This window comes from Catharus ustulatus, chromosome 7, assembly GCF_009819885.2.
Source record: "Catharus ustulatus isolate bCatUst1 chromosome 7, bCatUst1.pri.v2, whole genome shotgun sequence".
NCBI lineage: Eukaryota > Metazoa > Chordata > Aves > Passeriformes > Turdidae > Catharus > Catharus ustulatus.
In genome coordinates this window covers 1,084,763-1,362,858 of record NC_046227.1, presented here as the reverse complement: position 1 = coordinate 1,362,858, position 278,096 = coordinate 1,084,763, and the positions used below count along the sequence as shown (strand labels likewise).

General features: G+C 49.0%; 19 protein-coding genes, 2 long non-coding RNA genes and 1 pseudogene across 25 annotated transcripts; 3 read left to right on the top strand and 19 right to left on the bottom strand.

Annotated features, from left to right (window-relative positions):
* The first annotated feature begins 40,647 nt into the window (after nucleotides 1-40,647).
* LOC116998877 lies at nucleotides 40,648-54,725 on the top strand. 2 transcript variants are annotated; one of them, XR_004418486.1, is made up of 3 exons: nucleotides 40,648-40,812; nucleotides 50,491-50,627; nucleotides 54,571-54,725. It is a non-coding gene; the product is annotated as an uncharacterized LOC116998877 (long non-coding RNA). The 2 variants fall into 2 exon arrangements; XR_004418487.1 differs by lacking the exon at nucleotides 40,648-40,812 and adding an exon at nucleotides 48,292-48,377.
* Nucleotides 54,726-55,379: 654 nt separating this feature from the next.
* LOC116998878 lies at nucleotides 55,380-58,282 on the top strand. Its single transcript, XR_004418488.1, has 3 exons — nucleotides 55,380-55,672; nucleotides 57,358-57,448; nucleotides 57,883-58,282. It is a non-coding gene; the product is annotated as an uncharacterized LOC116998878 (long non-coding RNA).
* Nucleotides 58,283-94,243: 35,961 nt separating this feature from the next.
* Nucleotides 94,244-100,552, bottom strand: ARL4C (ADP ribosylation factor like GTPase 4C). The gene is made up of 2 exons (XM_033065048.2): nucleotides 99,774-100,552; nucleotides 94,244-99,615 (listed from the first exon to the last, which is right to left on the bottom strand). The coding sequence occupies exons 1-2, from the start codon at nucleotides 100,346-100,348 to the stop codon at nucleotides 99,528-99,530; spliced, it is 663 nt and encodes a 220-aa protein (XP_032920939.1). The 5' UTR covers nucleotides 100,349-100,552; the 3' UTR covers nucleotides 94,244-99,527.
* A 43,480-nt stretch (nucleotides 100,553-144,032) lies between these two features.
* On the top strand, nucleotides 144,033-176,684 carry SH3BP4 (SH3 domain binding protein 4). Of its 2 annotated transcripts, XM_033064718.2 has the most exons (6): nucleotides 144,061-144,110; nucleotides 150,074-150,225; nucleotides 165,324-165,520; nucleotides 167,315-169,677; nucleotides 175,028-175,216; nucleotides 176,105-176,684. In XM_033064718.2, the coding sequence occupies exons 3-6, from the start codon at nucleotides 165,403-165,405 to the stop codon at nucleotides 176,327-176,329; spliced, it is 2,895 nt and encodes a 964-aa protein (XP_032920609.1). In that variant the 5' UTR covers nucleotides 144,061-144,110; nucleotides 150,074-150,225; nucleotides 165,324-165,402; the 3' UTR covers nucleotides 176,330-176,684. The 2 variants fall into 2 exon arrangements, with proteins under 2 accessions (XP_032920608.1, XP_032920609.1); XM_033064717.2 differs by lacking the exon at nucleotides 150,074-150,225 and having other exon boundaries at nucleotides 144,033-144,110.
* A 6,959-nt stretch (nucleotides 176,685-183,643) lies between these two features.
* Nucleotides 183,644-197,230, bottom strand: LOC116999028 (UDP-glucuronosyltransferase 1A1-like). Of its 3 annotated transcripts, none has more exons than XM_033065326.1 (6): nucleotides 196,470-197,230; nucleotides 191,993-192,086; nucleotides 187,750-187,881; nucleotides 187,556-187,643; nucleotides 186,652-186,871; nucleotides 183,644-184,596 (listed from the first exon to the last, which is right to left on the bottom strand). In XM_033065326.1, exons 1-6 carry the CDS (start codon nucleotides 197,228-197,230, stop codon nucleotides 184,299-184,301), a joined length of 1,593 nt encoding a protein of 530 aa, XP_032921217.1. In that variant the 3' UTR covers nucleotides 183,644-184,298. The 3 variants fall into 3 exon arrangements, with proteins under 3 accessions (XP_032921217.1, XP_032921216.1, XP_032921218.1); XM_033065325.1 differs by having other exon boundaries at nucleotides 191,993-192,148; nucleotides 196,517-197,230; XM_033065327.1 differs by having other exon boundaries at nucleotides 191,993-192,269; nucleotides 196,653-197,230.
* Nucleotides 197,231-198,127: 897 nt separating this feature from the next.
* LOC116998682 (UDP-glucuronosyltransferase 1A1-like) lies at nucleotides 198,128-199,259 on the bottom strand. The gene is made up of 2 exons (XM_033064686.1): nucleotides 198,408-199,259; nucleotides 198,128-198,181 (listed from the first exon to the last, which is right to left on the bottom strand). The coding sequence occupies exons 1-2, from the start codon at nucleotides 199,257-199,259 to the stop codon at nucleotides 198,128-198,130; spliced, it is 906 nt and encodes a 301-aa protein (XP_032920577.1).
* Nucleotides 199,260-199,869: 610 nt separating this feature from the next.
* Nucleotides 199,870-200,989, bottom strand: LOC116998681 (UDP-glucuronosyltransferase 1A1-like). The gene is made up of 2 exons (XM_033064685.1): nucleotides 200,138-200,989; nucleotides 199,870-199,887 (listed from the first exon to the last, which is right to left on the bottom strand). The coding sequence occupies exons 1-2, from the start codon at nucleotides 200,987-200,989 to the stop codon at nucleotides 199,870-199,872; spliced, it is 870 nt and encodes a 289-aa protein (XP_032920576.1).
* A 1,503-nt stretch (nucleotides 200,990-202,492) lies between these two features.
* On the bottom strand, nucleotides 202,493-203,359 carry LOC116998680 (UDP-glucuronosyltransferase 1A1-like). The gene has a single exon (XM_033064684.1). The coding sequence runs from the start codon at nucleotides 203,357-203,359 to the stop codon at nucleotides 202,493-202,495; it is 867 nt and encodes a 288-aa protein (XP_032920575.1).
* Nucleotides 203,360-204,714: 1,355 nt separating this feature from the next.
* On the bottom strand, nucleotides 204,715-205,590 carry LOC116998679 (UDP-glucuronosyltransferase 1A1-like). Its single transcript, XM_033064683.1, has one exon. The coding sequence runs from the start codon at nucleotides 205,588-205,590 to the stop codon at nucleotides 204,715-204,717; it is 876 nt and encodes a 291-aa protein (XP_032920574.1).
* Nucleotides 205,591-206,959: 1,369 nt separating this feature from the next.
* On the bottom strand, nucleotides 206,960-207,835 carry LOC116998678 (UDP-glucuronosyltransferase 1A1-like). Its single transcript, XM_033064682.1, has one exon. The coding sequence runs from the start codon at nucleotides 207,833-207,835 to the stop codon at nucleotides 206,960-206,962; it is 876 nt and encodes a 291-aa protein (XP_032920573.1).
* A 1,179-nt stretch (nucleotides 207,836-209,014) lies between these two features.
* LOC116998677 (UDP-glucuronosyltransferase 1A1-like) lies at nucleotides 209,015-210,115 on the bottom strand. Its single transcript, XM_033064680.1, has 2 exons — nucleotides 209,255-210,115; nucleotides 209,015-209,065 (listed from the first exon to the last, which is right to left on the bottom strand). Exons 1-2 carry the CDS (start codon nucleotides 210,113-210,115, stop codon nucleotides 209,015-209,017), a joined length of 912 nt encoding a protein of 303 aa, XP_032920571.1.
* A 1,381-nt stretch (nucleotides 210,116-211,496) lies between these two features.
* LOC116998676 (UDP-glucuronosyltransferase 1A1-like) lies at nucleotides 211,497-212,549 on the bottom strand. Its single transcript, XM_033064679.1, has one exon. It carries the CDS (start codon nucleotides 212,361-212,363, stop codon nucleotides 211,497-211,499), a length of 867 nt encoding a protein of 288 aa, XP_032920570.1. The 5' UTR covers nucleotides 212,364-212,549.
* Nucleotides 212,550-213,865: 1,316 nt separating this feature from the next.
* On the bottom strand, nucleotides 213,866-214,741 carry LOC116998675 (UDP-glucuronosyltransferase 1A1-like). Its single transcript, XM_033064678.1, has one exon. It carries the CDS (start codon nucleotides 214,739-214,741, stop codon nucleotides 213,866-213,868), a length of 876 nt encoding a protein of 291 aa, XP_032920569.1.
* A 1,312-nt stretch (nucleotides 214,742-216,053) lies between these two features.
* Nucleotides 216,054-216,961, bottom strand: LOC116998674 (annotated as a pseudogene).
* Nucleotides 216,962-217,709: 748 nt separating this feature from the next.
* Nucleotides 217,710-219,107, bottom strand: LOC116998673 (UDP-glucuronosyltransferase 1A1-like). The gene is made up of 2 exons (XM_033064677.1): nucleotides 218,256-219,107; nucleotides 217,710-217,748 (listed from the first exon to the last, which is right to left on the bottom strand). Exons 1-2 carry the CDS (start codon nucleotides 219,105-219,107, stop codon nucleotides 217,710-217,712), a joined length of 891 nt encoding a protein of 296 aa, XP_032920568.1.
* Nucleotides 219,108-223,742: 4,635 nt separating this feature from the next.
* LOC116998672 (UDP-glucuronosyltransferase 1A1-like) lies at nucleotides 223,743-224,699 on the bottom strand. Its single transcript, XM_033064676.1, has one exon. The coding sequence runs from the start codon at nucleotides 224,697-224,699 to the stop codon at nucleotides 223,743-223,745; it is 957 nt and encodes a 318-aa protein (XP_032920567.1).
* Nucleotides 224,700-228,446: 3,747 nt separating this feature from the next.
* On the bottom strand, nucleotides 228,447-230,163 carry LOC116998671 (UDP-glucuronosyltransferase 1-6-like). Its single transcript, XM_033064675.1, has 2 exons — nucleotides 229,315-230,163; nucleotides 228,447-228,491 (listed from the first exon to the last, which is right to left on the bottom strand). The coding sequence occupies exons 1-2, from the start codon at nucleotides 230,161-230,163 to the stop codon at nucleotides 228,447-228,449; spliced, it is 894 nt and encodes a 297-aa protein (XP_032920566.1).
* A 1,407-nt stretch (nucleotides 230,164-231,570) lies between these two features.
* On the bottom strand, nucleotides 231,571-233,822 carry LOC116998670 (UDP-glucuronosyltransferase 1A1-like). Its single transcript, XM_033064674.1, has 3 exons — nucleotides 233,795-233,822; nucleotides 232,879-233,708; nucleotides 231,571-231,663 (listed from the first exon to the last, which is right to left on the bottom strand). Exons 1-3 carry the CDS (start codon nucleotides 233,820-233,822, stop codon nucleotides 231,571-231,573), a joined length of 951 nt encoding a protein of 316 aa, XP_032920565.1.
* Nucleotides 233,823-236,377: 2,555 nt separating this feature from the next.
* LOC116998669 (UDP-glucuronosyltransferase 1-6-like) lies at nucleotides 236,378-238,748 on the bottom strand. Its single transcript, XM_033064673.1, has 2 exons — nucleotides 237,900-238,748; nucleotides 236,378-236,422 (listed from the first exon to the last, which is right to left on the bottom strand). The coding sequence occupies exons 1-2, from the start codon at nucleotides 238,746-238,748 to the stop codon at nucleotides 236,378-236,380; spliced, it is 894 nt and encodes a 297-aa protein (XP_032920564.1).
* Nucleotides 238,749-244,308: 5,560 nt separating this feature from the next.
* Nucleotides 244,309-247,185, bottom strand: LOC116998665 (UDP-glucuronosyltransferase 1-6-like). Its single transcript, XM_033064665.1, has 4 exons — nucleotides 246,337-247,185; nucleotides 245,692-245,838; nucleotides 244,976-245,110; nucleotides 244,309-244,353 (listed from the first exon to the last, which is right to left on the bottom strand). The coding sequence occupies exons 1-4, from the start codon at nucleotides 247,183-247,185 to the stop codon at nucleotides 244,309-244,311; spliced, it is 1,176 nt and encodes a 391-aa protein (XP_032920556.1).
* A 6,696-nt stretch (nucleotides 247,186-253,881) lies between these two features.
* On the bottom strand, nucleotides 253,882-256,758 carry LOC116998663 (UDP-glucuronosyltransferase 1-6-like). The gene is made up of 4 exons (XM_033064663.1): nucleotides 255,910-256,758; nucleotides 255,265-255,411; nucleotides 254,549-254,683; nucleotides 253,882-253,926 (listed from the first exon to the last, which is right to left on the bottom strand). The coding sequence occupies exons 1-4, from the start codon at nucleotides 256,756-256,758 to the stop codon at nucleotides 253,882-253,884; spliced, it is 1,176 nt and encodes a 391-aa protein (XP_032920554.1).
* Nucleotides 256,759-261,579: 4,821 nt separating this feature from the next.
* LOC116998662 (UDP-glucuronosyltransferase 1-6-like) lies at nucleotides 261,580-266,204 on the bottom strand. The gene is made up of 3 exons (XM_033064662.1): nucleotides 265,831-266,204; nucleotides 262,615-263,497; nucleotides 261,580-261,675 (listed from the first exon to the last, which is right to left on the bottom strand). The coding sequence occupies exons 1-3, from the start codon at nucleotides 266,202-266,204 to the stop codon at nucleotides 261,580-261,582; spliced, it is 1,353 nt and encodes a 450-aa protein (XP_032920553.1).
* Between the last annotated feature and the right edge of the window lie 11,892 nt (nucleotides 266,205-278,096).

The following is a 278,096-nucleotide window of genomic DNA, read 5'->3' as shown; positions in this document are numbered from 1 at the left end:
AAGCTGTGTTTTGGGGAGCGTGTGCTCTCTCAAAGGCTGGGGTGGAGGTAAGGAGCCCTCAGAAAACCACAGCAGCCATCCTTTGCCTCACTCCTGCTGACAGCAAGGCTGTTGGGTGGCTCCTCCTGGGACTCCTGCGAACCATCGCCCATCCTAATTTGGCTTTGCCACGTGCTTGGGCACAGTGATGGTTCAATGCCAGTGTGGCACTGCAGCTGTGCCTCTTTCTGGCTGAACATCAAGAGGCAGCCATCCAAATAGCTTTTTGTTGGTTTTTTTCCCTTCCTTTCTATGCCATCTAAATCTTTTTTAAATGAAGGGATTAAAACAAGAAGGCAGAAATGAGATCTCCGTGTGATCGCTCTGTGTTCCCCTTGAGGCTGCAGCGTTGTGACCCCAGAAAAACCAGACCTTGCAGACTTTCCTTTGCTGCAAAGGTGTCTCCTGCTGAAATAACCAAAGATTTGCCTCTAGCTGAAGCCTCCAGGGCATGGAACACTACCAAGGGTCATGTTGGCACAACCAGCCCCTAGCACTGGATTGCTGCTGAGCTGGATGGGAAACTTTGAGACCAGAGATCTCTAAGATGTGTCATGCTCATGAGATGGATAAAAAAAGAGCTGCACAAGAGCCAGGTGCTCTGGTCTCTTCTGGGATGGGACTGGTTGAGATTTTGTGGTGAAAAGAATTAATTTTTTCTTCTTTTAATAGAAACATAGAATGGCTTGAGTTGAAAAGGACCTTAAAGAGCATCCAGCTCAGGGACACCTTCCACTGTCCCAGGCTGCTCCAAGCCCTGTCCAGCTTGGCCTGGGACACTTCCAGGGATCCAGGGGCAGCCACAGCTTCTCTGGGCACCCTGTGCCCACCCTCTCAGGGAACAATTTCTTCCCAATATCAAATCTAAACCCTCTCTCTAAGTGTAAAGCCATTCCCTGCGTCCTGGTACTCCAGGCCTTTATAAAAAGTCTATCTTTCTTTCCCTTCAGGCAATGGAAGGCTGCAATTTGGTCATCCCAGAGCCTTTTCTTCCCTGGGTAAAACACCCCCAGGTCTCTCCAGAGCAGAGGAGCTCCATCCCTCAGATCATCTCTGTGGCCTCCTCTGGACTCTCTCCAACAGCTCCATGTCCTTCCTGTGCTGGGAACCCCAGAGCTGGAGGCAGCACTCCAGGTGAGGTCTCACTGCTTTCCTGTAAGGTCTTGGGAGCTGAACAGCCTCAGGAGAAATGTCCCAGCCCGCATTCCTTGCTCTCAGACTGCTCTGCAACCATTCCCTGGCTTCTGCAAGGGCACATCCTGCAGGATCCCTGGGATGCTGGGAATGCTGAGGGTAACTCAGCTGCTTGTCATGCTCTTTTCCCACCTGTCCTCCTTCCCTCCTGCTGGATGTGACACACGCTTCTCAGGGTGCTGGGAATCCTGACAGTTGCTGAAATCTGTTTCAGAAGCCAGGCTGTACTTGTGATTTCAGGAGGAGAAGAAATAAATATATACTTTTTTTTTTTTAAAAAGGAGATGGGCCAAAAGAAGAAAATGGTGAAGAACAAAATGGAAGGCTGAAAGAGATTGACAGGGTGGCTTCATCAGCTGCTTGATCTCACAGTAACCATACACTTTTTTATCAAAAAACAGAACAAAAAACCCAATCAAACAAACAAAAACCCCCAAAAAGGCTCTTTTCCAAGTATCTTCATGCTGCACCTTGTCTGCTCCTGGTGTGAGTGTAAGGCAGTCCCTGATGCTCCTCTGCAAGTGGCAGGCAGTTTGCTGCCAGCACATTCCCAGGTGAAGGCATTGTGCAAATGTCAGAGGAGTGTCTCCAGACTTGAAAAATCATCTGTCATTGCTTTCACCTTAACATGAAATGAGATCCAAGGGGCGGGGAGAGGATGGGACAGCCAAAAACTGAACTCCAAGCCAAATTAGGTCTGCCTCTGAAAGCAGTTTTCTGTTCCAGAGGTCTCTTTCTCTCCACATTGGGTGGGCTGCCAGATGCCCTCCTGGATGCTCTCTCACTGCTCCTCTTTGGCAGGACAGAGGGAGAAAATAAGGTGGAAAATCTCCTGGATCAAGACAAAGGCAGAGCAATCATTCATCAGTTACTGTCATGAGCAAAACAGACTTGCCTTGGGAGAAATTAATTTAGTTTATTGCTAAAGTTTGTGCAGCCTGGAGGAGACTGAAGGGAGACCTGAGAGTAGAATTCAGCTTCCTCCTGAGGGACAACTCCCATCTCTGCTCTCTATGACAGGGACAGGACTCAGGGAATGGCTGGAGCTGTGTTAGGGATGGGTTTTAGGAAAAGGTTCTTCCCCCAGAGGGTGCTGGGCACTGCCCAGGCTCCCCAGGGAATGGGCACAGCCCTGAGGCTGCCAGAGCTCCAGGAGGGTTTGGACACTGCTCTCAAGGGTGCACAGGGTGGAATTGTTGGAGTATCTGTGCAGGGAACAGAGTTTGGACTCTATGATCCTTGTGGGTCCCCTCCAACCCACATTGGTTCCATGATGAAAATAGATTTGCACAACAGAAAACGAAGACAAAAATTAAGCCAACACTTTCTCCCCAACCCTCTTTGCCCAGGCTGGGCTTCACTCCTTCATTCCCAATTCTTCTATCCCTGTCCCCTGAGGGACTGGGAATGGTTGTAGTCCCACAATATCTCTCCTCTGTCATTCCTCCCTCTTCCCACTTTTCCCCTGGAAATGCTGGGCAGAGGCAACAGAGCAGCTACAGCAGGGGAGATCACAGGCCCAGACATCCAAACTCTGTGGGCAAATGGATTTACCCTTAGTGCTTTCCTTTCTAAGGAAAGTCCAGTGCAGGGAAAGGTACTGACCTTGTCTTGTGAAATATTTGGGGTTCAGGTGATGACTGTGCTACTTGACGGTGCAATGAGATTGCCAAAGTATTTCCAACTCCCACCTCCTTGTTTGTCCTGGTCTTGCAAGGGTGGTGTTTAATAAATCCTTTACAACACTGAGAACTAAAGGCTGCTTAATAGCTTGTCACTTTAGGTTTGTGTTATTCCAGCATTTGCATAAGTGCATTCATGATTTTGGCACTTCAAGCCACCACAGACGTTCGAGCTCCTTGGCTCGCCGAGCAGGAGGAAGCAGGGCTGGGGGAAGATCACAAGGGTTGGTTTTCCTGTGGGGTGGGCAGGAATGTTCTGGCAAAAATAGGCAGCTTCCAGCTGATCCAGGCTGGAGCATCTGAAGTCTGTGGTCCTCCCACTTCACTTTTTCTCTGGCAGCTTCTCCAGCAGCAGCAGCTGCTTCTTCAGCCCAGGCAGCTGAGCTCTCCTTGCAGAGCAGAGAAACCTGGGCCCAACTCATCATCTCTGCTAAATGTCCCCATGTCATGTCATGGCAAGCTGAGCTGGATGCCTCATTGAGCAAAACCCCCAAATCCCTGGAAGCTGCCAGGACTTCAGTTGGATAGCTGGAGGAAAGAACCTTCCCACCCTTCTCCTGGTTTTGTTTTCCCCTGTGAGCCATTACTTTCTCCTCACTTTTTCACTTTTTGAGTGCCCAGCCTGTGATACGTTGGAAGTGGAGCCAATTTTTTGTTTGGAAGGAGTTTTTTTAGGCTAGGCCAGCCAGAACTGGATGAGGTTCCTTTTCCAAGAGATCTGTAAATCAACAGGGTAACCAGGGCTGTGTAGCTGAGCTCCAGAAGAAGCTGAACTCCAAATGATGAGACAAGAGTATCTCACGGTGCTCCAGATGCTTCTGCCTGCTCAAAGATGATGAAATGGGTGTTGAGCTCCTGGTTACAAAGATTTTATCACCTGTAGCCGCCCTAGAATTGGCTCTGTAATCCAGCTTCTGAATCTTAGAGGTGAACTTCTTCCCAAGCCCCTGACTAACTGGCCACGATCCTTACAATTGTAAATAATGCTCTGTTTCCCTGTCATCTCTTCCTGCCCTGCATTGCTAATGATGTATCAGGCCTCACCTAGATTGTTCTAAAGTCCACATTAAACACTTTTATTTGGTCTATCAGTGTTAATATATAGGTATTTTTCTTCTATAAGGGAGATTCCTTTAACTCTTCCAGTTCTGGCTTATTTCTAGGAAGCAGCAAAACATCATTGATAGATCCCATTTGCAGCCTTGTTCTCTGATAATTCCCCCACCTTTGTAAAATCTTTCTGGGAGCTCTTTTAAAACTATTCCTTTTATTTTTGGAGACCCTCTGGTTGAATATCTGACTGTTGGGCCAATATCAGATTCAACACTCTACAAGTCTCGGGGTGGAGGATTTGCTTTTTGCCACATGGGGAATTGACACTTCCACTTTGCAGGAGCTGCCATGAAGGAGATTTCTGAGGATTTCTGAAGGAAAATGCTCCCTGCTAATGGGTGAGGAGGATGGGAACAGCTGCTGTGAATTGGCAGTGCCCCTGGAGGCTTACGGGGTTCAGAGAGTGAGACAAGAGAAGGTGAAGCCAGCAGCTGTGGAGAACCAGAACAAGTTCAGAATACCCTTTAGTCACAACCTTTAGTAAATGTGAGCACTCCGTTTCACTGGCATCCAGATAAAAAAGAGGAAATGAGTGAGCTGCTGAGATGCTGGAATTAATGGGGCATGCAGGAATGCTGTGGATCCTGGGCAGGGGTGGGAATTGAAGGGAGCTGGTATTTCACTTCCTCCCTAAGCTTTTGAGGGTGCTCACAAAGCCATTGCTGAATTCAAGGGGCTTGGGGAGTGTGTCCTATCCTGCCCGTGCCTGTTTGCTGCTACTTGTGTTCCCTGGTGTTAAATTGTTCAGGTGGAACAGGATAGCAGCTTGTGGAACAAGGAACTTGCTAGAGAGCGGGATCTGTGCTTGGAAGAGGCAGAGGGAGAGGGCTGCTGGAGCTGTTGTGGCTCCTTAAATCAGCTTTGTTCCTAACCTTGATACAAAGACAGGGTGGAAAAGTGGAAGCTCAAGTGTGGCCACATCTTTGGCTCAGCCTTTTCCCATTTGGAACAACCCCACTGCAGTGCTGGCACTCCTGCATGACCAGAAAGAGCTCTAAGGAAAGTGTTTCCTTACCCTGAGAATGACTTCAGCAGGCACTAAAACTCACCCCATGGCTCAGAAACCTGAGAAGTGAATGAGCTTAAACGTGTGGATTTTAACCTTCCCTGCACTCATCAGGGTGAAAAGCTGAACATTATCCCCTTGGAATTTTGTTGGTTGCCGGAGTCAGGAGTGGAGAAGAAGAACCTCTCTCCCCCTCATCCTTCTGTAGCTGTCAATGACAGACTGTAAGTGTCACAGCGTGAGTGTTGGCATCTTCCACCAGGGCTGCTGGGGAGCCACATTTTCCAGCATTTAGTTCTTGTGTGATGTGTGAGAGGAGAAATTTGCTGTGCTGGCAGCAGGAGCCAGCCACCCTCCAGCAGGAGCAGCTGACCTTGGTCACACGTGGGGGTGGGATGTGGCTCTGGAGAAGTTCTGGAAGCCTCCTGGTTGGAAAAGTGCCACTGGGTGAGGGTGGCAGATGGCACAGAGCATCAGGTGCTGGTCTGCAGCCTCACAGTGACAGCTTTTCCTATTCCTGTACCTCTCACACCAAACGTGGGCAGAGATGGTGATCTCGGGGCTGACCTGCTGCTCCTGCAGGAGCTGATCCTCCACAGCATTCACAGCCTGTTTAAATGGTGTTTGTGTCTCAGATTTTTGGGGGTGGATGGTGATGCTGCTGTAGATGACAGAATCATTCAGCTTGGAAAAGACCTTTGACATCATGAAGTCCAGCCACAAATGGTGTGGCTTCAGCAAAGAGCTGGGACAGAGCAGGGCTGCATGCCAGGATTGCACTGGAGCTATCAAGTAGTCAGGTTGTCTGCCTTCAGCAGCCTTCAGGATTACTTGTTTGCCCCAAGATTAATTTTTATCTTATTGTATGAATCAGCTGTGTCCTTAAAAAAGCAAGCAAAGCCACAAAATTTGAGTCATTGCTCTTTGCCTTCAGGCAAATCCTGGTAAGGCCAACGCAAGTTTGGGGCAAAACATCACTTGGATCTGCCAGTCCCTCTATACAATCCAGCTGGGAAAGAGGGGATACTGCCCCTTTTATCCAGGACTTCCTGCCTTCCTGGCAGGAGCCTTTCTGTGAAATGCTGAGATCATTTAGAGTGTGACCATGCATACATAAGCTTCTGGAAATTCCCATTTCACCCTTTAACGAGCTTGGCTTCCAAAAGTATTTTTGCCACCCAGTCATGCACCAGGTAAAACTGACCTCTGCAAACCCCAGGTTTGGTTCCCTGTATGGCACAGAATCACAGCATAATTTAGGTTGGAGAAGACCTCCAAGATCATCGTGTCCAGCCTTGGTACCATGCCAGAAATGCTATGACTTTTAAACATAAGTCAGTGATGCTGTGGTGGTGATAGAGATCGAATCCAAGACCTCTTTGGGTTGGAAGGAACCTGAAAGATCATCTGGTTCCACCCCCCTGCCATGGGGGGTTTGATGTTAATTCCCATGGGCAAACCCAACACCATTCCCTGCAGACATTCCTGGCTCATGTCTGTGAGTCAAGCCAAGCTCTAGGAGCTGTCATTACTCCTATCTGGGAAGGCCGACTGTCAAATGTCCTGTCACACCTACAGTCCCAATCCCACTTCAGCTTTTGGAAAGCAAACAGCTTTGTGTCACGTGTAAACGCTCTAATTTGTATTATGTGACCCCTGCTGGTTTTCCAGTAATTCGCAAAAAAACTTCCCTGAAGTTTTATACATCAAACTTGACCAGGAGTTCCAAATTCAGGATCAGCTTTGCTGCCTGTCACTGCTCAGCCAAGGTGATAAAATACCTTTGGACGAGGATTTTGAAAGCTCTCTTTGCAGCAGTAATTGTGGGAACTTGGATTCTGCAGACGCTGAGCAGCCTGAAATGAGTCTTTAAATCACCTTTGATAGGGTTTGCAGCAGATTTCCGAGAGACACTGTGAAGGAAGGAGAAAAACTTAGCATCCCTGGCACTCTGGGTGTCCTTTCAAGTTATTTAGCACCAAAATTGTCTCATGGGCACCTCAAGGCAAGGCTGGATGAGGTTTGGAGCAACCTGGTCTAGTGGAAGGTGTCTCTTGCCCATGGCAAGGGTGGAACAAAAAGTGCTTTAAGGTCCTTTCCAGCCCAAACCATTCTGGGATTCTGGAGTATGATTCCATGACTTGGGATGAGACTAACGTGGCCAGTCCCTGTGTGTACCTGGAGAGTGACCCCCTGTAACCCACGGAGCTAGAGGTGCTTTTCCACTCACCAAATCCCTGTTTAGTGCTCTGCTTCACCACTCAAATTAGAGCCTCGTATTAAGCACACCACTTATTAATTAGCAACAATAACCATTGCCTTGCAAGATAATTATTTTTTCTAATAACCAAACGCTTGCCAGGAAGGACTCCTCTTTTCCAGCAGCTCAAGCTTGCCCCTGGCTTTCCTGCTGCTTCCTTTCAAAGCTGACAGCTCTCAGTGTCTTTGGAGAGGTTTTTCCTAGGCAGGGTTTGTTGTCACACTGCTCCAGCTACCACAACTCAAAGTGCTCCCCAAAGGCTTTGCTCAGACCTCTTCATGCAGCTTACACCCTGTAGCTGTGGGGTATTTCAAATATGCATAAGCTATTGCTATATTTCTGGGCAATTTATTTCCTACTCAACTGTCTGGTTTGTGATGGATTTTGTTTTTCGTTGTTCTATCTCTTTTTTTTTTTTTTTTAATTTATTTGAAGGGTTTTTATTTTATTTTGAGAGAAATTCTCATTGGGAAGTGCAAGCGGAGAGCAGAGCTGAATTTCAATTCTGGCTTGACATGTGTGCTCAGATTGTCTAACCTGGCTGGGCTTGAGGCTGTGTCAACAGATTGAAAAGCACTAATTGAGACCTCTGTAGTTAGAAAAACGTATCCTGGGAGACTTTCCAGGGTATTTTAACAGCAATGCACCTTGTAGGAATGACTGCAAGATATCCTAGTTTGGAAGAAATAGGTAAAAACTTTGGTTTTTTACTAAAGCAGCAGCTGGGAGTGAGGGTTGACAGCTCAGCTCTGGCCCTGCCTGTCTTTTTGTGCTGGTGCCTCTGCTGAGGTTTCCTCCAGCAGCCCGAAGATGCCAAATGGGCATTTTTAGCTCCTTCATCGAACCCCTAGGAAGAGGATTTTTTTAAAAATTGTGTTTTTATTTGCACCTTTTCTGTGAGCTTGCACCGGGGGAATGGGGATGCAAACTCAGAGCCCATTGGAGCTGCTGGGGCCATCTGTCAGTGCCAGGGGCAGGCTCTGGAGCAGACAGTGCTGGTGACAGCAGAAGGAGAGGATCTGTCTGGACAGTGCTAATCACAGTCTCTGGCAGGCTGGGTGTTGGCAGCCAGGACAGATGGCTGCGCTCGCTCCCTCCAAGTTCGTCGCAGCTCGCTGGTATTTTGTGAATCCATCTCGTTTTAGCACATTTTTATGGCTTGTGCTCTCACCAGGCAAGGGCTGCTGGAGTTTTCCTCTGCAGTGACACCAAGCTGGCTGCTCAGATTTCAATGCTGCCATGCTGAGGACTCTCAAATCTTGTTTCTTGGTGTTACCAAAAATTTGGTGAAACCAGTGGCCAGCATCTCCTGCTGTTTAAATGGCTTTTACCTGAAGGGGTTCACAAGAGAAATAGATCACTTCAGAACTTGAGTAGTATTTCTGTATCTCCTTTCATCCCAATCAAAAGATCACTGGGGACTTGATTAGGAGGAAATGTAATGCAGATCATTGATGAAAATACCCTCTAACAGCTTTGCATCTGGAAACGATCCGAGAAATGCCATTGTTCACCGACATCTGATTAACAGAAACTCTTTGGGTAGTCGTTAACATACCTGGCTGAGACCTCTTCAGTTATCAGCCGAGTTAATGCTTTCATTACCAGAGCAGCAGTTGGGAGTGAGGGTTGACAGCTCAGCTCTGGCCCTGCCTGTCTTTCTGTGCTAGTACCTCTGCTGAGGTTCCCTCCAGGAGCTGGGGCGTTTGGGAGTGCTGTTTTTGCACATTTCACAAAGGTGCTGTTCTGTGGAGGATGATCTTCCTCATCACCTCCAAACCACTGCTCTGCCTTTGCCAAGGTGGGTCTGTGTGTGTGCATGCAAAATGAAATTAAGTCGAGAGGCTCTGCTTGCTGATTAGAATCAGTGTCTCTAAATAATTGTAATGTTAAGTGCTGCCTGTGCCCTGCAGAGCTGCCCTGAGATGTTTTCTCTTATTTCAGCGCTTAATGGGATCCTTGGGAGCCAGTGTAAGGCTGTGTTTGAGTGGGGCTGACTCACTGTCTGAACCCTGGGGCTGTGGGGTGGTGCTGCTTTTACTCCCTGCTTCATAGACCAGCAGAAAATACGCTTCAAATATGGGAATGTTCAGCGACAAATCTCGTAAGCACCCTGCCAGGACGCCAGCAGTGCAAGCAGGAGAGCTCCTTCCTGTGCTCCATATTCATGTTTCACCCAATTATGCCCTTCAGCACTTCTTGTTGGCAACGAATGCTCTGGTAAGATGCTTGGAGAACCTCGAGGATTCTCGCAGTGCTGTAATTGCTCCGGAACAAGTCAGGGATATCTCCTGGAAAAAGAAGGATGTGGGTTATTTCCTAGCTTGGCGTTTTCTCCTTTGAAAGCACTGCTTTTGCAGGCAATTACACTGTGCTAGCAGAACAAATTTCAGTGAGTAGTTGATAAAATTCATAATTAATGAGCTTTGGCTACCACAATGCTGATTCTGTTCAAAATAAGCTCACATTCCATGCTTGCTGTTCCCAGATACAAACGAAATCTGCCTTTTGGTGGAATCAAGTGTCATTTAGATGTATGCAGCCTAGGGGAGGAAGTGCATTCTTCAGCTTTGTTTAGTACCTGCCCCAGTGGGTTTGCAGGGATGTGTGGATTTTGGCCTTCTGGGTGTAAAGTAGAAAGAAGAGAAACTTTCTCCTCTGTTCTCTCTAAAATGCTGTCTGTGGGGCAAGATGAATTTGTATGGGATGAAATGGGTGAGCTGGCTGTGCTCTTTGATATCCCTGTTCCCCTCTCATTGCCCTCCCCTCCCCTGGAGGGAACACCCAAAGACCTTTCTTGTGGCTTGCCCTGGGACATCTCTTAGTGATGCAAGTGATGGGCTTGGAGGATTAGGAATCACTGGGGGGTGGTGGTTGTGCTTCTCCAAGCAGGTGCTGCAAGGCTCCTGGCAGATATTACAGGTATTTGTATGGCTGGTGATGTACCTGTGTTGCCTCCTTCTCCCCCAAAGCAACATTTATTTTTATTTTTTGCCCCCACAAATGGAGAAAACTGGGCTGGGAAAAAGGGAGTTGTAATGAGATGGAATTTAAGGTCTCTTCCAGCCCAACCTGTTCTGTGATTGTCCAGGCTGGCATGAGTGGATTAATTACATTATAAATCATTATAAATCAGCCCTGGCTACTCAGGTAACCGGGAGAATGCTCAGGAAACAATTAAAGCTGAGAAAAGGTGGTCTGGGGAAGCTTAACTGGTGAAAAATGAAGGAAACCTCAGCAGCCAGCTGAAGCAGGTGAAGAATGGAGGTGTGATTAGATGCTCACACCTGACAAGCCAGAGCAGGGGTTGTGGTCATCAAACCAGCCTTAGATTAGCTCTGCCCTGGCAGAGATGCTGTAGTTTATAATTTTTCATCTAATTGAGTGAATCCTGCTTTGGGGTCTGAAACAAACCCAGGAAGAAACATCTTCATTCACCTGCTTTTATTTTGCCTTTCAAGTTCTCCTTTTCACCTGCATTTTTTTAATCCTTAAGAGCTTTAAGCAATCTCTCAGGTGGAGTGGAGTGTGCAGTGTGGGCAGTGTGTGAGCATTTGGTACCTCCCACAGATTTTGGCATGTGGGCAGAGGGTTTAATATTCCTTTAGTATCCCTTTATAGCCTAATGCAGTTTGCAGGGCATGAAGGAAAATCCAGCTCTCTACCAGAATTCAAAGGGGAAGTAATGAATTGTGGCCTGTTTCAAATAATTAAAGCACACAGATATTTAGTGATCTATCAAGGGGAATGAGGGAGTAATAAGACACTCTGTCCAATTTGTTTTAGAGCTGGAGTTGGAGTGCTCTGGTATAAAATTATAACCTCTGTATTAATCACAAGAATGTTCACTTTATCTAGGTCAAATCCACACGTGAACCTCCACAAAACTTTTGCTTCATTCAGCTTTTTCATGATTATCTTTACTTTCTGGTGCCTTAGGGGAGGTAAAATACCTTTGATTTTAAAGGGGTGGGGGGAAGGGAGCATTTTTAAAATCCATTTTCTCTTTAGCTTCTCCTTCCTGCCTCATTTTTTTAAAGCAGCAAAGGTTTTCTTTTTAAAAAGGGAGGGAAGAAAAGGTTTGTTTTATATATGTTTTTCACTGAAGGTTGCTCAAAATCAACCGGTTCTATTGTGGCTTTGAAGGAGTCATAAAATTGCATTACAGCTTTTCCACAGAAACCAATTTGAGTGTCCCAGGCTCGGCCTTGTGGTTTAAAGAGCTCTCTCTAGAATCAGTGTGTGCCTCTTTCCCATCCCTGCGTGGCTGCCAGGTTCAGTTCATGTCTGCTGAAGGATTTCTTTGGGGACTGAAACCAATTAAAACTGTGATGAATTAGAGGTTCTGCCTTTGGGTTAGCTCTAAATCTTGGCTTTGTGTGCATGAGCATCCCACTCTGCAGGTGACTGAGGTTGGCTGTGCTCTTTCTCAGTCTGATTTATAGAGAATGATGAAGAGGGAGCTCGGTGGCATCCAATAGCCTATTTTTAGCTAAAAATCTGAAGGGTGCTGGTTTTTGTTTTAGGGTTTTGCTGCTCCATTTTTTTCCCCTCTCTGTGGTAAATATTGCTAAGGAATCAAAGTGGCCATAAAAATAAGAAACAACTCTCTTTTAGCTCCTCTTTTCTCCTTTTATATGGAAGCTCTTAATATCAAATTGCTCTGGAAATGTAGCATCTCCTCAGGCTGAAGGCAGTAGGAATAGTTCCTGCCTTGGATTTGGCATCCTTCCACCAGCGTGACTTGCAGTGTGATGCACACATCGTTACCCAAAAGTTACCAGAAATACCCAGGGAGGGTCACACGCTCCCAGGCGTGCTCAAAGCTGGGTTTTACTGAGCCTTACACAAAGCCTAAAGTTTTTTCTGTTTTCACTCAGAGCCAGGATTAAAAAACACACGAAGGAAACTAATTTTCTTGTGTTTGGGCTTGGATGTTTATTAAATCTTATCTGAAGTAGAGAGCTCAGCAACACTTCCAGCTACCAGCTAAAAGTGAGCAAAATGGAGGTGAATCTAGCTGGTTACAAGGTCTCTTAAAGCTAAACAGTCCAATAGAGAATTAACACCTGTATTTTTTATACTTTTAACCCAATAACCAAACCCCTGTGACCCTCAGTGCAGCCCTGTCCAACCAGAAGCTACTGCCTGAAATCATGGAGAAGGAAGAACACAGAAAGGAACCAACACCCAAAATCCTCCATCTTGTCCCATATTTATCTATCACTATATTATAAAAACCTCAAATTTAAAACCCCTCATCATGTGACATCCCACACTTCTATTTAACTACATACCTGTGACTTTAACTCCATCACTCAAATTTGGAGCCTTCTCCAAGGCCTCAGGTCACAAGCAGTGTTCTCCAGGGGGTCAGTGCCAGAAAGCACAGAAAGCTCACAAATCCCAGGTGTCTGGGACCCAACACTCCCTCTGCTCTGGAGCAGCAATGTGGCACCATGGCAGGGTGGTTGTGGCTGCTCCATTTTTCTGCTGAAGGATTAAACACAAGAGGACTCTGGTGACATTGCTGCTTTTTCCCCCCAACATGATTACAAGCAAAAAGTGCTGGTGGAGAGCCTGACACAGCTGCTGCCCTGCCTTGCTGGATCACACAAGTGGTGCTGGATGCTCATCCCTTGGGTATCCCACATGTCCCTGCTGGGCTGCCTCACCTGCTCCCAGTGAGGAATGAATTCTTTGCTTTTCTCACCTGCCAGCTGCAGGTAGGGCTGCTCACCTTTCCCCCTGGGCAGCAGAACAGCCTTTGATCAGAACAGGCCCTTCTGACAGCCTGTAGTCTGAATAAATAACTTTGCCTCACTGCCTTTCCATTCTGATTTTGCTTTCCCTGGAGATTTGCACTCTCACCATCACCAAGAAAACACATTTATTTTTGAATGTGTAGCTAAGCTGGCAGCAATGTAACACCTTTTCAGTTCTTGCTTGGTGTAACTGTAAGAATAAATAGCTCCTTTCTCTTTCTAGTCTTGGGAATGTTTGAGCTTCCCGTGACTTTCCAGTAAAATTTGATTTAGAGGGAGCTGGAGCCACGTGTTGTTTGCATCTGACCTGAGGAGGTTTTTATTTCTCTGGAGTGATAACTACCAAGGGGAAATTGAAACCCCCAGAGTACAAATCCTTGTCAGGGACACAAGGAAAGGCAGAGCTTTGCTTCCACTGGGAAACCAAGGGTTTGGGAGATGGGAATGGCCACAAGTGGCTTCGTGAAGATCAAGGTGTGTGGAGTGCAGCAGGCTCTGGAAGGGCTTGGTCCTGCTGCAGGAGCAGGAATAGAGGTGCTCATAGTGGCTTTTCATTAATCAGAGGAAATACCGGAATTTGGATGTCCCATCTGGGACTTGCCTGAGACAGGGACTGAGCCCTGGCAGGTCAAACTTTCCACGGCTGTGGTTAATGGGGTAAAAACTGTGCAGAAAAAAGGCACAAAGAGGTGCTTCCACCTTACAGGAATATGGTTCCAAGGTTTAATATTAAAGATTTGGGGGTCCAGCAAGTCATTCCTTTCAGAACTTTCCATCTCAACCCTCTCCCTGGAGTTACCAAATTCCCTAATTAATTCCCTGAATTAATGGTGTAAGGCTGGACAGCCAGCAATCCCCTCTGCCAGAGCCTTTCCATGTGGACCACCTCTGCTTGCTGAAACAGGAGACAACTTGCCCTTCTGACTGCATTTCCTAGCAGGTTTTTTTCCTTCCCCCCCGTTTCTCTGGCCTCCCACGTGGAAAATAATCCTTTCAACATGCAGATGGCAGCTCCCTTCGCAGAGGGGCAGGCGTGTGCAGAAGGCTGAATTTTTACTTTATTCATAGAGCGTGTTGCTTGGAGGGTGTTACTCTCAGTATTATGTTAAAAATAGCTGGTGCTAAGCTTCTAATTCTTAACCTTTTTTTTTTTTTTTTTTTTTTTGCTCAGGCTCTTGATTTCAGAGCATTTGTGATTTATGGTGTAAAACTTTCCTGTGGCTGAGAGAGCTGGTCTAATTTTCCATGAAATGTCTACAGCTTGCTTATAAAACTGAGTTCTGATGGTTAAAAACATGAAAACATGGGGTCTTTTTATAAATCTGCCACAGTAGGCACTGGATTGCCATGTCCTGGGGCCTAAACCCACAGGATTCACAGAGTATCTTGAGCTGGAAGAGGTCCACAAAGGCTCATTAGACCAGCTTCAGTTAGTCTGGAGACTGCAGCAGTGCTGCTACTGCAGAACTGAACATTCTGGTCATGAGTGGGAGAGGTAAAATCCTCCAGTGCAGCTGAAAGATGGCATTAGTGTAGGGGGGAAAGTGTATTTTTTATATCTTCTAACCTTTCTGCCATTATTTGTGTGGCACAAGTGGCCTTTTGCACAGAATGCTCCAGCCTGCAGGGAGAAAGGAGGAAAAGAAAGGTGAGGGGTTTGTTTGAAGGCTTCCTCGTGAGTTTGATCCCACTTTTTCTGATGATTATTAGGAGCCTCCTGTCCCTGCTTTCCCTTCTGCTGGAGCTATGGAAAACAAAAAGAATCCTAAAAAGCAAATGTCTTGGAGTGAGCTCATCGTGTGGGGCTGCTGGTTCTACTCTGGCCTAACAGGGTTTGGGTTGGAAAGGAATTTAAAGCCCATCACATGCAGCCCTCAGCCATGGGCAGGGACACCTTCCACTATCCCAGGCTGCTCCAAGCCCCGTCCAGCTTTGCCTTGGACACTTCTGGGGATGGACCAGACCATAGTCTGAACATCCCTGAGGATCCCTGAGGATGAGAGTGAGTGGAAAACCCTGTGAGTGGCACAGGGAGCCAGCTGTCAGTGCTTGGCACCTGCAGCAAGACCCCAAGGTCCCAGTGTCATGTTTGTCCTTGTCCCTGGGCCATGGATGGGGACACAGGATCCTCTGGAGCTGTGGCTATCATGTCAATGAATGCCTAAATTCCAGCATCATCTTCCCCATGAAGTTATTAATGAAAATCATCACCCTCATTTAGAAGCTGCCATCACTTAGTAGATTAACCTTTATCAAGCAACTTTGCTATGCCAGCTGCACAGCAAAGTAATTACTTTTAATAGAATCTGCCCTTGATTTGAAGCCACAGGGGAAGCAATTAAATTTAACAAAGGCAAAAGCCATGACTTATAAATGAAGATGGATGGCTTTTGCTATCTGTTTCATAAATTCCATTGTGTACAAGTATAAGAAAATACTCAGCTCCTCTCATGTTCTGGGGGGTTTGAAATGTGGCATTAGACTCTTGATCTAGGGGTGGATTGGATGTCATCAGTGCCAGCTCTGGGATTTAGTTTAGTATCCTTTACACTCGAGTCACAAATGACTTGCAGGGGGCTTTGAACCTGAGCTCCCCAAAACCTTGACACTCGTGTTCAGCATGAAGAGCTTGCCTAGTGGTTTCTTGGACCACCTGATCTCTTACCTCCGCCTCTCTGCTGAGGGGGTGTTTTGCTTGAAACCCAGATGTGCCTCAAACTGCTTTTTGTGTTTGTAAACTTGTTCAGTTCAGTGACAAGGGGCTGATCTGTGAGTGTCCCATGTACCTTTATGATAGCCTGGATACAGACTCCCAGAATGGCTTGGGTTGGAAAGGATTTTAAAGATCATTTCATTCCATGGGCAGGGACACCTTCCACTATTCCAGGTTGCTCCCAGCCCCATCCAACCTGGCCTGGGACACTTCCAGGGATCCAGGGGCAGCCACAGCTTCTCTGGGCACCCTGTGCCAGGGCCTGCCCACCCTCACAGGGAACAATTCCTTCCCAATGTCCCATCCATCCCTGCCCTCTGGCAGTGGGAAGCCATTCCCTGTGTCCTGTCCCTCCATCCCTTGTCCCCAGTCCCTTTCCAGCTCTCCTGGAGCCCCTTTAGGTCCTGGAAGGGGCTATAAGGTCTCCCTGGAGCTCCCAGGTGAGCACTCCCAGCTCTCTGAGCCTGGCTCCAGAGAATAGGGGCTCAGATCTCATTAAAACACTGCCCTAAAATATCCTGCTGCAGGCCAGGGCAGCATCGTGTGGCCCCTCCCAGATCTTGATGTCCAGTAAATACAAATGTATTTTCCTTCTTTGGTTTAAACCTGCCGTTCTTGGCTTGGCTGAGGCGCAGAGGGGGCAGACCCTCATTTCCCATCTCTCCGGGCAGTGCTGCAGCTGCTCTGCTCTGTCCTGCCTGTTCCATCCCTTTGCTCCCCTCTGTGAGGGATGCTGAGATTCCAGATGCTGGGAATGCTGACTCTCCAGAGCATTACTGGGAATGCTCTGGCCGGGTGAACATGGGATGTGCTCAGCAAATGGAAGGTGAAAAGCAGTGGACTGCAGGCACGGATTTCTCACAGCTGTGAGGAGAAACCTCATGTCCTCGGTTGTGTTTCAGAGCAGTTCTTCCCTTTGCAGTTTGTTGTAGCAGGGCTGTTTGGGCTCAGAGCCCTAGCTTGGCTCCCTTCCTGTGCTCCAGCTGATATCTGCTAACCTGTATCTGCTTTGTGATCAAATATCTCTGCCTGAGACTGAAGCTTCTATTTCTTTGGTGGAGTGGAAGAAGCCAGTGATCTCTGACTGGCACAGAGTATCATCAAGTATCCCAGCAGTCTTTCTGCTGGTATTTTTTCTGTTTGTTCAGGTTGCTTGAGGTTTCTCCCACAGTGTTTTCCTCCTCTGGGGTGATCCCGGCATTCCAAACACTGCCCTTAGAGAGCTGCTGTGCAGAAGTGCACGTGCAGTGTCAACAGCTCTCCCTCTTGTGAACTGTCAGCACAAAATGCAGGATATTGGACCCAAAGGAGGCAAATCCTTCATCCTTTATTCAAATTTGACTTCCCAGGGTTATTTGGAGGAAAGAAGGTCTAAGGAGGAAGGGGTGGGCTGGGAGGGTCCCTTTCTGCCATTTGGGTGTCCAGAAAGGTGTGTGGAATATTAACTTCAAATGTGTTGATTCAGCCTGGAGAAGAAAGGGATCCAGGGAGAGCTTAGAGCCCCTTCCAGGACCTAAAGGGTCTCCAGGTGAGCTGGAGAGGGACTGGGGACAAAGCATGGAGGGACAGGACACAGGGAATGGCTTCCACTGCCAGAGGGTAGGGATGGATGGGGTATTGGGAAGGAATTGTTCCCTGGGAGGGTGGGCAGGCCCTGGCACAGGGTGCCCAGAGAAGCTGTGGCTGCCCCTGGATCCCTAGAAGTCCAAGGCCAGGCTGGATACTGGGGCTGGGAGCAGCCTGGACAGGGGAAGGTGGTGGAATGGGATGGGCTTACAGTCCCTCCTATTCCAAACCATTCCAGGACTGTGTGAGTGCAGGTGACTGAAGGCAGAGCTCCCACAGGATGGGGTGGTGACCCAACCAAGCTCCTTTGCCATTCCTGCACTCTGGAAAGCCCTTTGGTTCCCCCGGGAACTGATTTTTTAGTCAGTGCAGTTAATGCAGGGAAAAGTGTGCCAGCTCCTGCGAACAGAGCAGCTCGTTAGGAGGAAATAGGTTTCATGATTTGCTTGGAAGCTTTGATTACTCTCCTGGGAGCTTTGCTCCATCTCTGCCCGGACCGGGGGCTTCAGTGCCTGTGTGTTCTTCCCTTCACTGTGACCCCCACCTCTGGGTGCAGGACTCAGCATTAACATTTCTCTGGTGCAGAGATCCAGTTGGTTCTGACCCTCCTGGAGGGAGGGAGCAGGGCTGAGCTTTTGTCTGGCTGCTTTTGTCTCTGCCACAAAGCCGCCTGGGTTTCCTCTGCCGGTGGTTCAGTGCCTTTCCTTTTTCATCCAGTGGCTTTATTCCCCTTTAGGGAGGTGGATTGCAATGGAGGGGATGTTCTTTGACTGGTGGAGTCAGTTGTTTCAATCACAACCAAAAAAAGAGAAGCATTTGAGGCTGCTTCCACTTTCTTTTGTTGGGAAGAGTCTGTACGTGTTCCCCAAAGCAGCTCCAGTCTGGCAGCGAGCAGCTGCCTGTGCACGTGAGAGGCCCATTAAGATTCAGTGCTGCTTCAAACCTCCCATTTATGCTCAAAACAGCCTTCTAAAAAGAAGAAGGAGGAAGAAAAAAAAAAACAAACCAAAAAAACCCAAGCACCAACTGCAATAAAAAGCAGCTTCCAAATTAGAATTGTTTGTTTCTCTCGGCAGAAACAGGAGCTGTATTCCTGCACCCCTACAGAGCATCCTAAACCTGCTGAAAGTCTCTCCTGCTGCCAGGTGGCTTGGTCTGCTGGGAAATTGGTTGGATGTTTGACAGGGAAGAGGCTGAAGTCACCTTACAGGCAGGAAAGACTTAAATGTGATGTGGCTGCAGGAAAAGAATAATAAAGAGCTACAGTAATAAAGATCTTCAGCTAGGGCAGTGCACTGACGTAAAAATACTGTATCTCTTGTATGCAGTAGGAACGAATCTGGATTAATTTAAGAGAATAAACATGATCACAGTGTTACTCTTGGAACCAGAGGAGCTTTGTGTTTGATTTGGTTTAATTGGCTTACAAATTTGGCTGTTCTCTGAAGAGAGCTGGTGCCCAGGCTGTCTGTGGAAGTGTGTGCTCCTAGCAAGCCCTCCCCTCTGTCCTTTGGGTTTTCCTGGGAACAGGGCAATATAATTCCATGGAAATGGAGAAAGCTGCCCTCCAGACTTGCCCTCAGCTGGGGTGCTCAGGAGATGAGTGGTGCAGGTCACACCTTCCCTGCAGCAGGTATGGAGAGTGCAGGAGCTGTTCCCAGCACCCTGCAGGGGAGGTTGGAAGAGCAAGGGAAAAGGCTCCAACACCATCAGAGAGAAAGGGAAAGAGAATCCTGGGTTTGTATTCCCTCCTGCCAGGAGAACAAAGAGGGAACAAACACCACTTCACGCTGGCATTTGCCCCCTGATCAAAAGCACTTCTGTGTTTTATAACCAGCTCCAGGGATTTATCACCAAGACTTCAGGATTCCCAAGGGGATTATGTGCACAAACTGCAATATTCCCTGGAGTACATAAAGCTGAAGTGGAGTTTTGAAAAGGATGTAAACCTTCTTTTCTGGGGCTCTGCCAGCTTCAACTGCTCCTGCTCTGGCAGACCCATGGATGCTCCCCCACTGGGGACTGCAGTGCAGGGATCCTGGGAGGGAAAACTGCCTTTCACCGAGGTGTACATCACCTGTAAAGCCCCTAAAAAAGGCAAGTTCCCTCTTGGGAATGGATTTGACAGGTAACTCCCAGAACAGGGAGGAGGAATTGCTGATGGTGTTGCAGCACCAAATGCAGCAGAGTGCTGGAGATGCAGCTCTCCACTGAAATTTCCCCCAGGGAGTGCAGGTGCACAGGTTTGCCTTTAAAAATCACCTTGGTGCAGGCTGTCTGCACTGCTGTGGCTCTGTCTTGGTGTCACTCCTGATTCTAAGTCACTTAAGGGTTTTCTAAAGTTATTTTCCCCCCCGGAAAAGCTTTAAATGGGTCTATATTTAGAGCAGGCTGCACGCTGCTTAAAGCCTCTGACAGCAAATAATGATCTTAATAGGGCCCCCTGATACATATCAGGAGTCTTCTACTTCTTATGCTCTGTAGTTTGAAACTTGAAGGTGTTTGAGGTTTGGAGATTATTTTAATTTTTCCCCCCAAGTGCTGTGACCACCTTTTGGTGCAGCGCAATTGAATTTGAGACAAAATGTGTCTTCTTCAAGATGGGTTTGCTGTAAAAATTGTGGTGAAATCGAATTATGGTGAAGTTGTGCAGTGCTGGGAGAGTTTAACCCTTCATTCTCCCCAAATCTGTACCAGAGAGGAGCCAGTGGTGGAGAAGTCATGAGTCCAAGCACTGCTTAGTTTGGTGACCTGGCTGAGGTGGAATGTTGTGTAAAATGTTATGGAGGAGCAAAATTCCTCCCCCTGGGATGCACCTGTTCTCCTGGGAGTCTGCCCTCTGGAGCTTCTCTCCTCCTTCCCTAAGGAATGCACAGGAATTATGGCTGGTTTGCATTTCATATAAAATTCAAGGGCTGTGCTCTGAGCTCAGGGATGAGGATTTCTGCCAGAAGTGCTGGTTTTGATGTCTCCTGCCAGCTCCCATGGGTCTCCCTGGATGCACCAAGCATGATGATGCTCTCCTGCCTCCCACATCTGCTCTGGCTGGCTGTGTGCAAAGCTGCCTCCTTCCCCAAGGCAGAGTCAGTGCTTTTGGTCCTTAACAGCCCCCAAATGAGCTGGATCTCCACTGAAGCGTCTTCTGTTGCAGCAGAATTTCTTTTTTCTGTGTTTTTTTTTTTCCTGTGCCAGTGCTCTGACACTTGCTATGGCCCATCATTCCAGCCCTGTATTTCCATGGGTTATGCAGCTTCAACTCAGCTCTGGAGCAGCACAGGCTGAATTTTTAAGAGCTTTTCTCAGTGGCCCATTAGCTGTTTGCTCTTTGGAAATAGTTGTTGAGTTAAGCTGACAACAGGCACTTCTTGCAAACGAGGGGAAGACAAAATTGATGCTTTAAGAAGCGTTGTTGGAATGTTTATCTGCTTGAGCACATTATTGCAGCTGCTGTTGCTTTCCCAGCACACGTAGAAGGCTGCAAGAATCCCTCTGTTCTCTGCTGAGTGCTTCCCTTTGCATCTGGAAGAGGGAGATGCCATGGTGGGCAGAATTAATAGCATCAATTGTTGAATGCTGCAGTTCTAAGACGGCACAGATTATGGCATTTAAGTAGGTAGGATAAATATTAATTAAAATACGTGGTCTGAAAGACTTGGAAAATCAATTGCATTCCTCTAAGGAGCTTTCTTGTTGAGACTTTATTTTTTAATTCTTTGTAAACCTTGCTGTCTTGCTGTGCTTGCTAAACTTCTGGGGTTCTATGCTGCTGTATCCCTGAGCAAGTGCCCCCAAAACCCCCACAGTGGTGGGGATGGAGAGCTGTGATTTTCAGGGAGGAACTTTAATGTGTCTTGAATACAATATGGAATAATGATGTTTAAAGGTGTCTCGATGGAGATGGGAATTCACATCTTGAGAGGGGAGGGAAGTGCAGGTTTCTCAGGGAATTAATTTGCCTTGCTGCCTAAAGGCTGTAATAAAAACTTGCCTTGTCCCTGTGGCTTTTCTGCTTTCCTGGCAGAAGGGATGAGCGTAGCTCTGTGTTTACCTGAGCAGCCAGGATGCTGATGATAAACTGCCAGGCTGAGGGATCTGTCTGCAGGGATTGTAAAATATTCCCAGGACAAGCAGGGCAGCAGGGACAGTAGTTCAGGTTTCATTCTCTTTGCTGTCTTTCTGGTAAAATCTCCACAAAAAACTGCTGCTCTCTTGGAATTGCTGCTCTTTGTTGTATCGAGGGAGCTGCCACAACCTAGGATGGAGTTGGCCTGGAGCAGGGATGGGAAGAGCCAGTGCTGCCCCCCAAAAAACCACCAAGGAAGTGTGCATGCCTCAAAACCTCCTTCTTGAAATGCCCCTTGGGCTTTCCCAAGGCTCTGTCCTTCTCACTGGGACCTTTCCAGCCTCTCTCTTTCTCAAGGACCTGCTCAAATGCAGGTGGGCTTGTGCTTCCCGAGGGTTTCATGAAATTCCTCCAGCTGATGTGGCTCCTGTGCTGTTACTGAGTGCACTGGGGATGCTGTGCAATTAGCTGGAAGCTGATTGCATCTTGAGGTGTGTGTCACTGTGATGAGATAATTACAGCAGGGCCCTCAAACCCATAATTTGAATCCTTCCTGACAGCTGCCCCATCCAAGGCGTGGTGGATGTGCTGCCTGCTCCAGGACAGCTGGAACCTCCTCCAGAAATAAGATAAGATGCTGGCTCCAAGCAGTGGTCAAAGGAAACCCTGCTCTGCTCTTTCCTTACAGCTTTCCTTATTTTGTCTAAATAAAAGTTGAGCTTGGATGAGCATGGTTATGTTCCTCCTGCTAGAGGTGTTTGGTCTTTTTCTTTGCAGAGCACTCTTGGAAACAATTCTTTAGGGAATCACAGAGTCCTAAAATTATCTGGCTTGGAAGGAACCTCAGAGTTCATCTCATTTCATCCCACCCCCTGCCATGGGTAAGGACACTTTCCACTGTCCCAGGCTGCTCCAAGCCCCAATGTCCAACCTGTCCTTGGACACTTCCAGGGATCCAGGGGCAGCCACAGCTTCTCTGGGCACCCTGTGCCAGGGTCTGCTCACCCTCCCAGGGAACAATTCCTTCCCAATATCCCACCCATCCCTGCCCTCCTTCATCTTACATCCATAATGAAGGAGTAGGATTTTCCTGAGGAGCTTGCTGTGGATACAGCTCCCTGGTGATCATTTTATGGTTCTCTGGGCCTTCTACCTGAAGCCACTCTGTACCCTGTGTTTTTGTTCTGTCCCCTCTCATCAACCCCCTGCAGTGGTCTGCTTTCTGTTTTGGTCAGTTTTGTGGGATTTCTTGCCCATTTTGTTAGATTTTAATTGCAGATGGTGAGCAGCATGGGTTTCTGGTTGTGTCCTGGCTGCTCATGAGGCACTTGCTCTTGATCTGGCATTGCTGACATCTTTAATCAGAGCTGTTACAGCCTTGACATGCTCAGTGCACTGAATCAGCTGCCTCAAGCTTTGGGGTTTCTGTGCCACAAGTCAGCTCCCAATGACTCTGTGCTTCCACTTGAAATCCTGTGTCATCCTCTGGCTGCCCTGCAGCCTCCTGCCCAGGGCTGATCACAGAATCCCAGGATGTCTTGGGTGGCAAGGGACCTTGAACTCACCCAATTCCCACTCCTGGCCTGGGCTGGGACACCTTCCACTATCCCAGGTGGCTTCAAGCCTTTCCAGCCTGGCCTTGGACACTTTCAGGGATCCAGGGGCAGCCACAGCCTCTCTGGGCTCTTTCTCAATGTTAGTGAAATAGAATTTAAAAAAAGAAAAAAAAAGAGAGAGAGAGAAAGAGATAAGAGCACTTTAAACAATCTTATAGCTGAAAGAAATAATCACATTCATGGACAACTTGCATAAAGCAAATTGAGTAGTCAAGTGCATGTGCAGTAACTTTTTTCAGCAAGTGATTAGAGTAATAAACCTCCTCCTGTCATCAGCTCTTCACGTGAAGAGACAGCAGGTAGTGCTTCTGGAGGTGAACAATGCAGCACTGAGCCCTGAAGCTGCATTAACAGGATCATGAGGAATGAGTGATTTTAAAGAAGAGACTTTTCCGTCTTCTTTTTCTTTAAAGCTATTTTCAGGTCAGGAGGATGGTCAGGTTGCAGCTCTGAAGGTAAGACATTACCTGGACAGCAGGAGGTGCAGAGCTGCTGACACCAAGCAAAGCCTGCAGTGAGGGATCCTCAGGAGTGTTGAGGCTGAGAGAGACTTTGAGTAGACTCCAAAATCTGCTGGTTTTGGAGGGCAAATACATTTTCCTCTGCTTGTGGTAAACCCTGTTCCAGGATGACATGGACAATATGGACATGGCTGCTGGAAGTGTTTGGTTGTGAGACAGGATAACCTTCCCTACTGCTCTGTACAAACCTGGTGCCTTCATTAGGCTTAATATTCCTTTAAAAAATCTTTTATTCTCTGACATCCAGGATTTTTGCTTTCTTTTCAAGATGTTTATTCTTCAAGCTCCTGTAGTCATCTTCCCTTAAGCTGCTGCTACTTGTGTTTACTTCTGCACCTTTAAATCAGCTGGCAAGTGTCTTTTCATAGAGCTGGAGCCTCTCTCCAGATCAGCATTATTTAGAGATTAGATAGTATCTGCTGATCAGTTGACTGATAGTGTGTGGAGTGGGCTCTTTTTTTAGCTAAAGCCAGCACTTTTCTAAAAATATTCCTACTTGAGCATTAAGCATCAAAGGATTTCTGATCACTGGGATTATTTAAGCATGGCACAGTGTTATCTTGCTGGGATTTCTCTTAAACTTCAGAGCAGCTTCATAGTGGTGTTTGTAGTTAAAAAGTTGATGCTGCACGTGACAGGCTCAAAGGCTGAACCCCTGTGACCGTGATGGTTTTCCCTGATCTCTCACCCTGGATTCAGGGAAAGGCTGGGAAGATTCACATTCCTGTGGTGGATGCACAAGTCCTTCCTTCAGTGAATTTGGTTTTTGGTGGATTCTGCCCCACTTTTGGGACTGTTAGGAGTCATGATTTAAAAAAGAGGACTGTCCCCTCATTGTCCTGAGGTTATGCATTAAATGACTGGAAGTTTTCTTAGATAGAAAGTGTTTTTAGCTGACAACTTGTATCTTGCTTGATCCTTTGTTAAAGTGGCTGGGGCAGTCTCATTTTAGGGGAATGAACTGCTTTCCTGGTTCCTGGATGTGACTTTATTTGGCACTATTTGGATATGACTCTGTTGAGCAGCCTGATCTTTGTGAAATTTTCTCTATTTAGCCTTCTCCAACAGTTTCCATTATCTGCAAGTTTAATCATAGTTCAGTTTCAGTTATCTTAAAACAGGTTAATCCCAAAATTAAGATTGGGATAAATAACCCCCAGGTTTCCCCATCCCTGGAAGTGTCCAAGGCCAGGCTGGACAGGGTTTGGAACAGCCTGGGACAGTGGAAGCTTTAAGGTTTAAGGTCCATTCCAACCCAAACCACTCCATGAGTCTGTGATCCCCTGGATATATTTCCTTCAAATGCTGTTTCCCTATTGATAATGCAACTTTGAGACCTATTAATTAAACAATTTAAGTTTGTTTTATGTTTTACAGCATATCACCTGAAATGGTCATACCTGACTGTTGCTTCTCAGACCTCTGGTGCTCAGAACAACTATGAGATCTCTCAAGCCAATTTATAAATAAAAACCATGTTATTTTAGTGAAACCTCATCTAATTAACATCAATAAATATTGCCATCCTTTTAAATATTTCTGAATTTGCTTTCATCCTGACTTCTGCAGTGGGTCCAGGATTGATTCTGAGGGTCTGTAAAACACTGAGCTGAAGACTGGAGGAAAAAGGAGGAAGAAGTGGGAGATTTCTATGATCACTGAAGAGCTACAAGGGTTTTAGGGGAATGTGGAGCTAGAGCAGACTTGCCTGGTGACCTTCTCAGGCAGCAGAGGGCAGGAATGTGTTTAAAAACTGATGTGGCACTTGGGGACACAATTTAGTGGTGGCATTGGAAGTGCTGGGACAATGGTTGAACTCTGATTTTAGGGGCCTTTTCCAGTCTAAATAATTCTGTAATTCCAAGGGGAGATGGTTTGCTGACTTCTCAGCCATAGCAAAGACTTGGATAAGCTATTGTTGGGACACCCTTCCAGCTATTTTTTTCATTATCAGATAGATGGGGGAGGGGGGAATAAATTCAAATAAATTGGAGCTGCTGTGGCCAGAAAAGTCACCTTTGTGGTGGAAACCTTTGGGAGTTTCTGATAGAGATAGCAGTGAAATGTAGGGAAATAGGATTTTGATTGACAATGTTGGGGTGTTTCCCTGTGGGATTCATTGAAGTGGCTGCCAGGGGTGCAAGACCTGGGAGGGTTTATGTGATGTGCCTGCTGCTGAAATAGTTTGGTTCCCAATAAGATCCTGCATGTTATTTGAAATGAATGGCCCCAAAATGAGTGGTAAATCCATGACTCTTTCTTTGGAGGTGCAAAAAGAGCACGGAGTATATTTCCAGGGATGTCAGCCCCAAGGAGGTAAGGTAGAAGGCAGTGCCTGTGCCTGCCTAAACCCAGGAGAAATAATTAATCTCTGGATTATTCCTGGCATACCAGAAATAGCACTGCTCTTGCAAAGGCTCCTTAAGCACTTGTGAAGTTGTCTGGATGTTGAATTATTGGAGTCCCCCCGCCACCCCCTTCCCAATGAATATAAACCTGGAATGATAGAGCTGATTTGCATCAAATCCCTCCTTCCTTCTCCTTCTCCCCTTGGTGAAGATTACATGTCTCACATCACTCACTCTGGGCTTTCATCCCCAGGTCTTCCACAAGAGCCTTTCTTGAATCATGGTATTTGTGGTTGTCTAGCACTTACTTTTTTATTATTTTTTTAAATATTCCCTCTTTGACTTTTGTTAACTTCTCATAACTTTGTTCCCTTGGCTATGCTGGGTCTGAAATTTTCCCCTTTGAAGGCATAAGCCGGTATTTCATTAGTTTGGCATTTGCTTTGTCTGTGCATTAAAAGATTAGTGGGATTGCTTGCTCTGAAGCAAAGGCTGCCTTCCAGTTCAGCTGTCGCTCCTGATTTCCCTGCCCAGACAAAAGTCCGTGCACGGGGAGGGAGAAGCAGCTTTAGAGCCATTTTTGGTAAATTCTGACCCAAAAAAAAAAAAAAAATTAGATAAGATTTTGCTGGGGAAGCTTTGGAAATGTCAGGGTGGATGTCTGGCACTGCTCCCCTGGTGAGGGTTTAGAGGGGAAGGAGCTTACAGACAATCCCAAAGCTCAGGAGCAGAACTCACTGGAGAAATTCTCCTTCCAGCCACCCGTGGCTGCAGGATCAAGCCATGGCAGGGCTTCCCCCCCTTCCCACCCAGGTTATGAGCACTGACTCTTCCTTATACACTCCAATCATGCAAATGCCTCCCAGAAGGTTTCACTGATACCAACTAGGTCAAATTTATGCTCTGTAAATGAGCAATTCCCATTTCTCTTGTTTATTACCCAGGTTTCTCGCATCAGGGTAGAGGCAATTACAGAATTTTGTCTCATCCCTCGGTGACTTGATTAATGTTGCTCTTGACATCTTGGTTTCTTTGTGCTAAATGAAGAGTCATTTGTTGTCTCTTCCCTTCCTCCTCCTTCCCCTCCCTTCTTTCTCCTTTCATTTCTGCTCCTCCTGTTTAAAATCTTCCCTTTTCCCTCTCCCAGGCTCCCAGAGGAGCCCACTAACCCAGCCTGTCCCTCACAAACCCTTTCTGCAGCAGGTAGCCTGAAACTCTTTTTTTTTTTCTTTCCCCACATCACTTTCCAGGATGCTCCATGTGGGATGTGGTATGCTGTGGTGATCATCACAGAGCCATGGAATGGTTTGGGATGCAAGGGACATTTAAGGATCATCTATCCAACCCCATCCATGAGCAGAGGCACCTTCCTCTAGATCCAGGGACATCTTGACCAATATCAGAATTCTTTCTGTTGCTTGTTGCTCTTTACAACTTTCTCTGATTTTTTTTTTTTTTTTATTTTTTTTAAATGCCTTTAATTTTAATACCTGAGCTGGCTCCTGACCCAGGTGAACTGCTGCTTTTAAAAGCTCCCCCTGGGGATATCCTCTCTCTCTCTAAATGCACACAGGTAGTCAGAGCAGCCTTGATCTTAATGCACCACCGAATTATGACCAGAAACTAGGGCAGGCATGGAAATAGGAGCTCTGGCTCCAGCCAGGGAATGCAGAGCCCAGTTGGAGCTGCCTTGCTTGGAATGCTGGGCAGGTCTGAGTGCAGAGATGAGAATCCTGCTGAGTGATGCCTGAAGGACGTGGTTTTGGGTCCCCCACTGTGAGCAAGGATCAGCGACAGGCAGTGGGGGGCAGATTCCTTGGTCTGGTGGTTTCCATTTCAGGATGACAGCCTGAAGTATTCCCTGTTCAGGGAAGGACAGATTTGTGAGGCATTCCAATTCAAGGTGAAAGAGCCTAACATAGTTCCTTTTGATGCATGGATTTGTCTGTGTGCTGGCTGGAGGAGATGAAAAACACTGAAAAATAAGGAGATCCTGGGTCCATAGCCTTCAGGAAGAGAAGAATATCTTAGGCTCCATAGGGGACAAATCAGTTTTGTTGTTTTCCCCATGCCAGGAATGCTTGTCAGAAGAAAGAGACCATTTCTTGCTGATCCCTGACCTTTCCTTCTGCTTGGTTTTCTCTCTGGGCCTGCATCACCTGGAGCTGGAAGATTTCTAGAGTTCAGTGTCTTTGGCAGAAAACCAGCTGAGGTGGGCCTGGGATGGTTATGTAGGTCCTGTGGGCTGAAAAACTTCCAGGCAGCCCTGAAACAAATCCTTCTAGGCATCCTGAAGATGCAGGTGAAGAGCTTGCATCCATGAGTTTGGAATTCTGATCCTCCACCTCAGAGGGCAGAGCACAGAAAATCGTGGTACATCTGCTCCTGTCCCTCCCAAAAACTTGAGATTGGGAATTTGCAAATGGTGCTGCATGCAAGAGATGGAGCCCCTGAAGGCTGCTCAAAACATGGAGTGTAGGTGCCAGGAATACTTTTTTATGGAAGACTTCATATAAACCAAGATTTTCTCTTCTGCAAATTAATCCATCCAGCGCAGCAGTAAGAGAACCCAGCCCCAGAGTGGCAAAGTTGCTCTTTTCCCCTCAGACTTTGACAGAGGGTGCAGATTAGTCTTAAGTTAATACAAGGCTTGTCAGCTGCTCTGGGATCTCAACATCTGGGTGTAAATGTCAGGCACACCCAGTGAGCAAGTCTAGACACCTCCTGAACTTGCTTCTTTTGAGCTAAAACCATGAATTTCAAACTATGAATTATCCTTCTCCAGATATTCCACCTCTGATTGCCCCTCTCACCGGTGGCAAAAAATCAGTGTCTGCAATTTCTTCTTTTATGGCCTTGCCCAAGGCAAGGAGTCAGCATCCTGCTGCACTGCAGCTTCCTTGCAGATATCCTGATCCTTTTCCAGCCTTGCTGCCACTGGAGAAGAACCAACAGGTCCGACATAATCCCTTCTCTATCTTTAAAGTCTCTTTTTTGGTTGTTTTCTTTTTCCCCAGCTTGTGCTCTGGCAGTCAGAGCCTTTCTGGCTCAGGGATTTGGGGACATAAATTCCAGATGAGCACATCAGATTCCCTCAGACCATGATAATGGAGAGATGATTCACACCTAGAGCTTTGGGAAGAGATGTGCTCAGCACTGGTCCCTGAGGATGTGCCATTCATTCACCAGGAAGCAGGAGAAGCAGAGCAGATCCAGGAGTGTTCCAGGAGTTCTGGGAGTTGGCATCTGCCTTTGAGCCAGGTACCTCTTGAACAACACTTTGTTTGTGCCCACCTTGGTGTTCAGCTTCAGGGGAGGAGGGAGAACTCCCATCCAAGGCAGGGAGCTGCTCCAGGAATAACATCACATAACATCACTCAGGAATATCCTGAGTTGGAAGGATGCAAACCCAGCTTCTGGCCCTTCACAGGACACCCCCAAGAGCTCCACAATGAGCCATCAGGACTGGGAAGGCTGTGGGCTTCATCCTGTGTCTATCCTGAGCCCTGAACACCAGTCCAGAGCATTTAATAGCTGAAAGAGTTGGAATAAACCAGCTCACTACAAGTGTGTTGCTTGTCTTAGCCATGCTTGGATAAATCCTTCCCTGACTTCCCACTGACTCCAGTTTTCCCACAAGTCCATGCACAAAGGAGGTCAGGAGCACCCCATCCCCATGGAGCTGTAATCAGCCATAAAAACCCATCCATCAGAGCCCAAATTTCATTTTTAGCTCTCAGCTCACAGAACATTTACATGCCCTTACCTTGCCCTGTTGCAGGTCTGTTCCCAGAGGAGGCAGAAGACACGGGGCAGTGAAACTAGATGTTGTGTTCTCACCACAAAAGAGACACTAAAAATAGCTTGGAGGACTTGTGGAAAACCCTGTGTTGCTGAAGCATCTTTTGATGTCTTTTTATCTCAGGTTTTTTGTTGCTTTTTTTTTCTTTTTTTTTTTCCTTTGTTGAGAATTGTTTCTGCTGAGACCTTGGGAGATGTTGGAGCAGTGACCTCAGGGGCAGCAAATCAAGCATCCCACTGAAGAAGCATTTCCAGAGCTTCAGTGGATGCAGGAATGTACATCCCTGTTAGCTCTGCAGGCACGGGAGATGGGATATCCCAATATCCTGGGCTCCAGCTCTGCCTGATTACAACACCTTGGATCTGAACTCTCCAGCCTTTTTCCCAGGTGACAGGGATCGTGTGCAGTGTTTTGACAGCTGAAACAGCCTGGAAATAAGGAGCTGGCAGCAATGTTTTCTCTCCTTCCTCTTCCCATTCAAGAACAAGATGTATCACGGAGTGAGGCCAGCACTGTTTAATCAGGGAGCTCTTCCCAGGGTCCCTTCCCAGCTTTGTCACACCCTGACAGCTGGATGTGGTTTTCCCACTTGGCTTTGGCTCAGCAGAAGGACAAGCACCCAGTGAATGTGGCTCGGGTTTGACCATTTGCACTGCAAGATTTATTTTATTTTTGTTTCTAGAGTTGCTTCAATGCTTGCAGAGCTCTCTTTTTTTTTGCAGGGTTTTCTGCTCTGCAGCTGTAATTGTGCTGTCTTTATTTCTGTTCTACATACCAGGCCTTCAGCAGGATTTTCCATTTGAATGGCTGTAATTTTAAACTCATTTATCATTTTTATGGGAATTCAGAGGTATCTCATGGAAATCATTGCCAGGGAGAGCAGTGAATTTCAGTTTACATCCATTCACACGTGGGTTTGCCTCGAGTCAACACCAAGAGTTGACAAGAGCTGGAATGTAAAGCTATGTTGGCCATGGATAGCAAAGTAAATGTCTGGAGAATTAGAGTAATAGTAGGAAAAAATACAGGATCTGGGATTTGTTGTGGTTCTTCCTCACGATAGCACATTTTTCTGTCTTTTCAACATATAGAATACTTTGGGTTGGGAGGGACCTAAAAGCTCATCAGTGGACAGCCAGTGATGCTTGGCTTGCTCCAAAATAATCCCCATGGAGGGAATCCTGCAAGCTGTGAGTTTCTCTTCTCCTCTTCCAAGAACCTTGGGTGGGTGTATAAAAGGAAGAGGCTGGATGTGGGGAATGACATCCAGGGCAGCCATCAACCTGTCCCACCCAAAAAGTCACCAGACTTTGTGTTTAGCCCTGTGCAAGCTGCAGTCCTGGAATATCCTAATGTGGAGCTCTGAATTATCTCTGTGGGATCACAGTTAAAATATTCACAATAACCAGGAAAGGCAGCATGCCTGCCCTTTTCCCTCCTATTCCTTTCAGTGTAACATTTTAAAGGTGTTTTGTTCCTGAAGCTCCTGTTCCCAAAGGGAATATGTGCCTTTTGGTGTTCTCCCAGGCTGTTCTGGTTAAATGCAGGGATTGGATATCCCAGGATTTCTGTCTGATTGAGATCCCTGTGTGTAATGGTGCAGAATATTCTTTATCTGGACTCTGAACTTAATTCTGAGTGTCACTGTCAAAGGAAACAGAAATAAATGCAGTTATTTTGGGTGGAAAGCAGATTTGATTGTAGCAGGGAAGTGCCAGGTCACGGTTTAATTCCCTCTCTGTGCAGAATAGCAGATCAATGATAATTCCACTCCACTCTCAGCCTGTGTCTGGCTGAGCAGAGGGTTTGGTTTTTCCATCCTTTGCTCCTGCAACCACTGGAGAGGTGCTGGATGTTCCATTCCTCAGACTATGCAGGGCCAGGTTGGTCTTGGGGAAACCCGGTCTAGTGGAAGGTGTCTCTGCCTGTAGCAGGGGTGGAATGAAATGGGATTTAAGGTCTCTTCCCATCCAAACTATTCTGGGATTCTCTGGAGAGATCAGACTCGTCCCTTCCAAAGCAGCAATTTTATCCTGCTGCTCTTCCTCTTCCCAATTAATGAGAGGCTGATTTTCAAATGAATGAAATCAGTGTCTCACGGAGCCTGGTGAACAAGCTGAGCCAAAATCACAGGGATGTAGGATTCCTGTGTGGGATTTTTTTAATCTGCTGGGACTCCCCTGTGGCTCTGCTCCCACACACTGTTGGATGCTCTCTCTACACTGTCCCGGTCTGTGGCTCTGCAAAGACCTGGCTGGACAGGAGGTGAGCCTCTGCTGCTGGAAATCAGATCAGCTGCTTTGGAATGGGCTTTTTCCTGGGAAATCCTGGAACTGTGCTCACACTGTGCTGCTCCTCACAGTTGTCCCCAGCCTGACTCCCTGACCCTGGGTGACATCTGCCCAGTCTGTGAGGAGATGGCTCCTGGAGAGAATCTGGAGACAAAGCCAGCAGATGGTGCTGAACATGCACTAACCAGGGTGTGGAGAGGCAGGAAAACCCTTTGTCCTGTCCCTCCAGCAGTGCCTGTTTGCCTGGAATGTAGTGATGGAGCTGGAGTTGAGCATCTCTTTGGGGGATGGTCCTCTGCACATCCTTCCAGGTGCAGGAATCTCTTACCAGTTCCATCTTGGCAATTCCTTCTGTGTCCCAAGACTTTTTACCTGATGGAAACATCGCATGGAGCTTGCTTGGGGGTTTTTTGGGGGTTTTTTTTGGTTTTTTTATTTTTATTTTTGGTGGGTTTTTTGGTTGTGTATTATTTGGTTTGGGTGCTTTGATTTTTGTGGGGTTTTATTTTAAAAGGAGTGAAAAATAAGCTCTGCTTACAGAAGCATGAGTCAGGCTGGCAGTGGAAGCAATTTGCAGGATTGTTTGCTTATCAGCAACCCGAATCTGCCCCAGTGCTGAGCTTTCTCCTGCTTTTACAAGTGTTTAGAAGTGACTTTTGCTCCAATAGTCACCCAAGACTTGTAATAATGAAGCAACCATGACAACAGCAGAGCTTTCCTTCAGAGAGGAGCCTGTGGAGCAGCTCTGGTGTAACATCTGCACATGAGAATGTCAGGGTATTTCTGTAATCGATGATTTCCATGCAGTAATTTTGGCTGATGATCACTTATTCCATAATATCATCCTCAGAGGGAATGATTTCACAGTAGATATTTTTCTGGGGACTATTAAGACTTTTTTTTTTTTTTCTCCCAAAGGCTCTGTGAAAATGATGCTGTTCTAACACAATCCATGCAACCACATTTATTTCTGGGACAAATCGACCTTAAAGCCCATCTTGTTCCACCCCCTGCCATGGGCAGGAACACCTTCCACTATCCCAATGTCCAATCTGGCCTGGGACACTTCCAGGGATCCAGGGGCAGCCACAGCTTCCCTGGGCACCCTGTGCCAGGGCCTGCCCACCCTCACAGGGAAGGATTTCTTCCTAATCTTCAATGTGGGACAACTTTTCCAACTGCAGAACTGAGAAGTTTGCATTTCCAATGCAATCCACAGCCCTTGGAGGGACTGTAAAATCATCACTGGGTGAGTTTTCTTCCTTTTGGAGTGTTGCATTGTCAGTTTGGGGCAGGAGAGAGGTGCAAATGGGGGCCAGAGCCTGTGCAGCAGCAATTTTTGGCTTTATAGAACCTCAGCTTATATCTCCTTTCCTATCAAAGTCTGATTTCTCCAACTCAGTTTTTCTGTCCCCACATACATGGTTAACTTGTCTACCAATAATGGCTGATGGGACGCATCCTGGTTTTTCACCCTCGGGAGTGGATTTGCCCTTCCTCACCCATGAAGTGTGGAAATGGAATGTCAAACCCTTTGGGGAGCCCCTTGAAGAGGGAATCATTCCTTCCTGGACACCAGTGGGATGGGAGGGAGCTGCTGGGTGAATTCCGGAGGCTGGGGTTGATTCCTGCCCTGCTGCTTGGGAAGCCTTGGTTCTCAGGGAGTGTTTTGCCTGCGAAGCCTGAATGCATCAGATCCATCTGAACGTGCTCGATCCCACAAATCAGCACCTGCTCGACAAACTCCCGGAATGAGCCTTGACATGTGGTTTATTTCTGGGTGCAGAATAAGGGAGCCATTCATCTCAAGCTGATTTGCAAGGATAAACTGGAGTGGGAGAACAGCATTGACTCAGCTCAGCGTTCCTGGGATGAGTTCAGCACTATCCTCTATTAATGATTTAGCACAACCATTGAAAACGTGGGAAATCAGCTGCTGGGGAGAATTCTGATGTCCTGGCTGACTTCAGTCTCCAGGCATGAAATATCACCTCTGTTTTAAATATTTTTGTCTCTTTATTTCTGGCAATGGGGAAATGTACACCTGGTTGGCTTAAGCATTCCTTGACCTGATCCCCTTCCATCAAGGATGCATCTTCCTTGCTCCAACCTCCCCTGTTCTCTGGGACACTGGAAGGACAAATTCTGACATGGATCTATCTGGCTTGCCTATTTTTGTTTCTGGCAGGCAGGGTGAGGCCCTGGCACAGGTTTCCCAGAGAAGCTGTGGCTGCCCCATCCCTGGAAATACTCAAGTCTGAATTGGACAGGGCTTGGGTCAGCCTGCTCTAGTGGAAGGTGTCCCTGCCTATGGCAGGGAGTTGGGACTAGATGATCTTTCAGATCCCTTCCAATCCAAATCATGTTGGAATTTCTATGGGTTCCTCTAGAAACTTGTCTTGCACCACTGGGAACTGTGGGAATTGCCCAATTTTGTTGCTGCTGTGAGTTCTGTCCAACCTGCTGCTCTTCAAGTGCCTTGTTGAGAAGAGTGTGAGTGGCCTCTGGAAGGAAATCAGGGGGTTGGCCTTGGCCTGGAGAGTGGCATCTCTTCCTGGGGGATGAATTTTTGGCAATTCATGGTAGTGCAGGGATGAGGATTGCTGGCAGAGTGTCCCTGCAGTCTAGAGAAGGGCAGTCTAGGGAACTGGCATCAACCGAGGCATGGAACTACAGCCAGCTCCTCCAGAGACAGTCTATTCTTCCCCCAGAAGTAGCTCTGTGTTCCCCCAGGATAACAGATTTCCACACATCCCTGTTTTAGATCCCCAGGGATTGCAGCACTTGAGATGATCGCTCGCTGCCGTGTGCGTTCTGCTAGCCAGTCACCAGCAGCGTGGTGGTTTTATTTTCTGAATTTTAAAGGGTGTTTATATGCACTGGAGGATTCAAAATGAATAATTCTGGCTGCTCCAAAGCAATTGGCATCTTTCAGCTAGCAGCCTTCAAAGAAAATGTTGCTGTAGACAAGGCATAGGGAAGCAGATGAAATACTCTGGAGCTCAGATAGCTGTGAAGGGACCAGTCCTGCAATTCCTGACCTCATGTAGCACTCTTCCACAGGGCAATCAAGTTTTCCTATAAAACTAGCCATCAGGCGTCAGAAGCTGGCATTTGTGCCTTTCTGAAGTGGCTGGGGTACACAGGAAGCTTTCCTTGAAGCAGGGCTCCAAGGCTTGTTGATAGAAATGCACCTGGGTGCATCCAATTGCAGCTGCTGATGCCAAGTGCATACCCACCCCTCTGTTCTCCATGATGTTCCAGCTTCCCACCCCAAATTTTGGCCTGACCTTGATAAGGAACATGATTTTTCCCCCCTATTGTGCCTATGAGTGTGAGGAGTGACAGGGCTGTGGGATGGAGAGGATTGAACCTGCTGGCTCTGGAGATAGAGATTTCCCTACCTGTGCCTCAGGAGGGATAGTGAGGCATTAAGCAGCTGACTGGGTTTATACTAAAGCCCAAAAACAATAACAAAGAAGCTGTTTCAAGCTTTGATGTGCCTTGCCTTTCCTTGCACCAAGCTTTGTGCATCTGTTTTGCTGCAGGGCCAAGCTCTGATCCTCCATGGACACTCAGGATTGGGTTTCTTTACATCCTGGCTCCAGCTGTGCTGCCAAATCTGGCTGTATTTGGCCAGTCTGGGCTGCTATGATCTATTAGAGGAAGGATGAACGTCACTGTGGTGCCTCCAACCTGGGTGCAGAGCCACAGCCAGGAGCATCAGACATTCCCTGTGTAGCCTGAGTTATTCCCTGTGGACATCATCCTGTCTGGGCAGAAGGGGTCTGCTTTTAATTCTGTGAGATACACTTCACAGCTGGCTGCCAAATCAGTTCCTCCTGGTACTTGGAAAGGAAACACAGCTGGAATTGTCCAAGGCAGGCTGGATGGGGCTTGGAGCAAGCTGGGATAGTGGAAGGTGTCCCTGGCCATGGCAGGAGGTGGAATTGGATGAGCTTTTAGGTCCCTTCCAGCCAAAACTTTTCTACGATTCTACTCTTCTGAAGGTGCTGTTGGAGAGGTTTCTGTCTTTTAGCTCTTGTCCCACAGCAACAGCTCATCCTAAAAACTTTGTCCCCCTCTTCCAGGTGCTCCCACAGTAGGTGTGAAGATGCCTCCACTGAGGGCCACCCAGCTGTGCTTCTCTCACCTGACAAGAGACAGGAGCATCCATTACGTGGGGATTTATCCCAAATCCTCTTTGGGGACAGATGGGGAGCACAGTTTGACAGCAGCAGCCTGGCTCTGATAGTGTGACACAGCAGAGAGGAACTGTTCAGGGTCTGGCTGGAGTGTGTAAAACACATTTGGAGGAGGAAATGTAATTTATGATGAAGCTGCACAGCCCAGTGTGACTGCAGCATTTGGCTGCCTCTCCATGTACTCATCTCCTGGGTTTCTTTGTATCTTCTCCATGTTTTATTTAATATTCCACCTTCCCCTGTTGAGCCTGGCAGTCTGGAAGAAGACTCTGAGTGGGCTTGGCCAACCAGAGCCAACTGGGGCCATTCTTGGGTCATTTTGAATATTCTGCTGGTCACTACTACACTCTTACTGCTCTCCAACTAGGTCTGAGCTGGCAGCAGCCTGAGAGGGTGGGGTATCCCTGCCTTGGGCTTGGAGTTCAGGGAATGAGCCCATCCCTGTGCACTTGACCTGGCCATGACCATTAGAGGCCAAACTCCTGGACTGCTTTGGCTCTTTCTGCCTCTCACTGCGTCATGTCCTTGTTTTGGCAGTCTCCCAGTCTGGATATCCAGCCTGAAATTCTCAGGGGCCAACTTCTCCTAATGGAGATCAGGAATCTGGGTCACTGCTTATGGGCTGAAGGGTGGAATTAAGCAGCACTTGTTTGATAAGCTTGCTCCCTGTAATGAGAAAACATCCTGGTGTGATGCAAAAGGTGCCTTTGAAACCTCAGGAGATCCTGGAGAAAGGCAAAATGGGGAGCAGGGGGTGGGGGGGAGATGGGGGAGTCTAATCCTGAATTTAATTGGCATGAAGGAGGTGCCTTTTGTGTGTGAGAGTCCTGGGCCAGTGTGGTGGCTGTGCTGTGGTTACTGCAGTTACTGAGCGACACTGGCTTGGTGTGACACTGGCTGTGTGTGTGACACTGGCTGTGTGTGACACTGGCTGTGTGTGACACTGGCTCGATGTGTGACATTGGCTCTGTGTGTGTGACACTGGCTGTGTGTGACATTGGCTCTGTGTGTGACACTGGCTGTGTGTGTGACACTGGCTGTGTGTGGACACTGGCTGTGTGTGACACTGGCTGTGTGTGACACTGGCTCGGTGTGTGACACTGGCTGTGTGTGACACTGGTTTGGTGTGACACTGGCTCTGTGTGTGACACTGGCTTGGTGTGACACTGGCTTGGTGTGACACTGGCTGTGTGTGACACTGGCTGTGTGTGTGACACTGGCTGTGTGTGACACTGGCTCGGTGTGTGACACTGGCTGTGTGTGTGACACTGGCTGTGTGTGACATTGGCTGTGTGCGACACTGTCTGTGTGTGTGACACTGGCTGTGTGTGACACTGGCTGTGTGTGACACTGACTCTGTGTGTGACACTGGCTCTGTGTGACACTGGCTGTGTGTGTGACACTGGCTGTGTGTGACATTGGCTGTGTGTGACACTGTCTGTGTGTGACATTGGCTGTGTGTGACACTGGCTCTGTGTGTGACACTGGCTGTGTGTGACACTGGCTGTGTGTGACATTGGCTATGTGTGACACTGGCTCTGGGTTCCCTCTGTCATCGGTCACGGGCCAGTGTCACTTCCCTCTCATCCTGCAGACCCGTGTTTTTCCCAGGGATGGGATCATATTCCAGCACAGAGGTTCTTAAGGGGCATGGGTGACAATTTTCCCCATAAACTGAAGTGGCCTTGTCAGCAGCAGGAGCACCGTGGCTTGAATTTAATTTCTGCCACTCTGTGGGTCTCAGTGCATTGAATCCTAGAATATTTTGATTTGGAAGGAACCTTCAAGTCCATCTCATTCCAACTCCTGCCATGGCAGGGACACCTTCCACTGTCCCATGTGCTCCAAGCCCCATCCAGCCTGGTCTGGGACACTTCCAGGGATCCAGGGGCAGCCACAGCTGCTCTGGGCACCCTGTGCCAGGGCCTGCCCACCGTCCCAGGGAACAATTCCTCCCCAATATCCAATTCATCCCTGCTCTCTGCCACTCTCCTTGCCCAAGGTCCAGGTGGTCCAGCAGTGCTTTTGGCATCCTTCAGACGGATGTCTTGAAATCAGCCCCATTCTCATTTCTTTGTAAGTGTTTGGAGTTTCAGGTCAGTTAAATGTACCTTTTCAAAAGTTTTGAGTAGTACTTTGTAGAAAGGAATGAATAAGGAATGTGCAGTGTGAGTTCACCAGAGTTCACAAAATATTTGCAATTCCCCATTGTCCCTGGAGTTCACACCAACTCAGGAGCCTAAACCAGGGGCCAGGTTTTAAAAGCTTTTGTGTTTACAAAAAACAGTGCTTGTCTTTGGTCATCATATCTGGCAGCTGAATTGTTTTTCCAGTGGAAAAAAAGGGTCATTTTTATAGCCAGATATAGCAAATGTGAACTCTGACCACAGGCAGGGCAGCCTTAAGGCATCATGAGTTTTATTTCTGGGTTTTAGGTCAGTTATGGAGGTGAGTGGGTTCTAAGACCGCCTGCTGTAGAAGCAGGTGTGGCTCTTGAGGGGAAAGGTGGATGAATGCAGGTGGTGGAGCTGACATGGAAAACAGAGAGGAAGAAGTGAACATCTGTGTGTGCAATTCCTGCCCCTGCTGGTGGGTGGGAGAGCTGGGCACGGTGTGTGCTGATGGTGACACCAGCATCCCTCACTGCCACCTCCTTGGCCAAGGAAATGACAGCACTGCAGCTCCTGCCAACATTTTGGGCTGCCCTGGCCCAACCTCAGCCCTGGTTTGCTTTCTGTGCCTGAGTCCAGCTTCCATGAGGTCATTTGGGTACAGCTCTAGTGAGTGTTGCACTTTCTTCATGGGATTTTCTGTGTTTTATCAGGCTGCACCTGTAAGCAGCACCCTGTAAGATCTAGTTTTTGAAGGCAGAGAAAGATGTGCACACCTTAATTACACCTCTGTTTAATTATTGCCTGCTGGCAGAGGGCTGGTGTTGGCTGCAGCACCTCAGCTCTTCACACAGGTGCTGTGTGACTCTGTCCCCAATATCTTCCCCTTGCACCAGCTGTGGGGCAGCTGGACCCAAACTGAGAGCACCCTGCTGTGGTGGGAGCTCCCTGAGACAGCTCTGCAGCATCTCCTCTTCTCCCTCACTGCTGGCTGCCTCCCTGTGGGACTAAACCAAGCTGGCCAAGCATAAATCCCTCCTCCTTCCTGCTGAAACATTCCCAGCAGTGCACACAAGCCTGAAATGCTCACAGCAGTGGCACTGCTGGGCTTAAATGTGGCTTTTGTTAATGATGCCTCCCTCGACAGGGCTTGTTCTCTGTGATGCTGTTTGGGATTAATGGTAAGGTCTGACTGTCCTCACTGGGGTGGTGCATGGGCTATTCAAGCCCCTTCTTACTAAGAGTGGCACTTAATAAGAAGCCAACTCCTACCCGAGCAAGAATTTCTAGGAAATGGGAGCAAAAGCTGAGTGGGCTTGAAGTTTTCTGGCTTCTGAGGGGCTCTGAGGCAGTGAGAGCCTCAGAAGGCGAGTAACAGGGTCATATTTTTCACTGAAAGTCGTGTTTACTTTTGTGAGGCTTTTTGCCTGGCTTAAATCGATTCGGCTGAGCTGAATTTTAAAGCCAGGCAGAGTCACAGTGCAGCTGCCTCTGGGGAGAGGCCTGAAGGTAAAATAACAACTATTAAGGCTGGAAAAGCCCTCTAAGATCACAGAATTCAACCACTGACCCAGCACTGCCAAGTCCAGCATTAAACCATGTCACCAGGATTTTCTGGGTGGACCTGCTTTCAAAACACCTGAAACTGGCCTGGACCAGAGGATATTTTAGGCTTTTTCTGGTGGCTTTTGATCTCCTACCAGTGCTTCAGTAGGATTAGGTGATTTACTCTTAGGTGTTTTCTGGGGTAAACTTCTCAAGGAAGATGAAATGCAGGTGAGCAGTTGTTACAGCAGCTCATTTAAACTTCTACATCAAATATTGAGCCATGAAGTGCTGCTTCACTGTTACATCCCTTATTTGTGAGCTCTGGCATCAATGAGGGAGGCTGGAATCAGATCAATAGAAGGGGAAGAGTCAGGAATAACATGGAGGGATGCACTCTGAGTAAAGTAAGAAATGCTTTAACATTAATAATTTCGTACATTAATTAACATTTAATGTAAGTAAGAAATGCTTGCTCTAACAAAGAGAGGAAAATGTCTGTGGAGGATCAGTGAGATCAGGACTGGGCAAGTAGGAAAAAGTTCAGCTGGTGAAACACTGTGGCTGGAGGCATGACCAGCCAGAGTGGCCACCAAATTTTCAAGCAGGAGAACTTAAAAGGTGGCAAAGCACCCTGGTGAAAGGTGAGGGGTGCTTCAGAAAGGAAGTTAAATCCCTGTGATCCTGTGTTTTGGCTTGGCACCTGCCAGTGCTTCCTTTGTGCTGCCAATGCCTTAATTAATCCCTTTTATTTCTCCTGTGCCATGCAATGCAGCCTGCTCAGTAATTGTGGAGCTGCTCTGCTTCCTTCAGGTGGAATGGATAAAATGGATAATCCTTCCCAACTCCAAGCACTCTGTCCCAGGCCTTTCCCACTGACATGAGGGAGTTGCCATGTGAAGAGGAGACAAGTGGCTCCTGCTTGACAGAAGCAGAAGAGACATTGACTGCCTGGGCTCTGACCTGCTGCAGGTTTGTGTGTTTAGGGAAAGAGGTTGAAATCTGGGCTTGTTCTGGGAAAAAACAAATGTGGGCTCCTCAGCTTCCACATATTTCTATTTGGGAACCCAAGGACACAATATGCGAGGAAAAAAATGAGTATTTTGTGGCTAGGAAAATTTCTGCTCTGATGCTTCCTCATTTCTTCCTGAGGAGCCAGTCTCATGTTATAGATAGATGTGCTGCTGGAAGAGTGGGACAAAGCTTGAGAAACTCCCCTTGGTTCTTCCCATCTTTTGGAAAATAGGGATGCACTGGCATCCACCTCTGTCTTGAGGTGCTCCATGTTCAGCAGCATCTTCAACCTACAGGAAACTGAGCTCTGGAGCTGTGAGTTCTGGGCTGCTGTCGTGTGCTCCTGTGTTTGTGTCCTGTCCAGAGATGCTCCTGCACGTGTATGGTTAGTGGGAATGTGATGGTGTTGTTGTGGTAATGTGAGTTTAATGAAATTATTATAGTAGTGTGAATTTTAGGTGGTCCAAGGAGAGCTCAGACTTAGACATTTCTTTTTTTATCTTGAGGCATCTAGTGAGCCACCATCCTCTTCAGCTGGAACAGCAGCTCAGGGACACATCAAGCCAAAAAATCTTGTACTGGAGTAAAGACTGGGCTAGGTTTGACGTGGGTCTTTAAAGTAAAACCACTTCAAATGGTGCTAGGGAAGAGAAAAAAAAAAAAAAAGAGAGAGAGAGATTAACATCTCCTTTCCAGTCTGAAATTATGGACTTTGTGCTGGAGGCCAGGCTCCCAGACCACCCTTTTCTATTTATTGCCCATAGCAATTTCCTTGGCCTTCAGCACTGTAATTACCCTGGACGTTACCAAGGCACTTTCTCCACCCCACTGAAAGCTCTTGTGAAATTTCTGCTGTAACTAAAGCTTCTCTTGCAAAAGGCAGGACAAAAGTTGCTTTTAGGGGTGTCCACCATGTTGATGTGTGAAGGACACCTGCTTCAAAGAGAGCCAGGCTGCAGTGAAGTCATGTTTTTATGGGGAGCTTTGTAACTCTTTTTTGCCTTCCTCCCAGCCCTTTATTCCCAGAGTATCCTCATGGGACACCCCTGGAAGTGTTCTAGGCCGTGTTGGAAGGAGTTTGGAGCAATCTGGGGTAGTGGAAGGTGCCCATGGCAAGGGGTGGGATGAGATGAACTTTGTGATCCCTTCCCATCCAAACTATTCTGGGATTCGTGGATTCCTCTGCCAAAAACATTTCTGCACCATTGCAGCTGTAATTTATGCCTCACCTGAGCATGTCAGTCCTGTGTTTCCCATTTGTGCCAGATTTGGGAGCATCCTACCATCTGCATGTCATGGAAGAACCTTCCCTGGTGGGGAGGAGCAGAGTTTGCTGTAGCTCAGAGCCAGGCAGGGAGAGTGTTCCTTTCATCTGCTCCAGGGCAGGTTTAGATTGGATAATAGGAAAAATATCTTCACTGAGAAGGTGGTCAGGCCTTGGGATAGGCTGTCCCGGGCAGTGGTGGAGCCAGCATGCCTGGAAGTGTCCAAAAAATGTCACACTGTGCTCTGCTCTGCATGGGTAAGGCTGCACCGCCTGGAGCAGGCCATGGGATGTGCACACACTGAAGGGCTTCTGAGGAGGGAACTGAGTGTCCCTCAAAATCTAGGATGTGCAGCTGTGTGTGGAGACACAGAAAACAACCCTACAGAACCCCTGGCTACTGAGGAGGCAATCTGAAACACAGGTCAGGCTCTGCTGAGTACAGAGAGCACCGCTGGCCAGGGGATTTGGGGAGTGTGAGCTGAGTCCAGCTGTCCTTGTCCCAAGCAGAAAGGTGCCTTCATCCTCAGCCAAAGGCAACTGTGTGCCCTGTGGAGCTGATTGCTCCACATCTGCTCCACTTCCTCGCACAGGCGGGTGCATCAAAGCTCTGAGCTCAGACTCATGTGGGATGAATTAGGGGATGGATTAGTGGGAATGTGTGTGCGCAATTAGGTGCCCAGCACACCCCTGCAGCACAGGGTGCAGCTGCCTCTTTGCTGTGCTGCTGCTCCAGAGCGGAAAGCGTGTTTTTTCCCTTTCCTTTGCAGCTTCTGAGATGTGTTTTTGGTGTGGATTCAACCTGCCAGGCGGGGAACAAAGTTAATCTGAAGGGGAGCTTGGTGGGGAGGGATACCACATCTCATTGAAAATCAGCTGGAAAAAAACTCTCCAGGATTACACACTGTGAAAAACGAGGTTCACTTTCCTGGTAGATTTTAAAATGTTTGATAAAAGACAATAAGAGACAAACAATAAAGCAAAAGGTTATAATGGCCGGGTGTTTGGCATTCTGCCAAGAGCACACACTAATTCAGAAAACACTTCTTTAAATGCACCAACCTGTTGCATATTCATAGACTTTTGTGCCTTATTCAAAATCACCACCTCACCCCCCCACCCCCCCCACCTGTAAATCAACTTTTTTTTGTTGTTTGTTTGGGGTTTTTTTTGGTTTTTTTCTTTGTGGCTTTTTCTTGTCAGCGCACTCCCTGATAATGGAGATCAATAAATTTCTTTCCTGGAGTTTTTGTGTTCATCACCTCTGTCTTCATCCAGATAGGATAATCCAAGAATGTGAAGAATTTTCTGATTATTTTTTTTACCCTTCTCTGAGTTAGTTACTGAACAAAAGCTTTTTACTTTTTACATCACTATGTTCAGTCTAAGAAAATATATATTTATCAAACTACTATTTCTAAGTTTTGTTAATAGCAGAACTAAAGGAAACTATATTAATACAGCAAAGTTTTTCAACATTATACATATAGCATTCAATTTAATATTTGTGAAAAGCCAATAATATAACGTGTACTTATAACACACATTTTGGCAGAGCAGCCTGCTGGAAGCCAAAGCACAGGCAGAGATTTCCCTCAGCCACAGAGGATCTTATAAAATGCCCAGAGCTGGGCTCTACACCTCTGTGAACACCTCAGAGCTCCTTGGAGGCTGATCAACCCCATCCTTCCTGGTACTTGGCCCTCACTAGAATTTCTTGGGATGGTGGAAGGGCAGGGTCCAGCGTGAAGCCTGGTTTAACAGCTTCCCCAAAAAAAGGGCATGAGGAGGCAGAGAGGGCAAGGTGCTAGAAGAAGTGTCCTCCTGTTACTCATTTCTGGAAAACGTGAAGCTGTGGGTAGAGATTAAGTTGTGCTTAGACACAGGCAGCACTTTCCTGGAGAGCTGGAACCATCTGCTCTGCAGACCAGATTCCAAGGTCCCCCCACATTCCTCCCATCCCTGGCTGAGCCAGCCAAAGCATCAGAGAAGCCCCTCCCCAGTGCCCCTCTGCTTCCAGACCCAAGGCACAGGAGAAAAATCCCACAATAAACACCCAGCTGGGCAGCCAACAACCCTCTGCCTGTGCTAAAAACCTTTAAGCAGTGCCCGGCTCTGTCTCCCAGCAATGCAGAGAAAAAGGTGAAGTCACTAAGGAGTGACATTTATACCGAGAGAGAAAAGAAAATGACTCATTCCCCACAGCCTAAGGGCAAATTCAGTGGCTTCTGCATCTCAGACGGCTCTGTTGGTTAACTTGAAAGGAATCCCTTTAAATTCCCATTCCCTTTCTCAATGCAGTGTTTCTCCTGTGTTGATTGACTCATTTCCTGGAAATCTCTGAGCAAATGTAGCCTTCCTGGCACTGTGGGTTCATTGTGTGGTGGAAGTGTGCTTTACCTGGTGGGGTGGGAGAGGTTCTTCATCACCAGCCTTGAAAAAGGGGTAAAAATGCTGGTGCTCAAACTTGTCTGGGTAACTCCAAGGAGCAAGAGGTGCTGTTTGTAACTCTCTCTTTGGGTTTTGAGGTGGGTTTTGGTTTTTAATTTGTTATCAAAACTCTCTGTTGAACTTTGAGGTTTGTTTAAGAGAGTGGGATAGAGGTGGGATGCTGTAGTTTTGTCCTGCATGCAAGAAAACATTTTCAGTTCAATGTAAGAAAAGGGTTGAGATGAGCTCATCCTTTAAAGATGACTGGAACTTCTGCAGCCATGGAATTCCTGCCTCATTTCTCCATCAAAGCTCATTCACTTGAAGGCCAGGTTGCAGGAGATGTAGCAGCGGCTATGTTGAAAAATTCAGTTTACTATACTGTAAGGTCTCTGTTGCATCTGGATTTGGTAGATGATTCCCAATTCGTGGGAGAAAAGAACAGCTTGGATTTTCTTCCACTGTGCAGAGGAGATGAAGGCTGCTCAAGAACACACTGGAAATCCCAAACTTTTTGTGTTAGAAACTGACTCATTGGGAGAGTAATTCCATGTAAGGGTGGGATTCTGGAGATAAAGAGAGGCAGAACTGGAAGTTTGGGCTGGCACCATTTCCATGCATTATCCTATTGATGGCTGCTCCTTGCAGAATGCAGGCATTCTCCTTCCCAAAGCTCATGACCAAAAAGCAGTTGGTTTCAGCTGCAGGGGATGACACAGGATGTTTGGATTTAGGTTACAGATGATCCCTGGTGCTGCAGGATTCCCTTTCAAGCTGTCACAGTAGCCACATGGTGATGAAATATCTCCAGTTTGGAGATGCCTCCTTCCCAGCTGGGGTAAATCAGCCTGGATTCCTCTGGCTGGGATGGCTGAGGTCTTGGCTTGCAGTTTGTGTGCTGCTTACTTTGTACAGGGAAAAATGGGGAGGGAAAATGTGCTCTGCAACCATGGAAAAGCCCCTCTGCCAGGAGTTCTTGTGCTGCTGAATGAGAGCAGAGGACTTTTGGTGAGGTGTGTGCCTCACCCAAGTCACAGGATGTTGGTGGCCGTGCCTCCCTCCAGCGTAGCTCATTTTGGTTTAGGTTTAGAATGGATTTTAGGAAATATTTCTTCATGGAAAGAAGTTGTCTGGCACAGCTGGTGGAGTCCCCATCCCTGGAGGGATTTAAAAGCCGTGTGGATGTGGCACAGGGGATGTGGGTTAGTGGTGGGCTTGGCAGTGCTGGAGGAGTGGGTGGACTCGGTGACCTTGGAGGGCTTTTCCAACCTAAATGGTGCCATGATTGATCCCTCATCCTTCTCTGAGCTGCAGGCTGGAGAACTGCAGCCAAGTGTGTTGCTTTTGGTGCAGTGCTAATGGCAATTAAGGGCAGTGGGAACCTCTTTATATTGAAAAACCTCAATTTCGAGCCTGCTTGCAGAAACTCCAGACCCCCCAGCCTCTGCTTCCCTTCCTGCTTCTCCCCATCCCTGTCCTACCTCCCTCCCTCCCTCTCCCTGCTGAGGTGAAGCAACTCCACTGTAAGTCTATTAAAATATTAATGCAGAAGACTGAAGCCCTGCACTAAACAGCGTGGCCCAGAGAGAGAGGTCATTTGTCTGCAGAGAGTTAAATCAATACCCTGCTGAATCACTCTGCAAATTGCATGGGCTGCCAGGGAGAGGGAGCCCCGTGCAGCTGCTGGGATCTCTCAATCCCTGCTGTTGCTGGAGCAGAGAGTGCCCATCTGCAGCTGGCCAGCTGTTCTTCACACTGGAGAAAAGCCAGGAGAGCCCCAGGTCTGACCCACAGCTGGATGACAGCCTTGTTTTGGGCTCTCCTGTGGGAAAGGCAACCTTTCCAACCCTTCCCGATGGGTTCATGCAGCAATGCTGCCCCTCTGGGATGGTAGAGTGGGTCCTCCCCTTCTTAGTGGGGTTGCTTTGTCCCTTGTGTCACCCTCTGGCCCCTGAGTCCTGCTGCAGCATCCTCAGTCCTTGGCAAGGCCAATCTCCATTTCCTCACCTCCAGACTTCCAGGCCAGCCTCTGGCCAACCTCCCCACACTGATGGGCCATGGGATTTTTTGGCCCCCCAGGTATTTTCCAGGCTGTTGCCTCCTTTAATCAGGACTTGGCTGAGCAAGGCTTGTTGGCCCCCACGAGTCCCCCTGCATTAATCAATCCCTCAAGAGCTGTGTTGTTAATGAGCTCGGAGCTCACTCCGGGTTCCAGCCTGCCACGAGCTCGATGAAATCCAGATGCAGGTCCTGTGGAGAGGGGAGGATTCCTTCCCTGCCCCACGTGCTGGGGTCTGCCTCTTGCCTGGCTGTGTGACACATCCAGCCCTATCCATCCATGTGACCCCAGGAGCAGGAGGGATGCTGGATCTGGTTCAAAGGGAAGGGTTGCTCTCCCTTGCACAGCTGAGCAGCAGAAGGCACAGCAAGGCTTTCCCTGCCCATGGTTGGGGCTTGGAAGTCTTGAAAGCAAGGCTTGGAGCTGCTCTCCTGCATCTAGAACAGGCTCCCCAGGGCTGCCAGAACTCAAGGAGCTTTTGGACAATGTCTCAGGGATGCACAGGGTGGGATTGTTGGGGTGTTCTCAATCCTTGTTGGTCCTTTCCAGGAAAGATTGCTGTGGCTGACCAGGTGTAACTCGTGCCTTGAGCTCAGCTAAGCTGGGATGGTGGCAGTGAAGGATGTGAGAGTCTCTAAATTTTCCTCTCCTTTCAAGGAAAACAGCCTAATTACACTTCCTGACAGCTAAATAATTTTCACAGATTCCTCACAAATAATTATCAGTGGTTCAGAGGGCTGTTAACTTATTTTCTGCTCCAAGGCTTGTGGAAAGATCTGCTCCCCTCAGCAGGACCTTCCCAAGCCATGGCATCTTCACTGTAGACTCTGTTTAAGGTTTTGTCCCCCTCACTTCACAAAACTGGGATGGATATCACCCCCAAAAAACTTTTTTTGGGCTATTAATCTTTCCTAATAGGAGAAAGGTTTTGAACTGCCTTCTAAAAAGGCTGAGAGAGCAAAGCCAGACCTGGAGTTCTGGGAACCTCTTTGCTGCCAGGGTGGGGAGGCAGTAGGGATCTGAGGCCCTGCTGATGGCCGGGGTTGATCCAGAACCCCTTCGAACTGGATCTAAAAATGTGCGTTATGGGGCAGGGTTGGGAGGTTTTGGAGCTGCTGAGGGAGCTGGGACAGGGGCTCAGCCTGGAGAAAAGGAGGCTCAGGGGGGCCCTTGTGGGTCTGCAAAACTCCCTGACAGAAGTGGGATGGTTGGGCTCTGCTCAGAGACAGGAGGAAAGGGAATGGCCTCAGGCTGGTTTAGATGGGGCAGCAGGAAGGACTCCTCCCTGGAAAGGGTGGTCAGGCACTGGAAGGGGCTGCCCAGGGCAGTGGAGTCCCCATCCCTGGAGGTGCTCAAAAGGCACTTGGATGTTGCCATGAGGATGTGGTTTTGTGGTGGCCTTGGCAGTGCTGGGGAACAGTTGGACTTGATGATCTTGGAGGTCTTTTCCAACCTGAACAATTCTGTGATTCTTCCTTGGTTTAAAAGAAAAGCGTAACTTGTGTCACCATGTGTTTCTAAGCACAGGACGATCCTTTTCCAGCTCTGCTGCTCCTGGGAAGCTCCTGGGCCCCCTCCTGCACCTGAGACCTCTCTGGGCTGTGCTGATTTCAGCAGGGAACTCGCTCTCCTGGCAAACCAGCGTGGCATAAACGAGCTGCCTCCTCCCCTGCCTGGGCATCACCCCCTTCCCGGAGCTCGGAATGCTCAGCCACGGTGGAGACACTTCCCTGGCAGCACAGCCTGGCTCCCAGGAGGATGCCTGTCAGTGTGAGTGTCTCTGCTGTCTCCCCGGATTAGGCGGGAGCTGGATGAGGACAGCCCGCTGGCAGAGAGGCAAACTGAGCTGGCTCTCCCTGCTTTTGGGGCTGCGGTTTCCCGGGATGGCCCCGAGCCCTGGAGATTTTACATCCCTGTCCCTTACGGGTCTCGCTAGCCCAGAGCCTGTGACAAGCCCTGTCACAGCCACCACAGGGGACCAGGGGTCTCTGCTTCCTGCCTGACAGGGGAAGAAGTGGCTGCTACCGGCAGGGAAAATCCCCTTTGCCACAATCTCACACCTCCCTGGCTGCCCTAACAAAGCCCGTGCTCAGGAGAGCACAAACCCACCCTTTCCTGGGGTTGCTTGGACTTGCTTTCCTCAATTCCTTCTTTGTTTTTCATTCCTGAGCTGTAACACAGGCAAGAAAGGAGCTGGAACCAGGATCCCTGGAGGCAAGGAAGCTATTGTCCTCAAAACAAAGGAACTTTTCCTCACATGCACCAGCAAGAATAGGAAGTGCCCCAGAGCCTTTACTTCATTCTGGACTGGGCTTCCTGATGTTTTCCAGGATGGTTGTCTGGTCTGGTTTAGCCAGAAACAGCAAACCACGTATTCCCTCTAACCAATCCTAAAAGCGTGGTGCTGCTGCTGAGCTCAGGGGCAGGATGGAGCAGGAAAGCAGAGCTGCTGCAGCAGGTTTCTGTTCAACAGGTGAGAAATGGTGCCACAGCCTCCTGGATCATGGAGAAATCTTTCAGCACTTCCCTCTACCCTCACCAGCATCTTTAGAAGTTGCTGTGTTTCATTTTTGGGGGGCAGGGGAGTGGGGAGAAGAGCAAAAGGAAAGGAGCACCTGAGCTCTGCAAGCAGGCTAAAACCCCAGGGAATGTTTTTCCATGCAGTGTCACTTACTCAGTTTCTCTCTCTGTACTCAGACTGGCCCAAGGGGCACACAGAAATATCCAGGGGGCTGGAGACCACCTTCACCTGGCAGCAGACACAGGCTTAGAGCTGCTGGAAGCCTCCTGGGCTTCCTCCAGAGTCAGAACTGAAAATGGACACAGACATTGCCACTGCCCGCTCACGTTTTCCCAGCAATCCCAAACTGAAGAGGAGTTTTTTTTCTCTCCTAGGAAGTATTGGCATTCCTCCAAGCACAGAGGGACCAGATGGAGCAGGAACACAGCTAAAATTCGTGGATGAGGGGGAGGGGAAGAGGGGAAGGGAGTATCTCCTAAGGAGCTGGCTTGAAAATAAGATCATGGAAACCAGCTGTTGCTTCAAGAAAGGGTTTTGTTGCTGATTCTAGAGGAGGACAGAATAAGGGCTGATGTAAAAAGCTGGACTTGAAGACCAGATGTGTTTGGGCTGCATTTTGGGAAGTTAGGAGCTCACATGCAGAGACACTGAGCAGTGTATGGGGGGATCTCTGCTGCAAAGCATGACAGCTCGCTGGCTTTTTCTTTTGGGGGCCTCAGAGAGGCAACACTTTCACCTCCGAAACCTCCAGCGCTCGGGATCACAAATTCCTCCTGACACATCTTCCCTGGTGCGTTACTGGATCCGCCTCTCCTGCGGATCAGTTCCCTGTGATGCAGATCTGGGGAGACACATCATTAGGTAACCTTTATATAAGTGGGCTTGTGTTGAGGTTTCACAGCTCTGAGAGCCCTGACGGCATCTCTGACCCGTGGCAAACACCCCGTGTACCTCCTGGTCCAACATCCTGCAGCAGGCATTGCCCTGCCCTCCTCACGGGAACTCTGCCTCCCGTTTTCTGGTCCAGTGCTGGATTTTCGGGATTGCCATGGAGATGGAGGCCAGTGTGACAGGCGTCAGGCAAACAACATGAGACAGTCTGTGTCCTGGGGGACTCTGTGTCCAGCGCTCTGAAAGGCATCCCGGGCACAGATTTCCCGTTAACACCATCCAAGGGTGCTGCTGTGTGCTGCTTGGAAACCTGATCTCACACTTAGAAGTGGGGTTGAGAGGGGGTAGGGACAAAAATCAGCCAGGATTAGGGCACAGAGAGAGCAGTGGTATTTTCTGAATTTGTGCCTCAGCTGCTGTTGCAGAGCACACCAGGAATTCTTTCCCTTTCCCTGATTGTGTTTTATGCAGGATTTTCTCCATGGATATGAGGTGAGCGATTCGAGGCCACTCTGGGCCACGATGCCAGGAAGGATTTGGGCTTGGAGCAGACCTGAAGGATGTCGTTTTCCCTTTTGGATGGCCATAGAAACCCAGCCAGATGAGAGGTACAGCAAGCAGAGCTCCAGCTCAACACACAACACGTTCCTTATGTAATTGTGCTGTGATGGCCACTGGCACAGGAGCCGGGATTTGTGTTCCGGCGAAATGTCTAAAACAGCGAGTGTAGGAATTCGGTCTCCTTGGTGATGAAACCAACCAATGGAAAACACACGAAAAAAACAGAATCTAAACCCATCCTTGGACCTTGCTTTTATGTTCAGAGTGCAGGACAGTGAATTAGCCTGGCCTGTGGCTATGAGCAGGATAAGCGTGCCTGGCATGGCTTCACCCAAGTCATCCCAAAACAGGCTCAGCTATCCCAGGAGCTTCTGTGGAGAGGAGAATTAGGATTAAAAAGTCAGGTACCTGTAATGACAGACCTTCCTGGGACCCTCTGCACTGTCCTTACCACACAGTCTCCCCCTCCAGCCTCTTAAAATGGTACTGAGTTTGGGTATAAGTAACTCCCGCCTCCCCTGCAGAGCCTTGGATTAAACCCAGCATTAATAAAAATTAAACTGCCTGTGTTAACATACCAGATGGGGAAAAACAGCCACCACTGGAGCATCCCCTTCCAGAGACGTGTGAGCTGCTGTAGCCCATGTGATCCACAGCAAAGAGAGAGCTGCTCTCCTCTAAAGCCATCTAAGCCTCTCAGGGTGGAGTCTGAGTTCAGGAGAGCAGAAACATCATCTCCACAGCATGATGCAGCCATGCAGGGTCAGGCCACCCTGGCTTTGGGCAGTTGCAGGAGAGAGTGGATAGCAAATCTGTGATTTTATAGAGTGGTGCTGGTGGTCTCTTATCAGCACAGAGTTTGAAGAGTGACAGGGAAAGGTCTTGGACATTTCCGTGGTGGTTGGGAGCATCTCACTGTGAGGGTTTGGCTTGTGGTGCTGCCAGTTGGACATGGAGGGGTCGAGAGCAAGGGGCAGGTTTTAGAACAAAGCACTTCAACAGCATTTCTGTCATCCTGGACATTGGTTTTCCTAGGATCTGGTGCTTTTAATTTAGAGCCAGGAAAGCTCAGTGTTTTCCAGAGGTGGCCACAGCTGCTGGGCTGAGAGTCACCCGTGTGCCTGGAGAGCAACACCGTGTCCCCAGCCTGCTCACCTGTGAAAAAAAGCCTTGACAACACTGAACCGAAACATCTTCTGCTTCAGCTTAACAGCTGCAGAGGAAGATTAGGTTTCCCAGGTGGAAAGTTTCCCACAGAAAATATCGGAGCCCTGTTTTCTTTCCGCTTAATGAACGTTGTGACCCTCGCTCCCCAAGTTATTCCAGTAATGCCCCAGGATCCTAATTAAAACTGAGCCCAGCAGCTCTTGGCATTGTGTAAACACATGGGAAGACTCCAGCCCTTCTCTAGAAAGCTTCTCATCCAGTTTGGTTTAGGCAAATGCGTCCATTGAAACTCTCCTCTTTTTCTCCCTTAACTTTTTCAGCAGCCCCACAATGGAGGCTTTCATCTCTACCTCTTGTGTGTATTCCAGTGTCATGCCCTCTGCTTTCAAAGGCTTAGGTTTGCCTTTAATTGTGTCGAGAGCCTTTGTCTCTAAGCCTTTAATAATGGATTTTTTTCTTCTCTGCCAAAAGAGGAATTTTGTTTCTTTGCTGGCTTTTCTTCTAAAGCTGAAGTGACAGTTCCCTCTTCTCGGTGAGATTTACAAAGCTTATCTTTTAATTTTCAAGAGCCAAACAGTGGAGGGGGGGGAAGGAATAAAACGTCATCCTGGCTTTTAAACACTGTCGCTAGGAGAAGGCTTAATGATCCAGAAATACATAAACTGCACACTCAGGGGCTGCTTCGAGTTAGTGACACCAAACTGCTGCTCCTGCTGGGGACAAGGATGGGGCCAAAGCCAGCACATCCAGACAGCTCTTTCCTCTGGGAACAGTCAGGATGGAATCCTGGAATGGTTTGGGTTGAAAGGGGCCTTAAAGATCAGCCAGTTCCACCCCTCTGCCATGAAACACCTTCCACCTTCAAAACTCCAAACCACAACTCCCACCACGGCCTCTGGCTTGGGGATCACAGAATCCTGGAACGGTTTGGGGTGGAAGGGACTTAAAGCTCATCTCATCCCACCCCCTGCCATGGGCAAGGACACCTTCCACTATCCCAGGTTGCTCCAAGCCCCATCCATCCTCCCCTTGGACACTCCCAGGGATCCAGGGACAGCCACAGCTTCTCTGGGCACCCTGTGCCAGGGCATCCCCACCCTCCCAGGGAACAATTCCTTCCCATAACTGTGGCAGGAAACTGAGGCACAAGGAAGAAAAGAACCTGTGGTCAGCTTGAGGGATGATTTGAGCTCATCTCCAAGGACTTGAAATGAGAAAGCTAAAATGAATATTGTGTTCTTTCTCCACTGAACTCAGTGTCACGTTTACAACTCATGGTTGGCAGGATTTCCCTCAGCTCTGGGGTGGGATTGCCTTCAAGACTCTGTGGGATGAGGTGGGACAAGAGGCTCTTCCAATTTTTTCTGCCCACTCCCAGCACATGGTGGTTGTGATGGAAACACAGGTCTGGGGAGGGGTTGTCTTCCCACTGAACAAGGCATAAAGGGATTAAACTGCTCCATACTGATCATATGGATTGAACACTGACTTAGCCCAGCTGGGCTGGTGCTAGGGCAGGTCTGAAGTTGAGAGTAGGAGTTGCTCAATAGATTTTATTTTTTTTTTTAGAATGGCAACTCAGAGCAGGAGGAGCTGCTTTGCAGCTAGTTTATGGTCACTGCAGTGGGGCAGCTGGGCTTGAATTGAGTTTCAGCAGAGAAAAACAGTGTTTTCCAGATGATTCCAAGGGTTGTGTGCTTCATCCCTCTGGACTGCCATCCTCAGCCTCAGTGATGAAGGACTGGTGGAGCAGAGAACTCCAGCTCCCTTGCAAGGATCCCAGGGATCCTGGAGGCATAAATCTCTGGGCAAACCACTGACTATTGTAACCTCATTTGGTAAATGAGGAAAATGGGCTTCCCAGAAGATGCCTTTCACTTTAATTATGAAATAAATAAGGCAGCAGCCTCCTGTCTGGCTGAGCTGGCAGCTCAGGAATAGATCCAAGGGAAGCCAACCTAGCTGTCAGCTTTCCAGCCTGTTTGCTCCTCCTCTGGAGCACCCTGGTGTGTGGCTGGGAGCTCAGCTCTGTGCAGGGACCAGAGGGACAGGCACTGCTGCTGAGTGCCCTGCCTGTCCTTGGATGGGCACAATATGCTCCAGCCCCCCCCCAGAGTGGGGTGTGCTGTCAGGAGATGGGATCCAGGAGGTCTCTCCAGGCTCAAGTCGCTTCCACTCAGGCAGAATTAATGGAAAATGAGCTAAAGTCACCTCCACATCCTCTAGTGAGAGGATCCTCACATCAGGAGCAAACAGGAGGAGACCTGTCTGCAGGCACAGGGCTGGCAGGTCCAAGGCACAGACTTGTCCTGGCAGGAGCCAGCGTGTCCCTGGGAGCTGGATCTGTGCTGGAAGGGCAGCCAGCGATGACAGACCAGGTAGGGGTGCTAACAAGCCACAGGACACCCCACCCTCCTGCCAAACCATTAATAGCTGTATTTGGGTGGCTCCAGCTCTTTATTCCACTTCCCTTTCCAAGTGGGAAGTGTGGAGGGGCTGTGTGCCACAGCCTCTGCTGTCCCTCTGTAGCCACAGGGGTGCTCTTGCTGAGCTTGGTGTGTTCACACTTGCTGGGGTACCAAACTGCTCCCATGCCTCTGGGAAGGGGAAATGAGAGCTGGGGTGGCTTGGATGGGAACCTCACCCCCCCAACCAACTGCTTTATGCAGCACAATAGCCTCTCTGTCCTGGAAAGACTGAAGATTTTAATCCCAAAATAGACATTTCGAATAGACATTTCAACAAAATTCCTTTTTTTTTTTTTTTAATTTAAATTTTTAATTTTTTTTTGAAAGCATCTGAAAGCTTCTGCTTTCATTTCAGGCAGAGAGAACTCATTCTGAAACCTCTGGACCTGCTGTGAAATGGGATCATCGCCCACCACAGAGCTCCGGCACTCACGTGCGTTCCAGCAGTCCTCATCCCAGATCCTCATCCCAGATCCTCATCCCAGATCCTCATCCCAGACCCTCATCCCATCCTGGCACATGAGTGAGTGATGAAGTGCCTCTCCTGAGCAGTGGGGAGTTGGCTGAAACCCCTGTTTAGCAGCACAGGCAGCTCTGTGATGACTCTTGTGGTGGTTTTAGTGCTCAGGTTTGTGACCCTAAACCCAGACAACGATTGCTGGCAAATAATTCACAAGGCCTGGCTTGTTTTATCTCATTTTTTATGGTTCATTTATTTATTTATATTTATTTAATTTTTTAAAAACTTCCTTCTCCTTTACAACTTGTCTCACTTTGCCTTTTAATTCCATTCCTCTGCCCACAAAATGCAGCCCAAACCTCCAGACTCTCCACCAGCCATTCCAGATCCAGACTTTGAAGGGGGAATGGCTTCCCACTACCAGAGGGCAGGGTTAGATGGGATATTGGGAAGGAATTTTCCCTGAGAATGTGGGCAGGTCCTGGAAAAGGGTGCCCAGAGCAGGTGTGGCTGCCCCTGGATCCCTGGAAGTGTCCCAGGTTGGACACTGGGGCTTGGAGCAGCCTGGGATGGTGGAAGGTGTTTGATGGCAGGGGGTGGGATGCGATGAGCTTTAAGTCCCTTCCAACTCAAACCATTTGATGATATTATGAAATTAATAAATTGCTCCTTTCCACAACCATATTTTCAAATTTTAGGTGGTTTCTGCCCTCCTTCCAGACCCTGTTCCAGGTCAGGTGAGGAGGAGAATCCAGCTCTCACAGGCAGGCTGCTCACCCCAAGCCAAGCAGCTGACCAGACAAAGTGCTGTGCCTGAGCCAAGCAGCTTGTACTGGTGCAGGCTTCAAGCTCTGGAAACAGCAAAAATCTCCCAGAGGATGAAAGGATCACAGACCTCCAGCTGCTGGAATTCCTCTGCTCTTTGATACGCTCCGCTTCCCAGTGCATTTGCTCCCAGCAGAGCCCCAAGCAGCTGGACAGGCTGGTTCCCACACAGGTAATTCCAGGAAAACTGGACACTTCCAAACCTTTTCCCCTTGCCCTTCCCTGGCTGAGAGGCTGGAGGAAGACCAGTCAGTCTCCAGGCATGCAGCATGCCTGGAGTTTGGAGGAGGGCATGGGCTCAGGTGGATGCATGAGGAATTAGGTGGCATTTTTGGGAGCAGGCATCCTGAAAGGCTGGGCTTTACAGGAGGAGAACCCCCGGTCCCTGGGACCAGCACAACCAGTTCAAAGGGAGATGTGTGACCACAAGGAAATGCTTGTCGTGCTGGGAATTGTCGTAATGCCACAGATTAAATGAAGCAACCACTCTCTGACTGGAAAAAAAACTAGTGGAAGAGAACTGGAGAGGGTGTTTTTTTAAGAGGGGAAGAATTATTAGGGGTCCAGGGAGATTGTAGAGCCCCTTCCAGTGCTTAAAGAGATTCCAAGAGAGCTGGAGAGGGACTTGGGACAAGGGCCTGCAGTGACAGGATACAGGGAATGGCTTCCACTGCCAGAAGGTGTGGATAGATGGGATATTGGGAAGAAATCCTTCCCTGTGAGGGTGGGCAGGCCCTGGCACAGGGTGCCCAGAGAAGCTGTGGCTGCCCCTGGATCCTTGGAAGTGTCCAAGGCCAGGCTGGATGGGGCTTGGAGCAGCCTGGGTTAGTAGAAGGTGTCCTTGCCCATGGAATAAGATGATGTTTAAGGTGCCTTCCAACTCCAACCATTCTTTGACTCTGGTTTGGTGTTTTAACTGTTACTGACAATCAGCTTCTTAGAAAAGCAACATCTTACAATTGCATATAAGTTACTCGTTCAAGCCACACTGTTTATCCTGCTGTGGCCCTTTTTTCCCCACCTTTCCAGAACAGCAGGCTGCTCTCACTCCCAACCCTGGTGTTTTGCCACCATGGGTGCAGCTGGTGTGGCCAAGGACACCACGATTTCCTCAGCTGACTGAACCCTGCCCAGAACAGCACCTGGCCATCATTCAGGCACAGGGTGTAGAGTGAGATGCTCCCTGTCCTGGGAGGCAAACCCTCAAACCCCCAAAATGTAAGGTATGTAATCACCTTTTAGATGGGACTGAGGGGTCTGAAGGTGGGATCCCCTGTCTTGTTGGAATGACAGCTTGTGTCACATCAGAGGGCACCAGGCTGGGATACAGGGGCAGCAGCCCCCCCAGCTGTGTCTGAACACAGAGGAGATGTTATTTCTATGGTGACACAGCCTGGAGAGCACCTAATCTGGATTTATTGAGGTCGTTAAGACTGACTTAGCACGGAGGTACCGAGACTGTAGGATAAATAGGAGTCTTCTATTTATAATGCTGCCAATCTGGCACCGCTCGCGAGCACTAAAAATAAGACTTTGTGCAAAGCAAGCCCAATTAATGGGTGCTCTCCTTGCATTGTCTGTGAAGCAGCCCCTGATCCTGTGCTTGGCAGAGATCCTGCAGAGCTCTGCTGAGCCACCACCTCTCCAGAGTGTGGTTCTCATCCCCATGGGAGAGGTTCCTCTTTTCCCTTTGGGTGGTCTGACTGTGTGCCCACAAACTCTGTGAGTTTGGGGCAGGAATGATGAGCTCTGATAATGCAGCTGGACAAGCAGAGCCCAGGGAAGAGGGAGGTGTTTGTGCTGGAGCTGCCTGGTGCACATTTCTGGTCCCCCCTGGTTGTATCCTTCTCTCCAAAGCAGGAGCATGTGTGAGACACCGAGGCAGAGCCCGGGCTGACTCAGCAGCACCAACAACCCCAGCCTGGCACAGCCACTGCAGTAATCCCAGGTACCCTAGGACACTGGAACTGGATTAATTTGTGATCTGTTTAAGCTGCACATAAACCCACCCTGGATCTTCTGTCCCAGGAGTGAAGTGAGCTTCCCCTTCTGACTATACCCACTTTAACACCAAACATGATGTTTTCTTTTATGTGAAATCTTCTTGCTGTTTAACTCACCCATGCAAAATCTTAGCTTTCCCCTGCCAGCCCACCCAGATCCTGCTCCCTACTTGGGCTGTAATGGTGAGTGGCTCCAAGATTTATTCTCTCTGATAGGGAAGCAGAAACCTGGATTTTATCGTTAACACTGTTGTGTAAAAGATCTTAAGGCAGATACCTGCTGCTGTGATTTAACACCTGCCTGGCTTCTCTTACAATGTTTCCTGAGGTTGAACTTCTTTTCAGAGCACTTCAGACTCCCCTTTCCCTCTGTTTCCAGCTCCTGAGGTCTGTGACCATCCCTGTTGCATCTATCTGCTCCACACATTGCTCTGCTGGTGAGAACAGAATCACAGAATATCCAGAGCTGGAAGGGACCCACAAGGATCACCAACTCCAATTCCTGATCCTGCACACGACACCCCAAGAATCCCACTGTGACAGGTGCCAAAGCCACAGGAAAAGAGCAGCTTCTGCTTCATCAGCTGCTCCCCAGGAGCCCTGCAGCTGCTCTGATGTGCTCCTGGTGCAGAGGAGAGCACAGTGTCCATCCCAGGGTTTGAGTTAGAACGTGGGATCAGGTGTGACACAACATGACACAGAACTGCCAGATGTTGATGTTCCCTTGTTGCCTGGAAAGGCTGAGCTGGAACAGAGACTAGACAGAGCAAGAAGAATGAAGCAGGTATTTATTGAAAGAATACACTTTGGGCAGTGTAAGAGCCCAGCCGGGGCTACCCAAATCAAATCAAATCCAAGATGAATCCTGGTCACAAAGTCTTGACACTTCTATAAGTTTTGGTTCATCTACATATTGGGGTCAATTACCCAGCCACAGCTCCAGGGTACAAAGTCTCAGCCCCCTAGTGTGCCCTCTTTCCCTCACCCTTGTTTCTGCTTTTTGGGTACCAGTTATCCTTGATTCTCTAGCTGGAAAGGGATTGTTTGTCTAACTACCCTATGAACTTACCAACACCTAATATAAAGTTTCAGAGTTACACACTAAGCAGCAGAGATTCTAGAAAATATAAAAGCTAAAACCCAAGGCATCACCCTAAACTCATTATCAGGTTTGTTCTCAGAGTTTTCCTTTTGGTTTTTTCTGCCCAGGGTTTCACTCATTTTGGAGATGATAGATGCCACACAGGGGAAAAATAGTTCTCAAGCCTCCTGACCCAAAGGAGACAACAAGAATTCACATGATGTGGTCTGAAAAGGAGGAGGAGGAGCTGGCCTCCCAACCTAAATGCTGGTGTACAGAGCATGGGCGAGGCTGTGACCTGCAGGGGACCAGCAGGAGCACACCTGCCTTACACCATGATGCTGGGGATGGTCACACCCAGCTAGACCACTCTAAATCCGAGACTGGGAATGAATTGCAGCCCTCCCAAGCTCCCTGCAGAAGTTTGGAGCCCAGGGAGGGGGGCAGCAGGTGGCAGCTTGGTGGCAATTGCACAGTTGGGCAGCCTTGGAGGAGAGAGCCAGAAGGCCAAGTCATTCCAGCACAGTGAGTGCAGTTAAGTGCTGCCATATGGCTCCTGTTGCAGAGGAAGAAGCACACAAGGAGTGAGGCATCCCACTGCTTTTCCTTGAAGATGAACTTTCCATTTGTCCCAGCAAACACTGGGAAAACTAGGTGGCTGCAGGAGTTGGCAATTTGTGGGGAAAACCAGCCACAGGGAATGCAGGAATCCCTCATGGATATTTTCTTCTTGTTTGCTCTGCCTCAGCCACCCTCCAGGGCATTTCTAAGGATAGAAAACTTGAGGTGGATCAGGCAGGGGGAGGAAAATGTCATTATCAGTGATGGGTGTTAAAGCCCTGCCATGCCAGGTGTGGAGGGAGGGAGGGAAGGAGGGAGAAGAGGAGGTTGCTCCTGGCCAAAGTGCTTTGACCTGTTAGAAACCATTGTGACCAGAAAAGCAGATTTGAACAGTTGGATTTCCTGCAGGGCTTTTGATAGAAGTCGAGAGGAGAGTAGGCAAATGTTTTCCAGCAAGGGCAGGAAAGAAAACAGTAGGATTTTCTGCTTCATTTGGTAAATCCATTGCTTTTGTCCCCAGCCTGCCTTAACCCTTTCATCTCCACTACCATCTCTGGTGTGGGGTTACCAACCCAGGCAGAAAACTGACCTGCTGGCAAAATTTTTGCTTCAGTGTTTCTCTCTTTGCAGATGGTGAATGAAAGGCAAAAAAATGGGCAAAAATCAGAGCCTGGGTAGCAAGGTTTAGTCATGGATTTGGCAGTGCAAGGCTGGACTCAGTGATCTTGGAGGTCTTTTCCAACTTTAGTGATCCCAAGAGGTTGGGAAAACAGCAGCTCTGGTGTCATTGCTCAGCAGAGAGGAGAGTGTTTGTGGGGAGCTCTTTTGGGGAAGAGCATCCTTTGCTGAGCAGGCCCTGGGGAAAGGCTGGGAGCTGCAGCAGAGCCAGCCGGTGGGTGGGAGGAGGGAAGATGTGGAGCTTTGCAGCAGGGCAGCAAGAAACACGTGTGTTTGGAGGCTGGGGATCTCTGGGGGCTGGAGGGTGGGATTTGCTTACTTGTAGCACCCGAGATTTCACTGGTAGAAGATTTCTTCTCCCCCATACCAGGCTTGTTCCAGAAGTAAACCCCACAGCTCCCAGTCTGTAGCAAGAGCTCATTGTCTGTTTGCTTGGGTTTTAAATCTCAGCTCTGAAATCACATCAGTGCAGAGAATATCTGCTTTAGCACTTTCAAAAGGGTATTTTTTCAAAAAAGGTTTGCCACCAGGGGTGCTGGTCAAGAAGGAAGCTTTCAAACCATGGAAACATAGAAAACAGAAGGAAACAAACAACAGGGAGCAATTAAAACATCTCCAGCAAGTCACCAGTGTTTGGGGACATTCCCAATACTTCAATGCACGTGGCTGGCAGGATCAAAACTCCAAACCACAGTTCCCACCACGGCCTCTTTCACAGTCAGGCTTGGGGATCACAGAATCCCAGAATGGTTTGTGTTGGAAGGGAGCTTAAAGCTCATCCAGTCCCACTCCCTGCCATGGTTGCTCCAAGCCCCAGTGTCCAACCTGGCCTTGGACACTCCCAGGGATCCAGGGGCAGCCACAGCTTCTCTGGGCACCCTGATGGGTGGAAGGAATTAATCCCTGAAGGATGAATTCCTTCCCAATATCCCATCCATCCCTGCCTTCTGGCAGTGGGAAGCCATTCCCTGTGTCCTGTCCCTCCATCCCTTGTCCCCAGTCCCTCTCCAGCTCTCCTGGATCCCCTTTAGGCCCTGGGAGGGGCTCTGAGATCCCCCTGGAGCTTTCTCTTCTCCAGGTGAGCACCCTCAGCTTTCCCAGCCTGGCTCCAGATCAGAGGAGCTCCAACCTTTGGAGCATCTCTGTGGCTCCCTCTGGACTCCCTCTGGACTCCCTCCATGCCCTTCCTGTGTCCTAGTTATTCTCCCTTCAAGCACATGCTGGTGCCTGAGCTGTGCTTTTCCTGCTGAATGTCCAGCTGTCCTGTCACCTGGCCGTGGCTCCGCTGTCACCAGTGTCCCTTTGCACTGCTGTGACTCCCCAGCCAGGGCTGGCGCCTGTGCAGGTTTTCCCACACACCATCTCCACACCCAGCTCTCCCTTGGCATTATTGATTTCCACAACATGGAGCTCCTCTCCCACCTCTTCCCTCTGCCTCCCTTGAGGTTCACATGCTACCCTGTAATTATTGCAGCCACCACTGGCTCAGCCAGTGTCACAGAAAGCCACTGAGACCACACAGTCCACGTATGCAGGGAGCGGTTTCAGAGAGGCTCTGTGCCAGCTCAGCTTGGTTTGAGAGCCAGGAGAAAATTGCAAAGCTGCCAGGGTGGGAGGCATCTGTGAGCATCAGAGACAGGCAGGAAGGTGTGATTCATTCCAGCTGGAGTTTGTGTGGATGGGCACATGGACAATCTGCACCATTTGCATTCATCCCATGCGTGATGAAGGGATTCTCACCTGAACAAAACACGCTCAGGACACTGTGGGGATTTAAAAACAATTAGCAGCATAAACGTTGGGTTTAAATCTGCTGATTGGTGATTCCTTCTGTTCCCTCATTCATCACAGCATCCCATAAGTAATTCACTTTAAAAATGAGGGGATGCTCCACCTTGGAGTTTGGTTGGGGCTTGGAGCAACCTGGGGTAGTGGAAGGTGTCAAGGGATGGAACTGGATGGGCTTGAAGGTCCCTTCCAACCCAAACATTCTGTGATGATTGCATGATGTGAGAGCTCTCTCTTCTGCACTGGTGGCATCCAAACCCATGCTGCAGTGGCTGGCTGGGAGTAGCTCTGTGATCTGCGAGTCGCTGTGCAATCACGGCAAGATATCCCGCAGATTATCTCCTTCCAAGGCGGAAATATTCCACTTATTTTTATCCTCATTTCCTGTCTGTCAGCCAGTTAATTATCCCTCAGAGGACTTTGTGAGTCTTTTTTGGGAAGGAAACTTGGCGAGTGCTGCCTGAATGTCCTTGTCCATTTAAACCAGAACAGTGGAGTCAATTTTAGTACCTTCTGGAGTAAAAGACCTTTTTCTTATCCACCCCCCAATTTTTTTTTTTTTTATTTTTTTTTTTTTTTTTTTTTTTTTTAGTGAGGCTGTGGTCGTTTTTCTCTGTTTGTATCAAGCTGCCAGTAACAGTTTTCCTGCCTGGATCCTCTCTTCCATGATGCACATGCAAGCAGCCTTCTCTGCAAGGGCAGTGTGAAAAGGAGACTCTTGCACTCCAGAATATCCGTGCATTACATATTACATGGATGGACACCTGGGCTTGCTGCAGACCTGCTCATCCAGGGCTGGGGCCATCCCTCTGCTCTCCTGATCATCAGCCTCCTGAATGGATGTCCTTGAGGAACCATTTAAAAATGCAAACCATTTCTGTTGCCGTAGCAACCACTCCTCTGGAAATGGGGATAAAACATGGCTCCTGGGAGGTCAGAGCTGCTTTCTGAGAGGTGGTGGGTGCTGGTGGCAGGAGCACAGGGCACAGCTACCTTTCCCAGCTCCCGGGCTGATGGAGTCCCACTGGCTCCCAGGGGGAACAGCTTGGGCCAAATCCACAGGTATTTCTTGTAGCCACCACCACTGGCTCTGAGCAGCCTGGCCAAGTGGAAGGTGTCCCTGCCCATGGCAGGTGGGGAAATGAGATGGGCTTTAAGGTCCCCCCCAGCTCAAACCATTCTGGAATTCCATGATCCCTCATGCTCCTGCAGTCCTGAGCTGGGGTTTTGTGTTAACCAAGTCTGCAGCCAAAGGAGCTCCTCAGATGGGCAACCAAGGCTGAATTTTCTCATGGCTGCTGTGTGAAAATATGGAGCTGCATCCTCCCTGCTGTCACCTGTGCCTTTGCCATGCACTTCCAGGGAGAAGATCTCACAGTTTCCAGCTCTTGCAGAGACAGGGGACTCACAGTGCCCTCCACACTGTGCTTGGGGTGAGACACTGCAGTTCTCTCGTTCAGCATTCCCATCATGGCAGGGGGAACCTGTCCAACCTCCTGAAGCTGCAGAGTCAAGTGGGAGTGCAGCAAAGTGCTGGCAGCAAAACCACTGCAACCCTCACCTGCTTCCAGAGGTGCAGCTGGCAGATGGTGGAAATCCCTGGATTAATCCCAGGCAGTTTGGGGAGACTGTTTTCATGGAGATAGATTGCTGGCCTTTGGCAGTCAAAGATGTTGAGCCTGTGGATTCTGGAATTGTGTGCTAGAAGGGATCAGGGAGGGACTGAGTGTTTCAACACCTCCAGAAGCCCATGCCAAACAAGATGGGTGCTTTGTAATGTGTCACCTCTGCAGTGTCTGTGTCCTGAACTCAAATGGCCTCTGGATCAAACCACAGGGAAAGGCTGCCAAGGTTGGCATTGTGCTACTGGAATTGCCCTCCTGAGTTTTATCTTTATGGGATGGTGTCTCCTGGTCTGGGCATTACCTTAGGGTGTAGTGATATCTGTTCATCTTTAAAGCCATCAAAGTAGGACAAGCTGCTTCCTCTCTGAGGTGCCTCAAATATTTGGGAGTTCTCTCCTCCATCCTAACTCTTCTATCACCTCCTAAGAAGACAGTTTTCCTAGTGCAGGTTGGTGGAAATTCCCATAAAGCTAAAGAAGGGCATCAGGCCTCGACTCCTAATTGATTTGGCTTCTGTCTCTCACGGGGCTTTAACCAGACATTTAATGCACCAAAATTTTGCCTGGAGCAGCTCCTTCCCCGTCTCCAGAAATTATTTCCAGTCTGGTCTGATGCCGAGGCACAGATAGGCAGAGCTTGGAAGCCACCCAAGTGCTTGCAGCTCCCCAGGTTAGGGAGTGTGAGTGAATCAGAGCCGTGGGATGCGCTGTTTGTCCGTGGGATGTGCGAGGCACAGAGCGCTCCTGCTCCTTCGTTTGCAGTGCCTGGCGGGGAGCACAGCACCCCAGGGAGCTCCTGCAGAGCGCTGAGGGCATTTCCAAAGGGTCCTTGTTGCCTGGAAATACCACTTTTATCCAGTTACTCACGAGTCTCTGTACCAGTCCTGGGGGTTCTTAGGCTCTGATACCTTCTGACTCCCCTTGGAATGCCAGCAGGAGTCAGGTGCTCCTCCAGTTCAGGGGTTTTCCAGATACCTAGATGTCCCATCTGGGTCACCAGAACAGATGCCTGGAAAGGCTGAGCTGGAACAGAGACTAGACAGAGCAGAAGGAATGAAGTTGGTATTTATTGAAAGGATACACCTTGGGCAGTGCAAGAGCCTGGCCAGGGCTACCCAAATCGAATCAAATATGGATCCCAGCCACGAGTCTTCGCACTTTAATAAGTTTTGGTTCATCTACATATTGGGGTCAATTATCCAACCACAGCCCCAGGCTATGAAGTCTCAGCCCCCTTTCCCTCGCTGTTGTTTCTGCTTTTTGGGTACCAGTTGTCCTTGATTCTCTAGCTGGGAAGGGATTGTTTTGCCTAACTATCCTGTGAAGAGAACTTACCAACACCTAATATGAAGTTTCAGAGTTACATGCTAAGCATCACAGATTCTGAAAAATATAAAAGCTAAAACCCCAAGGCATCATCCTCAGCTCTCTTTTGCCTCCAAGGTGCTGATTTAGCACTTCTCCACCCAGCGGGGATTCCTGCTGAGAGCTGGGAGTGGGTGGGATGCGGTTCCTGAGGAAGGAGCCAGCTGTGACCCCTATGAGATGCTGTTGGGGTGGCAGTCACGTGGCAGCATCCATGTCTTGCAATGCATTCCTGGGAAACTCTCTCTCAGGACATCTCGCATCTGCTTGCTCTTGAGTGAAACCCCCAGTCCTGTGCTGTCCAGCCATGCTCTTATCCCTGCCCTTTTCCAAGGGATGGCTGCAGTGGCCCTGTGGGCTCACATGGATTTATCCCTGGTAGTTTTTTAAGCCGTGCATGTAGGCTTTAATCAATGTACATGTGGTTAAATACACCCCTATTCAATGTCTATTTAGTCTTGGAGGGTTTGGGGTGAGAAATTCTTGATCTGTGGGAATCATGGAGTGGTTAAAGTTGGAAAAGCCCTCCAAGTCCAGCCCAGTTCTGCCAAACCCACTACTGAACCATGTCCCCAAGTGCCACATCCACACACATTCTTGGACGCGAATCAGCAGTGCTGCTGACTTCCAACCAGTCAAATTTTTGCTCCCTGAAACACATGGTTCTCCTTTCCTTGCAGGACAAGGCTAGTTTTCTCTTGGGAATAGCAATCCATGTTATTGCTCATCCCTGCCAACATGAGGGAGATTTGATTTGACTTTTAGCAGAGTTTTGGACCTGTTCTAATTTGGATGGGGTGACATTGGCTCTGCCAGAGATGGTCTTCACACAAAAACACATCTTCAGGCGTTTGTGCCTGAATGGGGCCCATTAATTTATTTTCCATTTATAGACGCAGCTTTAAAAAGCAAAAAGCTCATTAATGAGGAATTTTCTCGCCCAAATGCAGCATGCTGACTCCTACGCAGAGCTGCTGCCACCCACAGCCTAAGCCATGGACTGATGTCCAGTTTGAGCCTCTACCCCCTGGCTTTGGCTCTTCTGACCTCCTCCTTAGACAGAATTAGACTTGATTTTAGTCAAGGTGAGTTATGAGCAAGTGAAAAGCTCAATAAGCATCTAACTGATATCACAAGCTTGAGTAGATGGAGCCAAAATGCCTTTAATTGATAAGGGATTTTTTTTCCTTTCCGATGAAGGGAGCCAACCTGAGCATTGCTGTAGAAGTTTCAGGTGGGTTGGAGACAGGATGAACAACAGGATGTGTTTGAAGGTGAAGAGAAGCGCTCAGGGATTCGGTTTGGAACCAATTTCATTAACGGAGCTGACTTCATTAATATCTTTCCTAATCTGCTGGGCTCACGTGGAGGAGTATATGGATCACTTCTGCAGCTGAGACAGTGGAGAGCACGGGGGAGAGGACCTGGATGTCCCACAGGGAGGATGGAGCGACCTTGGGGCTGTTAGGAGCAGCAGTGTGAGATGATGTCATGCAGGTAGTGTGTTTGCCTCTTTTATCTGTTAACAACATCTCTTGAATCCCTATTAATAAAACTTGGCCCATTTGCCGGGCTCTCATCCATGTGAATTGCCACAGGAAGAGGAAGTGGGGTAGAAACTGATTGCAGGATGGCTGTAGGCACAGGAGGATGTTGCTAGTGCAGCCCTGGGAGATGGATTTAGCAGAGAGGGAAGTTTTGTTGTCTCCATCCGAGGCTTTGGTCAGAGCTTGTCCAGCAAATAGCTCAGGGAGAGCAAGCTGCCAGTGGAAGATGTGTGGGGGAGCATAGAGGGATTCCTAACAGAGTGGTGGTAGAATTTGAAAGTTGATTGTGGGCACAGTTTGCAGAGGATGCCACAGGATGGGAACGTGGGCTGGGCGTGGAGCAGGAATCCATCAGTCCATCAGTGATGCCATGGAAGCACTGCCATTCCCAGCCAGGAAAACCACTGCCCTGGTGTAAGGGCACGCCTGGAGCAGGCTGGAGGCTGGCAGGGAGGAGGTGATTGCACCCTGCTGGTTTCACTTTGCTGACTGACTGACATCTGTGCCCGCACTTGTCTGCGTGCACGGACATCTCCTGCAACCATCTCAGCTGGCTCCGACTCCAGCCCCTCCAAACCTGTCATCTCCCTGTTTGCTCCCTTTCCAGCCTGCCACACAGGGAGCATCATTAAGGCTGTCTAGGCAAGGAAATGATCCTACTGGTTTTTGTGGGGTTGGGGTAATACTCAGTAATTAATTCACGTAATTCAGCACTCCCAGTGCCAGGAGTAATGCTGGAGCATCCCTGCACTGGTGGGACTGCTCTCTGCAGGAAGTTTAGGATCAGGACTGCTCACCCATTGCCTTTGGGGTGACAAGTGCACTCTCAGCAGTACTTTGCAATTCCCTCTGCCCTGTGGGTTTTCCCACAAAGTGCAGTTGTGATTCCTGTTGCTTCCAAGTGGCTGGGGGAGAGCCTAATTTTTGCAACATTCAAGCACCAGATAGTGTGTTCAGCTCAAAGGTGGTAATGCAAATCTCTTTTTTTTTTTTGCACCAGGGTTATTACCTCAATCAAATATTTATTCACAGCACACGTTGGCAAATGCAGGCTTGACACAAAGTAATTCACTCCTGGTGTGTAGTGTTTAATGGGGTTGTTCTCCCGAGTAACTGAGCCTCCTTTGCCCAGATTGTTGTGGCTGCCCTTGGATCCCTGGAAGTGTCCAAGGCCAGGCTGGACAGGGCTTGGAGCAACCTGGGATAAGGGAAGGTACCCCTGCCCATGGCAGGGAGTGGAACTGGATGTTTTTTAAGGTTCCTTCCCACGCAGACCATGCTGTGATTCCATTATTCAGTCTGAGATGGGAGGATTGGGATGTAGCTGGGCCTGTGTGGCCAATGGACAGATCAAGGTAGAGAACTTTGGGCACTTGGAGAGGCAGAAGCAGCAAGGAGGCTTTTTTTTCTTAGGAAAAAGTTTACTAGCCACTTCTGGAAGCAAGTGGGGGATTGCTGTGCTTCAGGATACTCAGCTAAAGGATGCACTGCTCCAAGACACAGATTATTCCTCCATTTAAGGCAAGGCATGGAAACAAACCCCAAGAGTTGCAATCTGCCCTGGATGGATAAAGTGTGCGTACAGTCAGCAGGTCATGAGTTTTAGGAGACCTCATGTTCATCCCTTCAGGTCCTGACACAGGAGAGTAGAAAGAAACCTCCTGGCAATGGAAGTGCCTGGGTTCTGTGCTTGGGATGACACAGCTGCACAGATGTGTTCAGACTGCACACCAAGGCACAGGAATTAGGGGAAAGCTGAGTTTCCTGAGCTCTTCCAAGACTGTGCTTGCTTTTAAGCCCATCTCCTGGCAATGGATATCTTTCTCCTTGCCACGGGATCGTGGGGAGGTAACATTTCCCTGCAGGGAAGCTGACTTATGTCCCCATGTGTTGCTGACTGAGCTGGGTGGTTTGTGGCTTCCCCATGCTCGGGAGTTTTGGTCTCCCCCCAGTTCCTGTGCCAAAGATGATCTCCACGGCCTCATCTTCATCCACTCCCATGAGGATCCCTCTCCCTGACGCTGTAAACAACAGAGAGCACATCCCTTGTTTGATCTGGTGCCCTCTCCCCGATGGGTCCAGCACATGGCAGAGCTGTGCCACAGCACCAGGATCATCTGGATGAGTCCCCAAGGACACAGAGTGATAGAGCTGCTGTCTGCAGCCAGGCACCTCTTCCCCCACTGCTCCTGTGCCACGTGGCCACTGCTTCCCCAATTTCCTGGCTGAAGGGGAAGTGCCTCAACAGTGGTGGGTGCAGAGGAGCAGCCTTGTGACCATGACACATCTCGTTAGTCAGCTCCCAGGGAGGGGAGGATAGGTTTACAGGAGGATTTTAGCTCCATGGGAGCTGGACACCAGTGGGGAGCCGGCATTAGGAGCTGGAGACATGATCCCACTCTGGCTGCACGTATTCTCCATGGTGCTGACTAATGTGTGGCAAAGATCCAGCAGGAATCCTGCCCCCAGTGTTTGCTTTTCCATGGCCTCCTCCTGGGCTTGTGGGTACCACAAGGCTCCACAATGTCCCAAGGACTTGGCAGTGAATTCTTATCCTCAGTGGACACACATATTCCTGCCTGAGGTTCCTCACCTGCTGCAGGATCAATGCCAGGGGCATTTTTGAGGTGTCATTCCCACCAGGTGAAGGTGGTTCATTTGTGCCTTTCCTTTTCCTTCATTTTCTTCAGTGGGATCTCTGACTGCTCTAAGCTGAGGTTTGGAGGGTGATGGAGGACAGGAGGCAGCAGCAGAGTGCAAGCTGATTTGTGCTGTCCCACGTCTCAGCTGTGCTCCTGCCTCTTGCCCAAGAGCATTCCTGTTGGGAACTGCTCCAAAGAGGAGTCTGCAGGGCTGGTGGGATGGGAGGGAATTGTCTGATCCTCGTGGCAATGTGAGGCTGCAGGAATACGACAGGGAACAAGGAACACAACAATACAACAAGGAACAAGGCTGCCTCCAAGCCCAGCTGAACGATGAAATCATGGAATGCAAGACACGAAGCCATGGCGTTACCTGTTGGAAAATGTTCATCCTGAACCCTGACTGAGCTGCCGAGCAGGAAAAGCCTGTGCCAGGCTCTCACAGCTCTCTTTGCTCTGCCTGTTAGGATTTCTGTCTCCAGCTTTTGGCTTCCAGACGGCTTCGGATGTTCTCCTGAGCAGACCTGCTGTCTCTGCCAAGAGTTTATCCAGCTGTTATCAGCAGATGCCCTTCCTTGGTGACTCATGCCCTGCTCCCTGACCACATCCCCTTCTCTCATTGCCCCCACCCACCATAGCTGAGTCACTTGGCCTCCTGTCACAAGCCAGGAGCTCTTATTTGGTCACACATGGAGATGCTTCTGGCCCAGTCTGATGTAAGGTCTTCTCAAGTTCTTTTTCCCAAGAAGGCTGTGGAATGGGAATTTGCTGCCTTATTACCAAGTTGGCCCTGACCTGCACACTGCCCAGACTCCTTTTCTCCTTTAGTGCATTCCCCACAGGGACCAGTCCCACCCAATGGTACTGGAGGTCACCCAACAGCCCAGCACTCCCCAGTCTTGGCTGGTTTGTATTTAAGATGTGACTTGTGAAGGTGAGAGGTGTGAAAACTCAGTGCTCAAAAACCTTTCTCATCTTCTGAGCATCCTGTAGCTGCAGGAAATGACTTTCTGGTGTTATCCCATAAAAACAGCATTTTCAGCTGCTAAAGGAGAATTTAAAAGGGAATTTAATTTAATAAAGGGAATTTTAGCATGAGAGCAACATTGAAAATCAAGGGATCCATTTCCTTGCACCCAATTTAGCCTACCCCTGTCCCTCTCTGCCCATTAAATGCTGATGCAATTTCATCTTCCCAGGTTTTTTTTTTTTGAAGCCCTGTGGTGTAACTTTCCTGGCATGGTACGGCCACATTCCAAATAAAAACATCAACCTGTCTCTACAGCTATAAAACAAGGTGATTTTTCACATGGGTGTCACTGGCCTTGATAGGGGGAAAGAGGAGCTGGCAAAATCCAACCCCCCCAGCCTTTTTCCTTGGAGAAGCAGTGTGGTGTGTGTACAGTCCTGGGCTGGGAAAAGCTGGGTCAAACCTTGCTTCAGTCATCCTGAGTGAGCAGGCACAGCCACTGCCTCTCCTGAGGTCAGACCTGGGGAAGGAAGAAGATGGATATCAGGTTAGCCATGGCTGGAATGTGGTAACATCCCTGCACGCCCTCCCACATCTTGCAGGCAAGCCTGGAAACCCTTGGCTGTTTCTTGTTCAGACAGGATTGTTGTTTGTCCCTCTGGCAGCTGGCAAGGTGGGCTGGCTGCCTGCCCTTGTCCCCTCCCTCGGGGGTACAAAGCTTCCTGCAGGAGAGCTCTGGCAGGGCAGAGAGCTGGAGCTCAGTTACCCAAGCACCCTCCTCAATGGCCCATCTTGTGCTGGGAGCACTGGGCCTGGATGGATGCTCTGTGCTGTCCCTGATTGATGCCAGGAGGAAATGCTCCTGATGGAAAGACTTTTCCATTGGGAAAGACAGGCTAATTGCCATGTCACTGCCTCATTTACTTGGTGCTGACATGCTCCTTTCACTACCTCCCTTTTCCTCCTCCTTCTCCATGTTTTTCTAGTCCATCCATAGCTCCATGTCCTCCTCCTTGCCTTCCTTGGATCACCCATTTGACCTTTCCAATGTGTCCCAGAAGATTGTGAGTTCCTTTCCTGGCACATCTCCCTGCCAGCCTGCAGTTTTGGCTGCTCCCTGAGCCTGGAAGGGCTTTGCAGATGTGTATAAACACCTCCTCCTCCTTGCTGCCAGAAAGCACTGGACTGTCCCTCCTGCAGGAAAGGACAGGATAAATCCACTGTTTTGGTTTCCTGCTGGAGCAGCATAGTGTAGCATCCCTCCCAAAAACAGCTGTTTAGTTCCTGAAGCTACACAGGAGTAGGATTGTTCCAGAACTTTTGGAAGCTGGATGGCAATGAAGTTGTGGTAAACCAATGATTGCTCAGAAATGTCCTTTTTTTTTTCCTGGTGCATTGTTGGTTTTTTTTTTGTTTTGGCTTTTTTTTCCTCTTTCTCCTCAGCTTCCCTTATAATTAGGTACTGCAGGCTCCAAAGGCACCAGGATTGCCTTTCCCAGGAGTGGATGCTGGAATGACCATTGAGCTCAAGTCCATCTCAGGGCTGCTGCAGATTCCTGGAGGGATTTCTTCCCTTAGGAAATGAACCTGAATTCCCACCCCTGTTACCACCAGGAGACCACACTCACAAGAGAGCACTGAGGGCCACAAAGTCACCTCAGCTGTTCAGTGCCCTCGGTTGCAAAGCAGCTGAGTCACTTGTGATTCATCCAAAGCCTGAAGCAGAGCAGGGTAATAAATCTCATTTTCTCTGTCCCCAGCTGGTGCTGTAACATCTCCTGAACTCCCTCCTCACCTTGCCTTCCCTGGAGAGAGGAATGCACCACACTCTCTGGGAAAGGGAGCTGGTAGCCCAGTGCTTCTCCACCTGGCTGGCACTCCGAGTGGGAAGAAGGGACAGAATGCAGGGGATTTGGCTGGGAGCCCTGCATCCCTCACTCCTGCTGCTTGTTGCATGGCAGGAAGAAAGAATTTACAGCCTGGTGCTGCACAGCTCAGTGAGAAGCAGAAGTACAGGCTGGGTGGGGAATGGATGGAGAGCAGCCCTGAGGAGAAGGACTTGTTGAAAAGCTCAGCAGGACCCAGCCATGTGCATTTGCAGCCCAGAAAATCCCCATGCACTGGGGTTTTCCCAGATCCCACAGTGTGGGCAGCAGGGAAGGGGGGAATTCTACCCCTCTGGCCTGCTCAGGTGTGACCCCACCTGCAGAGCTGTGTCCAGCCCTGGGGTCAGAGCAGAAGGATGTGGAACTACAATACAGCTCCAAGGGCTGGAGCCCCTCTGCTCTGGAGCCAGGCTGGGACAGCTGGGGGTGCTCACCTGGAGAGGAGAAAGGTCCACGGAGAGCTCACAGCCCCTTCCAGGGCCTAAAGGGGCTCCAGAAGAGCTGGAGAGGGACTGGGGATAAGGGATGGAGGGACAGGACACAGGGAATGGCTTCCACTGCCAGAGAGCAGGGATGGATGGGATATTGGGAAGGAATTGTTCCCTGTGAGGGTGGGCAGGCCCTGGCACAGGGTGTCCAGAGAAGCTGTGGCTGCCCCTGGATCCCTGGAAGTGTCCAAGGCCAGGTTGGACACTGGGGCTTGGAACAGCCTGGGACAGTGGAAGGTGTCCCTGCCCATGGCAGGGAGTGGGACTGGATGACCTTTAAGGTCCTTTCCAACTCACATCATTCTATGATTTTAAGGGATCAAAACTTTTGCTTGCAGGGCAAACTGTGGGGATTTTAGAACAGGGAAGTTGCAGCTGCTCTGCGTCACAGCACACAAATTCTCTGCAGAAGAGGAAGCTGGTGGGAAGAGCCCTGCCTGGTGCTCTGCAGAGCAGCTGGCTGAACTCTGGGTTTGGCTGGAGCAGCTGGCCACCCTTGGAGTCTCTCCTCACCCAGGAGCCCCTTGGGAAGCAGCAGTGGGATCAAAACACTCAGGTGGTTTCCTTCAGCTGCACTGGCCAGGCTTGCTTTGCTTCCCAGATCAGGCCACTGGATTCACCAAGGTTCAGAGTTTTGCCTAAATAAGAGTAGTTTCCTCCTGCCTGGGTTAGCAGCAAAGCACGATTTACACTTTGCAGCGGTGGTTTGAAAAGGAAGGAAGGCAGTTCTTTGGGGAAGTGTGCTGTGAATGATAATGGTCCTTCAGCAGGACCCAGAAATTCAGGGAGATGGCACGAGAGCAGCTCTTTTGCAGGCTTTTCCCTGGAACAGCAAGGGCTGGCTGTGCCTGGTGCTGATTTTCCAGGCTGGGGCAGGACTGGGCTGTGGGAGACAGGGTGGTTCATGTACAGCCCAGGAGCATCACCACACCCGAGCCAAAGGAGTGCGGTGCTGGCCCTGGATTCAGGAAACTTCATTCCTTTTTTTGTCTGCAAACCAGGAGCAGTTCTTACAGCCAAGTTTTCCCAACTCCCTCTGGCCTCCAGCATCTTTTCCTGCCTGTTCTGCTTCCTCTGGAGATCTCAAAGGCTGGAGTGGCTCTGATCCCTCCTGCAGCTGCAGGTGAATGAAAGGTGGGCTCTGCAGCAGGGGAATCCCTGTTCAACCACATCCAGGCAGTGCTGTGTGTGTGGGATTCCTCAGGGAGCCACAAAGAAATGCTCCCTCCAGGCTGAGCCACAGATCTCATCCTGCACAGCAGCATCAGGAAAAGGTGGGGAGTCCAGCAGCAAAATCTTTGGTCTTGGTGCAGCTTTCAAGCAGCCTGCAGCTTAGAAGAAGAAGTAGGAAATGCCCCAGTGCTGAGGATTTCCTTTGGCTTCTGTCAGAAGCTGCTTGCAGAGAACCTTCCTCAGAGCTGCAGCCATGGAACCCCTGAGCCACAGCTGTGGTACACCTTCACTGCTGTCCTGGGGCTCTTCCCATGCCAGGGCAGGGGGATTGCAGTGGCATTTGTTGGTGCCACTGGGATGGTGACACCTCCTGGGGGCATTTCTGTGGGGTAGAGACATTGCCTGATGACGTTTCTGTCCTCAGAAATGGGATAATGACATTTGCTGGAGTGTTTCTGCATGACTGGGATGGTGTCATCTGGGAGCATTTCTGTGGCACTGGGATAACAGTATCCCCTGAATGCATTTCCAGAGGGTGTCTCCAGGGACACTGTCAGGACTTTTAGTGAGTTACCAGAATTCCTCCTTTCCCCTTGGAGCTGGAAGTTCTTACCAAGGCCTTGAGGAGCAGAATGGGATGCCCAGCCCTGCCTTTGTCCCAGTATCAGGACTGGGTGCAGGAGGAGCTGTTTGCCAGCTTGAGGCATCCCTGGCTATCCCAGGGCTCTGGGACAAAGCTCCCTTTCACCTTGGAGCATCCTGAAAACATAATGGGGCAGCAATTACTGCTGCAAGCTTGGGCCTGGTGGATGGGTGGCGAGGAGCCAGTGATTGTTAATCAGGCATTTTGCTGCTGGGATTTTGCTGCTGTGCAGGAATTTGTTTGCACCAGGGGGGCTTTGTGTCTGGCTGAGCCCCCGGGAGGTGGCTGGGAGCCATGGCCCAGGAATGTGTGGGGCAGGAACAAGCCAGAATCGAACCAAAACCTCCTGCTGACCTGATCCCATATGGATTTTGGGTCAGGATGAACTTTTCCCTGAGACAGGGAGGAGGGCTCAGCAGGCTGCTTCTCTCTCGGAGGGATGGGTTTATGCATTCCTGCCTTTACCAAATGGTCCCTCAGGCTGCTGGTCTCTCATTCCCAGATCCTTTTGCTCCATCACAGTTTGTGCTGGCAAGGACCTTAAAGCTCATCATGTTCCACCCCCTTCCATGAGCAGGGACACCTTCCACCAGACCAGGTTCCTACAGGCTCTTTCCAATTTGGCCTTGGACACTTCCAGGGATGGGCCAGCTTCTCTGGGCAGCCTTTTCCAGGGCCTCCCCACTCTCAAGGACATGCACAGGCCATGAAGGGGAAGCTGGGCACTGAGGCCAGTTGGAAGAAGGTGTGCTTGTGCTCTGAAGTGATGTCCAGGCCATGCCATCCCAGCTTGTTCTGCAGTTCAGACAGGAGCTACTCCATGGGATGATCAGGGAGGGCTGTTTGGTGCTCTCCAGCAGCTGGGCAGATCCTGAAGGAGACTCCTGCTCCTGGCATGGTGTGAGAGGGGGTCAGGGCAGATGGGATCTGACCCCCCCTCCGCATCCTCCTTCAGCAGAGCCTTAGTATATCCTGGCCAATATTTTTTGCTCAGTTGCAAAATAGGAGGAGGCCTGGAACTTCTCCTGCACTGAAGGAGACCTGGAGCTGAGATTTCCAGTGCCACCTCCTGCCTCTGTGGGATAAAACCTGAACTCCTGCCCTTCCCCTCCCCACCAGACCACTCCAGTTGCTCCTGTGTTCACAAACATGTACAGCTGGGGGGAGTCCCAGCCCCAGGCTAAAACCCGTGGGAAGGGAAAACAGGAGACAGTGCAGTGTGGAAGAGCAGGGGCAGGAGGGTCCAGGCACCCAGCACTGCTGCCTGCTCAGGAAATGGGCTTTTGGTTAGGCAGTTCTACACAGCTCTAATTAAATTATGGGATTAGAGCCATCTCAGTCCTCACTCATCTGCTGCCAAGTGCTCGTTCCAAGGGAGTGCCCTCCATGAAAGGGAAATCTGCCCGTGGAGTCACTCCCTGACTGCACTGCACTGCAGAAGGGCTGTCTGGAGCGTGCCATTCCCTGTGGCGTCCTCTGATCCCTGCCTGCAGGCCTGACAGGAAGATTCTGGGATGGATAATCCCCCACTGGTCCACTCTGGGCAAGCCCTTCAAAGGGGCAGTTGGTGCAGAGCGTAAAATTGACAGGATTTTCCAAGATCACAGAATTATTTCTAAGGTTGGAAGAGCCCTCTAAGCTCGAGTACAAGCACTAAACCATGTCCCCAAGATGCCCTGTAAATATCACAAGGTCTGCAACCCATAGAAGGGGAGCAGAAAGTGCTTGGGAATCTCTAGGCATCAGGGCAGGGAACAAGACTTTACCCTCTAGGAAGAACAAACAACCTTAAATATATATATACATCCCAGCAGCAGAAGAAACTGCGAGGTACAAAATTGAGTTCCCTTCAATTTGCTTTTTGTTGGCAGATGATATAAATTTCCCATCCTATGGCAGATCTGGGCTGTGCCCAAGGATTAGAGAGAGATTTGGGTGGTTTCTCACCTTACATTTTGGCCCTGGTTTTCATTCTGTTGCTTCACAGAGAAGTTTCCAGGAAGATCTGGAGCTAAGGGAAAGGTTTCTGTCCTGCCACCATGATCCAGTGAGTTATTACAATGCTTTGGGGAGCTGGACAACCTGGTTTGGAGAAAACAGGTCCCTTTGATTCCCTTTGATGTTGCCCATGGGCAGCAAAACACCACAGGAGAGCTGGAGAGGAACTTGGGACAACAGCCTGGGGCAGGACAGGACTCAGGGAATGGCTTCCCACTGCCAGAGGGCAGGGATGGATGGGATATTGGGAAGGAATTGTTCCCTGGGAGGGTGTAAGGCCCTGGAATGGGGTGCCTGGAGAAGCTGTGGCTGCCCCTGGATCCCTGGGAGTGTCCCAGTCCAGGTTAGATGGGGCTTGAAGCAGCCTGGGACAGTGGAAGGTGTCCCTGCCCATGGCAGGAGATGGAAATGAATGAGCTTTAAGGTCCCTCCCAACCCAAACTGTTGTGTGATCCTGTGAACACAGCTCTTTGAAATATTCCTGCTCTGTTACCTGCAAATTCCCACTTCCCAGTCACTGGAGCAGATGAAACTCAGATTTCCCTTGTTTGTTGTTCAGTGTGAAAGCCCATAAGGGTTTTCCTGGTAGTGCTGCTGCCACAGGATCCATGGCATGGATTTAACCTTGGCTGTCTCCCCCATTCAGTCACTTTGCTGCATAATTACTCTTGGAGAAGCTATTTTTCCCCATTTTCTGCTTTCCTGGCTGCAGGCATAGGGTGTCTTAGTTTTAATTTACTCCTGGACAAGCTCTCAGTGCCTCCTGCTTGTGCAGAGTTAAAGAAAACCTGAGAAAATCCTCCCTGAGAAACAGTGTCTTCCTACAAATGCAGTTTCTCCCTGGAGATGGCTAAACAGCAGCTGGACATAGCATCTGGATCTGCCTGGCCCTACCTTTGAACAAGGGTTTGGAGCAGTGGTCTCCAGGGGTCATTTCACATGGAATTACTCTGGTCTGGTGATCCCAGTCTCCTGCAGAGTCACAGTGTTCCCCTTTCTCCCTCCTCCCCTGCTCTGTTGATCCTCAGTGAAGCCATGGCATGGGAAAGGGCATCCCTACCCCTGCCCAGATCCCCCCACCGAGAGGGGAGCCTTAAAGCTTTGGAGCCAGGATCAAATATTTACCTTCCCCAAGGTTTGTCTTGGGGAATTCAGGTAGCAGAGACGAAAGAGGAATGGTGAGGGGAGCTGTTTGCTTTTCAAACCGGACCAGCAAGTGCCTATGGAATTACCTGGATGCCAGAGAACGTTCAGCCATAAATCTTATTAACAGCGCTCTGCAGCAACGCAGATGTGAGGGAAGGGAAATAAAAGGAGACAAATGAGGAGGGGGACGGGCCTGGAATGATAAAGAAAGAAAGAAAGAGGGCAAACCCTGGCTTGCAGCCGGAGGTTTTTATGGGAAGGGCTTTAGCTCTGTGAGGAAATCAGCTGGAACAGGTCTGGCAGGATAGAGAGCTCTTCTTGCAGAATACCAATGATTTGCATCCGAAATAAAGTGGCTCAGGAGCAGCAGCTATTTCAGGAGCTCTCCCTGTGCTAGGGCAGGAGCAGGGAGGTGGAAGGGAGCAGAACACAAAACAACACCTGCCTTGGAGAAGGGAAGAGATCCAAAAGGTTGGGGGGCACATTTCCATGCCTACTTGCTTTTGTGGCAGAATAGCCAGACTTTGTTTTCCATGGGATCCCAGAGTGGTTTGGGTTGGAATGCAGCTCAAAGCCATCCAGTTCCACCCCCCTGCCATGGCAGAAACACCTTCCACTATCCCAAGCTGCTCGCAGCCCCAGTGTCCAACCTGGCCTGGAACACTTCCAGGGATTCAGGAGCAGCCACAGCTGCTCTGGTCAGTCTATGCCAGGGCTCACCACTCTTGTCATTTGTTGCTTTTCTGGCCTTTTTTTGCCCTGTCTCTGATGCAGGAACAGTGTTGTCTTCATATCCCAAACCCAGGTAGGCTCTGGGAAGGGCTGGGAGCTCCGAGAAAGGGAAAACACCTCTGTTTGCAGAGCAGGGGTGAGTTCCAAGCTGCCTGTGCCCACTCCAGGTTCTCCCAGCCACATGCCAAGGCTTCAAAATCTTCCTGCTGGCCACCAGGAGCATTTGGCAAATGGAGCAGGGGCAGAAGGCCAGCAGGAATCACAGCCTCACAGGAGGATGTTCCCGGCACTTCTCTTCCTCTGGGGGACTGGCACTGGGTTTATCAGGTGCCTGGGCCACCCTCCAGCCCTTGCAACCCTGCATGCCCAGTTTTCCAAGCAGCTCCATCTTCAGCTGTGTCTGTGCCTTTCCCCTCTCTGGGCTGGCGAAATCTGCCTCAGACAAGCTGTTTTTCTGAGGAGGAGTGTGGGAGAAGGCTTTCAGACAGCAGGGCTGTGCCCCCAGGCACCTTTCCAGCCCTCCAAAATCCACTTCCCAACAGTGCTGATCCCCAGGCTCCATCCTTGCTACTGCAGGACCATGTGCACTCGTGGCACAAGGTGTCAGGAAATGCGAATCACAGCTCCAGCACTCCTGGTTCTTACCCACATGGGTAAAGGGACCGTGGGAAGCTGCTGCAGAGCTCCTGCTGTTCAGAAAAACCCTTGGGATGTGTCCATCCATGCCAGGAGAGGACTTGGGCATGCTCTGAACAAGCTGAGGTGATGCCCAGATCCACGCTGGCCATCTGTCATTCCAGGGCACTGGAAAACAGTGCCTTTGCTTCTGGTTATCAGCTGGTGACAAGGGCTGCTGGCAGGAGCAGAGCCAGGATTTAAAAGCTGTGATCCCAACCCTGCTCTGCTGCATGTTCTGGGTCACCTGCAAGGCCATGCAGAGCTTATTGTCAGAGTCTGGCTCGGAAGTGACTGGAACCTGATGAATTTATACCCGGGAGAGCCAGAGATTGTGGCAGTCACTGCTTCAACTCCAAAGGAATTCAGAGAGGAGGAGGAGGTCAGCAGAGAAGGGAACAGGTCTGGCTTGCTCTTGATTTGTCTTTCCTGCTGTAGTGACATTTTGCTGAAACATCAGCTTCTTGTTTTTTTAATACTGCTAGAAAATATTTCAGAAACCCTTTCCTTGCCAGTATGCTGTTCTTTTCTAAATCCTGTGCCCTCCAGATCTCCCAAAATAAACTGTTGTGGCCACAGGCAGCCATTGCTTTGGTAGCCCAAGCTGCTGTGGATGAAAACACACTGGACCATCAGTCAGGCTGCTCCTGGCTACCAAATAAAGCCCTTGGGACTGGCAGCATCCAATATTTATGGGTTCTGTCCTGGCCTGCAGTGACAGGACATGGGCAAGTGGCTTCCCACTGCCAGAGGGCTGATGGGTTAGATGGGATATTGGGACAGAATTATTCCCTGTGAGGGTGGGCAGGCCCTGGCACAGGGTGCCCAGAGAAGCTGTGGCTGCCTCTGGATCTCTGGCAGTGCCCAAGGCCAGGTTGGACACTGGGGCTTGGAACAGCCTGGGACAGTGGAAGGTGTCCCTGCCCACGGCAGGGTTGGAACAAGACAGTTCTGAAGGTCCCTCCTAACCCAAATTCTTCGACGATGATGGGTCTCTGATTTTTTTCCACCCTTGAGGGCTGGGAAATTTACTGTGCTGAAAGCTTGGGTAAGAGCAAGTTCGGGAAAACATCTTTGGAAAGCATCTTTAAAGTGTTTTGTTGATGCACTTCCCCTATTTTTCGTCAAGCCCGAGGGGGCTGATATGCAGCTGAAAACAGTTTCCGTTGTTTTCCAGCTCCTCCAGGGCTGCTCCAGGCAGGCATCTTCAGGAAAGCCGCTCTGAATTGACTTCCAAATGAGAGTAATTAAAGCAAACGAGGCTCTTGCAGGGAGGGAAGAGCTCCCGGCTGGATGATGCGCTCGGCTCAAGGTAATTGTCCCGGGGCAGCTCTCACGCTGTGCTAGGGATGGAATGGGATGGATGCACTGGGATGGTTTAGCACTCCACACACTTCTCCTTCCTTCCCATTATTTTCCCATTTCCACGAGGCACGTGCCTGGGATGTCCCTGCCATCCTGACCAGCTTTAAGTGACCTCTACCAGAGCCTGTCTGGTCTCACTGCTGCCAAGGTTTTAAGGAGATTTAGTGTCCCCCACACCCCGGAGGCAAAGGGAGGTTGGGAGCAAGGTGGGATTTGGAGTCCTGGAAACTCCAGAGTGTTGATTTTTTTTTTCCCCACCAAAATCCAGAGGCCAATTTTGCAAACTTAGCACAAAGCAAGGAAAAGAAAGCACTAAATGTGGCAAGAACTGCTAATTTCACAACAATTGTCAAGAAATAGTGAACTGAAATATCCCCTAAGGGTGGGGAAAATGTCAAGCCCAGCAGTTGTCGCTGGTTTTTTTTACCTGCAAGTCACACATTGCATCCCTCCCTGGGGATGTTTCTGCTCCTCCAACACTTCCTGACCTTTTCCAAAATGTTGCGGTGTTGTACTTTCACTGCTGCTATTTTTTATTTTTTTTCTTGGGGGTGTGGGGTGGGATATGTGATAAAAGGAAGTAGAAGGAAAGGTTTCTTTCTCTGTTCTTCTTTTTATTTATTTTTTTTTATTTTCTTAAAGCCAGAAATGAGCAAATGGAAAGTATAAAAGAACATGAAAATGCCCCAATTCTTTCAAAATAGCTCCTGGGTAATTTCCACCCTCAATCACAGATTTTGTGCACCAGTTTGAAAAAAAAAAAATATATATATATGTAAACTCTGTATCTCCTGTGGAACACAGGGATTTTCCTTTGTCCATGTGCCTTGAGCATTGACCTGGGGATGTTGGGAGGCATTCCTTGGGCTTTGGTGGCTTTGAAAGCCCCGTTGTTCCTTCACAGGGACCCTTTATGCTGATCCTGCACATTCTGTGGGCATCTGTCAACAGGGGAGGGGGGAAATTACTGAAATGGGTAATAAAGGAGATGAAAACAATCCGTGCTGGCCTCTGGATAATAACCAGCTGATATTAAGCCTAAGCCCAGCTGAAAACAGTTAATAATAAATGGGCATTAATTAAAGCTAAATTACAGGGGAAGGTGCAGGCCTGGCTCTCAATCCAATTAGAGGGCTGTGATTCGTAATGGGGAGAATCTGTCCAGCCTGTGAATAAATGATCAAAGGCTGGGGGAACAACAGCAGGGTTGGGATGATGCCCTGGATGGGGAAGAATCCAGAGGAAGATTGAGAGAGCTCCTTTGGGTTTGCCACACACCCCAGAATGTTTGGGATGAGTCCTGGTGGGAACAAGATGTTCATTGGAGACCCCTCATGGTGATAACAGGAGGGAAAGGGCAAAACTGAGGCTGCTCCAAGGCTGGATCTGACTCTGATGGACTGTGTGCATGAGGAGGGAGAGGCACAGCTGCTCCCAGAGCTGAGGAGAAGCTTGGCCAGGGAGGAGCTGGGAAGTGAGGATGGGATCCAAGAAGCTTCACCAGCTCTGGCAGCCCCAGCATTGCCCAGCTGAGGGGTGCAGGCCACCAAGGGTCACTGAGCAAGCTGCTGGAAGGGCTCCAGGCTGCTCACACTCCTGAGGGCAGAAGGCTCAGTTTTAAACCTCACTGATGCTGGAAAAAGCTTTGGAATGTGCCATCTTCCAAACACCAACTATGAGGAAAAGCACAGTGTTTTGGAAGCTTGGGGTGTTTAGGGAGACCTTCAGGTGTGTCCCACAGATGACAGACAGCATCAGCAATGCCTTTCTGCTCCAGAAAAACTCCACATGTTTACTGTTACTCCTCCTGATCCAGATGTGCAGTTCAAGCCCAAAGGGAATGTCCTTCCTCAGGAACAGTGATGGGATATTTTTGCAATGAGGAGAATGCGTTTTGGCACTTGGGTTCAGCCTTACAAGCACCCACAGAGGCAACTGAGAAGGTTTTGGACTTGTCCCCTGTGGAATTACCCACCAGATGGAGGCTGATCCATCCATGTGGAGCTGGATCCATCCCTCCTGGGGCAGGGAGGGCGGGCACAGGAGAGGCATCGGGGCTTGCTGGGACCAGACCGACCCCAGAGGAAGGAGCCAGGGAAAAGGAGCTGGCAAAGCTTCGTCTCCTTGGCACAGCTGTGCCAGAAGCCACCAGTCCCTGGCTTGGAGCAGGAATTCCAGGCGTGTCCCTGCAGGCAGAGCACAAGGGGTGCTCCTCACATCCCACACTGGTGGGCAAGGCTGGGTTTGCTGTAGCACGGCCACGCTGCCTCCAAGGAGCAGCAGGAGGGAGCCTGGCTCACCAAATTCTGATTTGGTGCAGCCACACAGAACAAGCTGAGCCCAGAAGCCTTTGGATTATCCTTTTCTCCAAAGGAATCGGTATCTGCAGAGGCTTGAGCCTCTGGCTTGAGCACAGAATGGCAGGATGGTTTGGGTTGGGATTTTAGAGATCACCTCATTCCAACTTTCCTGCCATGGGCAGGGTTTGTTTCCTGCTGCCAGGCCTGGGCATGCTGAGCGCAAGAGCAATTTTGTGGGATGCTTGGCTGAGGTTTAATAGTTTGGAAAGACATCAAAACCCTTTAGTCCTCAGAGGTGCAGTGGATCCCCCACAATTCCAGCATTGGCACCTTTGGCACTGGGAGCTGATGTCTCAAGGAACATAGCTCTACATTGAATTTCTGCCACTTAAATCATGGAATATCCTGAGTTTGGAAGGAACTCACAAGGATCATCGAGTCATGGAGTATTGATATTAGACTTCAGCAGGGTGATGGGGTCCTGTTGTGTAAGAAACTGCTTTCAATCCATTCAGCTGTATCCAAGATGATTTCTTTCCCTTCCTGACCTGCAGAGATTACTCTGGAAAAACAATTCTTTAGATGCTATGGCAGGAGGAATAAAAATAGCTGAACAGATGAACTAGCCTCCCTGGCAGTACAAATACTTCCAAGTGCTCATAGAACAGGGAAAATGAAGGCTGTAGCAGGAAACAGAGGGAATCCCTACACAAAAGAAGGAAATTTGGGAAGAATGACTAATCTAGGAGAGGAAACTAGGTGCTGCGGCTGGCTGCTAGCACGGCAAGTGTCTCTCAAAGCATCAGTGTGCCTGTGAGCAGGGCAAAACAACCTGGAATAGCTGGCATTCTTGGAGGAGCAGGGCTCCTGGGATCTCTCCTCTCTCAGGGACAGAGGCTCTGAGGGGTCAGATGAAGAACGGAGTGGGATGAAAACAGAGAATGCCTTTACATGCCAACCTGGGAAGTGCTTGCAGCTGGGCGACATCAAGGTGATTTATGAGGGAAGCCCAATTAAGGTTCCCAGTGCTGGGAGCTGTTTTCCCTGGGCGGAATGATGACAGGAGTAGAGCTTGTTGGCTCCTGCAGCCTCATGTGGGCGCCTGCCCTGTGCTCTGAGCCTTGCAAGAGGCACCAAAGTTCCCACAACAAGCAAAGACACCTCTGATCTGTTTTCCCCATCCCATCCATCCCCTCTATGTTGTCAGCAGAGCTGCCCTCCCTTCCCAGGGCTCCCCACCCTTGAAATTCCAGGGGAGGGAAGATATGGGGCTTCAGCTTTGGCTTTAAGCGCAATTATTCAGGGGAATGGTTTGCCGTGGTGATGAACAAGGGCTCATATTTCAGAGGTGACTTGGCTGCAGCCCTCACAGGCTTTGAGGAAGTGGGAGAGGAGATAAGAAAATGAGGATAAGCTGGAAAAAAGGCCCTTACTATCTCTACCACCTGGAGCAAAGGACCAGGCAGCATTGCTTGAGGTGTGGATGAGACTGATGAGAAAACACTCAGCTTCATCTGCAGCTTTCTCCTGCCAGGACGTGAGCTCATCATGGGGAATAAATCCATACAGAGTCCCCTCCACAGCCCGTTCCTGACCTTTTGGAGAGCAGCATCCCACTGACTTGGGGGCAAAGACCCTGGAGAATCTCCACTGCCCATCTGGTGTCCAGCCTTGGTCATTGCCAACACTTTTCCCTGTGAGCCAGGCTGGTCAGAATGGTCGGAAGTGATCAGAATCCATTTAACCCCACCTCACTGCCTTCAGGGGGAGGGCTTGGCTGCTCCAGCAGAGCCCTCCAGCACAACTCGGAGCCAACAGCCTCAGCCCCAGTCACCCTCCCTTACATGGATCCAGGATTCCAAGAACCTTGACCCTGCCTGGAGCCACCCTGGGATCTGGAAGGCAGAGTGGCTGCAGTGTGTGGAGGCTTGGGTCAGGTCAGAGCAGGCTCCTGGCCCCAGGTCAGTGATGGATGGATGTGCCAGGCCCCAGACCAGGCCTTATCTCAGCTATTTGGATTATTCTAGGCATCTACTTTATCTCAGCATTCAGTGTCCAGCCCTCTCATGATCCTGGATTGTGCAGAGCAGGTTTCATCCCCACAGCCTTTAGACTTTACCTTCCAGCTGTTCTTTGTCTCCTCTCCATCAGGGGAGAAGTAAGATGTCCCTATCCACGGCAGGGGGGTTGGAATGAGATGATCTCTAAGGTCCTTTCCAAGCCAAGCCATTCTGTGATTCCATTAATTCATGGACTGGCTTTGAACAGGGAGGTGCAGTCATATCCTTGCAGACTGGAAAAGTCAGATGAGGCACAGTGGGAGCCCATGGAGGAAGGAAGATGGGCTTGTGATGCTGATCCCTCTCTCTTCTATTTTTTGCATCCTAAAAAACCTTTCCCCTAATCTTTTAGGCTGGGGATGGTACCTGGGCTTTGGGCACTGCTCCCCTTCACTCTTTTTGAATTAGAAGTCCTTCAGAGAGAGATGTTCTCTCTTCTCTACCCCTAGATATCTTTCCCAAAAGGACAGAGTGTCTCCTGGATGATCACAGGGATGTGAACAGGAGCTCATGGTCAGAACAGAGGCTCCAAGGCTGTCTGGATCCATCTGGGTTTCACCTCTGTGGCTGGGATTCTTGGATATCTCACAGAGAGTGATTCATGCCTGGGCCTTTCTTCATGGCAGGGGTTTGTATAACAGCTCTCTGTGATGTATAATAAGAGCTGAGTGAGTGAGTGATGAATTCTTCCCTCACTCAGGATATTTATAGTTTTTTCTCTTTCTCCTCCAGCGAGTCACCTATTTTCGCACGGCTTGTGGGCGCTCCATGTCAGTGAGGTTCCAGCTCCTCTGCCAGGGCTGGGGGAGACTGGCCAGAGCCTCCAAAGTTTCTCAGGATTGAGAATGGTGCATTTTAAGATCCCCTTGTGTGTGAAAGCAAGCTAAAAGCCACGAGACCACGCAGTTCCCATTTTATTTTCGGTGGCTCCAAGGGTCACATTTCCCATCTGCTCCTGCTCAGGCTCACGTTTTCCTTCTCACTTTGCACAGGAGCTGCCTCTCAGTATCCTGTTGTGGAAGCTAGGATTCTGTTGGGATCCTCCTTCCCAGGGTGCACCAGCTCTGACCAGACTGGGTGGGATGAGATCCAGAGCATCTGTCATGAGTTTTTTGCCCCCTCATGATCACACATCATGTGGACCAGCATGGATTTTCACCAGGAGCTTATTATCCCGTGACCCAAAAATGTGCCTGGATACATTTTCACCTGGAGGGCTCAGGAAAGGGGAGCAGCTTACCAGCTAAATTGCCAAGATGTCCATCCATCTATCCGTCCATCTGTCCATCCATCCCCAGGATGGATGGACATGCAGCATCATGTGGAAAGCTGGAGCCACAAATGCTTGCACAATGGAGCTTCCAGCCTTGGGGGGGGGGGGGAGGGGGTCTCCTGTCTAAGCAGAAAAATAATTGCATGTTTTAAAATACTTCATTTGTAACCTTCTTCAAGGAGAGCTTTGTGTCTCCTTCCATCTTCCATTATGGGAGTAACAAAAAAATTGACTAAAATTGAAGTAAAATTGTATTTTGAAGTTTTTGGTTTTTTGGTTTTTTTTCTGTGCCTAACCCACTGCTTCTGTTTTATTCTCACATGTTTTGCTTTTTTTTGTTGGTTTTTTGGGTTTTTTTACACTGGGAGGACTCCCCGCACTGAGGATACTTTCAGCTCCCCTTTCCCTGGCCATCTCCCCTCTCCAGGCTGCTCCAGGTTATTCCCTCACATCCCCCCTCCCTCTGCCCGGGGTGGGGGTTTCCTTGTACCATCCTCCTGCAGCTCTGTGCACTTGTGCCCTCCTCCTCTTCCCACAGCCTGATTTATGGGGTTTATCTTTGTTTCCCTTTTACACTGCACCTGATTGCAGTGACCTCTGCTCCCTGCATAGCTCAAATTCCTCAGGGGGGGCTGTGGGAGGGGCTTTGTCCTTCCCTGGGCCACTCCAGATGCCACCAAGGGGTCCCAGAGCCCCCATGCTCTGCCCAGGCTGGGGAATGAGGGGGGTCTCTGGGGGGATGCCCCATCCCCCTGCCCTGGGGATGTGCTGCTTCCCGTAGCCCACCCCAAAATGTCATTTCTCTGCCTCCCTGGAGCTGGGGACATGTGCTGGACCTCCCCAGGGACGGGGTGTGATGGGGTCAGGGAGAGGCCAGTGACACCGGGACAGGCTTCTTGGTTTTCCTGGTCTCATCAGCTCCTCCCTTTCCCCTCCCAGCCCCTGTGCAGGATCTCTGAGGTTTACACCTGGTAGAGCCAGGGCTGGAGAAGATCCCAGATTCCTGAGGGTGCTCCTGCTTGTCTGTGCTGGCGGCTTTCCTTCTCCCACCACATCCAAGGGGTCAGGATGAACCCACCCCACTCTGCCACATTCCCTTCAGCCACAGCTCACCCCCCACGTTACAAAAAGGACCATTTTTGAGGTGGGCCAGGCCCAGCTCCCTTGGGGAATCTCTTTTTCCCTGGGGATTCCTGCACCCAGTGCAGCAGCCGGGATTGTCCCTCCCTGGCGTCTCCCTGTCCAGCTCCATGACCTGAGGCACGGCCTGGGGATGGATCAGCAAGGACTCAGGATGAGGCTGGGACACAGATTAATTAATCATCCCCCTCCACCCCTGATTCCCCTTCCCTCCAACCAGCCTGACAGCTGAGGGTGAGCAAGAGTGGGGAAGCTCTTCCCTCTGTGGGAACTGCGCTTTTCTGGGAGTTAAAGTCTCCCAGGTGAGAGTGCAATGGTCACTGGAATTTAATTTCTTTAATCTGCAGGCAGTGGCAGAGCACCCACCACTGCCCAGCACCCCACTGCAACCAGGGACCTAAGGCTTTTTCCATCTGGGAAAGTCACCTTGACTTTGTCACCTTGGCTTTGTCACCGGACAAAGCTTTAGGGCCAGGGGTGTCTCTGATGCCAAAAATGAGAGCAGGCAGTGTTTATGTCAGCTGGGATGGCTCTCACCAGACCCTCTTCTAACAGGGGTTTCTCACACCTGCTGATTACTTTAAGGTCTCCTTTTTCCCTTGGAAAAGGAGCAGAACTGATTTTTCACTCTGCACTTTGGGAATTTGATGGCTCTCCACCCCATGCTCAGGACAGCAATTAGAGTCACTCATTACAGACACTGTGGTGGGGTGCAGCTCTCAAAGTGGGACAGGGACAAGCTCAAACCTCTGGGAGAACAGGGTTTTATCTCCAGCTCTCACAGGGCCTCGTGGGTGGGAAACCTCAGCCTGCTGGGGCTTGGTCACTGCAGTCACCCTCTGTTTCCTCTGTCTGCCCTACTTTACTTGTTAGGACAACTTTTGATGCAACTTCTGCTGTTGGAAGGGACAAAACCACTTCCAGCAAGCTGTTGCAAAATCCTAAAGCAGGAATAAAACTCAGGAATTCATTTTTAGCTTGGTTTTGTTTGTTTGTTTGTTTGTTTGTTTTTAATGCTAAGTACTGGCATCTTTCCAATCTGCTGCATCACCCAGGAGGCTGCAAGTTCCCCTTCTGCCATCTGAGAGGGAAGGTGGGGCTCCTCAGCATGAAAAGTTACCCCCAGGATGTGGAACTTGTGCTAAACCACAAAGCTTCAGATGGAATTCCCAGGAGCTGGCATCACGTGGAGGAGCTGGCATTTAAGGGAAGGCACAGCCCTCATGATCCTCCCTGCATTAACCCCTGTGCAGCTGGGCAGGCAAGAGTCTTGTTGGAGGTGTCTGGGACAGGAAACACTTGGGATGCTGGAACTGAGCTTGGAGGGTTTGGATTTCACCTGGAACATTTGGAAGCACAGGCAGCCAGGCTGGGAGGTGCCCCAGCCTATGTGACAGGTTTGTGGTGATGACTGACAGCAAACTGCTCTGCCAGACCTCTCACTGCACTAATCACACATCTGCAGGTACCCTGGAGTGATTCATTCCTGCCTGACACACTTTGGGAGCCAAGCTGGGCTCAGGGACCCCCCCTCACCCATTTTTCCTCCCTAGGAAGAGCCCCTGCTGCCTTTTGTTTGTAATGGGAGGTGATGGAGTGATGTTGAGGGGATACCCAGAGAGGGGAAATCCCACCCTGCATGCCCCTGCCACATCCAGCTCTGCTGCCTCCTGCCCCAAGCCAGGGCTGTGGCACCAGAGCAGCTGTGGCTGCCCCTGGACCCCTGGAAGTGTCCTGGGCCAGCTTGGATGGGGCTTGGCACAACCTGGGATAGTGGAAGGTGTCCCTGCCAAGAGGTGGAATGGGATGAGATTTAAGGTCCTTTCAACCCAAATTATTCTGGGATTTCGTGATTCTGATCTTCTCCTCCTGTCTCATCCTGGGAATGGTTGCCATGGGGTTTTCCTGTGTTTTGGCTGATGTGGTGCTTGATGCTGTATGCATGGATTTGCTCAGTTCTGCCCATAGGAATTCCAGTTTGCATTCCTTCCTCCTCCTCCCAGCCTGCACTAAGATTGTGTCTGATGAGCAGCCTGGCTGGGAAAATGTGATTGGGATTGATTTTGTTGCCTGCAGCCAGTGTGGATTGGAGATTCTGCCACTGTTTTGTTTTTAGACGTCGATTTCCTTGTAATTCTTCCACAGTGAGGACTTGCTGCTTTCCCTCTAAGACATTAGACCTTGCCTGAGCAGTCTGGGCTTAAAACGGAATTTTTCACCCTGTTCTTTTCTCACAGAGCTAGCTGCACCCAGCCCAGCCAAAGCTGGGGGTTTATTCTCTCTTCTTGCTTCCCATTCCTCCTTCTGCAGGGGAAGGGGCTCTCCCATCCCACCTGCTTGGGATGTCCCCCTGGAGCTGCTGCAAATGAGCTCCCATGCCTTGCTAATCCCCAAGGAGCTGAGAGCAGCCTGAAGCAAGGCTCTGTGTCATCAGGTCAGCCTGAAAATCACCTGGAAAACTGACAGGGAATTATTTCTTCTGGGAAAGGTGGGGAAGGAGGGGCCAAGCCTGCAGGGAATGGGATTGAAGGGCCTTGCTGTCTCCATTACACCTTGTGCATGTCCGGAGCTTGTTTGTGAGCAATTAGGGCAGTGTCTTAAGCAGAGCACCATTAAGTAATTAATAGTAATGAAAGGCACGTTATCCATGGATATATGGATGGATATATGGGTTGTTGGGGATGGAGTGAAGAATTCAGGGTTTTCTGCTTTGAAAAGGCACAGATCAATCTCATTTTGAGATGGAGAGAGGGGGAAAAAGAAAATATCTGAGCCTTGTAGAATTCCTTATAGAATTCCTGGGTTATTTTCCCAATCAGACCTGAAGCTGCCAAATTCCTCTCACCCAAAAGGGCACCTTTTAAAGGATTTTCCTTTTCAGAGTTCTGACACACAGAGCAAAGCTCCCAGGCCTTTTCCTGCAGTCAGAAATCTCCTGGTGTTTCGAGTAATAAATCTGTTTATTCAAGCTCTTCTTCTGCCATGAGACTTCTCACAAGTTCTATATTTGCCCTTGCTAGGGCTTTTCTATGAAAAAAAAAACCAAATAAATGTCTTAGGGCTTTTTGGTTTGTGCCAGCACCAGGAGGGTTTTGGAGAGTGAGTTATTACATTGGACCTGGAAGCTGGATTTATTTCTGCTGTGTTCCCAAGGACCAGCCTGTAGGGAAAGGCCAGTCTAGGATCTGCAAGGATCCAAAAGAATACAGCTTTAGGGGGAATTTGGGGACAAAAGTAATTTTAGTGGGGAGTTTTGTGGTTTGTTTTGGGGGGGTGGGGGGGGGGTTTGATGGGGTTTTTGTTTGTTTTTTGGGTCTTTTTCTGTGATTTAGCAATTGCATCCACAATGGATGCAATCCACAGTGGATTGATTAAAGCAAAAGGGAGGACTCAGGAAGATCCCCACGTGAATTAATCCCTCTGGGACAATCAGGAATAACTTTTCAGGGTAGGGCAAAGCCTCAGGAGCAGCAGGGCTGAGGGGAATGAAAGACAAACTCCTTTTGCCTGCTGCTCTCCCTCTCTTTATTATCTACACATAAATTACCCACATTCTTTGCAAGCTGGGTCTTGCCTTGACTGAGGGAGCTCAGACCATCAGAAATGCATCAGTTTTCCTGCACATTTCCTGATACAAGGAGCTCCCGGGGGAAAATGGGATAGGGTTTCTCCTGCTGCCATTTCACAGAGTTTCCTCAGATTCCTGGGTTACCAATACTGGAAATTTCCAGATGTCCCAGCATGGAGAATACCCCCTGTGCCATGCCCAAATTTCATTATATACCTGCAATAATGCAAAATTCCTTCCAAAATTCCCAGTAAAGAGCCAGAGCACGGCCCATCCCAGAAATGTTGCTTCAGCATTATCCAAAAGCCCAAGGTCACTGCTGCTGCCTTCTCATCCCCCCTCACTGTGGCACTTTGCCACCAGCATTTCCATGAAATGGCTCCTTTTTTTGATGAATCCTCGGGTTGTTTTGTGGGTTTTTTTTTGTTGTTGTGGATGGCCAGGGAAGAGCAGCACTGGCTGCTTTCCAAGCAGCTCCATTGCAGATGCCAAGGTTTGCACAGGGGCCTCTCTGCCCCCCTGGTTAATGGATCACCAAGACATGACCTGGCTGAGTCTGCTGGGAACAGGGGCTGGAGAAACACCCACTCCATGGATAACATTCCCACTTCAGGGCTTGGTGGAAATTTGGGGAAACAGACCCCTCCAAAACACAATCTAGCCCCAAAAAATATCCCTGCCACCTCCAGCTGAGAGTCTGGGGGATACCCTGGGTTTCTTATCCCAGAGCAGAAATAATTTCCCAAAAAAAATCTGGGACCAATTAATTCAAATGGGGGCAGGGATAGGTCATAGAGATCTGTGATTGCCCCTATAAACACATCCATGGGGTGGGGAAAAGCTACTGGAGCTAAGGGATAACCCAGCACAGGATGCGGAAAGCTGTGGGCTGGAAATGCCAACCACCAGGAGAAATACAAAACTGTAGAACTGGAAAGGATCTCCAAGATCGTGGAGTCCAAATACTCTGCCCAAACTGCCAAGGTCATCACTAAACCATGTCCTCAAGTGCCACATCCACACCTTAAAGCTCCTCTTCAAGAGGGGCAGAAGGAGCTAAGGGAATACTTGCAATATATCCTTCCCTGTGTGCAATTATATACATTTTATATATATATCTCAATACCAGAACATGGATGAGATATAAACACCCATACATAAATTTACATAAATATATGTAAACCCCCCCCACATTCCAGAACTTCTTTGCCAGGAACTACAAATAAGGAACTCGAATATCTCTGTGCTCTCAGCAGACACAGCCCCACCTTCTCCCTCCCCTCGTCCCCCCTCACTCTCTCCACTATCCAGCCAAAAATAAAGGAGTCTTGAGCACCCAAGTCTCCCATGGTCCACTGGATGATCAACACCAAGCCTTGGTGTTTGCAACACTTCCCCAGGGCTGGGAGCATCCAGAGCCTCCAGTCACATGGTGTGGGATGAGGGTGTTGCTCATGGACCCCAAATCCTCTTCTCCCAGACTTTCCCTCATTCAGAGTTAAGCCAGAGGTTATAAACCCTCAGCCCACAGTGATAAAACTCCAGCAGGATTCTTCTCTTTCTTCCCACCCCCCCCCCAATTCCCCTGATGGGTTTATGGCCCCCTCATGCTCCACATTGTCACACCAGGACTTCCTGGCCAGCAACAATGCTTGGATTTCCCCCACTACATCCCAGCAGTTTCCTGAGACACAAAAAATGCTGATGCTCAGGTGTAATTAATAGCTGTAGCCCTCCCCACCTGCTTTGCCCTCACACAGGGAGAAGGACAGGGCCCCAGGTGGGTTAGTTGCCCTGCAGGAGATTCTGTAGATGATGAAGGACAAATTCTCATCCCTTTGGACTCTTTGCATCCCAGCCCTGTGCTGAAAAATGGGCAGCATCTCCAGAGAGGCCAGGCTGGGTGGGAAGATATCTAGTGCCAGAATCTGCAGAGAAAACTGGCAGAGGATGATTTTATACCACCCTTGCCATCTCATTCCCAGTCTGAGCTACTCTGGAGCTGCTGGAAGTCCCAGAAGGAGCACAGCAGGTCAGTCCTGGGCTGGGCTGAGGCAGCAGAAGTCTCCCCACCTCCCTGGAACCATCAGGTGCTACCCCTTGGCCATTCCTGGGAGAGAAGGTCCTGTCCAGGTGCACAGGCAAGGCTGAAGGATGGGATGGGGAACGACCAAGCACAGGCTCCAAGGAGAAATTTAGGAAGGAATTCCTGTCTGGGAGGGTGGGCAGGCCCTGGCACAGGTGCCCAGAGAAGCTGTGGCTGCCCCTGGATCTCTGGAAGTGTCCAAGGTCAGGTTGGAGCAACCTGGGATGGTGGAAGGTGTCCCTGCACATGGCAGGGGGTGGGATGGGATGAGTTTTGAGGCCTTTCCAACCCAAACCATTCCGGAATTCTGTGATTCTGTGAAGAATGGTGTGTGGGCCATGAGTTGTTACTTTTGGGGTTTATTTCTCCCCAGCACCCACGTCCCCTTGAGCAGCTCCCTCCTCGTGTTTCCCGAGGATGGTTGAGAAGAGCACGGCCCATCCTGGGAGGATGGAATCCAACCTGCAGCACTGCCATTCCCTCTGCAGCCCCTGCACATTGTCACCAGACAGCAAAAGGGTGGGGAAGCTGCCAACGAGCTGGAAGGGCCCCCTTAGTTCCGGAGCACGGGAGGGGCTTTCCAGGGGCTATTTAAACATTAACCAGCACAACAATCACCCTGTGTTTCCAATTCCCACCGACACGCCTGGCCTCCACTTCTGAGTGGGTGGATTGCAAGGTCCTGAGCTGCTCCCAGCCCTGGAGACGTGCCTGGCACGGTGCTGTGGTGGGGACAGGAGTTTCTGTGCCACCCCCTCAGTCTGCAGGGTGCCAAGGCTGCCCACGGGTGTGGGGTCAGGGGTGAGGATAGGTTTCAACTTTCCTCTCACAGCCATCACTTGGAGGGTTTCAGAGAGCTCAGAAATGAAGCCTGAAGTGGCCTGGAGCTGTTGGGAGCTGATGGCAGCATCCCTGATGCAGCTCTGGTGCCCATGGCACAGCAGGAGCACCTGGATCTGCAGGAATCTCCCCGCCCTTCGACCTCTTTTCCCACCAGGGAAGGGACAATCCTGCAGGTTTAGCATCTTCACCTTGGGGATCTGAGAATCACACCAGCCCCAATCTCTTTCTGCATCCTAGGGAGTGGGAAAAAAGCTGGCAATTTCCTTTTATTCCTGTGGAAAAGAAGTCTGCGGCAAGTTGAGTGATGTGACCGAAGTTAGGCAGGAGTATAGAAAACCTGCATTTAGACCCAGCTTTGTGTCCTGCTCTCTTCCTGGCAGCAAAATACTTGAAAGTAATGCCAGGTGGGATCAGGAGCTTTGGGAGTGCCTGTTTCCTTAGTCCCCATCTTTTGGGAATGCTCCAGCACCACAGGATTATGAGAATGAGAGCAGCTCACCCCAACTGCAACATTTGGGCTGAGCAATAAAAATTAAAAATCCATAAAAAACCTTAAAGACCATCCCATTCCACCCCCCTGCCACGGGCAGGGCCACCTTCCCCTATCTCAGGTTGCTCCAAGCCCCATCCAACCTGGCCTGGAACACTTCCAGGGATCCAGGGGCAGCCACAGCCTGTCTGGGCAACCCATGCCTCACCACCCTTTTGTTATTTATTTACTGTATTTATTAATAAATATACTTAATAAAATAATTAAAATTCCTATCTATTCTATCATTCACGGCAATAAATAAGGATGACTAATAATAAATGAGAAGAATCTAATCTGTGGGCTGATGAAGAGCTCTCTGCCCTTCTCACAAATTCCCATCGTGCTTCCAGCATTTTGGGAAGCTGTGGGATGCCACCAGCCAGGGCTGTCAGGGAGGGAGGACAGGGGGTCATGGGACACGTGGGATTCCTTCTGGTCACCTGAGGGGTGTCCAGGCTCTATAACTCACCTTCCAGCAGTGTTTTAATGTCGTTGCTGGAGAGTTGGATGGACTTTGTGAGCTTTCCTCCCTGAAATCTCCCATGAATGTCTGAGGGAAGCAAATACAGGCTAAGCTGAAATACACAAAATGGTTTATTAGAGCAAATATTCTCAGGCTGAGCTCTCCATATTCAAACATCCTCGTGCTACAATGTCTCAATTTTGCTCTGCCAGGCTGGCACGAGGCTTTTTTTGCATGATGTGTGTGCAAAGTGCTTAAAGTAACTCACAGCAGCGGCCTTTTGCTGCTCACACAAAAAGTTCTGCTCATTTGGGGACAATTCCCATTGAAGAAGTTCCAGGATGGTGTTGCCTGAAACAAAGCAAACAACATTTGAATCTCTGTGGGATTTTTTCTTTCTTCTGGTAGCGGTTTCTAGCCTGTTATAAAGCGATGGCCATCCTCAGCCCATCCCAAAATTTGGCCAGAAGCACCTGGTGCTGTGCAATAGCTGCCAGTGCACTACACCGCACTCCAAGCATCCAGTGCCCTCCGGATTGCATTAACCAGGATGATCCTTTTAAAGATTCTTGCTTGGGAAGCAAATCCCATTTGAAATAAAGCAGAGGGATTTAGCTTAACGAGGCAAAGCCAGGGAAGAGAGGCAGAAGGACCTGTGTGGCTGATACAGCATGAGGCAGGGCAGAACCTGCAGCAGAGGGGCTCCTGTGGTGGAGATGTCAGAAAGCTGAGTGCATGGAAAAGTGGGATACAGCAAGCTAGCGAGGCTCCCTTGTCCATGGGAATGCTTGGAGATCACTCAGCAGCCTTTCCTGGTGGCTTCAGAGAGAGGGGGTCTGTCAGGGACCAGCAGAGCCACTACACTGGTAGCTCATCTCTGCTTATTCCTGCCCTGTCCCCACCTCCCGCTGCTCCCAGCCCCGATCCATCCTCTTGGAATGCTCCAGGTCCTCCTCAGATGATGCAGCCCACAACCCAGCTGCTCCCTCGCTGTTTCTGCTCCCGGCCAGCCCCGTGCAGGGGCAGCATCCTTGGGGCCCCTGTTCCACCAGGGTTCCCAGACATCACGCCGGGGACTGTCCCTCGCTGTTCGGGGAGGTGGCACAGCCCCATCCATCAGGGCCAGCAAGGTCAGCAGCCCCTTGTGCGATGTTCTCATGACAACCAGCCCAAACGCCGCCTCCCCGCTGCTGACAGAAGCAATCCGGCCAGCAGGACAGGCTGCTGCGAGGAGGATGTCCGTCCTTGCCGCTGGAAGCACAAGGAGCTCCGCTGGCCACAGGGCACAGCCCCTCCCGCCCCTTCCCGCAAGCGCTGGGAGAAATCCCAGCTCGACCCCTCCACGGCGCTGTGGGAGGGGGCAGATCCAGCTGCAGAGTCACACACACTCGGTCACAGCCTCTCAAAGCCACAGCCCGAACCCCGGCAGCTTCCCCATCACAGGGGAAGGGATGGCTCCCCCTTTAAACCAGGAGGAAAGCCACCCCCAGCTCCATGTGGTGCCCAAGGGACCAAAGTCCAGCTCCCCTGGCACACAGACAAGCCCAAGGACACAATGTCAGAGTCCACACATCCAGGCCAGCTGTAAAACCCCCAGCAATCAGCTTCTGCCAGGTGGGATCGGTGAGGACAAGTCCCTTCAGGCCAAGGAACGTGCAGGCACTGCAGCATCCACTGATGGGCTTTCAGATCCATGAAACCAGGAGGAGCACACGGTGTCCCATGGACAGTGGGCCAGAGGATGGTCAGAGGCATCTCCAGGAGCATGGGACCACGTGGCAGAGGGACAGGAGCCCGTCAGTGATGCTCTGTGTGAGGAAGGAGCCCGTGGGGAACTGCACCTTCCAGAGGCTCTGCGCAGGGTCAGCAATCCACAACTCAATCCTGGAATGCCACAGTCCAGCTCAGCTCAAAGGGATTTCTGAGCCTTGATAGCAGCTCAGCAGCTGCAGTGCTGGATAAGCCTTTAAGTTCAAAGAACCATGGAATCTCCTGAGCTGGAACGGATCCACAAGGATCCAGTCCAACACCACCGGCCCTGCACAGACACTCCAGCAATCCCACCCTGGGCATCCCTGGGAGCACCGTCCAAATGCCCCTTGGGCTGTGGCAGCCTCGGGGCCGTGCCCATTCCCTGGAGAGCCTGGGCAGTGCCCAGCACCCTCTGGGGGAAGAACCTTTCCCTGATCTCCAGCCTGACTCTGCCTGACACAGCTCCAGCCGCTCCCTGGGGTCCTGTCACCCCTCAGAGCCCCCTCATCCCTGATCCTGCAGAGCAGACACCACATCCCCTCACCCAGGCACTGCACACCCCACAAACCTTGGGCAGGGTGAGAACACCCCAAGCCCTTTCAAGTCTCACTTTCACAAGTCAGGCTCATCACTTCCCCTATAGCTGCCTCATCATCGTTTTAAAAAAACAAAAAACAACAAAAGAAAGAAAAAGTCGTTTGCCACCCAGTTCCACCGCTCCCCTCCGAAATGTCACTCTGGGTTTCCTGTGTCAGCAGCCACCCAGGAGCAGAGGCAGCCTCGAGCTCAGTCTGCAGCATCCTGTTCCCCAGTGGTGTTTTAACCCCTGCAGACCTGGCTCTCTGCCACCAACACCGCTTGCCCGAGGCCACCCATTTAAAAAAAGCCACGCTGAGCAAAAATGGAAACTTTCTCCGTGTGTGATCGCCCCCCATAACATGGATTTAAAATCAGAGGAGGTGGTGGAACAAAACCCTCCCCACCAAAAAGAATCCACCTTACTCACAGACAGCAGCAGAGATGCAGAGACATTAAGTGACCTGCAAAAGAGCTCAGATTTCATTAACCAGCAAATTATGGATGTCCCCCATGTCCTAGTGGGCTGCCACGTGACAGACCCGTGACACTGGATCCTCGGCAGGTCACTTCTCTGTCCCCTTTTCTCCTCTCCTTGGGGAGGCAGCAGGAACCTCCTTCAAATCGCACAAAATGCAGTGCTGATATTGAGAAATGAGCAGAACACTGGGGTTTGGTTGTTGTTTTTTTTTTTTTTTTATCAGGCCCTTTCATTGTATAAATAATTTATTTCAGTTCACAGCATTATGTCTGCACCTTAAAAAAAACAAAAACCAGAAAAAGAAAAAAAGGAGACGGGAGGAACAGAGACTGACGGACAATGGCGAGGGCAGGACACGGGATATCGCGGATGGGAACACGGCAAACGGACCTGGGGGAATGAGACCTGCCAAAAAAATGCCCCCAGGTCATTCATAATCTGAGAAGATGCACAACCTTGCAAAGAGCCCAGACAGTTCCCTTTGGGAGCTGCTCTGCTGAAGCCCCTCTTCTTGCAGCCCACCGAGGGTGACGCTCGTCTTCACACAGGGTGGGGGGGAAACGGGATGGTGGAGGAACGTTATGGAAACACCATGGAAGCCAGGAGCTACTCGTTGGAAAAGTCTTTTTTAATTATTGCAGAAAGCAGAGTGGCTGGCAAGGGCACGGGCTCAGCGTCCCACCTGGCTCAGCCGAACCTTCCAGTGCTCTGCCATCTCTCCAAGGGGCTGCTCAGCTGGGTGGAACAAGCTCCCAGGACGGACCCAGCTCTGTAAAAGCAGCCTTTCCTTTAGCATTGATCAGCCAGGAGGTAAAAAAACCCACCACTAACAACCTGCACGTGTCACTCCTAAAACCTGATCCCTCTGGAGCTGCTGGGGTCAGCACAGCTTTTACATTTCAAACAGGTCGCTCTCCCCAATAAAGGGTTAATACATGTGGCTTCTGTGGCATCAAAAAATAAATAATTCTTCTCTCTCTCTCTTTCTCTCTTTTGACTGCAAGTACCGAAGTGCTGGAGGTGAAGACAAAGCAGGGAAACCCGAGGAAGCGGGAAGAGCCACCTGAATGGATGGGACCAGCCCACACAAATCGGGAACTCAAACCCCGCAAGAGAAGAAACAACTCGGCTGCAACATTTGTTCCCCTAACAAACCCCCCTCCCCCGCCCCCAAAAAATGCTGTGTGGAAGGTGCTCGTCACTGCAAGGGGAGGATCAACTCCCCGAAAACCCGAAGGGCATTTTGCTTTTGTCTGCTTGGTGCTTTCCCCTTGGCTGCTCAGGGAAGGGGTTTGCAAATGGAAAAGCTGGTGTAAAATCACCAGAAAATCCTGCCTGCCTGCCTCCAAATTCAGGATATTTGGCCCCTGAGGGCTGCCTGCTTCAGCTCTGTGGGAAGCCAGGACCCCGGAGAGCCGGATCCCAGGCTGAAACACAGACAGCAAGTGGATTTTGGTCCCCAGCCCCATGCAGGTACCAAAATGTTCCCCTGCAGGAGGAGGTGGCCAGGCTCGACCCTGCCCGGGCGCTCAGGCTGCTCTGCAGGCAGAGCTTGCCCAGGTGGCTACTGGGGGAAGTGAGGGGCTTTTAATCAGGTTTAAATATTTATTAAAAACCTACCACAACCCCTCCGTGTCTCTTCCCCCCCTGCCATCTTCCCTTTCCAGCAGAGATTTTTCTGCAGACTCTGGCCATATCTGTCTGTCCGTCCATCCATCCGTCCTGCCCTACCACGACCCGCCCCCCCCCTTCCCCCCGACTTGGCCTCCTGCCCCACTGCAGAGCAGCACAGCGGCCAGAACCCCAAACTCTGCCTTTTTGGGGGTTTTATTAAGCGACTCCTAGTTTGGATCACCTCCAAAGCCTCACCTGGGAGCACCCTGTGCACGGGACCAATGCACACCTGCGGGGGGCTTGGCTTTGCTGCAGGAGGTGACAGCACCCAGCCTTTGAGAAACGGGGGTCCTGCACAAACCCCCAACGCTTCCAGCAGTGTTCACCCCAAACTCCTGGGTTTTTTTTTTCCTTTTTTCACCCTTTTTTTTGAGCCAAGAGCTTAAAGCTCTGCACCACTCAGCAGCTGCTCAGCACCCCAGTGTCGCATCCTCCCCCCCAACCCAAAGGCTGCCTGTCCTTGCTCTGCACCCTAAAACACCAAGGGTGGGTGGATGTCCCCTTACCCATCACACCCACCCCTCCAAGACATTTTCTGCTGGTCCAACCCCCCCTCCAAGCTTTCAACACCCCTTCCCACCGCCGCCCGCGGGGGAGGGATCCAGGGATGCGGGGATGCAGGAAAGCCCCCTCCCCGCTGACCTTGCCGAGCCACGGTGCATCCCCACCCTCCGCAGCATCGACCCCCCCCCGCCCCAAAATGCATGTGGGGGGCTGGCATCGATACGCCAGATGCCCCCAAATGCCCACGTTAAAGATCCAAAAGCACGCTGGGCTCCGCTCGAACGCACTCCAACAAGGTCCTGCCCTGCTGGTTCCCCAGCACACAAAGGCTCGGTGGTCCCGGAGGATGGAGAGGGGGGATTCATCCCATTTTTCCATGTTTCCAGCCCAAAGGAGTCCGGATCAGACCCTCAGGAGCACGGGGTGGTGGGAGAGGGGAGCTCCGGGATCTGGGCTCGGCTGGCGGGAGCCGCTTTGTTATCACCACTATTGTCTGTCCTTTGGGGAAGGAGGGAAAAAATGAAGAGGAAGGGGGAAAAAAAAAAAAAAGAAAGAAAAAAAGAACTATTAAACCCAAAAGAATCGCTTTGGTTCTGTCTCCCCCTCGGTTCCTTTGTCTGCTCCCCCATCCCTCCCCGCCTCGGCTGGGCTTCTACCGCTTCTTCTTCTGCTTGAGGGACTTCCTGCGCTTGAGGATCATCTCGTAGAGCTTGTCCATGCCCTCCGTCAGCCCCTCGCCGATGATGGCGCAGGCGGGCTGGATGTGGTAGGTGGTGGAAGGGGTCAGCTCGTGGAGGGCCAGCTGCTTCTCGATCTCGGCCACTGGCAGCGATTTGGGCAGGTCCTGCTTGTTGGCGATGACCAGCAGCGGGGTGCCCTGGTTCTCCGCGAACTTGGTCACCTTGTGCAGCTCCGTTTTGGCTTCCTCCAGCCGGTCCACGTCCACTGAGTCCACCACGTAGATGATGCCATCGGTGCAGCGGCTGTAGGACTTCCAGAGCGGGCGCAGCTTCTCCTGGCCGCCCACGTCCCAGAAGTGGCAGCTGATGCCCTTGGCCGTCCCGTTGCTGAGCCGGATCTTCTCGGTGTTGAAGCCGATGGTGGGCACGGTGTTGACGAACTCGTTGAACTTGAGGCGGTAGAGCACCGTGGTCTTGCCCGCCGAATCCAGGCCCAGCATGACGATGTGCAGGGACTGGAAGGCGGAGATGTTGGAGGAGATGTTCCCCATGGCCACGGCTCCCGGCCGCGCTCACAGCCCCGCGCCCATCCCCGCGCCGCCGGCCCGCAGCGGGGGCACGGCTCGGGGCGGCGGAGGGAGCCGGGATCGGGGCTCTGGGATCGGGGATATGGGATCAGGGATATGGGATCAGGGATCGGGAACACGCAGCGCGGCTCCACGCGGCGGCAGCGCGCCGGGACTGCCGACCCCCGCCCCGCCCGGCAGGAGGAGGAGGAGGAGGAGGGAAAGGAGGAGGAGGAAGAGAAAGAGGAGGAGAGAAGGAGGAGGAGGAGGGGCCGCGCCGCCGCCTTCCTCCCGCTCCGCCCCGCGTCCTGCCCGGATCTCCCCTGCCTGCACCGCCCGTGCCTGCACTTCGCTTCACCTGGCCCTGCCTGAGCTTCTGCTCCTCGGGGACCCTCGGGACCGCCACCCCCTGTGTGCTGGAAGCTTGGTTATCCTTGTATTTGTCATCGTAACCGACCGCAGCAAGGAATAAAAAAACACCTTAAAAATCGCAGCCAAGCCAAGGTGTGGCTGCTCCATTCCTGGAAGTGCCCAAGGCCAGGTTGGACGGGGCTTGGAGCAACCTGGGCTAGTGGAAGGTGTTCCTGCTCGTGGCAGGGAGTGGAACAAGGATGTTTTTTCAGGCCCCTTCCAACCCAAACCATTGTGGGATTCCGGGATTATTCATTGCACGTGAGGCACCAGGAGGGACTTTGCACTGCACCAGAAGGTGCTCAGGCACAGCTCTTCAGGGACGCCTGGCACCAGCGATGATTCGAGCTGGAAAGCAGCAGAGCAATGTGGAGCATCTGTGTCCCCTGCAGCTGCCACAGCGTCCCAAAGCAGGGAGATGCCACGAGGGGAAAACTTCACCTGTGCTGGATCCAGGGCAGGGCTGGCACTCATGCTGATCGCTGCAGTTAATGCCTTTGGGATCTCACATTTTGTAAAGGTTGGGAGTGCCCTGTTAAAGCTCCCTAGGTCTCCATGGCTGGACAGCCGAGCCGTGGAACTTGTGTCCCATTAAAGACCTACCTCCAACTAAAGATCCAGTTCCATCCCCCTGCCATGGGCAAGGACATCTTCTGCTACCCCAGGCTGCTCCAAGCCCTGTCCAACCTGATCTTGCACACTTCCAGGCAGCCACAGCTTCTCCGGGCAAAACCTGAGCTGGAGCTGCTGCTCTTATTTCTGCTCTCCCTCCCGAGCCAAAAAGCAGCAGCAGGTTGCTACAATATTACCCATTGCCTCTTTTGTGAAATAAATATCGACTCTGTGTGATAGAAAGCCAGAAAGCCCCAGAGAAAGAAATGCTCTGCAGAAGATAGATACTGCTTTTAATTTAAGATGCTTTCACCCCTCAGCGTGCGGTGAGGATTTGTCGGGCTGGAGTGGGATCATTCCTCACATTCATATTTCATCCCGAGGATGCGTGTGGAGGCTTTGTGCGGAGATAAGGCTACTTACTAACACATGCCATCATTAAAAACTGAGGCAGCTTGCTTTTGCAGCCCTCAGAGGTGACACTGGGCACAGTTTTGTGGAAATCACCCTGTGGTGACAGCGGGAAAAGAGCAGGGAACTCCGTGCCCAGCATCATGCAGGTGGGAGAAACATGAGTGATGCGGCACTGCCAATCCACAGTCGAGGCACAGGCACTGGATGGGCTGGAATATGGAAATATTTTGTGCAGCAGGGCTGTCCTAGACTGATCTTTGAGCAGTCAAGCTTTACTCTGCCACCACACCAAAGAAATGGGGTTCTGAGAAGGCGTGGAGAAAGCTCTAAGTGATCACCTGACTGCAGGACCCGGAGCATTAAAGAAGAATTTTTAAATGCCAGAAACAGAATAATAGGGTCATATCTGTGAGTGGCAGATCCGACACTGGCACCGCTCTCGTCTCTTCTGCCTGAATCGCTCCAGCAAAAGCTTCCTTAAAGGCTGCTGTGAAGGATAATCCCAAAGCGAGGGCATCCCGGGCTGCTCCCAGAATTAGTGGCTAATCTGTGTGCAATAGGGCTGGGATTTAGGAATTTACCTTCGGGCTGTGAGTCCATGCTCAGGGCCGAGAGAGTGCAGGAGATGCTGTTTCATCCAGGTAGCGCTCCCCAGGGAATCCCCCTCTCCTTCCCTCCCTCTCTCCTCCCTCATCCCGCTGCTGGAGACAGCTTGGAGCATCAAGAAAAGCCTCGCAGGCCACCAAAATTCCTTTCCCCGCCATCCAAAGTCTAAAGGGGAGACTTCCCTCCTGCGCACCCCTCCTTTTTTCACGCCGGTTCTAAATAAAGGCGAGATTAGATAGCTGGGCTGATCAAACCTGGGGATGTTCTCCAAACCGGCCTCAAATGAGACAATCCCGAGGGGATGGAGATAAACGGGAGCGTCGCAGCGGTGAATTATGCTGCAGCTAATGCCAGCTATCCATAAATAAGCTGGTAAAACCTCGGCGGAATATTAAGCGCAGAAATAACAGCGTTAATCGCAGCTCAGAGGAGTCTGCCAAGTCCATTCGGTGGCAAATTTAGGGAGAGGAAACCCATCTTTTCCATAAACCACCCCGCCTCTCTCTGCTTTTTCTCCCCCATGGCCGCCCTTCCCCTCCTATCAAGGTTAAGCAGCCAAGGTTAAAGGCAGCATTAGCATCTAAATGTGCGTCTGAGGATGTGACAAAGGGACCGCTGCTGGTCCCCAACATTTCGCTCAGGCGGCGCGAAGACTGTCGCTGCCATAGTAACTGTTTTCAGACATGGCAATTATTTCTTCCCAGCTTTTCCCCATCCCATCTCCCTTCCCCCAGTTCATCCTGCACTTCCAGCTATCTTTCTTTCATTCTTTACATTTTTTCCCTTTTTTTTTTTTCTTTTTTTTTCGAGGGGGAAATACAAAGGGTCCCGGAGCTAAGGGAGCGATGCTCGCAGCGCTTCCACGGCCGCGCAGGGATTATCCCTAATAGTGACTTTTAATCTGCATCCAATTAGCCCTTCATCACCCGGGCAAAGCGAAACCTCGGAGCAGCAGCTTCTGCCGGAGCTTTCTGCCAAATCTCGTGACCTGGAGAGGGGGAAAATCGATTTGCAGGGAGCATCCCAACTCTTGGAGCACGCGGGATCCTCTCTCCCTGTTCTGCTCTTTCCTTCTTTGTAGCATCACTTGTCCCGATCTGCTGCCTTTTGTTTCTGCGTTCAAGGCAGAGGCACCAGCCCAAACAAAGGCAGCAGGCCGGGGCTGTAATTAGGGCTGCCCCCATTCCTGAGGATCGCGAGTATAATTAATGGCAAACCCATGACGAACAGCGCTGAGCTGCCACAGCTGCAGCGGCACTTCTGGTGGGACAAGGCACGGGACTGGGGGCTCCAGCTGCTATCGGGGGCTCCTCCCCTCTTCTCCCGGCGTTTCAGGGATGAGCTCCGTCCAAGGAGCTCTTTCCCGGGGCAGCGTGAGCTGGGAGAAGCAGCTATGGGAAACACCGTGTAGAGAACGCTCATCCCAGTTTTTGAGCCCTGATTCCAGACTTCCTCCTTGGGAACGCTTTTGTCGTGGTCAGCATCCTCTCTTTCTTCCCTTCACCCACTCTCTTTTCCTTTCCCAGGATTTCCCACTTGCTGGAAAACGAAGCCAAGCTGTTGCAGGATCATTTAAGAGCGGAGGAGCCTGGGAGACCCATGGGAGTCTCTGGGATATTAACTCAGAGAGGAAAGAGCATCGCGGATTTAATGGGACTCCTTCTTCCCGGGAAAGGCGGCGTTGGATTCCGGCGGGGGGGCTGGGTGACACAGAAACCCCGGAAAGGGTTAATGGGGGAGAGCAGAGGAACGAGGAGAGACAGACAGACCATACAGACGGACACGACATATTTAACACCAGATGATCCCTCTCAGCGCTCCATTCACACCTCTGTACAAGTTTCTCCAGTGGTTTCTGGAGGCAGCCTCCTATGGGTGTTTTCCTGTGCTTTGTCTCACCCTCCAGCCTTCAACCCTGCTCTGAGAGCATCCCTCCATCTCTACCCGCTCCTTCCTAGAGCTTCTGGGATAAACCCCAAGGTCTGGTGCCTCAGAGGTGTCTCCAGGTTCTCCTGGGTGGATGGAGGATGGAAGGATGTGCGGAGGAAGGGCTGGAGGGGCGATAAAAGCAGCATCATAGTGGTGAAATTACTAAATCCAGAGAGCTCCTAATGCAGGAGTGGGAAATAATCCGTTCATCTGCAGCACAGCAGCAGCTCAGCTCCTTTTCATGACCTCAGATGCCTCCTCAGGCCAAGCAAAGTCCTCCAAGGACCAGCTTGAAGCTGACTTTTACAGCCTTGGCTCCAGGAAACACTGAAAGAGCCACACACCCAGAAGGAATGGGCTCTCCCTCCAAACAAATTGGTGTCAAAAAAGCCTTTCCAAGGCAGCCCAAAATCCACTCCAGGAGTGGAGGCACCTGGAGGAGTACAGCACCAGGACAGGCATGTCCTAGAATTGATTTTTTTTTTTTTTTAATTTCATGAATTCTCATCCATGATGAAGCTTTACAAGCTTTTATCCTCCTCTGCATCCTGGGGGCAAATGCCGTGGCTCACTGATTTTTGCTGGATAAAGAGCTGTGAAAACTGCCTGGAAATGTCCTCTGCAAACTCTCACAGCCCAAGCAGAGCCTTGAAGTTATCTCGTGGCTGTGATTTTCACCAGAAAATCTCTCTTCTTGTGCTTTCCTTTCATTGCAGCCCCAATTCTGCCTGTCCCTTTTTCCATGAAATTGGGCAGAAGGAACAAACCATGTGCGTGACTGGGGCAGGCAGGGACGAAAGCAGAGAGCTCCCTGCCTTTGTTCCCCTGATTTGCCGAGATGTCGGACGTCAATTTGGCACTGCCGCTGCTGCTGAGGGCACCGGGAGGGGACACGGGGCAGCCTCACACTCCAGGTCCAGGCAAACAGCATTTCTATTTCTTCCCTGAACATCTGTGCTCAGGTTTGGATGTCCTAACCGGCTGCTCGGGTGCTTGGAGTAAAATCCTGTGGTGTGGAGAGTGAGGAAAGCAGGATTTCCTCCTGTGAGCGTTTCAGGGGTTGAGATGTTGGCAGCTTTTTGGGTTTATCTGCTGCATCTGGGACTCCACACCCCCAAAATCCTGCTACCCTCAGAAGGGTGCCAAGGAATCACAGAGTGGTTTAGGCTGGAGAAGATTTGTAAGATCACCGAATTCAACCATGACAGTTGAAATCCTTCCCTGGGAGGATGCTGAGGCTCTGGCACAGGGTGTCCAGAGAAGCTGTGGCTGCCCCTGGATCCCTGGAAGTGTCCCAGGACAGGCTGGACACTGGGGCTGGGAGCAACCTGGGATAGTGGAAGGTGTCCCTGCCCATGTGGAACAAGATGTTTTTCTGGGTCCCTTCCAAACCATTCTGAAAATCATCTTGTTCCACCCCCTGCCATGGGCAGGGATGCCTTCCACTGTCCCAGGTTGCTCCAAGCCCTGTCCAACCTGGCCTCCCTCATTCCTGTCCTGAATAATTCTGGGTAATAATTGCCCCTTCCTACCGTGGCAAAATTCCTGACCAAAGCAGTCTTGCCTGGGGAAGGAGTCAGCCAAGCAGATTTCACCCTATAATTTTTCTGTCCCAAGCCAAAAAAAAAAAAAAAAAAAAAAAAAAAAAAAAAAAAAAAAAAAAAAAGGATTAGTTCTGCTGCCAGTGATAAGCAGAGGAGACTTAGAAAAACCCTCAATTTCCCAGCACCCATTCCTAGGGCAGTAAATCTTGGAGCCTTCTGAGCTGCAAGCACTGCAGGGAGAGGGAAAGCACAGGGCTGGTGAAGATTTAGAGCTCATGAATCACCCGGGGCTCGCCAGCATCTCAAATTGCCTCCTTGGGTGATTTGCACCACAAATTTCTGCTTAGCCCCCCAAAATGTCAGAGCACTTTATTTGCTGCCTTTGCTTTTTTTTTTTTTTTTTAATTTCTTGGCTGGTGGGTTGAGATTTTTTTTTCTGCCTTAAAGGAGCTGCTCCATGGGGGGAAGCAGAGGCGGGAAATCCAGCTCCGTGCTCTTCAGCAGGTGCAGGGTTGTTTACAGCTACTTTGCTCAGCTGGAGGCTGATTTAGGGAAAAAAATGCACCAGGATCAAGGAGAAGGTCAGACCTCAGCTCCTAATCCACAACTGACCAACGCAAGGCATCTCCAAAGTCCCTCTGCAGCAACAGCTTGGAAGCAGAAAGCTTGGCCAGGTCTGGCTGGGGACAGGGAGAATCCCTGCTGTCCCCCGGGGGCTGTGGGTACTGAGGGGGAGGGCACAGCCCGGTTTCAAGCACTTCAGAGCAGTGATTTTCACAGCTGGAGAGGGGAAGGGTTATTCCCCTCCAGGCAGAGAGGATCTGCTATCCTGGTTTATCCAGGTGGGAGGGAGGGGCTGTCAGAGAGGCAGAGCTGTGACTGCAGCGTCAGCTATTGGCTCCATCATGGGGACACCTTGGATTCCACATTCCAGTGCCTAAAGTGGCTCTAAGAAAGCTGGAGATGGACTTGGGGTTTGTGAGAAGGGCCTGGAGTGACAGGATAAAGGGGAATTGCTTCCCACTGCCAGAAGGCAGGGTTAGATGGGATATTGGGAAGGAATTCCTCCCTGGGAGGGTGGGCAGGCCCTGGCACAGGGTGCCCAGAGAAGCTGTGGCTGCCCCTGGATCTCTGAAGTGTCCCAGGTCAGGTTGGACACTGGGGCTTGGAGCAGCCTGGGATAGTTGAAGGTGTCCCTGCTCCTGGCTGCACATCCCTGTCTGCTAGGCAGGGGAGGGAATCTGAGTGACAAGCTGCCTTCTTTTGGCCTTTTGTGTTGTGTTTCTCTGACTGCCTGCAGAAGCGGATTAAGAGCTGGGGCAGGAATTTCTCAAAGCATCCTTCACTTCACCACCCAAGGTCAGCTGAGATCCATGGGCTGGCCTGGATAACCCACCCCGGGGCACAGCTGCAGGCTGGTTTTCCCATGGGATATTCCCAAGGAGGGGGGACAGGCTCTGCTTGTGCTCCCTGGCCAGGGAAGGGTTTGAAAATCACTCCCCCTCCTTGCAGTCTGTGTCTCCCCAGAACAAATTCTCCCTTGCGATGCTCCCCACGTGCCAGGCAGCCAGCAGTGGTGGCCACCTGTGTGACAGTCACACCACCAAGGGGCGTCTCCTGTGTCCACAAATCGCCACCAAGGGGACTTTGATACCAAACAAATTCCCCGAGGCACAGAAACCTCTCCCTGTGCTTGGCAGCTGAGTCAAAACCCGCCCCAGAGGGTCAGGGCCGAAATCTGCCCACAGAGATGTTGGCAAATGCAGATGATGTTTTCCTCCCTCCAGCTTTTGAGGACACTAAAGCAAAGAATCTAAAAGCAGTCGCGTTTAATCAGCCACGGGAGGCTCAGCAAGACAGGCAAAAGCTGTTTTCTAGGGCCACCTGGTGATGGCACAGGGACAAGCCTTGCTTTGGGATTTCGGGAAGCCAAAGAAGCCTCTCACACCTGGCAGCTCAGAGGTCTGGCAAAGCGCTGCCCCTTCCCATCACAATTTGAATTTGCATCACTGCCTGGGACCCTGTGTGTTTTGAATTTGAATTTGCATCACCCCTGTGACCCTCTCCCCATTTAATGTACGCTTTGGCTTCTGGATGCCTTTATTCCTATTTCCAGTCAGTAAAAAGCTGGTGTGGAAAAAAAAAAAAAAAAAAAAATAACACGAAGCAATGTGAGCTGATCCATGGGGATTTTTACTTTTCTTTTTTTTGTTCACCCTAAGTAGCCAGTGGGCTAGTCACAACCAGGATGTAAATCAGGAATTCAGTGGAATCAAGAGTGGTTTGGGTTGGAAAGCTCCTTAAATCCCACCCCTGTCCACCCCATGGGTGCTGTGGGAGCACGAGGGGGGTTTCTATCTCCAGAGCCCGGTTATTAAAGGATGAGGGCAAAAAATCCAATGCCATGTGCAAACACGGAGTTTCCTGGAACTGCTGGAATTCCTCCTGTCCTTTGGCTGCCGTGTCGCTAGAGGGAAGCCTTGGACTGTGGGATGGAGCTGAGCCCGCAGTGTCCCCGCTGTCCCTGCCCGGGTGGTGGCATCCCCGGGTCGCTCGCTGGGACACGCAGGGCATGGCCAGCCCCAAAGGTCTCCAGCTCCGTGCGCTTTCCTGGCTCATTTTAGGGGTCAGAGCTGTGACTGACTCATTTTAGGGGTCAATCCTGGATCAGACCCCCCAAAAAATCTTTATAAATATCAGAATGATGGGGCTTTGGCTGCCCCTGGATCTCTGGAAGTGTCCAAGGCCAGGTTGGATGGGGCTTGGAGCAACTTGGGACAGTGGAAGGTGTCCCTGCCCATGAACTGGAAGGATTTTAAGGTCCTTTCCCACTTCAGCTGGGCTGGAATTCTGTGATTGCTGCGTGGCTTCCATCACCCCAGAGAGAGCAACACCCCTGTGTCCCAGGCTGCTGCTCCTCCTACAGCTTCAGACCCATTCCCAGCACATCCCTGACTCCAGGTGAGTCAAAAACAGCTGAACTATTCCCCAGGCTGCTGCGACCCTGGACACCAAACCCAATCGGGGAGAGAAAAGACAGAAAAAAACCACCAAAGACAACACCAACAACCAAAATGCTGCTATTAAATGATACCTTAAATAAACTCTGCTTCCCCTCTTATGCATTCAGGTCTGGTGTAAGCTCTCCTGTAGGCTGGGGATCCAGAAGAAGCAATTTAAATTGAGGAAATTAATTAATTAGTGTCAAGCACATGGAGCCCAGTCACCAAATGGGAAAGCTCCAGGGAATTTAGACTTGTCTCAGGGTTTTTTTTTTTCTGTCTCTGTCTTTGAAAAGATGAATATTTCTCAGAGGTTTGTTATCAGCCAGCAATCTGTAGGAATAAAGCAAGAAGCCAGGTCTTCTGAGAGACAGACAGTGTCACCACTATTTCTGTCTGCATTTCCTGAGATATTTTAAATTATTCTGTTGAAGCCCTGGGGGAGGCGATTAGTTGTTAATTTTGGCTTTCCTTGTAAAAAACAAATTAAGCTTGTAGAGCTGGTTGCAGATTTGAGAGGTAAGAACCATGAACAGGGAATAGTCCTCCACGATTTTTAAGGAACTGAGCCAGGGTCTTGGGGTATTTGAGGTCACCAGTGTTGCTGGCCCTGTAGGATGGCATTTTCAGGAAGGTTTGGTCAGGAATTTGCACTGAGGGAGGACATAAACCGGCCCATGGAGGTTTTTTTTTAAGCCTGGAACAAAATCACCGCATAAAGCAAAAATTCCAGTGTGAACCATGACTGTAACCAGGTATGGACCCCAGGAACAACCTGGTGCAGTGGAAGGTGTCTCTGCTCATGGCAGGGAGTGGAATGGGATGAGCTTTAAGGTCCTTCCCAACCCATTCTGGGACTCCATGAGCTTGCCCAGAGCCATTCCCACCTGCAAGAGGGTTATTGGTCACAGAGAAGTTCTGGTGATCAGGAGGCATGCTAAGGTGCCTGACAGGTGCCAATCCTCATTTTCCAGGCTCTCACCTCACCTGACAAATTTAACAGGGCTCACCATAGATAATTGGAAGTAGCTGCTATTTCCTAATGAAGCTTTACACGGGTGACAAAAGTCATTTTACACCTGTCCTGCACTGCTCCACCTGGCAGCCACAGAAATTCCTGAGGCCCCGGCACAGGGTGCCCAGAGAAGCTGCAGCTGCCCCTGGATCCCTGGAAGTGTCCAAGGTCAGGTTGGACATTGGGGTTTGGAACAACCTGGGACAGTGGAAAGTGTCCCTGCCCATGGCAGGGGGTGAAACCAGATGTTTTTTCAGGTCCCTTCCAACCCAAACCTGGGATTTATGTCTCCCAAAAATTGCTTCTCCAGACATCTTCACCTTTCCTGGAGCCCAGAGCACATTTCAGCATTCACCAACAACTTCCATGAGGAGCTGCACCCTGGAGGAGTCAACTCCTCTTGCCTGACCTGTGCTTTGCTCCCGGAAGCTCTGTTGGAATCCTCCCTGAGAACATGCAGTCTGTCTGGAGGAGGAAGCATCTTCCCCTGAGGAACAGACCTAAAATCCCAGCCCTTTGGACACATCCAGATTGCTTGGACAGGAGGAGATGGGAGCCCAGGGAAGCTGGGAACTCCTGAGCCGCTTCCAGCTACCACAACAGGAAGGAAAGGCAGTGCTCTCCCAGGAATTTGGGTTGTGTCCCAAACTTCAGGGATGTGAATATACATCGAGTTTTACCCAAATACTCAGCAGAGTCTGGTGTGTGTGTGGTCTGGCATCTGCTGGTCTAAAAATGGGAGTGCTTCCCACGTGGATCAGGGGAAAATGGGATATTTGGGGTATGAGGTCAGGGTTGGAAAGGTGCTGTCACTCCAAGCCACCTCCCTGACAAGAAGTTATCCCTGCATTGAGACACTGCTGGCATCCCCCCCCACCATGTCCTGCTGAGCTCCAAGCCCTCCCTGTGGACAACTGGCCCTGTCACCAGAGCTGCTGCAGCACAGGATGTCCCCAACACAACCCGAGGCGACCTTGGAGGCAGGACCTCACTGGATCCAACATTCCAGCTGATCCCTGCATGCAGCAAGGGCAGTGCGGAAAGACTGGTGCATCCCCCAGGGCATCATCCAGCTCCTGGAGGAGTAAAGAGACACACCAGACATGCAAGCTGAAAAAAAAAATCTACTCTAGGAGTTTGGATTTATTTTTTAATTTTTTTTTTTTGGTCAAAAGAGATAAATGTCCCAGCTTGTGCAGCAGGGAGAGATGGAAACGGCTTGACCTCCCTCATTAGCATCACTTTAGACTAAAGCAAAGAAGCTGGGAAAAGGAATCTGATGATTTGTTCTCCTTTAAAAATGTCCCTGTCATCACGCTCCATTATTTATACCAGCAGCACTGCTGGCACCGAGCCTGGGCTGGGAAGAAAAATAATACAGAGACGTCCTGCACTCCCTGCTGCCTTCCCTCTGAAGGAGACACGGATCTGCCTCAGCTTCTGTGACCAAAACCATGCCTGGACCCTCCCAGAGCTGTCCCAGCACTTGGTGTGACACCCATCACACGAGTCGGTGACCCTGGGGACTCTCTGCCTGCTGGCAGAGGACACATCATGGGCACATCGGGATGGCACAGATTTATGGGATAACACAGGAAAGGCTTGGCTGGGTCTGGGGCATGGAGCCACAGCAGCCCCAGGATTTGGGGCAGCTCCTTCTTCCTGAGATGCCCCCATCAGCCTCACCTCTTCCCAGGCCAGTGCTTGGAAAATCATGACTTGGGGGCTTGTTGGGTTTAAAATTTGCTGTTTTGAACTTGCCTTTGGCTTCTGTTCGGGTAACAGGGTCAGGCACTGCTGCTTTACCCCAAACCTGAGCAGCCCCACGTTTTCTGAGGGTTTGGCTCTAGGGCTTGGAGCTTCTCCCCACAAATTTCACCCAGCAAGTGGGTTTTAAAGACTGGTTTTAAAGACTAAGCAAAATTAAGGACAGACGGTGCAAGTTTTTGTGCAAAACACAAAAATCCTCACTTTTTACACCTTTTCTAACAAGAGGGGAACATTCCACCCTTTTCCCGACTCCCACCTTCACCTCCCACCCCTGCTCTGAGCTTTTCTGCTGCTAATTCCCATCGATCCCAGACCATTTTCAGGTCTTTGACAACTTCTGTCAGCTCATCCCATGTGCAAAACTCCAGCTCTGACCTTCCGTAGAGGTCACCAGGGACACCAAGGCTTGATAGTTTTCCTCCTGAACTTTCTCAGCCCTCCAGAGCCAGCAGTGACTCAGCTGCTGCAATCCGGAAATAACAGGGAATGGCAGGAACACCCGCGGGGAAATACCCAAAGAATCGCATTTCTCTTTAAAAACACTTTTACTGTGACCTGCTCGCTAGCACCAATGACTGTCACCCAGCCAAGTTCTGGGCTGCATTCCCTCGTTTCCAAAGCATTAAAACAAAAATTACCCTGTCAGCTCTCCTAGCTGGGATTTGGGAATCTGCAGAGGTTTCCAAAAGCGTGGATCTCTGGTGCACTGAAAAAGACTCACAGAATCCCAGAACAGTTTAGGTTAGAAGGGACCTTCAAAACCATCGTGTTGCACATGGCAGGGACACCTTCCACTGTCTCAGGTTGCTCCAAGCCCCAGTGTCCAGCCTGGCCTGGGACACCTCCAGGGATCCAGGGGCAGCCACAGCTTCTCTGGGCACCCTGATGGGTGGAAGGAATTAACCCCTGATTCCTTCCCAATATCCCATCCATCCCTGCCCTCTGGCAGTGGGAAGCCATTCCCTGTGTCCTGGCCCTCCATCCCTTGTCCCCAGTCCCTCTCCAGCTCTCCTGGAGCCCCTTAGGCCCTGGAAGGAGCTCTGAGCTCTGTTGATTTTAACCCTTTGGAGATGGAGAGCTGGGTTTTGCTGGAGGTTTGGGGAGGCTGTGGGATGGGAGGAGATAATCTGGGACAAGCCTCCACCATCACCCCCCCAGAGGAACTGTGGGTGGCTTTGAAGAGGAAAAGCATAGCCTGATCAACTGAGCTGTATCCCTTGGGACAGCACACTTGGAGAGTACGAGAAACTGTGCCTGCATCCCAACTTTTCCCGGGGAAGCCAGTACAGCCTGATCACATTTCTGATTACCTTACAGCCATCACCTTTTTCCCATGAGGATCAGCCTCATCATCTCCATTTGCTGCTCCCCACATTAATTTCAAACCTTGCAGGCTTCAGCAGTTTTCCAGCTCTGGATATTGTGCTTTTTCCACATTTTCCATGGGATGTGTGAAGGGTTTGTGCTCAAAAGGTGTAGCGACCTCCAGGGTCCTGCAGAAATCAGGAGCTGGGCAGGGCAAGGACAAAGCCCTCTTGGGAAGGAGCCTGGGGAGGGATGGATGTGCTGGGAATGCTGTCACCACCTGTCTCTGCTCCTGGGAAATGCTGAGGATCCACGTAAAATTCCCAGAATTCTGCTGCTGGAGGCAATCTCTGCCTCAGCACAATTTAATATCAGAGCACTTGACCGTGCAGCCTCTTAATGTTCTTTTTGCTGTTGTTTTTTTTATTTTTTATTTTTTCCAGCAGGGAGACTCCGTGAAGCTGATGGCAAAATTGCCTCTGCTGCTGACAATCAGGCTGCAAAACAAATTGTTATATAAAGAGATGGGAAATGGTAATGGAGCTGCCTTTTTACCATGTTTGTTATTGAAGCAGTCTGCAGTGTTTTGTAGGGATGAGAGATATCCATCGGAGAACAGGCACATCACATCTGCATTTTCTGAGAACACAGGAGGCATATTGAGATGAGCACAGTGGTTTTTTTTGGGGGGGTGGGGGGGTGGAATATCAGCCCTATCCTCACCCTACACCCTGGATGTGAGAGAGATTCTCACCATTCCCCACTTACCTCTCCCACCTTGGTCTCTCTCACAGCACCTTTCCTTGTCCCTTCACCTTTGCCAGGTGAGAATTTCATCCAAGACGCTGATTCTCTGTGCTCCTCTCCTCACCACCTTCCCTGTTGGAGCTAAATTATCTTGCCTACCTGCACGTCATCATTAAAAATCAACCCTCAGGTTTTGACCAGGAGCAGGGAAGGCTGGAGCTGCTTGTCACAGCCAGCTCCAGCTTTTCCCCCCACCCTACTCTGGAATTGAGATATCAAGAGACAAGTTCAATTATTTCAAGGCTTAGATCAGACTTCTCCACTGTAATGAGTATCAGTGGGATTTAGGCTGTTTTTAAAATGCTAACACTCCCATCCATATGAAAAGAGGATCCTTTAGTGCCTGCCTGCCCCAGAGGGATGAGCCCCTTTCCACAGCTCAGGAAGGAGAGGAAAGAGTGGGTTTGTACCATTTTTCTCCAAAATCTTTGCCCCAAAGACATAATTTCTCATTGCCCCAACATTTCAGGAGGTGGCCAGTCCCTTCCCCCTGGTGTACCAACACATTATTCTCAACAGGAACTCTCACTCCAGGGCTTCCCTGAGCTGGTACCTGCAGCACTTTGTGTCACACAAAGCTCTGTCAGGGGCTGGTGGGATGAATTTTTGCCCCTCGGCTGCAGCACCGGGCCATGAGGGTCATTGCTGGAGGTCTCTGCAAGAAAACCTGAGCTTGAGGATGGCTCACAGCTGCCTTGTTAGGGTGGATATTGCCTTTCACCTGCAATTAGAGCTGCTTTATTGACTTGGTGATGCCTGGCTCGAAGGCAGCCAGGCTTTAATGCATACTAATGAACAAAACAAGTGTTTTCCCCCAGAACTATCACGTGTTTCCCCAGACTTTCCCGCAGCTCGGCCCAAGAGATAACATCAAAGTGGCACAATTTAATGAACCTGCTCCGTTACAGTGTAGAGCATAATTTACTGGCAGCTATGCAGGGAAAGAAAGCCTTGCTGCTGGTGAGGCTTTCCAGCCTGTTCCTCTGATTTTAATAAGTTACAACTTATCTTGTGCCATTTGGGGGGAAGAATGTGAGAGATGGAGTGATAAAACAGTGATTCATCCCATGCCGGGAGGTTTATTAAAGGAAAAAAAGAAAAAAAAAAAAAAAAAAAAAAAAAAGAAAAAACCTGACCTTTCAGCTACGTGTGTGAAAAGGAAGGAAAAAACCAATTCTGTTTTAAGAGATTCCTTCTGAGCAAGACAGAAGAGCTCAAATGCAGTGTGTTGTGAAGGAGCAGAGATACCTGTGCACATCCCAGCCCCTTCTCTGCCTGATGTCCCTGGCCTCGTCTTCCAGGAAAAACTACCAGTAGGCCAAGGGGAAATGGCCTCAAGCTATGCCAGGGAAGGTTCAGGTTGGATATTAGGAGAAATTTCTTCACTGAAGGAGCAGTCAGGCTTTGGGGTAGTGGTGGAGTCACTATCCATGCAATGTTCAAAAAGTGAACAGATGTGGCCACATGATCCAGCGGGCACTGGTTAAAGGTTGGATGATCTGGGAGGTTTTTCCAGCATTACCCATCCCATTATTCCATGGCACTGTGTCCTGGGAGACCACCAGCCCTTATCCCTGCTGCTCTGGAGGAGAGGGACTAAAGGACAGGGTGGGACAGCCCTGGCTGCTGCTCAGCCACAAAAACTGCAGCTGTCTGAAGACAACAAACATTTTCCATTGTTGTAATAAATGAGCCTTGACTCCATTTTCTTCATGCAGAAAAAGCCAATTCTTTATTCTCACAACTCATTTTATACAATTTTTACAGACCTCGTGTGAAACTTTAATTGGTTAATAGCTTTCTTGCTAGGTTAGTAAAAGGTATTTTACTTGTCCATCAAATCTCTCTATTCTTGAATTCTTTACAAATTTTCTTTACTGCTTCTCATGGGACAAATACCTTGTTACTGCAGGTGCATTTGTTTTCCACCCTCAGAATAGGTTGTTGTGTTAATTGAACTTCTCATTCTCAAAACAGCTTCACACAGGAACTTGTAAACTGTGTGTTAGCTTAGTTAAAGCAGCAGGGCTTAATCCATATTTTATAAGACTTTTCTTTTGTGATTTCTCTACCTGTCTGCAACACTCCATGGCACATCCCTCCCAGGCCTGCTGGAATAGTCTCATTCCAAGAGGACACCTCACTTTGGAAGCAGCAAGAGCTGCAAAGCCCCAGGTGCTGCAGCCCAGCTCCTGCACAAGCAAAGCCTCTGAGAGAGGAGAGGGAAGCTTTAATTATGTGTCCATGGCAACCTCCCCAATCAAATGGACGAGCACAAGGGCTCTCTCCTCTCCTCTCCTGGCTCTTTGCCTCTGGAGCAATTAGGCCAGGATTAGGAGAGCCCATCCATGTCTGGGGAGGTACAGCGGGAGCGGGAGCCTTCCTCCCCCAGCACTGAGCCCAGAGGGGGCCCAAGGAACCTGGTCTGCATTTCCACTGCAATTCATGGTCAACTGCCTGCTCCAGAGATCCTGCCAGGGGTTGTTGGTGAAGCCAGGAGAGGCATTTTCCTCATGGACTCCATTACTTCCTCACGGAGTCATGGAATGGATTGGGTTGGAAGGGAAATTAAAGCCATGAGCAGGGACACCTTCCACTGTCCCAGGTTGTTCCAAACCCCAATGTCCAACCTGACCTTGGACACTTCCAGGGATCCAGGGGCAGCCACAGCTTCTCTGGGCATCCTGTGCCAGGGCCTGCCCACCGTCCCAGGGAGGAATTCCTACCCACTGTCCCATCTAAGCCAACTCTCCTTCATTTTGAAGCCATTTCAGTTGGAAGAAACACCAGAGCAACTACAAAGTGGCTGGGTCACCTTCCACCTTTCTATTTTCATTTACAGAGGTTTGAGGCTATGAAATTATTCTCCCAAACGGAAAGAAATTGGGTATTAGGCAGGAATTCTTCCCTCTGAGGGTGGGGAGGTGCTGGCACAGGGTGCACCTGGATCCCTGGAAGTGTCCAAGACTAGGTTGGACAGTGGGGCATGGAGCAGCCTGGGACAGTGGAAGGTCTCTTTGGAGCCTTCTCTACTCCAGGTGAGCACCCCCAGCTCTCCCAGCCTGTCCCCATTGGAGAGATAAAGCAAACAACAAGCCAGGCCCTCATCTGTGAAATGTTCCCTGTTTTTGGTCCCTAGGGTTTTGCTCACCCTTCCTGCCAGGTTTAAGAGGTTTTGGGTGCCTGTGTTTCCTTGTTCCACTCTCACTGAGCTGCTGGGATTCACAAAGGGGCCCTCATGTGCTTCTGGGTTTTATTTCACAAGGAGAAGCCTGGCTTTGGAGGAAGGGGGACATAGCAATAGGTTTGTAATGAAGCCATCCATCCCTCTGGCATGGGAGAAGCAGGCAGCAGGGTGCCCTCAGCTCTCCCTTGCTCCATGCAAAGAAATGACAGCTCCTGAGGTGACATTTCAGAGCACAGGGGAGGAGGAAGCCATCAAGGTGGTGTCCACCCGACAGCATTGTTCTCTTTTCTCAGGGGCAAGACATCAATATTTGCTTTTCCATTTCCCTCTGGGCCCCATTGTTCGAGGGCTGGGCCCAGAGACAACTTTAGCAGCTCACCTCTGTTTACTCTGAGCGCCATGGCGGGCCTGGCCCTTCCTCCGCTGGCTGGCTGGGAAGGAAAAGCTGATTCCTCCTGGCGTGAGGAGACTCATTGTCCCTCCTGCCTGCCCCTCAAGAACAGCTGCTCCTCTTGTCTTGTGGAGCTGTGTATTTTCTTTTTCAGCACTACTTAAAAGGCGGGCCTGGCCCGAGCACGTCTGCCAAATCAAATGGTTGGCTTGCTGTGAGGCTCAGCCCCAGGCTTGGAGTGGGAAGGGATCCAGGGACAGAGCAAGTTAAAAAAAAAATCCCACTTGGCTTCTTGTTTCACGGTTTCTGACAGCAAACCCCCCATTTTTAGCAGTGGCTGCGTGAACTCATCGTGCTCGGCCCCTTCTTGTTCTGCTTGCCTTGAAATGAGCTCAACTCAAACCAGATTTTTATGTATCCAAAAAGAAAAATTTTATTTCCTCTTTATTTGATGCGTTAAGGATGTCAGGAAGAGGTGGTGATCCCTGCTCTTTACAGATGGTGGGTTCTTCAGCAGGATGATTTGCAGGGCTGCCCTTCAGCTGTGGTTTCTGCCCCAAACCCAGCAAGCTGGTGACTTTTACCACTTATTAAGAATTGCACCCCATCTCTCTGACTTGATTTTTACTTCCACTCTCTAAGAGCAAAACCACAGCACAAGATCTGCATCTTCCTGAGCCCCCCAAGCACCCTTGCTGCCCCAAAAAGCAAGAATTTTCCCTTCATTGGAGGCAGGGAAAGCAAAGAAGCCTCTCCTGCTCCAAACTCACCACCACAGCTTTGTTCACTGCATGATTTAACAACCACAATTACAAGGTTGGATTGACTGTGTGTCCAGGAAAGGCCCTTGCTGGCATTTCTCACCCTCTGGAAGGGAGGGAAGCTTCCCTCCTTCCCCTCACCCAGGCCCATGGCATCTTGTTGGGGTTTTTTAAAGCATTGAAAAGACTCTTTGGATTTATTGTTCTCTGTCACTCCCTTACTGCACAGCTTCCATTCCTCCTTAGTCCAGCAATGGGGGTTTCTGCATCAGCAATAGACCCAGTCCCAATGAGATTTTAAATTTGGCATTGTGGGACTGAGGCAAAAGGGGGACAAGGAGAAGAAAATTTGGGTTCAAGGGCACAAGGATGATGCTTTTTTGTTCTGTTATCTCCATGTGTGCTGCGTGTCCAGGCTGGGTCCAGGATTCAGAGTGACCCAACCCCAGCAGCAAAAGCAGCAGCTCCAAGCCCTCCATCCTGGGTAGGTGTGAATTGCCCTGGAAGGTGGGTTTGGAGATCTGGACCAAAGGGCAGGTGGCACCTGTGGCATCATTACTTCCACAGCAGAAAGGTGGAAAGGGAGTAGAAAGGTGAGAAGGCAGCAGAAGAAAGGTGGGAACAGAGCAGAAAGGTGGGAAGGCAGCAGAGGATGGGCATGTGTCAGCAGAGAGACACTGCTCCTTGTGCCTCACCTCAAATTCCCAGCCTGCCCCAAACACACACTGCAGGCTCCCTGCCCGGGGTGAGTTAATTGAGATGTAATCCTGTTGCTGAGGGCAGGACAGGCCCCAGCCCATTCACAGCACCTCTGTTAATTAAGACCAGCTCGAAGCCTCTTCAAACAAGGTGCCTGGCAAGCTAGGGAAGGAGCCAGGACACTGGTTTGCTTTTGATGTGCTACATCCAGAGCTTACTGGGAACCGGTGTCGCCAGCAACCCAGGGCAGAGATGTTCCCCCACTGCAGAGCAAGCCACACTGTGTCCCAGGCTTACAAAATCATGGAATTATGGAATGGCCTGGGTGGGAGGGGATGCTGAAGCCCATCTCGTTCCACCTCGCTGCTCAGGGACACCTTCCACCATCCCAGGTTGCTCCAAGCCCCATCCAACCTGGCCTTGGACACTTCCAGGGACAGCCACAGCTTCTCTGGACTGCTGAAATGAAGGAGAAGCAAAGACATCCCTCCTGAAGGGACTTAGAGGAGGTCTGGCAGCCCAAATTTACTGCAGGCATCATGCAACTCATTAGTTTTCATTAAATGCAGCTCCTCAAGCCAAGTGGGAATCACAGCTTTTGTTAAAAGGAGCTGTTGGAGTCTCACAGAAGAGGCAGAAAGCAGAGAGAACTCAGAGCTGGAACAGAAAGCAAATAAAACTCCAATATTTTGGCTTTGTAATGAATATAATTAATTATGCTGGAGCTCTTTGCATAATTCCACAGTTGTCTGAGAGAGTTTGCCAGAGCAAGTAGTTCTGACATGCTGCATGCAGAAACTGCCCTTTTGACTCCACGAGGATATTGAAGATGTTCTGGTAAATATTTACATTTTTTTAATCTCCAGTGCTAATCAGAGCTGAGATTATTGCAGTCACAAGAGTTTATTAAAATAAACTCTGTCCGGATTGCTTGATTTCTGCATCTGCTGGGGTTTTTTATCCCCTCACCCCCCTCAACTGTCCAGATGCCAAGGAAACTGGGATTTTGTCAGGGTTAGATTTGTTGGAATAATTAAGTTTCTGTAGTAGTTTGAAAGGGTTTGGTCCCCAGGGGCAGATGTTGTCCCAAAATTAGACGTCACCTAAATCTTTCTTGGTGCTGAAATTACTGAAATATGGGCATCTTGGGGTAGAAATTATTCTGTGGGGTTTTTTTTCTTCCTTGCAGCTGGTGTTTATTGGGAAAAATTGTTTTTATCACGAGGAGGGGGCAGTGTGAGCTCTCGTGGCAGTGTCTCAGCCATATTCAAGGTCAAGATTCTCCTGCAACCCCTGGAAGGGCTCCTTTGGCCCCATTCCATGGAACTGGCCCTGGGTTATCACCATTCATGCATCATGTCAGCACACAGCCCTGGGACTGTCTCATAAACGCTCCCTAGGCCAAATTGAACACTCTGAGTGTGTAGTGGGGAAGGATTTGCATCCCTGAGCTGGGAAAACCCAATGCTGACAGATCCCTGCTCTTCCCCAGTCCTTGCAAACCTCCTTGGCTGTGCTGCAGCTGGGATGCTCTTAGCAGGGCTTCCCTTGGGCTCCAGCAGGAGCCTGTGCCGTGTCTATGGAAAATCTCTTCCCCAAAGGAAAGGGTTCAGTGGTTTTTCCTGCTTCAGCTAGCTAAAACAAAAAAGCCCTAACCAACTAAAAAGCAAAGGAGAGCTCTCTGCCACTGTCTGTGCTGCAAAAAACACAGTCTGTGGGAAGGAAAACTGAAGCTCTTATCTCGGTGTTTTTGAACACACCTGCCTCAGACATTCTACAGCTTCTCCTTCTCCCCCCTTCACTCTCAGATCTAGTTTTAAAGGTGCAAAACTCACTTCTGGGCTAAACAGATGGATGGGGATACAGTTCAGCACCATAAAGTCACCCCAGGCCACTCGCTTTGCAAGTTGAAAATTAAGCCCAGTCTGGGTTTGTGCTGCAGACTGCCTTGGACCGGTGCCTGGGTTTTATGGGGTGGTTGGTCCAACCAGGAGCCACAAAGAGTCAGGAAAAAGACCATTTAAAAAGCAAGCAGGGTTCTGTAAATGCCCCCTGAAGCCTTGGATTTCTTGCAACAGTCGACCCACTGCCAGGGCTCGTTCTGCCCCTTGCACAGCAAGATTTGTGAGAGGGGAAAAGCAAAGGCTGCGTGTCCTGAGCTGGCAAAACCAAGGACAAATAATTGCAGAGCCGAGCAGTCAGGGAGGACAGAATAAATGAGCTATTTGAAAATCACAGCAGGGCTCAGCACTGCAGCTCCAAGCTGCCTGTGCCCCAAAGTCAGAGAGCTCTGGGATCCCTCCAGCCCTCAGGTGTCTTTGGTTTTTTGCTCTTTAATATCAATCCTGCAAAGTTTGCAGCTTGTCTGGGTTTATTCTTCCAGTGCTGCTGAGTTAAGGCTCTGGGTGAGAAGCCCTCAGATCATCCTTAAGGGGAAGGAAAAGCATCACACTTGGTTTGACATGACTTTTCACTGGGGATGGACACATTAAAAATCAGGGCAGTGACACCAAGTGATCTTCTGGTTGAACCCTCAAACAAGCTGGGGAGCAAAAACATCACCTCAGGAACACCTCAGAAAAAAAAAAAAAAAAACCTAGCTAGAAAAACTCCTATATTTCAGATTTCTATGTGAAAGAAACAAATTGCTGCTGTCATCCATCCCCCACCGGCAGTGCCAGGCTGTCTTGTAGCAAAGACTCACCCCTCTTTTCAAGTCTGTCAGATAATTCTGACCTTGCTGCAGACCAGACTGAGTGTTTGAGGCTGTCACCAGACAGGGTGAGGAAGGAGGAGAGGGAAGAACATTTGGTTCAGCGCCGTGGGAATGAGGCAGTGTGAAAAACAGGGAGCAATCCGTGAACAGATGGAGGGTGAAGAAGTGGTGAAGACTTGTGGGCTCTGCTGCATTAATGATGTTAATAAGCAGTGAGGAGTGATTAATGAATTATATCCAACGGATTGGGGTCAGCTGGGGACACCCCAGGGCAGTGCTGCCCCGGCTTTGCAAACAGGAATGGAGTTGGGCAAATGAGTCCCTCCCCACCAGCCACCTGAATTTTGGAGCAGGGGAATCTTTCCCAGACTCTGGATAAACTCCCTGCCTGGCTGAGGTCCCTGCACTGGGTGAAACACAGGCAGAGGAAAATGCAGCACTCTCCAGAGGGGCTGGCCCCAGGATCTCTGGGAACACGGTGCTCTCCTGAGTTTTCCTAGGTGCAGGACACCTCAGAGCAGGTTTTGAGCCATGTAAGGTGTAGCAGATGAGCATTGGAGGGCAGGGCTGCATTTCCAGGTGCCTCAAGGATGTGCTGCTCCATAGAGGATGGGACACAGCCACAGGCAGGCTGGGATCTGCTGGAAATCCCTTCCTCACAGAGCTTCCAACCCAGGCTAGGGGCTTTCAGCCTTGCTGTTGTCTCACCCTGATGTGTGCTGAGGGTCATGGGCTCAGAGCAGAGCAGGGATCTTTAATCATTGAATCACAGAAGCCTTAAGGCTGGAGAAGCTCTCTAAGATCAGAGTCCAACCATTCCCCCAGCACTGCCAAGACCACCACCAGCCATGTCCCCAAGTGCCACATCCATGTGGATTTTAAATCCCTCAGGGATGGGGACTCCACCACTGCCCTGGGTAGTCTGGTCAAGTGCTTGACCACCCTTTCAGAGAAGAAATTTCCATAACAAACAATCTAGACCACCCTGGGATAGTGAAAGGTTCCCTGCCTATGGCAGGGGTGGAGCCAGATGAGCTTTGAGGTCCCTTCCAACCCAGCCCAGTCTGGGATTCTAGGATTCCATATGATCCCCATCACTCACAGCCTTGTTGTCCTTCCCTGTTAGGCTCAGCTTTCCACTCTGGCTGCCAGGCTGGGCAGAGGTGTTTACTCACCACTTAATTAATCTCTGCTGCAGCCTGGAGAGGCTCAGCTGAGGCTGTGTGGTGCTCACATTCCTGCTGGGCTGCCAGGCAAACAAGGCAGGACCTCCATGGATTACATAATTTTTCCCAAGAAACCTCCTGCCATGCAGATGTGGAAAAGTATCTTAAAGGAAGCTGGTCATTCCCAGAGAAAAAGGAGGAGGAATATAGTGGATGAACTCTTCCATAGTCCCAAATCAATGGAGAGGAACACACAGATGGGGTTCAAAGTGTCATTAAATTAATTACTGATAAAAATGTCCACTAGTGGTGGTGCTGCTACCCAGAGTGCTCAAGGTGAGCACCAGGAGCTTTACTCCAGATGGAGGCTGAGCCAAGCCATGGAGCAAATGGAGTTTTTGAAAGGAAGGATGGCAGAGGGATCAGCGTGGGACACCCAGATCCTGCTCTCTGTGCTGCCACTGGCCACGGTGGGACATTCAGCAAGCACTTGTCCCGTGTCTCCTTTGGGACAGATGGATCAGGGAGCATCTTCAGGCTGTCCTCAGCCATAAGGGCAGCCCAGCTCAGGCAGTTGCAGACATCTCAGTTGGAAGAACCCTCTGAGATCATTGAGTCCAATCATTCCCTCAGCACAGCAAGGCCACCACTAACCCACATACCCAGGTGACTCCACCACCACCCCAGACAGCCTATGCCAGGGATTGACAACTCTTTCCACAAAGGAACTTCTAATATGTGATCACCAAGCAGGCCACACAATCCTCTACTCACAAAACCAGCCAGGAAAAGTTATCCATGGGTATTGCTGTGACTCTTCATGGCATCTTCCAGCTCCTTTAGAGGTCCCTTCCAACCCAAACTGTTCTGTGGTGACTCGAGAGGAAGAAAATGGAGCTGCAGTTTCCACAGGTAACCTGAAGCTGCAACAGCCCCATCTGTTTAAAAATAAATAAATCCTTGTCTCCAGGACAAGCTGCTGTAGTCAGGACTAATTGCAGGAGGTTTCTTGAACTCTGACCATGGTAACAGTGTTTGGCTCTGGGCTTCTGCCACCAGCAGGTCTTCAGGCACTTTCCAGAGGAAATCAATGTGTTTTCTGTACATTAATGCAGGAGAAGTGACGGCTCAAAACATCCCCAAACTCATGTCTTTGCTAGGTAACAGCCTGCAGAGGGTTTATCCCTCTCCCCCTCAGCTTTGCACCCTCCATGGGGTCTGCCTGTGTGCTCACATCTGTGCCTGCTCCACTGCCTGCTTGATCCCACAAGGACACCTGCATTGTGTCCCTGGAAATATTTATGGAAATTTATCCATCAGCAACAGAGGCGAGGGTGCGGCTCGGCAGAAATTTAGCTGAAATATGGCCTTTTTCTTGGTCTCAGGAATGAATCTTTGGGGCTTCAATAGTTTCAGCTGACATGCCATTAATTTCAGGCTCTCGTTAGCAAGGAGGAGTTGATGCTAATTGTGCAAGGCCAGGTGATGTTTGAAATAGGATCTGTGTGGGCATTGTTGTAACTGATCCTTGGCTGCTCGGGCAGCCTTGGCTGGGGCCTGAATGGCTCTCCAAATACAAATATTTGCCTCTGGATGGATGTCTCATTATTAATTTAAAGCCTGCCATAAATCATGAGCTCAGAAATGCAGACTTAAGCTTCGCAGGCAAAAATAGATGTGGCCTCTTGCATGGGGAGCCGTTCCTGACCACGCTTCCATAATTGGATCACGCTGAAATGGATACCTTAAATTTAGTTACAAAAGGCTAACAAGAAAAAAATGCCAGCAATTTATCACAGGCACGGCGCTATATTTAAAGCTGTCAGCATTCCTGGACTATAAAGTGATTATAAATCCCAGTGATTTGTAACCAGCCATAGGAATCTGCTTCCATGCTGACATTCAACACCCGAGTTCTCCACGCTGGCAGCCCTGGATTCAGCCACGTAATTAAGCCTTCACCTCCTTTTCAGTTTAGGAATAACCCTGCTGCTCTTGCAGGATTGAACCCACTGCCAATTCCAGGCCCAAACTTAATTGATTTCCTTCAGTAATCAATACCTTGCTGTTGGTTTGGAGGTGGAGGTGCCACAACCCTGCTCTCACGTCCCATTTCACTGAAATAAAGCAGCTGCCTGGCCCCGTTCTGGGGCTGTGGCAGCTCATTAGCTGACACATGAGAGGAGCAGCAGACAAAAAACTCAGTGAAGTGTGCTTTTCCAGGAGCCTTTCTGAGGAATCTTTAGAAACAGACACACAATAATCCATAGTTTGATACCTCTTCGATCCTCGCAGCTTGTTGGCATTGCCAGCCTGCAAAAAAAGGGATAAAAATCTTGGAAGCAGGCAGGCAGGGAATGACTGTGCTTGGCTCGGGTTTCTTCCAGGTCTTCACTGGTTCATGCCCTGGAGCAAGGGAGTTTACCTTGTTTTAAAAACTCATTTAGAGCTTAATCTCCAACCTCTAGGAAGGTGGTGGTTCGCTTCTCCTCACGTTGGTAAAGGACTTCTCCGTGGATAAAAGCCGTAGAGTACTTTTTAATTTAAGCTCGAATACACCTGCCCTCCATTCTGCAGTCTGTTAGGATTTCAAAACCTTCATTTATAAAAGTTTCCCTTTTTATGGTGGGGGGTTACAACCCAACCCAGGTTTGTACATCAGAGATGCTGAAATTGAGAGCTGATGCCAGGTCTCTAACCCTTCTTACCAAAGCCAGAAATGGAGCACTGATGTCTCCTAAGAAATTCCATTACTTGTTACTAAATATTTGAAAAGTTTATTATTTTTATAATAGAAACAAGGTTTTATTCAAATATATTTTCACCTTTGCTTGCCGTGGAATCGAGATATTTTACCTGCTCAAGACCCACTCGATGGAAAGATGTTTGCTTGAGTCATGATACAGATAATCCTGAAAGCCTGGAATTTGGAAAATTTGCCACAAAATAAGCCAGGGAGCAAAGCCTCTCTCTGTGGCTCTGCTCCCCTTTGTGTTTTCATTTCCTACCTTCATTCCTTCTCCCTTACATGATCTCAAGCCCCTGGAATGCACTTATTTATTAGCAAGCTAAAGAACAATAAGTGAAAAAATGCAATAAAAGAAGAAACTGCACCTAAACCTCCCTTGCCAAGCATGTGAATCCTCCAGGAAACTAATCCACTCCACAGCTCAGCAAATCACTGAGGAATGTGAGCTGTCCCATGGGATTAAGGAGCCCTCAGGAAGGCTGCTGAGATATGGGGTGGGAAACCCCACTTCACCATTTCTGTGCTGAGTAGTTTTCCATGCTTTCTAACAAGAGTTGTGCTTATCAGATTTTTTTTTTCCACAGCCCAAAAGCTCTTTGTTTTCTTGCTTCAAAGCCAGGATGCCCATGAAGGGTGAATTTGTCCCTGGAGGTCCAACCATGCTGCAGTTACTGGGCTGCAGTAACCTCAGTGCTACCCAGAGAACCATGGAATCCTTTCAGTTGGAAAAGACATCAAGTCAAACCATTAAGCCACCACCCAATTCCCAATTTACACCTCCCAGGAGAGATTTTTCAGGGAAGGTTTCATGTCCGTGTCCAGACCAAGGCAAAAATCTCTTGCAGTGATGACTGAGAAGCCAGAAAGAGTGGCCAAGTTCCAGCCCTGCTCTTACTGAGGCTGGAGAGAATTTCACCTTCCCCATCCTCTTGCTCACCAGGCATCTCAGAGAGGTTTTGGAAGAGGGCCTTGCCTTCAGACAAGACTGACTTCACAGGGTTTTGGATGTGAGGAGAGACAGACTATCTCCCCCAGCTGAAAACAGATATTAGCATCCAAAGGTGGAGAGGGACACTGGACATGGGCAGGGAGTGACAGGACAAGGGGGAAAGGCTTCACACTGAGGGATGGTAAAGTTAGATGGAATATTGTTAAGGAATTCCTCCCTGTGAGGGTGGGCAGGCCCTGGCACAGGGTGCCCAGAGAAGCTGTGGCTGCCCCCGGATCCCTGCAAGTGTCCCAGGCCAGGTTGGACAACCTGGGATAGTGGAAGGTGTCCTTGCCCTGGAATGAGATGAGCTTTAAGGTTCCCTTCTAACCCAAACCATTCCATGATTCTGAGTTTCTATTATTCCATTCTAATAAAATTAATTCCTTCCAGATAATCCAGCTCTTGTTCACCTTATTCCCAAATCCTGTTTCATGGTCACATGTGCTTCCCACCCAACTGGAGCAGGGTCCAGGAGACTCCTCCTGGCACATTGTCCTTACATTCCCTGGGCAGATGTAGGTCCTGGATGGACTGGGTGAGATCTGGAGACCTGCAGGAAGCACTGCCTTGACTTTGCCTTGACTTTACCTTGACTTTGCCTTGACTTTGTTGGCACCCACCTCTGTGATGTTAATTGTGTGCTTAAAGCAGAGTCAGGAGAACCAATTTTCCTAGGAATTAAGTTCCCAAGGGAAAAGTTCTGGCTATCAGTATTTCCCAAAGCTGTGCCTGGGTAACTGTTCAAGGAGGGTCAAATATATCTGGCAAATGTGTGAGTTTATTTTGGTAATGCCAAAAGGACAGGGACATTTTCGGAGGGAGAGGAGGCACAGGGGTGTGTCAGCTGTGGAAATAAGGAAAAGAATGGGCAGTGGTGGTGGTGTGGTTCTTGAGCCCACACCTTCACATCAGCACTGAAGTGATGGATAAGTTTTTAACAGGACCTCTCACTTGTTTTTCTACTTATCCTCCAGGCAGAAAGTTCTGCTGCTGGTGGTAAGTCTTGGACAGGTTCATGGAATTTTGCTGCCCAAGAAAGACGCTTGGTCTTCTTCCTTTTTCCTTTCCATTTCCACCAAGATCAGCCCCTACAAACCCAGCCCTGGTTTTTTAGCAGGTATTTGGCACATCCACCCCAAACATCAACACTTCACAGCTGACAGACCCTCCTCAGTGAAAAGACTTCTCTTTGACATCTCTCTTGCACAAAAAAATTGGGAAAGCAACAGCTTCCCTTCCCCCTTCCCTCCTGCCTTGCCATCTCCTTTGGAGATCTCTGATTGCCGGCGACTCCTCCAGGTGCCAATAGCAAACAGGAGGGACGGGTGGCTTTTGATGTTCCAGGCAAATTTTTGCTCCTAATAATCGTTCCTTGGATGGAGTAAAGAGGGTTCAGCCAAGCAGATATCCCAACTGCAGGGCTGATGGCTGCGAGGGATGTTTTCCTCCCTCCATTAACTTATCAAGTGTGTGCTTAATGGCAAACATTAATTAATGCAAGAGATAGCGAGTAGCAGGGTTGAGCCAGTGGGACAGGCTGTGACTTCCTTTGGGAAAGAGTTTAATGGCCTTGATATCCCAAATATCCTCAGAGCATGCAGGGGACAACACTCAGCCTGGAGTGAGGAGATGGGGCTGAATTGACAGCAGAGAAGGATCAAGCCAAATGGCTGAGGCCCTCTGGGGGTTATGAAATCTTCTTCTGGAAAGATCTTTCCACCATAATAACAGAGTTTAGAATCCTCCTTTAAAGTGAGGCTGCTCAGCAGTGCTTTGGATGTCTCCACGTGAGTTCAGAGCTGGGCTTTGAAGTTGTCCACCCTCCTCCCCCAGCTTGCTCTGACTTTGACCTTCCCAGCCCAAAAATAGCTCCTCTCAGTCACAGAAAATATCAAAGGTGTCAGACAATGGCCGGGTCCTGTTGTCCCTGAAGGCAGTGGGAACTCTGCCACGGTCTGGAGAGAGCGTGATCGGACCAGCAGGGCCCTGGCACAGTCCTCTTGGTCTTGGGGTGAGGGACACAATTCCTCTTGAGGACACATGGCCAAACCCAGCCTCTGTGTGGTGGCCTGGGGGACAGCAGCTGCAGGAGAGGGCACCTGGCCCAGAGAGGTCACAGCAAAGCACAGGAGCTCCCAGAGCAATGTTGATGAGCTGCTCAGAGCCAGAGCTGCAGCAACAAGGTTGTCCCAGCCCACAGGTCCTTCTCCACCCAACCTCTACATCCTACACCACCCAACCCACTTGTCCTACACCATCCCAACCTACAGATCCTACATCATTCCAACCTGCAGGTCCTCCTCCATCCAACCCACACTTCCTACACCATCCCAACCCACAGATCCTTCTCCATCCAACCCACACTTTCTACACCATCCCAACCCACAGATCCTTCTCTATCCAACCCACATATCTTACACCATCCCAAACTATACATCCAACACCATCCCAATCTACAGATCCTCCTCCATCCAACCCACACCATCTCAACATACAGGTCCTTCTCCATCTAACCCACAAGGTCCAATGCCATCCCAGCCTAAAGGTCCTACACCATTCCAACCTAAGGTTCTCCTCCATCCAACCCACAGGTCTGACACCACCCCAACCTACATGTTCATCTCCACTCAACCTACACATCCTACACCACCCAACCCACAGGTCCTACACCTTCCTGACCTACGGATCCTCCTCCACCCAGCCCACAGGTGCAACACCATCCCAACCTACAGGTCCTCCTCTATCCAACCCATAAGTCACACAGCCATCATCAGAGTCACACAGGTGTCATCACCTCACGGGCTTTGCTGTGTGCCCAGCCCAGCCTGAAGTTCACTGGAAGCCCCAGATTGTGAAGTCACATGAACAAGGAACAATCTCCACTCTCATCTTTTAAAGTCTAAAAGTCTTTCTGGGAAATTGCTGTCATGTAATTGGGATGTCTTTACTCCCAAGTCATAAGACAGATCCTGTGAAAGCCCAGTCTGTCTAAATTTTTTGTTTTGGGGTGATTGAGGGTTTCACTGGGTTAAAAAATTAGCTCTGCTGACAGATCTTGCCTTACCCATGACCTTGGACTAGCAGGGCCACAACAGCTCTGCCATTAGGAAAATATCATCTTTTGAGCCTGTGGCTGGGAATACTGACAAAATCCAAACTAAGTGCCAATTTCTCTGCTGGAGCTCAGGCTCCAACAGAAGAAACTCACGGTTGTGTTTCAGTTCACAACCTTCTCTACAGGCAACACAGTCCAACTTTAGAGATGATGAGACAAAAATAAATGGAGGAAACTGAACACGGGAACATAATCAAAGGCATTGAGCCTTTTAAGATAGCGTCTGCCCCAATGTTTACAGAGTCCTCCTAAGCCAGGAGACTTCTTCTGGACTTCAGAGACTCAGTACTGCTCTGTTCTTGTTTATGGCCCCGATGCCAAAGAAAATTGAGGGGCTGATAAGCACCGTGCACCCTGCCATGCTCTGTCAATGGACTCTTCCTTGGGATTAAGTGCCTGAACAACATAAAAGTGTTTTCATTCTGCTTTATGTTCTCATCTGCCTCCAGAACAATTATTTTCAGAGTTGTACTGGAACACAGGCTCAGTAGGACTTGGGTTTTGTTCCTGCTTTTCCATCAAGCTACAATGGAGAGTCCACGTGCAGTGTCTCACTCTCACTCCCAGACCATGGCATTGTCCTCATGGGCTCTTGTAATTGTCCCTCACATGGGAATTTGCTCATCTGAATCCAGAGCATGCTACAGCCCACCAAGAAATGGCTCCCCTTGGAAAAGCAGACATATTTAAACGGAGATTTCATTGTAGCCACTTGATGTTCAGTCTCTTTGTGTGTCTGAACCCTAATTAGAGAAGGGAATTGTGGATCAGGAGCTAGAATTTGGTAGGACTCGCAGAAGAGCTTCACCCCAGGCTTGCAATCTCCTGGGGTTTGCCATGATTAGTGGTTCCAATCCCACTGGTTGGATACAATGGAATAGAAGCCCTCTAATTGCATGTTAATTACAGTTAATTGCTCACCAGGAAGGAACCCAGGCCTTCCTAGGCGGATTGTGGGAAGCAGTGGTAGCTGAAGCAGGAGCCCCCTAAGGCAGGGTCTCTGTAGAAGGTGATGCTGGCAGGACCAGGGCAGGGCTGCTGAGCTCACCTTCCTCCTCTGCCACCTGGGCTGAACCCAAGTGGCCACAGCTCCAATCCTGCCACAGCTCCAGGAGCACTTGCACAGCACTCTCAGGGATGCACAGGGCGGGAGTGTTGGGGTGTCTGCGCAGAGCCAGGGGCTGGACTCTGTGATCCTTGTGGGATGTTCTGTGATTCTAGCCCTGCACTGCTCTGGCTTGCCTGGCTCTCTGCTCTGCTCCCTGGCTGCTCTTTGGCTGGTCCATCCTTTGCTGATCAACCCAGCCTCGTTGGGAAGTGGGGATACAGACCTCCTCCTGCTTCAGAGCTCTGAAACCCCCTCAGATCCTTTTTCCTTGCGGGAATTCCTGACCAGCATCAGCTTGAGACTTTGCAGGTGAGTTGGAGGGGAAGGGAGGTTGAGGGAGCTGAGGTATGCGATAGGAAAGGAGCATGGGTGTGCACCCTGCACCGAATTCCATGGAAAAACTGCCTGGGGAGCTGGGCTGCCAGGCTGTGAGTTTGGGAGAGAAAGGGAACGCAGCCAGCAGAACGTAGAGCCTGGAGCAAGCACAAGCTCAGGATGGATGTGGGGGGCCAGGGGTTTGGCTCTTGTGGGTTTGTTGTTGCAGGGAGGAATGCGAGCAATTCCTTGGCAGGATTTCTCCGCAGGATATTAGCATTAGAAAGGGACTCGTCGAGCAGGGATAGTTCAGATGCGGCTGCTGCTGGCTCAGTTCACCCTCTCTGGGGTCTTGGTCTGCTCTGCCCTTTTCCAGTTAATACAGTCTAAGGATCGTTTGATTCCTACACAGAAATTCTTACCCCGAAACCACCTGAGGAGGACAGCTGGCGGGATAGCATCGCATTCAGCATCCCGAAACTCCTTGGCCTTTCTCTGCAGGCAGAGTGCGACCCGGAGTCTGCAGGAAAGGGGCTCCTGGCAAGGGCAAAACAACAGATTGATGCTTTCTTTCCTTTCCTGACCCGATGAGGAGATCCAAAACGAGTCTTTTTAGTCTCTCCTGGCTCTGGTCCACGTTAGGAATTTAAGCCTAATGAGTCTGTGATCATGTCCAGGGCACTCGGGGGAGGATGGGGAATCTATGCCTCAAGGACAGGTATTTATAAAGCACAAATGTGGATGGAGCCCGGGGGGAAAGCTCCCTCTGACTGCTACTGAATGGGGAATTTTTTGGGGGGGAAAAAACCAACGTCTGTGCCTCCTTTTACAGCAAGTTGTAAAACTTTACTGCATATGAAGCAACAATAGTACCTGCCCCTTCTGGGAAAAGGAGTTTTGCTGTCATTAGAGCAGATTCACCTGAGGGCTCAGAGGTGCTGGGCACAAATTCACACCCTCGATCATTTTGAGCAGCACTTTGGAAAAGGCTTCTCGTCCTACCCATCACTGCTCTGGGAAATCACATCACAATCCGAGCTGGGAGAACAGTTGTTCCTGATCCTCCCCTCCTCGGGGGCAGCTCTTCCAATGCAGATTAGATTAAACTGAACCGAAAAGAGCCCAGACTGTGCAGCGGTGAAGGAGCCAAGAATTAACGAGTTTTCATGATCCTGGGTCCACTCTGCAATTTCTTCTGCATTCCTGTGGCCGCCCACGTGCATTGAACAATGAATGTGTCCCGTTTCAGGCTCCATCGGGAGAGGTGTGTTTGTAAACTGAAAATTGCCCTTTGAGCCGTGTGTGAAAGCCACTGGGGTAGCCGAAATGGAGTCTGGCAGCCCTTGTGTGTGGATAAGGAGCCATCCAGGCTCCTGGAACAAGGCTAGAGAGGAAGCAGCCTCCAGGTGTAGCCACAACTTCTCCCCTTTGGGCCACAAAGTTTTGGAGCCACATTGCCACGGAGGGAAGGGGATCAGTCCTCATTTTCTTGGGAGATTCTCCTAAACCGGTGGAGGAGGAGCACCCCACTGCTCCTTTGGGCCAAGATACCTTTAGTCCTGTGGAGATGCCATTCCTGTTCCTTGTTTGTGTGCCAGCCCTTGCTCCATCATGGGACACCATGATCTGCTTTGAGGCTGCACAGTCAGCCCTCTTCCCACTCCCAAAAAATTGGGAAAAACCCCAAGGGAGAGTTTTATGCACTCAGTAAGTGATACACCACGTCTGCCTACCAAAGAGCCAGGGGTTGTGTTAATGGTGAATTAGTCAGGAAGGCCAGTGAAGCATGACACTAATCAGGAGAGGTGATCACGCTCTGCTTGAAGTCTGGCTGCCCCTGAATCACCCAAATTTGCTGCTCCCCCGGGCTGGTGCAGCAAAGCCTGCAGAGGAAGGGAGGCTGAGCATCGCTGAGGGCTTGACAGCTCTGATGATTCCCTCCCAAGACCAGTTTCACAAAGCCTTAATGAAAATCCCACCTGAGCCAGAGGTGGTGTGGAGGGATGGAAAGCAGGGAACTGAATTGCTTTTTCAGGACCAAGTGAAAGTCTCAAAGTGAGTGATATGGGCACCTGAAAGCCCATCACGATCTTTGCCAGGTCTCAAATTAACTCTTTCTCTCCTGTCCATGAGGGTCACAGTTCCTTTCCAGGGCTGGGGAAATCCACCAGGGGATCTGTATTTGTTGAACTGGTGCTCCAGCAGGTTCCAGAGGTGTTGGTTGAGATCTGGAGAGGGACTGGTGACCCAAAAGAGCAAAAGTCCAGTTCTGTGCTGTTGGTTTGGTGAGAGACAGGGAGGATTTAATTTACTTTAAAGTAAGTGTGCACCAGAGTGGTTTGGGGTGGGAAGGGACTCCAAAGCCCATCCAGTTACACCCCTGCCCTGGGCAGGGATACCTTCCACTATCCAAACCCTGTCCAACTTGGCCTGGAACAATTCCATACATGGAACATCCACAGCTTTCTCTGGGCTGTGTATAATATATACACACACATAACAAATACCACTTTATATATGTTTCAATAAGCATATCCTAAAAGTCCATGAGCCCTCAGTGTGCTAATTACAAAATGGGCCAGGGCTAAACTTCCCATTCCCATTATCCATGCTCCTCCCACTGATTTTAAGTCAGTCAGACTGGAGTATTTTCCTGCAGTGTGAAGAAAATAAAGAAAACAAGAGTCAAGTGGAAGGTGCCATTAAGCTGTAGGCAAACTGGCGAGCTTCTGACCCTGGGAATGATTTACTGGAGTCTTTAATGAAGCCTGAGTGCGTGAATTATGGGCAGAAAAACAGGGATGAAAAGGAGAGTGAGATGAGGGTATTTTTGTAACCTATAAATTCCTGTCAGATTTATGCTTTTCTCAAGTTTTACGATGCTCAGACGTAATTGCTGACAAATTTTTTAAAGTGGTCTTTTCATCCCAAATTTAGTTTGTGTTGTGAAAACATCTGTGGCAACCCTATCTCATTCCAGCTGCTCTTACATCCAGGCTGCTTTTGCCACTACCACAGCCCTGATATCCATCTAGGATGGGTTGGGATGGATACAGGCATACAGGATTCTACTACCTTTTGTGTGGGTCTACTTGAAGATAAAGCCATGAAGCAAAATGGAACAGTTTTGCCTTAGAAATGTTTATCTTTCACCCATTCCCCACCCTCCAAGGAGGAAAAAAGAGTTTTTGGACCCAAATCAGAAGGGTTGGTGGAGCTGGATCCAAATGGGCCTGATACCTCAACCAGGCTCCAAGGAAAAATCCTTGTGTTGACAGCATCAAGCTCCCACAATCCAAGAGTAACATAAGGCCTTGAGATATTAAAGGCTGGGATCAAAGTAATTCCATGCTTTCCTGTTTGTCCCAGCTCCTGACGAGCACGAGAGCTGCTGGGACTAGATAGGAATGGTGAACGTGCTCCTGGGGAGGTGAAAGCCTTTTGAACTGAGGGCAGCAAGGCATGAAAAACACATTTGTGCTTCCCCACTCCTCCCACCTCCTGCAAATCTTGCTGGCTGGGGAAACCTCCCTTAGTCCAAATGTTTTGCCACGAGAAACGAATTGAGGAGCAACACTTGGGTGTTGAGGGCTCTGTGTCAGCATGACCCTGCTTCTCTCTAAAGCCCAGGAAGAAATAACTCCTGGAGAAGTGGTAGCACTGGTTCTTCCAGGTCAGCTCAGTCTGCATGGGAGCATTTGGGATTAGTTTATGATTTTTAAGCCTGTGTTTGTGTCAGCCTAAGCCCTGGAGGGGATAACATCAACGTCACACAGCTCATGCAGCTACAGCCAGCCTCTCCCTGCTGCTGGCTCTCCCCATTACCCTCTAAGCTCCTGAGACTGTTATGGGCTAAGCCATCCCTTGTTACCTGTTTTTGGATTCAGGTTACTCTGTTTTCAGACCTTTTATTCCTGGTTTTAATTTCCCCAGCCAGCCAGAGCCAAATCCAGCCCCAGGGACCCCAGAGAGCTTCAACCAGGGGTGAGTTTGGCCCAAAGTGTTTCCATCACAAAGCTGTCAAAACCAATTTCTTCTGATTAGACCAAGTTGAAATCCCAGTGGAGGTAACTCATCTTGTGCTGGATGCTGGCTTGAACAGCAAATAAACATCAGAGGCAAGAGAGCCTGTCTGGAGATGAGAAATCTTGTCCTGTGATGAGAGGTTATGAACCTTTCTTATTTTATCTTATCTCACCTTTATCTCTTTGGGTTTTATAAGAAGCCTGATGTGGCAGCAGCTCATCCCAGAGCTGGGGGCTGGGGTACCCAGGGTGGCTGGGGATGCTGCAGCCAGCTCTGCTCCCCAAGTTTGTAACTTGAGGGATGAGGCTGGGGCAGGAAAACTGGAAGCTGCAGTCCTCGTGTCCCTGGCTGTGTTTACTCATTCCTTGGAACAGGGGGGCTGAAGGACAAGGTGGGGAGGGAACATGTCAGCTTTGGAGCCGTGCTGGATTTAACAGCAAACCTTTTATTTGCTGCCAAGGTGGAAGCAAACACCTGTGGGAAGGTGCCAGCCCTGGCCAAGGTCATTCCTCCAGAGCTCCTGCCCATGCTGAGCAGTGTTTTGGGATGCAGCAGTGCCTGGGAGCAGGCAGTGCAGCACCTTCATTCCCTTCACCTCCAGCTCAAGTTATCCTTAACGGTAATAGCTCCACCTGCCTAAGCCCCAGGACCCCTCTGAGGGCCACCTGTGACATATCCCTCCCCTCCATACCATGCAACTCCCACCACCTCCCACCACAGAATATTCCAACTTGCAAGCAAACCACTTGGATCACCAAAGTCCAACCCATTCCACCTCCCTGCACAACGGTGATTTTTTTCCCCTGTTTGCCTACAGCAGCTGCCACACGTCTGCAGGGTGAATTAATCTGTGGGGGTGGACCCATCCCACCCAGCTCCCTTGGGAAAGGGCTGAAGGAAGCATCCCTTGCCTCCCATTCCCACTCCACTGGCCGCTGGCGCTGCAGCAGCGAGGAGGAAATGCCAGGGCTTAAGTGATTTAGCTTGGGGAATGAGTGAAATCTACTTACATGGGCTAATTGATAGCAAATGATTCCTTAATTAGAAATTATGGAATTGCCCCCTAATTTACGAGGAAGAACAGGATCAATTGAGTGTTGAGGAGCTGAGGGGTGTTTCCCATGGTTGCCAGTGATTTTCCTTTGGAGATGCTCTTGCCAATTAACTTTTCATGACATAAATTTGTTTGCCTTAAAATATCCAGTTAGAAGCATTTGCAAATGCATTATTTAAGGCTTGAAAATAAATATTGGATGCTCAGGCTGTGCTTTGTGAGAGCTCTGAGCCACGTGGCTTCTCACTCAATTATTGATCAAGCTTTCCACCGTGCTGGAGACGTTTGTGCATGCAGAGGGTAAAATCCCAGCTCGTTTACTTGCTCCTTCCATGTCTCAAAATCTCCCAAAAAACTCACCCAGCAATGGATTTGGGGATGTTTATAACTTTTACATCTCCCTTGATGTGGGTTTTCTGGTGTTTAATAAGTCTTTTTTCTTTGCCAAGACATTTACAGATTTTTTCCATATAAAATTTCACCAGGATGGATTTATCCTTGTGTCAGATCTGATTTGTAAATAGAAACCCAGAATTGTGAAGGCTGGACAAGACCTCCAAATCCTCAACTCCTCAGAAAGTGTGGTGGCTTGGATCTCACCTTCAGCAAACATCAGCACCGAGAATTGATGGAAACTCATAGCCAGTGAGGTGAGATTTCTAACAGAGAAGGAATTGCATAAACCTCACCTTTGGAAGATTGCAGAGAGGTTTCCAGGGACATCTTGCCAGTGCCCAAGAACTGCTCGCCCTTGGCTTTTTGTCAGGAGATCTGCCAAAAATTCACAGGTGGAAAACCGGTTAGGCTGTTTGGCTTTGCAGCCAAAGCCTTGGCAGAAACGGGAATGCCGTGTCCAGGGGGAAGAAGGTTTCTGCACCCCATGAAACACTGTCCCACAAAAAAAAGCTTCTCTGAGGATCCTTTGTAAGCATCACCCCAGATGGATCTGAGCATTTTCAGAGGCATAAATAATGCGGGACGTGTCGGGAAGCGTCGCAAGGGAATTCAGCTTGCATCCCAGCTCCTTCCCACATGGCAAACTGGAGCCACAGAGCTTGGAAACCCTGCAGACTCATGGCCATAATTAATAGTACAAAGCAGCTGGCAAGGGGACGCCACCAGACAGGCTCCAGCTCTGGCTCTGACTGTCTGCAGAGCCCTGGCCGTGCCGTGGCTGGTGGCTAAAGCCAGCGGGCATTCCACTGCTGCTTCCAAAGAAACCAACATTTTGCCCCAACACCCTGCTGCTCCCATCTGCTGCTCCATCCCTGGCATGAAGAGACCACACAAATCCCGAATCTTTTCCACAGGGTGCCCACCACAACAGAAGCAGCCTGATAAATGCTACCTCGCTCCATTTTCCCCACTTCTAAGATGGGAATCATGCCATTCGTACTGGTGGCAAGCTCAGCTTATGGGCTGGTGGCCACTGTTATTGCAGGGAGGGTCTCTTAACACCCATGCTAATAATCCCGTGGCACTGGGAGCTAAATGAGATCCTGGCACTTGCCAGCTGGAAAAGAACTGGGCATTTCTTTGCTGGAGAAAAGGAGGGCAAATAATGGGCTTAGAAAGGCAGGAGTGCCAAGAAAAACGCGGAGCCGAGTGCTCGCTGCTCTCCTTCACATGCTTAAAGAAAGCAATTCAGGCTCAGCACACGCTGTTATTAAATGGAAGGGGAAAAAAATATATCTATAATTCTTGTGACTCGGTTTCTTTGCAGGGCAGCCCAGCAAACTCCTCGATCCGCCGTGACCTTGGGACATAATGGGGCATTGAAAAGCAAATCCGGCAGCACAGAAAGGAAGTGTGTTCCACCAGGCCAGAGGAGGCACTGAGGGAAGGAACAGCCAAGTGGTTATCTCTGACTGGCTTAAATCTCAGGCAGGCAGAGCTTTGGACAAGCCAGGCTTTGTTGGGAGAGCCACGGGCAGGGCAGTGTCTGGAGCTGTACCTGGCAGCTGATATTTAACATCATTTTAGAGTGATAAAACTCACTTGGGATGCTCTTTGTCCCTGTTATTGTGGAAAAACCACCCAGGACAGGCACCTGTGTGGCAAAACAGCCACTACCTCCTCGTCCTTGGGGGCTGCTCCAGGATGCAGTGAAGTAGGGAAAGTGGTTATGGATTTCAAACCCTGCCAGGGGAAATGAGGGAAATCTGAGCATCAGCATCACTGCTTTGTCCCCTGGTCCTGACAATAAATGTCCACAGTTTTATCTCAACACAGTTTTGGGCTGAAAGACTTGTTAGCCCCTCAAGCTGGGCTTGGGATCACCTGAAATCACTGGAAATACTCTGAATTATAGGCACACTTGCAAGTTTCTGCACTGTGTCCTTGCTGTTCTACATGGGGCTGATCAGAGAATCCCAGGATAGCTTAGAAAGAGATCTTAAAGCTCATCTTCTTCTCCCCGCTGCCACGGGCAGGAACACCTTCCACTAGACCAGATTGTTCCAATCCCTGCCCAACCTGGTCTAATTCCTCTCTCCCTGTTTCCTCTGCCTCTAAAAACCAGGGAATTCTCATTTTCTCCTTTATTTTTTCAGTCCTGAGCCCTTTTCCAATGTGGATAGCAGGTAGCCAAGGGTGCTGATACTTTTACCCTCTGCTTTTATCGCGGGACACTTCCACCCAGTATTCCTGGGATGAATTTATAGAAAATACTGCTTGTTTTGAGCTTTCCCTGTATTTGTACCAGGGTCTTCAAAATGCCTGTCCCTGTCCCAAGCCACTCTGGTGTCTAGTTGGGACAGCCAGGGTGGAAATCCAGGTGGAAATGAGCACAGGCAGATGCTCTGGTTAAATGGGGCTAATGATGTGAAGCAGCTGCCCTGAACACAAGCCAGCACAGTCATCAATTCAATTAACCCCGTTGATTAATGCAGGAGCTCAGCAACAGCCATAAATGAGGCTGTTTGTCACTGAACACGGGGAATTATTGTGTCTTACACTGCTTAAGGAAGGAAACTTTCCCCCCGTTTTACCACGGAGCTGTCTAGAAAAGTGGAAAGGCTCTGGCAGTGATCTGAGGGAAGGGAAGAAATTATCATAATAAATAAAGGTGCATCCCTTGGCAGCACCATTAAATGGCTCTTGCTCCCCATTCTTTGCCTCAGAGAATCTTTAGATGTGGAGGCAAAATTTGGGAATCAGCAACCACAAAAGAGGTGGAGAAATGGCTGCTCTGAGTCTCTGAGGGGCACGGAAAGGCAGCCTAGGATGTTTAGCTAAAGACAGAAGTATTCTTGGCTGAAAAACAGGACTTTCTGCTTCTCTAACTCCCTCCTGCAAACCCTGGGCCTTTTCCAGGCCCACAGAAATCTGCCGGAGCCTGACTGCAGAAATCCCACAATCTGGAATCTGTTGGTGCACGGAGGGAGGAAGTTGGAGCCATCTCATTCTCACGTCAAGATTCACAAGGATGCATCAACAACTGTATCCCCCTTTGCCTCCCCCCTCTGCTAGGCATTTATCCATCTGGGAAGCCATCATAAGCAGCAATGATTTCCCTGTTCCCATTAGCCCAGCTCTCTCTCCCCTAACGATGATAAAACAGCCTCATCCTGCTGGTTGGTTTTAGATAGAGCTGTCATTGAGTCTGGGAATTTTTTTTTTTATTCATTTAATTTTTTTTGCAGCTTCCGTGGTTCTGTTGCCAGGAGCATCTCCAGTGGGAACAAAAGCTGTTTTATTTTGTGGGATGGGACTCGGGGAGCAAAGGGAAAAGGGGAAGAGCAGCTTTAACTCGTGGGTCGTGGGTCTTGCTGCTGTGAGCCTGGCCAGACAGCCTGGGAGGTGAGGACAGAGATTCCTTGGCTTCTAAAGGGTGACGAAAAAAAAGGAAGTGGGTGATTTACTGGGAATGGTGGCTTTAAAGGAAGGACTTTGGTTACCAAAAAGAGAGCTGGAAAGAGGCTTTGAACAAAGCCCTGGAGGGACAGGACACAGGGAATGGCTTCCCACTGCCAGAGGGCAGGGATGGATGGGATATTGGGAAGGAATTGTTCCCTGTGAGGGTGGGCAGGCCCTGGCACAGGGTGCTTAGAGAAGCTGTGGCTGCCCCTGGATCCCTGGGAGTGTCCCAGGCCAGGTTGGACACTGGGGCTTAGAGCACCCTGGGACAGTGGAAGGTGTCCCTGCCCATGAGAGTGGGTGGAATGGGATGGGCTCTAAGGTCCCTTCCAACCCAAACCATTCCAGAATTCTAGGATTTGGGTTATAATAAAGAACTTTGCCATGTGGAATAGTCTTCCAGGAGGAGGGAGGTTGGTGCAAAGCTATCCAAAACCCATCCCTTCGCACAGGGAAGAGCAGCAGGTGGGATTTGTTCCCTGTCAGGGATGAGGGGTGTGGTGAGGGCAGGATCTGTGTGCAAGGCTGAGAGCAGCGTGGGAAGGACACTGCAGGATTTACCCTGAGGAGCAGAGAAGGTGCAAGACCCATCCCTGAAGCTCTTTCACCTCTCCCCTCCAGCTCTCTGCTGTCCTTTGTTCATTCATTCTCTCAGCTGATGTCAGGCAGCCAAAGATATTAAAAGCCTCTCCGGAAGCTCTGTCCTTTGCTCTGTGCACGTACTCATCAGGGCTTATAAAACTAATCCCTGTTATTAGCAGGAAGTGGTTGTTACCTGGCCAGGTGTTCCTGTCACCTCAAAAACCCCATCCAGGGGTGATCACAGGTGATATCAGCCCCCCTTCCCACAGTTTACCCTCCCCTTTGGCACCATCATGACCACAGATTTATGAATCATGGAATCATGGAATGGTTTGGGTTGGAAAGTGACCTTGAAGCTCATTCCACCCCTTACCAAGGACAGGGACACTTTTCACTGTCCCAGGTTGCTCCCATCCCCAATGTCCAACCTGGCCTTGGACACTTCCAGGGATCCAGCCACAGCTTCCCTGGGCACCCTGTGCCAGGGCCTCTCCACCTTCACGTGGAAGGATTTCTTCCCAACATCCCATCCAGCCCTGCCCTCTGGCAAAAGCAGAGGCCAGGCTTGCCAATATCATGTAGGGAATTGCTGCCTTCAGCCATTGTGATGGATGGAGGGGGAATAAATCCTCAGACTCCTAGCTACAAGGGAAATCAGGTTGGTGCCTGTGGAGACGGCTGTCGGAGGACTAAATCCGCCCTGCTTTAATTCCAGCCCGGCATAATGGAATTCTGAAAACGAAGCAGAAATAATCCATGTGGGGAGCCTGGCAGAGGCTTTGTTTGTCAGTTCCAAACGTGGTGAGCCTCGTTTACGAGGCACCTCTGTGGGTAATTGGCTTTGAGGCGGGAATGTTGTACCTACAGAATAAATCTTGTTGGAATTTAATGGCTTTATCCAGCGCCGAAACGCTGAGTGCCTTTGAGCAAACACCTGGAAGCGCTGCCTGTGGCAGCAGTGCTCCGGAGCCACAATCCCTGCCTCGGGATGCAAACAAAGAGCTGCTGCTTCCTGGGAAGGAGTCAATAACTCAGCTTCCACAGGAGAAGAGGGACATCAAACCCTGCCAGTTATCCCTCTCCTTCGTCATTAACCATCAGGGCTGTAATTAATTCACAGCAAGAGGAAGATTGGCCGGGGAAGAGCTCGCCCCGGGGAGTTTGCTGGGAGTGCTGTACTAACCAAGCGTTATTAAACGTACCTTGGCAGCCAAGCATGCGCTTCCCCAGCTCTGGAAGGCCATCCATGGCATGATCCAGACGAAGGGATTCACGGATTCCTACCAAAACTGCAGGATCATGGAAAAAGTGCTCCCAACAAACACAGAGCACGGGAACTCCCACCGAGGGCTGGGGAGTTTGGATATTCCATGTGGAAGCGGCTTTTATCAGGTTCAGGTTTGGGAGCATTCCCTTCTGGAAGGTTTTGGGAGCTCGGGGTTCATGGCTGAGCTGTTTCTGTGTGAGAGTCCTGCCCTTCAGGATTTGGAATGAGATGGGATTTAAACCATTCCACAATTTTGCCCTTCCATGATCCTCCTGGTGAGGAGGATCCGTGCTCCAGCCCTGGGGAGGGGATTGGTGGTGCTGAGTTTGGGGGCCATCAGACCCAGGTCCAGATGTCCAGCTCCTGTCTGCAATTCTCAAGGCAGCATCAGAGCAAAAAGGAGCTGCTCTCTTCCCAAAAAAAAGCTGGTTACACTCACATACCTGACCCACAGGAATGTCATCCTGGACCAGCCCTGTTACTAAGAACTGCTCAGGCCAACAATTTCCACCCGGATTTGTGCCTGAGAAACACCACAGAGGGGAACGCACAGAGGAATGAACTTTGCCGTGTAATTCCTGCAGGATGCAATCCCAGCCCCACAGAAAAGCCTGACCTCCTTAGGGCACTTTGTCCTGGGCTAATTGCTCCCTGGTATTGCTTTTTTGCTCTGAGCTGCTCCTGGGCATTGCAAACTGCTCAATTTGGGATGGATGCAGATGGAATGCTCATCTCTCCATCCCAGGCTCGGCACCAGCAACGTGCCCAAGGCACATCCTGAGCACTGGGAAAGCTGCTCCCAGGATAAGCAACAGTTGTCACCCACAAATTGCTGATTTTTAATGGACTCCAAGCACAGTTTTCCCACTTGGAGATGTGGTTTTTCCCAGGGGATCATGAGCTGAAACTGCAGATTGTCATATATCTCCTCCAGCCCACTTTTATCCCCAGAGCTGCTCAAGGTGCCACCCTAAGACAGGAATAAGTTTGGACTTCCCAGTACCCAAAAGTTGGGCAAGGTGGAAAAGAGGAATAAACCAGCAACTCAAATACTGATTTTAATGAGAGTTCTGCAGGAGCAGAGGGACGGGAGCACCCCAGGCTCAGTGCCAAGGCATGGATGGGGGCAGCACCCAGCCCAGCTGCATCCCAGGTGCCATGCCAGTGCTTTCCACTGGCAAAATGAGATGGAAATGCCCTGTTGCAGTTAGAGAACCAGGTTATCCAGCTGCAGGGAGTTCACCTTGGAGAAACCCCAAAGCTCCCAAAACAATGCTGCAGAAAAGAGCTCCCAAGGGTGCTTTGAAGTGCTTCTGTGTGGCTTGTTTTGGGAAGCCAGGAAAAGGCTTGGATGAGGCTGGGAAGCCCCAGCTGACCCCCGGGATGGCGTCTGGCCACCTAAGGACTCGCAGCCACCCTGTTGCCACCTCACTTTCGTCTCAGCCTGGCCAAACCTCCATCCCCTTCTGCCGCGCTGGGCGCAGGAGGAGCCAGCACCAGGAAGAGGAAATTTAATCATCAAATCCCGATTAAACCCAGGAAAAAACAAGGAGGGGGGTGGGAAGAGCAGCGGCTCGAATAGCCCGGATCCATCTGCTCCGATATTTCTCGCTCAGCTGCTTTTCCAAAGGGTGTTCCAAAGGGAGATGGCTACTGTGGTGGTGTTGGTGGCCACCGTCTGCGGGTGCACTTCGTATCTATCCCTGTCCTGTTGTGTTGGTGCTCCTCGTATCCCATTTCCTAACCTCGCATCCCAGCCGGGCAGCACAACCCCAGGGCGGGGTGTTCCTTCAACCTAGGGGATTTCAGGGAGCGCAACCCCCTTTTTCCGGCGTTGGGTGCTCTGGGAAGCTTGGAAGCCCCTCTCCGACCGTGCTTAACGCAAGAAATCAGAGTTCAGCGTTTTTCTCCGTGTTTCTCCTGCCTTTCCCACCCTCGGAGAGCAACAGGGGCGGGATTTCTGCTTTACTAGGGTTTCGCAGCTTCGCTTCCGTGACAAAAACGGCCAAAAAAAAAAAGGGGGAGTAGGAGGGGTGGGCATAAACCCCTTAAAAAACCCAAGCTGCCCACCATGAGAGTGCCCACCCTCACCACCGGGCTGGGCGGGCTTGTGATTTTCGCAAGGACGCTCCCACCCGCTCCCCCATCCCCGTTTTCCCATCCTTCCCCCCACCTCCCCACGTGTTTTACACGAGCATTCCCCCCCGCGTCCCCCGCGCTCCCGGCCACGCCCCGGCCACGCCCTGTGACGTCAGCGCGGGCGGGCGCGCGCGGCCCGTGCCGGCGGAGGCGCGCTCGGAGCGCAGCGGGGCCGGTCCCGGTGCTCCCGGTGTGGGAGCGAGCGCAGGTGAGAGCCGGGAGCTGGGCGAGCCCGGGGGATGCCGGGGATGGGAGCGGCTCCCCGCGGGCTGCGGGGCCGCCGGGGAAAAGTTTGCGGCGGTGGCGGCGGGAGGAGGGCGGCGGTGGTGGCGGAGGGTCGGGGTGAGCCGGCGGCGGAGCGCGGGGAGGCGGCTGGGGAGAGCTGAGTGTGAATGTTTGTGAGTGTTTGTGTCCCGTGTGTGACACCGGGTGCGCTTGTGACCGTGTGCCAAGTGTCCTCTGTGTGTGTGCGAGTGTCCGTGTGTGACACTGTGGCACCGCGTGTGTGCGGCTGTGAGTGTCCTGTGTAACTGTGTGTTTCCTGTTTGTGTCTGAGTGTGTCACGCTGTGTCGTGTGCCCTCCGTGTGCGTGTCCTGGGTGGCTGTGCATGTCACTTGTCCCCTGTTTGTGTGTGACTGTGTCCTCTGTGTGTGTGTGTGACTCTGTGCGTGTAGCGTGTCCCTTGTGTGGGTGACTCTATATGACTGTGTCCCCTGTGTGTGTGGCCGCCTTTTCCCCCGGTGTTCGCGTCCCTGCCCCGTGTCCCCGCTGCCGTGGGGTGCGCCGGGGTGTGGATGTGACCGCGGCACGCGTGGCTCCGTGTCCCCGTTCCGTGGCAGATGCCGTGTGCCGGGTGTGCATTGCCCTCCGTGGGTCCGCACACGCCTTGTCCCCCACGTCCCGCTGGCACTGTCACAGTGGGGACGATGGACACCGGTTGACACCCAGGCAGTGTCAGCCCCGGGGTAAAGGAGCCGGGCTGGGCTGGCTCCTCTTCCTTATCGGCCGCCGCTGGGACGCTCCGGCGGGGGAGTTTGGGGCAGTTCTGAGCAGCATTCCACCGGCCGTGCCTGGCATTGGTTTCCCACCAGGATTTTCCCAGCTGGGGCTCGCCGAGGGGTCGGTGACCTCTCTGCTCCTCGCTGGCTGCCCGGGGATGTGCTTTGGGAGCGAGGGATGCCTCGCAGGGTTTGGTTTTCCAGCTGTTGCTCCCGGGACAGCGTTGGGTGGGAGAGGTGGCGTTGTGCAGGTGTGTGATGTGCTCCAGGCACAACACCGATTTTTTGGGATCCCCGACTGTTCAGGAGTAACTGGATGTTTCTTAGGCGCGGCATAACTTTGGTACAAAGGGGGACAGCGCTGACTGGGAGGTTGTTCTGTGCCCAAATTCAGCCACGCTACATCGAAGCCCCAAAGCCCAGAGGAGCTGTGGGATGTGGGATCGGGCAGATGCAAATTCCTAGCGCAGCATCCCTGCTGTGGAATGCCCATCACTGCCTTCCCCCCACCTCCAGTTAGTGCTCCCTGAGATTTGCCATGATTAAGTTTTGGCTGTTAATTATTATATGCATTGCAAGTTAATAATTCAGTTATGCTGAACAGAGCAGCAGCTTGGATAGGAGTTGGAGGGGGGTGTGTTGTGTTGACAGCTCTGTCTGGATGCTGAGGCTCTGGAATAAGAATTCATCCTTGATTTCCTTGTGCCTCATGTGTTAGCAGGATGCTTAAATTCACCTTAAAGTAAAAAAATGTCTCGATAATGAGAAGGACATCCTTGTGGGATGGCTTGTAGGTCTGACAGGGGCCAGTGGTGGGGTTTGAGAGTGGGATTAATGCTTGGGCTTGATGCCTTCAGAGGGCTTTTCCAAACAAAATAATTCTGGGACCCTCAGAACGGTTGTGTCTCCTCCTGTCTATTGCTCTTGTGTCGGTACCAGATCCTGCAGAGGGGACAGCATCTCTGGTGGGAGCTCTTCTCTCCTGTTCTGCTTTTTCCTTCTTTCCTCCATTCCTCTGGAGCAGCTTGCCCTGATGAGCTGGGGCTGCCTCGTTCCTGGAATGTTGGATGGGGCTTGGAACAGCCCTGGTCTGGTGGAAGGTGTCCCTGCCCACGAGGTGAACTTTGAGGTCCCTTCCAACCCAAACCATCCATGATTCCATGATGATTCCCTCAGCTTTCCAAGGTCTCCATGTTCTTGCCACAGTGAGCTTTACACCCCTGATTGCTCACAGCAAAAGAATTCCCACTTTTCTCATGACCCCCCATCCCATGGACCCACAGCCCCCACTGAGCGCATCCCCTCCTGGCTGGGGAATTTTGCAGGCAGAGATGCCAACTTTCCATGGATACATATATTTCCAAAATAACCCTGTTCAGGCCCTGTGGAAGGGAATGTGCTTTTCAAAAATAGCAGCTTCGTTACTTTTAATCAACCAAAGCTGGAGTGATTGCAGCCGCCACTCGCCTCGGCGCTCGACATCCTAATTATGTTTGCCTTTTAATGAGAGGAAAACTATTTGCCAAGCTAAAATATTTATTTTAGCCTGGTGGGGTTGCTCGTGAGAGCTTGTGTGGATGGTATGGAGGTGGTTTAGATATTGTGTGGGGGTTTGTTGTTTTGTTTTTGGTTGTTTTTTTTTTTTTGTAATGGGAAAAGCATTTAAATATGGCAAGAGGCTTTTTTTGTGCTGGGGCTGTCTGTGCAGAGGGAGCTGGCAGCTGGAGAGGTCGGGATGTGCAGGGGGATTTGCATCCTCCTCAGTCTCTTTATTTCCAAGTGGCCTGGGAGTTGTGTCGCCTCCTGGCTCCATGGGTGGATTTCTGCTGGCAGCTGGCACAGGAGTGACTGCAAATAACCTCACCTGGGATCCTCTTGGCCTCAGGTTTGGCCAGGTTCTTTCCTGCCCAAAATTCATCCTGAGAGCACCTGAGCTTTGCGGGCTGGCCCGGAGGCTCCCCAGGAGATGGTGAGGAGGTAGCATGGGTTTTTATGGAATCATGGAATTTCCTGAGTTGGGAGGAACCTGCAAGGATCAACGTTCAACCCCTGGCCCTGCACAGACATCCAATAATCCCACTCTGTGCATCCCTGGGAGCATTGTCCAAACCCTCCTGGAGCTCTGGCAGCCTCGGGGCCGTGCCCATTCCCTGGGGAGCCTGAGCAGTGCCCAGCACCCTCTGGGGGAAGAACCTTTCCCTGATCTCTGACCTAAACCCTGCCCTGACACAGCTTCAGCCATTCTCTGGGTGCTGGCCCTGGGTACAGAGGGCAGGGGATGGCAACACCCAGGTAGCCAAATGTTGATTTCCTCAGTGACCAGTGATGAGTCAGCTTTGAAGCAAGGGGATCAACCCACTGGGAAATGTATTTCTGCTTATTAACTGGGATATCTTAACTGGAGCCAGGCTGGGATATCTGGAGCCAGAAAAGCCAGACAGGGATATCTGCTCTGGAGCCAAGCTGGGAGAGCTGGGGGTGTTCGAGTGGGGAAGAGAAGAGAGCCGCTGTGAGGGCCTACAGGGCTCCAGGAGAGCTGAAGAGGGACTGGGGACAAGGGATGGAGGGACAGGACACAGGGAATGGCTTCCACTGCCAGAGGGCAGGGATGGATGGGATACTGAGAGGGAATTGTTCCCTGGGACGGTGGGCAGGCCCTGGCACAGGGTGCCCAGAGAAGCTGTGGCTGCCCCTGGATGCCTGAAAGTGTCCAAGGCCAGGCTGGACACTGGGGCTTGGAGCACCCTGGGACAGTGGAAGGTGTCCCTGCCCATGAGAGGGGGTGGGATGGGATGAGCTTTAAGTCCCTTCCAACCCAAACCATCCTGGGATTCTCTGATGGCTGCGGCAAGGTGTTCATGGAGAGCAGGGTGTGAGTGCTGCTGGGGTTCCCTGCCCCTCTGGACAATGCCAGGATGCAGGAGGCATCTCCACTCCTAGTACCAGCTCAGAACCCATCCAAGTCGCTCCCCAAAATTTGCAAAGTGAGATTTGAAAGTACAGAAGGCATCCCCCATCACTTCCCTGGGCTCCCTCCTGGCCAACAATCCCTGCATTAACCCTGCCCAGGGCTTGGGCACAGGGCTGGCATTGTCTGGGGACCTCGGCAGTGCTGTGCCAGCCTTGGCTGGGGCGGGGAGCACGTGGCTCTGCTGGTGCTGGCACCAGCAAAATCCCGCTGGCAGGACGTGGGAGCAGAGGCAGGAGGGGCTGGAGGAACCCTGGGCTGTTCCTGGTGGAGGTGGTGGGGCTGTGTCCTGTTCCTAAAGGAGCTGAGGAGTTGGTGTCACCAGCCTGTGGGGACACCAGGGCAGCTTTGCTGGTAAGGGTGAGGCTGCAGGGTTTTATTGCATTCAGAAGGATTTGCAGCCCCAGCCAGCTTTGTGGCCGTAAATAATATTTGGGGTTTTAGGAAGGGGAAAAGGAGAAAGCTCTTGCAGGACCTGCAGCTTTGGCACACGCATGTCTTGACAAGTCCCTTTGCTTCCCAAACAAGGTGGAGGGATTTGCTTCCAGCAGCTCAGATCTGGTTTTTAGTGCTCAAGTGATGCCCCAGTTCCATTAACATCACAACTATCCACGCTGAAGGATAATTTTTGAGAGTACCTGTGGCATCTTCCCCCTCTTGTGCCCTTCCTTGCAACCTGGAGGTTTCCTTAATTTCTCCTGATGGTCCTTGAATTGATTTCCATATATTTGTGTTTCTGTGGGCTTCTGAAGGAAAGTGTGGGGGTATGGATAGGGATGTGTGTGGATGGCTCACAGCAGCAGGGAATGCAGGGGCACATGTAATGCCTCTGCTGCCTCAGGGGGGCTGTGGGTCCAGGTGTTTCCCAGGGTAAAGTAAATTTTTCATGGATCAAAGAGCAGACCAGAAAGCTTCCAACTCTTTCATTGTGTCCCTGGATTTGCTTTTTGTCCATCCATTGGGAAATTGGCTTTTTGGGTGGAATCACATGTTTTTGGGAGGAATCACTCAGTGTGCGGCAAGCAGCATTTCCTGGCTTTAATCCCATTTTTTTGATGGCCAAGCTGCTGCCCTTCCACTGGGACCCCCATGAGTGGGGACCCCCAGACCCACGGGACATTTCTATTTTTACCCAGCAGATTCCATGTGGATTTGTGCTAGGGGTTATTTTTGGTGCTGGGAGGCAGCCATTCCCATTTCCAGCTGCCATATCACTGGGAGAGTCATGCTGTCATTCCCCAGCTCCTGGGGCTAAAGAAGTGCTCCTGCTTTTTCCTATCTGAGTGGGTGTTCCTGCTCTGCCCAGGGGAGAGGTTGTGTCAAATCCAGCTGTGGGAGGCTGGCACATCCTATCTCCTCATTGAGGGATCATCACAGAATCCCAGATGGGTTTGGGCTGGGAGGAACCTTAAAGCTCATCCTGTTACATCCCCTTCCAATGGCAGGGACACCTTCCACTGTCCCAGGCTGCTCCAAGCCCCAGTGTCCAGCCTGGCCTTGGACACTTCCAGGGATCCAGGTGCACCCTGTGCCAGCACCTCCCCACCCTCAGAGGGAAGAATTCCTGCCTAATACCCAATTTCTTTCAATTTGGGAGAATAATTTAGTAGCCTTAAACCTCTGTATATGAAAATACAAAGGTGGAAGGTGACCAAGCCACTTATTTTGTAATTGCTCTGGTGTTTCTTCAAAATGAAATGGCTTCAAAATGAAGGAGAGTTGGCTTAGATGGGATAGTGGGAAGGAATTCCTCCCTGGGAGGGTGGGCAGGCCCTGGCACAGGGTGCCCAGAGAAGCTGTGACTGCCCCTCGATCCCTGGAAACATCCAAGGCCAGGTTGGACATTGGGGCTTGGTGGAAGGTGTCCCTAGAAAGGCAAAAGATGGAATGGCATAAGCTTTAAGATGTTTCCAACCCAGGCCATTCTGGAATTGGGTGATTTTTTAGCATCTGGCTGCTTTCATGTAAATTGGAGGGATGGTGGTGCACATCTAGTTTTCAGTCCCTTTAAATGATGGGGAAAGCTATAATAATAATAATAATAGTAATAATAATAATGTTGTGAAAGCCTTTCCTTTTCACTGTTCTCTGCATTCTCTGGAGTTGCTTCCTCTCCTGTCCCATGGGAGGGTTGCCCTGGGGACCATCCCATCCTTTCCACGAGGGGAAATCACTGCCACAGAGCCAAACCAGCTGTTTTCTAGGTGACTCCAGCAAATTTCGACCCAGCAGGGAGTCCTGGCCGTGCTGTGGGATTGTGAGGCTGCCTTGCTCATCCCGTGCTGCACAAGCTCCGTGCTTCCCTCTCCTCTCTTCAGGGGTGAATCCAGCTGCCGCCCTTCTCCTGCTGTGCCTGGTAAAGTGCTTTAGGTCATCCCTCTGAAGTGTTCCAGGTCGTTTTTGGGGGGCAGGGTCGGCGTGGTGTGTGGCCTTGTTTGAACAACGCTGGCTGTTTCCTTAGGAACAGGGAAAAAAAGGCATTTTTGGAATTGAACAATGGTGCGGCGCCGGCTGGGTCAGTGCGGAGGAGCGGGGCAGGAGGTGTTTTATGGGCATTGCTGCTGGAAGCAGTGATCCTAAAGCTCTTTTCCGCCACAAGTTATGAATCTGGGATAAGCCCAGGAGTGGGTTTGCTTGGACTTCTTAGTGTGGGTGCACCAGGGCTGGGTGCAGCATCCATCGTTTTCTTGGCGTGGTGGGGGAAGGTGCTCAGGTTATCCAGCTAAAAACGCCTTCACGGGTGAAGTGTGGAGAAAGGGAGCCAAAAAAAGCAGGAATTGGAGTCACAGATGCTGTGGTCACACAGGGAGTTCAGCCCAAAGTCTCCCAAGTCTCACACACCTCTGAGACTGAGAGCATTTCAGCCCGGGTCGTTGTTGTTTGTGGGAGATGTTAAATCCCTAATTCCTGCCTCATTCCCTGCTGCTGCTCCATCCTCTTGGCTCACATCCGTTCCCAGAGCGGCCGGGGGGGCTGCTGGGTCCCTCGGAGCAGAGGCTGCCACAGCTAAAATTAACAAAGAGAAACTTCCCATTTTTTTGTGAGCGCTCCAGCTTCCGGAAAATGGCAGCACGCTGGAGGCAGGCAAACAAAACAAGGCGTCCCCGGCCAGAAAAAAAAAAGCCCTCCTCACCTCAGAGGCATTTCCTTGCTTTCTTTTCCACCTCTCCAGCCTCTCTCCCTCCCCATCCTGGCTGCTCCATTGAAAACCTGCCATCAGATTAGTGCTCCCGGGGTGGGGCTGCTTTGGGAAGCAGAGCTGCCTGCATGGAAAGCCAGCCTTGGGAATCGTTCTGCTCTCTCCCCCACATCCCCTCCTTATTGCTTATTTTGCCAAAAACATCCTCGCTGGGGCTTTTTTGGGTGCGTGTGGCTGCACCTTGGGGGCTGAGCTGTTGGGATCCTTAAGGAAGCACAGGGAATAGTTCCCAACGAGCCTGGGAGCAACTAGTCCTTGCAATGGATAAGGTTTGAGGGTAGGGGGAAATAAAAGGAGGAGATGCTTGAGTGCATCCTGAAAAAAAAGAGATCCATGAGTTCATCCCACAAAAGCAGGAGCTGTGTGAGTGAATCCTGCAAAAAAAAAAACTGAGGAGGAGGTAGGGGTGCATCCCAGAAAAAGGAGGAGATGGGGAGTGCATCCCACAAAAAAGGAGGAGGAGATGCCTGAGTGCATCCCAGGAAAAAAAAAAAGCAGGAGGAGCAGATGCGTGGGTAGATCCTGGATAAAAAGAGCTGTGCAAGTGCACCCCAGAGAAGGAAAAGAGTTTGTGTGGGTGCCTCCTGGAAAAAAGAGGAACTGTGCTAGTGTATCCCTCAAAAAAAAAAAAAAAGGATGAGGAGATGAGGGTATCCCTCAAAAGGAGGAAACATGAGTAAATCGCACAAAAAAGGAGAAGCAAGTGGGGGTGCACCCCAGAAGACAAAAGGGGTGGAGGAGAGGGAGAGCTGCATCCCACAGCTTGTCTTCCCTTTCTCCAGCTCCTCCTCCTTGGAGCAGCCTCCCCAGGAGTGGTACCTCTGCAGGGATGCATCCCTGATTGCTCAGCTGGTATGAGTGGGTTTTTGGGGAAAGGGGAGGAAAACCTGGCATCTCTAGCACTGTGATGGGTTATTTTGGGGGTGTTTGGTGTCTTTTTTTTTTTTAATACCAGCTTCCCAGAAAGCATCTCCTTTTCAGCAGCTGAGCTTATCAGGGAGTGAGACCACAAAACAAGGCTTTCCTGGGGTCTTTGGAAATGTTTTTCTTGGTTTTCTGAGAATGGGCATGGACAAAGTGTTAGCTGTCACTGAGAGGTGGCAATTACCTCATCAGCAAAACAGAGCCCCTGTACTGCCCGTGCTGGCCTTGGCCAGCTCATCATTCCAAGGGTTGCCTGGGAAGGATGTTCTGGGATGGGGACATCGCTGTGGTGGCTCTCCTCCCCTGCCTGGCTCTTCATATCCTGCTCAGCCTGGGAAATGGGTGAAGTCTAGGGGAATTTAGGGTTAGTTTTTTCATTGAGAGCTGTTGGAGTCAGCAAACACAGAAACAGCTTGGTGCCGTCGGTGCTTCCAAGTAATTTTTCTGTCTCTCCCTCCTGATGCTCCTGAGCTGTGGCCCCTGCTCCCCAGGGAGAGCTGCCTGAAAGTTAATCGCTGCTGAAAAATGCTTTAATTAACTCAATTAGCCAGATGGTCCATCTGGGCTCCTGCAGAGCCTGATGAGATCCCTGGAATGAGGTCACAGCTTCGCCCTGGTGATGGGGAGGACATAGGGACTCATGCAAATCCCCACGGGATGTGCTGTGCTCTCCAGAGCATCCCTGCTCCTGACCTGCACTGGGAGGTGTTGGACAAGGGGGAATTGCTTTAAACTCACAGGTTTGGAGGGCAGGGATGGATGGGATATTGGGAAGGAATTGTTCCCTGGGACGGTGGGCAGGCCCTGGCACAGGGTGCCCAGAGAAGCTGTGGCTGCCCCTGGATGCCTGAAAGTGTCCCAAGCCAGGTTGGACACTGGGGCTTGGAGCACCCTGGGACAGTGGACGGTGTCCCTGCCCATGGGAATGAGATGAGCTTTAAGGTGCTTCCAGCCCAGAGCATTGCCTGATTGTGCACCTTGCCCTGCCGTGGGAATCCCTGAGATTCTTCTGCAGCCCCTGCTCTGCCAGGACATGGGAAGAGCAAGCAGAGAAAGCCCTGCACACTGTTGGAGCAGAGGAATGCCGGGCCCTGGAGCAGGGATTTGGGAAGGGTGAGTGTTTAACCCCTTGTGGGTATGGTGACCATTCCATCCCAGCTTTAGCTCAGTGTGTTGGGCTCTGCTTTAAAGCCTGGCCTTACAGACATCCCAAGGGAAACTGCTTTTCCTGGTGATGGAAACCAGATCGCAGGCAGGTGGAGATGCATCCTTTAGGCAAAAAGGGGGAATGTGTGTCCTGAAGGGTTTGGATACCACTGGAAAATCGTGCAGGGAAACTGAGGCACGGAACATCAGTGTTTCTCCATGGGAGGATTAAACCATGATCTCTGCTGTCCAAAAATGGGCTCTAAAATCACTCTAAAAGGGTTTTTGGTGCAGGTGGGAAAATAAGTCAGTGTGGGAATATTTGCTGTTGGGCCTAATTTTTAGGAGATTGTGATCAGAGTGGTGATGCTGCATCAGATACTCCCCTGGCTTGGAGAGGGAAGGGAAGGTGTTTTCCTTTGGGAAAGGGCAGGTAATTCCTGCTTTAAGGCAACAGAGCTTGTGAAAGTGGGACAGAGGGTAATTCCCAGTGGGAATGCTGGCAGGGGAGGTGATGCTGCTGGGAGCTACCAGGATGCAGAGCATCTTCCTCTGGATTGAGCATCCACTGCCCAGTGCTCCTGCCTGGAGAGGTCTCAGCTCATCCTCAGCTCCAAAGCAGTGCAGACTCTGAGCATCTCCCTGATTTCTTTCTTTTTCTGGGATTCATTTGGAAGCAGAGCTTGTCTGTGGAAATCCCACACTCTGTAGTGCTGCAAACACTTCTGCCTCACTTTTGCCTTTCACCAGAAAATCCTCACCCCCGCTTCCTGCACAAAAAAATGTGAGTAATGCTGGAGAAATTTGGGATGAGGCCCAGCAAACGATCGGATATCCGGCTAAGCAGGGCTCTGACTTCTGCACTGAAAGCTCCCAAATGAATAATGCAGCAGGAGGAATGGCAGATTTCTAAGGATTATATTTTTCTGGTGGTGCTCTGTTTTATCTCTCTTTAAATCTTCACTCTGCAAAACTTGGGAATGGCTTTTTTTTATTTCATTGCCTCAATATATTTGTTTTATGCTCAAATAATAGCACATTTCCCATCGTCCTGTTTAAAGCAGAGCTGATGGTATTTAAAAATAATACTGGTGCCAGTTGTCTTGTGATGCACATCATGTGTTCTGGCTGTAAATGTTGTTTACTGGGATCACACATGGCAAAAAAAGAAAAAAAGCTGGATTCACTGTGAAAGTGGGTTTTTGGGAGGCTAAAATGCCAGTGGATGTTGCCCTAAGGAATAAAGGGTGGTGGTGACTGTCTCCCTTTTGGTTTTCTTTCCTCCTTCTGTACCCTGCAGAAAAAGTTCCCATTTTTTTCCTGTTGATCGAGTACTTAAGTCATTCTTCTAAATATAAATCTCTCTTGATGCGTCAGCTGTGCCTGGGATTTCACTTCTTTTATGTGGCACTTCAAGCAAGTTTTAATTAAAAAAAAAAAAAAAAAAGGTCCATCTGCATTGGTTTGATATTTAGGGAGTTTTTTTCCTCATCAGGAGCGTGTCTAATTCCAGCCTGACCCTGCATGTGGCCATCAGCTGGTTGTGTTGGAGAGCATCCTCAGCTCCTGCAAAGTTCTTGCTGTGTCCTGCTTGGAAACAGGGAATTGTTTGGGTTCTAAAGGACCTTAAAGCTCATCTCATTCCAGGGCAGGGACACCTTCCACTGTCCCAGGCTGCTCCAAGCCCAGTGTCCAGCCTGGCCTGGGACACTTCCAGGGATCCAGGGGCAGCCACAGCTTCTCTGGGCACCCTGTGCCAGGGCCTCAGCACCCTCATAGGAGGAATTTCTTCCCAATATCCCATCTCTGTCAGTTTAAAGCCATTCCCTCTTGTCCTATCCCTCCAGGCCCCCATAAAACATCTCCCATTCCTTGGAAGTCCAGGTCTTTTCCTCAGGACTGCTTTCAGTCAGTGCTGCTGCTCCTGGCAGAGCTCTCCCGTCACTGACACCAACATCTGCTCGATCCTAACGGGGGGGAAAAAAAACCTGGGGTGTTGATGCTGCTGTGGAAGGTGCTGAGGACAGGAGGTGTTGTCTGGGCAGTCGGTGAAGGTGCCATGGATTTCTCTTCTCCAGGCAGGAGCCTGCTGCCTGCAGCCCCTGTGTTTTGGGTCTGGAAATTAAAGCACATCGCTGTGGTTGTCAGAGCAGCCTCCAAGCAGAGCTGGTGGTGGGATTGAAGTTGTTTGCCGCAGAAATCCATAAACGGAGCAGATTCTGTGCTGCTCGTGGCCTGCTGCCGCAGGGAGTCTGTCCCTGAACACGTGGGGATTTCTAACCTCACTTTAGTCCTTACTTTCTGAAAAGAGGTGTTCTTGTTAAGACAGAGGACAGGCTTTGGGCTCTGCTGTATCCCCTGTGTGGCTGTCAGTGGCTTTGTCTTGTTTTCTCTAATTTGGGCACTTGATTGGCCCAAAACCACCCGGTATCACAGCTGGTAATGCTTCACCCCTAATTCAAGCTCCAAAACCCCAAAATTTAGCTCTGTGTTCTTACAGCTGGGAATTGAGCAACCTGGTCTGGTGGAAGGTTTGTTTGCCCATGGATGGGTAAAGAAGGGCTTTAAGGTTCATTTCCAGCCCAAACACTTCTGGGATTCTGTGAAATCTCAGTGGGAATGAACGGAGCAAGTGATTCTGGGGCTCCAGCAGGGAGGCTCTGAGCTTCCTCTTGGGCAATGAGAAGCCAGTGCAGGTCTGTCTCCTTCCAGGCTTGCCTGGGGCTGACTTCTTGGAGCCAGCAGAGAGGGAATAACTTGTCCTTTGGAAATGTTCCCTTCTGTGGTGGCTCGGAGTTGTCCCTTTTTTCAGGGATGCTCTTGTGCTCTGTGTCTGATGCACACGTGGCAGCTGTTTTGTCCTTACGAGTGCAATGCAGGGAGTTGTAGAAATTACTCCACTCGAGCAATAAAGCTCTGCCTTGAGCAGGGAACAACCTGCTGTGGCTTTAGGATGACTTTCAGGTGTCATTTTAATTCTGCCTGGTGACTAATGCCGCAAAAAAATGTGTTTGAGATTTCAACCCTGCTTTGTCCAGCGAGGAGAGTAATTTTGAGTAAATTTGAGCAAAGATTTTTGCCAAATTTGCATAAATTACTATTTTTACACCAAATGACCATGCTAAATAAGGGGCATCTGTCTGCAGAATGGCTAAATGTTTTGCCAAGGGTTATGTCCTAGCCCAGAGAAGCAGCTTTGCCATCGCACACGGTGGGGGGTGCAGGGACAGGACTTTGGCTCTCTGTTAATCCTGACTCGCACGTTTCTTAAACTGACGTAAAGCTGCGGTTCAAAGGGCCTGGCTTTGTTTGCAGACAAAGCCTGCCCATAAACATTTGGGGCTTAAAAGTGATGAAATTGGTTTCTTATCAGCCATCTGACCCACGGTGATGGGACTGAGCAGCTCTTAGCCTGCTGAGACCAAACAACAAAACCTCGAAGCAGCTCCGAGACCGAAACGACAAAACCCTGAAGCTCTGACAGATGTGGGTGGTGTTGTTTTGGTTTCTTTTTTCCCTGTCATGGCACTCCTGATGCTGTGGAAAACGCTTGGAGCCACTGCTTGGATGCTATCTGACCTCCCTCACCCCCAGGTTGAGTTAATTTGCAGGTTGCACAGAGTCTCTGTGCAGTCTGACGGGCTTTAATTTTGGGGTAATTAATTAAACAGGCAGGCGTGGTGTTTGCTCCTGTGTTGCATAAACAGCAGCCGGTTTTGGTGTATCTCAAGCACCCTCCTGGCTGGCAGAGATAGGTGTCTGCACCTGGAAAGCTCATTCCCACCCCTGGAAAAGCTCTAAGCTAAATGAAAGTGAGGACTTGGTGCTTCTGAAAATCCCCTGAAATGGTCTTTTGTGTCCATGTAATGAGGGTGGTGTTCAAAGTATGCTCTGGATCGAAGCAGGAACACTTCCTGTGATAGGTCTGCAGCTGGGTGCATTTGCAGGTGACAACAAACCTGAGGTCCTGATCCTGGCTCTGGTTGGTTGGTTTAGATCAGATATTAAGAAGAAATTCTTCCCTGAGAGGGTGATGATGGCCTGGCACAGGGTTCCCAGAGAAGCTGTGACTGTCCCTGGATCCCTGGAATTGCCCAAGGCCAGGTTGGATGGGGCTTGGAGCACCCCGGGGTATTGGAAGTGTCCCTGCCCATGAGACAAACTTTAAGGTCCTTTCCAACCCAAACCATTCCATGATTCTCTGATGTGTCCTCACATCCTCTTCCTACTTGCATCATCACCTGGAATTTTGCTCTCCAGGTGTCTGTGCCCCCTTTTCAACATGGAAATCCCTGGTTGGGTGTGACCAACCTCCATCTTGCCTTTCCATGAGAAGACCACCAACTCCAGCAAAGGGTTAAACTGCTTAAACCCAGGTGTCCTGGGAAATCTGGCTGGAGAATGTTTACCAAAGAGGAGCTTAAAAAACCCTGCTGTTTTGAGGGAATTCTTTGCAATGTGCTGATTCTGTTTGTTTCTACTCGAAGAGAGGAAAGGAGGTTTTTGGCTCCTGTCAGCATTTTCAGCATAGCTGAGGGTGTCCTGTAATGCAGCAGAAGATCAGTGATGGATTAATCAGGAAGGTGTGCAAGAAAATTAAACCAAGGGGGAGGGTGGTTTTGACCCTTGAATCAGTTCTTGGAATCCAGAGAGGTTTCATTCATTATTGCTTGGTGTCCAGGTGGCGAGTTGGGAACAAAACCCCTTGTTTTTCCTAAAAATGGACCTCCTGAGGATACCTGGAGATACATCAATCTTGGTGGTGTACTTGGGCTGGGAGAGCTGCATGGAATTGTTGGTGACGACCTGCTGGGAACTGCCTTGTCTCTGGTGGTCTGCAGCTCATCTCTGGAGCTTTGTGCTGTCCTCTCTGCACCAGCTGTGGTGGCAGCCTGTCCAGCCAGCAGGACAAGTAACTTTCTTGTGCCTGCCCTTCTCTGGTCATGCTGGTGGGACTGGTTTTCCACCCAGGAACAAGGAGGACACGTGGCATTGCAGCAGATCCTCTCTGTCAGGCAAGGGCAGAATCAGTGAAGGGTGATGGGGACAGGGCTCTGAAGTGTTGATGCAGTTAAAGCTCTGTCATCATCTCCTCTTGGGGGAAGCTCAGCAGTTCAGGGACTTTGGGTTTTGACAGCTCTTGAAGGCCAAATTAGCATCCAAATTATCCGAGGAAGGAGAAGCTGCCGGGACTGCGGCTGGAAGGTGGGAAGCTGGAGAGCTGCTCCAGGATTTTCTCAATTAGAACCTTTTGCCTTCAGGCTTCCGTGGATCTGGTTGGTTTGAGATGGGGAGGAGGGGCTGAGTGGGTGATTATGAGATGGTCCTTGCAGCATCCACAGAGGTGGGAAGCTGTTTCCCCTCCCTTTGACTTCCGTGGTTTCCCTTACTCTGCTCTTTGTGGGTGTTGCCCTGAGATCTCCTGGGTGACCGTGGTGTCTGTATGCATTTTCCTGGCAATTCTGGCAGGATCTTGTCTTCAAAAGTGTCTTGCTGTGGTTCTGGAAATCTGGGTTTCATTTCTCCTCCAGCACCAATTGCCTGTGTGAGCTTGGGCTGTTGCCTGATCCAGCTCCAATCTGAGTTTCCTTGCTTTGTGAGACATTTGGTCCATGCTTTTGGCCCTAAGCATCCTTCAGGAACAGTCTTGCTTTGGCTGTTGGCCAAACTCTTGGACTTTTGAAGGACTTTGGAGGGGCTGTGACGGCTTGGAGGAGGATGGTTCTCTCCTGGACTCCTGTTCTTCCATCCAAGGGTTTTGAAGCTTGAGTTTGTGGCTTTTATGTTTAACTGCCCTGGGAGCACAGCAGTGGACATGACTTTGGGTTCTCATGATTTTGTTGGTCCCCGTGGGACTTGTCTGGATTAAACTCCTTGCCGTACCAGAGGAGCATCCACCCACAGCTCCCTGTTAAAAAGCCAGAACACCTTTGGGAGTGCCCTGCCTGAATTGGGAAATGATTTTTCTCTTGGAGGAGCGTTGAGCAGACAGCAGGGGCAGGGTGGGCCAGGACTGAACTCTGCCTCTTCTGATATGGGAGGGACATCAGATGAGAGCCTGTTCCTGATGGAGATGAGTTTTCCATTGCCCACCTGTGCAGTTCATTGCTGTAGGACATTTTAGAGACAAAAATATCTGTGGGTTCAGGGAAAGATTGACCAAGCTCTCCTCTGGGCAAGAGCTCCAGGTGAGGCTGCAGAACGGTCCCTATTGAGGTCTCCTTTGATCTCACTGCTTCACCAGGGGCTGTTTGGGCAGACACCACCTCTGGGTTTTTAATTGGCTCTGGGTTTTTAATCTGCTCTTGGGGAGTGCCTCACTCTGTGCCAACAACAGCATCCCCTGCACCGAGGACCATCCTGCTGCAGACATCCCTCTGCCTTGCTTTTTTTGGGGGATGGGGCAGAGGGGTGGCTGGTCTTGCAGCCCGTGGTAGTGTTGAAAGCATGTGGAAGCAAGTCCAGCTTTTTCTATTTACTTGCCTGCGTTATCAGGACGGGCTTGCATGTCATGGTTGTGTTGCTCTGGAGCGGGAAGATGTGGGCTGTTGTTCCAGGAAAATCTTTTTTGGTTGCCCTGTAAACCTCACAAGGGTTCCTGCCCTGTGCAGCACCTCCAGCACCTTCCTGTACTTCCAGGTTTTTTAAACCTCTGCCACACCAGCACTGTTTTCAGGGATTTGGGGTGGGCTCTGGGGCTGCTGTGGGTGCTCGAGGGTGGTGCTGCAGCTCCAGGACCCTCCTCTGCCATGGCAGCAGTGCTGGTCAGCAGCAGGAGGTCCTGCAGGGAAAGATCCCTTTTCCCACCCTCAGGACTCATTTATACTTGGGTCTCATAGAGCTGGTGAGGGATATCCAGCAGGACTCGTGCTCCAGAGTCTATAAAAGGAAACCTTCCTGTCCTTCCTGCTTTGCCTGTGAAGGGTGACATCCCCGGCAGGGAGGCCGTGACGGACACCAGGCACCAGCACACATTCTGCCTTCATTCCTTCCCTTCTCCATCAAGCTGGCTGTGCTTGGCTTGCCCTTGCCTGGCAGCAGGAGCTGAGCCAGGCTGGAGCTCCAGGGCAGGATTTTTCCATGGGGCTTGGCAGGGAGCGGAGGGCACGGCGCAGCAGTGTTGGGTGCAGTCATTCCCACATCACATGGTGGGAATGGGCTCCAGAGCAAACCCCTGGGACGTGAGGGTGCTGCAGGAGGGATGGGAGGTCCAATGCTTCCACAAGTCCCTTCTTGTTTGCCAGAGAAGGGGCTGAAAGCACCGCGTGTTGTGTTCCTGGCAGCTCCCGGGAAGCTCGCGCTGGGACGGACGTGTGAGTTCACACCAGGGTGTTCTTTCTGCTACAAAGAGCTGGTGTTTGGTGTTGTCTGAAGGGCTGGTTTATCTCTGCTTGGCTTGGGTGGGTCTTTTCTCCTTTTTTTGGAAGATGAAAGCGTTGGCTTGGCAAGCACAAGCGGTGAAGGAGGGGGAGGAGATAAGAGAGAGGCAGCAGGTCAGGAATCACCGGGATACACAGCACAGCTGGAATCAGATTTGGGGAATGTTTGGGCAGGGCTGATGGGGGGAAAAACTCAACAGTAGCCAGCTCTTCCCCACCCATCCCCACCAGCAAGGCTCGTGGAAGAGACCTGGATCACTGGGACACAAGTTTGTCAATCTGTTCCTTGCTGCCAGCTGCTTCCAAAGCCGTCCCAGCCTTGTAGGATGGCATGCAGAGCACCTGGACTGTGCTGGTGTGCTCAGTTTCGAGTTTTTTACCTGCCTGAGGATCTATCAGGACAAGCATGGGAAAAGGAGGGACTTCTTGAGGTGCTGGGATAATTTTCTGCTGGGGGGAAGTGTGTCAAGCTTTGTGTTGTGTCATAGCCACCAGGGAGATCTTGAAGGTGAAGGATTCACAGGGCAATACCAAGTTCCTAAATCAGTCCTAAACTTGGCAAAACCAAGTTCCTAAATCCTAAAAATTTGGCATTTCCAGTAACTTTGGGGCTCTTTACAGCTTCTTTTGTAGGCCCTTGCACCTTGCAGTGAGTTGGTGTCATCTGGCACTCCCTGAGCAGCTCCCTCAGGACTGGGGTGTCCCCTGCGTGTGGAGGGGTCTCATCTGCATCTCATCCCACAAATTTGAGTAACTTGGGGTTTTGTGACTGATAAAAGCAACGTTTTCAGTAAATTCATTGTGTGGGATGAGTGTTGTGGGGAGTGCTGTGGCTCTAGGAAATGAATTCCTCCCTAGAAAAAGTTTCAATTTGCTCATATCCAAGCAAAGCCGACTGTTTTTAAAAGAAACCTCCAAAAACATTTCTATGTTTGTAGGAGAGCCGGAGGAACTTGACTTTGGAGAAAGAAAAAGCAGATTAAAAGCCATAAAGCAGCAAGTGCCTGGAGTTGATCTTGCCTTTGGTGTGGGGAGAGAATGATGAGGGATTGATTGGAAGCTCCTTCTTTTTTCCTCATATTCAATTTGTGGCCAAGGGAAAGGTGGGAGGTTTCCCCTGAGCTTGCACCCCAGCATTGAGAGGCTTTTAATGGATTTTCCAGGGAACCAGGGGTGCAGGGTGGTAGTTAGGGCAGGGCTGACCAGTCTTGTGTTACGGTGACTCCTGTTCCTTGTGCTTCCCACGGACATGGGAGGGACCCTGCAGCTCTGGGGAGGGCTGGGAATGTGGGATGGACAGGGATGTGCTCTGCTCCCTTTGCTGGTGGCAAATCCTTGGCTGCACCTGGAAGGACCTGCCTCCATCTCCAGCCCTGAGGGTGCTTGGTACCACCCAGCCCTGCCAGCCCTCCTGGCTCTTATCAGCCCAAATTCTTGGCAGCCAGCGACTTTCCCTTCCTGAGGCTCCTGGAGGGGTCTTCTCCCACCCTTGACCAGCAGCAGATCTCGCTTCCCACCCTCGGGCTGTGCACTTTTGGGTGTTCCCGTGGTTTTATTGCATTTCTTTGCTCCAGGAAGTGTTTTTGGTATTTTTCCTGGGGTTGCTTTTTCCCTGTCCAGCATGGCTGGGTGCCCATGGTGTGTCCTTGATTGATAGCTCAGTGTCTGGCCAGAGGTGGGTCCATCCCATAATCCCATCAGATGAGCTTGGAATGATGGATGGAGCTGGGAGTGCTGGGCTCCGCCTGTGCCAGGAGGTCCTGGGGGCTCCCCTGGGCCTGCAGTTGGATTTTTGGGCTAAGTTGTACCAGACATTTTGCAGAAGTTATTTTTAACCTTTTCCATGCTGCAGCTGGGATGCTGAGTGCTGTGTGTTCAGGTGCTGCAGGAGAAGTGACCTTTGGCTGTAGTTTTCAGTCAAGTTTTAGTAAGTGGGTTTTTTATAGATGAGACACTGTCACCTGCCCCAGACCTGCTGCTGCTCCGTGCCTGGTGGCACCTGGAGGGGCAGCTGGAGCTGTGCCAGGGGATGTTTAGGGTGGATTTTAGGAAAAGGTTCTGGCTTGTAGAGTTGGGTTTGACCCTGCAGTATTCGCTGTGCCTCAGAGGAGGAAAAAACCAGTGAAACGCAGGTGTTGGTGCCTTTGAGAAGCTGCAGGACGAGCTGGTTGCCCACTGGTTTCCTTCCCCCACCATTCCTTTCAGATGCTGTTTGTGGCTTTGGGTAAACAGATGGGGCTGGGTTTTTCCCTGGTCTATATTTAACCCCAGGCTAAATTTAAAGCGCTTTCAGAGGAGTTTGCAGACCATTGTCTCAGTGATTTCTAAACAAATCTCACCCCTTCCACCCTTTGTTTTTCCCCACTTATCCCTTTTATCCTCACACAGCCTCAATCTGAGGGTTTGCTGGTTATCCCTGCCTTCAGAAACAGTTTGGGTCCATCCCCAGCTCCAAAAACAGGGCTCCTATCTCCCAAATCCAGCCGTGGCCCCCATCCTTCTTTTTATGTGTGTGTGTGTGCATCCCTACATCCAGGAGGGACAGACAGAGATCCAGGAGGGACAGTCAGATCCAGGGTGCTGCTAGCAGGAGAGGAAATGCCTCTTCACATTATCCCTCGTTTTTGTGTGTAGATTCTTGCTGCCTTTTGGGGCCTCAGGGTTCGATGCAGAGGGGATTTACAGCTATTTCTCCACACAGCCACATCTGTCAGAGGCCTTTAGCAGGAAGCTTCCCATCTCCTTATATAAATAAGAGGGAGGGGGAGCATCCCTGCAAATTCCATTGTGGATATGTCAGTGAGAGCTGTCAGGGCTGTAGCTGCCATATTTAATATAAAATTCATTTTATGCTGGACCAGCAGGCAGGTGTTGCAAAACATATTGGTGGCTTACCCTTGGTTTTTTCCTACTTTGTGCAGTGCTGCCTGAACGGGGGGGAATTTTGGGATGCCACAGCGGTTTGATTTTATTTATTTTTTCTTTTAAACAAGATTGTGTGCAAGAATTGCCAAAACTGGGTAAGTGTGGGGTCTCTAGAGGGAGGCACTGCGTGTTTGGGGTCTTTCCATGCCCCCTGGAAAAGCTGCAATCCCAAATGGCATGAATGGGAAAATGAGTCGATGGTGAAAGGTACCAGCCAAGGGGAGCGTCCTTCCTCCCTGCCTTGCTTCCTGCTGGAGCTTCCTGCTGGTTATTCCTTTGTCTTGCTCTAGATCTCCTCTCTTACCTGTCCCAGCTCTGATAAGCTCAGCCTTGACTCAAAGCCTGGTTTCCCTGTGTTTATTCCCTGCCAAGCCCTTTCCCCTTGGGTTGCTCCCAGCAGGACCTGACAGGAGGCTCTCCTCCAAGGGGAAATGTCTGCACACAAGTTCTCCCTTCCCTTTTCTGGCTGCAGCCTGGTGCATCCCTTCCAGCCAGCCACATTCCCGGCATACCAGCCCTGGGGATGGCTTGGGAAGCATTTCAAGCAGGCTGGAGTATCTCCTGCTTAGGCTCTCCCCTGCAAATTTCCTCTTGCTGCATTCCAGGAAAGGGCACCAAATCCTTCAAGATTTGCTGTTCCCTCTCACAGTGCCTGAGGAGACATCAGTTCTGTATTCCCACCTAGGGAATTTGGGTCTGGCTGTTATTTTCTGCTTGATTTCATTTCCAAGCAGAGGGAGGAAAAGAAAAAAAATTGCATGGGAGGGGGAGAAAAGAAGAACAGCATTAGGAGTGAATGAAAATCCCTGTGTAAAACAAGAGATTTGGCTATAATTTTTAATTAAAACTCTTATGGTTGAGACCTGTTGGTGGTTTTGCAGCCAGGCTGGAGTTTTGTGGCAGCTCTGAGGGAGCAGGAGGCAGGGGCTGAATCCAGAATTTCCAGGATGATCCCGGGTACGCCAGACAGCATTCCTGCTCCATGGTGCAAACCTGGAGTAGCAGCTCAGGGCTCAGGCTGTGCTCCAGCCATGCCTGCAGCCTTCCCTGCTTGTCCTGACCCATCTGGGCACTGTCCCAGCTCCAGAGGACACGGGTGACGTCAGGGGAGCTCTTGCCCATGCTTGCATCAGCCACAGTGTTGGTGGTGGGGGTGTCCTGTGGGAACGGGCTTGTGTCCCTCTCAGCTCCAGCGGGCTGATGCAGCTGCTCTTCCACAGGGGCTCTGGAAGTGTTTTTGCAAGTGCTCCTAGAAAAAAGAAGGGAAAACCCCCTTTGTTTTGATGGTATTCAGTGCAGGAAGGGATATTGCTCGTCCTGGTTGGCCAGGTGAGGGAAGGGATGCAGGGAGGAAGTGGGAAGAGCAAGTCCCCATCCTAGGAGATGCTGCAGCGGGACAGAAGCTTGACCCATTTGAACAGGGAAAAAGCCCAGTCCTGTGGGTCTTCTGTGCTCCCACAGCAGCCCAAGTGCTTGATGGTTTTATAGGTGTGTTACAGCAATGTACAAATGCTTGGGAAATGGGGAGAAGGACCAATTTACCATCCTGGGAGCAGCGTATTCCCCAAAAGTGATTTTGGCTCCTAAAGGCCAGAGGGCTGCTTTGTGTGGGGCTGTGTCCAGCATCCTGCAAGACCAGGCTGTCCTTGCTCTCCAAGGGTTTGTGGTCAGCTCTGTGTTTCCTGGGAGCACCCAGGTTCTGTTCCATGGTGGATTGAGGACAGGACAGGCTCTGCTTTCTTGGGAGCACCCAGGTTCTGTTCCATGGTGATTTGAGGACAGGACAGGCTCTCCCATATCAGCACCACGGGATCAGCGTGTGGGCGTTATGGGAGGATCCGCAGCCTTGCTAACACCCTGGCCTGTGTCTCTGTTCCCCAGGCTGGTTCCCCGAGGTGACAGTGGGGTCCCCATCGCCGGCAGAGAGGCCCTGGCCATGTAGAGCCCGCCGGGAGTGGAGATGGCAGCGCAGAGGATCCGGGCGGCCAACTCGGGAGGGCTCCCGCGCTGCAAGTCCGAGGGGACGCTCATCGATCTGGGCGAGGGCTTTCCTGAAACCGCGCTCTGCGACGTCAAAGGTGCGTGGGGAACATCCCCCTCCTCCTTTCAGGCCCATCCTCACCCCTGGGAGGGCTCAGTGACAAAGGTTCCCTCTCCCCAGCACTGGAAACCTGCAGGTTGCGCCTCCAATAATCTTCTTTTTTTTTTTTCACCTTTTGTGTTTTTGTTTTTTTTCCTTGCTGTGTTTTCCTTACCCAGCATAAAAGCCGTGGTCAGATGGGAAGGGAATTACTGCTCCCCTGGCAGTAAGGAAAATCTCTAAGTGGAAGCTGGAGAGCACTGAGGGCCTTGAAAATAAACAGGCACAGACGCAATTGTTTTTGCAGGTGTAGCACCTGAACATCAAACACTTGCTGCAAATTAGATGGGTTTTAATGCAAAGCTAGGAATTGCTCCTCTTCTCCAAGGGGTTTCAGCCCATCCCTGTTAACCCCTGCATGCCCAGCTGGAGGGACATAGGAACAGCCACTTGCCTGTCTGATCTGACACAAAAATGCTCCATCCTGCAGGATGACTGAGTTAACGGCAGCTTCCAGCCTAGCAGGCTGCCAAAATAATTCCAATCTGGAGTTTCTGTGTAGTTTTTCACTGGATGAATGTCCTCACGGCTCTGCCTGCTGGCAGATGAGTTGTTCAGGATGTGTACAAAACTCCTCTGAGTGCTCGATCCCCAGGTTGTGTTCAAAGGCTTCTCTTTGCTCAGCTGTATCTTCCCTTGCCTTGTTAGTTCCATGGGTGAGAAGTGCTGCCAGCCTTCGAGTGGTGACTGCAGGGATGTGCAGACTGAGCTCCCAGCCCTTTGTCTCTGGGATTTTAAGGGCTTCCTGTGTTTTCTAAACTCCCTTTTCCTCCCAGAGAGCTCTCAAGCCTGTTGAAGCAGGTGCTCTCCCAGTTCCCTTGCAGCTCCCTGCTGGTAAAAATCCAGCTTTACTTATTTTATTCAGTCTGTCTAGGAAGACAGCACACATTCAACATTCAGCCATGGATGGAACATTATCTGCAGCTTGGTTTTAGTGCTTTTTTACAGCACATCCTGGAAATGAGAGCAAAGTCAAAAAATAGGGTGGCAGTGTAGGCTCAGTCCAACCTGGATATAAATTGGGATCCCCTGGCAGAAAGCTCTTCCACTGGCACTTCGACAAGGGAGGTTGGACGTGCTGCCAGGACCAGAACAGCCCTGTGAGAGGGAGGTGCTGGGATTCTGTGAGGGTTCAAACAGAGTAACATTTAGAACCACAGAATGGTTTGATTTGAGAGGGATCTGAAAGCAGGGACACCTTCCACAAGCCTAGGCTACTCCAACCCCCATCCAACCTGGCCTGGAACTCTTCCAGGGATTCAGGGGCAGCCACAGCTTCTCTGAGTGCGTTTGGCATGTGCAGGAGAGGGGTTACAGAAGAGCAAGAGGGCTTTTAGCCTGTAGGGAGGGTTATACTGGATTTGGACGTACCTTTCATGGAAGAGAGGGGTGAATGTAGCAGAAATAGTGGAGTTTTCTTGCAAAAATTTTATAGAGAGAAATACCTCCAGGCTTGAGAGGTTGCCCAGGGAATTAATGGACCTGAAAGCATTCGGAAAACACATAGCTGTTGCACTTGGGGACATGGCTTAGTGGTGGACCTGGCAGTGCTGGATTGATTGTTGGACTTGATGGTCTTGGAGGTGTTTTCCAACTTTAATGATTCAGTGATTCCAAGACTACTTTCATCCCTTAAAACAGCCTGGAGGGGTGACCTGGAATAAAGGATTCCGAGTCAGTGGTGACTCTGCTGTGCATCTCTCACAGTGCTGTCTCCTCCTTGCCTCTGCAGTGCCTTCTCCCAGTGCCTTGCTGGTGGAAAACCCCACGTCCTTCGGGAACGCGAAGGAAGTCGTAGCAATCAAGGATTACTGCCCCACAAATTTCACCACCTTGAAGTTCTCCAAGGGGGACCACCTGTACGTGCTGGACACATCGGGAGGGGAGTGGTGGTACGCCCACAACACCACGGAGATGGGCTACATCCCGTCCTCCTACGTGCAGCCCGTGAGCCACCGCAACTCCTCCCTCACGGACAGCGGGGTGATCGACAATCTGCTGGAGAGCCCCGACGAGGGCGTCAAGGAGCTGGACCTGCTCGGGGAATGGACTGATGTGAAGAGAAACTCTGCCAAATCTTTCCACAACAACCCCTTCCTGAACGGAGTGCAGACCAACCCATTCCTGAATGGGAATTTGCAAGCAGCGCCCGGCTCGGACAAAGAGTCCGACTCCAGTGTCGCTGTGGATTTGTTGCTCTTTGACACAGGGGCTCCCACTTCGGCTCTTCCCAGTTTGGCTGCCAACAGCAGCCTGGGGAACCTCTTTGATGAGCTTCCCTCCACGAACAGGCTAGATGTGGACCAGCCCGTGAGAAGGGACAACCCCTTCTTCCGAAGTAAACGCTCCTACAGCTTGTCCGAGCTGTCCGTCCTCCAGGCCAAGTCGGATGCGCCAGCATCGTCGGGTTTCTTCAGCGGTTTGAAGTCTCCCACCCCTGAGCAGTTCCAGAGCAGGGAGGATTTTAGGACAGCGTGGCTGAACCACAGGAAGCTGGCTCGGTCTTGCCATGACTTGGATTTGCTTGGCCAAAATCCTGGCTGGGGCCAGACGCAGCCTGTGGAGACCAACATCGTGTGCAAGCTGGACAGCTCCGGTGGGGCCGTCCAGCTGCCGGACACCAACATCAGCATCCACGTGCCCGAGGGCCACGTGTGCCCCGGGGAGACGCAGCAGATCTCCATGAAGGCCATGCTGGACCCGCCGCTGGAGCTGAACAGCGACAAATGCAGCACCATCAGCCCCGTCCTGCAGATCAAGCTCAGCAACATGGAGGTGAAGACCTTCATCATCCTGGAGATGAAGGTGTCGGCGGAGGTCAAGAGCGACATCATGAGCAAGAGTCTGGTGGGGCTGCAGTGCCTGCGCAGCGACATGAAGGAGGGGCCCTACACACCGATGCAGCTGAGCTATTCCTACGGGGACACGATCCAGGTGCAGCTGGAGAACCTGGAGCCCTGCATGTACGTGGCGGCCGTGGCGCAGGGCCAGAACATCCTCTACCCTTACACCGTGTGGGATTACATCAGCAAGAAGATCACGGTGGGCGTCTACGGCCCCAAGCACATCCACCCTTCTTTCAAGACCGTGGTGGCCATGTTCGGCCACGAGTGCGCGCCCAAGACCCTGCTGGTCAATGAGGTCACCCGGCAGTCCCACAGCCCGGCTCCCGTCGCCCTCCAGCTCTGGGGGAAGCACCAGTTTGCCCTGTCCCGGCCCCAGGACCTCAAGCTCTGCATGTTCTCCAACATGACCAACTACGAGGTGAAGGCCAGTGAGCAAGCCAAGATCGTCCGGGGCTTCCAGATGAAGCTGGGCAAGGTCAGCCGCCTCATCTTCCCCATCGCCTCCCACGATCCCAACGAGCTCTCGGACTTCACGCTGAGGATACAAGTCAAGGATGACCAGGATGCCATTCTGACCCAGTTCTGTGTCCAAACGCCGCAGCCGCCTCCAAAAAGCGCCATCAAACCCACGGGGCAGAGGCGGTTCCTCAAGAAGAACGAGGTGGGGAAGATCATCCTCTCCCCTCTGGCTGCCACCACCAAGTACCCGGTTTTTCAGGACCGGCCGGTGCTGAGCCTCAAGTACGGGAAGCTGCTGAAGACGGTGGTGAGGCAGAGCAAGAACCACTATTTGCTGGAGTACAAGAAGGGAGATGTCATAGCCCTCCTCAGTGAGGAGAAGATCAGGTTGAAAGGCCAGCTGTGGACCAAGGAGTGGTACATTGGCTACTACCAGGGGAAAATCGGCCTTGTGCACACCAAAAATGTGCTGGTGGTCGGGAAGGTCAAGCCCAGCTACTTCTCCGGGCCAGATCTCACCACCAGCCTGCTGCTAGAACAGATCCTGAGGCCCTGCAAGTTCCTGACCTACATCTACGCCTCGGTGAGGACTCTGCTGATGGAGAACCTCAGCAGCTGGCGCTCCTTTGCCGACGCCCTGGGCTACCTGAACTTGCCCCTCACGTTTTTCTGCCGGGCGGAGCTGGACAGCGAGCCGGAGCGGGTGGCCTCTGTACTGGAGAAGCTGAAGGAAGACTGCAACAGCGTGGAGAACAAGGAAAGGAAATCCTTCCAGAAGGAGCTGATGACGGTGAGTCTGAGGCCTGGCGGAGTGGGGCTTCATTCCTGGCTCTGCAGAGGGATCAGGGGAGGTGGCGGTTCCTTAATTCAGTCTTTAGCGAGTAAAGTCCATCTTGAAGGCCTTTTGAAGGCTGCTGGGCACTGCCAGATGGGAGTCTAGCCCTGTGGTTGGTGGGCTCGGGGTTTAGTAAGATCATGGCAATAACAAGGGATGCGCTGAGGAACTTGGGATTCCAGAATCACATAATGGCTGGGGTTGGAAGAAACCTCAAAGCTCATCCAGTCCCGCTCCCTGCCATGGGCGGGGACACCTTCCACTGTCCCCAGTCGCTCCAAGCCCTGTCCATTCTGGCCTGGAACACTTTCAGGGATGGGGAAATTTTTTTTTTTTGAGGGGCTAAACCAAAGGCATGTCAAAACTGGGTGTTCTGTACATTGGAAATGGGAATGAGTGGCTTGCTCCTTGTCCTGAAAGGAATTCGGGAGGAGCGCTGCCTGCTAGTATTTCTAGGATGCTGATAGCAAGTAAATCCCTCACGAAATACCATCTCCACTATCATTCTAGCATTTCACAGGAAGTGAGCCAAAGAAAATACAGGGCAAAATGTCTGGAAGAGATTTGCAGCTCTCTGCTGTTCCCTGCCCTCCCACAGGAGCAGGGTAACCAAGTTAAGGAGAACAGCGTGGTTTAAAATGTCAATTGGATTAAGGAATAGCAGCGACCTTGCTTGGCAAAATGAAATTATGGCAAAAGGGGACTGGAGCTAAATGAAGGAGTGCAGTTCCCACACTCCTTTTAGGGAGATGAGGGAAATTTAAGGATTGAGTAGATGTTAGGAAGAGTGTGGAATCCATTGTTATTCATGAAAATGTTGTCTGGAGAGTTCCTTGTGCCTGGGTACCATTTTGGGGCCTGGGGGGTGACATTTTAGCTTTGACTTTCAGCTTTAAGGTCGTGCCACCAGCACTGCTTCTGTTGCAGGGCTCTCCTGGCCAACAGTGATCCTTTCCTCATGCAGGTTTGGGAAATCCCCTCTCTGCCCTCCCCACCCCCCCCATTTCCCCCAAGGGAGGGTTTGCTCCTGTAATCATCAGGCTCACTGATTGTTGGGATGAAATCTACTGCTCATACTGGATGCTTCCGGGAGCTTTGTGTTGTTTGCTTTACCTGCTTGGTAAACCCGGTAGGTGCTGCTTTTATCTATCCCCATTGTTTTCAGTTATCCCAGTCATTAGGTCATGAAGAATCCTCACTGGGGAGACAAAGGGAAAGATAAGGCTCAGGGAGCTGCAGGAAAACATCCTGCTCCCCTGTGGCTGCCTGGAGAGCCCGAGTCCCAGGGCAGGTTTTATTCTCCTTGTTTCTCTAATCCTGCTCTCTATGAGGCTGAGCCTGTGGATAAAGGATGAGCTCCCTTCTTCATGGAACATGATGCTGCTTCCAAACCCCCGGCTGCCGTCAAATCCTCCTTAGCCTATGGAGAAATTAGATTGAGCCTGTTGAAAGAAGAAAATAATGATGTTTCAGGGGATGGCGATGGAGCAGTAATGGATTTTATTGTGTTTGAATCTGATTTTATGTGTAACAAATGGACTGGCTTTCTGGCAAGAAGAACCAGCTGTGCTAAGCACCAGTGTGGCCATTTCAGCTGAAAGTTGCTTGTCTCCCCCCAAAAGGACTGGGAAGGGAGAAGTAGGAGCAGGTTTATCGGTGTTGAGTACACAAAATGCCAGTGGCAGAGTCGTGCACCAGCAGCCAAGCAAGGAAAAGCCTGGTTGTGATGACTGGTTAATCAGTAATCTGCCTTTAATTACTCTTTTTCTAATCAGGCACTAGCACTGGAGTGTGAAGGTAACTTGGGGGGATGTGGCTCAAGAATTACTCAGCAGAGAGGGAAAGCTCTCCCTCCCTCCTCTCTGCCTGTTGGAAGCAGGCAGCACGTGGATGGTTTGGATAAAAAAGCTGGGCATGGGTTCAAGAAGATTTCATTGCCCCTGGTGCCTGGACCATGGGGTTAGACCTGCCCTGAGACACAGCATTTCTCCCTCTGTGGCTAAACAAGAGACTCTCATTTATCATCCTTCCAGCAGACACTGCTGTTGGGAAAAACACGGGTCTGCTGGGAATGGCCCCTGGCACGGCAGCAGGGAGCTGTGCAGGGGAAACTATGAGCTTGTTCTTCTCCAGGCTACTTGTAAAGGTCACACAGGAGATGAGGTTGGGATATTTTTTTCCCCTCCCATTGTTTTGTTTGCCCTGACTCCCAGTATCCAGGTATCCATGTTCTGCCTGTCTCCTGCCAAGAGTTTCTGCTTGTCCCTGGTGTGTGCAGGTCTCAGAGAGGGGGGCTGGGGCTGTCCTAAAATCCTGCAGGTCAGGGTGTCCATGGCTTTGGGTTGGAAAGGGACCTTAAAGCTCATCTCTGTCCACCCCCTTCCATGTGCAGGGACACCTTCCACTGTCCCAGGTTGCTCCAAGCCCCATCCAACCTGGCCTTGGACGCTTCCAGGGATGTGAAGCCACATCTCTGAGCAACTTGTGCCAGGGCTTCACCATCCTCAGCATGCTGAGATCCATCTGGGCATCATGCCCAAGGGAATTACTCCATGGAGGCAGTGCTTGACTGTATGAGGTGAAAGAAAAAAAAATCCGTATTTAAGGCTGAGAGTGCTTATTTTAAATGTGTGAGATGATTCTGGAGGCGGTGACAGCCAAAAGAGTTGAGTGAAAGAGATGTTTGATGCCTAAACTAGGGTTATTTTGGGGAACACTTGTAAGGAGCCAGCGTTTTTGGGTCAAAACCTGACCTGTGTCCTAGAGAGGATGATGAGCCAGGTGCCTGTGCACAAGCATCCTCTCGCCCTGTGGTGTCTGGTGGTCTCCTTGGGGACTTTATTCCCCACGTTTGAGGAAGTCCCAGTGGGGAACTGTTTTCCTCCACAATGCTGCTTTCCTTCATTAGGAAATGGGATTCTGCATTTCAAAGCTGGGATGTAAATTCAGCCTCCCTTGGATGTCTTTTAAGTTGAGGTGTTTCTGCTTTGAACTGGGATTTGAATATCAAACACCCTCTTTGCTGGTGGAGCCGGTTCCCAGCTGCTCCCAGGGGAATAAATAATAAATATTTCCAAGGGCTCTGGCATGGCACAGCACAGCCCAGGTCACACCTAGGTGATGAGGGATGGAGACACAGTGAGTGGACCCAGCTCTCCTGGGTGGCTTGTCCAGGGCAGGGGAGGAGGAAGGAAAAACTTGTGGCATAATTGCACTGGAGGATTAAGTCTGATGAGCTAATCAGGGTGTCTCGCCTATTTCCAGTAATATTCCCCCTCTGTCTGCCACCTCGGTGCCTGTGATGCCTTGCACCCCATCCCCATGGCTCTGGTGCTGTCCCCATGTCCTGTCACCTCTGTCTGTGGGCACTGCAGATGTTTCAGTGCAGCGCTCCAGAGCGATCCATCTCTCCCAGAGTTAAGGTTTTGAGTGACTTTGCAGTTCTTGATGAGGTGGCCTCCTGGGTGTTCTCCTTGCTGCTGTTTTGTTATTCACCTGGAGCAGCAGAAGGAGCAGGAGAATCCATCTCCTGCAGCAAAGGAGCAGGGAAATCCATCTCCTGCAGCTCCATCCTTCTCAACCCTGCAATTTCCTCGGGCAAGAGGTGAGAGCAGCACCTTCACCCTGCTCTCCTAAATGCCAGGTTGTGCACAGGATTGGGATCCAGCTGCCTGGAAGAGGCAGGTTTGAGGATGTTCAGCCTGCCCCTTCCTTAGGACCCTCCAAATCCCCTGCAGAAAGGGTGCTGGATCCCTCAATATTTGCGTCACCCAATGCCCATATGATTTTTCTCCTGTTCCTTTTAAATCCCAATTTTTTGGACTACTTACTTTCCTCCTTCTGCTCCCCAGCTTTCAGATATTTCACCTGGGAGGGAAATATTTTTTGCACAGAAAGATGATTTTAAGTGCAGAGAGGGTGCTGGATCCATGGGCTGTAGGATAGGAGGTGGTTCTGGTGCAGGTGCTTGAGATCTGAACGCTTCTGGATGTCTCTTTGCAAAAGCGAGCGAGTGCTCTTTTCCATGGATTTTCCTTGCTTGTTTAACCAGGGGGTTTATGGCCTCCCTGGCTCCCACAGGAAGCAGTGTCAGCACTCGGGAGGAGCAGGCACGTGCTGGGCTGCAGCTGTGATTAGAACCTAGCTCAGCTCTGAGCTGGGAGCAGATAAGGGGAAAATCAACTGCATTTGCTTTGCAAATCGATGGAGTGGTTTCAGATGTTCCCATCTTCCCTCCCCCTAACTGTCCTAGTGCAATCACAATCTCCAGTGGGAGGATTTAACCCTTCCTTGTCCCAGAGCCAAATCTGGGTTTGCCCAGACCCCCATGTTGGGAGAGGATGTCAGGACTGAGGTGGATTCTGGCCACCTTTTCCATATGATTTCCGAAAGAACCATCCCCATGCTGCTGTGAAGGGGTGGGTGGGGCCTGTTGGCTTGATTTTCATTTTTAACAGCATCAAACCCCCTCCTGAGGTCCAGGGTGGGATTTTCCCCGAAGTCTGGGGTTGCTGCTGCTGTGGGACTGTTGTGGTCCAGAGACTGTGGGAGCCCTGGGGAGTGGGATGATGATCCTGGCAGTCAGATCCCATCCTCTGAGACTGAACACTGCCATTAAACCCTTCCTTCTCCAGGGCTGCACTGGGGGTTCTGCCCTACTGCAGCTTCATCCCACTCTGAGGGGATTTTAATGTGATTTGACACTTTAAGGCAGGAGCTAAGCCTGCTGCATCCTTTTTTGCCTGGCTAAGTCATTCCTACCTAGAAAACTCAGACTGATGCAGTTGCTCTTTCCACTTCAAAACCATTTGTGGAAAATCTGGGCTTTTAGGACAATGAATGATGCAGGAAGAAGAGGAGGAGAAGAGGAAGAACATCCCATCCTCTGAGCAATGTAGTGTTAGAGTCTTCACCTGGGTGTCACCCCAGTCCACCCCCTCACAGGGCTGATGTCCAGGTCCCATCCCAAAATGTCCTGGTTGTCCCTTGCCAAGGTTCTGATGGATCCTGCAGCTCTGGGATGGAGTCTGGATTAATTCTCTTGATTAAAAGCATCTGTTGTCCTCAGCCCCTGGGATGCTTTAAACTGCTTAAGGTGGGGCCTGGACATCTTGGGAGGGGTTGCCTGGAGAATGAGGCTGCAAACCCCATCCCAGGGCGTTTTGTACAATTAATGGGATTATTCTGTTGCCAAGCTTGGTGCCCTAATTCCCCCAGCTGTCACTACAAAGGAGGCCAGGAGGATTTTTGGGATGCTCCTGGGGGGAGTCCCCGGCCTTGACTTTTTTCCCCCCGTGTCCTGCAGGCGCTGCTGAAGATGGACTGCCAGGGGCTGGTGGTGCGGCTGATCCAGGACTTTGTGCTGCTGACCACAGCCGTGGAGGTGGCCCAGCGCTGGCGGGAGCTGGCCGAGAAGCTGGCCAAGGTGTCCAGGCAGCAGATGGACGCCTACGAGGCGCCGCACCGCGACAAGGCTGGCACGCTGGACAGCGAGGTGAGCACGGGCTGCACTTCTTTCTCCTGGAATTCTTCCAGCTGGAAAAGGCCTCCAGGACTGAGTCAAGTCGAGTTTGGGTCCAGCTGTTGAGCCAGCACTGCCTGACCCACCTGGTTATTGTGTTTTATCTTTTTCTTCTTGCCAGGGTCGGGATTGAATGCATGAGAGACGGGATTTCTTGTTCGGACTTAGGTGTTCATTAATTCTCACCCACCTTACAGTGAGTGCTACAGCACTTCTAGATAACAAGCTAAAACATGGCTGTCTCTATCTCTACAAGGCCTTTTAGGGCTAAATGGTCCAATTAAGAACAAATACCTAAATTATTTTTGCTTTTAACCCAATAACCAATCACCTGTGACCCACTGCGGATTTTTCTATCCAATTACAGAAGTACCACCTAGACCCATGAAGAAGGTGAAGAAGACAGACAAAATCTCCACTCTGAAACCTCTATCTTGCTTTCTATATACTGCTATATTCTAAGACTTTAAATTCCAAGTTTTCCACCATTTGAAAGCACATGCTTCTGTTCAGACTACACAGCCGTGATCTTAATTCTGTCACTCAGTTTTGGAAGCCTTCTCCACAGCCTCAGGCCAAAAGCAGTGTTTTCCTTGGGGGAGTCCATGCCTGTCAGCACAGAAAGTTCAAAACTCCCAGTTTCCAGGGTTCCAACACCTGATTAATGGTTGGGTCCAATGATCTTACAGGTCTTTCCAAGCCAAACAAATAATTCCATGTTTCCCTGGAGATCCCTCCAGAGCCACGCTCTTGGAGGATCATAGGGATCTGAGGCTGTTGTGGGGCTGCTTTTCTGGCAGTGTGCTTGCTGTGGGATGCTGACTGAGCTCTGATCCCCTCCCTGTCCCCTCCTGTCCCCAGGCCATGTGGAAGCCGGCGTATGACTTCCTGCTCACCTGGAGCAGCCAGATGGGGGACAGCTACAGGGACGTCATCCAGGAGCTGCACACGGGGCTGGACAAGATGAAGAACCCCATTACCAAGCGCTGGAAGCACCTCACAGGCACCCTGATCCTCGTAAACTCCTTGGAAATGCTGCGGGCAGCTGCCTTCAGCCCCCAGGACCACGAGGATTTTGCCATCTAGCCCCTGTTTGTCCACTTCTCCTTGGCTGGGAATTCTTTTCCTGTGCTTCTCCCCACGCCCCCCTACCCCCTTCCCTTTCTTAAGCAGTTGACTTTCAAGAGAAGAAGTGGAGGTTGCTCTCCCCTGAGTTTGAAGAGGCCAGAAGTTGCAAGTTCTCCACCAGGACTGTAAAATCAGCAGGAGATAGCCCACTTTGATGGGAATTCATCTGGAAGGGGATGGCTTTTCATCCAGTTAAACTATTTCTTACAAAAAAAACCCCAAAAACTGTCAAGAGGGCAAGGGGTGGGGAGGGATCCTAAAAGAGATCACGTTTTCTAGGCATTTACAAATAAAAGTCTAATTTTTGTAACGAGCAGTAAAAGTTGTGACCATTTTGGGGAGGGATGGGGGGAACTGTGGCTGGATTTAGGTCGCAGAAACTGCTTTGGGAATGATGGGGTTTGAGACAAATATGAGTCCTGCAAATATTTTAAGAGGAAGCACAGTAAATTCCCTTCCCCACTCCCCCCACAGGCAGGTTTGGGGCCACCAGATGTGCCTAAAGCACCATTGGAACTTGGGCTGCCCCTAAATTTGGGATGTGCTCTGCCCAAGCAGTACCTTGCACCTAAAAACCTCATTTAAAAACAATAATTTTCTTTTATTCACAGGTCCTGTGAGCATTTTGGTTGATTTTTGGGTTATTTTCATGTCTCTGCAGATGTGGATTTTCTTGTTTGTGGCCTGTTCCTGTTGGTTTTTTTTTTTTCCCACCTGGATGTGGTGCAGGACACCTCTGAAAGAAGCATCTGGAGGTTTGGGGCTTGCCAGAGACTTCAGGAGATGGGTTGGGGGATGGTGAGAGGGAATCAAACTCCCCAGGTGCTCCTGCTCTGGGGAAGAGGCCAGAAAAAGGGGAGGGAATTGACTTGTTGCTATCCAGATAATCCCTCTACAGGCCAAAAAACACAAAACCAACCAAAAAACAAAAAAACAAACAAAAAAAAAAAAAAAAAGCAAAAAAAAAAAAAAAAAACAAAAAACACCAAAACCAAAAAATACAGAGGGGAAAAAAGAGAATCTTCCTCCTAATTTGAACTCTGAGCTTACTGAGGATGTGGATGTTCCAGGTGCTCTTTGCCATTGATTTCTAATTCTTCAAGGCTCCTCAAATCCTGTTTAACTTGTAAATAATCTTTGCTAAACCTTGTGCCAAAAACCTCAATATTTGTGTCACCCAGTGCCCATATTATTTTTCCTCATGTTCCTTTTAAATCAGAGTTTTTTTAGTGACTTCCTTTCCTCCTCCTGCTGTCCAGCTTTCTGGTATTTCACCTGGGAGGGAAATATTTTTGCACAGAAAGATGATTTTAAGTGCAAGGGCTCCTTTTAGTGCAAAGCTGATACCAGAAGATGTGGAAAGGTTCTTAAAGGATGATTTTTTTGCTTTTAAGGTTAATTAAAAAAAATAACAGAAGAAAAAGAATAGGAAAGGCATCTGGTGGAGGGGCAGCAGGTGAGTGCAGGAGTTTGAACCTCCTGATCTATGAATAATCCCAGGTTTTTTGTTTTTGTTTTTTTTTTACCCTATCTAGCTTTTTCTATCTACCTCAAGTACTCTGAACACCCACCTTGGCTGCCTCAAATGACGTTGCGCCCTCCCCAGACCCTTAGGACCACAGCCAGCACGTTTTGGGGCCTGTGGGGTGAGGCTGCATTATTTTTTCCCCATTTTTGGTCTGAACTCCAGTCCTTCCTCTCATGCTGGGACTGGGAATGTGTCCCCCAGAGATGCCTTCTGAACTGAACCTGCAAGGCCTTCTCCTAAAAATCTGTCTGAGCTTTGCATTGCCACCATTGGTGCAGCAACTGGTTCTTGTTCTTCTTCTTAACTGTCCTTTTTTGAAAGAAAAAGGAGTTTTTGGGAAAAAGAAATTCCAATTAAAGCTGTTACTTTCCAGTGCTCCAGTTAGATGTCATCCGCTGTTGTCTCTTCATCCCAAAGCACAGTGGGATTAATTTAGTGGGGTTTCCACTGTGCCAGCACCCAGAGCCATGGTCCTCAATCTCATTCCTCCCCTCAGCCTTTCCCTCCCACTTTCTCCAGGGGAAAAGTGGCTGGAAAGATCCTCACCTCCCAAAGCGCTGCTTGTGCTCAAGCCCTAGGTAGGCACCTTTGTGAAGTGGGACAAGATGGGGTTGCAGGATTTGTTTTGGCATGGAGGAGTTTTCCTGATTGTTTTCTGGCTGGAGAAAACACCCTTGTGTTCAGCCAAGGCTGTTGTGGCGCTCCCGATCCCAGCGGAGGTCAGATCCCAAGCAAGGGAAGGGAAATATTCCTGTTTTTGCTGGAGCTCTCAGCCCCCTCCTGCCCTGCCCCAGCTCTATGGGGAGGACACAGGTGATGCCCCACCATGGATACCCTGCTCTGGGAAATAGGGACACCAGACAGATGATTTGGGAGTTCCCCCTTGGCTACTTTCCTGCTGCCTGGCTCCCTGGAATATTTCAGCTTCAAGGAAAGAAAGGAGTCAGATTTTTATTCCTCAGGGAACAAAGTGTTTCAGCACAGGTCACCTTGCGAATGCAACCCCACAGCTTTTTGTCCTCTGCTTCAGCCATCACCAGTGAGGGATCATTTTCCGTGGGCTCATCCAGCACCAAAAGGCTGAGGGAGAGGTGTCAGGAGGGGAAGGGAGAGCAAACTCACCCCATGGTTATCAGGGTCTGTGCACAGAGTGTGGTTTGCAGGGAAATCTGGAGCTCTCCAGGCTTTTGTTTCCATCCCTAGAAATTCCTGCTGAAAATCACTGGATTTGCTTCCTTCCCAGCTCTTCACTAAAAGGCTGTTGTGGATTAACAGGAGCTGGTTGTGAGTGCTTCGAGGAGCAGGGCTGCTCCCAAGTCTTGCTCAGGTTTTTCTTTTGCCACCAAACACATCCAAATCCAACCAACCTCCTCTGGGGGCCAGATCCCCATGCCAGGTGGAGGCTGGATGGTTTGTTTTGTGGAAAACCGTGGTAGGAGCACCTTCAGTGAGGATCACAATGGATTCCTTGGAATCCTGCCCTGGCTGCTGGGATTTGCTGGCGAGCACACCTGGCTCAACTATCCTGTTTGGCTTTCCTTGTTTACTGGATCCTTAATTTTTTTCACCTTAATAGCCGGAGGTGACTTAATCAGGCCTGATGCCTCACAAAAAACAAACAAAAAAAAGAGGCTTGAATGGCTGGAAATTAAGAGAGATGATGATGATCATCCCGGGCAATGCAGCCCCCAGCAGCTCCCATTCCAGTTCACAGCATGACCTGCTCACGCCTCCTTTCAAAAGCAACCCCCTTTATTTTAGTTTGGTAACAGGCTTTATCCAAAGCATCCCCTGGGACTCTCCTCTTCACAGCTCAGCAAGTTTAATCCATTGCTGGAGTATAGTGGCTTCTGAGCAACAAATGGCACCTTTGGGCTTTTTAAAAGAAAATTATTATAACGAGGTGGGGAAAGGAGGATGTAATGGTATGTTTTTCCCAAGAGGTTGCTGACTGCTGGATTTGGGGTGGAAGGAATCTGATGGCCAAGTGAAAATGAAGAGGGTTCTGGCTGGGGGGAGCAATGTGTAATTTTTTTACTGTTCCACAGCCTTACTGGGTGTTGGGAAGTGACGCTGGTTGTGGTTTTCCCTTCCTCCCCCTGCCCCTCCCTGAGTCATCCCAGCCCTGAATCACCCTCCTGCCCAGTTGAGATCATCTCCAAGGGGTTGGGATCAACCCAGCCCCCAAGGACAGCCCCCGGGTTATAACTGTGGGCTCCTGTCCTGCTCTGATTCCCCCCAGCCGAGTATTAATTAAAGCTTCCAGCACAAATCGAGTCCCTGGAACTGACCCACAGAGGGCCACCCAGTGAAGCAGGAACCATGTTCCTCCACCCCCCAGATAATCCAGGCTGGTAGCATTCCTGGGAAGAAATCTGTTCCTTTTATTCAGGCTGGTTTTTGAGGACAGGTTCAATAAGCCTGGCAGGAACTGGCTGGGAGGATTTGGGATTTGCTCCATGGCTTGCTTTTATCATCCTAAGCAATCAGATCTGGCACAGGAGACCTTTCACCCTTCCTTAAAAGAAAGGGAATCGATGCTCCCTCCCCGTGGAGGGAGAGTCTGTCCTGCCCTTTGTGTCAGACATTTTGGCAACCTCTTTTCCTCAGGTTTCATCATATAAATAACTCCTAAAAACACCTCTGCAGGTGATAATTAATCCGAGGGCTCTGTGGCTGCTCCAGCTAAAAGTGCCTGGGCTTCCTGGTGCCAGCTCTCTGTCACCCTCAGGCAGTGGCAGGGATGGGATGGGACCTCTCCAGTGCCAAACCCTCTGGAATATTGCAGGGATAACTCTGGGGGATGATTCAGGGGCCAAGGCGTGTTCTGGACCACTTTCCATGTGTGTTCCCAGGGCATTATTCCTGCACTGCTCCCCAGGCTGGACCATCACAGCTGCAATCCCAAAGTCCTTTTTTTTGTGGATACATGTGGGTTTGGGGTGAGTTTGGGTGGTTTCTGGCTGGTGATGCTCCTGGCAGGTTGGTTTCCCTCATCCACACTCCTCAGAGAAGTGGGATGCACTCCACATCTTCTCATGTCATGCTTTCGTGATTTTCCACAGTGGGAAATAAACTCCTGAAAAAGCTGCCCAAACCGGAGTCATGGCTGGGTACCAGCAGCAGTTAAGTATTTGTTTCTTACAAATCCACCCAGAAGGTAGATTATCAAATAAATTAATTAAATAATTAATTGCAGGTCTGAGTTTGAGCACCCAAGTGAGAGTGCCCAGGGCAAGGGACCCATGTGTGGGTAGAGCCCTGCACAGGTAAGGAAGAAGGAGTGTTCCTGTGCCTGTGAATAACCAAGATATTTATTTATAAAGACATATTTCTAGGGCAGAATGGCTTTCAGCTGACAGAGCATAGGTTTAGATGGAATGCTAGGAAGAAATTGTTCCCTCTGAAGATGGTGAGGCTGCCCAGGGAAGCTGTGGCTGCCCCCAGATCCCTGGAAATGTCCAAGGCCAGGTTGGACAGGGCTTGGACACCCTGGTGTATCTCTGTGGGCCAGGGGTCTCCATGGACCCCTACACTGGGGAGGTGGAGGAGCCCGAGATCCACCCGGAGCTCCCACGGCAGTGGGAAAACCTTGCTGTTGCCCTTGAGGCAGAGGCTGAGAAAGCCTGTGGCTGCAGAAAAATGCCAGTAATTCCTGTCATTTCCCGTGGTCTGGCTGGTGGGAAGCAGGGAGAGATGCTGGCTGCATCCTCCCCCCAGAGCCAGGGCTGCTGTGTCCCCCAGGACAACCTATCCCAAAACCAAAAAGTTTCATGGCCATATTTTGCAGCTGGGGTGGGTCTGAGCAGTCCAGAAGAGCTGGGAAGCAGCACTGTTTGTTTTCCAGACTTGCTGGATGTTATAATCCAGGGAAAAATAAGATAAAAACTCAAAAGTTTTAGGTGGGAGAAGAAATCACTAGCTCTAGGGGGGAGCTCTAGCTGAGGTGGGAGGTGTTTATACCCCTGTTCTCCAAGGGCAGTGAGGGTATTTTGGCTGCTGCCTTTTCCCAGAGATTTAGAAGATTTGCTGGAGAAGCTCAGGCTGCAATTCCTGGGGCTCAGGGAAGCTCGGGGTGAGGAGCTATGCTTGGGCCTGCCTCAGTTTCCCCTTTTGGGAAGTGCCCCAGTCTCAGCACTGGTGCTTTAAACTGGGCTGTGGATTTCTCCATCTCCCAGAAAGGGAAACTGGGCTGGAGGCTCTGCCCTGTTTTTTGGCTCTGTATGGCCCCCAGTTAAGGGGCAATAAGAGGGGACATCATCCCCTGATTAACTCTTCCCCTGGGGAGGTTTGGGGAGCCCAAGCTGTGATGATGATCCAACTCCTTCAAGTTTGTCCCAAGTGCTTTGGCTCCTAATTGGCTCTGGAAATCCTCTCCTGGCAGCAGTGTCCATATTCCTGGAACACGAGCTGGGGGCGGAGGGGCGAGGGTAGGTGGATAAACAAGCGACTGTGGAGTTTCAACCCCTCACCTGGGCTGGCTTGGTGGGAAGGGTGGCCTTTTCCCTGCTCCTGCCTGCTGGTGATCTCGGAGTGTCCTCTGCTGGGCGCAGGGGTGGCTTGTCCAGCCCGGGCCCAGCACATTCTTTCTCCAAGGGAAAATACAGAACAGGCTAAAGCAGTGAGGGTGTGAAGAGCAAGGGGAGGAAGAAGAAGAGGAGGATACCTGGTTTCTGCTGTTGTTTTAATTTGTGTTAAAAATATTTCTGGAATGAAATAAGTCATGGAGTGGGCATTTTGATACTTCCTTCCTTTCAGTTCTACTTCCCCTGCACAAGGGGGTTGGAGCTGCAATTGGTATATTTTTATATTTTTTTCTCAATTGTCCTCCTCTGATCTGAAATCAAAGACTTTTCCCCTTTGTCCATGCAGAGAAAGTCAGTGGGTTGATCCAGAGCCAGTTTGCAGCAGGGTACTTGGAGAACTTCTCCTCAAGGACATTTTGAAGTGGGTTTTTTTTTGTTTTGTTTTGTTTTTTGTTTTTTGTTTTTTTGTTTTTGGACACGGCTGGGAGCCAGGGATGCTCAGAGAGGACTGGAGTCATCGTGGCTCTGCTGTGACAGCCCTGGGAGGTCTCACAGGGTCACCTGTCCAGCTGCACTGCTGTCACCAGAACCATGGGGACAGCCAGAGCTGTCACCTCAGGAACGTGTGGAGCTGCAGGAACTGCATTTTCCAATCAGGTCAGCCCTCACACACCGTGGGGAGTCTGCACACCCCAAAGAAAGGTTTCCTTCTGTTTGTGGTGGGCAGGAGCAGGGAAAGGAAGGTGCTGGACAGGTTGTGGGCCAGATGGGTGTGTCCAGGAGATTTGGGCACCACAGTGGGGACAGGCTGAGGACAGAGACTGTCTTGAACTTCACATGGCTTCCTCTGAAATCTCTGCTTTTCCAAACAACCAGAGAAAAGAGCAGCAGCAGGTACTCGGCAGATCACCTTGCTGCCCTGATGTACTGGGATCCCTCAGTTCTGAGCCCGGAATATTCACCTAGGAGCTGTGGCAGCCTCAGGATGTCACCTCTCAGCAAGGACCAAGTCACTGGGCAGCAGGACAGAAATGCTGAGAAGGGGGTTTGTGTATCAAGGTAGCTTTTACATCATGAGGGATTGAATCTGTCCCTTCTCCAACTCTTTTTCTATGAACAAACAAGCATTCCCCCCATAACTTTCGAGACAGAAAAGACAGCAGCCTTTATTTTTAGTATTTCAGGTTTATTTATAGGGCTGGGGTTTGGGGTCTTTCCCTGAGCATCATTTAAAAAGAGCAAATCAGTTGTGGGGGGTTATAAGCAATGCTTACGAAGATCCCCTCAGCAGGAGGTGAGCTCCAGGTACAGCACATCTTCCTGATGGGGAATCTGGGGGAAACAGCAGTGCTTTTCCAGCAGCTTCCCTGCCAGAAATGTTGGTTTTGTCGAGGGTCTTGTAAACACACACGAAGATGTGCATCAAGCTTGGTTTGTGTGATGGGAATTGTGAGTGTACAACATTTGCCTCTCCTACAACAGCAGCCACACAGAGATTTCAAACAGAAATCTGACCAGATCATTCTTCTTAAATCCTCCAAAATCCCTATGTATCTCTGCTGCAGGAAAAGGTTAAAAGAAAAAGTCACTGAGAGTCCTCTGCACACCGACAGGTGGAAGCCAGGGGCCTTGGATTTCATACTCAGACCTTCCCAAGTGACTGCAGCACTCCTACATTTTTAACATTGTTAATTAATTAGGCCCATTCTTAATTAAAAGGCAAAAATCAGATCAGTGTAGCAACCCTTCTTGGGGTGCTATTCCGAAGGATCCCTATCATTCCTTGACTAGTGTTTTATTTATTATAGTGAAATTGGAGCTGTTGCCTGACCCCTGGAGCAGCAGCTTTGTCCCCTACGACCGTTTCCAGCCATTAGTGGGACTTGGCTTTGGTGGGCTTCCCCGTCCTGCCCTTCTTGCAGAAGCACCTGCGGCAGCAGCAGAGGCAGCACTTGAAGGAGATGAAGAGGGAGAGCAGCACGACGGCCGCCAGGAAGGCGATGACGTCCAGCGAGTGGTACTGTACCCAGTTGAGGTCGTGGGCAGCAGGGCGCAGGTGAGGGGCTCCCTTGTGCCTCATCACAAACTCCACCCAGTGCACAGCCAGGTCCAGAGGGTGGATGGGTCTGTCCAGGTGCAGGTCAGAGAGGCGCTGGATGTTCTCCTTGTACCTGCCGAGAGAAGGCGTTTGCAGGGGGTGTTCAAACATGGAATTGGTGCCTTAGGATTTTAGCTTTTGTAGTTTTTAAATCCTGTACTGCTTTAGGGTGTAACTCCAAAACTCCATAGCTTGTCAGCTACTCTTCTCCTGTTTTGTTCAGACAAAACAATCACTCTAGGCCTGTACCTCCTCAAGGACACCCTACTGCCTCAGGCCCCGGTGATGCCTAAAGTTACAGCTTAAGTTCATCTTTTCCAGACTCTGAACTGCACTGGTGTGTAACTCTGAACTTCATACAAAGTGTTATCAAGTTCTCCTCACAACTCAGTCACAGAAATCAATCCTTTTCCAGCCCCAGAACCAAGGACACCGCTGCAGCTTCAGCCCCAAAAAGTGCAAACAGCAGCGAATTGAGGAGAGCAATCTGGGAGGGTGGGACTGCAGAACCTGGAGCTGGAATTGGACAATGAACCCCAATATGGAAATGGGCCAAAACTTATAAAAATATGAGAACTCATGACCCAGGTCCATCTTGGGTCCACCCTGGGTGTATCCCTGGCTGGGCTCTTGCACTGCCCAAAGTGAATCCTTTGAAGGCTTTTTAATAAATCCCTACTTTATTCCTTTAACTCTCTCTAGCCTCAGTTCCAGGTAGCCTCTCAAGGCATCACTGAAAAATGTAAACAACAGTAACTGGAGGGGGGAGCAAACCGGGGTAAATGACTAAATGATTACCTGAAGCTGTAATTAGAGGATTAACCCCTGATATGTAAATGGACCAAACTTATAATTGTCTGAAAAACTCGTGACCATCATCCATTTCGGGTGTAGCCTCTGGGAGGCTTCTGACTGCCCAAGGTGTCGCTGTTGAGGGCCTTTAATAAATATCCACTTCATGCTCTTTATCTTGTCTAGCCTCTGTTCTAGGTAGTCACTCCAAGGCATCAGTATCACAGGGTAGGGTGGGCTGGAAGGACCTTAAAGCTCATCCCTCATGGGCAGGGACACCTTCCATCAGGCCAGGATGGAAGCAGGGATCGGGCAGCTGCAGTTTCTCCAGGCTCTTGTGCTACTGAGCCCCATGAGAAGGATAATGGCAAAGTTAAAGGCCCAGGAAATGCTGTTTCCAATAACAAAAATTTAAAAAAAAAAAAAAAAAGAAAAAAAAAAAAAAGAGGGAAATCTCAGTTTGGGTTCTCAGCAAAATATCTAAAATATCTGTGCTGAAGGTCTCTGGCTGAAAGGGGTATAAAAGCTGGTCAGCTTTTCCAGCTGCATTATTATTGTTTTTGTTAGTAGTAGTGTTATTCATATTATTGCCATAAACATTGGGTGGGAAACAATGTCACTGAGCTGCTATTTCTCAGGAATGTGGTGGAGTTTCTTGCTCCTTGGCATCCTCAAATAGGAATAGGGGAAAGCTCTTTTCTGAAAGAAACCTCTGTGCTGCCTTTAAACCTCTTGGGTGTGCTGAGTGCAGTGCTGTGATGCTCCCTGGGCTTCCTCAGTGCATCCCTGTGTGCTCCTCCTGCTCTGTGCTGGGATTGTCTAGCCTTGCTGAGCCAAGCAGCAGCTCTCCCTGATCACAGAATTCCTCATGAGCACTGAGTTGGAGGGGAGGGGAAATGCCTGAGAGAACTCACCTGGAAGATAAATGAGTGATAAATATGTTTGATAAACCCTTTTCAGGCTCCCCACTGCCCTGTGTCACTTTGGGTTTGGGAACAAAAGCTGTTTGCCACTTGTGTCCAAGCCCTCTCTGTCACTGCCTTGGCTTTAGGAAGGTGACAACTTGTTTTTGGCAACTTTGGTTTCTTCCGTTGCTTTCACAGCCCATTTTCCCCGCTCCCTGCATCCTCCCTTCTAAGTCCCTTCTTGTCCCCTGAAGGGGACAGCCTGAAGTTAACCCAGGGCAAGCATCAGCTTCTCCATGGAAGCAGCTGCAATCAAATCCATACGTTTGATAAAAGAAGCCATTTAGGAAGAGAAACACCATGTTAAGCTGGAAGTGAACATGCTGGGGCTACACGGTAAGAAGGGAGAAGGCTGTGCCTCTGGTACTGACTTTTTGTCGTTGATCACTGCTTTCAGGGCGTTGGAAATGTCGTTGGTAGTCATCTCCAGGATGTTCAGGGTCAGGCCTGCTCCCCGGGACTCCACTCGCTTGGCATTGTCCATCTGGTCCCCAAAGAGAGGCATCAGCACCATGGGCACTGCATTGCATATTCCCTCATAGACACCATGGGAGCCTCCGTGGGTGATAAAGGCACGAGTCTTGGGGTGGGCTGTGGAGGGAAACAGAGACTTGCTTAGCTCCTGGAATTACTGACTCCCTGCAACACATCCCTGAGGGAAAAACATGCTCAAAAAAGACCATGGTTGGCATAAATCAAGGATTTCGGGCTGTTGTGAGCATCATCCCTCATGGCCAGACAATTGGAACATTGTAGACCTCTGTCTTTGTTTTGGGTAATCCTCCAACTTTAGGATTAAACCCTAGCCAGGAGAGGTTAAAAAGGATGTCACCATCTATTACTTTTTCACCATCTCTTCCATGGTAGTGAAGGTCTCTCACAGCTGAACCTGTTCTCTTATGAACAAATGCTCTCCTGGCAACAATTCCAACACTTTAAAATCCCAAAGACCTGTCTGGAAGCACTCCTTTGAGGACCATGAAGTTTCTTTTCAGGCCAGAAGCCAGGACAAAAACACATCTGGGTGAGGCTGCTTAGTCAGAGATAAAGATTCCCGTCTTGGACTGGTACTGAAGTGTTGGAAAACCTTTTCAAACAGAGTTGTTTCACAATTTAGCAATTCCCAGCTAAGTTCCGAAGGGACAAGCCTTGGCCAACAGCAAAGGCTACAAGGAGGGTTTGTGCCCCCAGAGATGGGTCAGGGGATGGTAACTCACACCTGACCCACAAGAGCAGCCCTGGAGCACCAGCACCACTGTGGTGTGTCAGACATACCCAGGAGGTCGTTCTGAGGCAGCCACTTGACGAGCTTCACGTTCTTGGGGAGGTTGGAGGGTGTCTTGCCTGTGTAGCGCCACAAGACCTGGCAAGGGAAGCAAAGGCCATGTCAGATCCCGGCAGGAGAAGGGAGGGAGGACCTGAGAACAGCGTGGAGCTGCTCTGCTGGAAGGGGAAGAGGGAATTGGTACCGTCTGAGGGACTGTTCCCAAGGCCTCTGCGATTTCCATGGCTTTCTTCATGGGAATCTCAGACACCATGGAGCCCAGCGAGAAGACAACAATGCCGTGTTCTCCAGAGGCATTCACCATAGCTTCAAATTCCTGCCAAAGGAAAGCAAGCCTTTAGTCAAAGCCCTTTTTTCATGTCAGAGGCTGGAATTGCTGCCATGTTCCCACAAAATTACCTGGAAAGGCAACAAAACAAGCAGTGAGCACAACAAAATTAGGACCAGGAAAATGAATTGTTGACAATTCTACATCCAAAGCAGCACAGCCAGCAGGTCCAGGGAGGGGATTCTCCCCCTCTCATGAGACCACACCTGGAATCCTGCATCCAGCTCTGGGCTCATCAACATGAGAAGGACATGGGACTGTGACAGCAAGTCCAGAGGAGAGCCATGGAGTTGACAAGGAGACAGGAGCACCTCCTCTATAGGGACAGGCTGGGACATCAGGGCTGTTCAGCCTGGAACAGAGAAGATTTTTGTGTGGAGATCTCACAAAAACCCCTTTGCAGTGCCTGAAGAGGCCCAGAAGGAAGCTGAAGAAGGACTGACTCTTCATGAGGAGCTGGAGTGATGGGACAGGGAACAATGGGTTCAAACCAAAAGAGGGGAAATTTGTGTTAGGTATCAGGAAGAAATTATTTTCTGTGAGGGTGAAGAGGCCCTAACACAGGCTGCCCAGAGAAGCTGTGGCTGCCCCATGATCCCTGGAAGTGTCCAAGGGGAGGACAGATGGGGCTTGGGGCAGCCTGGGATAGTGGAAAGTGTCCCTGCACGTGGCAGGGGGTGGCACTGGATGGGCTTTAATGTCCCTTCCACCATAACCTGTTCTATGATCCTAAAGAAAATGAGTCTTGGGGAAGTAAAAATGGGCACATTTAGCCCAAACCTGGATTCACAGCTGATGTTCTTCTTTTCAGGCTACGCAGCTACAAGAGAGAATTAAAATCCTGGACGAGGATTCTGACAGCAGGTAACTCAAATTTCTAATATCTGGATTTATTGTATCTGCTTTGGGTATGATAACACTGAACTGCTGCCAGGTCTGTCTCCCTTTTGTTTGAGCGATTTAAATAATAGAAGGAGATCTAGCACTGGAATCCAAGAACAAAAGGATTCCAATGAAGCAGAAAAAAACAACCCAAGGCTGGAGCAAAAATTCTTTGAAATAGAAAAATGTTTGGTTGAACCAAGGCAGGAAAGACAAAACTGGAGGAAATTGTTGCAGGCATAAGAGTTAAATAAGGGGAATACGATGAACTAAGTGTTCCTGTAAGTCTGGCAACTGCCATGTTATCTCTGGGATCTGAGGGGGATAACCAGAGAACCATGAAATGCTTTGGGTTGGAAGGGACTTTAAAGATCATCTCATTCCCTGCCATGGGCAGGGACAACAGAGTCCAACTGTCAGTTTATTCTCTTTTCCATATTTTTCTGTCTGTCTTGAGGCATGTTTAATCCTATTTATATTCTGTGGAGACATCGGTTTTACTTTGTTTTTCAATTGTTTTTGAGTTCCGAGGTCTGACTTTCTGCTCAGAAGTTCTCCTACTATGAGGAAGCTCTTTGCAGCCCTGCTTTGGGGATATGCAGATTATTTTTGCAGTGGTTTTAATCAGCATCTGCTCATACTTTTACATAATACCTGCAGTGGAGACTCATGAAAAAATAAGAGAATTAGGAGGATTTTTTAATGGAAAGTGGGACATATCCCATTCTGAGGAATTTTGACATAGTTGAAGAAAAATGCAGTTCCAGTGCAGAGTATTTTCATGGGAATGCAGAAGTGTCCCAGCAAGTAACTTCCCCCTCACTGCTCAAGGGATGCATTGGCACAAAACACATTCCCACTTTCACCTTGCATCATTTATTGCAGCCTGGGAGCTCCATCTCCTGGAGAGAGCTCACAGTGCACCCACAGCTAAACTCCGGGAAAATCGGAAACTAACCTGGGATAGTTTGTTTTCCCGAGTGCAGCCTATGCCTCCGACCAAGACCATGTTTGGCATAAGGGGCCTGGGGTACTCAAAAACAAAGTCGTATTTCATGAGCCAAACAGCGGCATGGCTGAACAGCTCGGGCATGGTTGTCTCCTGCTGCAGGAACTCCTGGATCAAGGGATCGTAGGGGGAATAAAGGACAGAGCAGGCCAGGGAGCTGCCCAGGGTGGCCAGGAGGTTGCCCAGTCGCTGCCGGAAGGACATGCGGTCCGTGGAGCGTGTGAAGAACCGCGGGACGTAGGAAGAAGGGCTGGGACACATCGTGGCCTGGAATTCCAGACTGCACGGCAGCCCCCGCAGGAAGTACACAGAGGGCAGGGACAGATGTTCTGCCAGTATCTGCCCACATGGGAAAAAGGGATCCATAAAGACAGCATCAAATTTGCTTCCCTCAAGGTATTGGATCAGCTCTTTGTCAGACAGGAGACGCTTGCAAGAATCCAAGAACATGCTTGTAAAATTGGCGATTTTGGAGAGTTTTTCCAAGAAGGGCTGAGGTGTGAAACTCCTGTGGCCCATCTGTTTAAACTCTGCCTCCACAAATTCCTTGGTGTAGGACACAGGGTAGGTTTTCAAAGTGTAAAGTGGGGATGGGTGGATCCGCAAATTTATCTCCGGTGCAACCACCACAATTTCGTGTCCCTTGTTCCTGAGCTTCTCCACGACAGGGCGCATGCTGAGCCAGTGGCTGCCATCGATGGGTATGACCAAGAGCTTCCCACCTTCACCAGAGGTCCACAGTAGCAGGAAAAACACAGCCCAAGAGGCAAGAGAAAGAAATCCTGGCTTTGGAGAAACCATTTCCCAGTCCTGCTAGAAAAGTTTTTAACGGTGGTGAAACTGCATCTGGGGACGAGGAATGAATCACAGGGTGCTTCCCTCTTGAATTTTAACCAGGATGGGTTTTTAATTTTTAACAGGCAGAAATGGGGGTAATTTTTAACTGTGGGTAAATACTGGGTTTATCATCTGTGCGCAGGGAAGGCTTTCAGTGAGTGGGTGCTGTGAGGTGAAGTTGAACGTTTGGATTGACACCAGGAGGGAGGAGTGACCAATAGCCTGTGGAGCTGAGAGGCTGAATGAGAGCCATGAATGGGACTGACCCAGAAATCACTACATCATTATCAACCAGTTAATGATCAACCCCCTGCCTTGAGTCCACAGCACCGATTGGACGTGGAACTCAGCACAAATCTGACCTTTGGATTGCTTTGTGCCCCCTGAGCATAACCAAGAGGCAAAGATTGACAGAGGTTTGATACTGAGTGGGTTGTAAAGGTCTATCTCCAGATTTGTTGCTCTATCACAGCAGTTATCAAAGTGAAAGCCCTGAGTTTACAGTAGTAAAGGTGTTGTAAGCTGAGCAATAACTCCTGCTGTTGCAACATCACAATGGTCTGAAAGCAAAATAAATCAGGGATATCTGCACTATTTGCACAGCAAATCTGAACAAGGGACATTAGTTACTATCCCGAAGGTTTCCTTTCCCAACCATCCTCTTATTTGCACTATTGCTGCACAAATACAGAGGCAACAGATCTCCCTCTGCCATCTTTGCACACCCTTGGTTTTGGGCTGTTGGTGCATGTGGAATCATGGAATATCCTCAGTTAGAATTTCCTGGCCCACAAGGATCATTGATCCAACCCCTGGCTCTGCACAGACAATCCCACTCTGTGCATCCCTAGGAGCACTGTCCAAACGCTCCTGGAGCTCTGGCAGCCTTGGGGCCGTGCCCATTCCCTGGGGACCCTGGGCAGTGCCCAGCACCCTCTGGGGGAAGAACCTTTTCCTAAAACCCAGCCTGGCCCCCTCACCTTCTGTGCTTCACCTAGATTCATGCTCAGTGGCACAGCAGAAGTGTCTGGGTATATCCATATAGTTAATTCTGTTTTTCCAATTTTTGTCCAATCAAGTCTCCTGCATTTCACATCCCTTAGGGATATTAAATCCTCTGACCTAGAATAATTTTGTCGTTTACCTGGATTCAGAGCATGCCATGAGTGATGGTGACAACTCGACCTAAGCTCTCCTGGAGAGAAACCCTTCAGCAACTCTTGGGATACCATCTCAAAGCCTGATTCTCACTCCCATGCCGTCCTTGGATTTGATCACATCCTGCCTCAAGCACAAATACCACTACAGGAAACACTTAAAAAAAGCACATCTTGACCAACCACCAACACCTCAGGGTAAGCAATGACAAACCTTTGAGAGTGGCTGTTTTTGGTGACAGTTGATGCCTCCAATATAGACCATGTTGGGCATGATGGGGCGTGGATACTCAAACACAAAGTCGTATCTCATCAGCCAAACTGATGCTTGGCTGAACAGCTCCTGCATCGTTACATCCCTCTGCAGGAACTCGGAGGCCAAGCTCTTGTATTTCAAATAAAACAGGTCGCAAAGCAAAGGCTCTGAGAGCCCGATCAGGAAATTCTTCACGCGCTCTGAGAATGTCATGTGGTCAGAAGTGGAGGAGAAAGTCCTGGGCACGTAGGATACAGGGCTGGGAGCCTGTGTGGCTTTGTAGTCTAAGGTACAAGGAAGGCCACGCATGAAGTACACAGATGGGAGGGAGAGATACTCAGCCAGAATTGGCCCACAGGGCAGCACAGGGTCCATCATGATGGCATCGAATTTGCTGTCCTGGAGGTACTTCATGAGTTCTTTGTCAGATAAGAGATGCCGACAAGCAGAAGAGAACATGTTGGTCAACTCTGAGATGTTGCTGAGTAAAACCGAGAGCCTTAGGGTCTCAAAGCTCTTTTCCCCCAGCTCCTGGTAGGATTTGTCCACAAACTGCTGGCTGTAAGGCACTGAATATGTTTTGATGGTGAAGGACTGGGAGCTTTTCAAGAACAAGGCAGCATCAGGAACCAGAGCCACGATTTCATGCCCCTTCTCCCAGAGTTTCTCCAGGACCATGCGCATGCTCAGCCAGTGACTTCCATCCTGAGGCACTACCAAGAGCTTCCCACCATCTGCCAGACTCCAGAGAGCAAGGAAAAGCACAAGCCCAGCATGTACCTGGTGCCTCCACATAACTGTTGTGGGGCAGGAAAAGAAAGAGCTGCTCCTTCTTATGTTGTTCAGCAGCATATGAAGAAAAATCACCTTGTACCTCATTTATATAGTGGCAGATTTTAATGTTTATCTCTACAAATTGATACAGGCTATTGGAGTTTTATTGCTGATAAAAGCCTTGATTAAAGTGCTATCAAGGCACCTATGCTTTTCTATGTAATTAAGTTATCTCAAATTATTCAGAATAGTCAGTAGAAAAAGCAGTTGTTCGTGGAGGGGTTTTGCTGTGTCAGGGTTGTTTCAACTGACTCACTACTGTGCAGTCAGCAGTCCCGGGCCAGATCCAAGTTGGGAATCAAATTTATCAGCACTCCACTAAGCTTATATCACAATAATTATGCTGCACTGTTGACACACAAGACCTAAGCCCCCAGTCTTTGCTCAGGAAGGTGGCTGGAGTTCAGAGCATGCTCTCCATGGCAATCAGGAGCTGGCACACAGAGCAGCAGGGTCACCAAAGTTCGGGTAACACATTAACCAACCACCTTTCACCTTTTTAGCAATAGAATGATACAGCAGAAAGCACAGTTTGTGCTCAAGAGAGGCCATCAGAGTTCACAGGTGAGTGGCTCGAGGCTAAACATCTTTTTGAAAAGCAATGATGCAGCAGAACATGTGGCTCTTGCACAAGAGGGGACATGGGAGTTCAGGGTGTGAGGCTATGGGACAAAAGAGTTTGAAAGCTCTTAATAGCAGTCCCTTTCCCAAATTTCAGAAGGCTTGGCTGTGGTATGTGGAAGTCCACACTTGTGGACAGAAGGATCTGGCCAAGCAGATATCACCTGCCATTAAGGCATATTCCACATGGAGAGGGAAAAGCTGGATGGCAAAAGTTTGCAAGTTTACAAAAGCAATGCAAGGTACGGGAATGGTACATGGACAGGAACTGGCTGGAGAAGACAGATTCTTTTAGACCCGCCCCCCCCCAGTGAAGCATTCCTGAGCAGAGTGAACCCTGAGCAGCTTCACCAGGCCTGGAAGAGTTCTCTTGGAGCAAATATGAATGAGGGGAAATCTGATCCAAGAAATGGCTACCTTTGCCAAAGGGACCTGAGTGTGATAAATATGCTCCAAGGCTAATTCTAAGTGCTATTCCAAGATTAAGACTAATTGTGTCCTCAAATGTTTATTTGGAGAGCAAGTCCTCCATGTGGCCTGTTAAAGAAAAGGGGTTCTTAAAAATCAGCAAGAAGGACTATAATGTTTATGGAAAATGCACTAAATAGGAAGGAATTTCAGACATCAGCAGGGAAGTTTAGATTGGATATTAGGAAAAAATTCTTCATCCGTTGACAAGCACTGAAAAGGGCTGTCCAGTGCAGTGGTGGAGCCCCTATCCCGGGAAGCATAAAAAAAATGTGTGGATCTGGCACTTGGGGATAGAGTTTAGTGGTAGACCTGGCAGTACTGGATTAATTGTTGGATTCTGATCTTAGAGGGCTTTTCCAAACTTAACAGTTTCATGATCTGATGCAGTCCCATTCTGCAGCTGGTGAAGCAGAACTCTGGCTCTGGCTGGCAGTGAGGTAGCATTGAAAGACCAAAAACTACAGGAGGTGGAGGGGAGGGATTCTCATCTGCCAAGGCTGCATTTCCACATTTCTGTGGTAAAAAGATCTCAAATAATGAGGTCAGGCAGCATTAAACAAGCCTCAAGGTGGCAGTACATACTCAGGTAGTAAACTCAGAGTTGCAGAAACACTCTTATCCTGCATAAAGGCCTCTCAAATCTCATATTTGGTACATAATCACTCCCATCTAGTTAACTTCTGCTAACATTTCAGCCAAACATGTATAACCAGTGAGACACTAATACAAAACCCCATAAAACAACATTAAAGAGGTAAAAAAACCCAAACCCTCAACCCAAACCCTGAGAAGCTCAGGAAAGTTTAAAAAAAAAAAAAAGTTCAGAAAAGTTCAGCAAAAGTTCATAGAAGTTATAACACTAGACTTTGAGCAGCACATTAATGCCTTCCACACGTTTACGAGCGCAGAGACTGAAGTCCACAAGTCCAGCCCACTCCAAAGGTGAGATAGCAGGATAAGGTTAAGCAGGATAAAAGTACAGAACTGAGTGCCAAGGTTGTAACCTGGAAACACTACAGCAAATATCCAAGCTAAGGGAATCCATTATTATCTCTCCTGTAAGCCCACAAATCCTGGCAGGCAGCCTGTACCTCTTATTAACCCCCTAAATCCCTTTAAAATTCAGAGGGTTTGTCTACAAAAAAGAAAATCTGCGCCTCTTGAGAGGCTGATTTGGGTTTTTTGGGGCACTTTGTTTACTCTAGGGTTGCTGCATTCAGTGTTAGTCATAGGACAAATATTGGGAGAAACTATCAGTTCCCCTTGTGCCTTTAGCAATGATTTTCCAGATTTTACAGACCTCTGCCGTAATTATTTTCTGTGCACTTTATTCCATCTCTGCTTTTCTAGCCTGAGTGCCAAGTCTGAATCCTCTTTAAAATCCTCTGTTTTTACTGTGTAGGACTGGGCTTTTTCTGAAATATCACCCTTATCTCAGCATTTTGTAAAGCAAATATCTGAAAAACCCAATAGGAATAGGAAAAATAGAATCTGTGAGGATACTCTGCAAACCACAAAATATATTTGAAAACACATTATAAAAAAAGGCTGACATTATTCCAAAATTCATTTTAGAAGAATAAAGTAACTTATACTTTATTTTTTAGATGCTGGATGAAAAATTAACGAAGGAGCACCACTGGCCTGGGATATATGAGCTGGAACAATGAGCCTATAAAAGCCTCATGAAGGCAGCAAAGTCAAATGCAAAGTTCTGCTGCTGGAATGGGATAATCCCATGGCACAGGACAGGTGCACTACATCTTGACTGCAGGAGATGATGAAAAGTTAAAGAAAAAAATGAGATTGACAGGGACCTGACAAGAGGCAACTGTCACAAGCTGCAACATGGAAAATTTGAACTGGATATGGGAATTAATTGGATATAATAAGATGTCTTCACTATAGGAGAAACTTACAATTTGACAAGACAGAGAAAGGAACAACCTGACCTAACCGGATATATTCTGACAGGAAATTCTCAGAGACACCTCTCATGACCTTCCAGATGAAAATGTTTTATGAGTCTGACAATTCAAAGTAGAGAGAATCCTTCTTTAGGGGGAAAAAAATAATTGAAAAAAGGCAGAATTGTAGAGGAAATCAGCCAGAGGGTAAATGAAGACCGCCTAAAGTGAAAGTGTGTCTTCCACCACACCAAAGCCACCACTACTCCAAAGCCAAAGCGGCCTTGGAGGAGGTGGCACAGGACCAATGGGGAGTCTCCCAGAGCTAACTCCATAAACAACACTTTTTCTGCCTTTCTACTCTGAGAATCCTTCACAGATACCAGAACCAGCACCTCTCTGCAAAGCATGAGCAGTTTGAAATCCACCTTTCTAACAAAAGCTGTGTTTCAGCTTCCCAGAGATTTCCAAAGCCTGCAAGAACAACAAGAGAAAACAGAGTGTGACCAACCTGATTTAGCTTCTTGTAAGCACAGTTTACTCCACTAATCAAAACCATGTTGGGCATCAAGGGTTTTGGGAAGTGGAAGACAAAGTCCAGCTTCATGAGCCAAATGGAAGCCTGGCGCAGGAGATCTGGCACAGTCACCTCCCGCTTGAGGAATTCCGAAGCCAGTTCTGCATAAGGTTGGAAGACAACATCGCAGAGGAAAAAATTTGGGATGTCATAGAGCAGGTTCTTCACCCGCTGGAGAAAGGTCATGTGGTCTGTAAGGTCTGTAAATGCTCTGGGGACATAGGAAGGGGGGTTGGGGCACTGTGTGGCCTGATACTCCAAACGACATGGCATTTGCTGCAGGAAATACACGGAAGGCAGGGAAAGATACTCTGCCAGGATTGCCCCACAAGGTAGGAAAGGGTCTGTGAGGATGGCATCAAACTTGCTCTCCTCAAGGTACCTGATGAGCTCCTTGTTGTTGATTAAGTGGGTACAGGTAGCCAGGAACAGAGCAGAGTTTTTTTTTGCCCGTTGATAAAGTCTAATAAATCTTTCCAGAAAAGATCCTTCTTCAAATACATCCTTTATTAATCCTTGGAAAACTTCATCCAACTCTTCCTTCGTGAAAGGCACTGGGTACATTTTCATCACAAAGGTCTTGGATGGTTTGATGTGCAAAGTCACTTCAGGTGCCACCACGACCACCTCATGTCCCTTCTGCTGGAGCATATCCAGCAATTCCCGCATGCTGAGCCAGTGGCTCCCATCCACTGGCACCACAAGGAGTTTCCCAGCAGCAGCCAGACCCAGGAAGGACAGGAGCAGAACCACAACTGGTGGAGAAGCACTGAGTCCCGGGGCCATTCCTGCAGAGATCAGGTGAGTGCCTCCAAGGAAGGAAACCCACGGCAGCGCCAGAACACTGCCGCCTGCTCCCGGCTTTCAAGCAATCTCTGCCCAGCCAAACCTCGTATCCTTGCTTTATTTGCTGTGTAGTTAATTTGTAATCACTGGTGGGATAATCAGCAGCAAAGTTCAGACAACTGATGAACATGGGGGGATGCACCAGATAAGCCTCATGTTTTATAACAAAACCTTTGGCAGCTCTTTCACCTTTGAGCACCACCTGCCAGGCCACTGTAGTCCCTTGAGACCTCTGAAACTTGCACCTCACACAGCCATCACCAAGCCAAAATTTTCCTAGATCTGCCTCCAAACAGAAAGGCTGCTTCTCAACCTCAGTGCCCCCAACCTGCCATGTTCCTCCAGATTCTGGCTTTGAAAATACCCTGGTGAAGAAGCAGAAAAATTCACCAGTGAAGAAAGATGTAGTGAGGCAACAAGGACAGAAGCATGAGGTATATATCTCAGTAAACACCAGACCCAACTACAAGAATTTGCTATTTAGGGATTACACCTGACTGCAAGGCTTGGACAGCCCCACAGACTTATTCATCACTCACTAAGACAGTACTAAGTTCTACAATGGTACCAAAAATTAGAGACTGTCGGGATGCTTAAAACTGGACAAGACAGAGAAAGAAACATCATGACCTAACAGAACATGCTTTGACAGGAGGTTTTCAGAGTGACCTCAAATGTCCTTCCAGATGGTAATGTTTGATGAGGCTATGACAATTCAAAGCATTGAAAATCCTTCATTAAAGTCAAAAAGAAAGAGAGAATTGTAGAGGAGATCAACCAGATTGGACCAGAGAATAAATGAACATGTCCTCAATTCAAAGTGTGTCACGCATCACATCAACAGCCTTGACGGAAGAGGCTCTGAGGAACACACTCCAATCCAAAGGTGGCCTGGAGGAGTGGCACAGGACCAATGGGGAGTCTCCCAGAGCTAACTCCATAAACAACACTTTTTCTGCCTTTCTACTCTGAGAATCCTTCACAGATACCAGAATCAGCATTGCTCTGCAAAGCACAAGCAGTTTGAAATCCACCTTTCTAACAAAAGCTGTGTTTCAGCTTCCCAGAGATTTCCAAAGCCTGCAAGAACAACAAGAGAAAACAGAGTGTGACCAACCTGATTTAGCTTCTTGTAAGCACAGTTTACTCCACTAATCAAAACCATGTTGGGCATCAAAGGTTTTGGGAAGTGCAAGACAAAGTCCAGCTTCATGAGCCAAATGGAAGCCTGGCGCAGGAGATCTGGCACAGTCACCTCCCGCTTGAGGAATTCCGAAGCCAGTTCTGCATAAGGTTGGAAGACAACATCGCAGAGGAAAAAATTTGGGATGTCATAGAGCAGGTTCTTCACCCGCTGGAGAAAGGTCATGTGGTCTGTAAGGTCTGTAAATACTCTGGGGACATAGGAAGGGGGGTTGGGGCACTGTGTGGCCTGATACTCCAAACCACAGGGAACTTGCTGCAGGAAATACACAGAAGGCAGGGAAAGATACTCTGCCAGGATTGCCCCACAGGGTAGGACAGGGTCTGTGAGGACGGCATCAAACTTGCTCTCCTCAAGGTACTGGATGAGCTCCTTGTTGTGGATTAAGTGGGTACAGGTAGCCAGGAACAGAGCAGAGGTTTTCTTTGCCTGGTGATACTGTCTAATAACTCTTTCCAGAAAAGATCCTTCTTCAAATAAATCCATTATTGACCCTTTGAAAACTTCATCCAACTCTTCCTTCGTGAAAGGCACTGGGTACATTTTCATCACAAAGGTCTTGGATGGTTTGATCTGCAAGGAGACTTCAGGTGCCACCACGACCACCTCATGTCCCTTCTGCTGGAGCATATCCAGCAATTCCCGCATGCTGAGCCAGTGGCTCCCATCCACTGGCACCACAAGGAGTTTCCCAGCAGCAGCCAGACCCAGGAAGGACAGGAGCAGAACCACAACTGGTGGAGAAGCACTGAGTCCCGGGGCCATTCCTGCAGAGATCAGGTGAGTGCCTCCAGCGAAGGAAACCCACGGCAGCGCCAGAGCACTGCCGCCTGCTCCCGGCTTTCAAGCAATATGTGCCCAGCCAAACCTCGTATCCTTGCTTTATTTGCTGTGTGGTTAATTTGTAATCACTGGTGGGATAAAAGGCTGCATAATCAGCAGCAAAGTTCAGACTGCTGATGAACATGGGGGAATGCACCAGATAAGCCTCATGTTTTATAACAAAACCTTTGGCAGCTCTTTCACCTTTGAGCACCACCTGCCAGGCCACTGTAGTCCCTTGAGACCTCTGAAACTTGCACCTCACACAGCCATCACCAAGCCAAAATTTTCCTAGATCTACCTCCAAACAGAAAGGCTGCTTCTCAACCTCAGTGCCCCCAACCTGCCATGTTCCTCCAGATTCTGGCTTTGAAAATACCCTGGTGAAGAAGCAGAAAAATTCACCAGTGAAGAAAGATGTAGTGAGGCAACAAGGACAGAAGCATGAGGTATATATCTCAGTAAACACCAGACCCAACTACAAGAATTTGCTATTTAGGGATTACACCTGACTGCAAGGCTTGGACAGCCCCACAGACTTATTCATCACTCACTAAGACACATCTAAGTTCTACAAAGATACAGAAAATGGCTCTGAATATGTGAAATGGATACAGCAAATGCAGAGCACACTTTATAGGTGAGAATGTACAGCACAGCTGCCTTGGAAAGGCAGAGAAAATGGAAAGGGATTGAAAAATTTATGATCATTCTTCCAACCACAGGAAAGGGGAATGAGATTCCCATCTAAACCAGAAGTTTCAACATTCCTGAACACAGAAATCCATCCCAGCACAAATTAAAATCATAATGTCACCCACCTCAGGCAGCTCCTTATGTGCACAGTTTACTCCTCCAATTGGAATGATGTTTGGCATCAAGGGTCTTGGGTAGTCGAGCACAAATTCCAACCTCAGGAGCCAAACAGAGGCCTTCCGTAAGAGGTCTTGCACCGTTACCTCCCTCTGGAGGAACTCAGAAGCCAGTTTTGAGAATGGGTCAAAGGCAAAATCACAGAGAAAAAGGTTTTGGGTGTCAAAGAGTAGATTTTTCACCCGCTGCAGAAAGGTCATGCGGTCTGTAAGTTGAGAAAATGCCCTGGGCACATAGGAAGGAGGATAGGGACATTGAGTGGCTTCAAAATCTAAACCGCATGGTATTCCTCGTAAGAAATACACAGAAGGAAGTGAAAGATGCTCTGCCAGGATTGCCCCACAGGGTACTACAGGGTCAGTAAGAAGGGCATCAAACTTGCTCTCCTCAAGGTACCTGATGAGGTCTTTGTTTTGCAGGAGCTGTTCACACCAAAGAACTGACTTATTACCGAATTGTTTCATAATTTCATACATTTTAAGAAATCTTTCATAAAAAGGTGCTTCTTCAAAAAAAGTATCTACAAACATCTTGAAATCATTCTCGAACTCTTCCTGTGTGTAGGGGCCCGAGACCCTTTTCATCACAAAGTTCTTTGATGGCTTGATGTACCAAGTCACTTCAGGTGCCACCACGACCACCTCATGTCCCTTCTGCTGGAGCATTTCCACCACCTCCCGCATGCTGAGCCAGTGGCTCCCGTCCACTGGCACCACCAGGAGCTTCCCAGCAGTAGCCAGGCCCAGGAGGGACAGGAGCAGGACCACAACTGCTGGAGAAGCACTGAGCCCTGGGGCCATTCCTGCAGGGATCAGAGGAATGACTCCAGGGAAGGAAACCCGCAGCAGCACCGGAGCACTGGCGTCCACTCCACGCCTTCAAATGATGTGTGCCACAGCCCAACTTTGGATTCTTATTTATTGTGCTGGGTGGTAAATGTGTAATCCCTGATGTGATAAAAGGCTGTATAAGACTCATGGAATTCCTGCCAAGTCCACAGAACCAACAGATAACGCCACCTATATCAATCAGAACAGTCCAGAGTGCCCTTAGAGGGAGCCAGGGGTTGCTTCTGGGGCTGCACTTTGGATTCCTTTCCCTCTGACTGGACTTCTACGTGTTCAGGTGTTGTGTCACATATAGGGGATGTGTCACATGCACATCACCATTCAGCCCAGCAGAGATTCTCCTTTCCTTCAGGCAAGGACCGTCCCCTCTCCCTCTCTCTTGGAAAACTCAAGTCTAGATGACCCAGACTCCATGGAAGCTGTTGAACAGCTCTTTACAACAGTTTCCAGGCTGAGAAGATACAGAAGGTGGAAGGATGAGGCCAGGTTTCTGCAGGACGTGTGACCCACATCAAGCAGGAAACACATCCAGTGCCCCAGACTTGTATCAGGGCATGCAAGGGTTGGCTTTGTAAGCTGGGAGGTTTGACCAGACATTTAGGAGCACTTTTGAGAGGGACTTTCCACAGAACAATTCAGGGCCTAATTTTGGCTTTCTTTTGGTCACTGACAATGGCCCCAAGAGAGGCCAGCAGTGGTGGAGTTGTGTGAATGCTCACATGGCCAATCCCAGTGTGCATGGCGATGTCTGCAAGCTGTCACAACCACCTCTACACTTGGGCATGGGTAGAACTGCCATAGTGACTTTGTGATCCTACCTCACACCACAGAAATCCTAAGGAATATGAGCAAAGAGAATGCCAGAGCAGCAAAACACCTCACCCAACAATTCAGCCTCACCACTGGAGCAGCAGAGGAGGCTCTCCAGGAGGAACACTACACAGGGCTCTTGGCAGCAGCCCAAGGAACCCAAGAACACGGCACATTGGATCAGTTGGTGCATGCACAAGGCTGCACCCAAACACTCAGTGCCAGTCCAGCTGCACTGGTTGTGTCAAATCAGACCACTCCGGGCATCAGGGATGGGCTTTGGAGCCAGCAAAGTGTTTTTAAGGTCTTCTGGGAGATCCCATGAGGACCAATCAGTATACAAATCCAAAACTTTGTCCCACTATCAACTAATTCTCACAATCTCTTTAGCTGGCAGAATCAAGGTTCCATCAGAGATCCTTAGTGCATGCTCACTAGAGGACCCTGGTGTTTCATTACAACAGAGAACCTCTGAAAAGACAGAAGGAACACCTCCCTTCACAGGAAATGGAAAGTCAGGAAGAAATGAGAGAAAAACAGTTCCTTTCATGAGGATTCTCCTCACTCACCAGAAATGGGAACTTGATTCCCATCCCAACACAGAAATCCACCCTCCTGAACACAGAAATCAATCAAGGCATGGATTTAAACCAGACCCACCTCAGGCAGCTCCTTGTGAGCGCAATTTACTCCTCCAATTGGAATGATGTTTGGCATCACGGGTCTTGGATAGTCAAGCACAAAATCTAACCTGTAGAGCCAAACAGAGCCCTTCCGTAAGAGGTCCTGCACAGTCACCTCCCGCTGCAGGAACTCGGAAGCCAGTTTTGAGTAGGGTTTATTAGCAAAATCACAGAGAAAAATATTTGGGATGTCGTAGAGCAGATTCATCGCTCGCTGGAGAAAGGTCATGTGGTCTGCATTGTCTGAAAATGCCCTGGGCACATAGGAAGCAGGACTGGGACACTGAGTGGCTTCAAATTCTAACTCACACGGGACTAATCTATAGAAAAATATGGCAGGAATTGAAAGATGCTCTGCCAAGATTGCCCCACAGGTTAGGAAAGGGTCTGTAAAGACAGCATCAAACTTGCTCTCTTCAAGGTACCTGATGAGCTCTTTGTTTTGCAAGAGCTGTTCACAGTTGGAGATGCCATAATTAGTGAGCCTTTTCGTACTTTCAAATACTTTAAAAAATCTTTCAAAAAAAGATCCCTCTTCAAATAGAACATGAAAATATGCCTTCATATCTTTCTCGAACTCTTCCTTTGTGTAGGGGACTGAGTATATTTTTGTCACGAAGTTCTCAGATGGCTTGATGTGCACGGAGATTTCAGGTGCCAGCACAACCACCTCGTGTCCCTTCTGCCTCAGTGTGTTCAGCACTTCCTGAACGCTGAGCCAGGGGCTCCCATCCACGTGCGTCACCAGGAGCTTCCCAGCAGTAGCCAGACCCAGCAGGGACAGGAGCAGAACCACAGCTGGTGGGGAAGAACTGAGCCTCGGGACCATTCCTGCAGGGATCAGATGAGTGCCCAGGGAAGGAAACTCACGGCAGCACCGGACCGCTGGTGTCCGCTCCACGTTTTCAGATAATGTGTGCCACAGCCCAGCGTTGGTTTCGTATTTAATGTGCTGGGTGGTAAATGTGTAATCCCTGATATGATGAAAGGCTGCATAACAGGCATGGAATTCCAGCCAAGTACATAAAACCGACAAATTTCTCAACCTTTCTCTATCAGAAGAACAGTCCAGAGTACCCTACAGGGATGCAGGGTTTGCACTGGGACTGCACTTTGGATTCCTTTCCTCTGGCTGCAGTTCTGCAAATGTGGGTGATGTGTCACATGCAGGGGATGTGACACATGCACATCACCATTCAGCACAGAAGAGGCTTCTCCTTCTGCCCAGGTTAGACTGTTCTATGCCCTGCTGTCATGGAAAACTCATGTCTGGGTGACTGAGACCCCCACAGCTCTTATGGGACATCTCTTTAAGATGTTTTATAGAATATGAAGAGAGCAGAGATGGAAGAATGATGCCAGTTTATGAACAGACCTTCATGAGCACTCTGTGAGGGAGACTTTCCACAGAACAATTCAGAGCCTAACTCTGCCTTTGTTTTTGTCACTGACAAAGCACCAGTGGTGTCCAGCAGTGGTGGAGTTGTGTGAATGCTCACGTGGCCATTCCCAGTGTGCATGGGGATGTCTGTAAGGTGTCATTGACTCCTCCACACTTGGGGATGGGTGGAATTACCACTTATTAGGCTTCCCAGCCCTCATCACAACAATCCTAAGGAGTAAGACTGAAGAGAAAGCCAGGGCACCCAAAGAACTCACCCAACTATCCATGCTCTCCCCTGGAGCAGCAGAGGAGGCTCTCCAGGAGGAACACTGCACAGGGCTCTTGCCAGCAGCCCAGGCAACCCGAAGTTTGGCATCATCTCCAAGGCTGCACCCAAACCCAAAGCCTCAGTGCCAGTCAAGCTTTGCTGGATGTGTCAAATCAGACCTGCTTCTGGCACGAGAGATGGACATGTCCATCAAAAAGGAGTTGTTAAGCTTTTCTGGGACTACTTGTGGGAGCTGTTTAGTAATGGAACCCAGCAATTTTTCATACTTTCCACAAATTTCAACAATCCCTTGGCTGCCGCAGTCAATGTCCCACCACAAACTTTTACTAGAAAACACTGCTGTTTAGCTACAACTGAGCACAATTTAAAAGCCAGAAGGAAAGATGCCTACACAAGATGTGGAAAAAAATCAGAGAAATAGAATCATATTAGGAATCAAAATGGGAACTTTCGTCCTATCACAACACAGAATTTCACCCTCCTGAACACAGAAATCAATCAAGGCATGGAATTAAACCAGACCCACCTCAGGTAGCTCCCTGTGCTTCTTCTGGGCACAGTTCAGACCTCCAATTGGAATGATGTTGGGCATCACGGGTCTTGGATAGTCAAGCACAAAATCTAACCTGAAGAGCCAAACAGAGCCCTTTCGTAAGAGATCCAGGAGAGTCACCTCCCGCTGCAGGAACTCAGAAGCCAGTTTTGAGTAGGATTTAGTATCAAGATCACAGACAAACATCTCCGGGACGTCGTAGAGGAGATTCTTCACTCGCTGGAGAAAGGTCATGTGGTCTGCATTGTCTGAAAATTCCCTGGGCACATAGGAAGGAGGACTGGGACACTGAGTGGCATCAACATCTAACTCACACGGGACTAATCTATAGAAAAATATGGCAGGAATTGAAAGATGCTCTGCCAAGATTGCCCCACAGGGTATGTAAGGGTCTGTAAAGACAGCATCAAACTTGCTCTCCTCAAGGTACCTGATGAGCTCTTTGTTTTGCAAGAGCTGTTCACAGCTGGAGATCCAAAAATCAGTGACTGTTTTCATACTTCTGTACATTTTAAAAAATTTTACAAAAGAAGATCCTTCTTCAAATGCAACACGAAAAAATGCCTTCATATCTTTCTCGAGATCTTCTTTTGTGAAGGGGACTGAGTACATTTTCATCTCATAGTTCTCAGATGGCTTGATGTGCACGGAGACTTCAGGTGCCAGCACAACCACCTCGTGTCCCTTCTGCCTCATTCTGTTCAGCACTTCCTGAACGCTGAGCCAGGGGCTTCCATCCACATTCATCACCAGGAGCTTCCCAGCAGTAGCCAGACCCAGCAGGGACAGGAGCAGAAACACAGCTGGTGGGGAAGGACTGAGCCCCGGGGCCATTCCTGCAGGGATCAGGTGAGTGCCTCCAGGGAATGAAATCCACAGCAGGACTGGATCACTTGCGTCCACTCTACACCTTCAAATTATCTGTGCCACAGCCCAGCTTTGGGTACTTATTTCATGTACTGAGTGGTTAATGTATAATCCCTGATATGATAAAAAGATGCAAAATGGGCATGGAATTCCTGCCAAGTCCATAGAACCGACAAATGTCACTAACTTTCTCTATCAGAAGAACAGTCCAGAATACCCTACAGGGAGGCAGGGGTTACTCCTGGGACTGCACTTTGGATACCATTCCTCTGGACGGACTTCTGTACATATGGGTGATGTGTCACATGTAGGAGATGTGACACATGCACATCACCATTCAGCCCAGTAGAGGCTTCTCCTTCTGCCCAGGTTAGGCTGTCCCTTGTCCTGCTCTCATGGAAAACTCATGTCTGGGTGACTGAGACCCCACAGCCATTCTGGAAGAGCTCCTTAAGATGTTTTATGGAATATGAAGACAGAAGAGATGGAAGAATGATGCCAGTTTATGAACAGACCTTCATGAGCACTCTGTGAGGGAGACTTTCCACAGAACAATTCAGAGCCTAACTCTGCCTTTGTTTTTGTCACTGACAAAGCACCAGTGGTGTCCAGCAGTGGTGGAGTTGTGTGAATGCTCATGTGGCCAATCCCACTGTGCATGGGGATGTCTGTAAGGTGTCATTGTCTCCTCACACTTGGGGATGGGTGGAATTCCCACGTATTGGGCTTTATGATCCCTGACCTCATCATAACAATCCTAAGGAACAAGACGAAGAGAAATCCAGGGCACCCAAAGAACTCACCCAACTATCCATGCTCTCTCCTGGAGCAGCAGAGGAGGCTCTCCAGGAGGAACACTGCACAGGGCTCTTGCCAGCAGCCCAGGCAACCCGAAGTTTGGCATCATCTCCAAGGCTGCACCCAAACCCAAAGCCTCAGTGCCAGTCAAGCTTTGCTGGATGTGTCAAATCAGACCCGCTCCAGGCACGAGAGATGGGCATGTCCATCAAAAAGGAGTTGTTAAGCTTTTCTGGGACTACCTGTGGGAGCTGTTTAGTAATGGAACCCAGCAATTTTTCATACTTTTCACAAATTTCAACAATCCCTTGGCTGCTGCAATCAATGTCCCACCACAAACTCTCACTAGAAAACACTGCTGTTTAGCTACAACTGAGCACCATTTCAAAGCCATAAGGAAAGATGACTACACAAGATGTTGAAAGTGTGGAAAAAATCAGAGAAATAGAATCATATTAGGAATCAAAATGGGAACTTTCTTCCTATCACAAAACAGAATTTCACCCTTCTGAAGAGTGTAATCAATCAAAGCACGAATTTAAACCAGACCCACCTCAGGCAGCTCTCTGTGCTTCTTCTGGGCACAGTTTAGTCCTCCAATTGGAATGATGTTGGGCATCACGGGTCTTGGATAGTCAAGCACAAAATCTAACCTGAAGAGCCAAACAGAGCCCTTTCGTAAGAGGTCCTGCACAGTCACATCCCGCTGCAGGAACTCGGAAGCCAGTTTTGAGTAGGATTTAGTATCAAGATCACAGAGAAAAATATTTGGGAGGTCATAGAGAAGATTCTTCACTCGCTGGAGAAAGGTCATGTGGTCTGCATTGTCTGAAAATGTCCTGGGCACATAGGAAGGAGGACTGGGACACTGAGTGGCTTCAAAATCTAACTCACACGGGACAAATCTATAGAAAAATATGGCAGGAACTGAAAGATGCTCTGCCAGGATTGCCCCACAGGTTAGGAAAGGGTCTGTAAAGACAGCATCAAACTTGCTCTCCTCAAGGTACCTGATGAGCTCTTTGTTCTGCAAGAGCTGTTCACAGCTGGAGACCCCATAATCAGTGATCCTTTTCATACTTCTGTACACTTTAAAAAATCTTTCAAAAAAAGATCCTTCTTCAAAAAAAACACGAAAAAATGCCTTCATATCTTTGTCGAGTTCTTCATTTCTAACGGGGACTGAGTACATTTTCATCTCATAGTTCTCAGATGGCTTGATGTGCATGGAGACTTCAGGTGCCAGCACAACCACCTCGTGTCCCTTCTGCCTCAGTCTGTTCAGTACTCCCTGAACGCTGAACCAGGGGCTCCCATCCACGTGCGTCACCAGGAGTTTCCCAGCAGTAGCCAGACCCAGCAGGGCCAGGAGCAGAACCACAACTGGTGGGGAAGGACTGAGCCCCGGGGCCATTCCTGCAGGGATCAGGGTAAGGTCTCCAGGGAAGGAAACCCACGGCAGCACTGGAGCACTGGTGTCTGCTCCACGCCTTCAGATCATCTGTGCCACAGCCCAACTTTGGGTCCTTACTTAATGTAATGGGTGGTAAATGTGTAATCCCTGATATGATAAAAAGATGCAAAAAGGCATGGAATTCCTGCCAAGTCCATAGAACCGACAAATGTCACTAACTTTCTCTATCAGAAGAACAGTCCAGAGTACCCTACAGGGAGGCAGGGGTTACTCCTGGGACTGCACTTTGGATTCCTTTCCTCTGGATGGACTTCTGTGCATGTGGGAGATGTCTCACATGTATGAGATGTGACACATGCACATCACCATTCAGCCCAGAAGAGGCTTCTCCTTCTGCCCAGGTTAAGCTGTCCCTTGTCCTGTTCTCATGGAAAACTCATGTCTGGGTGACTGAGACCCCACAGCCATTCTGGAAGAGCTCCTTAAGATGGTTTATGGAATATGAAGACAGAAGAGATGGGAGAATGATGCCAGTTTATGAACAGACCTTCATGAGCACTCTGTGAGGGAGACTTTCCACAGAACAATTCAGGGCCTAATTCTGCCTTTGTTTTTGTCACTGACAAAGCACCAGTGGTGTCCAGCAGTGGTGGAGTTGTGTGAATGCTCATGTGGCCAATCCCAGTGTGCATGGGGATGTCTGTAAGGTGTCATTGCCTCCTGCACATTTGGGGATGGGTGGAATTCCCACTTATTGGGCTTCCCAGCCCTCATCACAACAATCCTAAGGAGTAAGACTGAAGAGAAAGCCAGGGCACTCAAAGAACTCACCCAACTATCCATGCTCTCCCCTGGAGCAGCAGAGGAGGCTCTCCAGGAGGAACACTGCACAGGGCTCTTGGCAGCAGCCCAAGGAACCCAAGCACACGGCACATTGGATCAATTGGTGCATGCACAAGGCTGCACCCAAACACTCAGTGCCAGTCCAGCTGCACTGGTTGTGTCAAATCACACCACTCCGGGCATCAGGGATGGGCTTTGGAGCCAGCAAAGTGTTTTTAAGGTCTTCTGGGAGATCCCATGAGGACCAATCAGTATACAAATCCAAAACTTTGTCCCACTATCAACTAATTCTCACAATCCCTTTAGCTGGCAGAATCAACATTCCATCACAGATCCTTAGTGCATGCTCACTAGAGGACCCTGGTGTTTCGTTACAACAGAGAACCCCTGAAAAGACAGAAGGAACACCTCCCTTCACAGGAAATGGAAAGTCAGGAAGAAATGAGAGAAAAACAGTTCCTTTCATGAGGATTCCCCTCACTCACCAGAAATGGGAACTCAATTCCTATCCCAACACAGAAATCCACCCTCCTGAACACAGAAATCAATCAAGGCATGGATTTGAACCAGACCCACCTCAGGCAGCTCTCTGTGCTTCTTCGGAGAACAGTTCAGTCCTCCAATTGGAATGATGTTGGGCATCACGGGTCTTGGATAGTCAAGCACAAAATCTAACCTGAAGAGCCAAACAGAGCCCTTCCGTAAGAGATCCTGCACAGTCACCTCCCGCTGCAGGAACTCGGAAGCCAGTTTTGAGTAGGGTTTATTAGCAAAATCACAGAGAAAAATATTAGGGATGTCGTAGAGCAGATTCATCACTCGCTGGAGAAAGGTCATGTGGTCTGCATTGTCTGAAAATGTCCTGGGCACATAGGAAGGAGGACTGGGACACTGAGTGGCTTCAAATTCTAACTCACATGGTGTTAATCTATAGAAAAATATGGTAGGAATTGAAAGATGCTCTGCCAAGATTGCCCCACAGGGTAGGAAAGCGTCTGTAAAGACAGCATCAAACTTGTTCTCCTCAAGGTACCTGATGAGCTCTTTGTTTTGCAAGAGCTGTTCACAGCTGGAGATCCAAAAATCAGTGAGTCTTTTCGTACTTTCAAATACTTTAAAAAATCTTTCAAAAAAAGATCCTTCTTCAAATAAAACACGAAAATACGCCTTCATATCTTTCTCGAGATCTTCCTTTGTGAAGGGGACTGAGTATATTTTCATCTCATAGTTCTCAGATGGCTTGATGTGCACGGAGACTTCAGGTGCCAGCACAACCACCTCGTGTCCCTTCTGCCTCAGTGTGTTCAGCACTTCCTGAACGCTGAGCCATGGGCTCCCATCCACTTGCACCACCAGGAGCTTCCCAGCAGTAGCCAGACCCAGCAGGGCCAGGAGCAGAACCACAACTGGTGGGGAAGGACTGAGCCCCGGGGCCATTCCTGCAGGGATCAGGGTAAGGTCTCCAGGGAAGGAAATCCACAGCAGCACCGGAGCACTGGTGTCTGCTCCACGCCTTCAGATCATCTGTGCCACAGCCCAACTTTGGGTACTTATTTAATGTGCTGGGTGGTAAATGTGTAATCCCTGATATGATAAAAAGCTGCAAAATGGGCATGGAATTCCTGCCAAGTCCATAGAACCGATAAATACCTCCACCTTTCTCTATCAGAAGAACAGTCCAGAGTACCCTACAGGGAGGCAGGGGTTACTCCTGGGACTGCACTTTGGATTCCTTTCCTCTGGATGGACTTCTTTACATGTGGAGATGTGTCACATGTAGGAGATGTGACACATGCACATCACCATTCAGCCCAGAAGAGGCTTCTCTTCTGACCAGGTTAAGCTGTCCCTTGTCCTGCTCTCATGGAAAACTCATGTCTGGGTGACTGAGACCCCCACAGCCATTCTGGAAGAGCTCCTTAAGATGGTTTATGGAATATGAAGACAGAAGAGATGGAAGAATGATGCCAGTTTATGAAGAGACCTTCATGAGCGCTCTGTGAGGGAGACTTTCCACAGAACAATTCAGGACTTAATTCTGCCTTTGTTTTTGTCACTGACAAAGCACCAGTGGTGTCCAGCAGTGGTGGAGTTGTGTGAATGCTCACGTGGCCATTCCCAGTGTGCATGGGGATGTCTGTAAGGTGTCATTGTCTCCTGCACACTTGGGGATGGGTGGAATTCCCACTTATTGGGCTTCCCAGCCCTCATCACAACAATCTTAAGGAGTAAGACTGAAGAGAAAGCCAGGGCACCCAAAGAACTCACCCAACTATCCATGCTCTCCCCTGGAGCAGCAGAGGAGGCTCTCCAGGAGGAACACTGCACAGGGCTCTTGCCAGCAGCCCAGGCAACCCGAAGTTTGGCATCATCTCCAAGGTTGCACCCAAACCCAAAGCCTCAGTGCCAGTCAAGCTTTGCAGGATGTGTCAAATCAGACCTGCTTCAGGCATGAGGGCTGGGCATGTCCATCAAAAAGGAGTTGTTAAGCTTTTCTGGGAAAACCTGTGGGAGCTGTTTAGTAATGGAACCCAGCAATTTTTTATAGTTTCCACAAATTTCAACAATCCCTTGGCTGCTGCAATCAATGTTCCACCAGAAACCCTCACTGGAAAACACTGCTGTTTAGCTACAACTGAGCACCATTTAAAATCCATAAGGAAAGATGACTACACAGGATGTCGATTGTATGGGGAAAATGTGCAAAAAACAGTTCATTTCATGAGGATTCCCCTCACTCACCAGAAATGGGATCTTGATTGCTTTCAAAACACAGAAATCCACCCTCCTGAACACAGAAATCAATCAAAACACAGATTTAAACCAGACCTACCTGAGGCAGCTCCTTGTGAGCACAATTTACTCCTCCAATTGGAATGATGTTTGGCATTAGGGGTCTGGGATAGTCAAGCACAAAATCTAACCTCTGGAGCCAAACAGAGCTCTTCCGGAAGAGATCCAGCACAGTCACCTCCCTCTGCAGGAACTCAGAAGCGAGTTTTGAGAATTGGTCAAAGACAAAATCACAGAGGAAAATATCTGGGATGTCATGGAGCAGATTCTTCACTCGCTGGAGAAAGGTCATGCGGTCTGTATTGTCTGTATGTATCCTGGGGACATATGAAGGCGGCTTGGGACACTGAGTGGCTTCAAAATCTAACCCACACGGGATTCCTCGTAAGAAATACACAGAAGGAAGTGAAAGATGTTCTGCCAGGATTGCCCCACAGGGTAGGAAAGGGTCTGTAAAGACAGCATCAAACTTGCTCTCCTCAAGGTAACTGATGAGCTCCTTGTTTTGCAAGAGCTGTTCACAGCTGGAGAACTCCAAGTCAGCCAAACTTTTCATACTTCTGTACACTTTAAAAAATCTTTCAAAAAAAGATCCCTCTTCAAATGCAACCTGAAAGAATGACTTGAAAATTTTCTCCATCTCTTCCTCTGTGTAGGGGACTGAGTACATTTTCATCACAAAGTTCTTTGATGGCTTGATGTGCAAAGACACTTCAGGTGCCACCACGACCACCTCATGTCCCTTCTGCTGGAGCATGTCCACCACCTCCCGCATGCTGAGCCAGTGGCTCCCGTCCATTGGCACCACCAGGAGCTTCCCAGCACAAGCCAGGCCCAGGAGGGTCAGGAGCAGGACCACAACTGCTGGAGAAGGACTGAGCCCTGGGGCCATTCCTGCAGGGATCAGGTGAGTGCCTCCAGGGAAGGAAATCCACGGCAGCACCGGAGCACTGGTGTCCCTTCCACACTTTGAAGTGGTGTGTGCCACAGCCCAACTTTGGATCCTTATTTATTGCGCTGAGTGGTAAATCTATAACCCCTGATGTGATAAAAGGTTGCATAGGGGGCATGGAATTCCTGCCAAGTCCATAGAATCATCATGTAACTCCACCTTTCTGTATCAGAGGAACAGTAAAGGGTGCCCTAAGAAGCCAGAAATTGCTCCAGAACTGCACTTTGGATTCCTTCTCTCTGGCTGGACTTCTACGTGTTCAGGTGTTGTGTCACATATAGGGGATGTGTCACATGCACATCACCATTCAGCCCAGCAGAGATTTTCCTTCCCTTCAGGCAAGGCCTGTCCCCTCTCCCTCTCTCTTGGAAAACTCAAGTCTAGATGACCCAGACCCCATGGAAGCTGTTGAACAGTTCTTTTACAACAGTTTCCAGGCTGAGAAGACACAGAAGGTGGAAGGATGAGGCCAGGTTTCTGCAGGACGTGTGACCCACATCAAGCAGGAAACACGTCCAGTGCCCCAGACTTGTATCAGGGCATGCAAGGGTTGGCTTTGTAAGCTGGGAGGTTTGACCAGACATTTAGGAGCACTTTTGAGAGGGACTTTCCACAGAACAATTCAGGGCCTAATTTTGGCTTTCTTTTGGTCACTGACAATGGCCCCAAGAGAGTCCAGCAGTGGTGGAGTTGTGTGAATGCTCACATGGCCAATCCCAGTGTGCACGGCGATGTCTGCAAGCTGTCACAGCCACCTCCACACTTGGGCATGGGTGGAATTGCCATAGTGACTTTGTGATCCTACCTCACACCCCAGAAATCCTAAGGAATATGAGCAAAGAGAATGCCAGAGCAGCAAAACACCTCACCCAACATTTCGGCCTCACCACTGGAGCAGCAGAGGAGGCTCTCCAGGAGGAACACTACACAGGGCTCTTGGCAGCAGCCCAAGGAACCCAAGCACACGGCACATTGGATCAATTGGTGCATGCACAAGGCTGCACCCAAACACTCAGTGCCAGTCCAGCTGCGCTGGTTGTGTCAAATCAGACCACTCCGGGCATCAGGGATGGGCTTTGGAGCCAGCAAAGTGTTTTTAAGGTCTTCTGGGAGATCCCATGAGGACCAATCAGTATACAAATCCAAAACTTTGTCCCACTATCAACTAATTCTCACAATCCCTTTAGCTGGCAGAATCAAGGTTCCATCAGAGATCCTTAGTGCATGCTCACTAGAGGACCCTGGTGTTTCATTAAAACAGAGAACCTCTGAAAAGACAGAAGGAACACCTCCCTTCACAGGAAATGGAAAGTCAGGAAGAAATGAGAGAAAAACAGTTCCTTTCATGAGGATTCCCCTCACACACCAGAAATGGGAACTCAATTCCTGTCCCAACACAGAAATCCACCCTCCTGAACACAGAAATCAATCAAGGCATGGATTTAAACCAGACCCACCTCAGGCAGTTCCCTGTGCTTCTTCGGAGAACAGTTCAGTCCTCCAATTGGAATGATGTTGGGCATCACGGGTCTTGGATAGTCAAGCACAAAATCTAACCTGAAGAGCCAAACAGAGCCCTTCCGTAAGAGATCCTGCACAGTCACCTCCCGCTGCAGGAACGCAGAAGCCAGTTTTGAATAGGGTTTATAGGCAAAATCACAGAGAAAAATATTAGGGATGTCGTAGAGCAGATTCATCACTCGCTGGAGAAAGGTCATGTGGTCTGCATTGTCTGAAAATGCCCTGGGCACATAGGAAGGAGGACTGGGACACTGAGTGGCTTCAAAATCTAACTCACACGGGACAAATCTATAGAAAAATATGGCAGGAATTGAAAGATGCTCTGCCAAGATTGCCCCACAGGTTAGGAAAGGGTCTGTAAAGACAGCATCAAACTTACTCTCCTCAAGGTACCTGATGAGCTCTTTGTTTTGCAAGAGCTGTTCACAGTTGGAGAGCCCAAAATTAGTGACTCTTTTAGTACTTTCAAATACGTTAAAAAATCTTCCAAAAAAAGATCCCTCTTCAAATAAAAGATGAAAATACGCCTTCATATCTTTCTCGAGCTCTTCCTTTGTGTATGGGACTGAGTACATTTTCATCTCATAGTTCTCAGATGGCTTGATGTGCACGGAGACTTCAGGTGCCAGCACAACGACCTCGTGTCCCTTCTGCCTCAGTGTGTTCAGCACTTCCTGAACGCTGAGCCATGGGCTCCCATCCACGTGCGTCACCAGGAGCTTCCCAGCAGTAGCCAGACCCAGCAGGGACAGGAGCAGAACCACAACTGGTGGGGAAGGACTGAGCCCCGGGGCCATTCCTGCAGGGATAAGGTGAATGCCTCCAGGGAAGGAAACCCACGGCAGCACCAGAGCACTGGTGTCCACTCCACGCCTTCAGATAATGTGTGCCACAGCCCAACTTTGGGTCCTTATTTAATGTACTGGGTGGTAAATGTGTAATCCCTGATATGATAAAAAGATGCAAAAAGGCATGGAATTCCTGCCAAGTCCATAGAACCGACAAATTTCTCTTCATTTCTCTATCAGAAGAACAGTCCAGAATACCCTACAGGGAGGCAGGGGTTACTCCTGGGACTGCACTTTGGATTCCTTTCCTCTGGATGGACTTCTTTACATGTGGAGATGTGTCACATGTAGGAGATTTGACACATGCACATCACCATTCAGCCCAGAAGAGGCTTCTCTTCTGACCAGGTTAAGCTGTTCCATACCCTGCTCTCATGGAAAACTCATGTCTGGGTGACTGAGACCCCACAGCCATTCTGGCACAGCTCTTTAAGATGTTTTATAGGATATGAAGACAGAGGAGATAGAAGAATGATGCCAGGTTTCTGAACAGACCTTCATGAGCACTCTGTGAGGGAAACTTTCCACAAAACAATTCAGGACCTAATTCTGCCTTTGTTTTTGTCACTGACAAAGCACCAGTGGTGTCCATCAATGGTGGAGTTGTGTGAATGCTCATGTGGCCAATCCCAGTGTGCATGGAGATGTCTGTAAGGTGTCATTGTCTCCTCCACGCTTGGGGATGGGTGGAATTGCCACATATCGGGCTTCCCAGCCCTCATCACAACAATCCTAAGGAGTAAGAGTGAAGAGAAAGCCAGGGCACCCAAAGAACTCACCCAACTATCCATGCTCTCCCCTGGAGCAGTAGAGGAGGCTCTCCAGGAGGAACACTGCACAGGGCTCTTGCCAGCAGCCCAGGCAACCCGAAGTTTGGCATCATCTCCAAGGCTGCACCCAAACCCAAAGCCTCAGTGCCAGTCAAGCTATGCTGGATGTGTCGAATTAGACCTGCTCCAGGCATGAGAGCTGGGCATGTCCATCAAAAAGGAGTTGTTAAGCTTTTCTGGGAATACCTGTGGGAGCTGTTTAGTAATGGAACCCAGCAATTTTTCATACTTTCCACAAGTTTCAACTATCCCTTGGCTGCCGCACTCAATGTCCCACCACAAACTCTCACTAGAAGATCCTGGTGTTCACCAACAACTGAGCAGCATTTAAAAACCATAAGGAAAGATGCCTACACAGAATGTGGAAAGTCTGGAAGAAATCAGAGAAATAAAATCATATCGGGAATCAAAATTGGAACTAGATTCCTATCCTAAAACAGAAATCCACCCTCCTGAACACAGAAATCCATCAAGGTATGGATTAAAACCAGACCAACCTGAGGTAGCTCCTTCTGCTTCCTCGGAGAACAGTTTAGTCCTCCAATTGGAATGATGTTGGGCATCACGGGTCTTGGATAGTCAAGCACAAAATCTAACCTGAAGAGCCAAACAGAGCCCTTCCGTAAGAGGTCCTGCACAGTCACCTCCCGCTGCAGGAACCTGGAAGCCAGTTTTGAGTAGGGTTCAACAGGAAAATCACGGAGAAATATCTCTGGGATGTCATGGAGCAGATTCATCATTTGCTGGAGAAAGGTATTGTGGTCTCTAAGATAAAAAAGACCCTGGAACATAGGAAGGAGGGATTGGGACACTGAGTGGCATCAAAATCTAAACCGCATGGGATTCCTCATAAAAAATGCACAGAAGGAAGTGAAAGATGCTCTGCCAGGATTGCCCCACAGGGTAGGAAAGGGTCTGTAAAGACAGCATCAAACTTGCTCTCCTCAAGGTACCTGATGAGCTCCTTGTTTTGCGAGAGCCCAAAATTATTGAATCTTTTTGTGCTTTCACATACTTTAAAAAATCTTCCAAAAAAAGATCCCTCTTCAAATAAAAGATGAAAATACGTCTACATATCTTTCTCGAGAACTTCCTTTGTGTAGGGTACTGAGTACATTTTCATCTCATAGTTCTCAGATGGCTTGATGTGCACGGAGATTTCAGGTGCCAGCACAACCACCTCGTGTCCCTTCTGCCTCAGTCTGTTCAGTACTCCCTGAACGCTGAGCCAGGGGCTCCCATCCACGTGCGTCACCAGGAGATTCCCAGCAGTAGCCAGACCAAGCAGGGACAGGAGTAGAACCACAACTGGTGGGGAAGGACTGAGTCCCGGGGCCATTCCTGCAGATATCAGGGTAAGGTCTCCAGGGAAGGAAACCCACAGCAGCACCAGAGCACTGGTGTCTGCTCCACGCCTTCAGATAATGTGTGCCACAGCCCAGCTTTGGGTACTTATTTAATGTGCTGGGTGGTAAATGTGTAATCCCTGCTATGATGAAAGTCTGCAAAAAGGCATGGAATTCCTGCCAAGTCCATAGAACCAACAAATATCTCAACCTGTCTCTATCAGAACAGTCCAGAGTACCCTACAGGGAGGCAGGGGTTACTCCTGGGACTGCACTTTGGATACCATTCCTCTGGCTGCAGTTCTGCTCATGTGAGTGACGTGTCACATGCAGGGGATGTGACACATGCACATCACCATTCAGCACAGAAGAGGCTTCTCCTTCTGCCCAGGTTAGGTTGTCCCTTGTCCTGTTCTCATGGAAAACTCATGTCTGGGTGACTGAGACCCCCACAGCTGTTATGGGACATCTCTTTAAGATGGGTTTTTGAATATGAAGACAGAAGAGATGGAAGAATGATGCCAGTTTATGAACAGACCTTCATGAGCACTCTGTGAGGGAGACTTCCCACAGAACAATTCAGGGCCTAATTCTGCCTTTGTTTTTGTCACTGACAAAGCACCAGTGGTGTCCAGCAGTGGTGGAGTTGTGTGAATGCTCACGTGGCCATTCCCAGTGTGCATGCGGATGTCTGTAAGGTGTCATTGTCTCCTCACACTTGGGGATGGGTGGAATTCCCACTTATTGGGCTTTATGATCCCTGAACTCATCACAACAATCCTACGGATTAAGATTGAAGAGAAATTAAGGGCGCCAAAAGAACTCACCCAACTATCCATGCTCTCTCCTGGAGCAGCAGAGGAGGCTCTCCAGGAGGAACACTGCACAGGGCTCTTGCCAGCAGCCCAGGCAACCCGAAGTTTGGCATCATCTCCAAGGCTGCACCCAAACCCAAAGCCTCAGTGCCAGTCAAACTGTGCTGGATACGTCAAATCAGACCCGCTCTAGCCATGAGATTTAGTCACCTTGCTGGTGGCATCTATGTCCCATCAGAGACCATAACCAGAAAACCCTGTTGATTCCCTTCAGCTGAGCACCCTTTAAAAACCATAAGGAACTGCTACACACACAGGAAGTGGAAAATCAGGAAGAAGGAGAGAAAATCAGTTCCTTTGACAAGGATTCATCTCACTCACCAGAAACGGAAACTCAGTGTCTATTGCCTGTAAAAATTCTCCCCTTCTGATCACAGAAAACAATCAAGTCTTGAATTAAAATCAGACCCACCTGAGACAGCTCCTTGTGAGCACAATTTACTCCTCCAATTGGAATGATGTTGGGCATCAAAGGCCTTGGATACTCTAAAACAAATTCTGACCTCAAGAGCCAAACTGAAGCCTGGCGTAAGAGATCCTGCACAGTCACATCCCTCTGGAGGAACTCAGAAGCAAGTTTTGAGTAGGGTTCAAAGGCAAAATCACAGAGAAAAATATCTGGGATGTCATGAAGTAGATTCTTCACCCGCTGGAGAAAGGTCATGTGGTCTGTAAGTTGTGTAAATCCCCTGGGGACATAGGAGGGGGGCCTGGGACACTGAGTGGCATCAAAATCTAACCCACACGGGATTCCTCGTAAGAAATACACAGAAGGAAGTGAAAGATGCTTCGCCAGGATCGCCCCACACAGTAGGACAGGGTCTGTAAGGACAGCATCAAACTTGCTCTCCTCAAGGTACCTGATGAGCTCCTTGTTTTGCAGGAGATGTCCACAGCTGGTTACCCCAAAATTCGTGATTCTTTTAATACCTTGGTATGCTTTAACAAATCTTTCCAGAAAAGATCCTTGTTCAAATGAAAAATGAAAAAATGCCTGGAATTCTTTCTTCAAATCTTCCTCTGTGTAAGGGACCGAGTACACTTTCATCACAAAACTCTTTGATGTCTTGATGCGCATAGTGACTTCAGGTGCCACCACGACCACCTCATGTCCCTTCTGCTGGAGCATGTCCACCACCTCCCGCATGCTGAGCCAGTGGCTCCCGTCTGCCGGCAGCACCAGGAGCTTCCCAGCAGCAGCCAGACCTAGCAGGGACAGGAGCAGAACCACAACTTGTGGGGAAGGACTGAGCCCCGGGGCCATTCCTGCAGGGATCAGGTGAGTGCCTCCAGGGATGGAGATGTCCAGCTTAGTGTTTTTAAGTGATCTGGTCTCTGGTTTTTATGGATGATCTTTAGACTTATTTGCATTTGGTAAATATTTAAACACAGACATGGCAAAGGTGGCAGAAAAGCTGTTAACCTTCACCCTATTTGGCAGACACCAATCAGGGCAGGAGCTACCCTGGGAAACACCCCCTCTCTGTATTGGAGGAACACTGGAGTTCGAGGAATGCTGCCTGGGAGGAGGTCAGGAAGTCCAAGGTGCAGCTGGAGCTGAACTTGGCCTGGCTGAAAATAATAAGAAGGGCTACTATGGGTCTATCAGCCACAACAAGAAGGTCAAAGGAAGCATTTCTCCCCCAGTAAGCAAGACTAGGAAACTGGTAACAATAGACAATGTGAAGACTGAGGGAATCAAGAATTTTTCTTGCCTCAGCCTTCACTGGAAACCTCTCTTCCCACACCTCTTGAGTCTATGAATAGCAAGATTGGGCTGGGGGAGCAAAATTCCACCCAGTGTAAGGGAAGATCATGTAGTTAACCACTTGAGGAATCCAGACATAAGGACACCTGATGACCCAAATACATGAGACCCCATGAGATGCATCCAAGAGTCCTGAGGGAATTGGTTGATGGAGTTACCAAGTCACTCTCTGTGATATTTGAAAAATCCTGGCAGTTAGGTGAAGTCACAGTGACTGGGAAAAGGGAAACTTCACACCCACCTTTTAAAAGGACAGAAAGGAATCCCCTGAGAACTACCAACTTGTCAGCCTCACCTCTGTGCCATGGAATAGACCCTCCTAGGAGTCATTTTATGATTCAAGTAAATGAGGGAATCTTCTACAAGTGGTCTGCTCAAAAGAGCTAATTAACAGATCATTAATTTTCCAAACAAGAATTTTCAGTGTAAGATAATTCCTCCTCTGCCATTCCATATTGTTTTCTGTTTGCAAAAGATTAGAAAAAACATTACAACTTCACATGGGAAATGGTAAATGGAAAATTGGCTCACTGGTTCATTTCCCTGCAAGGCCTCTTTTTGGAAGGAAGAAGTAGGGGTTGGAAGGAGGAAGGACACATCCATGTTTTTTGCCAACTGCACTTAAAACTGAGTTAGTAACTCAGAAATACCATTCTAGATTAATCTGGGGAGAGTTTGCCCCTTGGCCACGAAAGCGAACAATATTAATGCACAGACAGGATTTGCAGACAAGCCTTAATCATGAAAGTTATTGTACAGAAGTAATTTTGACAATAGAATAATTTAGTGTTGAGGTTAATAGCCTATATCAGAATATTTTAAAGGACATTTATCAAACTACTGCGGCTCTGGGCGCATCCTTTGTAGGGAAACTTATGGGAAGGCAGCATAAGCTCATGCAGATGCTGTCAGAGCAACCAGAACATTATCTACCACTTGGTGCATTATGATGCTTCATTTCTTAATTATGAAAGAGTGGGTCTATTAACTAAAAAGATTTCCTATTTTTAAAAATCAATTGTGACAGTAAAACCAATGCATGGACAGCGTTATAGTCAGACAAAGCATTTGAAAACAGCATTAAACATTCATATATTTTACCATGGCAATCACCAATCTGAGATAATGGCTTTTTCTTCCCACAGTTTATACCTTCAATAAAAACTATGTTGGGCATCACTGCCATGGGATACTCAAATCGAAAATCTGTTCTTTCAAGCCAAATGGATCCATGGCTTAAGAGCTCCTTCACTGTTATTTGTCTGTGAAGAACATCTTAGGCCAGATGTTTAAATGGAAAATAGGCAAAATGGTAAAGAAAGGAATCTATGAACTTGAGAACTGAGTTTTCACATGCTGGATTAACACCTGGTGGTCTAAACTGTCCATAAATGTTCTTGGGATGTAGGAAGGCAGGTCTGGGCACTGAGCAATCTGCAAATATGAACTGCAGGGAAATACCTGGAGAGAGAAAACAGATGGGACTGAGAAATGCAGAGCCAGGATTTGTCGACATGGTACAGGAGGATCTCTGAGAACTAAGTTGAATTTACTGCTTTGGAGATACTGCATCAGATCCTTGTTGCGCAGCAGATTGCTGCAGGAGGAGGTGTACAGCTTGGAGATGAACCAGACTTTTTCAAGGAGAGTAGTAATTCTTTGATGAAAAGGTTTTCTTTCAGAAAAATAATTCCCAAGGGAGTGCATACATACTCTCAGCTCATCCCTACATAATGGCACTGGATACCTTTTGAGGGTGTAACGTGCGGATGCCTCCAGGCTCGAGTTTGTTTCTGGTGCCATGGTGACAATTTGGTGGCCTTTCTGGCTCAGGACCATCAGCAGTGAGTGCAGGCTAAGTCAGTGACTCTCATCCATGGGCACCACCAGCAGCTTCCCACCACCGGTCGAGCACAGCAGGGACAGGAAAAGCAGAATCCTCACCAAAGCTGAGTAGCTGTATTTACCCACAGGAGCCATGTTCCCAGAAATCCAAATCCTGCTCATCTGCTCCAACCTAGTAGCTTTTAAATACAGCCACAGCTCCCTGCCAGATTCCCACATTCCCCCTAATGACTGGGCTTTTCCAACAGAACCATTCACAGGTAACCACTGAATGCATTGATAAACCATTTAACTGATAAATTAGTTTGGGTTGGGCAGAACTGGGCTTGGTAAGTGAGACTGCCTTCCACCTCAATCTGTGCTGATTGATGCTGGATTGAAAATAAAATCAGGCTTTGCCAAAATAAACCCCCAAGGATAGTGCTGGCACTTGGAAGTAACTAGGTTTGCTGAAAGCAGGTATTAAAAAGTTTTATTTCTTTCCTTCTTTTTGAGAAGCATTATACAGCTGGTCTGAAATGCTTAGCAATTTTATGTTTAAAATTATAAAAGTGTGCCACTATACAGCACAAGAGGTTCTGGAATTTACATATGACTCAGCACTGGAGCCAGGAACACCACCGGGTATGAATTTAATCCACTGGAGAAGCAGAGGTGTTTGCATCAGTGAAGGAAAACCACTGGGTTGATGCTGCCATGCACACCACTCCTTGTTCTCATACTGACCTATCTTTCTCCATCATTTTCTCCTTCCGGGAGTGACAGGAAGAAATCAGGAGTGAATAATCAATATTTCCGCAATAAATATTGCTGCTGGACTTTAATCTCTACTTCTTGAAAAAAAAAAAAAGAGAGAGAGGGAGCCTTGCCCTCAGAGAAGAGTTTGGTTCCATGCTGGAGCTGCTACATGGCTTTGCCTGCAGGCAGGATAGATATCTTGCTGCTTTCCCAGAGGACCTGCCTGGCTTCGTCCCTCAGCTCTGATGGAGAGAAGAGACAGCAAAATGCACTGCCCTGATAAAAGGGGGGCTTGGTAACAGTTTGAAAGGGACCTTTGTGAAAAAGCAGAGCAACAGAAACTAACAATTCAATGCTGGCGCTTAGGGAAGTGCTAGGAGTGAAGCAAAGTCAGAGGGTAGGGAAGGTTGGCTCTGGGGAAGGTGTGGAAACCAAATCTCTTTTCTTGTGAAGTTTCTCTCATTCATGTTCACAAAAGCCTTTGAATTTCAGGGAAGAGTAAGAGTGGTGCTAGGCCAGAAGAATCCATTCTAAGGGCTTTGGGAAGGTTTGCAAGTGAAAAAAGTTCAAGGGAAGAAAAGAGTAGAGTTTGTTGATTTTTAAGTAATGTTCAAAAGATAAAAATTTTCCTTTTTAGGAAACCAAATTATGTATTGCTGAGAGACCAGCATGATACTAACTACAGATCCATCACAGCTGGCTTTGCATGAGACTGTTCCACTGACAGCACAAGCAAGCAAGAATACACATCACATGCAGCAAGAAGCTAATGTACATCCTGAGCACCATCGAGATAATCAAGGGCTTTTTAGAACACAGATTCCCCAGCAACCACCCATCAAAATTTCCCCATCCAAACTGGATGTGTCTTAAAACAGATGTTGAGATTTCAGCTGGGTTTCATAGAAGCTGTTAGACCAACACCTTCACCACAAAATATGAGCCTTTGACTCCAAAACTGCCGTCATGTAACAGGGAACATGATGCTCTTGCACATGACCCAGAGAGATATTTTTCTGACTAGGTAAGCAGCTACTGGTCTTGAAGAAATATTCTCCAGCCTTCTATGTAAGGAAAAAAGCTATAGGAGGAGCTGTTATAATTCACCAGCCCATCTTGGCATTAAGTCCTGCCTGAGAACTTCTGTGCCTGATTTCAGCTGAAATTAAACACAGCATAGCACATGATGCCCTCACCAAACAAAATCCTCATGTTGGGCATACCTAAAGAAAGGAGCTAGAAAAATATTTTGTGCTCCTGCTTAGGCTTTTATGTGGACTGGCTGTACAGACGGTCTTAATCTAAATTATATCCTTAGGTAGAATCCCAGAATGGTTTCACCCCCTGCCATGGGCAAGGAACACTTCCACTATCCCAGATTGCTTCAAGCACCATCCAACCCAGCCTTGGATACTTCCAGGGGTTCAGGCAGCCACAGCCTCTCTGTGAAATCTGTGTCAGGACCTTGCCATTGTCACAGGGAAGATTTCTTCCCAATATCCCATCTGATCCTTTCCTCTGGAACTCAAAGCCATTCCCCTTGTGCCATCACTTCAGGCTCTTCAGTCTCTCTCCAAGAGAGAGATAAGATACATCCCTATAAAATGCTTCATTTGGATCATGCAGGTGTGTGACTCCCACAACCTCTCCCAGCCAGCCACTGACCTGAGGTAACGGCTTCTTCTTCTCTCCACAGTGGATGCCTCCAATGAAAACCATGTTGGGCATGACAGGCATGGGATACTCAAAGACAAAGTCAATTCTCCGCAGCCAGACCGATCCATGACTTAAAAGCTCTGTCATTGTCATCGGTTTTTGGAGGATCTCTGAGGCCAGCTCTTCAAATTGAGAATAGGCGATATTGCAGATGAAGGACTCAGAAAGGGCAATCAGGAAGTTCCTCACCCTCTGGGAGAAGGTCATGTGGTCCGTGTTTTCCGAGAACATGCGTGGGACGTAGGATGGCGGGTCCGGGCCCTGAGCCGCGCGAACCTCTAAGGCACATGGGACCAGCCGCAGGAAGAAAACACTGGGGATGGAGAAGTGCAGGGCAATGATCTGCCCACAAGGAGACACAGGATCCGTGAGCAGGGCATCGAAGTGACTGTCTCCGATGTACTTCATCAGCTCTTGGTTGTACAGCAAGGACTTGCAGGAAGCATGAAACATAGTCCCGCTCTTCCGATAATCTCCTAAAAGCTTCCAGAATCTCACCAGGAAAGGTTCTTGGTTGAAAGCTCTTGCAGTAGCAGCGTGTATGTGTTCTTCCATGTCCTCTTTTGTCAATGGTACAGGGTAGGTTTTCAGTTCATAGATATCCGCGGAATCAATCAGGATTTTGTTGTCTGGTGCAATGACCACGATTTCGTGCCCTCTCTTGCTCAGCTCAACCAGCACTTTTTTCATACTGAGCCAGTGGCTGCCCTCCATGGGGATCACCAGCAGCCTCCCAGCAGCAGCCGGGCTCAGGAGGCACAATAAGGGGAGAAGCAGTGCCACAAGCATGGTATGGGCTGTGCAGAGAGGAACCCTTGCACCTGAGAGGCCAGGGCTGCTTTTCCAGCTTTTGTAGCCATACTCTACCTCTGCCCTTTGGACTCTCCTCCCATTTCAGGTCATCAGAGCTTTGCAACAATGCCATGACAGCAATAAATGATTAGGAACAATTAAGGGCAGGTTTGGACTCCAAAGGTGGCTTGGCGACAGTCAAGAAAGGTGTGTCACCTTCACACACACCACACTAAGGTTATTGGTTCAATGCCACCTTCTTCCCTCAGCAGGACCCAGCTTTGTGGCAATTCTTGCCACCAGCCCACCACGCCCTAGGTCTAATGACAAAATGCAGGGAAAATCTGTGAAGAAAATGCAGCCACAGAGTGGATGCTAAGAAACACTGCTGTTTTTCATGGGAGAACTGTGCCTATCAAGAGAGCACTGAAGGGACGCATTTCCATCGCTGTCACAGGAGGCTGAAAAAAGTTGTTGTAAACTGAGGTAATTTAGCATTTTTAAAAAGTATTTTCTTCCCTAATGAATCTGCTGCAAGTAGTTTAGAAAAACATAACTTACAGTGAAGATTATGATGAGAAATCAGTGGTTTTGCAGTACCTGGTGTTTGGATTTTGATCTTATTTTCAATAGTCAAAAACCTGAGAAAATTAATTTTCCTTAATGCAAACTTGTGTTTTGTTGGAAGATCGGCAGACAGCAGAAAATTTTTCCTCATCTCTCCATATACCTTTAACTTGACCCCTTATCCTATCATGTATAAAATGAAGTTACAAAAGAGCATTTCACCCTTGCACCCCAGATAACACAGACCAACAACACCTCTCTCAATACAAATCATGAATCATTCATGGCCAATGTTGGGCCAGTTCATGACCCCAACACCATGTCCAGGTCCTTCTTGGTTATAAATGGCTGAGGGTTTAATGCTGTTGATAACCTCTCAAGAAAGTTTATAAGTAGGTGAATACTGGAAACAATTTCCTCTTCTAAAAATTCTGGAGTTTTTATATTTAAATCCTTGTGGGAGCTCTTTTTCCCATGCAGTTTCTGCATGGTTCTTCCCAAACTTGGTAGAAAATCTTAGACTTTGCTGAGAAGCTGCTTTCCAAAAGCAGCACCAGGATGTACCACGCAATCCCAAATTTCAGGAGAACAATCCTAATTGTCTTTTTCCACCTGACATTGCAAAAAAAGAAGTGAACTAATGGAAGAGTTATGGGCAAAGAAAGGGAGAGGAGGCCAGAATGGGGACACAAAGAAGGAGTTTTGGTCTTTGGTTCCTGTCTTGAAAACCCCTTTTGTGTATTGTGAGCAAGACGAAATCTAGGAGAAGGTGTGACACCATCAATTAATCCCATTACAGGAATGTTTTCTCTTTGTAAAAGGAAAAGCAATGCCAGAACAAAGCCTTTTGGATGGTGCTAAAGAAGTCCTCATGATGAAAAACTATCATCAGCATAAAAGTTTTTCCATTCTGGTCATAAATGGAGGTGGGACTCCCAGCATCCTCAGTCAGGAGAAACACATCCTTATAGCCTGAGGCAAAGGGATTTGTCTCATGACACCCAGAGAGTGCTGTTACTACACTGAGTAGGTCCACTCTGTCACACTGGACATGGGGGAAACACCCTTAGACATGCAAAACCAATTTCTGGAGAGGGCCAATGCTGGAGAGGTGAGAGACCGCACAGACTGAAAGCAGAAGGCTGAACAGATTCACAAATAATTCTCAGGAAATGCAGGAAATCTGGATGCAAAGAATTTATTGCAAGTGCTGTGACAAGAGCTGATGAAATGAGCTTGGAAGATGCTGCTTGGTGTTTTTTCTACTCTGCACTTGAGCAGATTTTCAATGACAAATCAGTTGTCTGAAAACAGCCAAATCAAGTTAATTTTCCTTGACCAGAACAGAAAAAGTCTCTTCATAGAATGGCCACACTTTCTTATGGACTCCACAGAGTTCCTGTATTTCGTACCAGACCATCAGGGCAAAAACTGTGGGAAAAGGGAGTCAACAACAGGAAGGGCAAGAGAAATTAGAGATAAAGGGACAACAGACAAAGAATGGATGAAGTTCATAGATTATCACAGGATCAGCTGAGGTCAGATCTAAGCTGGGTAATTATTGTTGAGAAAATTAATAGCCAGGCTCATTTTCCATAGCAACAGATAAGTTTCTATGTGTTTGTTTTTCACAATGAGTAGCAAAGGGTACCTGGAACACTCTCAGCTCTGAAGGGTATTGTGCTTAACAGCTCCTGCTTTATGTGCAAACAAGGAGATGAGGAACTGAGGATTCCAAATGTGAGAGAGCCAGGTGCCTGCTTGGAGGAAAGCCTTCCCCATTGCATACCTAAGGACATTAAGGCTTGGCTGAGCCAGAACTGCAGGTTTGTTTTCCTCTCAGAAGCAATAAATGTTGTGAGGGTTATTCCAGGGATGCTCTTGGAGCTGGCATGGAGTGATGGAGCAGCTCTGCAGGGTTTGGGCCCCTCACCCTACAAGTGCTTCAGCTCCAAAAGGCACTAAAGCTTTCTCAAACTCTTCCCTGTGAGTGGGAGATTGTTGACCCACTTATGTTCTCGATCCTGCAAGCAGGAAAAGTTTGCTCAATTCTGAGTGTGGGAGTGATGCCCAGAGAAGCTGTGGATCCTTGGAAGTATCCTAGGCCAGGCTGGCCAAGGTTTGGAGAAACTTGGGATAGTGGAAGATGTCCCGGTCCATGGCAAGAGCTGGAATGGCATGAGCTTAAAAATTAATTCCAACCCAAACCAGCCTGTGATTCTATATAATTTGAGTTCCTGGTTTCTGGATGATGGATCAGGTTTATCCATGGAGGAATGCTTTTTTAATTGAAGCCTTTTTGGCTGCTAAGCAGCATCTGGGAACTGCAATCTCATGTTCTCCCACAACGTCTCTGATGATCCTTATGCAATTTAGGACTGAATTCCCAGCTGGGTGAAATTAGCAAAGCCAGCTCTGCACAAGTCTGAGCTCCTTCTGCTGAGAGCAACTCTTCCACAGGACCACATTAGATATAGCAGGGAGGAGGTTTTATCTGGAATGAAACCACATTATCCTATTTCCCTGCCTGTGAAAAACTATGGAAAAGGTGTAACAAAAAGGCCTGTGGATTCCTTGTCTGAGAATGAATCTCCATATTGAATCTCTTGTTCTGTCTTCCTCTCCCCTTAATCCTTTTTCTTTTCTTACTTGTTGATCAATGGGATCAATAAACTTTGTAGAACTATTTATTCTTCTCATAGGATTATGTTTCTGGGAACTAATGACCAGCCCAGGCCTTTACCCCTGTGTGTGAACAGGCAGATGACATTTCTCCCCCATGAGTCACTTTACTCTTGTTTACACGTGGCTCCTGGGCAGTATTCAAATTGAAATCAGAGAAATTCCTCTGCTGTCTGTAGAAAATGTAACTAGAAAAGAGAATGAAGAAAGGAAAAACACAGAAGATATCTCCTAGTGTGGAATGTGGTTTTTACCTAACAAGAATGTGAAGACAGAAGCTGGAAGGGATAAAATGAGGGAATGATGTCTCCACCCTTGTAGAAAATATACAAACTTGTTAGAGCTCTGAGACCTTCAGGATATGAAAGTAAAGACTTATGTTGTGTAACCAGCAAGAATTTGTCTCTTTAATCTCAATCTTGCACCATTCTGGTGAGACCTAATACAATAGATTGCCTTAGATAGACTTTTATCCAAATATTCTAGTTAATAGCATTATTCTTTGCCTTGTTTATCAGGTTTTGAGGGCTCTTCATAAGCCTGTCAAAGAGCATAAAAGAAATCTGAAAGAAGAAAGAAAAACCCCACCCCTTCAGCTAAAAGATACCGTGCAGAGATATGATGTGACCACAATTCAGAAGCATGGGAGCAATTTCCAAGGAAAGGGATTTGTGTCCTGCTTTGTGCCTGGAAAGAAATTTCCAGTGCTACCATTTTAGAGATTACATGGTGACTATCAAAATAAATTCAGATTTCTAGATTAGCTTCAACAACCCTGAAGAACAATTCTGGTAAAAGCAGATGTCAAGGAGTAGGTCGCAAAATTTATCTGAGTTCTGCATTCAAATCCACGACTGCAAGATTATTTCTTGCCATTTCAATGCAACATTTATATTTCACTCCCGCAAAGAGGAGTAACATAAGAGAGACAGCTAGTGCAGAAATAATTATCATGAAAACAGAGCTAAAGTGAATAAACTGATGCTGATGAGCTTGTAGTTAAACACAAAAGATGACTCTTGGGATTCTGATCAGATAAAACAAATATATGTCAGAGGCTGTTAAAGTGAAGTCAAAACTGGATCTGGTTGGTGGTTAATACACATTCACTGAGAACAGTAATTTCCATCTGGTAGATGTTTGGTTTTTCCAAAATCCTCGTTAAATCAAAGAAGTCTCTATCAAGGTTATTTGGTTTCACTGTTGAAAACTACTACTCAAACTGAGTTGAATTAAATCATTACCAAATATCAAGAAAAAAACCCAAAAAACAACAAAACCAAAAAACCACCAATAAGCTTTCTGCAACAAGGTAATGACTTTTCATAGAGAAATATACAATAAGAAGGCACAGGAGCATTACCTTAGGCAGCGGTTTCTCCTTAGCACAGTTGATCCCCCCAACAAAGACCATGTTGGGCATCACTGGCCTGGGGTACTCAAACACAAAGTCAAACCTCATGAGCCAAACGGCAGCAGAGTTCACAAGGTCTGTGAGGGACACATCTCTCTGAAGAACTTCTGAGGAAAGCTTAAGTGCTTCTCCATAGAAACCATTGCAGTAGTCAAGCTCCAGGAGGGAAATCAGGGTGTTCTCCACCCGCTGGAAGAAAGTCATGCGGTCCGAGTTGAAGCTGAAGAGTCTCGGGATGTAGGACAGAGGGCTTGGGCTTTGTGGGGCTGAAAAGTGCAGGTTGCAAGGGAATCCCCTCATGAAGAACACAAAGGGAAGGGAGAGATGGTGGGCGAGGATGGCCCCACACATGAAGGCAGGATCTGTCAGGATGGCATCAAAGCCGCTTTCATTGAGGAACCTCAGGGTCTCCTGGCTGCGGAACAAGTCCTTGCACTGCCCAAAGAAGGTGCTGAATACATGCACCGAGGCTTTGTACATCGCCAGCGCATTGAGGGGGAAAGGCTTCTCTGTCAGATGCACAGCAACATATTCCTGGAAAACATTATCCAGCTCTTCCAGGGGTTGCCTCACCGGATATGTGACCACCTTGTAGTTCTGCGTCGTCTCTATCTGCCAGGTCACCTCAGGAACCAGCACCACCACCTCATGCCCTCTCTGGCTCAGCTCCTCCACCACCTCCTGCATGCTCAGCCAGTGGCTTCCCACCATGGGCACCACCAGGAGCTTCCCTGCAGCCGAGAGGCTGGGCAGGAGGAGGAGGATGGAAATCCAGGCACAGCAAAACCTCAAAGCCATGTTGCTGTGGTCAGAGCAGGGACTGTAGAAGAGATTTCTCCTGCAGGTTGTAGCCTGAAGGTGCGTTGGAAAGCAACTGATGGTTGCATTTATTGTGTTGTGCTATGTGGTAATACTTTAGTTAATGATTCACAGGTTTGGATTGTGGGTGGTTTATTTTGCCTTTTCCCTCCTTTCTTGGAAAGCCAAGTTTGGCCAAGTTTGGTGGCCCTTCCACTGCTGAGTCACTGGAGTTCCTTGTTGTTCAATTAGCTCCTCAAGCTGCTACTCTGATCCCTCAGGACTCCTTATCTTTGTTCTATCTTGTGTTACACCTTGACCGGGACCCAAGCAAGCAATCTTGGTGTTAACTGCTCCCAGCCTCACAGTAAGAAATGAAAAGAGCCTCTCCATGTTGGAGACATGGATCCTCAGGTGACTCCTTCAGGGATGGAGCAGGAGACCCTCAGGACAAGGCTTAGGACTCTTCTGAGCTGGCAGGAATCTCCTCAGTGCCAGGAACACCACAAAGAGGTGCTGAGAGAGGCTGACCTCTCTCTATATAGCTGAAGTTCTCACCTTACAGAGTTGTTTGCCTGCCTGGGAAGTGTTCTTCAGGTAGTTGAAATCTCCTGCCCACCAGGAATCAGACCAGCACTAAATGTGTTTTAGCAACCACTGGAACCTCAGGTTTCAGACCTCACTCAGCAAAGGAGCAGGTTCAGCCCAGATGTGATTTCCACAGGCTCAGAGTATTTCCATGGATGCCAAAATTAAAAATAATGCACTCCAGGATATTCAGTCATGCAGCCTCTGTCCCTCAGGCAAACAACTTATCTCTATATCATGGTCAATAATGCAAAATGAACTGCATATTGTTTTCCTCAGATCTGCCTAATTAATTTTTCCTGTTTGACCAATGTCTTTAATTATTTCTACTGGGTAGGTGGCAGAGAGCATTTTTATGTCAGGATGGCTTTTCAGAAAACAAAGTTTAAACATCAGAATAGGGGGAAAAAGCTCTGAGAGAAAAGGGACTAAAACCCTCTCTAAATCTTCAATTATAAAGTGTAAAGAAAAACCATCAAAAATATAAAAAAATCTACTAAATATGTTCAGATTTTTATAAAGCACTTGGGCATTGGGAAGCTGACCAGTTTAGCAATCACCATTTTCTCAAAAAAAGAGGTGTATTCATGTATTCTGTGATGGCATCCCAGCTGTTTGCTGAAGTGGGATAAGAAGAGGTCTGGCAAGGAAATGTTCTGCCCTCCTCTCCCTCCTACTGTAGGATGAATTTTCCATCCAAACCTTCAGCATGAGGAGTGGGTGCAAAGACAATCCCAGGATGAGTGAAGTTAATCAGTACCTCAGTGTTTGTGAACTTCTCAAAGGCTCCATCGCAGGGAATTCTGGAATTTGCTGGGTTCACGGCAGGGCAAGATCAAAGTCGCTCCCTGCTTGCATAGGGACAGTGGCAAAGGTGGATTTAGGTGAAAAGTCACAAATCTTGGGGCAGGCCTGTCCAGAGCTGGGGCAGGGGTTAAAAAATCACCAGAGCTGAGGGAACTGGGGTGTTTACGGAGAAAAGGAGGCTCAGGGGGCCCCTGTTGCTCTCCATGACTCTCTGACAGGAGGTGTGGTGGGATTAGGCTGTCTTGCTGTGTCTCAAGGGAAAGGATGAGAGGAAATGGCCTCAAGTTGCTCCAGGGGAGGTTCAGAGCAGGTAGTAAGGAAAAAAGAATTCTCTGGAAGAATGGTTAAGCACTGGAATAATTTGCCCAGGGAGGTGGTGGAGTCACCATCTCTGGTAATGTCCAAGAGGAGCCTGGACGTGGTTTGGGGGTGATGATGGCAGTGCTGGCATGAGGTTGGGACTGGGTCATCCTGGAGGTCTTTTCCAAGCTTGATGGTTCTGTCACGTGCAGGCTGGGCCGTTCCAAGCTCAGGAGAGAATTATTAGGGGAGCTACAACACACTGGCCAAGGCTGGAATAATTCCATGACTGGATATCCCAAAATACCTCTTCTGAATCCATGAAAAGAGATCCCCAGCCCTCTCTAATAAATCCATGGCAGGAGATGCCAAATGCCTCTAATAAATCCAGAGATCCCAAAACCCTTCTATTAAATTAATGACAATCGATCGCCAAATCCCCTAACAGATCCATGAAAGGCAGTGCTCAAACACCTCAAATAAATCCACAACAAGAGGTCCCAAAGTCTTTTAATAAACTCATGGAAGGAGATTCCAAAACTCATCTGATAAAGCGCAATGGCTAGATATCCCAAATCCATAATAAATCCAGGAAACAAAAAACACTGTTTGTTTGAGAGGGAGTTAGTCTTTATAGAATCCCCGGATGGTTTGTGTTGGATGGGACCCTAAAGCTCATCCCGATCCACCCCCTGCAATGGGCAGGGAACACCTTCTAAAATCTCAGATTATTTCAATCCCCATCCAACCAGGCCTTAGATACTTCCAGGTGCTGGGCATCCACAGCTTCTCTGTGAAACCTGTGTCAGGAGCTCGCCATTGTCACATGGAAGAAATTCTTCCCAATATCCCATCTAACCAAGACCTCTGGCACCTCAAAGCCATTCCCCTTGAGCCATCACTTCAGGCTCTTGGAAATAGTCTCCCTCCAAGAGAGAGATAAGATACATCCCTATAAAATGCTTCATTTGGATCATGCAGGTGTGTGATTCCCACAACCTCTCCCAGCCAGCCACTGACCTGAGGTAACGGCTTCTTCTTCTCTCCACAGTGGATGCCTCCAATGAAAACCATGTTGGGCATGACAGGCATGGGATACTCAAAGACAAAGTCAATTCTCCGCAGCCAGACCGATCCATGACTTAAAAGCTCTGTCATTGTCATCGGTTTTTGGAGGATCTCTGAGGCCAGCTCTTCAAATTGAGAATAGGCGATATTGCAGATGAAGGACTCAGAAAGGGCAATCAGGAAGTTCCGCACCCTCTGGGAGAAGGTCATGTGGTCCGTGTTTTCCGAGAACATGCGTGGGACGTAGGATGGCGGGTCCGGGCCCTGAGCCGCGCGAACCTCTAAGGCACATGGGACCAGCCGCAGGAAGAAAACACTGGGGATGGAGAAGTGCAGGGCAATGATCTGCCCACAAGGAGACACAGGATCCGTGAGCAGGGCATCGAAGTGACTGTCTCCGATGTACTTCATCAGCTCTTGGTTGTACAGCAAGGACTTGCAGGAAGCATGAAAGATGACTCCACTCTGCCTGTATTCTAACAAAAGCTTCCAGAATCTCACCAGGAAAGGATCTTGGCTGAAAGATTTTGCACTAAGGGTCCGCACATGTTCTTCCACGACCTCCTTCATCAATGGTACAGGGTAGCTTTTCAGTTCATAGACATCCGCGGAATCAATCAGGATTTTGTTGTCGGGTGCGACGACCACGATTTCATGCCCTCTCTTGCTCAGCTCAACCAGCACTTTTTTCATACTGAGCCAGTGGCTGCCCTCCATGGGGATCACCAGGAGCCTCCCAGCAGCAGCCGGGCTCAAGAGGCACAATAAGGGGAGAAGCAGTGCCACAAGCATGGTGTGGGCTGTGCAGAGAGGAACCCTCGCACCTGAGAGGCCAGGGCTGCTTTTCCAGCTTTTGTAGCCGTACTCTGCCTCTGCCCTTTGGACTCTCCTCCCATTTCAGGTCATCAGTCCTTTGCAAGAAGGTCACGAACAGCAATAAATGATTAGGAACGATTAAGGGCAGTTTGGACTCCAAAGGTGGCTTGAAGTCAAGAAAGGTGTGTCACCTTCACACACACCACACTAAGGCTACTGGCTCAATACCATCTTCTTCCCTCAGCAGGACCCAGCTTTGTGGCACTTCTTGCCACCAGCCCACTACAATCAAGCTCTGATGACAAAGTGAAGGGAAAATTTGTGGAGAAAATGCAGCCACAGAGTGGATGCTAAGAAATACTGCTGACCCCACGTGGGAGAACTGTGCCTATCGAGAGAGCACTAAAAGGACGCTTTTCCATAGCTACCACTGGATGCTGAAAGAATTGTCACAGACTGAGGCAATTGAGCATTTTTAAAAGTATTTTCTTCCCTAATAAAACAGGTGCAAGTAATACAGTGAAACATAACATGCAGTAAAGATTAATATGAGAAATCAGTGTTATTACAAGTACCTAGGATTTGGGATTGCTTTTAATTTCAAGAGTCAAAAACCTGAGAAAAATTAATTTTTCTTAATGCAAATTTGCGTTTTGCTGGAAGATCAGCAGCCAGCAGAAAATCTTTCATCACTTCTCCATATAACCTTAACCTAATCCCTATTCAAGAGGATCTTTCCACATTCAGCCAGCATTAAAGACAGTGTCAGGAGGAGAAATATCCAAGTACCTCCGTAAAAAAGAACCATTTCGGTGGGAGTGAACCAGAGGATTCTGCTCGGGGGGAAACCACGCAGTCCTTTACAGGATGGTCCATGCAGACTAAGCAGGGAATTTATTGCCTACAGAAATTAATTTTTAACTTCCCAATATAGTTTTGATTTGCCTGTGATTTTGCCTATGTTTGTGGAAGGGAAGGAAAAGAAAGACGTGCTCAGGAAAACATTTGTATTTCTGTTAATGTTTAATTTTCAAAGTCTATCAGCACTAAGACCTGTCAGCACTAAATCTGTAACACCAAGGAAAGGAGTGTCATGTTGTAACAATCTTTGTGGTTAAAACCACTGATCTGGTAAACACATGGTGAGAAAATTATAAAAATACACTCAGCAGAATAAATGGAACTCTCTTCCTGAGGACATGAGACTGATGTTGAATTCTCACTCCCTTAGAAGCAGCTGAAACTGTACCTCTTACAAAGATGTCACAGTCACTAGGATGCACCATGCAATCCCAAATAAGGGGAGAATAATCCTGACTGTCTTTTTTCCACCTGACACTGCAACAAAAAAGTGAACTAATGGATGGGTTCAGGGCAAACAAAGGGAGAGGAGGCCAGAATGGGGACACAAAGAAGGAGTTTTAGTCTTTGGTTGCTGTCTTGAAAACCCCTTTTGTGTATTGTGAGCAAGACGAAATCTAGGAGAAGGTGTGACACCATCAATTAATCCCATTACAGGAATGTTTTCTCTTTGTAAAAGGAAAAGCAATGCCAGAGCAAAGCCTTTTGGATGGTGCTAAAGAAGTCCTCATGATGAAAAACTATCATCAGCATAAAAGTTTTTCCATTCTGGTCATAAATGGTGGTGGGACTCCCAGCATCCTCAGTCAGGAGAAACACATTCTTACAGCCTGAGGCAAAGGGATTTGACTCGTGACACACAAAGGGTGCTGTTTCTACACTGAGTAGCTCCACTCTGTCACACTGGACATGGAGAAAACACCCTTAGACATGCAAAACCAATTTCTGGAGACGGGCAATGCAGGAGAGGTGAGAGACAGCACAGACTGAAAGCAGAAGGCTGAACAGATTCACAAATAATTCTCAGGAAATGCAGGAAATCTGGACGCAAAGAATTTAGTGCAAGTGCTGTGACAAGAGCCGACCAAATGAACTTAGAACTTGCAGCTTGGTGTGTTTTCCACTCTGGACTCAACCAGATTTTCAATGACAATTCGTATGGCTGAAAACAGCCAAATCAAGTTAATTTTCCTTTACTAGAACAGAAAAGGCCTCTTGATAGGATGGCCACACTTTCTTGTGGACTCCACAGACTTTCTAATATTTGTACCAGACCATCAGGGCAAAAACTGTGGGAAAAGGGAGTCAACAACAGGAAGGGCAAGAGAAATTAGAGATAAAGGGACAACAGACAAAGAATGGATGAAGTTCATAGATTATCACAGGATCAGTTGAGGTCAGATCTAAGCTGGGTATTCAGAGTGAAATAGGAGAAATTCCTCTGCTGTCTGTAGAAAATATAGCTAGAAAAGGGACTGAAGAAAGGAGAAACATAGAAGATTTTTCCATCACATGTGAAACATGTGATTTTACCTAACAAGAATGTGAAGACAGAAGCTGGAAGGGATAAAATGAGGGCAGGATGTCTCTACCCTTGCAGAAAATATACAAACTTGTTAGAGCTCTGAGGCCTTCAGGATATGAAAGTAAAGACTTATGTTGTGTAACCAGCAAGTATTTGTTTCTTTAATCTCAAACTTGCGCCACTCTCGTGAGCCCTAACATGATAGATTACCTTAGACAGAATTTTTTCCTAATATTCTAGTTAATAGCATTATTCTTTGCCTTGTTTATCAGGTTTAGAGGGCTCTTCATAAGCCTGTCAAAGAGCATAAAAGAAATCTGAAAGAAGAAAGAAAATCCCCACCCCTTCAGCTAAAAGATACTGTGCAGAGATGTTGCGTGAACACAATTCAGAAGCGTGAGAGCAATTTTCTAGGAAAGGGATTTGTGTCCTGCTTTGTGCTTGGAAAGAAATCTCCAGTGCTACCATTTTAGAGATTGCATGGTGACTATCTGTGGGAACCTAAGACATCCCTCTGGTTTCCCTGGATGGTTCAAGACCCAGGCAGGCGACTCAGGAGCCTTGGCACAGTGCCCAAAACCCCTGTGCCTTCAATTTCTCTCCCAGGCAAAAACTACCACCCTTACATGAAGAATTACAAGTCACAAAAAATAAGTAGTGTTTAAGTTAGATTATTATAAGGTGAAAAAGTAGATTTTTAAGATTGTTTATAATAAGGCTCCGGGGTCAAGATGGAGCAACTTGGGCAAGTTCTGTCCTTCTTTCTCCTTCTTCCTAGTATCCATCTTTTAGGTGATGTTGGCACTTTTAGATTGGTCTAGAACAGAACCAGATTGTACAGTGTAAGTGATAGGTACTGGAAGATAATTGTAAATAATGTTTACGTAGTTTTTAGTAAAAAAAGATATTGCCATCCCCAAGTGCAGGCAGTGTGCCTGGGGCTGACTAGCTGGAAGGACTGTGGCTAGTCAGGGAAAGAATTTTTAGATTAGATAAACCACCTCTGGAAACAACAGAAGATGTCTCCTGACTCTTTCTCCTGGCTGGAACATAGAGACTCTAAAACATACACAGGTTGTCGGCTCAGGTTCCAGAGACACCACTGGCCACAACTATCAAAAATAGATTCAGATTTCCAGATTAGCTTTAACAATGCTGCAGAACAAATCTGGTAAAAGCAGCTGCCAAGGAGTAGGTCGCAAAACTTATCTGAGTTCTGCAATCAAGTGTCTTTAACAAAATCCACGACTGCAAGATTATTTCTTGCCATTTCAATGCAATATTCATATTTTACCCCCACAAAAAGGAGTAACTTAACAAAGACAACCAGTGAGGATATAATTTTTCATGAAAATAGAAGTAAAGGAAATACACAGATGCTAATGAGCCTGGAGTAAAAAACGAAAGATGACTCTTGGGATTCTGATCAGATAAAGGAAATATATGTCAGAGGACGTTAAAATGAAAACAAAACTGGATCTGGCTGGTGCTTGATACACATTCACTGAGGACAGTAATTTCCATCTGGAAGATGAAATCCCTTTTTTGTTTGGTTTGTTCCGAAACCCTCATTAATTCAAAGAAGTCTCTATCAAGGTTATTTGATATCAGCCTGTGGAAAACAACTACCCAAAACTAGTTGAATTAAATCATTAACAAAAATTAAAAAAAAAAAACAAAAACCAAAACTAAAAAACACAGATAAACTTCCTGCAACAAGGTAATGACTTTTCATAGAGAAATATACAATAAGAAGGCACAGGAACATTACCTTAGGCAGCGGTTTCTCCTTAGCACAGTTGATCCCCCCAACAAAGACCATGTTGGGCATCACTGGCCTGGGGTACTCAAACACAAAGTCAAACCTCATGAGCCAAACGGCAGCAGAGTTCACAAGGTCTGTGAGGGACACATCTCTCTGAAGAACTTCTGAGGAAAGCTTAAGTGCTTCTCCATAGTAACCGTTGCAGTAGTCAAGCTCCAGGAGGGAAATCAGGGCATTTTCCACTCGCTGGAAAAAAGTCATGCGGTCCGAGTTGAAGCTGAAGAGTCTCGGGATGTAGGACAGAGGGCTTGGGCTCTGTGGGGCTGAAAAGTGCAGGTTGCAAGGGAATCCCCTCATGAGGAACACAAAAGGAAGGGAGAGATGGTGGGCAAGGATGGTCCCACACATGAATATAGGATCTGTCAGGATGGCATCAAAGCCGCTTTGGTTGAGGAACCTCAGGGTCTCCTGGCTGCGGAACAAGTCCTTGCACTGCCCAAAGAAGATGTTGAAAGCGTGCACTGAGGATTTGTACATCGCCAGTGCATTGAGGGGGAAAGGCTTCTCTGTCAGGTGCACGGAGATGCAATCCCAGAAGGCATTATCCAGCTCTTCCAAGGGCTGACTCACTGGGTATGTGACCACCTTGTAGTTCTGCGTCGTCTCTATCTGCCAGGTCACCTCAGGAACCAGCACCACCACCTCATGCCCTCTCTGGCTCAGCTCCTCCACCACCTCCTGCATGCTCAGCCAGTGGCTTCCCACCATGGGCACCACCAGGAGCTTCCCTGCAGCCGAGAGGCTGGGCAGGAGGAGGAGGATGGAAATCCAGGCACAGCAAAGCCTCAAAGCCATGTGGCTGTGGTCAGAGTAGGGGCTGTGGAAGAGATTTCTCCTGCAGGTTGTAGCCTGAAGGTGCTTTGGAAAGCAACTGTGGATGGATTTGTGGTGTTGTGCTATGTGGTAATGCTGCAGTTAATGATTCACAGGTTTGGATTGTAGGTGGTGTATTTTGCCTTTTGCCTCCTTTCTTGGAAAGCCAAGTTTGGTGACCCTTCCACTGCTGAGTCACTGAGTTGCTAATGAAACTGATGCAAGTAGTAGAGTAAAATATAACTTACACAAAATATTAATATGAAAAACTATTGTTTTTATTTTATTGAGGTTTTGATTTTGCTTTTATTTTCAAAAGTCAAAATCTAGAGAAGAATTAATGTTCCATAATGCAACTTGCATTTAATTCAAAGACCAGCAGAAAGCAAAAAATATTTCTTCATCACTCCATATAACTTTAACCTAACCCCCTTTCTATCAGGTATAAAATGAAGTTGCAAAAGAGCATTTCACCCTTGTACCCCAGATAACAAAGACCAACAACACCTCTCTCACTACAAATGATGAATTATTCATGGCCAATGATGGCTCTGTTCATAACCAGTATTGGGACAGTTCATAACCTCAACCCTGTGTCCAGGTCCTTCTTGGTTAAAAATGGCTGAGGGTTTAATGCTGGTGATAACCTCTCAAAAAAGTTTAGAAGTAGGTGACTATGGGAAACAATTTCCTTCTCCAAGGAATTCGGGAGCTTTTTGATTTAAATCCTTGCTGGAGCTTTAGTTCCCAAGCAGTTTCTGCACCATTCTCCCAAGCCTGGTGGGAAATCTTGGACTTTGATGTGAACTTGCCCTCCAAGAGGAGCGGCAGGTCCATCACCTACACTGATCCCATATTGGTAGTTTACAACATGGATTCGCCTAATTAAAATTGTCCAATTGCTCACAGGAAGGAGATGCACGGAAGACAGGCCATAACCTCAGACAAGGCTGCCAAATGAACATGAGAAGGTTGGCAAAAAAAGTCTAAATGGAAATTTCCAGGAAATAGCCATACACCGAAAAGGTTAAAACTTAATTAAATGATGTACAAAAGAAGAGGTGGATGGACGGAAAAAAATTTCTTTTGGGGCTCAGATATTGACAACTTGATCATAAAGTCAGATGGAAAGGAATCAATCTAGTGGATGGCTGTGGTAGAAAACAGCAAAATCTTCAGTCCCATAACCTTCACTGCAGCTGAAAGGAGAAGGGATTTATGGAAGATATCACGATCACCAGGATGTATAACACAATCCCAAATCTGAGATGAACAATCCCGATTGGCTTTTTTTCACCTGGCACTACACCAAAAATGTGAACTCATGGATGGGTAAAGGGCAAACAAAGGGAGAGGAGGCCAGTACAGGGACACAAAGAGGGAATTATGGTCTTTAGTTTCTGTCCTGAAAACCCTTTTCATGGATTGTGAGCAAGACAAAATCTAGGAGAAGGTGTGACACCTTCCTGTTGCAGTTTACTTCTTGTTACTAGAAGGTTCTGTTATTGCCCAAGTTAATGGTTTGGTCCAAATTATACCCACCCACCCACTTTGTCAATCTACCCTGAATACCCTCTCAATCCTACTTTGTGCCAACCCCCTGCTTGGAACGCCCCTTCGGAAATGCCCCAAAACTCCACATCTCATTAGTCCATGTCACCCAATTTCCCTGCCTACCGCCCTCATTGGACGATGTTTTGTGAACCCTGCCTTTTACCCCTGTCCAGAATTTCTCCAATTTGCTGATGATTTGCACCCTGCCCTTCAACCTCCCCCATATTTCAGCTGTTGCACACTCACATTTTTGTCTTTTACCTCCTAAAATGCCACAGTATTAAAGCCTCTTCTATGCAAATGACTTAAAAAGACCACTCCCTCCTCCTTGCCTCCTCAGAACACAGACCGACACCCAAAACTGCTCTGGAGAAAATGCTCTCAGGTCCTCCTGCCCCTGTGCAGGACCTAAACTTCATGTGGGGCTGTAGTGGCAAAGTGAGTGCACCTCTGGCCAATGTGTCTCTTTCCACTAATTGGATTACAGGAATGCTTTGTCTTTGTAAAAGGAAACGCAATGCCAGAGCAAAGCCTTTTGGACGGTGCTAAAGAAGAAGTCCTCACGATGAAAAACTACCATTAGCACAAAGTTTTTCCATTCTGGTCATAAATGCTGGTGGGACTCCCAGCATTCACAGTAGGGAGAAACACATCCTTACAGCCTGAGGCAAAGGGATTTGTCTCATGACACCCAAAGAGTGCTTTTACTACACTAAGTACCTTCACTCTGTCACATTGGACATGGAGGAAACACCCTTAGACGTGCAAAACCAATTTCTGGAGAGGGTCTACGCAGGACAGGTGGGAGACGGCACAGACAGAAAGCAGAAGGCTGAACAGATTCACAAATAATTCTCAGGAAATGCAGGAAATCTGGACGCAAAAAATTTAGTGCAAGTGCTTTGATAAGAGCTGACCAAATGAACTTTGCAATTGCTGCCTCGTGTGTTTTCTATTCTGGACTCGTTTGGATTTTCAATTGCAAAACCAGTTGGCTGAGAACAACCAAATCAAGTTCATTTCCCTTGACTAGAAAAGAAGGTGGCTCTTCATAGGACGGCCACACTTTCTTATGGACTCCACAGACTCTCTACTTTTTGTATCAGACCATCAGAGCATAAACTGCAGGAAAAGTGAGGCAACATCAGGAAGGGCAAGAGAAATTAGACATAAAGGGAGAACAGACAAAGAAAGGATGAAGTTCTTAGATTAGCACAGGATCAGCTGAGGTCAGATCTAAGCTGGGTCATTATTGTTGAGAAAATGGGAGAGAGCCAAGTGGTTGCTTGGAGGAAAGCCTTCCCCATTGCATACCAAAGAACATCAAGGCTTGGCTGAGCCAGGACTGCAGGTTTGTTTTCCTCTCAGAAGCAATAAATGTTGTGAGGGTTATTCCAGGGATGCTCTTGGAGCTGGCAGGGAGTGATGGAGCAGCTCTGCAGGGTTTGGGCCACTCACCCTACAAGTGCTTCAGCTCCAAAAGCACTAAAGCTTTCTCAAACTCTTCCCCTGTGAGTGGGAATGGTTGTCATGTGTGGATTTCTGAGTCACACTAAAGAAAAAGACTAGCAAACAGCTATGTCAGCACCACTAAAACTTCAGCAAAACCACCCAATATAGACACCTGGAAGTGTTGGTTTCAGCCACTGGATTTGCTCCTCTGCTGTGAGGTGAGATTGTTGACCCACTTATGTTCTCAATCCTGCAAGCAGGAAAAGTTTGCTCCTGCAAGCAGGAAAAGTTTGCTGAACTCTGAGTGTAGGAGTGATGCCCAGAGAAGCTATGGATCCTTGCAAGTATCCGAGGCCAGGCTGGACAAGGCTTGGAGAAACTTGGGATAGTGGAAGATGTCCCGGTCCATGGCAAGAGCTGGAATGGCATGAGCTTAAAAATTAATTCCAACCCAAACCAGCCTGTGATTCTATATAATTTGAGTTCCTGGTTTCTGGATGATCAGGGTTATCCATGGAGGAGTCCTTGTGTACAGTAATTTCACTATTGCAAGCCACACCTGATTATAAGCCACACTGTCGTTCGCAGTGAGGACCCGCGTGCAACAAAGTTGCCAATTAGTAACAGAATCATGGGATCGTGGGGCTTACTGGCTCATTTCGGGGCCAGGCAGGCTCGGCCTGCTCGGGACTGCAGATGGGGCCAGGTGACCCAGCTCGGTGCGGCCACTTGGCGGGGTTGCTTGGGGATGGATGCCACTGCTCCCGCCGCCACCGCCGGGCTCGCTCACCCTGACCCGACGCTGCTATGTGGTGGCATCTGGGGACAGAGCCCGCCTGCTCCCGCAGTGGTGGCGGCAGGTAGGGACGGGGCCCGCCCACTCCCGCAGCGGCGGCAGGAGGGAGGCACTGTGCCTCCATCCCACTGCCGCCACGGGTGCAAGCGGGTTCCTACCTCCCTCCTGCTTCTTCCGCAGGTGAAGGCGGGCTCCGTGCCTCCCTCCCACTGCTGCCGTGGGTGCAAGCGGGCTCCGTGCCTCCCTCCTGCCGGCACTGCGGGGCAGGGCCAGGCCAGAGCGAGTGATCTTGCGATTCTGTTACTAATTCATTACTTTGTTGCATGCGGGTCCTCGCTGCGAACAAAAGTGTGGCTTATATTCCGGCGTGGCTTATACATGGACAAAGACCTAAACATTGCCGACACCCGGACATGTGGCTTATTATCAGGTGCAGCTTGTAATTGTGAAATTACTGTATGTTTTTCCATAAAAATTACCAGCCCAGGGCTTTACACCTCTGTGTGTGTGAACAGGCAGATGTCATTTCTTCCCCCATGGCGTACTTTACTCTTGTTTACATGTGGCTCCTGGGAACTATTCAAAGTGAAATAGAAGTAATTGCTCTGCTGTCTGTAGAAAATGTACAGTAAATTCATGAATACAAGCCGTACTGAGTATAAGCCGCATCTCTGGGTATTGGCAAATATTTTGTTTGTTGTCCATAAATAAGCCGCACCTGAATATAAGCCGCTCTGTGGTTTGCAGCGAGGACCCGCGTGCAACAAAGTTGCCAAATACTAACAGAACCACGGCATGGCGGGGGGTTTACTGGCTCAACTAAGGCTGTGCAGGTTCGGCCCGCTAGGGGCTGCTGACGGGGCCAGGTGGCCCAGCCTGGCGCTGCCACTCGGGGCTGGCCGCCGCCTCTGGGTTCGCTTGCCCTGGCCCCGCTCACAGCGCGGCGCCGGCCAGGCATGGAGAGAGCGCCCCGCTTGCGCCGCAGCGCTGGTCGGGCACGGAGAGAGCGCCCTGCTCGCGCCGCGGCGCCGGCCGGGCATGAAGCACCCACTGCTCCCGCCACGGCGGCGGAGGGCGGGGGCAAAGCCCCCCCCCGCCTTCCCGAGCCACGGCAATGGCAGCGCGGGGCTCCCGTCAGCTCCCCGAGCCGCGGCAATGGTGGCGCGGGCTCCCCCCGTCTCTCCCCTGGGCTGCGGCAGAGGAGGGAAGAGAGCTCTCCCGCCTCTCTCCCCGCCCCCTGTGCTACCTGCAGGGAGCCAGGGCAACAGAGTAACACTGTAACAATCGCGGAATGCTGGCTTTTACTGGCAGGTGCTTGGCTCAGCGCCCTGGCTGGCACGTCTGGGGTTGTAAATGTCAGAAAATTATTCACATATTAGCCGCCCCCGAGTATTAGCCGCACTTCCGGGTTTCCACCAAAATTTTTGTCAAATTGCTGCGGCTTGTATTCATGAAATTACTGTAGCTAGAAAAGAGACTGAAGAAAGGAGAAATACAGAAGATTTTTCCTGCTGTGGAACTTTATTTTCACCTAACAGAGTGTGAAGACAGAAGCTGGCAGGGAAAAAATGAGGGAAGGCTTGAGAATATAAACTTTAAGTCTTATGTTGTGCAACCAGCAGTTTAAAGAATCTGCCACTTAATTTGCCACTTAAATCACAAACTAGTGCCACTCTGGTGAGCCCTAACACGATAGATTACCTTAGATATAATTTTATCCTAACATTCTAGTTAATAGCATTATTCTTTGCCTTGCTTATCAGGTTTTGAGGGCTCTTCATAAGCCTGTCAAAGAGCATAAAAGAAATCTGAAAGAAGAAAGAAAATCCCCACCCCTTCAGCTAAAAGATACTGGGCAGAGATATTGTGTGAACACAATTCAGAAGTGTGGGAGCAATTTCCTAGGAAAGAGATTTGTGTCCTGCTTTGTGCCTGGAAAGAAATCTCCAGTGCTACCATTTTAGAGATTGCATAGTTACTATTCAAATAGATTCAGATTTCCATATTATCTTTACCAGCCCTGAAGAACAATTCTGGTAAAAGCAGCTGTCAAGGAGTAGGTCTAAAATGAGTTCTGCATTCAAATCCACGACTGCAAGATTACAGTAATTTCACAATTACAAGCTGCACCTGATTATAAGCCGCATCTCCTGGTGTTGGCAACCTTTAGCTCTTTGTCCACACATAAGCCACACCTGATTATATACCTGATTATAAGCCACTCTGTCAACAGCAGTGAGGACCAGCATGCAACAAAGTTGCCAATTAGTAACAGAATCATGGGGTGGCGGGGTTTACTGGCTCGGCTCGGGGCCATGCAGGCTCGGCCCACTCGGGGCTGCCAATGGGGCCAGGTGGCCCAGCTCGGCGCAGCCACTCGGCAGCAGATGGGTATGGAGCCTCCCACCCGCTCCTGTGGCAGGCAGGACGGAGCCCCTGACCCGCTCCTGCGGCACCAGTTGCAGGCAGGTACGGAGCCCCCCGCCTGCTCCCGCAGTGGCGGTGGGATGCAGACACGTAGCTCCCTCGCCTTCCCCTCCGGCTGTGGGGCCATCAGGAGGGAGCCCCCTGCCTCCCCCCCCACGCTGCTGGCACAGATCCCGCCTCTACCCACCACACAACAGAGTAACTAATTTGTAACAATCGCACAATCCTGGGTTTTACTGGCAGGTGCTCGGCTCGGCACCTCGGCTTGCACTTCCTGGTTTTGAAATTTCAGAAATTTTTTCACATATTAGCCACATTTGAGTGTAAGCTGCCTTTCCAGGTTGGGATCAAAATTTTAGTCAAAATGGTGCGGCTTATAACAGTGAAATTACTGTACTTCTTGCCATTTCAATGCGACATTTATATTACACCCTTGCTAACAGGAGCACCTTAACCAAGACAGCCAGTGTGGAAATAATTATCATGAAAATAGAACAAAAGTGAATAAACTTAAACTTATGAGCTGGTAGTTAAATACAAAAGACGACTCTTGAGAGTCTGATCAGATAAAAGAAATACAGTAATTTCATGACTATAAGGCACACCCTTTTGACTAAAATTTTCGCCTGAACCCGGAAGTGCACCTTATAGTCCAGTGCGCCTTATATATGGGTAAAAGTTCAGAAATTTGCCAACCCGGAACTGTGAGCCGTGAGCCGCAGGGGGAACCCGGGAGGGCCGTGGGAGCCGGGTGGAGATGGAGCCGGGGCTGCCGGGTGGAGGCGAGTCCAGGGGCCCGTGGCGCCGCGGCTGCTGGGTACAGGCGAGCCCGGGGGCCCATGGCTGCAGGGTAGAAGCGGGGGCTCAGACAGCAGCCATGCGGGGGGAGCTGGGGGCGGATCCTCACTGCAAAAAAAAAGTGCACCTTATAGTCCGGTGCACCTTATATAATGTATAAAGTTGCAAAATTTGCCAACTCCCAGAGGTGCACCTTAGAGTCTGGTGAGCCTTATGGTCGTGAAATTGCAGTATATGTCCGAAACCATTAAAATGAACCTGGATCAGGCTGGTGCTTAATACACATTCACTGAGGACAGTAATTTCCATCTAAAGGATAAAATCCCATTTAAGTTTGCTTTGTTACAAAACCCTCATTAATTCAAAGAAGTCTCTATCAAGGTTATTTGATTTCAGCCTGTGGAAAACAACTACACCAACAGAGTTGAACTGAATCATTAAGAAAAATTAAAAAAAAAAAAAACATTAATAGCAATAAACTTCCTGCAACAAGTAATGACTTTTCATTGGGAAATACACTATTAGAAGGAACAGGAACATTACCTTAGGCAGTGGTTTCTTCTTAGCACAGTTGATCCCCCCAACAAAGACCATGTTGGGCATCACTGGCCTGGGGTACTCAAACACAAAGTCAAACCTCATGAGCCAAACAGCAGCGGAGTTCACAAGGTCTGTGAGGGACACATCTCTCTGCAGAACTTCTGAGGAAAGTTTAAGTGCTTCTGCATAGAGACCATTGCAATAGTCAAGTTCCAGGAGGGAAATCAGGGCGTTTTCCACTCGCTGGAAAAAAGTCATGCGGTCCGAGTTGAAGCTGAAGAGTCTCGGGATGTAGGACAGAGGGCTTGGGCTCTGTGGGGCTGAAAAGTGCAGGTTGCAAGGGAATCCCCGCATTAAGAACACAAAAGGAAGGGAGAGATGGTGGGCGAGGATGGTCCCACACATGAAGGCAGGATCTGTCAGGATGGCATCAAAGCCGCTTTGGTTGAGGAACCTCAGGGTCTCCTGGCTGCGGAACAAGTCCTTGCACTGCCCAAAGAAGGTGTTGAAAGTGTGCACTGTGGCTCTGTAGATCGCCAGCGCATTGAGGGGGAAAGGCTTCTCTGTCATGGTCACAACGACGTTTTCCCGGAAGGCATTATCCAGCTCTTCCAGGGGCTGACTCACTGGGTATGTGACCACCTTGTAGTTCTGCGTCGTCTCTAACTGCCAGGTCACCTCAGGAACCAGCACCACCACCTCATGCCCTCTCTGGCTCAGCTCCTCCACCACCTCCTGCATGCTCAGCCAGTGGCTTCCCACCATGGGCACCACCAGGAGCTTCCCTCCAGCCGAGAGGCCGGGCAGGAGGAGGAGGATGGGAATCCAGGCACAGCAAAGCCTCAAAGCCATGTGGCTGTGGTCAGAGCATGGACTGTGGAAGAGATTTCTCCTGCAGGTTGTAGCCTGAAGGTGCGTTGGAAAGCAACTGATGGGTGCATTTATTGTGTTGTGCTATGTGTTAACGCTGTAGTTAATGATTCACAGCTTTGGATTTTAGCTGGTTTATTTGAACTTTTCCCTCCTTACTTGCAAATGCAAGTTAGGTGACCCTTCCACTGCTGAGTCACTGTAGTTCCTAATGAAACTGATGCAAGTATTCAGTAAAACATAAATTATAGGAAAGATTGATATAAGTAATATAATGTCATTAATATAATTAACATAATAATATAAAATATAATTAATATAAAAAAGCACTTTTATTACAGTGATTTTTTCAAAAATCAAAACCTGACAAAATTAATTTTCCCTAATGTAATTTGCATTTTTTTAGAAGATAAGTTGCCAGCAGAAAATGTTTCCTCATCTGTCCATATAACTTTAACCTAAACCCTTATCCTATCAGGTATAAAATGAAGTTGCAAAAGACCATTTCACCCTTGTACCCCAGATAACAAAGACCAACAACACCTCTCTCACTACAAATCATGTATCATTCATGGCCAATGAGGGCTCCATTCATGGCCAATGTTGGGACAGTTCATTACCTCAACCCTGTGTCCAGGTCCTTCTTGGTTAAAAATGGCTGAGGGTTTAACGCTGGTGATAATCTCTCAAAAAAAGTTTAGAAGTAGGTGAATATGGGAAACAATTTCCTTCTCCAAGACATTCTGGAGCTTTTTGTTTTAAATGCATGTTGGAACTGTTTTTTACCACGCAATTTCCGCATGGTTCTTCCCAGGCCTGGTGGGAAGTCTTGGACTTGGCTGAGAACCAGAGAGGCCAGGGCTGTTTTGCCTCCTTTTGTAGCTGTGCTCTGCCTCTTCCCCTACCCTTTGGTCTCTTCTCTCATTTCAGGTCATCAGAGCTTAACGACAAGGTCACAGAAAGCAATAAATGATTAGGAACAATTAAGGGCAGGTTTGAACTCCAAAGGTGGCTTGAAGTCAAGAAAGGTGTGTCACCTTCACACACACCACACTAAGGTTATTGGTTCAATGCCACCTTCCTTCCTCAGCAGGACCCAGCTTTGTGGCACTTCTTGCCACCAGCCTACCACGCCCAAGCTCTGATGACAAAATGCAGGGAAAATTCGTGAAGAAAATGCAGCCACAGAGTGGCTGCTTAGAAACACTGCTGACCCCACATGGGAGAACTCTGCCTATCAAGAGAGCACTAAAAGGATGGTTTTCCATCATTGTCACAGGAGGCTGAAAGACTTGTCACAGACTGAAGTAATTTAGCATTTTCCAAAGCATTTTATTTCCAAATGAAACCGCAGCAAGTAATAGAGTGAGACATAACTTACAGTAAAGATTAAAAAGAGAAATCAGTGTTTTTGCAGTACCTGGCGTATGAATTTTGAACCTATTTTCAAAAATCAAAACCCTGAGACAAATTTGTCTTTCCTTAAATGAAAGTTGCATTTTTTGGAAGATCAGCAGCCAGCAGAAAATATTTCCTCATCTCTCCATATAACTTTAACCTGACCTCTTACCATATCAAGTATAAAATGAAGTTGCAAAAGACCATTTCACCCTTGTACCCCAGATAACAAAGACCAACAACACCTCTCTCACTACAAATCATGTATCATTCACAGATAGTGTGGGTTCCATTCATGGCCAATGTTGGGCCAGTTCATGACCTCAACCCTGTGTCCAGGTCCTTCTTGGTTAAAAATGGCTGAGGGTTTAATGCTGACGATAACCTCTCAAAACAGTTAAGAAATAGTTGAATATGGGAAACAATTTCCTTCTCCAAGGCCTTTTGGAGCTTTTTGATTTAAATCCTTGTTGGAGCATTTCTTCCCATGCAGTTTCTGTATGATTTTTCCAAGTCTGGTGGGAAATCTTGGACTTTGATGTGAACTTGCCCTCCAAGAGGAATGGCAGGTCCATCACCTACACTGATCCCATATTGGTAGTTTACAACATGGATTCGTCTAATTAAAATTGTCCAATCGCTCAGAGGAAGAAGATGCACGGAAGACAGGCCATAACCTCAGACAAGGCTGCCAAATGAACATGAGAAGGTTGGTACAAAAAGCCCAAATGGAAATCTCCAGAAAAAAGCCATACACTGAAAAGGTTAAAACTTAATTAAATGATGTACAAAAAAAGAGATGAATGGAACTGGAAAAGGATTTACTTTGGGGCACATATATTGACAACTTGACCATAAAGTCAGATGGAAAGGAATCAATCTAGTGGATGGGTGGGATAGAAAAAAGCAAAATCTTCAGTCCTATAACCTTCACTGCAGCTGAAAGGAGAAGGGATTTATGGAAGATATCACGATCACCAGGATGTATAACACAATCCCAAATCTGAGATGAACAATCCCGATTGGCTTTTTTTCACCTGGCACTACACCAAAAATGTGAACTCATGGATGGGTAAAGGGCAAACAAAGGGAGAGGAGGCCAGTACAGGGACACAAAGAGGGAATTATGGTCTTTAGTTTCTGTCCTGAAAACCCTTTTCATGGATTGTGAGCAAGACAAAATCTAGGAGAAGGTGTGACACCTTCCTGTTGCAGTTTACTTCTTGTTACTAGAAGGTTCTGTTATTGCCCAAGTTAATGGTTTGGTCCAAATTATACCCACCCACCCACTTTGTCAATCTACCCTGAATTCCCTCTCAATCCTACTTTGTGCCAACCCCCTGCTTGGAACGCCCCTTCGGAAATGCCCCAAAACTCCACATCTCATTAGTCCATGTCACCCAATTTCCCTGCCTACCGCCCTCATTGGACGATGTTTTGTGAACCCTGCCTTTTACCCCTGTCCAGAATTTCTCCAATTTGCTGATGATTTGCACCCTGCCCTTCAACCTCCCCCATATTTCAGCTGTTGCACACTCACATTTTTGTCTTTTACCTCCTAAAATGCCACAGTATTAAAGCCTCTTCTATGCAAATGACTTAAAAAGACCACTCCCTCCTCCTTGCCTCCTCAGAACACAGACCGACACCCAAAACTGCTCTGGAGAAAATGCTCTCAGGTCCTCCTGCCCCTGTGCAGGACCTAAACTTCATGTGGGGCTGTAGTGGCAAAGTGAGTGCACCTCTGGCCAATGTGTCTCTTTCCACTAATTGGATTACAGGAATGCTTTGTCTTTGTAAAAGGAAACGCAATGCCAGAGCAAAGCCTTTTGGACGGTGCTAAAGAAGAAGTCCTCACGATGAAAAACTACCATTAGCACAAAGTTTTTCCATTCTGGTCATAAATGCTGGTGGGACTCCCAGCATTCACAGTAGGGAGAAACACATCCTTACAGCCTGAGGCAAAGGGATTTGTCTCATGACACCCAAAGAGTGCTTTTACTACACTAAGTACCTTCACTCTGTCACATTGGACATGGAGGAAACACCCTTAGACGTGCAAAACCAATTTCTGGAGAGGGTCTACGCAGGACAGGTGGGAGACGGCACAGACAGAAAGCAGAAGGCTGAACAGATTCACAAATAATTCTCAGGAAATGCAGGAAATCTGGACGCAAAAAATTTAGTGCAAGTGCTTTGATAAGAGCTGACCAAATGAACTTTGCAATTGCTGCCTCGTGTGTTTTCTATTCTGGACTCGTTTGGATTTTCAATTGCAAAACCAGTTGGCTGAGAACAACCAAATCAAGTTCATTTCCCTTGACTAGAAAAGAAGGTGGCTCTTCATAGGACGGCCACACTTTCTTATGGACTCCACAGACTCTCTACTTTTTGTATCAGACCATCAGAGCATAAACTGCAGGAAAAGTGAGGCAACATCAGGAAGGGCAAGAGAAATTAGACATAAAGGGAGAACAGACAAAGAAAGGATGAAGTTCTTAGATTAGCACAGGATCAGCTGAGGTCAGATCTAAGCTGGGTCATTATTGTTGAGAAAATGGGAGAGAGCCAAGTGGTTGCTTGGAGGAAAGCCTTCCCCATTGCATACCAAAGAACATCAAGGCTTGGCTGAGCCAGGACTGCAGGTTTGTTTTCCTCTCAGAAGCAATAAATGTTGTGAGGGTTATTCCAGGGATGCTCTTGGAGCTGGCAGGGAGTGATGGAGCAGCTCTGCAGGGTTTGGGCCACTCACCCTACAAGTGCTTCAGCTCCAAAAGCACTAAAGCTTTCTCAAACTCTTCCCCTGTGAGTGGGAATGGTTGTCATGTGTGGATTTCTGAGTCACACTAAAGAAAAAGACTAGCAAACAGCTATGTCAGCACCACTAAAACTTCAGCAAAACCACCCAATATAGACACCTGGAAGTGTTGGTTTCAGCCACTGGATTTGCTCCTCTGCTGTGAGGTGAGATTGTTGACCCACTTATGTTCTCAATCCTGCAAGCAGGAAAAGTTTGCTCCTGCAAGCAGGAAAAGTTTGCTGAACTCTGAGTGTAGGAGTGATGCCCAGAGAAGCTATGGATCCTTGCAAGTATCCGAGGCCAGGCTGGACAAGGCTTGGAGAAACTTGGGATAGTGGAAGATGTCCCGGTCCATGGCAAGAGCTGGAATGGCATGAGCTTAAAAATTAATTCCAACCCAAACCAGCCTGTGATTCTATATAATTTGAGTTCCTGGTTTCTGGATGATCAGGGTTATCCATGGAGGAGTCCTTGTGTACAGTAATTTCACTATTGCAAGCCACACCTGATTATAAGCCACACTGTCGTTCGCAGTGAGGACCCGCGTGCAACAAAGTTGCCAATTAGTAACAGAATCATGGGATCGTGGGGCTTACTGGCTCATTTCGGGGCCAGGCAGGCTCGGCCTGCTCGGGACTGCAGATGGGGCCAGGTGACCCAGCTCGGTGCGGCCACTTGGCGGGGTTGCTTGGGGATGGATGCCACTGCTCCCGCCGCCACCGCCGGGCTCGCTCACCCTGACCCGACGCTGCTATGTGGTGGCATCTGGGGACAGAGCCCGCCTGCTCCCGCAGTGGTGGCGGCAGGTAGGGACGGGGCCCGCCCACTCCCGCAGCGGCGGCAGGAGGGAGGCACTGTGCCTCCATCCCACTGCCGCCACGGGTGCAAGCGGGTTCCTACCTCCCTCCTGCTTCTTCCGCGGGTGAAGGCGGATCCCGTGCCTCCCTCCCACTGCTGCCGTGGGTGCAAGCGGGCTCCTTGCCTCCCTCCCGCCAGCACTGCGGGGCAGGGCCAGGCCAGGACGAGCGATCCCGCGATTGTTACTAATTCATTACTTTGTTGCACGCTGGTCCTCCCTGCGAAAAAAAGTGTGGCTTATATTCCCGTGTGGCTTATACATGGACAAAAGCTTAAACGTTGCCGACACCCGGACGTGCGGCTTATAAACAGGTGTAGCTTGAAATAATGAAATTACTGTAAGTTTTTCCATAAAAATTACCAGCCCAGGGCTTTACACCTCTGTGTGTGTGAACAGGCAGATGTCATTTCTTCCCCCATGGCGTACTTTACTCTTGTTTACATGTGGCTCCTGGGAACTATTCAAAGTGAAATAGAAGTAATTGCTCTGCTGTCTGTAGAAAATGTACAGTAAATTCATGAATACAAGCCGTACTGAGTATAAGCCGCATCTCTGGGTATTGGCAAATATTTTGTTTGTTGTCCATAAATAAGCCGCACCTGAATATAAGCCGCTCTGTGGTTTGCAGCGAGGACCCGCGTGCAACAAAGTTGCCAAATACTAACAGAACCACGGCATGGCGGGGGGTTTACTGGCTCAACTAAGGCTGTGCAGGTTCGGCCCGCTAGGGGCTGCTGACGGGGCCAGGTGGCCCAGCCTGGCGCTGCCACTCGGGGCTGGCCGCCGCCTCTGGGTTCGCTTGCCCTGGCCCCGCTCACAGCGCGGCGCCGGCCAGGCATGGAGAGAGCGCCCCGCTTGCGCCGCAGCGCTGGTCGGGCACGGAGAGAGCGCCCTGCTCGCGCCGCGGCGCCGGCCGGGCATGAAGCACCCACTGCTCCCGCCATGGCGGCGGAGGGCGGGGGCAAAGCCCCCCCCCGCCTTCCCGAGCCACGGCAATGGCAGCGCGGGGCTCCCGTCAGCTCCCCGAGCCGCGGCAATGGTGGCGCGGGCTCCCCCCGTCTCTCCCCTGGGCTGCGGCAGAGGAGGGAAGAGAGCTCTCCCGCCTCTCTCCCCGCCCCCTGTGCTACCTGCAGGGAGCCAGGGCAACAGAGTAACACTGTAACAATCGCGGAATGCTGGCTTTTACTGGCAGGTGCTTGGCTCAGCGCCCTGGCTGGCACGTCTGGGGTTGTAAATGTCAGAAAATTATTCACATATTAGCCGCCCCCGAGTATTAGCCGCACTTCCGGGTTTCCACCAAAATTTTTGTCAAATTGCTGCGGCTTGTATTCATGAAATTACTGTAGCTAGAAAAGAGACTGAAGAAAGGAGAAATACAGAAGATTTTTCCTGCTGTGGAACTTTATTTTCACCTAACAGAGTGTGAAGACAGAAGCTGGCAGGGAAAAAATGAGGGAAGGCTTGAGAATATAAACTTTAAGTCTTATGTTGTGCAACCAGCAGTTTAAAGAATCTGCCACTTAATTTGCCACTTAAATCACAAACTAGTGCCACTCTGGTGAGCCCTAACACGATAGATTACCTTAGATATAATTTTATCCTAACATTCTAGTTAATAGCATTATTCTTTGCCTTGCTTATCAGGTTTTGAGGGCTCTTCATAAGCCTGTCAAAGAGCATAAAAGAAATCTGAAAGAAGAAAGAAAATCCCCACCCCTTCAGCTAAAAGATACTGGGCAGAGATATTGTGTGAACACAATTCAGAAGTGTGGGAGCAATTTCCTAGGAAAGAGATTTGTGTCCTGCTTTGTGCCTGGAAAGAAATCTCCAGTGCTACCATTTTAGAGATTGCATAGTTACTATTCAAATAGATTCAGATTTCCATATTATCTTTACCAGCCCTGAAGAACAATTCTGGTAAAAGCAGCTGTCAAGGAGTAGGTCTAAAATGAGTTCTGCATTCAAATCCACGACTGCAAGATTACAGTAATTTCACAATTACAAGCTGCACCTGATTATAAGCCGCATCTCCTGGTGTTGGCAACCTTTAGCTCTTTGTCCACACATAAGCCACACCTGATTATATACCTGATTATAAGCCACTCTGTCAACAGCAGTGAGGACCAGCATGCAACAAAGTTGCCAATTAGTAACAGAATCATGGGGTGGCGGGGTTTACTGGCTCGGCTCGGGGCCATGCAGGCTCGGCCCACTCGGGGCTGCCAATGGGGCCAGGTGGCCCAGCTCGGCGCAGCCACTCGGCAGCAGATGGGTATGGAGCCTCCCACCCGCTCCTGTGGCAGGCAGGACGGAGCCCCTGACCCGCTCCTGCGGCACCAGTTGCAGGCAGGTACGGAGCCCCCCGCCTGCTCCCGCAGTGGCGGTGGGATGCAGACACGTAGCTCCCTCGCCTTCCCCTCCGGCTGTGGGGCCATCAGGAGGGAGCCCCCTGCCTCCCCCCCCACGCTGCTGGCACAGATCCCGCCTCTACCCACCACACAACAGAGTAACTAATTTGTAACAATCGCACAATCCTGGGTTTTACTGGCAGGTGCTCGGCTCGGCACCTCGGCTTGCACTTCCTGGTTTTGAAATTTCAGAAATTTTTTCACATATTAGCCACATTTGAGTGTAAGCTGCCTTTCCAGGTTGGGATCAAAATTTTAGTCAAAATGGTGCGGCTTATAACAGTGAAATTACTGTACTTCTTGCCATTTCAATGCGACATTTATATTACACCCTTGCTAACAGGAGCACCTTAACCAAGACAGCCAGTGTGGAAATAATTATCATGAAAATAGAACAAAAGTGAATAAACTTAAACTTATGAGCTGGTAGTTAAATACAAAAGACGACTCTTGAGAGTCTGATCAGATAAAAGAAATACAGTAATTTCATGACTATAAGGCACACCCTTTTGACTAAAATTTTCGCCTGAACCCGGAAGTGCGCCTTATAGTCCAGTGCGCCTTATATATGGGTAAAAGTTCAGAAATTTGCCAACCCGGAACTGTGAGCCGTGAGCCGCAGGGGGAACCCGGGAGGGCCGTGGGAGCCGGGTGGAGATGGAGCCGGGGCTGCCGGGTGGAGGCGAGTCCAGGGGCCCGTGGCGCCGCGGCTGCTGGGTACAGGCGAGCCCGGGGGCCCATGGCTGCAGGGTAGAAGCGGGGGCTCAGACAGCAGCCATGCGGGGGGAGCTGGGGGCGGATCCTCACTGCAAAAAAAAAGTGCACCTTATAGTCCGGTGCACCTTATATAATGTATAAAGTTGCAAAATTTGCCAACTCCCAGAGGTGCACCTTAGAGTCTGGTGAGCCTTATGGTCGTGAAATTGCAGTATATGTCCGAAACCATTAAAATGAACCTGGATCAGGCTGGTGCTTAATACACATTCACTGAGGACAGTAATTTCCATCTAAAGGATAAAATCCCATTTAAGTTTGCTTTGTTACAAAACCCTCATTAATTCAAAGAAGTCTCTATCAAGGTTATTTGATTTCAGCCTGTGGAAAACAACTACACCAACAGAGTTGAACTGAATCATTAAGAAAAATTAAAAAAAAAAAAAACATTAATAGCAATAAACTTCCTGCAACAAGTAATGACTTTTCATTGGGAAATACACTATTAGAAGGAACAGGAACATTACCTTAGGCAGTGGTTTCTTCTTAGCACAGTTGATCCCCCCAACAAAGACCATGTTGGGCATCACTGGCCTGGGGTACTCAAACACAAAGTCAAACCTCATGAGCCAAACAGCAGCGGAGTTCACAAGGTCTGTGAGGGACACATCTCTCTGCAGAACTTCTGAGGAAAGTTTAAGTGCTTCTGCATAGAGACCATTGCAATAGTCAAGTTCCAGGAGGGAAATCAGGGCGTTTTCCACTCGCTGGAAAAAAGTCATGCGGTCCGAGTTGAAGCTGAAGAGTCTCGGGATGTAGGACAGAGGGCTTGGGCTCTGTGGGGCTGAAAAGTGCAGGTTGCAAGGGAATCCCCGCATTAAGAACACAAAAGGAAGGGAGAGATGGTGGGCGAGGATGGTCCCACACATGAAGGCAGGATCTGTCAGGATGGCATCAAAGCCGCTTTGGTTGAGGAACCTCAGGGTCTCCTGGCTGCGGAACAAGTCCTTGCACTGCCCAAAGAAGGTGTTGAAAGTGTGCACTGTGGCTCTGTAGATCGCCAGCGCATTGAGGGGGAAAGGCTTCTCTGTCATGGTCACAACGACGTTTTCCCGGAAGGCATTATCCAGCTCTTCCAGGGGCTGACTCACTGGGTATGTGACCACCTTGTAGTTCTGCGTCGTCTCTAACTGCCAGGTCACCTCAGGAACCAGCACCACCACCTCATGCCCTCTCTGGCTCAGCTCCTCCACCACCTCCTGCATGCTCAGCCAGTGGCTTCCCACCATGGGCACCACCAGGAGCTTCCCTCCAGCCGAGAGGCCGGGCAGGAGGAGGAGGATGGGAATCCAGGCACAGCAAAGCCTCAAAGCCATGTGGCTGTGGTCAGAGCATGGACTGTGGAAGAGATTTCTCCTGCAGGTTGTAGCCTGAAGGTGCGTTGGAAAGCAACTGATGGGTGCATTTATTGTGTTGTGCTATGTGTTAACGCTGTAGTTAATGATTCACAGCTTTGGATTTTAGCTGGTTTATTTGAACTTTTCCCTCCTTACTTGCAAATGCAAGTTAGGTGACCCTTCCACTGCTGAGTCACTGTAGTTCCTAATGAAACTGATGCAAGTATTCAGTAAAACATAAATTATAGGAAAGATTGATATAAGTAATATAATGTCATTAATATAATTAACATAATAATATAAAATATAATTAATATAAAAAAGCACTTTTATTACAGTGATTTTTTCAAAAATCAAAACCTGACAAAATTAATTTTCCCTAATGTAATTTGCATTTTTTTAGAAGATAAGTTGCCAGCAGAAAATGTTTCCTCATCTGTCCATATAACTTTAACCTAAACCCTTATCCTATCAGGTATAAAATGAAGTTGCAAAAGACCATTTCACCCTTGTACCCCAGATAACAAAGACCAACAACACCTCTCTCACTACAAATCATGTATCATTCATGGCCAATGAGGGCTCCATTCATGGCCAATGTTGGGACAGTTCATTACCTCAACCCTGTGTCCAGGTCCTTCTTGGTTAAAAATGGCTGAGGGTTTAACGCTGGTGATAATCTCTCAAAAAAAGTTTAGAAGTAGGTGAATATGGGAAACAATTTCCTTCTCCAAGACATTCTGGAGCTTTTTGTTTTAAATGCATGTTGGAACTGTTTTTTACCACGCAATTTCCGCATGGTTCTTCCCAGGCCTGGTGGGAAGTCTTGGACTTGGCTGAGAACCAGAGAGGCCAGGGCTGTTTTGCCTCCTTTTGTAGCTGTGCTCTGCCTCTTCCCCTACCCTTTGGTCTCTTCTCTCATTTCAGGTCATCAGAGCTTAACGACAAGGTCACAGAAAGCAATAAATGATTAGGAACAATTAAGGGCAGGTTTGAACTCCAAAGGTGGCTTGAAGTCAAGAAAGGTGTGTCACCTTCACACACACCACACTAAGGTTATTGGTTCAATGCCACCTTCCTTCCTCAGCAGGACCCAGCTTTGTGGCACTTCTTGCCACCAGCCTACCACGCCCAAGCTCTGATGACAAAATGCAGGGAAAATTCGTGAAGAAAATGCAGCCACAGAGTGGCTGCTTAGAAACACTGCTGACCCCACATGGGAGAACTCTGCCTATCAAGAGAGCACTAAAAGGATGGTTTTCCATCATTGTCACAGGAGGCTGAAAGACTTGTCACAGACTGAAGTAATTTAGCATTTTCCAAAGCATTTTATTTCCAAATGAAACCGCAGCAAGTAATAGAGTGAGACATAACTTACAGTAAAGATTAAAAAGAGAAATCAGTGTTTTTGCAGTACCTGGCGTATGAATTTTGAACCTATTTTCAAAAATCAAAACCCTGAGACAAATTTGTCTTTCCTTAAATGAAAGTTGCATTTTTTGGAAGATCAGCAGCCAGCAGAAAATATTTCCTCATCTCTCCATATAACTTTAACCTGACCTCTTACCATATCAAGTATAAAATGAAGTTGCAAAAGACCATTTCACCCTTGTACCCCAGATAACAAAGACCAACAACACCTCTCTCACTACAAATCATGTATCATTCACAGATAGTGTGGGTTCCATTCATGGCCAATGTTGGGCCAGTTCATGACCTCAACCCTGTGTCCAGGTCCTTCTTGGTTAAAAATGGCTGAGGGTTTAATGCTGACGATAACCTCTCAAAACAGTTAAGAAATAGTTGAATATGGGAAACAATTTCCTTCTCCAAGGCCTTTTGGAGCTTTTTGATTTAAATCCTTGTTGGAGCATTTCTTCCCATGCAGTTTCTGTATGATTTTTCCAAGTCTGGTGGGAAATCTTGGACTTTGATGTGAACTTGCCCTCCAAGAGGAATGGCAGGTCCATCACCTACACTGATCCCATATTGGTAGTTTACAACATGGATTCGTCTAATTAAAATTGTCCAATCGCTCAGAGGAAGAAGATGCACGGAAGACAGGCCATAACCTCAGACAAGGCTGCCAAATGAACATGAGAAGGTTGGTACAAAAAGCCCAAATGGAAATCTCCAGAAAAAAGCCATACACTGAAAAGGTTAAAACTTAATTAAATGATGTACAAAAAAAGAGATGAATGGAACTGGAAAAGGATTTACTTTGGGGCACATATATTGACAACTTGACCATAAAGTCAGATGGAAAGGAATCAATCTAGTGGATGGGTGGGATAGAAAAAAGCAAAATCTTCAGTCCTATAACCTTCACTGCAGTTGAAAGGAGAAGGGATTTATGGAAGATATCACAACCACCAGGATGTACAACACAATCCCAAATCTGAGATGAACAATCCCGACTGGCTTTTTTTCACCTGGCACTACACCAAAAATGTGAACTCATGGATGGGTTAAGGGCAAACAAAGGGAGAGGAGGCCAGTACAGGGACACAAAGAGGGAATTATGGTCTTTAGTTTGTCTTGAAAACCCTTTTCATGGATTGTGAGCAAGACAAAATCTAGGAGAAGGTGTGACACCTTCCTGTTGCAGTTTACTTCTTGTTACTAGAAGGTTCTGTTATTGCCCAAGTTAATGGTTTGGTCCAAATTATACCCACCCACCCACTTTGTCAATCTACCCTGAATTCCCTCTCAATCCTACCTTGTGCCAACCCCCTGCTTGGAACACCCCTTTGGAAACGCCCTAAAACTTCACATCTCATTAGTCCATGTCACACAATTTCCCTGCCTACCTCCGTCGTTGGAAGATGTTTTGTGAACCCTGCCTTTTACCCCTGTCCAGAATTTCTCCAATTTGCTGATGATTTGTACCCTGCCCTTCAACCTCCCCCATATTTCAGTTGTTGCACACTCACATTTTTGTCTTTTGCCTCCTAAAACGCCACAGTATAAAATCCTCTTTTATCCTGTGCAAAAGACCTCAAGAGACCACCGCCTCCTCCTTGCCTCCTCAGAACACAGACCGACACCCAAAACTGCTCTGGAGAAAATGCTCTCAGGTCCTCCTGCTCCCAGGGTATGACCCACACTTCGTGCAGGGCGTAGTTGTAAAGTGAGTGCACCTCCTTCCACTAATTGCATTGCAGGAATGTTTTGTCTTTGTAAAAGGAAACGCAATGCCAGAGCAAAGCCTTTTGGACGGTGCTAAAGAAGAAGTCCTCACGATGAAAAACTACCATCAGCACAAAGTTTTTCCAATTTAGTCATAAATGGTGGTGGGACTCCCAGCGCATTCACAGTAGGGAGAAACACATCCTTACAGCCTGAGGCAAAGGGATTTGTCTCATGACATCCAAAGAGTGCTGTTACTACACTAAGGACCTCCACTCCATCACACTGGACATGGAGGAAACACCCTCAGACATGCAAAAGCAATTTCTGGAGTGGGCCTATGCAGGACAGGTGGGAGACGGCACAGACAGAAAGCAAGAGCCAAATAGCTGCAGAGTTCACAAGGTCTGTGAGGGACACATCTCTCTGCAGAACTTCTGAGGAAAGCTTAAGTGCTTCTGCATAGAGACCATTGCAATAGTCAAGTTCCAGGAGGGAAATCAGGGCGTTCTCCACCCGCTGGAAGAAAGTCATGCGGTCTGAGTTGAAGCTGAATATTCTGGGGATGTAGGACAGAGGGCTTGGGCTCTGTGGGGCTGAAAAGTGCAGGTTGCAAGGGAATCCCCGCATTAAGAACACAAAAGGAAGGGAGAGATGGTGGGCGAGGATGGTCCCACACATGAAGGCAGGATCTGTCAGGATGGCATCAAAGCCGCTTTGGTTGAGGAACCTCAGGGTCTCCTGGCTGCGGAACAAGTCCTTGCACTGCCCAAAGAAGGTGCTGAATACATGCACCGAGGCTTTATACATCACCAGTGCATTGAGGGGGAAAGGCTTCTCTGTCAGGTGCAAAGCAACATATTCCTGGAAAACATTATCCAGCTCTTCCAGGGGTTGACTCACTGGATGTGTGACCACCTTGTAGTTCTGCGTCGTCTCTAACTGCCAGGTCACCTCAGGAACCAGCACCACCACCTCATGCCCTCTCTGGCTCAGCTCCTCCACCACATCTTTCATGCTCAGCCAGTGGCTTCCCACCATGGGCACCACTGGGAGCTTCCCTCCAGACAAGAGGTCGGGCAGGAGGAGGAGGATGGAAATCCAGGCACAGCAAAGCCTCAAAGCCATGTTGTTTTGGTCAGAGTAGAGGCTGTGCAAGAGATTTCTCCTGCAGGTTGTAGCCTGAAGGTGCTTTGGAAAACAACTGATGGGTGCATTTATTCTGTTGTGCTATGTGTTAACGCTGTAGTTAATGATTCACAGGTTTGGATTGTAGGTGGTTTATTTTGCCTTTTCCCTCCTTAGCGGAAAGCCAAGTTTGGTGACCCTTCCACTGCTGAGTCACTGTAGTTCCTAATTAAACTGATGCAAGTACTACAGTAAAATGTAACTCACAGGAAAAAAATTATTAATACTGTTATTACACTACCTGTGGTTTGAGTTTTCCATTTTTTTCAACAGCCAAAACCATGAGAAAAACTAATTTTCCCTAATACAAACTTGCACTTTTGGAAGATGAACTACCAGCAGAAAATGTTTCCACATCTCTCCATATAACTTTACCCTAAATCCTTATCCTATCAGGTATAAAATGAAGTTGCAAAAAAGCATTTCACCCTTGCACCCCAGATAACCCAAACCAACACCATCTCTCTCACTACAAATCATTAATCATTCATGGTCAATGTTGGACCAGTTCATGACCTCAACCCTGTGTCCAGGTCCTTCTTGGTTATAAATGGCTGAGGGTTTAATGCTGGTGATAACCTTTTAAAAAGTTTAGAAATAGGTGAATATGGGAAACAATTTCCTTCTCCAAGGCATTTTGGAGCTTTTTGATTTAAAGTTGGAACATTTTTTTCCACGCAGTTTCCCAAGATTGGCAGGAAATCTGGGACTTTGATGAGAACCCATCATCCAATAGGAGCAGCAGCTCCATCACCTATGGTGATCCCGTATTAGTAGTTTACAACATAGATTAGCTTAATAGGAATTGTCCAACTGCTCAGAGCAAGGAGTTTCACAGAAGATGGACCATAACCTCAGACAAGGCTGCCAAATGAGTACGTGAAGGCTGGTACACAAATGGAAATTTCCTGGAGACAGCCATACCCAGAAAAGATTAAAACCTAAATCAATGACGTACAAAAGAAGAGGTGGATGGAACTGGAAAAAGGATTTCTTTTGGGGTTCAAATATTGACAACTCGACCTTAAGGGCATATGGAAAGAAATCAATCTAGTTGTGATAGAATACAGTGAAATATTCAGTTCTATAACCGTCACTGAATGAAAGGAAACTGGACATATGGAAGTAGGAACTGACAGTCCAGAAGACAGCTGAGAAAGAAGGATACCAAAATTCCTCAGTTCAACAAAGAGATTATCATTTGCATAAAAGCTACATGCCACTTAAATTGTCCTAATTAAGTCTGATAAAGCTTTAGGTCTCGCAGGATGTGATATTATCTGAATGCTGGTATTAGGAAATAACATTTCTGCATCATGCAGGATTTCTATCTTTAAACACCAAGCTGTTGTCAGTCAGGATTTGATGTAAGGATGTGAGTGACATCCCTTGCCCAGGATGGCAGGATGTTGGAACAAGATAATCATTAAGGTCCCTTTCAACCCAAACCATTCTGCCATTCTATTACACATTTATATTTTTGCCTTTTCAATATAAAAAACAAACAGAATTTTGTACCTGGGACAGATTTTTCTTCTGAGCACAGTTAATCCCTCCAATAAAAGCCATGTTTGGCATCACTGGTCTGGGGAACTCAAACACAAAATCGTATCTCATCAGCCACAAGGATCCACGGCTCAGGAGTTCTGTTGCTGTCACTTTCTTTTTGAAAAGCTCATATGCAAGTTCTTCAAATTTATCATAGATAGGCTTACAGTAAAAGAGTTCCAGCAGATTGACCAGCATGTTCTTCACCCGTTGGGAAAACATCATGCTGTCTGAATTATCCAAGAATAACCTGGGCACATAGGAAGGAGGGCTTGGACACTGGGTAGCAGCAGAATCCATTCCACAGGGAAAGCCCCGCAGGAAGTAGACGGAAGGAACAGAAAGATACTCAGACACCAGGGGCCCACACATCAGGATGGGATCAGTGAAAACCACGTCAAAGTTGCTCTCTTTCAAGAACTGCATCAGCTCCTCGTTCTGCAGAAGGCTCTTACAGTTGGTGAAGAAGACCGAGGAAATTTCTATTGTGCTTTGGTACGAGGTAAGAACAACATTCCAAACAGATTGTTCAATAAAATGAGCATTAACAAAGGTTTTGAGCATTTCACCCAAGTATTCATCCGTATAAGGTATTGGATACACTTTCACTGTGTAATTCTGAGGCTCCTTTGACTTCATATACAGACTGGTTGCAGGCACAACCACAACAACTTCGTGTCCCTTCTGCTGCAGTTTCTCCACCACTGGGCGCATGCTGAGCCAATGACTTCCATCCTGAGGTACCACCAGGATCTTGCCACATTCAGCCAGCATTAAAGACAGTGTCAGGAGGAGAAATATCCAAGTACCTCCGTAAAAAAGAGCCATTTTGGTGGGAGTGAACCAGAGGGTCCTGCTCCGGAGGGATCCACGCAGTCCTTTACAGGATGGTCCATGCAGACTAAGCAGGGAATTTATTGCCTACAGAAATTAATATTTAACTTCCCAATATGTTTGTGATTTGCCTGTGATTTTGCCTACGTTCCTGGGAGGGAAACTGTGTGCTCAGGAACACATTTGTACTTTCTGTTAATGTTTAAGCTTCAACGTCTGTCAGAAATAAGAGCTGTCAGCAATAAATCTGTGACACCAAGAGTAGGATGTCATGTTGTAACATGTCAGGTTTGTGGTTAAAACCACTGACCTGGTAAATACATGGTGAGAAAAATAATAAAAATACACCCAGCAGAACGGATGCAACTCCGTTCCTTAGGACACGAGGCTGATGTTGAATTCCCATCCCCTGGAAGCAGCCAAACCTGTATCCTTTACGAAGATGTCACAGCCAGTAGGATGTACCACGCAATTCCAAATCTGAGGAGAACAACCCAGATTGGTTTTTTTTCACCTGTCACCACACCAAAAATATGAACTAATGGGTAGGTTCAGGGCAAACCAAGGGAGCGGAGGTCAGAACAGGGACACAAAGAAGGAATTCTGATCTTTGGTTCTTGGGAAATATGAATTAGGAAAACGTTATAAACATGATTGCCTAGTAAAAGATTCTGAGTATATGGAAACCATAAGCGAGATTGAAATGAAAGCCATCTTTCGGATACCAAACCTTACTTACTAAATAACTAGAAGACAATAGGATGGCTGGTTGAAAGTAATCCCCCTGTTATTGAACAATGCCTTCTGCTGCAGTGCAGGTCCAAAGGTCAGAGAAGACCCTGCTAGCTTGGCAGAAGGGGACGACCAAAGAGTAGTTTGTAGAGTTTAAAGTGTAACACAGTATGGTAATGTAATGATTCTTAGAGACTGTATGTAAATGCTATAGGATTTGCATATTTTATTATATTGGTTAGTGGAAATTAGAATATTCAACACAGAATAAGATTTATTGCATTGAAACAGGAAACTCGCTCTCTTACTTCCTGCTATTAGTTCCTACTCTTAGGTCTCTCTCTCACCTCTTACTTCCCACTCTTACCACCCTCTTACCTCTTACAACCCTTAGCCCTCTAAACTCTTACTATCCCCCCACTCTTTCTGCCCTGCTCTGAGCTGCGACTGGCAGCTCCCGGCAGGGCCCTCTTTACCCACGCCCTTTTGCAATAACCCAAAGTTCAAAGACCAGCCCTCAGAGATCTTGCCTTTTGTCCCGACTAGCCTGCCCTCTACAGCCTCATACAGTCTCCTACATTTGGTTGCTGTCTTGAAAACCCTTTTCATGGATTGTGAGCAAGACAAAATCTAGGAGAAGGTGTGACACCTTCCTGTTGCAGTGTACTTCTTGTTATTAGAAGGTTCTGTTATTGCCCAAGTTAATGGTTTGGTCCAAATTATAATCTCCCACCCACCTTGTCAATCTACTCTAAATTCCCTGTCTACCCTACCTTGTGCCAACCCCCTGCTTGGAACGCCCCTTCGGAAATGCCCCAAAACTCCACATCTCATTAGTCCATGTCACAATTTCCCACCCTATCTCCCTCGTTGGAAGATGTTTTGTGAACCCTGCCTTTTACCCCTGTCCAGAATTTCTCCAATTTGCTGATGATTTGTACCCTGCCCTTGAACCTCCCCCATGTTTCAGCTGTTGCACACTCACATTTTTGTCTTTTGCCCCCTAAAATGCCACAGTATTAAATCCTCTTTTATCCTATGCAAAAGACCACCCCCTCCTCCTTGCCTCCTCAGAGCGCAGACCAACAGCCAAAATGGTTGTAGAGAAATTGGTGTAGCCACACCTCAGGTCCTCCTGCTCCCGAGTATGACCCGCTCTCAGCATGGGGACGTAGTGGCAAAGTGAGTGCAGATCCTGCCAATGTGTCAGCTGGCTCTGACTGCAGGGGCCCCGGTCATCAGACCCCATGGACGAACAGTGGATTATAATCCAAGAAAGTTCTGGTCATCAGTTGCCTCTGATTGCAGCTGACCGAAAGCTTTGTCCGGCAGCTCTTTCAGGGGGAAGAAGTGATAAACCTCTAGCACACGAGAAACACCTCCTTGAAGAAAGACTTACCCTGCAGCCCCTATCCAGTGGATCAAAAGAAGGGTGAGTACAGTAATTTCAAGACTATAAGGTGCACCCTTTTGACTAAAATTTTTCCCCAAACATGGAAGTGTGCCTTATAGTCCGGTGCGCCTTATCTGATGTACAAAGTTGCGACATTTGCCAACCCAGAAGTGTGAGCCTGCAACAGTCCCCAGCCGAGCAGAGCCCACCCGGCGGCGGCATCAGGCCAGCGCTGGGCCGGGGTAAGCCCAGCGGCATCGGGGCAGCGGTCGCGCGGGGGAGGGAAAGGGCGGTAGCGCAGCCTGGGCGGGGTGGGCAAAGCCACCGGCATCGGGGAGGTGGCCCCGTGGGGCAGGTCTGCCGGCATTGGGGCGTCCCCAGCACGGGGGGGGCCCGCCGGCATCGGGTCACCCAGAGTGCCAGGGAACTCCCGGAGCAGCGGGGCCCCAGGGATGCTGCATGGAGCAGTGGCGGACATAGCCTGGCCCCGGGGACGCTCCACGGAGCAGCCGCGGGCATTCCCCAGCCTCGGGGACACTCCATGGAGCAGCGGTGGGCATGCCCCGGCTCCAGGGATGCTGCACAGAGTGGCGGCGGTCATAGCTCGGTCCTGGGGACCCTCCACGGAACCGCGGTAGGCATGCCCCGGCCCCGGGGATGCTGCATGCAGCGGCGGCGGGCATAGCCCGGTCCCACTGGGTCCAGGCGGGCCCGGGGGCCCATGGTTGCCGGGTTGTGGCGGGGCCTCAGCCAGCAACTGCATGGGGAAAGCTGGGGGCAGAGCCTCGCTGCAAAAAAAAAAGTGCGTCCTATAGTCCAGTGCGCCTTATCTGATCTACAAAGTTGCGAAATTTGCCAACTCCTTATAGGCCGGTGCGCCTCCTGGTCGTGAAGTTACTGTATTTTCCACGTTTGGCTGAGGGTGTTCCAAAAGTAGAGGGAAGGCTGCATTGCCGTCTGGGGAAGGAAGTGGTCCTACAAACCTACAGGCCATGACAGTTGGCTGCGGACAGCTCCCTGTCCCTGAAACTGGCCCTGGATTCTTATCTTTAGTTTGTTGAGTTTTGATGCAGCAGAGGGAGGATTTTGTTGTGCTGCCGTAGCTTAAGATCAAGAAATATCAGTGCTAAACTGTCAGCACAGCAGAGGGGAGTTGGGAGCAAATTAACAGAGTTGACAAATAAAGGGGATGCCTTGATTGCTAAATCCTTCTCATTATTTGTGCTAATTTGGTCAGTGTTAGTTAAGAAAAGGGAAGTGGAGGAAAAGCTTGAACTAACCCCCCCAGCTCTCCCATCCCCTGACCCAAAACCCTTGTCTCATGCACTTGGAGGTTTGCGAGGCAAACCCCAATGCAGCTCAGGACAGCCACCAACTCCCTGGCCCCCCACAGCCTTCTCAGTACCCTTGCCTTGATAGTGATGGCCAGGTTGTCAAGGACCCTTTCTGACACCTCTCTTTCTCAGTTGTTAATCCTCCAGTTCAAGTTAATGCCCCCAAAAGAGATTCCCAAATTTTCCCTGAATCCTCCCTTGCCACTCAAAATGACCCCCGAGAGACACAAGATGGTGGAAGCCACATAGTTTGGCCCCTCCCTTGTGTTTCGTCTTCCAGAATTCCTTTCACCCTGTTCCCTCAACCCCTTATCCCTGACCCCACCCCTGCCCACACCCCTCCTCCTCCCCATCCTCAAACTCCGCCTCTTCCCCAGATACCTCCTCTTCCTTTCCACCAGCTTCGCCTCCCATTCCCATGACATCATCTGTTCCCACGATGTCACCTGTAAACAGCACCTCCCTTTCCAGCTGCTGTCCCTCCCCTGTTCCCCCCTCCTTCTCTGGCAGTTCTCCTACTCTTCTGGCTTCAGGTTCCCACGATGTCATGGGAACAAGAAGCGATGAGCCCAAAAAACAGAACCTGGCACAGGAGACCATCCCCTTCGCTGCACCTGTTACCTCTACACGAGCAAGAGGAACTCCTAAGTGGTAACCTTTGTATTACCAGCATTAAAAAGAACTTTGCAAGGCTCAGGAGTTTGGGAGGAAAAGTGAATATTGTTAAGGCCTTCTTAAGGCCACCTTTTCCTCAAATACACTAGTTCCTGATGATATCAGGGATTTGTTTGCATGTTTCCTAACCCAAACAGAGTATCTGCTGTGGGAGAGGACATGGAAGAAATTATGGGAGCTCCTTCCTGAGCTCTTGCAAAACCCTAACTATGCCATTGATGTGGATAACAACAGTATCTCAATGGACCATTTGTGTGGTGAAGGGAATTGGTCACAAGCTAGACCATAAGCCAAAAAAATACCACAACGTGTGTAAGAAGAGCTGCCGAGAAAGCCTTTATCCTTATGCCCACAAAAGAACCTAAGCAAAATTATGTGAATAATAAACAGTCTCCCTTTGAGGCTTTTATAGATTTTGTCGAAAAGCTCCGAGTCAAGGTGGAGAGCAGGTTGAGTGTCATCTGCTACAGGAACATATAGTAATGGAGGTGGCCCAAGCAAATGCTAATGACATCTGCAAGAAGATCATCCTGGGTCTGCTGTTCGAACAGCCTCTGACGCTCGACTTGATCATCAAAGCCTGCACAAACAGTGCTTCATCCTAGAGCCTCAAGGAAAAGGAGACAGAGTGGAGAAACCAGCTGCTGCTACTACTCCAAAAATGCACCAACAGCCTTTTTGGTGTTTTAACTGTGGGTAGGAGGGACACATAGCAAAAGTTTGCCCAAAGAGGGAACTTCTGCAAAATAAACTAATAAATTCACAGGGGGGAGGGGGACAACCACTACCAGAAAACCTAGACAGGGAGCATGGGCCTGCTTCGCGTGTAGAAAGATATGAAGCAGATCAGAATTGGGACCCAGAGAAAGTCTGGAAGCCAAAAAGCTCCTTTTAAGCTAGTCGTAACATGAAACACACTCCTCAAAACAGACCACTGTCAAGTCGTGCCAGTTGACCCACTTGACAAGGATTTCTTTGCTAGACTGGACTATAAGTATGTTGTTATCAGGGACACTAAGCACACACCCCAAGAGATTGAAATCTCTCCAGCAATCATAACATCAGAGCCAGAGGCACTCATTCTCATGGCGTGTTGTGTCCACACACCCTTCTTTATGCCACAGGGTCAAATCATCGCCCAGGTCATTCCAATACCAAATGAACTGCCAGTGGACGATTCTTCACCAGGCATTTACTGGGCAGAAGTCACTGGAGAAAACAAACCTTGGATAGAGTGTGGACTCCAGTGAGGTGAAGATTGCCTTCACCTCGGTGGAGTGTTTGACACAGGTGCAGATGTGATCCTCATCCCCACCACCAGATGGACGTCACTCTGGGAATTGCAATCCGTGATAGGTAAAGTACAGGGCATTGAGGGTACCCAACTAGCAAAACAATCGAAGAGCATCACCCAAATTAAAAGGCCAGATAGGCAATTGGCCAGTTTACGCCCATTCATTATAGACTGTAACATTCCCCCATGGAGGAGAGACGCCATGTCCCAATGAGGAGTGAAAACTGAAATCCCGAAAACCCCTCAGGATTTTTCATAGTGGCCACTGATGAGCACCCTGCCCAGAAGCTAAACTGGAAAACTGACCACCCAGTCTGGGTAAGTCAATGGCCGTTGAATAAATCAAAATTGAAGGCACTCAACAAACTTCTACAGCAAAAGGCAACATTGTGCCAACCACTAGCCCTTGGAATTCCCTAGTCTTTGTTTTCAGGAAGCTGGGAAAGGACAAGTGATGATTCCTCCACAACCTGAGAGAAATTAACAAAGTCATTGAAGACAGGAGGTCTCTTCCACCAGGAATGCCCTCCCCGTCAATGATCCCCCAGAACTGGAATTTGGCAGTTATTGATCTGACTGTTTCTTCCAGATTCCCCTTGATCCTGCTGATGCCCCACAGTTTGCCTTCTGAGTACCCTCCATCAATCAAGAAGCCCCAGTGAACTGTTACCATTGGAAAGTTTTGCCATAAGGCATAAACAGTCCCAGTATCTGCCAGTGGTACGTTGCTTCATTGCTGTCCCCAGTGCACACCAAAGCGAGGGAAGCCATCATCCTGTACCATATGGATGATGTGTGCATGTGTGCCCCCGATGACAATATATTACAGCATGGGCTTGATCTAGCTGTCAATGTTTTGATTGCTGCAGGATTCGAACTCCAAACGAAGTTCAACAGATGCCCCCTTGGAGGTATCCAAATTAAAAAGAGGACCATTACACCTCAAAAACTAACAATCAGAAACAACCCAAAAACTTTAGCTGATCTCTACCAACTGTGTGGGTCAGACCCTAGCTGGGTTTAACAACAGAAGACCTAGCCCCCCATTTCAATTAAGTGAGATGGGGAGAAGTTCTCCTAGAGATGAGTTCTCCTAGGGTCCTAACCCAAGAGGCCAAGCTAGCTCTGGAGAAAGCTCAAGAGGCAACGGCAACAAAAAAAGCTCATTGCTGCTTGCCAGACTTGTCATTTAAGTTCATTTTTTTGGGAAAACTGCCACACCTCCATGGCCTCATTTTCCAGTGAGACCAGGGTCAGAAGGATCCACTTTTGATTATAGAGTGGGTATTCCTCAGTCACCAATGGTCCAAAAGTATCACCAGGCCATAAGAGTTGATGGCTCAATTGATCCAGAAGGTCAGAGCAAGAATGCGAGAACTATGGGGTGTGACTTCGCATGCATCCGTCTACCACTTACCCTAACATCAGGTAAGTAGACAAAAGAATTTCTGGAGCAGTTGCTTCAGGAAAATGAGACATTCCAATTTGCTCTAGGTAGCTACCCAGGACAAATTTCAATTCATAATCCTGGACATAAATTATTTAATTCGACATTCAAATTTGTCCCCAAGGAAAAACAAAGTTGGAAGCCACTCAATGCTCTGACACTTTTCACAGATGTGTCTGGAGCATCTCACAAGTCAGTGATGACCTGGAAGGATCCTCAAACTCAGCAAAGGGAAACAGATGTTAAAGTGGTTGAGGGCTCCCCTCAAATTGCTGAGTTAGATGCAGTTTCAGAGCTTTCGAGAGGTTTTCTAAACCTTTTAATCTAGTTACCAATTCAGCCCATGTAGCAGGGGTAGTATCTAGAGCTGAGAATTCTGTTTTAAAGGAAGTCTCTAATCCCAACCTCTTTAGGTTGCTCTTGAGATTAGTTTATCTTGTTTCCCACTGAGAACAACCTTCCTATGTAATGCATGTGAGGTCACACACTGACCTGCCAGGTTTCATCACAGAGGGGAACAGAAAGCAGATGCCCTGGCCACCCTGGCTGAGATGGTCAACCTGCCAGACATCTTTCAGCAGGCGAAGCTGAGCCATCAACAATTCCATCAAAATGTCCCTAGCCTGGTATGTCAATTTCATCTAACACAGGCCCCGGCCAAGGCCATTGTAGCTACATGCCCCAGTTGCCAAAGGTATGCAGTACCAACTTTGAGTGTCGGTGTAAATCTAAGAGGCCTGAACAGCTGTGAAGTGTGGCAGATGGACATGACTCACGTTCTGCAGTTCGGCAGGCTGAAATATGTCCACATTTCGGTAGATACTTTCTCCGGAATGGTCTATGCTTCTGCCCACACAGAGGAGAAGACCATAGATGCACAAAAACACCTAGTGCAGGCCTTCTCTGTGTTGGGGATCCCTAAAGAAATTAAAATGGATAATGGCCCCACATATAGCTCCAAGGCCTTCCAGGAGTTCCTGCAGAAATGGGGAGTAAAATATGAAACAGGCATCCCCCACTTCCCCACAGGACAAGCCATTACTAAGCGAACACATCAGTTGCTCAAGAGAGTCCTAGAGCAGCAGCAGAGCAATACCACCAGTGATCCACCATAAATTAAGCTCTGTAAGGTGTTGTTTACCATAAATCTTTTGAACTGTTAGTCTGAACACCTGAACCCGCCTGTTGTCCGACATTTCAGCAATAACACAGCTGAAATTGAGAGAAGAGCCCCCAGTTTTAGTAAAGAATCCTGAGACAGCAAAAGTAGAAGGCCCATTTCAGTTAATCACCTGCAGCTGCAGGTACATGTGTGTGTCCACGCCCTCCAGGTTGAGATGGGTCCCTCAAAAGTGGGTCAAGCCACACATCCCCAAGTCCGTACCAGGCCAGTCCACCAAAGATGTAGCTGTGACTTCCCTCTGCAAGGAGTGCCAAGGAACTGGAAAACTCGATCCCCTACTCGACTGTGCCAAATTGTCTCTGATTCTTCATTTCCCCAATGATATGTCAGATGTTTTTAAGTAATGTTTACCCTGTCTCTGATTTCCTCTCCCCAGAAGAACACCATCCTGTTTCTTGTTTGGCGTACTCACCCTAGAATGTTCTCTGGGTCAAAAAACATGTTTTTAAACGCCATTTAGATCCTGACTCTCCTGTGCCAGTCCTCAGAAGCGTTGATCATCCCTCAGCCAAAAAAGAATGTGTGGGTCACCTTGGCCCAGGCACTAAAGCAAGATCACATGTGCCTGTCGATGGTAACTGCTGATGACCCCATGTCAATCTGCCTGGTGGGGATTCCATTTAAGCCTAACGAAAACCCAGAAATTTTAAAAACTCCACACACAGATCAATTCTCAAAAACCCCACCAAACTCCTTGTGAACTTTTTTTTGTTCTTGTAATAGCATTTACTCCGTAAAAAAAACAAATCCTCTTATTTTAAGGAGATATTGGATCAAGAAATTACCTGCAGCTAAAGAAGAACCCCAAGAGTTTGAAATTTTGGGATCCTCCTTCTCCCCTTATTGCGTTCAGTTTGTGTATCAGCCAAACCACAAATAAGAACAATTCCTTTCAGTTATTCAGTATAAAACAAAATACATTGCTGGTGCCAAGCAATCAGCCATATAAAAATGGCTTCCACCAAAAATTACTGTCCTCTAAAGTTAGACAAAAGCACCTTTGTAATTTGTGGTTATCAGGTGTGGGCAGGAATCCCCTCTCACCTTCTCAGAGGCCCATGTACTTTAGGCCGGCTGACGCTTTCCCCCAACAAAACCCAAATTATGAACTGGAAAACAAAAAGAATGTTTTGGTCATCCAAAAACAAAGTATTAAAGATTTGGACGAAGATTGTGATTCCAAAATTTTTCACTGGTCACACCTCAGCAGATCTGCTGTCTCCCACTTTTTGCCCTAGGTATCTCAGCAAAAGCTCACAGTGAATCGCGCCACTTAGTGTTGGGTTGCAAAACAAGCAAATTTGACACCAACTGCTCTCAGTGGCCTACTAGATAACATGCAAGTAACCAGGAAAGCAACCTTACAAAATTGTGCTGCCATCAACTTTCTGCTTCTTGCACATGGCCGTGGGTGTAAAGACTTTGAAGGGCTCTGTTGCTTTAACTTAACATCCAAAAGCAAAAGCGTCCACACTTCCATCAATAACATGCAAGAGCTCTTAGGAGACATGAAACAACAAACTGGCTGAGCTCCGTCTTTAAAGGATAGGGAATAACAGGATGGCTAGTTTCTATTATCAGCACCATTTTGTTGATTTTCTTAGTTGCATTTCTTATTCTAATTGTCTTTCCTATTCTAAAGAGAGTTGTTAAAAATTAGATAGGGATACTTAAAAACTAAAGAGAGATAGTTAAAAACTATACAAGATACCATCTCTCACACCAAAAAAGGCAATCGTAGAAGTATCCACACAGCACTCCTGTTGGGGAAATGTGTACACCCAATCAGAATCTATTCCTTAATGCCACAAGTCTCCTTCTTAATCAGAAAAAGGGGAGATGTTGTAGTGTGTGTTTTTTGTTAATGGTATGTTCTGTTATTGCCCAAGTTAGCGGTTTAGTCCAAATTACAACCTCCCACCCATCCTGTTAACCTACTCTGAATTCCCTGACTACCCTACCTTGTGCCAACTCCCTGCTTGGAATTTCCCTTCAGAAATGCCCTAAAACTCCACATCTCATTAGTCCGTGTCACACAATTTCCCACCCTACCGCCCTCATTGGACGATGCTTTTGTGAACCCTGCCTTTTACACCTGCCCAGAATTTCTCCAATTTGCTGATGATTTGTACCCTGCCCTTCAACCTCCCCCATATTTCAGCTGTTGCACACTCACATTTTTGTCTTTTGCCCCCTAATTCCCCAGAGTAATAAATACTCTTTTATCCTATGCAAAAGACCTCCCCATCCTCCTTGCCTCCTCAGAGCACAGACAGACAGCCAAAACAGCCATAGAGAAATTGGCCTAGCCACACCTCAGGTCCTCCTGTTCCCAGGTGTGACCCACACTTCGTGTGGGGGCCATAGTGGCGAAGTGAGTCCACCTCCCTCCAGTGTGTCACCTTCCACTAATCCCACTGCAGGAATGTTTTGCCTTTGTGCAATGAAAAGCAATGCCAGAGCAAAGCCTTTTGGACGGTACTAAGGAAGAAGTAGATTAGCACAGGATCAGCTGAGGTCAGATCTAAACTGGGTAAATATTGTTGAGAGAATTAACAGCCAGGCTCATTTTCCATAGCAACAGATAAGTTTCTATGTGTTTGTTTTTCACAATGAGTAGCAAAGGGCACCTGGAACACTCTCAGCTCCGAAGGGTGTGGTGCTCATTACCAGCTCCTGCTTTATGCGCAAACAAGGAGCTGAGGAACTGAGGATTCCAAATGTGAGAGACCCAAGTGGTTGCTTGGAGGAAAGCCTTCCCCATTGCATACCAAAGGACATCAGGGCTTAGCTGAGCCAGGACTGAAGGTTTGTTTTCCTCTCAGAAGTGATAAAGCTTGTGAGAGAGGCTCTTGGAGCTGGCAGGGAGTGATGGAGCAGCTCTGCAGGATTTGGGCCCCTCACCCTGCAATTACTTCAGATATAAAAAGCACTAAAACTTACAAACTGTTCACCTATGAGTGGGACTGTCTGCCATGTGTGGATTTCTGAGTGGCACTAAGGAAAAAGTGTAGCAAACAGTTACATCAGCACTGCTAAAACTACAGCAAAACCACCCAATATTTGTTGTGGATGCCTGGAAGTGTTCGTTTCATCCATTGGATTTGCTTCTCTGCTGTGAGGTGAGATTGTTGACCCACTTATATTCTCAGACCTGAAAGCAGGAAAAGGTTGCTCAATTCCGAATGTGGGGGTGATGCCAGTGAAGCTGTGGATCCCTGGAAGTGTCCCAGGCCAGGCTGGCCAAGGCTTGGAGAAACTTGGGATAGTAGAAGATGTCCCTGCCTGTCACAGTACAAGCTGGCTTGTTACTGGACAACTGATTCGGCCGTATATGGGAAAAGCAGCCTGGTCTGATAGCCAGGCCTCCAGGGAACAGGGATAGGACAAGATTCCCAACCAGACAGGGATTTGACCCAATGGGTTCCTGCCTGGTCTGCAGGGGCTATTGGTCAGAGAGCTGGGCAGCCTGAACTTTGAACCAATCCCAAGTGCTTGCCGAGGAACATTAAGGAGGATATTTAAAGTGCAGTTGAGAACAATAAAGTGCTTTTCATCACATAGATCACAGAACGCTATGTCTCTGTCTCGGACCCGGCACATTACAAGTGGTGACTGTTGATGTGATTCAACACAGCCATACCTGCAAAAGCAGGGGGAGACAGAAATCCATCCAGAAATACAGGTGAGGGAAATTCTAGCCATGAGCTAGGGAAGAAATGCTCAAAAAAGAGGTGGGAAATAACTGGCCTGGACCCAGGGACATCCAAGAGACGGGAAAAAACATCGGCCATGAGCCAGGAAAAACATGGGAGGATACATCCCTACAGACTGACACTCAGTAATCCAGATATGGGTGCAATTTCTGGAAGAGTGGGAGATAGATTATGAAGAGGAATTCCTCTTTGATTTAATATCATGGAGAAAAGAGGTAGACCCAACTAGAGAAATTGCATTAGATATGGACTATTGGAATAAAATTGGAGAAGAAATCATAGCTGGAGCTTTAAAAATCTATCCAGAAGGAGTCAAGGTGGCAAAACCTTGGAGGATCATTCTAAAATTGATAAAACAGATGAAATCTGAAGTGCAGAGCAACAAGGTAAGACAAAGGGAGGCATGGAGAAATGCTGCTGATGCCCTAAAGTGGCAGCACGGAGGAAAAAAAATACCTTCTCAGTATAAGGCAACTCCAGAGGGCTGCAGAACATTGGAGACAATACTGGGGACTGGTAAACAGCCTGCTGTCTCTGGAGCGACTCCACAAACCAGTAAACCCTCAGCCGTTGAAACTAAAGAGCCAGTGGAGAGCCCCGTGCCATCCCAAAGAGAGGGGAGGGGGAGAAAAGAGAGTGAAGAAAACCCAAAAGATGGCGGCGACTGCACGGGCATCAGTAGGAAAAAAGAAACCCAGCCTCCCTCAAGAAGCATGGTTCCTACTCCAACCACACCCTGGTGGGCAGTACCCCTTTCTTCGACCCAGCCTTGGTAGGTGGTACCCCTACCCTGGTCCTGCCTCTGGGGGGAGGGGTCCCGAGCCCAGCGCAGCCTTTGGAGGGCCTGTCTTCGCCCAGGAAAGAAGGCGTGCCTCTGCCCTGAGTCGCCATGGACAGCCCTGCCGACAGAGGGCGTGCCACGATGACATCCTACTACGAGCGACAGGTGACAAACCCAGAAGTGCACCAGAATCAAGAAATACCAACACCAATGCTCCAAAAACCATTCCTGCTCCGAGCTTCAGCCTCTACCCTGCTGCGACCACAGCATCCACAGCTTCTTTGTATCAGAAGCCGAGAACAGAACAGCTCCAGGAAACCACAGCACAGATGAACACTCAAGATATCCAGGAAGGGAATACAAGTCACCCTGCTGCGACTACAATCCAAAAAGCTCAAGCCCCATCAATGTTCCGATCAGAGGTCATCTCTTCCTGGGACACACCTATCTTCGGATGAAGGTAAAGCAAAAGGCTTTAGAATCTGGTGACTTGGAGGGGGCTGAACTAATAACTGTGCTGTGTCTTTGTCAACAGAAGAGGACTGGCATAAAAGGGGGGAAACAATAATGGCATTCCCAGTAATAAGAGGGAATGGAATTGCCCCGGATAAATATGTACCATTTAATTGGCAAATACTCGCAGAATTACATGAGCTAGCTGCTAAACATGAGTTAGGATACCCAGCTGTGACAAATATGCTTAGATTCATGACTGCTAATAAACTGATACCCTACGATATAAAACAGATTGCGAAATTAATCTGTGCTCCTGTGCAGTATATGATGTTTGAATCAGCCTGGAGGACATATGCAGAGGAACAAGAGTTAAAAAACTCAAGATTCTCACAGCAAGAACCGTGCTTCGGGGCAGGGGTCCCACAGCTCATGGGGTTATATCCCGTGAAGACCCGCAAACCCAAGCACATTTAAATTCTGCAATATTAAACCAAGCAAAAGAATTAGGGATGCAAGCCCTAAATAAGGTCACAAACATGTCTGTGCCAACACAGAGATATACAAACATAAGACAAAGTCCTAGTGAAGTATACATACAGTTCATAGAGTGACTGCAGGATGCCATGGAAAACAGCTAATGATGATGCAAGGACTCATGTATTGCTACAACTAGCATGAGATAATGCAAATGAGGACTGTAGCAAAAATTAGAAATGCATTGCCCAAAGAAAATCCATCCTTAGAAGAAATTATTAATGTGTGTGCTAAGGTTGGAACTGCATCGCATAACATGGATTTGTTAGCCAATTCCTTTGCAGCTGGAGGAAGGCTGAGAGTGCACTGCTTCAATTGCTTCAATTGCAAGGCCATGTGAAGGTGAACTGCCCCCAAAAATCTGCCTCACAGAAGGGTCAAGGACAGCGTAATGTCAATTCACCCTGTGATCGATGTGGAAAACCCAGACATGAAACTAAGGTATGCAAATCCAATTATCATATTAATGGTCAGCTCCTTAAGGAACAGGGAAACCAGAAGCTGGATGCAATGGAAGACCGTACAAAGGCAGAAGTGCTTCCTCAACCCCTGGCACAAGCATTTGTGACCATCACACAGCAAGGACAAGGGGATCAGCCCACCTGGATATTTACACCTCAGCTACAGTAAAGCTTCATAAATCTATGTGGATTAGTTTGGTAAAAAATATTTCATTGACAAATGATAATTGCAAAGTTTTTTAAAATACCTACCTCTTATCACTTTTGTTTACCATGTTAAAATTAATTGAAGGTTTGTTTTTAAAATATAATAGAAAATTTTTGCCTAGTCTGAAGTCTCAACCCTGACCAGGTTGAAATTTTGTCTAAGCAAAAGGAAATGTTACCATCAAAGCCTTCTCAGTCTGTTTCAATTATGGCCGTATTGAAATTTGACTGACAAGGGGAGAAAATTATAAAATCCAGATATTCCTGAGTTAAAAATAAAAATAAACTTGCTGATTTAGCCTTGCAAAAGCTAAAACCTTCTCCTTTGGGATAAACATGAAGAATCTTATCGGGAGAAGATTCTCCTAAGTTATCATTTAAAGGAAAAACCTCCTCAACAATCTT

Coding starts and splice junctions, on each gene's coding strand:
- SH3BP4 (XM_033064717.2), top strand. CDS start 165,403: ATGGCAGCGCAGAGGATCCGGGCGGCCAACTCGGGAGGGCTCCCGCGC. Junction 169,678..175,027: donor TCCAGAAGGAGCTGATGACG/GTGAGTCTGAGG, acceptor CGTGTCCTGCAG/GCGCTGCTGAAGATGGACTG. Junction 175,217..176,104: donor CTGGCACGCTGGACAGCGAG/GTGAGCACGGGC, acceptor TCCTGTCCCCAG/GCCATGTGGAAGCCGGCGTA.
- LOC116998672 (XM_033064676.1), bottom strand. CDS start 224,699: ATGCTTGTGGCACTGCTTCTCCCCTTATTGTGCCTCCTGAGCCCGGCT.
- ARL4C (XM_033065048.2), bottom strand. CDS start 100,348: ATGGGGAACATCTCCTCCAACATCTCCGCCTTCCAGTCCCTGCACATC. Junction 99,616..99,773: donor CTCAAGCAGAAGAAGAAGCG/GTAGAAGCCCAG, acceptor CCTTCCCCAAAG/GACAGACAATAGTGGTGATA.
- LOC116998675 (XM_033064678.1), bottom strand. CDS start 214,741: ATGGCCCCGGGGCTCAGTCCTTCCCCACCAGTTGTGGTTCTGCTCCTG.
- LOC116998662 (XM_033064662.1), bottom strand. CDS start 266,204: ATGACCGCCGCCACTCTGTGCAGCATCCCTGGAGCCGGGGCATGCCCA. Junction 263,498..265,830: donor CTTACCCCGGCCCAGCGCTG/GCCTGATGCCGC, acceptor CCTCCGGAGCAG/GACCCTCTGGTTCACTCCCA. Junction 261,676..262,614: donor AGAAGAAAAATCTGTCCCAG/GTACAAAATTCT, acceptor ACTTTTTAAAAG/GTTATCACCAGCATTAAACC.
- LOC116998663 (XM_033064663.1), bottom strand. CDS start 256,758: ATGGCTTTGAGGCTTTGCTGTGCCTGGATTCCCATCCTCCTCCTCCTG. Junction 254,684..255,264: donor CTCACGGCTCACAGTTCCGG/GTTGGCAAATTT, acceptor ATGGCCCCACAG/CCGGAGGGGAAGGCGAGGGA. Junction 253,927..254,548: donor CCTGCCTGCCACAGGAGCGG/GTGGGAGGCTCC, acceptor GCTCTTTGACAG/GCTTATGAAGAGCCCTCAAA.
- LOC116998673 (XM_033064677.1), bottom strand. CDS start 219,107: ATGGCCCCGGGGCTCAGTCCTTCCCCACAAGTTGTGGTTCTGCTCCTG. Junction 217,749..218,255: donor CTCACAAGGAGCTGTCTCAG/GTGGGTCTGATT, acceptor CTTAATCCGTAG/GATTGTTGTGATGAGTTCAG.
- LOC116998671 (XM_033064675.1), bottom strand. CDS start 230,163: ATGGCTTTGAGGTTTTGCTGTGCCTGGATTTCCATCCTCCTCCTCCTG. Junction 228,492..229,314: donor AGGAGAAACCGCTGCCTAAG/GTAATGCTCCTG, acceptor GCTCTTTGACAG/GCTTATGAAGAGCCCTCAAA.
- LOC116999028 (XM_033065325.1), bottom strand. CDS start 197,230: ATGGCCCCGGGACTCAGTGCTTCTCCACCAGTTGTGGTTCTGCTCCTG. Junction 187,644..187,749: donor TGGGAACAGTCCCTCAGACG/GTACCAATTCCC, acceptor TTCCCTTGCCAG/GTCTTGTGGCGCTACACAGG. Junction 184,597..186,651: donor GCAGTGATCAACGACAAAAA/GTCAGTACCAGA, acceptor TTCTCTCGGCAG/GTACAAGGAGAACATCCAGC.
- LOC116998670 (XM_033064674.1), bottom strand. CDS start 233,822: ATGGGAGGAGAGTCCAAAGGGCAGAGGC. Junction 233,709..233,794: donor AGAGTCCAAAGGGCAGAGGC/AGAGTACGGCTA, acceptor CCATGCTTGTGG/CACTGCTTCTCCCCTTATTG. Junction 231,664..232,878: donor AGAAGAAGCCGTTACCTCAG/GTCAGTGGCTGG, acceptor AGCTCTGGACAG/GCCTGCCCCAAGATTTGTGA.
- LOC116998665 (XM_033064665.1), bottom strand. CDS start 247,185: ATGGCTTTGAGGCTTTGCTGTGCCTGGATTCCCATCCTCCTCCTCCTG. Junction 245,839..246,336: donor AGAAGAAACCACTGCCTAAG/GTAATGTTCCTG, acceptor TCTACCCTGCAG/CCATGGGCCCCCGGGCTCGC. Junction 244,354..244,975: donor CCTGCCTGCCACAGGAGCGG/GTGGGAGGCTCC, acceptor GCTCTTTGACAG/GCTTATGAAGAGCCCTCAAA.
- LOC116998676 (XM_033064679.1), bottom strand. CDS start 212,363: ATGGCCCCAGGGCTCAGTCCTTCTCCAGCAGTTGTGGTCCTGCTCCTG.
- LOC116998669 (XM_033064673.1), bottom strand. CDS start 238,748: ATGGCTTTGAGGCTTTGCTGTGCCTGGATTTCCATCCTCCTCCTCCTG. Junction 236,423..237,899: donor AGGAGAAACCGCTGCCTAAG/GTAATGTTCCTG, acceptor GCTCTTTGACAG/GCTTATGAAGAGCCCTCTAA.
- LOC116998680 (XM_033064684.1), bottom strand. CDS start 203,359: ATGGTCCCGAGGCTCAGTTCTTCCCCACCAGCTGTGGTTCTGCTCCTG.
- LOC116998681 (XM_033064685.1), bottom strand. CDS start 200,989: ATGGCCCCAGGGCTCAGTGCTTCTCCAGCAGTTGTGGTCCTGCTCCTG.
- LOC116998678 (XM_033064682.1), bottom strand. CDS start 207,835: ATGGCCCCGGGGCTCAGTCCTTCCCCACCAGTTGTGGTTCTGCTCCTG.
- LOC116998677 (XM_033064680.1), bottom strand. CDS start 210,115: ATGGCCCCGGGGCTCAGTCCTTCCCCACCAGTTGTGGTTCTGCTCCTG. Junction 209,066..209,254: donor AGCACAGAGAGCTGCCTGAG/GTGGGTCTGGTT, acceptor CTGTCTTTTCAG/GGGTTCTCTGTTGTAACGAA.
- LOC116998679 (XM_033064683.1), bottom strand. CDS start 205,590: ATGGCCCCGGGGCTCAGTCCTTCCCCACCAGCTGTGTTTCTGCTCCTG.
- LOC116998682 (XM_033064686.1), bottom strand. CDS start 199,259: ATGGCCCCGGGACTCAGTGCTTCTCCACCAGTTGTGGTTCTGCTCCTG. Junction 198,182..198,407: donor CTTACAAGAAGCTAAATCAG/GTTGGTCACACT, acceptor CCACTCCTCCAG/GCCACCTTTGGATTGGAGTG.